The 258,354-nt window shown below is 44.0% G+C and overlaps 1 protein-coding gene across 1 annotated transcript; it reads right to left on the reverse strand.

Annotated features, from left to right (window-relative positions):
* Positions 1-46,044: 46,044 nt before the first annotated feature.
* ESRRG (estrogen related receptor gamma) lies at positions 46,045-243,214 on the reverse strand. The gene is made up of 5 exons (XM_060178446.1): positions 243,098-243,214; positions 127,619-127,729; positions 123,331-123,492; positions 58,910-59,179; positions 46,045-46,330 (listed from the first exon to the last, which is right to left on the reverse strand). The coding sequence occupies exons 1-5, from the start codon at positions 243,129-243,131 to the stop codon at positions 46,086-46,088; spliced, it is 822 nt and encodes a 273-aa protein (XP_060034429.1). The 5' UTR covers positions 243,132-243,214; the 3' UTR covers positions 46,045-46,085.
* Positions 243,215-258,354: the final 15,140 nt, after the last annotated feature.

Raw genomic sequence — 258,354 nt, forward strand, 5'->3', positions numbered from 1 at the left:
TTATTGGAGAGAGACAGAGAGAAACTGAGAGGGGAGGGAGAGAGACAGAGAGACACCTGCAGCCTTGCTTTTTTTCATCTGCAGTCTAATAAATTTCTTCCCTGATACTGGCCAGTGATTCCAGATCTATCTAACCCTAGCCTTATAATGCCACCAACATTTTGGCCAGCAAACGACTTGGCCTTGAAATAATTTGTTTCTCTCAAAGAGAAAATCGGTGGTTGAAAGTTTGGCTTCAATGGGTGCATGCCCTTACATCTTGCTTCCCTTATGTGAATGTGTAAAGTCAGGTGGGGCTCACTTTCCTGCATCTGCTGATCCCAACCTAATCAACACAACAAGTCCCACCTCAGCATGCTTCACTTCAGACTGTGTCCAGAGACATCAGGCATGGAATGTCAACCCTTCACCCTCATTACTCAGGTGAGACCTTTCTTATCATAGGATTCTCTAATTCCATTCCAGGCAGTTCACTTCCTAACAAAGTCCCAAAACCGAGATATAGACCAGGTCACGTGAGATACAACATATGTTCACATGTATCTATAAATTAGGGCAAAATGTATACCTGAAAGCAAAAGTACACAATAGTCTGCAGTGAGTAAGTATAAAGTTCATAATGAAATAATGTCTACTTAGACTTAGATACCCTCCTCACCTACTTCCTATTACAGTTCTCTCACTCAGTCTAAAGCTAACCTTAGCAAAGGAAGGGCTGCAAAAGCTGAATAAGGGCAAGAGACTCGCAGACTTTAATGATGACTCTTTTAGTCACTATCAGGCCATCCCATTACCCGGGGCCCTATTTGGGGAATCCTGAGATTCCCAAACAGACATGATGGGCCTAGACCTTGAATAAATCCCTCTCTCCATGTTACTGGTCATCTCTATCAGGAACAACAAAATAGACCCCTTTGTGGGCCCCCATAGGACCTTGCCCTCAACTTTGATCAACAATGGTAGAGAATGTTCCATCCTCCGAAGGGAGGCTGGACAACATACTCTATGCTACACCTGAGGAAGATGGGTTGATATTGTGGCAGCTTGGAATGTTCCTACTCATGACCACAGAATGTGAGCTCAGATGTACAGGGATGCAGAGGACACATAGGCTCCTAAGCTGAATATGGGCCCCAGATCACATCAAATCCATGGGGTTTACAGTCAACAATATTTATACCCCTTTCCCATATGAGGGAGCTGCTCTCTTCCCTGATTCAGCTTTCTGTCCCTTTTCCAGCCATGACATCACCTCGCCAGATAATAACTTGGAACCACCTGCATATCAGATTTCAGGTTCAGAGTAAAAAAAAACTAGTATAGCTACAGGCCCTTTGAAATATAACAAAAATATGCCTACTAGCTATCTACAAAATGGAGGAGCCCCCAAATCTTCATATTCACTATTCCAGCCTTTAGGTTCATGACTAGTCAACAATTTGTTTGGCTTTGTATGTTAACTCTCTTTTCAGCCACCAGGTTCCAGATGCTAGCAGGATGCTGGCCAGACTTCCCTGGACAGACAACCCCACCAATATGTCCTGGAGCTCAGCTTCCCCAGAGCCCTGCCCCACTAGGGAAAGAGAGAGACAGGCTGGGAGTATGGATCAACCAGTCAACGCCCATGTTCAGCAAAGAAGCAATGACAGAAGCCAGACCTTCCACCTTCTGCCTCCCACAATGACCTTGGGTCCATACTCCCAGAGGGATAAAGAACAGGAAAGCTATCAGGGGAGGGGATGGGATATAGAGATCTGGTAGTGAGAATTGTGTGGAGTTGTACCCCTCTTATCCTATGGTTTTGTCAATGTTTCCTTTTTATAAATGAAAAAAGAAAGAAAGAGAAAAAACAAACTCCCTGATTCCGCCGGCAGAGGCAGGCTAAGTGGGTGAGAAATTTGCACCAGTTGTATCTCTGCAGGCCAGAAGGAGGGAGAAATGCGGACACCCCTGGGCACCATGCGGCCCCATTCCTGTGATGTTTTGGGCAGAAGGTGAGTAAATGCCCGCAACGCAGAAGCTGCTGTAGGGTATGAAGAGAAAGGCTTCAGAGCTAGAAGGAAGCAGCTTTGCTGGCACCTGGTGTTTTGCCAAGTATAAGGACTTTGAAGCAGCTCTCTAATTACATTTAAGTAAATGTTTTCATTTCTTTACTCCCTTTTGTTGCCCTTGTTGTTTTATTGTTGTGGTTATTATTGCTGTTGTTATTGACGTCGTTGTTGTTGGCTAGAACAGAGAGAATTAGAGAGAGGAGGGGAAGACAGAGAGTGGGAGAGAAAGACAGACACCTGCAGACTTGCTTCACCGCTTGTGAAGCGACACCCCACCCACAGGTGGGGAGCCGGGGGCTCGAACCGGGAATTCTTCCTCGGGTCCTTAGGCTTTGAGCCACCTGTGCTTAACCTGCTGTGGTACCGCCTGTCTCTCTTTAACAACATTTTAAGATGTTAAGTGTCCAACATGAGCCCTTGGACCATATCTGCAGTAGCTGTCTTCTCCCCCACCTGCCACCTGTTGGAAGAATATTCATTGTGACTAGTGGTTATTATTATTTTATTGCTACTGGGATTATTGCTGGGCCTCGCTCGGCACCTGCATGTAAATCCGCTTCTCCTGGAAGCCATTTTTTCCTGTTTTTTTTTTTTCTTTATTACATAGGACAGAGATTTCAAGAAGGAAGGGGGAGACAGAGAGGCGGAGAGACAGAAAGAGACCTGTGGTATTTGCTTCACTGCTTGTGAAGCTCCCCCCACAGTGGGAGAATGGGGGCTGGATTCCGGGTCCTTGTGTGTGGTAGCAGGTGCACCACTGGCCAGCTGCTCCAGTGATTACTACTGACATGGGTCAGAACGATGCTGTTGATGGCTCCCTGGCCTGCGAGGGAGAGCCCACAGGACGCAGCATCCTCTCCTGTCTGTCTGACTTCTCCTTGGCTCCCTACCCCCAGGTCCATCCACTTCCAAGGCATGGGGGTAAAAGCTGGCAGATAACATTCTCTGTTCTCCACAGGTAGCTGCTCTATTGTGATCTGAAACTGGGCTTGTGTCCGCTGCTGCCTGGTGGAAAGTCCCAGGAGCACCTACCGCTGCCTCGCTGTGAATGCCAGCTGCCTGGGATGCTGAGACCGGGATCAGGAGTGGGAGTAAGGGAGGCTCTCAGGGGGGCGTTTGCTTCAGGCAGGCCCATGAAGCCGCAGTCTGCCTGGCTGCTTTCCATGCACACGCCTGTTCTTGGTTTGAAAGATGCAGCTCTGGATTTAGCTGGTGTACAAGAATCCTGAACTACTGGATCCCAGATGGAGGGGTGAGGGGAGGGATTATTATTGTTAGCCCTTGAGATTTCTCTATAAAATGTCGCCAGCTATCCTGGAGCACGGACTGACTCCCATTTAAAGCAGCAGCACACAGACTGCACATTCAGAGAGATGGGGCTGCACAAACCTGGACAAAGGACATCTCTGTTTAAAAAGAAAGTACAGAGAAGAAATAAGTGGTATAAAAGCAAACAGAAAACCTTGGAATAGACCTAAAATAGACCTATCAGCCTTTTCCAAAATGGAGACACCCCCCCCCAATCTCATCTGCTATTGTCTTACCTTTAGATTCCTGATTATTAAACAATTTGTTCTGCTTTGTATCTTAAAGTTTTTTCAGTCACCAAGTTGCAGATGCTACCATCTGCACTGGACAAACTCAACAATATACCCTGGAACCTCACTTCTCCAGAGCCGTGATCCACCAGGGAAAGATAGAAACATACCCAGTGCAGAAGCGATTATAGAAGCCAGACCTCCCACCTTCTGCACCCCATAATGATCCTGGGTCCATACTCTCAGAGGGATAAAGAATAGGAAAGCTTCCAGTGGAGGGGATGGGATAAGGAGCTCTGGTGGTGGGAATTGTGTGGAATTGCACCTCTCTTATCCTATGGTCTTGTCGATCATTGTTAAATAAAAATGAATAAATAAAGCAAATGCCATGGAGAACCAAGAGTCTGGAGGAGGGCATCTTGTTTCTAGGTTTAGCCAATGAGATTTCTCACATGTGCACTCAATCAGTTGCACCACCGCCCAGTCCCAAGATTTCTCAAGACCACATAAAACCCTCAGTGGAAATTCCACCGTCTCCTCTGCTCAGTGCTGGGAGGCAACTCACAGCTAGCTGTGCAGGAGCCATCATTCTGAAATGAGCTGTTCTCACTGCTGACATCCAGAGCCGGCAGGGCTATTTTTATGGGTGAGTATGTGGAGTGTCATTCTGCAATCTCTTTGTTGAACTCATCTACATCCTGCTAAATATCTGTGAAGAGGTAACGTGGTAATGTGCCTAAATTTATATACAGTTTATATTTCTTACACCATCGATAGATGTCATCTTAACACTATTGATGGTCTGTGGTTTTTCTCTTTAACATGGGGGAAAATAGAAAACTTACAATTAATTGTATTTCTTTGTCAGTGACAGTGAGTAGACCTTAATAGCTTTACCTGCAGACTTTGCTCAAGAGTCATAGGGAACGGCCATGAGTCCCTTAACTTTAGTTTGACCCCAGACATGCCTTCCTTCAAGTTATTTGTACGAAGGCTTTATTTTATTTATTTAGGATAAAGACGGATAAATTGAGAGGGGAGAAGGAGACAGGGCGAGAGGAAGAGAGAAAGAGAAAGAGAGAGAGAGACCTGCACCACTGGAGAGCCTTTCCCCCTGCAGGTGGAGACCAGGAGCTTGAACCTGGGTCCTTGTGCACTGTAACAAGCATTCTACCAGCTACACCACCACCCAGCCCCCTTTCTTCAATCTGTAGATCACAAGACAGATTTGGAAAGAGATGGTGCTTACAGTCAATTTCTCGAGTGTCACCTGCATACACTCAGTGGGAGTGTTAGCACCTGCTAGTCATCTTCCAAGAGAGGGTAAAGATTGCAGACAAGCAAAGACGCGTACTGCTTGGTTCACTGTCTGAAGAAGGGTGGTGGGGAGCCGGGGGGGGGAGGGGGGGCGGGGAGACTACATTGGTGCATTGAGAAATATCCGAAAAACAAGTTGAAAAGTCACAGTAAACACTTGACAGTTAATTTTGACAGTTTTTTACTTTCTCAAATGCTCTTAGTTAAGAATATTTTAGAACTAAGCCTGAGAGGGGCTGGGTGGCAGTGCCCCCTGGTTAAGTGCACACAGCACTAAGCACAAGGACCCACCCAAGGATCCAGGTTCAAGCCCCGGCTCCCCACCTGCAGGGCAAACACTTCACAAGCGGTGAAGCAGGCCTGCAGGTGTCCCTCTTTCTTTCTTCCTCTCTATCTCCCTGTCCCCTTCTCAATTTCTCTCTTTACTATGCAATAAAAATGGAAAAAAATCAGAAGCAACCAATAGCACAGCTATATACAAGATACAGCAAACCCTAACAAAAGGACTTTTCAAAGTTAACCCAATTACCAAATAATGTGATGATGACATTAACTATCGATTGTCTTTTTGAACCCTAAGACAGCAGGAACCTCACATCTCCACTATAGAGCCTCTATTTCCCCCAGTCCTGGAACGCTTGGATAGGGCCCACTTTCCCACATGCCTCTCCCATTCCATATCAAATAATATTGCATCTGCCGATCACAACCTAATCAACACAACGACTGCCACCTCAACATGCTTCACTTCAGACTGTGTCCAGAGACTTCACGTGTGGAATGACAACCCTTCAGCTTCATTACTCGGTGAGACCTTTCCTTTCATAGTATTCTCTAATTCCATCTCAGGTGGTTCACTTTCTAACAAAGTCTCAAAACCTAGATATACACCAGTTTCTATGAGAGAGAGCATATCTTCACACGTATCCATAAACTACTGCAAAATATATACCTGAAAGCAGAAGTACACTAGAGTTTGCAGTGAGTACCCCCCTGACACTTCCTCTCCACTATTCCAAGCTTTGGATCCATGATTGCTCAACAATTTGTTTGGCTTCATATGTTAACTCTCTTTTCAGTCACCAGGTTCCAGATGTCATCAGGATGCCGGCCAGGCTTCCCTGGACTGAAGACCCCACCAATGTGTCCTGGAGCTCCGCTTCCCCAGAGCCCCACTGTACTAGGGAAAGAGAGAGGCAGACTGGGAGTATGGACCGACCAGTCAACGCCCATGTTCAGCAGGGAAGCAATTACAGAAGCCAGACCTTCCACCTTCTGCAACCCACAATGACCCTGGGTCCATGCTCCCAGAGGGATAGAGAATGGGAAAGCTATCAGGGGAGGGGGTGGGATATGGAGATCTGGTGGTGGGAATTGTGTGGAGTTGTACCTCTCCTACCCTATGGTTTTGTTAATTTATCCTTTCTTAAATAATAAAAAAAAAAAAGGAAAAAAAATGGCTGTTAGGAACAGTAGATTCCTAGTGCCAGCACCGAGCCCCAGTGATAACCCTGGAGGCTAAAAAAAGAAAAAATAAAAAAGAAATAAAAAGAACTAAGCATCAAGTTGTTAAAGAGACAAATGTAAGCAACTGAACAACAACAACAACAAAATTAAAAGGAAGAGCAGGATGTATCCCAGTGCTGGGAGTGGGAGCAGACAGCACATTAGCATTGATTTTCGTCTGGGATAAATATCTTCCCTATAAACATGTGTAAGAATGTAAGAATGTGTCTCACCCAGGATCCATTTCACACTGGACTCCTCCCATCTCCAAACCCCATTGTCATCTCCACCTAGAAAACCAACCAGAAACCCAAACCTTTATGCTCGGGACGTAAACTCCTTTGGCCTCTTTGAAAATCTATGTGGAGGTTTTCATGATGCTGAAAATAGACTTCTCAGGCTGGGGAGACAGCATAATAGTTATGCAAAAGGACTTTCACACTGAGATTTCAAGGCCCCAGGTTCAATCCCCAGCACCTCAACAAGCTGAAGCTAAACATTTGTCTGGGTTTTCTTCCTCTTCCCCCCTCTCTCTCTCTCTCTCTCTCTCTCTCATTAATATAAAATATTTTAAAATATAATTTTTAAAAGTAAAATAGACATCACATGATCTAGTAATGCTACTCTTAGGTATCTGTCTAAGAAAAGCAAAAATACTCATTCAAATAGGTAATAAAGCATTGGACTTGAAAGTATCAAGTCCCAAGAGTTTGACAGCCAGCACAACATGTGCACAGAATAATTCATCTCTGGCACTCCCTTTCTCTCTCTCTGCCTCTCTCTCTGCCCCTCTCTCTCTTTCTCTCTGATGCTAATGAATCATTAAAATAGAAATGGTATATACACAATGGGATGCCATTCAGCTATAAAAAGATGACAGCTTCCTATTTTCAACAGGATAGAGTGAGCTGGAGGGCATCATGCCAACTTCAATAAGTCAGAGGGGAAATGCCAGATGATCTCACTCACATGTGAGATACAGAGAAGCCAAGCAAGAGAACTGAAATTGTCAGAGGAGAAAGGCACAGAGGATGAGTGGGCTGTGAAGGAGGGATTTCACCACCTTGGGGGTAGGAATGCTGGGGTGACTTCCTTTTCAAGGAGTGTATAAAAACTCTTGTGAAACATTTACCACCATGCAAACTAATATTGTCTCAAAAAAAAAAAAAAAAAGCAAAGACAGTCAACAATATTTCTACCCCTTTCCCATATTTGGGAGCTACTCTCTTTTCTGACTTTCTGGTCCTTTTTCCAGCCATGACATCATCTCCCCAGACAATAACTTGGATCCACCTGCATATCAGGTGTTAGATGCAGGAAAAAAAAAAAAGTGTAGTCACAGGCTCTTTGGAATATAACTAAAATATGTCTACTAGCTATCTAAAAAATGGGGGACACCCCCCCAAATCTTCATCTGCACTATTCCAGCCTTTAGATTCATGACTAGTCAGCAATTTGTTTGGCTTTATATGTTAACTCTCTTTTCAGTCACCAGGTTCCAGATGCTAGCAGGATGCTGACCAGACTTCCCTGGACAGACAACCCCACCAATATGTCCTGGAGCTCAGCTTCCCCAGAGCCCTGCCCCACTAGGGAAAGAGAGAGACAGGCTGGGAGTGTGGATCCACCTGTCAACACCCATGTTCAGCGGGGAAGCAGTTACAGAAGCCACACCTTCCACCTTCTGCCTCCCACAATGACCTTGGGTCCATACTCCCAGAGGGATAGAGAATAGGAAAGCTATCAGGGGAGGGGATGGGATACGGAGTTTTGGTGGTGGGAACTGTGTGGAGTTGTTCCCCTCTTATCCTATAGTTTTGTCAATGTTCTCTTTTTATAAATAAATTAAAATAAAAACCCATAGAATCCCTAGGTAAGCTAGATCACCACAGGGGAGGAAGCCTTCAGGTCACTGCAGTGACCTGTATGGTGGATGTGACCCCAGCTGGCTGCAGGAATAGGGACACTAACCAGGGAAGACAGAAGAATACAGAAGGCTCTTGCTGAATTTCTCACACCTTCAAAGAGCTGAGCAGTGGCTGAGATGAAGAAGCATGACTGATGTCCCTGCACCATGCAGAATCGTAGCCACCTTGGCTGATGACGCTAGGGACAGACAGACATAATTGTCTGTTGGCATAATGCCCTGCAGGACCCAGGAGTTAGAGGTTACTCACAGAGCTAGATGAAGTGGGGAAACTCATGAATGTACTAGGTTAACACCTACAAATCCCCAGGAAATGGGGGGCCCGCGTGGTGGAGCACTTGCTTGAGCACACATGTTATGAGGACCCAGGTTCGAGCCCCTGGTCCCCACCTGCAGGGGGAAAGCTTTGCAAGTGGTGAAGCAGGGCTGCAGGTGTCTCTCTGTCTTCCCTTTCATTTCTGGTTGTCCCAAACACATAAGGATAATAATAATAATAATAATAATAATAATAATAATAATAATAATAATAATTAAACAAAGAAAACCCCAGGGATTAGTCTAAGGCACTAAGTCACCAGAGAGAATAGGGAGTCAGTAAAGAGACGGGTTGTGTGTTTGCCGGCAGAACCCTCACAGCCTATCCCTCCATTCACACAGCCCGAGATTCCATTTGGCCAGCTTCTTGGCAGGGATGATAAGCACGTGTATAACCCAGCAGTCTCAAACGTGTCACGAAGACCCTCGGAGAGAGAAATCCATGTCCAGTGCACTTTCATCGACATGGTTTTCACCCTTTGGGGTGAAAATCAAGGTAGGAGACACGGCACAGCTCAGACACGACCGTTAATTTCTTTGAAAATAGAGTTTCAGATGGTTATTAATATTTCATACCTGATGAAAACGTTATATTGCTATTTAAATAGAGCTGTTCCAAACAATGCTGTCCCCAGGAGAGAAAGTGAGATGTTGACCCACTGTGTTAGGACATGTATTTTAAATTTTAAATTTCTGCACACCGAGACATCCCCTTATTTAACCAAAAGTATTTGTTCAGGAGCTGGGTCAATGATTAAAGAGTCCGGGTGCTCAAATGAAAGTCAAACTTAACTGATCTGTAGAGAAGAGCATGTATATAGCTCTAGTATGATTCATCTCTCTCTCTCTCTCTCTCCCTCTCTCTGTGTGTATGTGTGTGTGATTTATTTATTATTGGATAGAGACAGAGATAAACTGAGAGGGGAGGATGAGGTAGAGAAGGAAAGAGGCAGAGAAACACCTGTAGCCCTGCTTCACCACTCGTGAAACTTTCCCCCTGCAGCTGGGGACCAAGGGCTTGAACTTGGGGCCTTGTGCACTGTAATGTGTGCGTTTAACCAGGTGCACCATTGCCCTGCTCCTGATGTTATTCCCTTTGATGACCATAATCCTCTTCTTCCTCTCCTAGCTTCTCATTGTCCAAAAAGGAGCATGAGGCTGAACATGCCCTCCAGGGTCAAGTCTGAACTCACTCATTTACTAAGCATGTAACTCTGCAGTAAGCCACTCCTGTCTCTCCGTTATCCTGGCTGTAGAGTGGAAGCATTCACGGGCCCCACAGCACAAGGCTGACCGGAAAGAGAGAGAAGCCAGCCCAGCACGGGGAATGGAATCTGCTGTGGAGATGCTATGAAGGGGTGGGCATTTGCGTGTAATAATAATATACAGTATCTGACAGGTTTCATGACTTCTAGAGGCAGTAAGGTAGTTGACAGCTGTAGTTTTAAATATTTTAGATGCCATACAAGTAGAAGCTAAAAAAGTAATTAATTGGGGAGTCGGGAGGTAGCACAGCGGGTTAAGCACAGGTGGCGCAAAGCACAAGGACCGGCATCAGGATCCCAGTTCGAGCCCCCGGCTCCCCACCTGCAGGGGAGTCGCTTCACAGGCGGTGATGCAAGTCTGCAGGTGTCTATCTTTCTCTCCCCTTCTCTGTCTTCCCGTCCTCTCTCCATTTCTCTCTGTCCTATTCAACAATGATGACAACAATAACAACAATAATAACTACAACAATAAAACAACAAGGGCAACAAAAGGAATAAATAAATATTTTTAAAAACATTTTTTTAAAAAAGCAACTCCATTTACGAAGAATTTAGCTAATTTATGTTTCATATGGAGCAACATCTGGTCACATCAGACATATTTTTTGAGGGAACAATAGAGAGAGAGAGAGACAGAGGGGGGACCCAAGACCTAGAGGTGCAATGAACCAGTCACAGAATTCCCCTTGCTGCTGTCCTTGTTATCCCCACATAGCCTCTGGGATCGATCTGACGGCCTCATGCTTAGAGGGCTTGGCCTCTGTTGTGGAGTCTCTCAGGTAATGTCTACTTTACTCCTTGAGAAGTGGTTGACACTGATCTCCACTGTCAAGAAGGAAGAGTGAGATTCGATGAGTTCTCCTGGGAAACAGGGATTGGAAGTCCAGGCCCCTGGGTCAGAATCCAAAGCCGGAGCCTCCTTCTTTCAGGAAAACGCAAAGATGAGGGCAGGAGGCGCTACTTTATCCAGACACACATAATGTGCGGAGCATCCGCGTCTCGGTGGGCACAGGGTGGGAGGGCTGGGAGCACAAGACAGGGCAAATGGAGAGACCATGGGAGATGGAGATCAACTGAGGAGAGCTGCAGGAACAGGACTCACCTGGGGGAGGCACACAAAACACCCACTACTTCCTCAGGTGGGAGGGCTGAACAAAGAGACACCTTGGCTTGGTGGTCTTGACAGGAAAGACCTTCTCTGCAATCATTGTGCGTGAGCGCCTGAGGGACCCTGTGCTACAGCAATTCACAGGCTCCCTGCAGCCACCTCCCAACAGAAGACTTCCAGATGGGACTGCACACTGCTGGCCATCAGAGAAGGAAAACACAGGGAAATGCGGAGATTCTAACACACACCTGCAAGAACAGCTCTGACACGTCCCTGAGGAATACTACTGGGTGGGGACGTGGAGCAGTGGAGGAGACCCATTCTGTGCAAAATGTGGCCATTTTGGAAGACAGTTCAACAGCTCTTAGCATCTAATTCAGCAGCTGCTCTCCTTGGTGTTGACCTGGCTTCCGTTCACGTGATGATCTACAGGTAGGCATTTCCTGTAGCTTTCCTCAAGACCAAGATCTTGCAGTCAACCAGGATTCCACCTGGTAAGCAAATGGATAAGCAAACTATGCACATAACTATGCACATATGGACAAGGAAATATTCCTCAATGCTAAAAAGAAGTGAGCTTTCCGGGGCTGGGCAATGGCACACCCAGCTAAGTGCATACAGTACTGAGCAAAAGGATCCAGGCTCAAGGCCCTGATCCCCACCTATGAAGAAGATGCTTCACGAGCGGTGAAGCAGGTCTGCAGGTGTCTCTCTTTCTCTCCCTCTCTGTCTACCTCCTTATTTCATTTCTCTCCGTCCTACCCAATAAAATGGAGGTGGGGGGGATTGCTGACAGGAGCAGTGAATCACTGTGTCAACACTGAGCCCCAGTGAGAACCTTGGAGGCAATAAAAAAAGAAAGAATAAAAAAAGCAGTGAGGTACCCAGCTATGCAAAGACACAGAGGAAACAAAAGTGCCTATGACTAAGTGAAGGACGTTAATCTGAGAAGACTCTACTGGATGCTACTATGTCTATGAACGTCTGTGCAAGACCAAGCTCTGGAGACAGTGAAAAGGTCCATGGGGAAGACAGAAATAAGCAGAGCACTGGGGATGTTTTAAGGCAGTGAATATCTGGCATTCCATATTTGTTCAAACCCATAGAACACACACCACCAAGAATAAAGCCTGGTGCAAACTAAGGGACCACAGGAGGTTATGTTGTATACATGCAGGTTTATTTTGGGCTAAAAAGAAGGATCAGTGGCATCAGGAAATAACAGGTGTTGGTGAGATTGTGAAGAAAAAGGGACTCTGCTCCACTGCTGGGGGGAAAGAAAACTGGCATGCCTCCTTTGGAAGATTGCATGGAGTCTTTAAACGAATGAAAATAGAATCGCCTTCTTCTTCTAGCGTTTGCCCTTCTTCCGTAGCCAGTCAACAGCGTCAGGTTGAGCCTGATGGAAAGTTTCGAGACCTCCTTTGAATCTGGAGAGGTGGCAGTTGTTGACTATGTGGGTCATAGTCTGTCTGGAGCCGCAGGGGCAGTTCGGGTCGTCTCTGGCTCCCCAGCGATGGAACATAGCGGCGCACCGGCCATGGCCTGTTCGATAGTGATGGAGGAGGGCCCAATCATAACGTGCCAGGTCAAAGCCGGTTGACGCTCGCAGGGGTCTGTGATGAGGTGTTTGTTCTTGACCTCAGCTGACTGCCAACTCTGTTTCCAAGAGTCTGGAACAGAGAAGTTGAGTGTAGGCGTAGGGGACCAGATTGGGTGACGAGACGTCAAGCGTTGGACAGGGTGTGCGAAGATATCCGCGTATATTGGCAGGTCCGGTCGAGCGTAGACGTGGGAAATGAACTTAGATGATGCCGCATCCCGACGAATATCTGGCGGGGCGATGTTGCTAAGAACTGGCAGCCATGGAACCGGGGTGGAACGGATGGTTCCAGAAATGATCCTCATGGAGGAATATAATTTGGAATCGACCAAGTGGACATGGGGGCTAAGGAACCATACTGGGGCACAGTATTCTGCAGTGGAATAGCATAATGCCAGAGAGGATGATCGTAGTGTGGAAGCGCTCGCGCCCCATGAGGAGCTGGCCAGTCTTGCAATGATGTTATTCCTCGCGCCCACCTTTGCTGCAGTTTTTATGAGATGTTCGTGAAATGACAGAGTGCGATCGAGAGTAACACCAAGATAGACTGGCTGGGCTTCATGCCGGATTCTCGTATTGCCAAGCTGCACATTAAGCTCACGTGAGGCCGAGGCATGGTGTAGATGGAAAACAGATGATACCGTTTTTGCAGTGCTAGGGATTAGTCGCCATTTTTCACAGTAATCAGATATCAGAGACATGTCTTTCGTGAGTGTTTCCTCGAGGATGTCGAACTTGGATGCCTGGGTAGCACAGCAGATGTCATCGGCGTAGATGAACTTCCTTGAAGAAGTTTCTGGAAGGTCATTGATGTAAATATTAAATAGCGTAGGAGCCAGAACAGAGCCCTGGGGGAGGCCACTTGAGACAAGTCTCCATCTGCTAGACTTGTCACCCAGATGCACCCGGAATCTTCTGTTTTGGAGAAGAAACGATATAGTGTTGGCCAGCCATGGAGGCAGGCATCTTGAGATCTTGACTAGGAGACCACGGTGCCAGACCATGTCATAGGCTGCTGTGAGATCAACAAAGACAGCACCCATCTTTAAATTCTTCTGGAATCCATTTTCAATGTAAGTTGAGAGGGCCAGGGCTTGTTCACAGGTAGATCTTCCTGGGCGGAAACCAGCCTGGGTGGGTGATAGGAATTTCTCTGTAAGATGAGAAATACGTGACAGAAGCAGCCTCTCAAGGAGTTTGTAACACACGGAGAGGAGAGAAATTGGTCTATAGCTGGCGGCCAGTGTTGGGTCTTTCTTTGGTTTCAAAACCGCTATAATCTTCGCACGACGCCAAACTCTGGGCATAGACTCAGATTCCAAGATGTGGGACAGGAATGAAGTGAGCTACTTCTTTGCCGCGGGACCCAGGTTAAGAATGAGTTCTGGGGTGATGTTATCATAGCCAGCAACTGTTCCTGGTTTAACCCTCTTCAAAGCGTCTTCCAGTTCAGACAGTGTAAAGGGAGAGAGTTTTGGAGATGGACAAGATAGACGGAAGTGGGATGACCACTCATGGGAAATTTCTCTTTTCCAGACTGGGTCGATCTTAGCATGTCCAACTTGAGTTCGGTGACTGGCCACTGAGTTTGGAGATACGGGAGGATGGGAGACGGGAGGGGGTTGGCTACCGGCACCCAGTCTGTGAAGAAGCTTCCAGGCCTTCCTACTTGAGTGGGTGAAGTTCAGACTTTCCGTGAGTTGTTGCCAGCGGGCTTGGCAATGCTACTCCTGGACATTTATCCAAATGACCCTCAAACACTCATTAGGAGGGCCATATGCACCCTGTGTTCATGGCCGCATTATTCACAACAGCCAAAGAGTGGATGTGGCCTAATTGTCTGTCCACAGATGACTGGCTAAAGGAGTGATGGGATATAGATTTGATGGAATATTACACTGCAACCAAGAACAATGATACTGTGTCCTTTCACGCGAAATAGACAGAACTGGAGGTGATTTTTCAACTGAAATAAGTCAAGAGATGAAGCTAGATGGTTTCAACGTGTGCAATCTAGAGATCTGATCCACAAGAATTTAAAAGGAGTGTGTGTGGGGGGGGCACAGGAGGAGGAGAGGGAGGAGGAGAAGAAAAGGAAGAAGAAAGTAAACTGTAAGACTAGTAAGAACTAGGGTGGTAATCTTTGGGAATGTGGAGACACACAGCTTTGGTGGTAGGTGTGTGTGGAGCTATACACTGTAATTTTACAACCTTGTAACATATTAATCACAAATATATTTCAAAAGTCTCAAAAAAAAGACTAACTATGGGGGCTGGTAGGTAGCGCAGCAGGTTAAGGACACATGGTGCCAAGCACACGGACCAGCTCAAGGATCCCGGTTCAAGCCCCGGGCTCTCACCTGCCGGGTGAAGCAGATCTGCAGGTGTCTGTCTTTCTCTCCCCCTGTCTGTCTTCCCCTCCTCTCTCCATTTCTCTCTGCCCTATCCAACAACAATGACAGCAATAACAGTAACAGTAACAACAACAACAACAAGGGCAACAAAAGGGAAAAGATGGTCTCCAGGAGCAATGGATTCCTAGTGCTGACACTGAGCCCCAGCAATAAACTAGGAGGCAAAAAAAAAGACTAAATACAACAGCACCCTGTAGGGTATTCCATGACATATACATCTAAGTCCGTTCAAAGAAAGATGGTGGCCAGTACTGACAGATATTATGGTGAAAGACAATGGTAAACACTCTTCCAATGAGATAATAGAGTCTTTTCCATATTAACACAAATGGCACTTAAAAACTGAAACCTGAGCCATGACAAGCATAAGCTCTGATATTAATGGGCACATAAACAGAAAGAGAAATGGTTTTGTTCTCTTTAATCTCAAAAATGGTTTATCTGATTATGAAAACAGCCCAAGCAACTGTATTAGATAAATAGGGCATTAAAAAAAATACTGCTAACTGGTAAGCAGCTTGGAACTATCCAAATGAGTTTATTTTTAAAATCAAAGTTAATAGTCTCGGAAGGAGTATTAAAGGGATGTCCTGGATATGGCTATGGCATTGGCAGGCATGAACACATATAAGGGAAGTTCCAGAAAAGGTAGGAAAGCACATCACACAGTGTAAGCTAAGAATCTTTTTTTTTTCCCCTCCAGGGTGATTGCTGCGCTCAGTGCCTGCACCATGAATCCACTGCCCCTGGAGGCCATTTTTCCCCCTTTTGTTGCCCTTGTTGTTGTAGCCTCATTGTGGTTATTATTATTGCCATTGTTGAGTTGTTCATTGTTGGATAGGACAGAGAGAAATGGAGAGAGGAGGGGAAGACAGAGAGGGGGAGAGAAAGACAGACACCTGCAGACCTGCTTCACCGCCTGTGAAGCGACTCCCCTGCAGGTGGGGAACCCGGGGGCTCGAACCAGGATCCTTATGCCGGTCCTTGCGCTTTGCGCCACCTGCGCTTAACCCACCGCACCACCGCCCAACCCCCAGCTAAGAATCTTATCAATGTGTCGCAGAGCCTCTCCTCCCCACAGCCCAACCCCACTAGGGAAAGACAGAAACAGGCTGGGGGTGCAGACCCACCTGTCAATGCCCATGTTTAATGGAGAAGCAATTACAGAAACCAGAAGTCCCACTTCTGCACCCCAAAAAAAAAAGGATTTTGGTCCATATTCCCAGAGGAGGAGAAATGTTAGGGAGAGAAAACGAGAGGGCTCTGAAGCCCAATTCTGTCAGGAACCAGAAAGAGAAGGAGAAAGGAAGGACACTCAGAAGCAGTAAGAAGTACAGGTGTGACTTAGAAAGGAAGAGGCGACAGCGCCATAGAAGAAATGGGCAGACCTATATAAATATAAATAATTGCAGAAGTAATAGTCAACCTTTATCTGTGACCTTGGGAGAAATGGAGGGAATAGGGACACAGAGCTCTGCTAGTGGGAACTGTGTAGAATTAGGCCCTTTTTATCTTTCTCTCTTTTTTAAATTTCTTTATTGGGGAATTAATATTTTACATTCGACAGTTAATACAATAGTTTGTGCATGCATAACATTTCTCAGTTTTCCATATAACAAAAACCACCCCCTCTGTCATCCTTCTTGGACCTGTATTCTCCCCACCCACCCACCCACCCCAGAGTCTTTTACTTTGGTGCAAGACGCCAACTCCAGTTCAGGTTCTACCTGTGTTTTCTCTTCTGATCTTGTTTTTCAACTTCTGCCTGGGAGGGTATCTCATAATTTTTAAAGTCAATTTTAAGTCACTAATGAAATGTACATATGTGTTTATATATATATATATATATATATATATATATATATATATATATATATATAATCTTTTTGAGTGAAGAGATTAAATAAATGCACTCCAGTGGGGGGGGAAAGAAAAGAATTTGATTATTGATAGTTCAGTCTTGGTTTCTAAGGCTCCAGGCTTATCAAGCCCCAGACCAATAAAAGATCTGAATAATGCATCATGCTATTAACACAGTCTACTAAAAGCCATCTCGACATTCCATCCAAATTCCAGTGCTTGTCACGGGCATCCAGTCATTCAGCAAATAACACTAGGATATGACAATACCAAAGAGAGGGGTGACTCCTTAGTGCAGACAGGGCTGCTGGAAGCTCTCTCTTCACTGACGGTTGTGAAGATGGTGAGGAAGAAATACCCACACTCGCTTGAGCTACAAAATTTACTTGTTTTAGGAAAAAAAATGTAAATGACAAACTGACCTTGACATGAATTGCTGCCTTATTGGTAAAGTACAAATCACTTTTAGCAGCCAACGTTACTTGGGGAAAGAGAAGTGGGCTTAACTGCACTTTAATTAAGTACTCTTAATGACCTCCAGGGGGTCTGGAGTCCTGTCTGATAATCAATAAACACAGGGAGAAGGAGGCCTCATAAACCCGGTGGCAGCACCAGACTACTCTGCCAAGATTAGGTCTCCCTGGGGCGTTTCCTTCCATCTGAAGTACCAGCAACCCTTCAGAGACCCAGAAGCCCAGGTTGGAAGAACATGCCAGTCACTCATTTGTTTCTGAGGATATGTATTTAAGCTAGCAAACATCACTTTGAAAATAAAGCCAAGAGTACAAGAGACAGGTCACAGGCCTTTTCCTGCAAGCCACCCTGAACAATGCCCGAGTCAAAAGCTTCCCCACCCAACATGACTTGTAACAGGACAGTGCTCTGCTAACTAGCTGAGCCACTGCTCTTCATTTGTAAGAGAAGTGCTTAACCCTAACCCTAACCCTAACCCTAACCCTAACCCTAACGCCAGAGGTGCAGATGCTACCTTGATGCTATCCTGACCTTCCTGGGCAGACGACCTCGCCAGTGGGTCCTGGAAAACCCACCTTCCCAGAGCCCTGTCCCACTAGGGAAAGATAGAGACAGGCTCGGGGGTGTGGATCCACCTGCCAATGTCCATGTTCAGTGGAGAAGCAATGACAGAAGCCAGAACTCCCATCTTCTGCTCCCCATAAAGAAATTTGGTCCATACTCCCAGAGGGATAAAGACTAGGGGACCCTCCAATGGAGGGGATGGGATACAGAACTCCTGTGGTGGGAACTGTATGGAATTGTACCCCTGTTAACTTATAGTCTTGTTGATCATTATTAAATCAATAATAATAATAATAATAATAATAAAAGGTTTGTCACCAAAAAAGAAATGTCCTTTCTAATCCCTACCTTTGATATACTGAATCCACACAACTAGAGGTTTACTTTGGAAGCTACTCATCACTTTCCTTTGAATAGCGCCCAGCCTGACTTTGAACTTCTAGACTAGTGTTCCTCTTCATTGGGAGAGGAGGGAGGGATGAGGTGGACGTGGGGAACAACAGCTGTTCTCCATGAGCGCAAGGCAGACAGCCCAGGGGTAGCCGGCACAGAGCTGAAAGGACAGGCATTGTGCCCGAGGGTCTCCCACTTCCCTCCTCAGACCCACACTTTGGTCTCCCTTCCCCAGGGAGACTCAGAGCTCATTTGCATAAGGCACCAGACTCAGCACTTGATTCAGAGCAAAGGTTTTCACCCAGAGACAGATTCCTAGAACTCCCCCAGGAAGGATGGGAAGTGAGGAAGCCCATCTTTACAGAAACATGGCTCTAGTCTTCTTCCCAGATGCTCAACATCAGTGCACAGAAGCAGAACCCCCACCAGCATAAGGTAAAAGCAGGCTGCAGGACGTCACAGTGGCCTAGGGCCACTCTCCCCTGTGGAGACCAGCTTCCCTGTTTGACTGCCTTGAAAGTAGAAACACCCTTCAGATAATCTTCCCATGAGTGCAAACCAAGTCACTAAAGCCAGTCCTCCCATCAGAGCACCAAGCCAGTCCTCCCATAACAGCAAAGTGGGCACAATCAAATTTCCAAAAAGCAGGGATGATCTGCTTTGTGTTTTCAAAAATTTGCAGCAAAAAAGGTAAATAACCCAGTGGAGTGAACGCCTTTCCATTGTGATTGATTCATGAGTTCTGAGTGAGGCCCAAGGAGAGCAGAGGCACTCCTGAGAGTAAAACTCATTTTGACTCTGTCAGGTGATTAAAACTACTTGCTCCTATAAGTATGTGTGTGTGTGTGTGTGTGAGAGAGAGAGAGAGAGAGAGAGAGAGAGAGAGAAGAAGAAGAAGAAGAAGAAGAAGAAGAAGAAGAAGAAGAGGAGGAGGAGGAGGAGGAGGAGGAGGAGGAGGAGGAGGAGGAGGGGAGGAGAGGGGAGGAGAGGAAAGGGGAAGGAAGGGAGGAGAAGAGAGGAGAGGAGTAAAGGGGGAAAGAGGGGAGGAGGAAAGGGGAGGGGAGGGGGAGGGGGAGGGAGAGGGAGGAGGACCAGGCAGTGGCACACCTAGTTAAGCACCTATTTAAGGACCAGGCAGTGGCACACCTAGTCAAGCACTCACATTACAGCATGCAAGCGCCCAGGTTCAAGCCCCTGGTCCCCACCTGCAGGGGAAAATCTTCACAAGTGGTGAAGCAGGTGTCTCTCTGTCTCTCCCTCTCTATCTCCCCTTACACTCTCAATGTCTGTCTCTATCCAATAATAAATATTTCAAAAAAAGAAGAAAGAAAGAAAGAAAGAAAGAAAGAAAGAAAGAAAGAAAGAAAGAAAGGAGAAATTGTGTGAGAGAGAGAGAGAGAGACTGGAACTCTGCTCTGGACTCATCCTGATCTCAGTCAAGGATGTTTAATCAGAGGGTAACCACCATATGTCAACAATTACACTGTAAACTATTAAGATATAAAATAAGATCAGTCCCAGAGCAACCAGCGAGGGAGCAGAGGGACGCCTCTCTCCTTTGCTACAGTCAGCTCTCAGCGCTTCTCAGTTCCCTGTCTTCCGGGAAGGTGGCACTTCCTGGGCTAGTTCCTCAAATCCACCAGGCGTGCTTGTTCTCACATGGCCTTGGGGCTCCCCGTGATGGGAGTGCTCCTCCAGGCTCATGGGAGGGAGGGATTGTTGGGTAGTTGCCACCTCCCCCTGGCTTCTGCTTAACCATATGCCTATATAGGGATTTTACTGATCCAAAGCTTTGGTCTATTTACATAAATCACTTTTACATAAAGCACTCCAGGGCATTGGTGGTTCTATGATAGGATTCTCTCCTGCTCCACCCCCTCCTTGTCACACACTGATCCCTTCTTTGTCACATCCTGATTTTCACCAGTCACTTTTCTCTCCACCCTCTCTATATCACATCCTGTTTCCACCCTACTTGGAGAGTATAAAAACAGCTGCTCTTCTGATTAAAGACACTTGGAAATTGCTTTCCGGCTCCGAGAGTTCCAGAGTGTATCTCCTGCGGAAGTTGGTGCAGCACGAGTTCCTGATCCCTCTCCCACACAGCAGCCTAGATCAGCTCCAGTTGAGTTCTCTCCAACCCAGAGAGCACTAGCTCGGGAAGAAGCACCCTCAGGCTATCCCGGCAAGGGATGTCCCGTGTCCTTGCTTGGGGGGCTTTGAAGGGGAGATGCTGATAACCAGCCCCACCCCAAAGGGGACGCAGACACCAGTGCTACCAGTTCTGAGTGAGGAGAAAGGCTTGTGGAGCTCAGCTGCAAAGAGCATTCTGTCTACGCTTTTATAGCCCACAAAATGCCAGGAGAGTTTCCAAGTCAGAGCAATCACTGTTAAAGAAAATAGGGCATAAAATAAACTGTTATTACCTGCAAAACAGCTGCCCGGAGAAGCACATACATCCACCGCCAACTCCGACTTGAGGAAATGTAATAATACTTTTATTTCCATCAGCAGTGGGTATTTGTTCTTTGACTGGGAGTAGCCAGAGAACAACAACAACAACAAAGCTGTATTGAGGGGGGCCGGGTGGTAGTGCAGTGGGTTAAGTGCACATGGCAAGAAGCGCAAGGACCTGCATCAGGATCCGGGTTCAGGCCCCAGGCTCCCCCCACCTCCCCCTGCAGGGGAGTCGCTTCACAGGCAGTGAAGTAGGTCTGCAGATGTCTGTCTTTCTCTCCCCCTCCTCTCTCAATACCTTTCTGTCCTACCCAACAACAATAACAATAATAACAACAACAAGGGCAGTGAATTTGTAGTGCAGGCACTGAGCCCCAGCGATAACACTGGAAGGAAAAAAAAATTGTCAGTGGTTCCCTGGCCATGAACATCTGAGAAGGGATCTCATGAAGGTCAGGAGGTGAAAGTAATTCGTCTGCATGAGACCAGAGCAAGGTCCAGCCCCGGGCTGACCTCTCCGAGCATGCGTGACCTGGAACGTCACTCCATCTCACAGGCTCCAGCTCCCACCTTCTCACACCCGGAAAAACTGTATCATGGAGCTCAGGGGGTCTTGAGTGCAAATGAAACAACCCAGGCAAAGTGTAAATAAAGCCTGCAGCTTATTTCACCAGAAGCAGTAGAACGCAGAACAAGATGCGAATTTGTCTTCCAGTTTCTAGAAGGATGGGTAGATGGATGGACATGGTGAAGCACTAGGGAATGAACTCAGCACTATGTAGATGCATTGAAGCTGTTGACGGGCCTCCAAGGCTCCCGTTTCTCTTGTCCTTTTCCACTTAGAGGGAGAAGAGAGACACAGCAGCAACCTCACCCCGATCCATCCAGCTCCCCTGGTACCTTCCATGCCAATCCCATGGGGTGCCAGGGCTCAAACCCAGGGCCCTGCACCTGGTAAAATGCAGGTGCACTGTCTCCCAGTCCAAAAGAGAATGTTCTAATTTCATGATTGATACTCCTTTTGTATACACCCATTACTTTTGCTGTGTCTTTTTTTTTTTTGATACTGTGAATATCTTCTTCACTTCAGTCTAATAAACACACCTTTCATACATCTTCAGCCATGATGTTACAGCAGGGAGAGACCTCATATATAACTTAATGCAGCTCGTAGAATGAAGTGTTTAAACTATGACACACTTTAGGCAAAGGCACAAAGCTATCTGTCACTGACAAGACACTGGCTCCTGCCCACCCCAGCCCCTGCCACACACACACACACGCACGCACACACACACACACACACATGCACACGCACACGCACACGCACACACAGACACACACACACAGACACCCCCAACCTGGAGCCTCTGTCCAGAGCTGCTTCCAGATAGCACTCACTGAAGCTGGAGCTTACTCTCAGTCCCTCAGACTCCAGACCGCTGGCAAGAATTCTTCCAACTTTTTCTTCTCATTCTTTCCTTTATGATGTGGTACTTATTTAGTATGCCCTGTTCTTCAACTATTTTTCTGTTTTTTAATTTTTTTATTCATTTATTTTCCCTTTTGTTGTCCTTGTTGTCTTTTTATTGTTGTTGTAGTTATTATTGTTGTTGTTATTGATGTCGTCATTGTTAGATAGGACAGAGAGAAATGGAGAGAGGAGAGGAAGACAGAGAGGGGGAGAGAAAGACAGACACCTGCAGACCTGCTTCACCACCTGTGAAGCAACTCCTCTGCAGCTGGGGAGTGGGGGCTTGAACCACGATCCTTACGCCGGTCCTTGTGCTTTGCGCCACGTGCGTTTAACCTGCTGTGCTACCGCCAGACTCCCTTTCGATGGTTGCTTTGCTGCCATCCAGCTCTCAGGGCCTTCTCAGAACTGCCTCTGCTTCCTGAGAGTGAGACAGGGGGCAGGAGAATTCCATGCTTGGTTATTCATTCCATGCAACCCCTGAGTGGCTATGAGTAAGTCTGTCAGACTATCCCGCTGCTCACCTGTCATTCTTGTCTTCTTCTCTCTTTCTGCCTCTCTTTAATAAAATTTGTATTATCTTTATTTACTTATTGGGTAGAGACAGCCAGAAATTGAGAGGAATGGAGACGTAGGGAAGAAGAGTCAGAGAGACACATGAAACCCTGTTTCACCACTCATGAAGCTTTTCCCTGCCAAGTAGGGACCAGGGGCGTGGACCACCTGGATCCTTGCACATTACAACATGTGCACTCAGCCAGGTGCACCACCACTCAGCCCCATGGGCTTCTCTCTCTCTCTCTTTTTTTATAAAATGATTTTTTTATTTACTCCCTTTGGTTGCCCTTGTTGTCTTATTGTTGTAGTTATTATTGATGTCGTTGTTGTTGGACAGGACGGAGAGAAATGGAGAGAGGAAGGGAAGACAGAGAGGGGGGAAGAGAAGGACAGACACCTGCAAACCTGCTTTACCACTTGTGAAGGGACGCCCCTGCAGGTGGGGAACTGGGGGCTCGAACCAGCATCCTTACGCCGGTCCTTGCGCTTTGCGCCACCTGCACTTAACCTGCTACGCTGCAGCCTGACTCCCCCCATGGGATCTCTTAAGAGAAATGTTTTCTCATCCTGTGAATATGAACATCTGAGCACAGGGCCACTAGAGCTTGTGCCTTATCCAGGTGTGAGGCTCTGGGTTTGGTCACCATGGCACTAAGAGACGTCCACAGAAGGCTGGGCCATGAGTGGTAGCTCCCTCTCTTTCCTCCTCTCCCTATCTGAAATTAAAAAAAAAAAAAGAATGAAAAGGATCAGTTCATGAGCAGCGGACGTGAGTCCATGTGAGGCCCCAGAATTAGCCCTCTGGCCCTAAAAGCGCACGCCTTCTAGTGCAGTCTAGTCCTGGAGTCTTTCCCAGTAGAATCCGGCAAGACAGAGCTATCAAAGGAGTCCGTACTGGAAAGGAAGAACTTAAACTAGCACTGTTTATAGATGGCATGACAATGCACCCAGGGAGTATTAAAGAAGACACCAAACTTTTTACTAAAAACCTTCAGTAAATTCAGTAGCTGGCAGAGTACAAAGTCAGTAGACACAAAGCGTTATCATTCCTACACACAAATGATGAGTCAGAGGAAAAGATGGTGAAGGACACAATTCCATTTACAACTGAACCAGCAAAGACAAATGGCCTGGAGAGATTCTAACCAAAGAGGTAAAGGGCCTTTACAACGTGGTAAGGTGACACAAAGAAATGGAAGATGACCCTTGTTCATGGATTGCAAGAACTGACAGTATGAGCACGGTCATCCTACTATAAGCAGTCTATAGATTCAGTACAGTCACTATCAAACCCCAACAACCCTCATTAGATTCCTTTTGCAAGGAAATTAAACAAATTATCAAAAAAAAAAAAAAAAAACCATGTAGAACCACAGAGAGTCAATCAGTTCCGAGAAAAAAGAAACGTTTTTCTGATGGAGGCAGCAAGCTTCCCAGATTCAGTTTATGCTACAAAGCAATAGCTTCAGTAATTCAACAGCAAGGCATTGGAGCCGAATGCTCAGACCCATGGAAAACTAGAAACAGCCCAGCAATAAGCCCACACATATACAGACCCCTAATATACAGCAAATGTGTCAGAACCATTCCATGAGGAAAGAAGGCCTTTTCATCAAATGGTGCAAGGAAAACTGGAGAGATGCTGGGGGAAAACAAAAAATGGCAGGAGCCAGGTGGTGGCGCGGTGGGTTAAGCTCACATGGCACAAAGCACAAGGACGGGCTTAAGGTTCTGGGTTCAAGGATCTGGGTTCGAACCCCCAGCTCCCTGCCTGCAGGGGTTTTGCTTCACAGGCAGTGAAGCAGGTCTGCAGGTGTCTGTCTTTCTCTGCCCCTCTGTCTTCCCCTCCTATCTCCATTTCTCTCTGTCCTATCCAACAACAAGAACAGCAATAATAACAATGATGATAAACAAGGACAAAAAAACGGCCACTTAAGATAATACATCATAATTAAATCAAAATGGATTTAAGACCTGATTTTCATCTGCACTATTCCAGCTCTTAGGTCCATGATTGGTCAACAATTTGTTTGGCTTTGTATGTTAACTCTCTTTTCAGCCACCAAGTTCCAGATGCTAGCATGATACCAAACAGACCTCCCTGGACAGACAACCCCACCAATATGTCCTAGAACTCGGTTTCCCCAGAGCCCCACCCCACTAGGGAAAGAGAGAGACAGGCTGGGAGTATGGATCGACCTGTCAACGCCCATGTTCAGCGGGGAAGCAATTACAGAAGCCAGACCTTCCACCTTCTGCATCCCACAATGACCCTGGGTCCATGCTCCCCGAGGCTTAGAGAATAGGAAAGCTATCAGGGGAGGGGGATGGGAATATCAGATTTCTGGTGGTGGGAATTGTGTGAAGCTGTACCCCTCTTATCCTATGGTTTTATCAATTGTTTCCTTTTTATAAATAAAAAATTAAGAAAAAAACAAAGACCTGATTATTGGACCTGAAAAACTAGAAAGTACAAGACAGGATTGCTGTAGCATGACCAGGCCTCATCAAGGATACAGACAAAAGAGAGCTCCGCTATTCTGTTGGTGGAAACAGTGCAGGGAATCCCTAAGCAGATGAACATGAAAACACCATACACTCCAGCCACATCACTGCTATGCATGTATACAAATGACATGAAAGCACTGATTCAAAGGATATGTACACCCCTGTGTTCATTGCTGCATCATCCCTAATAGCGAGACATGGAGTAGCCTTAATGGCCACTGATGGACAACTGGATTAAGAAGTTATGGGATATGTACTCAGTTGTCCATCAGTGGCCATTAAGGCTACTCCATGACTCGCTGTTCTGGATGATGCAGCAACATCTGCTTAGGGATTCCCCGTACTGTTTCCACCAACAGAATAAAGGAGCTCCCTTTTCTCTGTATCCTTGATAATTTTAAATTTTAAAAGATGATACTGTCTCCCGTGGAGCACAATGGATGGAATCTGTGTCTGTTATGCTCTGTAAAATCAAGCAAGGAGGTGAAAGACAAACTCAACAACTAAACTAAGTCTTTTCACTCATATGTGGAATACAGAGAATTAAAACACATGAACTTGAAAGAAAAGATGTAGCCACCAGTCTCTAAGAGTCTGAGAAATTATAATGGTTATTGTTGTGGGGCAGGCGGGAGGTATAAAACCTTGGTGGGGGGTATTATTACATACCCCCTGTAATATTATAAACTTCTCAACTGTGGGAGTCGGGCGGTAGCACGGCGGGTTAAGTGCACATGGCGCAAAGTGTTAAGGACCAGCATAAGGATCCGGGTTCAAGCCCCCGGCTCCCCACCTGCAGGGGAGTCGCTTCCCAGGCGGTGAAGCAGGTGTCTGTCTTTCTCTCCCCCTCTCTGTCTTCCCCTCCTCTCTCCATTTCTCTCTGTCCTAGCCAACAATGATGACATCAATAAAAAATAAATAACTAACTAAATAAAACTTCTCAACTGTTATGATCGATCACTTCTAAAAATTATAAAAACAAAACCAACAGCAGCTGAGAATAGGGCTTGTATTCACGAAGTCTGGAGTTGACAGCTGACCTTGTATTTGCCAGAACATTGCCCTAATTCTCTCTCATACTCTGTTAGAGGACTTACATTACATACATGAAGACTTGTCTCTATCTAATAAATAAATACATTTTACAAATAGACTTTACAAAAATGTCTAATCTGTAGAAATGTTAACACTCAGAAGTCCAGTACCGCTTCCAGTCAGGTCAGCCAAAAGCAACGTGCTGGGACAGTTACTGCATGAAATCTATGTTTATGAGAGAAATGCCCTCCTGGTTCTTGGAGTTTTCTCATTCACTTGGTTTATCCAAGCAGTCACTGTTCCTTCACTCTTTTATTTTTTTTTTAATATTTATTTTCCCTTTTGTTGCCCTTGTTGTTTAACATTGTTGTGGTTATTATTTCTGTTATTGATAATGTCGTTGTTGGATAGGATAGAGAGAAATGGAGAGAGGAGGGGAAGACAGAGAGGGGGAAAGAAAGACAGACACCTGCAGACCTGCTTCACCGCCTGTGAAGCGATTCCCCTGCAGGTGGGGAGCTGGGGGCTTGAACTGGGATCATTACGTCGGTCCTTACGCTTTGCTCCACGTGCACTTAACCCACTGCACTACCGCCCGACTCCCAGGACCTTGGTTTCAATGTAGAACAACAGTGGTAGAAAAGGCCCCACTGTCTGAAGGGAGGCTGGGTCAACATACTCTGCCACTGGAGGAAGACGGGTCCTGCAATGAGAGCAGCCTAGAATGAATGTCCCTAGCTGTGACCACGAACAGTGAGCTCAGGACGACAGGGACTCAGAGGTTCTATCATACGGGCTCCTGTGCTGAATATGATCAGACATGGGCCTGAGGTCAGATGGATGGGGTTTGCAGTTAAAGGTATTTATATACTTTCTCCATATTTGGAGCTTCTCTCTGCTCTTACCCAGCTTTCTAGTCCTATCCTCCAGGCGGCACCATCTTCAAATGCAATGTGCCTACCCCACCTGCATGTCAGCTCTGGGCCTCAGGCAAAAATTAGTAAAGTCATGGGGCACCTTGGAAAATACTGAAAACAGACCTCCTAGATTCTTCCAGTGTGAAGACCCCAAATCTTATCTGCTCTATTCTTAACTTAAGGCTACTGATTCTTAAATAATTTGTTCTGCTTTATATCTTTTTTTTAAATTTTTTTAAAGGGGACTTACTTTTTTATCTTTATTTATTTATTGGATAAAGACAGCCAGAAATGGAGAGGGAAGGGGGTGATAAAGAGGGAGAGAGACAAAAAGACACCTGCAGCCCTGCTTCATCTTTGCCAAAGCTTTCCCTCTGCAGGTAGGGACCAGGGGCTCGAACCTGGATCCTTGGGCACTGTAACATGTGCACTCAACCAGGTGCGTCAACACCCGGCCCCCTGTTTTATATCTTAATGCTTTTCAGCCACCAAGTTACAGATGCTACCATGATGCCAGCCTGACTTCCCTGGGCAGAGGACTTCACCAATGAGTCCTGGAACCCCACTTCCTCAGAGTCCTGCCCTATAAGAGAAAAACAGAAACAGGCTGGGAGTATGGATCAACCTAACAGCACCCATGTCCAGTGGAGAAGCAATTACAGATGCCAGACCTTCCACCTTCTGCACCCCATAAAGTTCTTTGGTCCATAGAGGGATAAAGAATAGGGAAACTTCCAATGAAGGGGATATGGAACTCTGGTGGTGGGAACTGAATTGGATGGAATTGTACCCCTTTTATCCCACAATCTTGCCAGTCATTTTTAAATCAAGAAAAATGAGAAACTGAAGCTGCAGACCAGACAGGAGACCTCCCCAGAGAGAGCACACACATTCCAGTGCCCAAGGACCTGGGTTCATGCCCCAGTCCCCACCTGCAGACAGGAAGCTTCACGAGAAAAGATATGGCTGGCTATACTAAAATTAAAGAAAAGGGGCCAGGTGGCGGCGCACCTGGTAAAGCGCTCCTATTGTGGTGTGCAAGGACCCGGGTTCAAGCCCCTGGCCCACACCTGCAGGGGGAAAGCTTCATGAGTGGTGAAGCAGGGCTGCAGGTGTCTCTCTGTCTCTCTCCCTCTCTGTCTCCCCTTCCCCTCTCAATTTCTCTCTGTCTCTATCCAATAATAAATAAATAAATAAAATTTTTAAATTAAATTAAATAAAAAATAGCAGATACATATTTAAATTTAAGTAGTTTTTTTTTTTAGATTGACGTCTATGAAATAGATATAAAATCGGTTATTATCCTACAGATTGGCAATTAAAGAAAACAGACATATTTGATTTATCCTAGTGGCAAAACATTTAAAATATTTACAGCCCTGAGCTGTAACACTGCCAATTTTTGTCCCAGGAAATGGCCTAATGGCTATGCTAATAACTCCCATACCTACAGCTCAGAGTTCCCTGGTTCCATCCCAGCTACTCCCACAAGCCACAGCCGGAAAGTAGTCTGGTTTAAGAAGGGGGGGGGGCAGGTTATTTTTAAAGATGCTATTTTACAAGAGCATAGAAACCTTTCAAAAAGCAATTGACTGGCTGAATTCATAGCAATCTGGAGTCTCAATGGGGCAGGTCCAAATGCAGTGTAAACTGATCCGCATAACCTAAGGCTTCAGTTAAAAAAGAAACGTGTTTGTGTGAGGATTATCAATCTGGTCCTTCATTTTGTGGAAAAATGTGAAAATCCAAGATGCTTGGCAAAAAGACAATGGCATGGAGAGACTGCTGTCTGGGTAGCTATCACGTCTTAAAAGCACTTTGGGAAGTAATTAAGGATGTGGTGGTTTGGGGCAAAGATCAACAAATGAATGAACAGAGGAACTAGCAGGGCCCGAAGATACAACCTGGTATTTCAAAATAACAAGGTAAAGATGATAGACAGACATCCGCCTTTTCAAAACAGAATATTTAACCAGTTGGACATAAAAATAAAGGACAAAATCTGACCTCTACTTCAAATATAAAAATCAATCCCAGGCAAGTTTGGAGACAAAAAAATGTAGAAAAGTTAAAAAACAAACAAAAAAAAAAGATTCAAGGTTGGAAGATAACATAATAGTTATGCAAAACTACTTTCTTGTCTGAAGCACCAAAGATGTCTGGTTCAATGCCTAGCACCACCACAAGTCAGAGCTGGACAGGACTCTGGTGAAACAAAACAAACAAACAACAACAAAAGTGTGTGTGTGTGTGTGTGTGTAATGTAAAAGGCAGTAGCCTTGAAATTCCCTTTTTATGCAGTTGTTTGTTAAGTGCTTTTAGTATGAGTTGCTTGTAGTATGAGGTGTAAAATTCCTTGCCCCTTCCCCCTTGAATAAGCAGGACCTAATCAGTTAAGGCCACCCATTGTTCAAAGGACCCTGCATGGGGACAAGCCTTATCAGGACCTTTGAACAGACTTTGTGGTGTGCTGTCTACCGGATGGGTGGTCATAGCCGATGGCAGGAGGATGTGCCTGGTTGAATTCTATTGGTTGTGTGATCTTACTATATTTGAAACTAGCCCGCGCTTTGCTTTGAATGGATCACGCTTTTTGCTAAGTTTGAAATGATTGGATCTTGTGTTTGCTATAGCCTGTTATTGGATGTAGGTTGATAAGGTGATGTGCTCCCCCTCCCTGAGTGTAGTCTGAATTCCTATAAATTGTATGGTTTGAGCCCTGTTCGGGGTCGAGTTTGGTAGACTAACACCAGTCACCATCTCGGCCCGGATTGCAATTCGTCAATAAACATCTTTGCTTCCTTACAGTGGATGGTGGTTTGATTTATGCTCGCTAACATGTAACTTTAAGAAGACAATATTTCCAAGTATTGTTATAACTTTAAAGAGAGAAAAATGCAGAGCCAGGCCCCGTCACACCCAGTTAATCACACATAGTACTAAGCACAAGGTCCCTCATGAGGATCCAGGTTCGAGTCCCCGGTTCCCCACTCTATGGGGGACACTTCACAAGTGGTGAAGCAGGTCTGCAGGTGTCTGTCTTTCTCTCTCCCTCTCTACTTTCCCCTCCTCTCAATTCCTCTCTGTCCTATCCAATAAAATGGGAAAAATGATCACCAAGAGCAGTGGATTCGTAGTGCTGGCACCAAGCCCCAGTGATAATCCTGGAGCAATTAGAGAGAGAGAGAGAAAGTGAATAAATAGGGAATTAAAAATTGAATTACAAGGGGACTTGGGGGGTAGTGCAGCAGGTTAAGCACAGGTGGCGCAAAGTGCAAGGACCCGGTTCGAGCCCCCGGCTCCCCACCTGCAGGGGAGTCTCTTCACAGGCGGTGAAGCAGGTCTGCAGGTGTCTGTCTTTCTCCCCCCCTCTCTGTCTTCCCCTCCTCTCTCCATCTCTCTCTGTCCTGTACAACAACGACAACATCAATAACAACAACAGTAATAACTACAACAATAAAACAACAAAGGCAACAAAAGGGAATAAATAAATACATATTTTTTAAAGTTGAATTACAGAGTCATAAGTTGGATCACATTAAAATTAAGGATAAAGTTAGACTGAAAATGAACATGTGCAGCCAGTAAAAAGGTTTAGTGGGTAGGACACAGGACTTAACAGCCTGAGGACACAGGTCTGATCCACACCACCATAAATGACTGTGAAAGGGAATCTGATCTCTCTCTCTCTCTCTCACTAAGTAAAAAATTCTTTAGAGAGATCTTAACTAGGTTGCTGTGTCCACAGGTGTTAACACTATAAGAATTCTTAAGAGAATATTTATGAATATGTGCTTGTCTGTGCTTAAAAATGATTTCTAAAGGGACAGTGTTTGCTGTTGAAGAGAGTGGTGGATTAAAACGTCACGCAGGTAAGGAACTTATATGTAACTGGTCATGAAGACTCCAAATATATCAAGCATCGACTGACAGACAGACAGATAAATCAGTAGCTATAATGAGATCCCAACACATTTAAGGAACTCCAATATCAAGGAGACAAAAAATAAGCAATGGAACTCACATGAATTATGTGCCAGAATGCCAATTCCATCCACCAGTCAGAATACTCACATTCCACTTAAGCAGATAGAACTTTCTTAAAAACTGGATCTGATTAATCACAGACAAAGCATTCTTAAATTTGATTAGTCATTCTCATATAGGCTAGGTTCTCTGACACCAGCAAAAACATTATTAGAAATCAATACCAACACATATTTTTAAACAATACTTAAAAACATATTAAAGCCCTGGAGGCACACAGCAGGGAAAAGCAGGACTCACAAGCTTCCCTTGGCGCGTGCTCTCTCCCCAAAATAGTTCAATCCTCTTTTTTAAAAAACTGAGAAGCATATACCTGCAAACACACACACACACACACACACACACACACACACACACACACACTCTCTCTGATACTTAAAATAAAAAGCATTCAATTAAAGAGAAAATTCTGGCTTGGGGAGAAAGGTCAACCTACTATATAGCACTGAAACTCAAGGACCAGAGTAAGGATCCAGGTTCAGGACCCAAGTTGGAGCCTTCAGCTCCCCACTCACAGGGGGTCCCTTCACTGGCGGTGAAGCAGGTCTGAAGGTGTCTGTCTTTCTCTCCCCCTCTCTTGATTTCTCTCTGCCCTATCCAATAACAATAACAGCAGTGACAACAATAATAATAACAAGGGTAACAACAAGGGTAACAAAAAATTGGGAAAAATGGCCTCCAGGAGCAGTGAATCTTTAGTGCAGGCACCGAGTCCCAGCAATAAAATCCTGGAGGCAAAAAAAAAAAAAATGCATAAATCAAACTATCTTGCCACACCACAACCCCTGTTCCAGGACCATTTTAATTCAGGGGCAAAAGGGCAATTCTTTGAGGTTTTACTATCAGTCATTTGACGTATCCAATATAAACACTCTACCACGTAAAACAAAGCTTTCCAAGAATTTATCAAATAATAGGAACAGAAATATTCAAAGGCTAACTAATAAAGGGTTGATTTGGTTTCTCTCAGCGTTTCCCCCAAGCACGTGTTAGTCAAATCTAGCCACAGGAGGTCGTGTTAAGACAGATTGAAAGCAATCAATTAATCACCCACACAGACAACGTGCTCCCCAGTCCCCAATTTGGTTCACAGGTGTGATTTAACCAATTGGAGCCAGCTGCCTTTCCCGGACACATGAGGGTCTTTTCGCATAGTCATATTTTGGGAGTTTAAATGCAAAGAGAAAAATACCATCCCTGAAAACTCCTAGTGTATGCGTCTGTGGAAAACACAAAGGCAGAAATAAAACCAGGAGAATTTGTTTGATGCTATGAAGTCTAAACAAACCATTTGAAATTAAGAAAGTAAGAAGATCTCCAATTCGCTAGTTAGAAAATCACCAGAGTGACTGTGTGGCAGCTCTGAGCCAAAGAACCTCTCTAAGAGTATGCTTTGCACAAATTCTATGAGAAGGGCAGGCCCTAAGCCTGTTAGTGGCTACAGGCTATAGTCCCAGACAATTCAACTCAGGCACTGCAGCAAAAAAACAGCAGAAAGTAATATGGAGGTAAACATGTCCCAATAAAACCACTGATAAATTGATTTTCACAGTCAGAAAACGGTTTGTCTCGAAAAGATGGTGAATGTGACTTTCAAAGCTGATCATTTCAAGGTGGCAAAATCAAAATGCAAAGTCGCTTAGATGCATGACAGTGGCCAAAATAAAAACAAAAAACAAACAAACAAAAAAAACAGAAGAGACAATCACTATCTAGACGATACCCCACCAAAGCAAGCAATATCCAACCCAATAGGAAAAGAAAAAAAAAAAAGAGAGAAAGAGAATTTGTATAAACGCAATTCACAAACAGCACAACCTAACTCTACGAAAGAGTCATTACTGGAGTCAAAGTAATACCTGCCATTTAAATAAAATCAAATTAAAAAAATTAAAAACAATATAAAACTCCATATTGTTGAGGGGAAAGGAAACTCAGTGCTCCACAAACTCAGTGCTATCACGAATAGTTTTAGCCACCAATTTCTGCATTAAAATAAATATACAAGAGGTCAAAAACTAAAAATTCCTTTCTTTTGCATATAACTCAGGGGCACTGACCAATGTTTATTTCATTCAGAAAATTGGAGGGGGTCGGGCAGTGGCGGTGGCGGTGGCGGTGAGGCAGGTCTGCAGGTGTCTGTCTTTTTCTCCCCCCTCTATCTTCCCCTCCTCTCTCCATTTTCCTCTGTCCTATCCGACAACAACAGAAATGGGAAGAAAACAAATGGCCGCCAGCTGCAGTGGCCTTGTGGTTGCAGGCATCGAGCCCCAGCAATAACCCTGGAGGCAAAAAAAAAGGAAAAGAAAATTTGAATTCACCCCAGATATGATATGATATGATATGATATGATATGATATGATATGATATGGTATGGTATGATATGGTATGATATATGATATAAGCAGATTTCCTTCCTTAAAAAGGGGGATGCATCTCAAATTATATCTGTGTATGTGGGAGTGAGGCAGGGTGTGCTGGGGAGTGGAAGGGTTCCTAGAATTGATTAAAGCTGTGTCCTCGATGTTCAAATAAGATATTTTTCCATTATTCAACTACGAGAAAGGGGTAAGCACGCGTGGCATTTATGTTTGTGCTCTAAGATACAGGTTGTCCGGCTGTAAGGAAATACTCCTCAGTCTGAGGAGAAGGCAGCAGACTATGTTCCTGCTCACTCAAACATTTTGAGAACGTCCCACCAAATCATACTAAAAGAACACCTATGCTACCCACACACACACACCCAAAATACACACACACACCCAAAACACACACACACACACACACACAAAACACACACACACACCCAAAACACACACACACACACACACACCCAAAACACACACACACACACCTACACCTACACAGACACACCTACATACACCTACATACACCTACACACACCTACACACACTCACACACACACACCCAAAACACACACACACACACACCTACACAGACACACACACCTACACACACACACTCACACACACCCAAAACACACACACACACCCTTACACCCTTACACCCTTACACACACACACACACACACACCCTTACACCCTTACACCCTTACACACACACACACACTCACACACACACACACACACACACACACACACACACACACACACACACACACACACACACACACACACACACACACACACACACACACACCAACAACAACCTGGTGATCCACAAGCTGGGGCCGCAGGTCCGGGAAGCAGGTGAGGGCCTATTTCCCCAGCTCAGGTGCAGCTTCCAGGTCGCCCGCCGCCAGAAAACCAAATGCGGCCCGGACCGGCTAGTTTCCTTTTTTGTTTTCTTCTGTTCATCTTTCGCCTTAAACTGAAGTCCTGAGGGCTCGCTTTGCGCAGCAGCTTCAGATCTAAGCGGAGGACAGGGACACACGCGGACACGCAGCTTCCCCGCCGGGCCCCCAGACACGTGCTGCCCGGGGATCCCAGAGCCTCCCGGGGGTGGGGGGCGAGCCGGCGGGGCGGGGACACACCTGCGGGGACACACCTGCCTGGGGCACCCGGACTATTACACCGGACCGCTGCACCCTGCGGCTGATGGTGGCAGGGCTGCTCTGCACAGGGCCTCCTCCAAGCCTCCTGCAAGCCGCCTGGCAGTGCTCCCGGCTCGGGCTCGGGACTTTTCAGCCAGGCAGCTAGTAGGATCTCCTGGAGTCTTAACTGAGTCTCTCTCTTGGGAAAGGGTGGAGGGTCACAGGGGGAAAGAAAAAGGGGAGAAGGGTTTGGGTGGTGGCGCAGCTGGATGAGCACTGTGCCAGGACCCAGGTTGGAGCCCCCACCCCACCGCACCCCCAGGCCCCACCTGCAGGGAGAAGGTTTGCAAGTGGTGAAGCAGTGCTGCAGGCTCTGTCTCTTTCCCTTTCTACCACCCCCTTTGCTTCGGAGTTTTGGCTGTCTCTATCCAATAAATAAAGATAGTTAGGGGGAGTCGGGCGGTAGCGCAGAGGGTTAAGCACACGTGGCGCACAGCACAAGGACCAGCAGCTTCAGGATCCCGGTTCGAGCCCCCGGCTCCCCACCTGCAGGGGAGTCGCTTCACAGGCGGTGAAGCAGGTCTGCAGGTGTCTGTCTTTCTCTCCCCCTCTCTGTCTTCCCCTCCTCTCTCCATTTCTCTCTGTCCTGTACAACATCATCATCATCAATAACAACAATAATAACCATAACAATGTTAAACAACAAGGGCAACAAAAAGGAAAATAAATAAATATAATAAAGTAAAATAAAAGATAATTAGGAAAAAAATTTTAAAAATGGGGGAAAGTCACTATATCAAGGTGTTAAGTTACAAATTTAATGCTAACGACAACCCTTTAATACTATGTTTCTTCAAGCAAGGGTAGATAGCATAATGGTCACGTCCCAACTCTAATACCCGCCTTGTACTGTACCACCATAAACTGAGCTAAGCAGTGCTCTGGTAAATACTACTACTGCTGCTGCTGCTACTACTACTACTACTAATAGTAATAATAATAATTCATTCCCATTTGTCACAGTTAAGTAAACTCAAGTAGAGGCAACTGACAGAGCTGGCAGTGACAAAGTGGGGATTGGAAGCAAGTTATTTAGCAGCCTCAGTGTGCAAGAAAATAATGCACAGTGCCTACTATCAACTTACTAGTTTATCTCAGGACCATATAGAAAATCACTAAACCAAAAGTGGAGCTGAGGAGCTAGCACAATGGTTATGCAAAAAAGCCATTCATGCCTGAGGCACCGAAGGTGCCAGGTTCTATCCTCAGGAGCACCATAAACCAGAGCGAAACAGTCTTGTCATAACAAATAAATAAATCCATCTACCAAAAAAAAAAAGAAACAAACAAACAGAAAGCTTCGCACCATACAAATTCCTGCACATGGAACCACCCATCTGCCTATCATTTTATCAATATATCTGACTTAACTCAGAAATCACACTTCTGTGAGGGAGGGACTACTTTTCTCTGCACACATTAATAAAAATGACTCTGGCAGGGCGGGTGGTGGCGCACCTGGTTGAGTGCACATGTTACAGTGCACAAGGACCCAGGTTCAAGTCCCCAGTCCCCACCTGCAGGAGGAAAGCTTTGCAAGTGGTGAAGCAGTGCTGCAGGTGTCTCTGTCTCTCTCCCTCTCTATCCCCCTCCTCTTCCCTCTAGATTTCTGGCTGCCTCTATCCAATAAATAAAGATAATAGAAAAAAATAGTAAAATAAAAATAAATACATAATTTTTTTAAAAAAATGAATCAATCTGTATTGATTGATAATGAGACACAGTGTCAGTGCTTTAGAACAGGTTCAATTTTTCCCCTAAGTTGAAGATTAAGGCCAAACTAGTGACCAGTAGAATCTCTGACAGATTCAAACACAAGTAAAAACTGTGCAGGAATTTAAAAAAAAACACTATTATTATTTATTTATATAATATATATAATATTATATATTATTTATTTATATTATTTATTATTATTTAAGAAATCATGCAATTCAAAGAGAATAATGACAAAACTGGCATAGTTCTAAGAAGACATTTTGGCAATGGGCTAAAGTCTTTGGTTTTGGGGACTGTTTCTCTGTCATATTTTGTTGTTGTTCTGTTATTTATTTTGAGTTTTTACAGATAGTAGACAGTTTCTATTTATTTATTGTTATCTTTATTTGATAGAGACAGCCAGAAACTGAGAGGAGGGTAGAGATAAAGAGGGAGAGAGAGAGAGAGAGAGAGAGAGAGAGAGAGAGAGAGACCCACAGCCCTACTTCACTACTTCACCACTCGTGAAGCTTTCCCCCTGCAGGTGGGGGCTGAGGGCTGGAATCTCGGTCGGTCATTGCACAGTGTAACATGTGCTCTCAAGCTGGAGTACCATCACCCAGCTCTCAACTGTACAATTCATCATTAAATAGATGGAGGTTTTTGTTTGTTCTATTTTCATGAGAGGACTGGTCAGAGATATTGGGGATAAAACCTGGGACTTCACAGCCTCAGGCATGAGAGTCTCTTTGCATAACCTTTATGCTATCTACCTCCCCCACCCCCACACACACACACACACACACACACACACACACACACACACACACACACACACACACACACACACACACACACACACACAGTTTCTTACTTGCCTGAACAAGTGTGAAATTTGACTGAGCGCACGGCAGCTTGAATCGAGTGTGAATACCATGACTTCAAGCTCTTGCTCATCTAAAAAGTCTTTCTGCCAGTTTTTTTGGTTTGTTTGTTTTGTTTTTTCTGCAACCACTCTCCACAGTTTGTGTTTCCTACAACCAGCAACCCAGAGTTTAGGTCACCAAGACTTTGCACAAAGTTAACAGGAATGTTCTGTAAACTAAGGTGTGGTTCTAATTTGACTGCTTGTAACAAAATTTGTGTTGACTAAAGCTTGACCTTTCAGATTCTTAAGGCTGCATTTCTAGACCCTCAGGCAGAATGATCCAAGTAATTCCACAAGCTGTAGGATGTTCAGTTCTAATATATACCACTATCAAGAAAAGTATATTCGGCTTAAAGAACATTTTTCTTCGTACTTTAGACTTCTAGGATGTATTTACACAGTGCTACATATATAATTTTATTTATTTTTTACCAAAGCACTGCTCAGCTCTGGTTTATTTATGGTGGTGCAGGGGATTGAACCCTGAGACTTCAGAGCTTCTTTGCGTAACCAGTATGCTATCTACTCCCCACCCCCTTAAAAATATTTTGACATGGGGCTGGGGAGACAGCATAAAAGATATACAAAAGGCCTTCTTGCCTCAGGCTCCAGGGCCCAAGATTGGTTCAGTGCCTGACACCACCATAAGCCAGAGCTAAACAGTGCTCTGGTCTGGTCCGGTCTCTGTCTGTCTCTCATTAGAATAAAATAAATAATTTTTTGAAATAATTCAGTGCTTGGATATTTTTTGTTTGTTTTTTATTACTGTCATCAGGGTTATTAGCTCTGTGTGGTGCCTGCACTATGAATCCACCACTCCCAGTGGTCATTTAACTCTTTTTTTGTTTGTTTTATTTTGTTTTGTTCTAATTTTTATTAGGTAGGACAGAGAGATAGTGAGAGAGGATGGGGAGATGGAGAGAAAAACACCTGCAGTGCAGCTTTACCTGTTGAAAAGCAGATGCACTGCAGGTGGGGAGCCGCTGGCTCGAACCTGGGTCCCTTGGGCTTGGTAACATGGGTGTGTGAGCTTAACAGGGTGTGCCACCTCCCAGCCTCCAGTGCTTGAGATTTAAAAAAATCAAATATTCCTATACACACTTGACTTGTGATCTTACGTTTGAAACTTTTCTTCCTTGGAACCAGTCTTCTCATGGTCTGATTCTGGGGTTATGATGATGATTCCTGGGTATGTTGAGACTTGGTTCTGTAAGATGGTATAATGGATGTAACTGTTCATTCTTAATCTAGCTGGCAGCAGTAATGAAAAAGGGAATTGTCTTGCTCTTACGCCTCAGAGCCAGTACATAAATCTCTTGTGTAGCTACAATCATAATATTCCTGCAGCTACGGTGTCACCTTTTGTAATGTTTCTGCTAATAAACAAATTTGAACTGGCCAGGAATTTCAAATTTTGAGACTAGTTGTTTATCTCAAATATACTCGAGAGGAACAGTAATGCAGTTCTGCTTTGAATTTAATTTAAACAGGAACAGGCAAAACAAATCTCCATGGAGGACATTTGACAATAATAAAATATTTCTCCCAGCGGGTGAGCGGGCAGCAATTGTATTGTTGCGATCCGGGCTCACGTTTCAGTAGGTCATTACCATCATAACAAGCCCTTGGACCAACTGGCATGGACATGCAACATTGAGCCCCTGATGGGCACATTATTTCAGACCTTTAACTTCATGAAGAACAAGACAAATACTCCTGGGGAAGGGGGATCATATTTTGAAATTCCTTTCTGTTCTGTTTGGTCTCATAATAAGAAGCAGTACACCATCCATCTCTCAATACTTGTTTCATTCTGGTTTTTCCTTGTTTTCCCACACTACCAATGAGACATGAAGAGCTAGACTTCAAGATTTGAAAGAGCCAACAGCACTGACTTAAACAAGTCTTTCTAGATCTACTGGACCCTGCAAAAAGCCATCTAGTGTGTATAAGACTGTGGAGGAATAGGAACCTTAGACCTCTCTCTCTGTCTCTCTGTGTGTGTCTCTTCTTTCAAAATCTAATCTCAACTTATATTTCACAGTAAACAAAGTGTATCTGAAGTTGTTGCACAGACCTGAGGATGAAATATTCGAGCTCAGCTTTATTTCATTGCTATCTCTTAACTAAATCAGCAACTTGGAAACTGTAGGTAAGAGAAGTAGTTTAAAGAAATTCGTCCTGAGCTTGTCCCTCTTTTGTTTCCTAGAAAGGAGAAATGGGCATGGTTTTTTATGCATAGCTAAATTCATTGTGGAGCACAAGTAAAGTCAAATAAATAGGATGAGAAGCAAAATACTACTACTAATAATAATTTGAGATCTTCTGCACAAATTTCCATTTTTTAGGGGGCTTAGCCAGAAACCATAGCCTGGGGCTAAAATAAGGGACATATTTCCTTTATCTGGGAAACAAGGGCAGAAAGGGAGAGCAGAAAGGGGATGGGAGGGGAGGGGAAGGCAATGGAAATGTTTGCCATGGCTTGGCTCATAAGAAAGGAAGGATGGAAGGAAGGAAGCAAGGAAGGAAGGAAGGAAAGAAGGAAGGAAAGATGGAAGGAAGGAAGGAAAGAAGGAAGAAAGGAAAGAAGGAATGAAGGAAAAGAAAAAGGGAAGATTATTGGTCTTGATATTAAAATGCACAGGCAATCACAAAAGTTCACAGCCCCCATGTGAAAAGATTCTTCAGGATAATCTGACATAAGTGTACACATTTAAAGCAGTGGTTTTCATTCCAGTTTCACTTTGGATATGTTGTATTTATTCCAAAGCCTAGGTCATATCTCAAATCAATTAATCCTTAATCTTCTGGGGCAAGGTAAGAACATCAGGAATTATAAATGCTCTCCAAATGATTTCAATATTCTATCAAGTTTGCACACTGGTTTAAAGGGGGGAGGAATTAAGTATCATTCATAATCAGCAGGTAAGAATAAAACCAACCTCTTAACACAAATGCAAAAACCACCTATCAGAACTCTTGTTTATATATTGAAAAACAGAATACAACATGCTAAAACGTAAACTCTCCTTATTTACCTTTATACCAGAGGCACCCATGACAAATAGCTCAGCACTGCCAAGATGCAGTGTCACAATTGTAAGTTTAAAAATCCTAGCATGGGGGGTCAGGCGGTGGCACAGTGGGTTAAGAGCATGTGGCGCAAAGCGCAAGGACCGGCGTGAAGATCCTGGTTCGAACCCCCGGCTCCCCACCTGCAGGGGAGTCGCTTCACAGGCACTGAAGCAGGTCTGCAGGTGTCTATCTTTCTTTCCCCCTCTCTGTCTTCCCCTCCTCTCTGAATTTCTCTCTATCCTATCTAACAATGAAAAACATCAACAATGGCAATAATAATAACCACAACGAGGCTACAACAACAAGGGCAACAAAAGGGGGAAAAAATGGCCTCTAGGAGCGGTGGATTCATGGTGCAAGCACCGAACCCAGCAATAACCCTGGAGGGAAAAAAAAATCCTAGCATGATAATTCTAACATACATACCCTTCAAAAAAAGGTGTGTGTGAGAAATTTAAATAAGACTCTAGTTGTAAGATTACAGACATGATTTCATTGTGAGATCACAGATGCTACTTTTCTTTTTTGAGTTTTCTATCCTGCATTATTATTGTCAAGGTTTCCACCGAATACTTTGGGGGAAAAAAAAGTCCAAAGGAAAACATGTCAGAGTCTCTGTGATTCTATCACCACTCTAAGGTTGTTCCAATAAGAGAATGAATGAGCACTCTCTCTCTCTCTCTCTCTCTCTCTCTCTGGTGTAGCTTACTGAATCAGGGAATCTCATGCCCGGCAATCTGATTCTGTTGGGGTGGCCTCTGTGTCATCAGCTTGCTTCTCTAGAGAACCAACCACCTCTGCAAGGTGAGAAAGCCTGTGGTCTCACACAATGACAAGTCCCTCCTCAGACAGGCAGTCCAGTCAAAGAAGCAGAGATTAGCAGCATGGTGATGGGCCCAGAGGGTCCAGAGGGGAGAATCAGCTTGACCTGAGCATCAAGAGCCATAACCTGTGGTAGTGGGAAAGACAGAGGGAGGCTGTATGCTGTCAGTAGGGTGCTTTAACCTTCTTGGATTCAATGGCAGCTCCAGCTCCAAGTGCATCGCCATCTAAAAGCTCTCCTGTGGACTGCCCATTCAGGAAAGCCAGCCCTCAGCACCACCACAAGGCATGCAAGTGCGATGTTTAATTGTGGAGGGAGAGAAATAATAGGTAACGCTAGCAGGTTTTAATCTGTTCTTAAAATAGGGGGTGAAGGTTTTCTGTTATGACACTGACACAGAGGCAATGATTTTGAGTAATGCAAGATGATGTGGAGATGCTTTAAGATTAACTAAGAGCTATATAAAGCCTTGTCAGAATGAATTCTAAGGTGCCATGAGACACTTTGCATACTCTTAAATATGCAAAATGTCTCTTGGCACCCTGAAATTCATTCTGACAAGCCTTTATATAGCTTAGTTAAACTCCTACTTTATTTTTAGGGAACAGGTATGCAGAGAGAGTCTTTGAATGGGAGCAACAAAGGGCAGTGTTGCTTGCTTTGGTTCTTGAATTGGGAGGAAACAAAAGAAACACAGCAAGAAAGAGAGATGAAAAGTGGAAGCTTGTTTAATATTGCTCTACTGTCATCCTGAAAGGTATGATCATTTGAGTTACACATCTGAACTGATTGGAGTTACAGAATCATATCTCCTTTTTGCATTTAACAATATATACAATATAAAATAAATACATTTACACAAATGGACATCTGCTGGAGCACACATATGGTACACATCACAAAAATATACAATTGATTGCTTTACAGATGTGAAGCCTATCTATAGCTATTGACATGGTTTCCTTATTATTATCATTATTATTATTCTTTTGTTACTAATGGCTATAATGCAACTCCTGGATTATTATTATTATTATTATTATAAGCAGTTTGATTTTTTTTTGTCCTTTTACAATCTTTGCACATAAAACTGCCATAAAATGTTTTCCTAGGCAGGTAAACAGAGACGCTTAAATAATTAAAATACAATCACCAACACCCATTCTCTCTTCTATAAGAAAAATAGCAGTTTTAAATTTTTTATATCTTTTATGTTATCATTTAAATGCAAAATAGTGGAATAAATACAACAATCTGATCTGATTGAAACACAAGTGTAACTACTACGGGTAGTCAGTCACACAATCATATTGCTTTAAATAAGAACCAAGCTAAAAAGAAGCAAACAGAAAATCATGTGACTAAAACACACACCTTCCATAATGTGCCAAGACTTCACATTAAGTAAATGGTCTTGCTTTACACTTTAAAAAAAAAAAAAACTTACCTCCAAAGAGGTTTAAGATGCTCATTTGCCCTAAAGCCTGTGCAGTTCTTTCAGATCTAAGATTTAGTTGTGTTTTTCTCCTTGTGAGAGAATCTGTTGTCTTACAATGCCAAAGAGTCAAACAGAAAACAAACAAACAACAAAAACAAACGAACAACAACAACAAAAAAAAAAACTGTACTTCCTTCTTTCAGCAGATCTCCACAACCTGATTTCAGTTGGTTGGTTCTTAATTCTGAAGCCCAATGCATACATTGTATATGTTTTCCTCATATCTAGTATGATTGAACAGTAGCAACTAAACCCTGCACAAACTTTCCAGAAAAATCTTTGCGAACAACTTACATATATATAAATAATCTTAGAGAATCAGCACCTTTATTTTTTTTTCCCAGGAGTTGTATTTTCTGTTGTTTGTTTGTGTTTTTAAGGGATGTGCCAATTTTTGAACCCCTATGACGGCTATAAATTTCAAGTTATTGACCATCTGAATGAATTGCTAATGGATTTATCTAAAATCACACTACAGTCACTTCCCTACTGAGAAACCACAATCTACATACAGTCCCATATAGCTAATGATAGATACACAGTATTCCTAGCACTAGGTTGAAGAGACGTCAACCCAAGGTTATTTTGTTTAAAGCACACCACGTAGCAATAGTTTTGGAGACTGTCCGCACCAAAAAGTTTTGCAACAACACAGAGCGAGAGTTAATAACAACATCTGAGAGATGACTGAATGAAAGCCATATATATATACAGCATTTAAAAATTAGACTTATCTATATTCTTGAAATATTCAAAGATTTATTTCTAAGCTATACATTGGTATTCTATAATAAACCATTAGAGAAATTATTCCTTGTTTTGAAAATATTATTATGATCTTGATGTGTATCTGTTCATAATGAGTACGTGTTTGGAGTTTCAATCTCTTAGTTATTATGAGGAAGAACCTTATTACTGGTAAGGAATAGAATATACTACTGTAGTCTCCTGAGGAATTGTACATCCAATATTGTCTCTAATTCTACCCTGTGTCTAGAAGCACACACCACAAAAATCCAAACACCACAAGAACAAGACAACAGTCTTTGAATGCAACATAAAATTCAGGAAAACACAGCAAACATGAAAAGCTGAACTACATTTTTTTTTGTTTTGTTTGTTAGGATTACAAGTTTAATTACATCTGTGTACATAGAATAAGACTCTTCACATAATACAGGGAGCAGCTACTAACACTGATCCATTGGTTTAGCATTTGATGGAGGTTACTGTTTACTGGTTACTTGGCGACTGTAGATTTGGAGGGCGGGGCATCTAATTGATTTCTTCATTAGATTAAGTCTCAAAACAGTCTGGTACCTGACTGACTTTCTTGCTGTGACACTAGCGGTTGAAAAGCACAGATAATTGGCTTAATTCTTGGTTTAAAAAAAAAAAAAGGCAGATTTATTGAGGAGAACATTCCTAAATGAAAAAGGGGGGAAAAAAAGACAAAAAAAAAATCAAAACCTCATAGAGATTAGATTTGAGAATTTGGTCAGGTGTCTGCTATCTTTGATGACTTTTTTTTCTCTGAATTCTGGCATTTGCCTTATTGCCTCTTAAGTGGAAACTGGCTCACAGCTCCTTCCAGGATAAGGTCTGAAACTTTGCAAACAGGCTGTGGGGGTCTTACCCCTAGCTGGCGTGGCAGCTAGGAATCATGGCGATGGGTGGTCCTGGCTTGAGAGGAGCACTCCTGACCATCCTAAGGGTCTGTCTTCCACTTGCAGGGCATCTGTGTCTGTGACGACCTGGAGTCACGGTGGGTGTAATGTAATCCTCCTCGGAGTCCGTGAACATGTCGGTAAACTGGAGCTCGAGTTAAGAAACTGATGTTCGGGACCAGACTGGCACACGACATAGATTGCATCCGTGATAATATGCCCCTGTCCTTCAACTATTGCTTGAGTTAAGTTAAATTCCCATATTAATAAATGGCTGAAAATTGGTAACGCTGGTAGAAAAAAAAATCTCCATTTGTAAGAAGAAACAAAACCTTTATTATTATTATTATTATTTTAAATCTTCCTTCAGGACTCATTTGTCCTTCACTTACTGTTCCTCATTGTTCAAAGCCAACACAAAGTTGCAGTATTCTCATTTCTCTTTAGTATTGCATGAATGAATAAAGCTTAAACTATTCCCTGAAAAAGTTACATAGTAGCTAAACAAACAAATACCTGGAAGACTTGAAAAAACAATGAAGGGATCAAATGGCTGTGACTGATCTAGGGGATGGAGAAGCAATGACAAGAAGCAGCCCAGGCAAAGTCGCTCGTGGTTGAACGGGAGGCTGCCGTGGTGAAGCCCAGTGCTGCACCTGCCCGGCCGGCGCTGTGGAGGCTGCACTGTGCTCTCAGGGACCTTGGCTGTCTCGCTTTGATTCCTCAGGCTTTGGGGATGTGATGGTCCACAATCAGTTTACTGGTATCCATGGCATGGATCTCCATCCTTAGGCAGGCCTGGCTTCCATCTCTCTTCAGTTAGAGACCTCTTTGAAAAGTTCAGCAGCGGAAGGAAGGAAGGGAGGAAGGGAGGAAGGGAGGAAGGGAGGAAGGGAGGAAGGGAGGAAGGGAGGGAGGGAGGGAGAGAGGGAAGGAGGGAAGGAGGGAGGGAGGGAGGAAGAAAGAAAGGAGGATTATTTTCTTACTAGAGTGTTCAAAGTTTGGAAGAAATGGGGGATAAGAAGAGATGAAGGAGAATGGGAGAAGAGAGGAAGGTCTGATGAAGGGTAGGAAAGAAGGAAGAAAAGAAGCCAAGAAATGGAGAGGAGTCATGAACAGTGCAGAGGGGAACACAAAGAGGGAGAGAAGTGAGGAAAGGAGAAAAGTTGAGGTGAGGGAGATAGTCTGCTGGATGGGTGGAGAGGAGAGGAGAGGAGAGGAGAGGAGAGGAGAGGAGAGGAGAGGAGAGGAGAGGAGAGGAGAGGAGAGGAGAGGAGAAGAGAGGAGAGGAGGACAGGAGATGAGGAGAGAGAGAGAGAGAGAGAGAGAGAGAGAGAGAGCTGTTGGAGAATCTTGCTGCTCAATTGTCAGTGCAGTCTGTTGATTTGGGATGTCGTGAACTAAACTCTACATTTCTTCCACATCACTCCGGAGAGGTTTGTTTTTTCCCTTTGTCGGCGTGCAGGAGAGGAGGGTCCGGGTGGCTCTTAGTCAGACCTTGGCCTCCAGCATTTCCAAAAAAAGTTTGTGCATGGGGACCTTGCCTTCCAGTTTGATGTTGTAGAAGTGCTGCACGGCCTTGGTGGAGGTCTGCCGCAGCAAGGGCAGCGTCATCAGCATCTTCCCAGCCCGGCGAGGGTCTTCCATGTGCTGGCCCGCCTCGTAATCCTGCAGGGCCTCGTGTAAGACGTCCTGGAGCTTCTGCACGGCCTCCACGTCCTCTATGTGCATGGAGTCTGTACAAGACATTGAAACAGAGAAGCCAGGGTTGAGAGCTAATCCACCCTTGCATCTCAACAAGACCCAACCCAGAGAGCATTTCACTGTGTAGATGATTACTGATTTAGAACCTAGGGCGTACTGAGTGAAAGAAACATTATGGGCGCTGGGTGCAGGTGACTCAGGCAGGAGAGTGCACATGTTACCATGAGCAAGGGCCTGGGTTTGAGTCCCTGGTCCCCACCTGCAGGGAGGTTTTCTCTATCTCCTTTTGTCTCCCAACATCCTAAAAAAAGGGGGGGGGGAGACAGGGCAGTGGGGAACCCAGTTAAGTGCACAGAGTACTAACCACACAGATCTGCACAAGGATCTGGGTTCAGGTCCCGGCTCCCCACCCACAGGGAGAAAGCTTCACAAACAATGAAGCAGGTCTGCAGGTGTCTATCTTCCCCTGCCCCTTCTCTCTCTCTCTCTCTCTCTCCCCCTCCCTCTCTTAAATTTCTCTCTGATTTATCCAATAAAATTGAAAAAATGGCAACCAGAACTGAGCCCCAGTGATAACCCTGGAGGCAAAAAAAGAAAAGAAAAAAATGACCCTCAGGAATAGTGAAGCTGTGTAGGCACTGAGCCTCAGTGATAACCCTGCCCCACCCCCCCAAATCTGTTATTTAAAACAGGTGGACATTTTCCTCATAATAATCAGCAAAGAATCAACTTTTCTTTGAATAGATTATATTTTTGGTGGTCCAGGAGGTGGCACAGTGGATGAAGCATTGGACTCTCAAGCATGAGGTCCTGAGTTCAATCCCAGGCAGCACATGTACCAGAGTGATGTATGGTTCTTTCTCTCTCTCCTATCATTTCTCATGAAGAAATAAATAAAATCTTTTTAAAGAAATATATTATATTTTGGGCTATTTTATTCATACCCTCATATATGGTGCCATTCATTCACTTCATAGTGGTGGAAGGATATCTGTTAAAAGTATTCATGTAAGTGCAGTGGGAAGGTCACCTAAAATTCTAATCCTAGAGCTAGTAGCTAGCTAAATGGGCAATGCACTTACTTGCCTTGCTGTGCATGAAGCCCTAGGTGTGAATGTCAGTATTACACGGAAACACCACAGCTGTTAGCCAGGCGGTGGCACACCTGGTTAAGGGCACATGTTTCAGTGAGCAAGGACCCAGCTTCAAGCCCCTGGTCCCTGCCTGCAGAGGGAAAGCTTCACAGATGGTGACGCAGGGCTGCAGGTGCCTGTCTTTTCCACTCTCTGTCTTCCCCTCCTCTCTCAGTTTCTCTCTATCAGATTATAATTAATAAAAGAAAAGAAATACCATGGATGGTGAGTGGTGCTGTGGTATCTATCCTTTATTTTTCTTCCTTGGCCTTGACAAAAATGAAGAAAAGGACATTTGACCAGGGGAATCCACTCAGTGGAATTGTGCACAAAGTCTTGGGTTCAATCCCCATTATGTATTTAAAAAATATTTTATAAAAATTATCTATAAAAATAAATGAATGAAAACATAAATACATAAAAGAGTCTGATATTGCTCTAAAAAGTCCATATTTATCCCCCCCCAAAAAAGAACACTGATAAAATACGTTTTTTTTGTTTTGTTTTGTTTTGTTTTTGCCACCAGTCTTTATCACTGGAGCTTGGTGTCTGCACTATGAATGTACTGCTCCTGGAGGCCATTTCTTCCATTTTGTTGTTGTTACTGTTATTAATGTTATTGCTGTACTTGGATAGGATAGAGAGAAATCAAGAAAAGAGGGGAAGACAGAGAGGGGGAGAGAAAGATAAGACACCTGCAGATCTGCTTCCCCACTTGTGAAGCGACTCCCCCCTGCAAGTGGGGAGCTGGGGGCTCCAACTGGTATCCTTAAGCCGGTCCTTGCATTTCGTGCCATGTGCAGTTAACCCGGTGCACTACAACCAACCCCCCCCCCCAACAGTTTCCTAAGGAAGCGTTATTAAATTTGAATTTCGTAGTATTTTCATTTTTCATGAAATATGATCAGTGGGTTCTCTGATTATTTATAATAGCGAAATTCACTCTAGTTCACAAGAGCAGGCAAAACACTGGATAGGTACTAGACCTGGTTTGTGGATGGTAGTTTACAGATCCTACCTTAACCCTAAGAGAAAGATGGGTCGTTACAAGCCTTCCCGAGGTGATCATGCTTCAACAAAGAGCCATAGCAAATAGCTGTGTTATGCACTAGCCATAGTTTTCTATGTCCATTAACAGTGTCCAGGGGCTTAAGAAATTCACCTCTCCACCAAGTCTAACGGTGCATCTGATCGTAGGCTACAACAACTGCAAGAAAGTGCTCATCCTCAAAGGATTTTTAATGTGCTAGTCACAGTTCATGGAAGCATCCTTGCATATTCTACCCCTCTACTAAAAAAAAAAAAAAGAAGTAAATGAAATCTTTATATTGATGAGTTCTGAGATATTTTCTGCATTTGTCAAGGCAAACTTTGCCTTCAACCAACTCCTTTTAAAACCAAATCCAATCAAGCAGGGAAAGAGTTAACTGGGTTGTCACAATTATCCTTGTGAGAAATGTGTGTGTGTGTGGGGGGGGGGGGTGAAAGTTACAACTCCAACTCTGAAAAAGACACTTAATTATATACAAGTTTGAATCATTTAACACATTTTATTGATTCTGATGACGGTTTATCTGTTAATTACACATAATGGGGCCTTTGGGGGATTCTTCATGTTTAATAATTCTCTTTCTCAGAGAAGGCAGAGCTCTAAGATACATGTAGTTAGCCTCATCTTTCATATAATTCAACTATCAGATCACACACACACACACAAAAGAGAAAGAAAATGCAATTTAAAATCAAGTAGTTAAACACAAGATAAAAAAAAAAAAGCAAAATGATTAAAGGCTCAAGAGCAATCTCTCGTGGAATGTACTTAAAATTTTCGTTTTTGCTTTTGTTTTAGCATTTTCGGTCTGTATCTTTTCACCACATCATTGGTGAGCCACCCACTGATGTACTTGAGGTGGTTAATGATACGTTTTTGAAGGGTTGAGAATAACTTGGAATACAAGTGTGTGTTTAATGTTCAAGATCCCTGTCCTGGGTGGGGGAGTCAAAAGAGGAAATCCCTTGTTTATAAATGTTGAAAACACACACACACACACAGTCCTTCTCTCTAGGTTGATGCTAATAGGCCTCTGTTCAATATGGCTCCAGCCACCCTGCCTGACACGCTCACCCACCTCCTTGCCCCTTCAGTTAGGAGTGAACACATCCTTTCTGAAATGCATCCTATTCAGTGATGATGACGTTGAGAAAGTCCCCTGACCTTGCCCTAGAATGCTGTCTGCGGGGGCAGTGACACACACCATCAGTGTACAGGTTCACAAAACATTCAGCGTGAACTAAGAGGTGAGGCAGGCTTAGCTCCTCCATCACAGGAGTAAAGATCAATGCCAGGAGGACACGCACGTGGACGGATGGGCAGAGAAGAGAACTGCAGGCCCACCTCACGCCTTACAGACAGAGCAATGGCACTCTTCTCCGTCCAGGCCCACAGCTAACGAGCAGGATAATAGAAAGCCAGCACTTAGGAGACACCTGTTCAGTGTGAACCATGCCTCCCTTTACCTCTTCACAGACTGGCATGCCACTCAAAGTGGGCTTAATCGAAAGGTTTTCCTCTCTTCCCCTTCCCTCCCCTCCCCTCCCCTCCCCTCCCCTCCTTTCCCCTCCTCTCCTTTCCCGTCCTTTTCTTTCCTTCTTTCTTCCTTCCTTTCTCCCTCTTTCTTCCTTTCTTTCTTCTTTCTTTCTTCCTTCCTTTCTTTCTTTTTTTCTTTCTTTCTTTCTTCTTATCAAATTATCTGCCAAAATTGTAACACTGGAAGTAGAATTCATAGTATTTCCTTTAACAAAAAGAACTGAAATTGTTGTCTGAACAAATCTCATGCTGCCTTTTTCCACTCTTTAGGATTATTATTATTATTGTTGTTATTATTATTATTACTTCCTGTCAGAGAGTGAACACAGGGTCATCTCCATGCATGAAACTGCCGAATACAAAGGCGCATGATACACATTCTTTTGACTTATCTTTGTGGAGCAGGGTCCTAGATATCCAAGATATCACTGGTCCCAGGCCTTTAATGTTCTTCTTCTTTTCTTTTCTTTTTTTTCCAGATGGAGAGAAGAGGAGGAGAGACACTATAGCCTCAGAGCTTCCCCATGTGAACTGCCTCCCCACACCTTCATTGTTTATTTTTGAGGTCGAGAGAGAGACCAATGGAAATGGACGGGTGACACCAAAGCTCTGTTTCACTATCTCTGGCCCCTGGTGTTCATGACTCTGGGGCCCCAATGAGCTTCCATGGCTCAACCATGGGAACTATCCCTCTCACTCTCTCTCTATGATTTTGAACAAAGATGTGTCCAGCAATGTGAAGATCATTCTACTTCACCAGTATCAGGACAAATGATTGGAAATATCTTCTGCCCATTTCCCAAAACCCGTGTCCAAACCCCACCCCCATCACCATTTCGCTCCTGCTTCTAAATACTGAGATAACACACTATCAAGGTCCTTCAACAGGACAGACATTTAAGTGCTTGATGTCAAGAGTTCTGGCTACCATGGCCCTTGCTCCAATTCCTGTCTTCCCCAGCTGGAAACAGATTACAGGATGTCACAGGAAAGGAGGAGAGAACAGATAGCAGAGAGGTTTGCCCACAAACAGCAATTAAGATCTCAACCCATTCTTTTAAGGTGGTGATTTAGCTTGCAAGATTTAAAAATGATTTAATTGAATGACTGTGATAATTTAACTTCCCCAGTTACAGAAAGGATTCTAACTCATTTCAGCTTTACCCATCCTCCGATGTGCTAATACTTTAAATGCAAACTCACTAAATCTGAGCAATTTAATTAGACCATGATTCAGTGGGCAGACTGCTGAAGAAAATATTAATCTCTATTAGAGACCCTAGTTCAAGTTCTGGCTCTGTGGCTTTAATCTTCTTTGTTCTCTGAGTTAAATTTATACATTTATGCCAGGTTCAGTAGAACTGGCATGAATTTATGTAATTATTTAGCTTTGCTAGGTTTCCAAAACTTCATATTTTAAAGGAAATATCAATAGGGAACCAGCTGAACTTAATGAAAATCATGGGTTTATGAACTAACTAGACAGGGTGAAGGTGAATATTAAAATGTGGTTGAGTCGCTACAAATCTAGGATGTCTGGGCCCCAGCCCAGAACCAATTAAATCAGAAAATTGGAGCTGAACTCAGGTGTGAATTTTTTTGTTTTTTTTAAATCTAGGAGATACTAAAGTTAAGACAGATTTGATAGAGGGAAAAAAAATAGCAAACACTGGGGAGTCAGGCAGTGGCGCAGCAGGTTAAGTGCACATGGTGCAAAGCACAAGGACTGGCATGAGGATCCGGGTTCAAGCCCCAGGCTCCCCACCTGCAGGGGAGTCAATTCACAGGCAGTGAAGCAGGTCTGCAGGTGTCTGTCTTTCTCTCCCCCTCTCTGTCTTCCCCTCCTCTCTCCATTTCTCTCTGTCCTATCTAACAACGACCAACATCAACAATAACAATAATAACAACAACAAGGGCAACAAAAGGGGGAAAAATGGCCTCCAGGAGCAGTGGATTCATGGTGCAGGCACTGAGCTCCAGCAAAAACCCTGGAGGCAAAAAAAAAAGAAAAGAAAAGAAAAAGCAAGCACTATTCTAAATGAATCAAGACAAACTTTAATCTTTGCAAAGACAGTTTTTTGTGACACATATTATACACATATACTTATTCATATATTAAATTTGAGTATCTAATAATAATATAGCATCTAAAATTAATTTTGGGTATTGAACAATAAAATATTTAATATTTTAACTCTGAGAAGTAGGATCCTAAACTCACTGGTCAAGTGAAGATAACTTTAGAAATTTACTAAGACAGTTGTAGGCATGAGAGTCTTTTTGCTAGCCATTATGCTACCTATCCCCCCCACACACACACCTTTCAACTTTCTATAACACTCTAAACAATCTATGGCATCATAAATACCTTTGCTCCCACACTGCTCACTGTCTCAAGCCTTGCAGATAAAATGATGCCACATCACACTCCCTGGAAAGGAAATACCTGCAAAAAGTACTTTGTGTACTTATGATCCATCAAAGGCAAAGATTTCAGTGCAGCAAACATGTCCTCTGTTCTGTCAAGGTTTAGTGATCACTGAGTATGATTTAAAAAAAAAACACTTAAAAACCATCGTTAATTTTTACACAAAAGTTTGGAATGTCTGGCCAACAAGACAGTTCACCTGGAAGGGCACCTGGGCACGTTCAGGACGCAGGTTCGAACCTCTGCTACCCCCACACAGGATTATCTAGGGCACTGAGGGACTGAAAGGGTCTCTCCTCTCTCCTTATCTGAAAAAGTCAGCCCAAAGTAGTAAAACCACAGAAATGATTTTTAAAAATATTGAAAGATCATATTAAGTATGAGATCTAAGGGTTGCAGTAAATTAAGAACAGTTTCTAGATAAATCATGTAAAATCAAATTAAAGTAACCTAATCAGCAATGGGTATATTGATGCCCCCCCCCAAAAAAAAAAAGAAGAAGAAGAATCACAGAAGATGTTTTCTGCTTTTCCATCAGCTATTTAGACTCATGAAGATGCTGACAGTCCTCTACTCCTAATGCAGTGCAAACACATAATGAAACATTCTCCCAGATTCACCACCTTCACTAACAAACAGTAGACATACACATTGTTAGGTCGGCCATTGGGAGACATCAGACGTCACTTAATCTTCCTGCCACCTTTTGCAAAGAATATATATTATAGCATGCATGCTCCAAGAGGGGGAAGTGCAGAACTGAAGAGCAGAAAAACCTGTGACCTCAGGGGCCGGCGGTGACACACCCGGCTAAGCACATGTAATACGAAGCTCGGGGACCCAAGTTCCAGCCCTCAGTTCCCCATCTACAGGGGGCAAACTTCAGAAGCTGTTAAGTAGATCTTCAGGTGTTTTTTTTTTTTTTTCTCTCTCTCCCTTTAAATTTCTCTCTGTCCTATCCAATAAAATGGGGGGAAAAAGGCTTCCAGGAGCAGTGGATTCATAGTGCTGGCACGGTGCCCCAATGACAACCCTGGAGGCAAAAAGAGCAAGAGGAAGAGAGAGAGAGAAGAAAAAGAAAAAACCACATATATTCAGTAATATACAGATGAAAGTCTGCCTTAAGGGGATATTAAATGAGTGAGAGATGACATTCCAGTAAACACACAGAGGTGTAAACAGAGGCATGAAATATGGCACTTCTGCCAGGCTCCTACTGCCATTGACAACGGTCTGTTATCTGCCATTGACAAGACTCTGACTCTCTCTCTCTGCCTTCCTCCCTCTCTTTTTCACCCTCACCTTCTCCCTCTGTCTCTCTCTCTCCCTCTCCCTCCCTCTTTTTCACCCTCACCCTCTCCCTATGTCTCTCTCTCTCCCTCTTTCCCTCTCTTTATCACCTTCTCCCTCTCCCTCCATGGTTGTTGCTGGGGGTCAGTGACAATACTACAGATCCATTGTTCCTGGAAGCCTTTTTTTTTTTTTTTTTCCATTTTATTGGATAGGACAGAAAGAAATTGAGAGATGAGGGAGAGAAAGATAGACACCTGCAGACCTGCTTCACCGCCTGACATAACGCCCTTGACATAACACCACATACACCATTAAGAACATGAGGTAGCTTTAGCGACCCTGATGAGCAAAGCATTACTTTTCACTCTGTATCAACAGGCGACATGATGCAGAAGTGAAAAGAGATGCCAGCTGTACCATGCAGACCCTGGTTACTCTTCACTAGACTGGACTGAAGGGCTTCTGGCTGGGGCCAGGGATGGGTAACAAAACTTGGGTATGAGAAGTAGCTAAGAAAATTGAAGCCATGGGACTTGAGCAAAAGAGGATGACTTGTAATAAGTTATTCTAAATCTGAAGATGATTTTAAATTTTTTTTATTTTTAAAATTATCTTTATTTACTTATTGGATAGAGATAGCCAGAATCTGAGAAGGAAGTGAGGGTTAGAAAGGGAGAGAGACAGGAACCAGGGGGTAGTGCAGCGGGTTAAGTGCACATGGCACGAAGTGCAAGGACCGGTGCAAGGATCACGGTTCCAGCCCCCGGCTCCCCACCTGCAGGTGGGTCGCTTCACAGGTGGTAAAGCAGGTCTGCAGGTGTCTGTCTTTCTCTCCCCCTCTCTGTCTTCCCCTCCTCTCTCCATTTCTCTCTGTCCTATCTAACAACGATGACAATAACAACAACAATAACTACAACAACAATAAAAAACAAGGGCAACAAAAGGGAAAATTAATTTTAAAAAGAAAGAAAGAAGGAAAGAATGAAAGGAAAGAAGGAAGGAAGGAAGGAAGGAAGGAAGGGAGGGAGGGAGGGAGGGAGGGAGGGAGAAAGGAAGAAAGAAAGGGAAAGAGACAAAGTGGCACCTGCAGTCCTGCTTCACCACTGGCTAAGCTTTCCCCCTGCAGATGGAACCGGATTGTGCACTCAACCAGGTGCACCACCACCCAGCCCCTTAAGATTATTTTTAAAACTATGTATTTTTTATGAAAGAATGGAAGAGCAAATGAGTGACACAGACACACACACACACACACACACACACACACACACACACACAGAGAGAGAACCAGAACATCACTTTGGCATATTAGATTCCAGAGGTCCAGTCTGGCACCTTGTGCTTAAGAGTTCCTTGTTCCTCCCACAGTGCCACTTCCCAGGCATCATCTTTAGCTAATTTTTAACTCCTGCTATATAAAAATGAATGTTTGGGGGCTGGGGAGACAGCATAAAGGTTATGCAAAAGCCTTTCAAGCCTGAGGCTCTGAGGTCCCAGGTCCAATCCCCAGACTCACCATAAGCCAGAACTGAGCAGTATTCTGGTATCTCTCTCTCTCTTTCTCTCTCTCTCTGAACCTATACTTTCTCATTAAAATAATAAACTAAATAAAATATCTTAAAAATGAATGTGTTTAATAAGTCAAATTGTTTTTTAATCTTATTTATTTACTTATTGGACAAAGATAGAGAGAAGTTGAGAAAGGGAGTGGACAAAGACAGGGAAAGAGACAGAGATACCTGCAACCCTGCTTCACCACTCATGAAGCTTTCTCCCTGCAGGTGGGGACCAGGGCCTTGAACCTGTGTCCTTGTAAATTCTTAGATACAAAAATCAAAAGATGAAGAGAGAACAGGATGCCTATGCAAAAAGCTAGTCTTGCCTGAGCTACCAAAGGTCCCAGATTCAATCCCCAGCATTACTATGAGCCAGAGCTGAGCAGTGCACTGTTAAAAAATAAGTAATAAATAAAACAATAATAATAATACATTAAATTAATTAATTTAATTAACATTTTAATAGAACCAATCCAATGGGGGGGAATCTCATTAGAGAATCTTACCCAAACTGTTTATAGTAATATCACACTTTCTTTTTTCCAACAAAGACACAACATTAATTACAGGACATGGAATTCTCAAAAAGGACAATAAAAATCCTGAGATTTATCTAACACTTTGAGATGTGCATGGGACTATGAGGCTGTAGTGGAGCTTGAGGGAGTCTTTAGGCCTTTCTCTCTTTTGAAAATGATTAACTTTTAGAATTTTTCAATATGAGCAGTCTGATATTAGTTCATCATACTTTGTTCTCGCCATACTTCTAATCATCGAGGACACACTCCCAGTGTTCTCATGCTGTTAGTGCCACTAAATTCACAAGTGACAGAATCATCACAGCAAAAAATATGACCACCATTATCAGGAGGCCAATTCCCTGTTTCCTAGCATAAGCACAACATTTATAATTATTGAATAGAGACAGATGTTTAAAATGAACTGAAATTTAGATTAATGAGATAATGGTTAACATCTACAGGGACACAGAGAGAGGCTGCTAAGTAAGAGCTCTGTGTAAATAGCACTAGCATAGCTTTCTTTTTTTCTGCATGAAAAGTCACTTGTGCTCAGCTAGTGTTTCCAGACACTGAAACAAAAACTATGAGCTTTTGAAAGCCTCTGTGAAAAGTATTAGACTAATGGCATGTTCTTTATACATGCTAAGACTTCAGTGTGATATGTTCAAGATCAAATTGAGAAATTCACACTGGACCTTGGCAAAATCGAAACTACTAATGCATTTCTGTCCTGCAAATAATGGTCTAAAAATAGAATAAAATAGCACCATATTGACAGTATCAAGTAAAACGACTTTCTAAGTGATTTTTTTTTCCCCAAGCTAGCATGACTGAGGGAGGGAAAGACATATTTATAACACGTCTTAGACTTTAAAGTACTCCTTGTAGTATTTAGTCATTTCTCCTTTACTCTGCATTTGGATCAATTCTTTTTCTTGGTATTGAGAAGCTTAAAAAAAATATTAGACTCACTTGTAGAAAAATGCGACTTGGAGACATTTTCTGAGAAAAAAGCCAGGTTACTCAGTACTGTGACAAAGGGAGGGGGCGGAATGAGGGAATAAGAGCATAACTATTGGTAACTTGAAGAAAGGGAAGCAAGTTGGCTAGTTTTCAAATACAAACACTTGAAATACAAATCATGGCTCTAACGCAGGCCACACCCAGCTCCCAACAGCAGACGATGTGGGGATCAAATATTTATATGTAAAATTATTAAATGACTACACTTCCAAACACCAGAGATAGAAATACTGCTACTAATTAACTCATCTGTTCTAAATGACCACCCAAGCTGTACAATACATAGAACAGCTACATTACAAGATTTCAACAGATTGAATGATAACGTCTTAGCAAGGTCAACATGCCTGATTAGTAAATATTTTTTTAAAAGGTATTTGGAACAGTATCAAGTATGCCAACTGCATTTTTAAAACAGTCATCCAAATAAATGTTTTAAATTAGAATCGCCTAATTTACCAATTAAAACCTCTGCTCAAAACCATTGCCGCAAAATCTTTCAGCTAACTGTGAGAGAGATTCCCAGCCACACCACGCCAGGCACACCAGTCCATTCTTAGAAAACATCCATTCCATGGCCCACTTTGCTCTTCTTGGAGGGAGCCTGGCAGGGGTTCTGGATGGTTGATAGCAACAATGGCACTTGTGAGAAAGAGTCATATTTTACAGATTTTCAGATCAGTGGGAGCCAGAGGGGAGGTGGACAGGTGTAGCAACGAAGAGGCTGCCTGCCTTCTCAACAAAAGAGCGCGAAACACTCAACTCCATGATGGAGACAGATAGCAAAGTACAGCTCCATTGTTCAAAACCATCTCCCTCCTATCGGCCCAAGGATTCATACATCAATATTGCAGATGAACTGTTAATTACAAAATCAATTAAAAAATTATTTCTAAAAACAGTCACGCGGCCCCTGGCTCTCATGGGGGCAATTTGGGCAGAAGGTCTCATCTCCCTAGGACCGCTCCAAATCACAAAGTCATCATCCACAAGGAAGCAAAAGCAATCTGGTTTTTCATTTTTCAGCGTGGCTGAGCCCAGCCTGAGATTGATCGTCACATATGGCCCCAGAAAACAAACTGTCAATAACTTGAATGCTGCAGAATTTGAACAAATAGCTGTCCGCCCATTCAAGCCACTCATTGCATCCCATTTAACAGATTTTATTGACAGTTTCCTTCTTGTAATTAAAGGGAAAAGTACTGGCCGGCAACCAAGATAAAGTTCAAAGATAGGGTCAAAACAAAAGCAGATGGAGGGGCACGGTGAGACTGTCAATGCTACGTAACTGCAGAGCACGTTATTGACATGCAGGTAGCTGATGATCAGCAGGCAATTAAGGAGGGATCTATCCTGAACTTCATGCAAATGCTAAAAGAGGCTTAAGACCACAGTAAAGCATCCTGAGAGGCACAAAGGGAAAAAGCACAAAGCACCAACGATTTTAACTTATCAGAGATTGCTCCCTATCTTCCTACATCTCAGTTCAAATGGAAAGACTGTTTATTCCCATACTTCTTAACTCTTACTGTTTCAGCAGCACTGGGCCAGGGAAGTGTTTGCTTCCTGGAACTTGACTTCTAGAGAATGAGAGAACATAAGGAAACAGTATATCCTCTCATATCCCAAAAGGAAAAGGCAACACTTGAGCACATTTTCCGATTGCAAATGTTGCATTTTTTTTTTCCCAGGGGTGGGTTTGTGGTATCTCCTAACCCACTTGTTTTCACTTGTGCATACAAAAAAGCAGCAAGTTAATCTAAGTCTGAGAGTAGGATCGCTCTATTCTTACAAGCTTTTTTTGTTTTACCAAGGTCCCAATTAGGAAATTCTTTAGGTGGTGAAAAACTCAAGGCTTTCCATAAGCTAAATAAAATGAAGATGGGCTCCCTGTCAGTTGATTTTCCTTATTTTCACATTTCCTCCTCGAAAACAAGAGTGATTATCATTTTGCTGATTCATACAGGATTTTCAAGTGGGGCTCACAAATCCCTAAATAGGAAGTTACGGGGAGGGGATGGAGAAATGACATACTAAAAAACGTAAGAACAGTCACGTCAACATGCCAACCTGAATTAGCAAGAGCTATCGCTTTGAGGGTAACAAATTCTTCCTTCTCCAGCTTCATGCTCTTGTATTTCTTGACCAGCTGCAGGATAGCATTATTTAGGTCAAGAAGACCTGCTAATTTGGACTGGTCTTCATCCATTATATAATCGTCTGCATACACAAGTTCATCCTCAAAGGAAAGAGAGCGGTATACGACACCAAGGATCAAAATTTCCATCCAAGCACTCTGTAGAAGGCTCATCTGGTCTGCCAGGGACAGCGTGGAGAAGCCTGTACAGAGAGAGGAACAGATTGAGTTACTCTGAAGCCATATTTTCAGAATGCAACATTGATTTCATATGGGAGTTGGCTCCTGCATCAGCGCTCAAAAAAATCATGCTGAGCTTTGATTAGAGGGTCTTTCTTAAACTCCCCCCACACACATACACCACTGATCATTTTGCAAATGGCAAAGTCAAAGTCACAAAAGAGCTTCAACTTGAAGAGGTTTTCTCTCGGGTCTGTTGACACAACTGAGGAGAATGTAATTGTGAAGTTATTTGATTTCTATCGTCCAGTCTTTGAATCCGTTTGATTTCTGGCTATTTGTACCTTTATGAGTAGTCTTCCTGGAATCCAGACTCTCTACTTCATTGCTAACATCTACAATTGATAAAAAGTATTAAAGTGAGAGAAAAAAGTCAAAATGTGAGAGAAACATGCACGGGAAAGTGGAATTTGCAGAGTTTTCTCTGGAGTAGTCAGAGACATAGCATATGACGGACACACTCACCTTCTCTAGTTGAATATTTTCTTCCACTGATAATGAACATAAATTTCTACTGAAAATGGTGATTACTGGGAAGTGTGAGAGAAGAGGGCTTTTAGCTGGGCATCTTCACCTAATAAAAGTCATCTTATTCTTGGGATTAAGATCAGGAATTTTAAACATGGTGAATCTGGAGACATTGGGTTTGGTGGACAGGCTACGGGAGAAACCAGGTCCTGAATTTAAACCCTGGTTCTACTGAATGCTCAGGGTTTGCTCTTGTGCAAGACAGTTTATTTGCAGCTTAATTCTTAGTTGTGAGACATCGAAACAATACCATAGCACTAATCATAATACACATAATTCAATTAATGTAGCTACATCATACATCTTATCTAAAATAGCATAATGGCTGCTTCAACACTTCACTAAAAATCTAGCCTGTATCCACACATGAAAGCTTAAATTCCCTCTGAACTTGAAAAAAAAAAAACACAGAAAGAAAAAGAAATACGGTTCAGTAGGGAAAACTGAGGTTGCACAATTAAACTGACTTAGAGGCAAGCATATATATTTATGTCTCAGAAGGTTCGTTCTATTATAGATCCTGAGAGGACATAGCAGTCAGCCACATACCCCGCCTCCCCAACCCCCAAATCTTATAGGAGCATCGCTTATTAAAACTTCACTCTTGGGGGCTAGGCAGTAGCACACTGGTTAAGCGCACATAGTTCAAAGTGCAAGGATCCCGGTTCAGGCCCCCGGCTCCCCACCTGCAGGGGCATCGCTTCACAGGTGGTGAAGCAGGTCTGCAGGTGTCTGTCTTTCTCTCCCCCTCTCTGTCTTCCCCTCCTCTCTCCATTTCTCTCTGTCCTGTCCAACAACAACAGAAATAAATAAATAAATAAAAGACAACTTCACTCTTACAGAGAAGCAATTACAGAAGCCAAAACTCCTACCTGTGCACCCCAAAAAGAATTTTAGTCCATATTCCCAGAGTGGGATAAATATTAGGGGAGTATTATGACCAGAGGATTCTGAACTACAATTCCATCAGGTGGGGGTGGGGGTGGGGGGGCATTCAGAAGTAGCCATAGGTGTAGGTGTGACTTAAAATGGAAGAGAAGGCAGGATCATAGAAAAAATGGGCAAAAAAATAGATAGATAGATAGATAGATAGATAGATAGACAGACAGACAGACAGACAGACAGACAATTATAGAAATGACAGTCAACCCATATCTGTGACTTGGGAGAATCACTATAGTTCCCAATGGAGGAAATGGGAACACAAAACTCTGGTGGTGGGAACGGGGTGAAACTCTACCCTTGTTATTTTATAATTTTGCCAGTCACTAATAATAATAATAATAATAAAAACTTCACTCCGATTCCCTAGAATTCTAAGAGTTATCAACCACCCGTTTGGCGTTTGGAGGAATAAGGCACCACGGTTTAAGGACCTGCCACCACTAATTCTAAAGATGGGAACAAATTTGAATAATGTAACTTGGAAAGTCTTTTTTTTTTTTTTTTACTAAGAGTGAGAGAGAGAGATGTCTGGAATCTCCCTTGACTCTATCCTCAGTCTTTTTAGATTCCACCCAGGTCATAAATACCCACTACTAGTCCTGATGCTGATCACTGTTACTTCCATTCTGGCTCCTATCAGATGGTTAATATCCCCGTGTGACGGCAGAAACTATGGCAAATAAGGAAAAGGAAATTATTTCCTGCCTTATGAAGGGGATCTAGTGATCTAACATTGGGTACTACTAACTACATGTTTAATAAAATCATCAGGGGGGATTAGTCAAGCTTTTCTTGAGGGCGTTTTAAGGCATGGGCTAAAGTAGCATCTCTTTCATTGTCTACTAAGCTGCTTACAGATTACTTGACTGGTCTTTTTTTTTTTTTTTAGATTGGTTGTGCAAGTTTTATTTTTCTTTCTTTTTTTTTTTCCTTTGGAAGTTTTTTTTTTTTTTCTTGCTTGTCATTATTTCACGTTCTGTCACTGCAATGCGAAATTCGCTGAACAGACATCAAGATGTAAGGACTGAACACATTTTAAACTGAGATTCAAAAGAGACCACCACTTCACCCAAGTAGACTTGGCCCCTTTTGCTTCCAAGGTCCAAACTATTACAGTCATAACAACAACAACAACAACAATAATCAAACACCATAGCATTTTTCTCCCACTGCTTCTCCAAAGATGGAACACAGGCAGTATACGTCTAAATACCGAATTTGAGGGGGAAGAAAAAGAAAAAATAAAATGGCATTTTCAGATGAAGCAGACTAACACACAAAGAAATCGCCATCTAGAAAGTTGGGAGCCAAGAGGCCTGGATTTTCTCCCTGCGCCTCAGTCCGCCTGTTCCTATTCAGACACAGCAGCCCTGCAGGAACAGATGGGCAGAGCCTTAGCCTGCAGCCCTCCTGCTCCAGCCAGCCCCATCCTCCCCCAGACACTGCTGTTAGTAAATAGATTTACACATTCTCCAATCTCCACACATCTTTCTGCCGAATAATTAAAAGCAGGATGATTAGTTTATTGAGTGGAAGAAGGAACTTTTTTATTGAGGTCCATCCATGATTTTATCAGGGGCAGCACTTTTACGGTTGTCAAGCGGATGCAGGCATCCAATTTTTCTTATCTGCCTGATTAATACAAACGCTGTTTCAGGACGCATTAATTAACAGATACAAATCTACGTTCTCATGGAAGGATCAATACGGAGAAGAAAAGAGGCATCAATGTGAATTTACTGCTGATGATGGAGAAGGCATGCTATCGACAGTTACGTGCACAGAAACTTGAAAGTTGCACCGGGGCCCTTTTGTGCTCGTGATTTACAAATTAACAATGTCCCAGACACAATAATGTCGCACACATTTCTCTGGGCTTTAATTAAGCCGAGAGCAGTAAAATTTTATTTTATTTTTTAAAGTTGATGCTCCAATTTGTTTCTTCTCTGATTCTGTGTTGGTGTGTGTCTATTTGTCCTTCTTGGGAAAAAAAAAAAAAACTTTACTTTTCTCTTGCATTTCTTGAAGAAATGAAAGGAAAAGGGAAAAGAAATGCTTTTTATACTGAGGGCATTATTCTGGAGAATGTGGATACGGATATAACATAAAATATTTAAAAAACATGCTTGATTGATACCCTCCAAAACCTATTCCAACTGATTAAATGATATATATACTTTTATTTTTTTTTATAATAATCATAGGAGAAAGGCAACTCACGTTTTATAAAACACAAATACATTTCTGGCCTTTTAAGTCTAGTAGCTGGGTCTCAAGAGTTTAACCCTTTTCCAGCACACTCTGCAGGCTAGAAGCTTGCACCAAGAGCTCCCCTGCCCAGGTGTGTGGACAGCAGGTATATGTCCTTGTGAGGAGACGCCCGTGCTCACTGAGGAGGCTGTCTCCTGGACAGAGACTATGCTATGATGCCACCAAAATTCCTCTATGGTCCTTCTAGAAGCACTAGCTATATTTCACATGAAGGGTGGGGGTGCAGGTGTTGACACATCTGTTTAAATGCACATGACACAATGCACGTAGACGCAAGTTCAAGCCCCTGCTCCCCACCTGCAAGTGGGAGGAAGTGTCACAAGTTGTGAAGCAGGGCTGCAGGTGTCTTTTTCTCTCTCTCTTCCTTTCTATCTCCCCCCTCCCCTCTCTATTTCTCTCTGTCTCTTTAATAACTAAATATTTTTAAGGTTTACTTCAAAAGACACATAGGTAAAGTAACACCTTTCTCCATAGACCTGAGCAAAGTCTAAAAACCTCAATGCCCACGACTGAAAGGAAAAATGCATATTTTAATAAACCGGATCTAAGGAATTCTCCAGAATACACAACTGCCCTGTGGGCACATACATATTCGTGTGCAGATGACAGTCACTGCATCTGGATGAAGTTAGCCAGCACTTTGTGGTGTTTTACAGCTATTGGGCTACCGGTGAGAGCAAGCTAGAAGTCCTCAACATCTGTAACATTAAGCTATCTTGGGAGAGAAATCTCTTCCCCAAGTGAAATACTATATGCTTTGCAGTTGTGCAGTTCATTGCAAACTTCATGTTTTTGTACACGCCAGGATCTTAATCTTTGGTGTGTGACAGGTTAGAGCTTGAAATGTTCCCCGACATTACAACTTTTCAAAATACACTGATACCAGAGCACACTTTTTTTTCTTCTCCAGCCACGTTCTTCCCGTGCCAACAGCTGACAACTGTGATCTCTCTTCATCTGGGTTCTAAAGTCAGTGTCATTTAATGCAGCCTGGGCATCTGGTTAGCCCCATCGCCTCTCCTCCCTGACCCGCAGTTAAATAGCGGATTTATCTGTAGTCCAGCGCGCTCTGAATAAACCAGATGACAGTTGGGAATAACATCATTTGGAAGGATTGAAAAGCTTCCTGAGAGGCAAGGTCCCCCTGAAGGAAAAGGCTTGAAGAAAGCATGCCCCCTGCCAACCCTTTTGCCTCCCGCTTCTGGAAACTTCCAAGTTGTACATGGGGCCAGAAGCTCTTGTCAAGTTCTCCCCACCACCACCAGCAGCAGTCTGGCAAAAGGATGCACTTTGCAGTCAACTTACAAAAAGAAAGAAAGAAAGAAAGAAAGAAAGAAAGAAAGAAAGAAAGAAAGAAAGAAAGAAAGAAAAAAAAAAAAAAAGGCCAAACATTTGAAAGTGTGAAGGGCAAAAAATATCTGACAGCCAGTCTTCAAAAATACACTTTCATTTCAAAAGGCATAAATGTTTATTTCCTGAAGGAAGTGTTGACAGAAATAGGCTGCAGCACCAGCACTGGGAGTTAACCCCTGCGAGGCCTTTTGCTTCTGGGCAGCCTCCCTGCTCCAGAGGGCCTGGTTTCCCCATCTTCAGCCTGCCTCCTAGCATCAGCTCACAGCCACTCATCTGCCTGCCGCTCCCAGATCTGGAGTGGCAGGTCCTGGTACCACAAAAATGGATGCTTTTCAGCAGAAGGCGTGTCAGGCTGGGGCTGCAACTCTGCCACTGGGACTCACTGCGGTCACAAAAGAAGCTCATGGAGGGATGCTAATTGAGCCACGTGGCACAGGGAATGCTCTTTCCTGTCCATACAGATAAATTCCACGCTCATGGGGACTACGGAGTAAAAGTAACAGTGGAGCTCAGACCAGGTCTCAGCTGCTGTTACTGCAGGGGACAAACTTGCTCTGTCCTTTTAAGGCAGGGCCTCTTTGCATATTATTTTTGTGCTCTGTAAGCCACAGAGTACAGTTCTGGGGCTTGTCATAGGTCTACACACTTGCAGTCTATAATCTGCTGATTTGTAACTATGTATTTCAGCATGTTCGATATATTTCAGATCATATTGTATTATCTGAAGATCTTTTGTCTTTTTAAAATTTTATTTATAAAATGGAAATATTGACAAGACTACAGGATAAGAGGGGTATATTTCCACACAATGCCCACCCCCCCCCAGAACTCCATATCCAGCCCCTTCTCTTGATAGCTTCCCTATTTTTTTAAAATTTATTTCTTTATTGGGGAATTAATGTTTTACATTCAACAGTAAATACAATAGTTTGTACATGCACAACATTCCCCAGTTTCCCATTTAACAATACAACCCCCACTATGTCATCTATCATCCTTCTTTGAAACCCTGATTTCACAGGACAGAAATCTGCTCACAAAATTTGAAGGACAGAACTCAAATCCAGAAGATGCAAGGTGGCAGGGTTGACTACCACCTAAAAGATTTAGAGATTGTTCTCGACGGTGACAGTTAAGTAAAGGAAAGAGCAGAGTTGCAGAGAGAGGGGGTACTTTTCCAGTTCAGGACAGAATTATCATTGTTCACTGAGATTAGTCAAATGAACTTGCAAGTAGCCCACAACGAATAAGATCACTTATTCTTCACTGTGCTGCAGTGCTGCTCATAGTAACCTGAGCTTGCTCCTAGCTCAGCTTGCTTGAAAAAAAAATTCAATATATAAATTTAAAATTTGAAAATACAATATTTTAGGGACCTGGTAGTGGTGCACCCAATTAAGCACCCACACAAGGATCCAGGTTCGAGCCTCCATTCCCCACCTGCAGAGGGCATATTTCCCAAGTGGTAAAGCAGATCTGCAGGTGTCCTTTTCTCTCCCTCTAGCTTCCTCTCCCCTCTCAATTTCTCTCTGTCCTGTCAAATAGAATGGGAAAGAGTAGCTGCCAGGAGCAGTGGATTGGTAGTGCCAGCACTGAGTGATAACCTTGGAGGCAATAATAATAATAATAATAATAATAAATAGATTATTTTAATAATTTTAATATATAAATTTTATATAGTGTGAAGGAGATATAAAACTACATGTTCATAAAAATGTATATTAGTCAATTATTATATACATCTTTAAAATATTAGGCATCAAATAATTTTATTTTTCCACATGAAAATATTTTAAGTTATAAATGCAGAAACTATAAGGACAGCTACAGACAAAGAGTCCCAAGTAGCAACTCAGGGAAGCCTGGAAATACTGAGAGTTTTTGTTGTTGCTGCTCTCATTGCAGGGCATTGGTTTCTATGAGTAGATGTCAACAAGGAACAGGGTACTTTGAGCAAAAGGAGTAGCTCAGAGTACCCTGGTGGCAATAAAAAAAAAAAAATTAAAAAGAAGGGGAAGGGAAGGAAAAAGAGAGAGGATGATAAAACACCCCTTAAAAAGGGAGAACTGGGGACAAAGAGACCACAAACACAAATCGGGGTAAATAAAGTGAATTTGCACAGGAAATATGCAATCAACAAACTACCTGGTACTTAAGGGGAGGAGCAGGAGGAGGAGGAGCTGGGAGAGGACCCAGAACATTCTCCCTGCTGGCCCTCAGAAGAAAGCCGACCTGCTGAAGTCTTCACCCCAGATGCCCAGCACCCAGTGCTGTGAGACATACCCCGTGTAACCCCGCCCCACTGCAGTGCTTCCTCAGAGCTGCGCAGACACCAAGCACTGACCAACACCTGTCAGATATGAAACAGGGACCCACCAAGTGTGATGTGGAGGACATTCTGTTCTGAGTCACCAAACTGAAACTTTCCAGAAGCCCAAGGCTTGTGCTGTGAGTCTGAGTGGCCAAGGCAGGCCTGGCTGACCTGAGCAGAAGCAGTGCCAGCTTTGAGCACCAAGCTGCCACCAAGGGCCCTGTGACATAGAGGGTGACTCAGCTCCTGAAGACCCTGCATTCTCATCTGTAAAGTGAGAAGCTGAAAGAGAGGTTCCTGCCTCACCTACTTCCTATTACAGTTCCCTCACTCACTCCAAAGCTAACCTCATCAAAGCAAGGACTGCAAAAGCTGAATAAGGGCAATAGACTGGCATACTTTAACAATGACTCTTTAGTCACTATCAGGCCATTCCACCAGCTTGGGGCCCTATTCAGGGAGTCCTGAGATTCCCAGACAGACATGATGGGCCTAGAACTCAAATAAATCTCTCTCTCCATTATTACTGGTCATCTCTATCAGGAACAACAAAATAGACCCCTTTTTTGCAGACCCCCATAGGACCTTGCCCTCAACCTGGATCAACAACAGCAGAGAATGTTCCATTCTCCGAAGGGAGGCTGGACAACATACTCTATGCTACACCTGAGGAAGATGGGTCGATATTGGGGCAGCTTGGAACGTTCCTACTCATGACCACAGAATGTGAACTCAGATCTACAGGGATGCAGAGGTCATATAGGCTCCTAAGCTAATTATGGGCCCCAGATCACATCAAATCGATGGGGTTTACAGTCAACAATATTTACACACCTTTCCCATATTAGGGAGCTACTCTCTTCCCTGATCCAGCTTTCTGGTCCTTTTCTAGTCATGACATCATCTCCCCAGATAATAATTAGGATCCACCTGCATATCAGTTTTCAGGCTCAGGCCAAAAACAAACAAACAAACAAAACCCCACTAGTATAGCTACAGGCCCTTTGGGATTTAACTAAAATATGCCTGCTAGCTATCTACAAAATGGAGGACTCTACAAATCTTCATCTGCACTACTCCAGCCTTTAGGTGCATGATTGTTCAACAATTTGTTTGGCTTTGTATGTTAACTCTCTTTTCGGCCACCAGGTTCCAGATGCCAGCATGATGCTGACCAGACTTCCCTGGACAGAGGACCCCACCAATGTTCCTTAGAGCTCCACTTCCCCAGAGCCCTGCCCCACTAGGGAAAGAGAGAGACAGGCTGGGAGTATGGATCCACCTGTTAACGCCCATGTTCAGCGGGGAAGCAATTACAGAAGTTAGACCTTCCACCTTCTGCATCCCACAATGACCCTGGGTCCATACTCTCAGAAGGTCAAAGAATAGGAAAGCTATCAGGGGGTGAGGGGGATGGGATAAGGAGATCTGGTGGTGAGAATTGTGTGAAGTTGTACCCCTCTTATCCTATGGTTTTGTCAATGTTCCCTTTTTATAAATAATAAATAAATAAATAAGAGAGAGGTTCCTGGAGCTCTGTCCCACTCAAATGGACCATTAGAGCATCTGTGATAAATGGAGTCCTATGCCCAGAGTCACCAGGACATACTAGAGGAGTAAGATGTAACCCCTGTCCTCTGGGGTTTTGAAGCACACACATGCAGCATAGATGAGACCACAGATGGCAGAAGGAGGAAGCTGCAGATGCCACCATAACACCATCCTGACTCCCTGGGCAGTAGACCTCACCCATGTGTCCTGGAGCCCCACCTTCCCAGAGCTCTAACCCACTAGGGAAAGACAGAAACAAGCTGGGGGGAATGGATCCAACTGTCAATGCTCAGCAGAGAAGCAATCACAGAAGCCAGACCTACCACCTGTTGCACCCCATAAAGAATTTGGGTCCAGATATCAAAGAAGATCACCTGAGACCACAACAAGAAGAGACTAGGACTGCTTTGGGAACCCACCGAGTCACCACCAACAGGTTCCAGATGCTATCATGATGCCAACCTGACTTCCCTGGGCAAGGACCCTACCATGTGTATTGGAGCCCTGCCTCCCCAGATCCCTGCCCCACTAGGGAAAGAGAGAGACAGGCTGGGAGTATGAATCCGCATGCCAATGCCCATGTCCAGTGGAGAAGCAGTTACAGAAGCCAGATCTTCCACCTTCTGCACCCCAAAGACAAAGACAGGAGAATATATTTCAAAAGTTGCCCAATATACAACATAGTGGCCAGGCGGTGGTGCACCAAGTTAAGTGCACATAGTACGAAGCTCAAGGATCCTGGTTCAAGCTCCCAGCTCCCCACCTGCAGGGAAGAAGCTTCACAAGTGGTGAAGCAAGTCTGCAGGTGTCTCTCTTTCTCTCTGACTTTCTATCTTCCCCTGCTCTCTCAATTTCTCTCTGTTCTAGCCAATAAATGGAAAAAAAAATGGTCTCCAGGAGCAGTGGACTTATAGTGTAGGCACTGAGCCCAAGCAATGACCATGGAGGCAAGAAAGGAAGCAAGAAAGAAAGAAAGAAAGAAAGAAAGAAAGAAAGAAAGAAAGAGAGAGAGAGAGAGAGAGAGAGAGAGAGAGAGGGAAAGAAAGAAAGAAAGAAAGAAAGAAAGAAAGAAAGAAAGAAAGAAAGAAAGAAAGAGAGGGTCAGGGGTAGTGCAACCAGGTTAAGCGCATGTGGCACAAAGCACAAGAACCTGCTTAAGGATCCCAGCTTGAGCCCCCGGCTCCCCACCTGCAGGGGAGTCGCTTCATAGGCAGTGAAGCAGGTCTGCAGGTGTCTGTCTTTCTCTCCCCCTCTCTCTCTTCCCCTCCTCTCTCCATTTCTCTCTGCCCTATCCAACAACAATGACATCAATAATAACTACAACAATAAGACAACAAGGGCAACAAAATGGAAAATAAATAAATAATAGATATTTTAAAAAATAAGAAAGAAAAACAAAAGAAAAAAGTACACTATATAGTGAGAGAGAATGAGTGCATCACTGGCAATAAGCAGTGCCTGGCACTGAACTCGGGACCTCCTATGTGCAAATCTGGTGCTCTGTCTGCAACACCAGCTCCAGGACTCCTGGGAAAATCCTAAGGCATCAAGTAAGATTAAAACAGTTTTTAAGGGGAGTTGGGCGGAAGCTCAGCAGCTTAAGTGCACGTGGTGCGAAGCATAATGACCGGAGTAGGGATCCCGGCTGGAGCCCCTATCTCCCCACGTGCAGAGGAGTCGCTTCACAGGCGGTGAAGCAGGTCTGCAGGTGTCTTGTCTTTCTCTGCCCCTCTCTGCCTTCCCCTCCTCTCTCCATCTCTCTCTGTCCTAACAATGATGACATCAATAACAACAACAATAATAACTACAACAACAATAAGAACAAGGGCAACAAAAGGGAAAATAAATAAAATTAAAAAAAAAAAACTGTTTTTAGATGCCTATGTCAACTGTAGGATTTTCTTTGGATACACCAAAGCTCTAATAAAGCCACATTGCTCAACCTCTGCCAGTTCCTTTTTAATTTGTAATTAAAGGTGACATTTTAATCACACAGCCTAACTGCTTTCTCTTATATTTACAAATACCCATTCACAACAGATTCCGTGATCATGTCACAATGACTTGTCTAGTATTTACAAGTATCTGTAATTAATTTCTCTCCTTTATTCTAGTTGTGTAATTATTTTGACAATGTGCAAATTTATTTTCCATTGCTAGGATATAAAACCTCAGAAATCCTAACCTAGACAAGTCAGGAAGGAAAATAAGTGCTCACTGCTATGATGACTTGCAGGAACAAACATCCTTCTCATCTCCCTTTGGTTTTTATGAAATCCTAGTGGGCTGCAAATGCAGTTTTTGGAAGATTCCATTAAAAACTGCTGGTGAGTAGTTCAACAAGTGGCACAGAGGTTGGACTCTTCGACTTGCAAGTCCTGAGTTTCCCCAAGTTTGCCAAGGAGATGTACTGTCTATACTACTAGGTGTTCAAGTCATTTACATGGCACATTTCGGATCTACCCAACTGGGCTGTAAACCCACTCGAGTTAAGAGTTTGAATGGGGCACAGTTTCCACCTTCTGGAGGAGCAAACAGAGGCTGAGTCTTTGATATGTTGACTCTCTTAAAAGCTTAGACCAGAAAGAACAGAAGCAACCAGTGGCACAGCTATATACAAATAATGTCAAAAGACATAAATTATGGTGATGTTGTGTATGATACAGAAAATCCTAACTAAGGGATTTTTCAAAGGTAACCCAATTGCCAAATAATGTGATTACAGCGGTAACTATCTATTGCCTTTTTATGCCCTAAGACGGCAGGAACCTCCCACCCACTTCCTTTATAGAGCCTATATGTCCCCCAGTCCTGGAACCTCTAGAGTGGGGCTCACTTTCCTGCATGCTTCTCTCAATTCATTCCAAATGATATTGCATCCACTGATCCCAACCTAATCAATGCAATGAGTCAAACCTCAGTATGCTTCATTTCAGACTGTGTCCAGAGATGTCAGGCATGGAATGTCAACCCTTCACCCTCATTACTCAAGTGAGACCTAGCCTTTCAAAGGATTCTCTAATTTCATTCCAGGTGGCTCACTTCCTAACAAAGTCCCAAAACCCAGATATAGACCAGGTCCCATGAGATAGGGCATATGTTCACATGTATCCATAAATTAGGGCAAAATATATACCTGAAAGCAAAAGTACACAATAGTCTGCAGTGAGTCAGTATAAAGTTCATAATGAAATAGTGCCTACTTAGACTTAGATATCCTCCTAACCTATTTCCTATTACACTTCCTTCATTCACTCCCAAGCTATCATTATCAAAGCAAGGACTGCAAAAGCTGAATAAGGGCAAGAGCCTGGCATACTTTAACGATGACTCTTCAGTCATTATCAGGCCACCCCATCAGCTGGGGCCCTATTCAGGGAGTCCTGAGATTCCCAGACAGACATGATGGGCCTAGACCTTGAAGAAATCCCTCTCTCCATTGTTACTGGTCATCTATATCAGGAACAACAAAACAGACCCCTTTGTGGCCCCCCCCATAGGACTTGCCCTCAACTTGGATCAACAATGGCAGAGAATGTTCCATCCTCCAAAGGGAGGCTGGATAACATACTCTATGATACACCTGAGGAAGATGGGTCCTGATGTTAGGGCAGCTTGGAATGTTCCTACTCATGACCACAGAATGTGAGCTCCGATCTACAGGGATGCAGAGGTCATACAGGCTCCCAAGCTGACTATGGGCCCCAGATCACATCAAATCGATGGGTTTTACAATCAACAATATTTATACACCTTTCCCATATTAGGGAGCTACTCTCTTCCCTGACCAACTTTCTAGTCCTTTTTCCAGCCATGACATCATCTCCCCAGACAATAACTTGGATCCATCTGCATATCAGATTTCAGGCTCAGGGAAAAAACAAAACAAAAAGAAACAAACAACAACAACAAAAAAACTAGTATAGCCATAGATAGTATAGGCACATTTTATAACTAAAATATGCCTACTAGCTATCTACAAAATGGAGACCCCCCCAACTCTTCATCTGCACTACTCCAGCCTTTAGGTCCATAACTGTTCAACAATTTGTTTGGCTTTGCATGTTAACTCTCTTTTCAGACACCAGGTTCCAGATGCTAAGATGATGCCAACCAGACTTCCCTGGACAGACAAGCCCACCAATGTGTCTTGGAGTTCCAATCCCCCAGAACCTTGCCCCACTAGGGAAAGAGAGAGACAGGCTGGGAGTATGGATCAACCAGTCAACACCCATGTTCAGCGGGGAAGCAATGACAGAAGCCAGACCTTCCACCTTCTACATCCCACAATGACCAGAGGGTTAAAGAAAAGGGAAGCTATCAGGGGAGGGGATGGGATACGGAGTTCTGGTGGTCGGAACTGTGTGGAGTTGTACCCCTCTTATCCTATGGTTTTGTCAGTGTTTACATTTTATGAATAAATTATTCATAAAAAAATTTTAAAAAGAAGTAAAGGGAGTTACCCTTACTCAATCTTATAAGTAAGAAAGAAAAAAAAGCAATCATAATACAATATAAATGATAAATAATAATAGTAATAAATAATCAAAGAAGGGACAGAAAATTCTTTTTAATATTTGCACTAGTACATTTTATTATTTTGGTCTGAATGTTATCTTTCACTTATTTTTTAAATATCTTATTTAATTACTGAATAGAGACAGAGAGAAACTGAGAGGGATAGGGAACCGAGTAGCGAGGAATAAAGACAGAGAGACACCCGCAGCCCTGCTTCAATACACGCACAGCTTTCCCCCTGCAGTTGGGGACTGGGGGCTTGAACCTTGGTCCCTGCACATTGTAACGTGTGCACTTAACCAGATGCACCCCCCTACCCGACCTTCCTTTTTACTTATCATACATACTTGGCCAAAAGTTATCCAGTAAATAATCCAGCCAAGAGTTTGAATTTGTGGGGGGGGGGGGGGGAACAAAGCAAAGAAGTTATGACAGTGGGAGATCTGATTTTTCACTTAAAATATACACGGGGACCAGACCATCAGACAGCTGGTTGAACATACACATTGACTCCTTGGGGTGGGGAGCTTCACAGATGTTGAAGCAGAGCTGCAGGTGTCTCTTTTCCTCTCTCTGTGTCTCTCCCCTCTCCCCTTCTATCTGTTCTATCAAATAAAAAAATGAAACATAAATCTTAGGATCAAATATACCACAGCAATATATGTTTCTTCACCAAGTCAAGGCTTTAATAAATTAACCTGAAAGTTATTATGAAAGCATGCCATTTGGCAAGACTTCAACAAGATAGACATTTAAAGTTCTTTTGAACTGCTGGAGAAACATCTCGGGGTTGGGTGGCGGTGAACCTGGTGGAGCACACATGTTACAACACCCACACAAGGATCCAGGTTCAAGCCCCTGCTCCCCATCTGCAGGGGGGAAGCTTCTCAAGTGCTGAAGCAGGGCTGCAGGTGTTTCTCTGTCTCTCCCCCTCCCTTTCCATTTCTGGCTGTCTCTATCAGACAATTTAAAAAAATCATATAAAAAAAGAGAAACATCTCCAATTATAATCTGGGGGTAACTTTCGTTATTAAAACCACAACTAATTATTGACATCTTTTAACTCCCCTTCTTTATAATTTCGGAGGCTTGATTTTGTCTGTTTCTTTTCCCCTATATTTTAAATTTAAAGTGATTGTGTGTGTGAATATTTTTGTCCATGCATGAATGAAGTTTCAGGATGCCCCTGCCCCCCACCCCCACCCCTTTTCAGATGAGCTCTGCTCTTGGGAACATGCAGCCATTAAAGGAAATCTATAAATAGCAAGTTAGCCATGGCGGCCTACTTCCTGCCTTCTCTGCTCCAACACACATCCTGACTGGGTAGGATCCAAAAGCACATCCCCCACACTGGCTGAATCAGGACTGCGCTTTTCCGGACGATATAGAGACATCCAGTGCCTGAGCTGGCATAGTGGGGAAAGTCAGAAGAGGATGAGAAAGGCACTTCTGATTTTTGGAGTTCACATAGCATCACCAAGGAAAACTTGTTCCAGGACCTTGGCTTGAGTCATAAGGCAGGGCTACTGGTTCTCACAATCAGGGCAGCTGGTTAAAGGGTTGTTTTTTTTTTTTTTTTCTTTCTGTTATCTCTTTCCCTAGTGATAAGCCACCTTTACCAGCATGAAGGGACAGAATGATACTGACCTCATGGGAACCCTGGTAGTTTTATATCAGCACAGTTAAAGTTGTCTACACATCTAGTGGTGTCCGCAGTGATGGCCAGGTTAGAAAAAAAAATGGAGCCAGCTAAGCGGTGGTGCCCCTGGTTAAGCACATACATTACAATGTGCAAAGACCCAGGTTCATGCCCCTGGTCCCCACCTGCAGGGAGAAAGCTTCACAAATGGTGAAGCAGGGCTGCAGGTGTCTCTCCCCCTCTCTCTACCTCCCCTTCCTCTCTCAATTTCTGTCTCTATCCAATAATAAATAAACTATTTTTAAAAAAGAAAGAAAAACCAAACAAACAAACAAACAAAAAAAGCTTGTGTTTACTAGTTTCAAATAACCTGCTTCCATCTCTTTTGGAATTTACTTAACTAGCCCCTTGATAAGGGCATTATGCAGACTGCAACAGAACACTGATTATCAGAGACGTGGTTCTTGTAGAGTTGAAGAGAGAGAGAGAGAGAGAGAGAGAGACCCTTTTGGTGGGGTTTTATCTCAGTTGTTTCTCACATAGAAAGACACTGTAACTTAGCATCTCCAATATATGTCCTCCAAGGAGATAGAGAATTGGGGGGTTGGGGGGTGACAATATCAGGAGGCCTTCTACATAAATGCAAGTCAGAAGATTTATAGCCCAGGACATTAAAAACAAGTGTCATATGTATTCACGGAAGAAATACACTACCTGGGGCACGCATGTCACAGACCTGGAATTACAGTACCCTGACCCTGAAACTCCACATTCAAATAATACTAGAAGCCCTCACTCTTTATGCTTAAGAGTGCCAGGCATGATTTGTGTTCTGGGTAGCATGGAGGAAATGGCCTCTGAATTTCCAATCTAGAGAGTTCCCTGTGAAGCCACTGCCCAGTCCTCCAGATGCACTCCACCCTCCACCTCCAACTCCACCTTTTTTTTTTTACCCCCACCCCATGTAGCTAATGGAGGTCTATTTAGGAATATTTACTCCCAAGTTCATGGCTGGTGTTGGCTGTCTCAAGCAGAGCTAGGTCATTAATGGCTTGGCATGCTTTCCACTGGGAAGGCTACAGTAATCTTGTCATTGACAATGGAGGCAGCCTCTTAGATTTCTCTCTGCCTCCCTGTCTTCCTCCTCCCTCTCCGGCCTGCCCCCAATTTGGATTATGGGCCAAGTTGAAATGAAACCAAAACCAAAATCGTAAAACAACACAGCCCCTGGAATCCCTCAGCCCTGTGAGTGCAGAATCGCTCTCAGGGGTGAAAGGCTGCCTAGCATATTAACTCTGGAAGTAAACTCCACAAGCGAAACCTGGGCCTGTCAGAAACACTCCCGGTAGCTCCTTCATTCGCAAGTGAATGGAGGTGGGGAAATGGGCAGTGAGGCCCTTCTGCTGAGGTCATCCTGCTATGCGCTCCACCCTGAGAGAGCGAGTACACTCTCCCAGCCCCTCCTCCTTCCAGCTGCTAGAAGATACAGTTATCTTTGCATCCTATGCCTGCTCTTTCATGAGGCCAGTCCTTGCCTGCCCCTGAGGTCCTGTGGAGGACCTGGGAGGCCTGGAAATTTCCCTCTTGGGTTGATTCAAGGAAACCAGAGCACCAGGAAACACAACAAAAGGGAATCTTCAGTTTGGAAGTTGCACCGTTTCCTAAGCTGTATTGCAGCAGCATTGCTACTACCTCTGCAGGCAGCATTGCTACTACCTCTGGAGTCTGTGACAGTCCAAAATAAAAAAAAAAGGGGGGGGGGAGAAAGAAAGAAAGAAAGCAAGCTGCCTGATTCTAATACACCTAATTAGCCATCGGCAGACTCTTAATTGCATACATTAGGATGATTCCATAGTGGAGATTAATTCTAAATATACCCAAGCAGCTGGTTAAGATGCCATGGATTACAGTGCGGACTGTACTTTTCCACTTAATTAGATATCAAAATTAAGCAGCAACAAGCATTTTGACATAACGGGAATCAAGCCGCTGCCTGGTCTCCCAGAGCTGCACTAAAGTGACCGCCAAACAGAGCCGCACAGATGGAGAGATATTAAATGCCGCACTGGAAAGTAATTTCAAATAATAAAATATCAATATTTACATTTTAATTACCCCTACTGAGAGCCGCTCTGTCATTCTCACTATTGCCTACGCAGCAAGGGGTAGGGAATGACATTGCGCCGGCTGCAATGACTATTTTGTTTCCATTAAAGAATGACAAGTGTTTTAGAGGCAGAGACACACGGTGTGTGAACAAGAATGACAGCGGATCAGAAAATTCCTATTAAGGGACTAAACGCCCCGATGAGAGAATTGACTCCGCGTCTAGGCTCCTCCTGGAAGGCCATAATCCTTCCCGAATTTTCTGCTGAAAAGTTGATGATTGCACATGCCCAGGGGATATGTGCGCCTCTCCTGAAATTCCGAGACCCAGACAACTGTTCCGTGATGACCGTCAATTTAAAAACAGTAACCGTGGTGGGGGCGCGGGGATCCAGGAGTTCTGTGTAAATTGTGGGGAGGTGAGGGGTTCCCGCTTTAAGATGGGCTTTTGGTCCCATGGGTGGGTTTTTCTCATCAGCTGTGTCTCTTGGACACAAGTCGAATCCTCACCCAACACGTGGGTGAGGGTAGGCTCCTGGATTCTAAGGGTGGCTTGGGATGTGGTTTAGAAAGAGCAGGATTGAAATGTGGAGTTTGCTTCCACCATGTCGTTTTCAGTGTTTTATTACACGGGATTTTGCAACTGACAGTTCTTTGACAGACAAGCCAGATCAAGAATTGGGTCAGGGTGTGTGTGTGTGTGTGTGTGTGTGTGTGTGTGTGTGTGTGTGTGTGTGTGTGTGTTTGTGTGCGTGCGCGCACGCAACTGCCTGCCTGTGTTTATGTAGACAGCATCTATTTTTGGAGCTTCTCTTAGGAAAACAAATAGCCAGTTCCTAGCAGGCTCTTCTAACCCAGCCCCACTAATGTAATGACCATGTTTGGGGATGTGGAAGTGTGATTACGGCCAGAGCAAAATAAAAGGTATGCACGAGGTAGCCCGCCACATCCACGGAGTAATAAACGAGACCAGTAACGTCTTCCTTTGGGGAGGACTGTCAAACGGCAGAGATCATGGAGGAATGTTAGCGCCTCCGGATAGGAGAGGCTGGGTGAGAGGAGCCCCGTGGTCAGTAAGCTGGAGTCTGAAGTGAACTGACCCCAGCTCAAAGCCCGCATTTATTTAATGTGTAGAGATGAACAACCATAAATGTGATGAATGTCTACAGCAGAAGGCTGGATAGAATTTCCCAATGAAGAGAAAAGGCAAGTTGGAGAAGCATGAAGGGGGGTGGACAGAGGCTCTCTGGACACTGGGCTACTCACATGCCTTTTAAACACAGCTGGGGGGGGCCGGGTATGGATCGACCTGCCAACACCCTTGTCTAGCGGAGGAGCAGGAATTACAGAAACCAGAACTCCCACCTTCTGCACCCCAAAAAGAATTTGGGTCCAGACTCCCAGAGGAGTAAATGATAGAGGAATTAAACCAGAAGGCTCTGCATCCCAGTTCCACCAGGACCTGAAGCGTCTGTCACCGGGAATCTTACTGTTACACAGTCAATGAAAGGGGAATGAATCTGGTAAACACCAGAGGAAGTCAGGCACTGCTTCTCTTATCTGAGAGAGATGAGGAAAAAAGGAAGGACACTTGGAAATAGTAATAGGCATAAGGGTGTAGGGGTGATTTAGAAAGGAAGTGAAGGCAGGACTGTTGAAAAAATAGGGGGAAAAAAAGACAGATAAATTGGTATACAATCAGCCAGTATCTGTGGCCTTGAGAGAACCACTGCAGTTTCTAATGGAGGGAATGGGGACACAGAACTCTAGTGCTGGGCATGGCGTGGAATTATACTCCCTGTTATCTTATAATTTTGTAAGTTAATATTAAATCACCAGTAAAAAGAAAAAATAGTCTTCCAAGTTGGAATGAGAACTGCAGGCTGGACAGGGTATTCTCATGTTTAACCAAGAGATGTTCCTGGGGGGAGGGAGAGAGAGCGAGAGAGAGAGCGAGAGAGAGAGAGAGAGAGAGAGAGAGAGAGAGAGAGAGAGTCAGGGAAAGTACTTTCCAAAGCATCTCTAATGCTTCTCTGACCGGACAGATCCCCCCCATTTCTCAGCTTCCAGCACCTTTTAATTTCTCAAAGAGCCACGGTTGAAAATCTTAATTAATTGTTCCATACTGCTTCAGGATCATTATGCAATGTAATAAAGGCCGTGTAATTATGAAATTTTACAGCCATTACCAAGGCTGATGGCTCGTATTTCATCCTCAGCTGGCCCCGACGATGGCTTCTAGGAGCCCGGCTCCCTTTTGATGAACTACAGGCAGACCTATCAGGCCCAAACAATATCCAGGCCAGGCAGCTGGAATAGCCACCTACAGATGAAGCTGCAGATAGAGAAGCAATGAAGTACAGGCATGCGCAGGAAGCCACCTCGCCTGCCTGGGGACCACAGGGAGAGAGGGCTGGAGCTGGCACGGGCGGGTGGGATGCTCCCAGGAAAGGGGCCCCCGCCTTCCCCCTCCTTCTCTTTAGCATAGGGCGGGCTTCATAAAAGATGGGAGCCCAAGTGAAGGCCTCATTTATTCATTCTCTGTCTCTGGCAATCAGAGGCCAGAGGCGTGTGTGTGTGTGTGTGTGTGTGTGTGTGTGTGTGTGTGTGTGGCAGGTGTGTGTATGTCTGTATGTGTGTGGCGTGTGTGTGTATGTGTGTGGCGTGTGTGTATGTGTGTGTGCATGTGTGTGGTGGGTGTGTGCCTGTGTCTCTGTATGTGTATGCATGTGTGTGGTGGGTGGGTGTGTATGTGTATATGTGTGTATGTCTGTATGTGTGTGTATGTGTGCTGTGTGTGTATGTCTCTGTGTGTATGTATGTGTGTATGTGTGTGGCGGGTGTGTGTCTATGTGTGTGTCTGTATGTGTGTGTGTATGTCTGTGTCTGTGTGTGGCGGGTGTATGTCTGTGTGTCTGTGTGTGTGTGGTGTGGGGTGTGTGTGTATGTATGTGTGTATGTGTGTGATGGGTGTGTGTCTGTGTGTGTGTGGGGTGTGTGTGTGTGTATGCATGTATGTATGTGTGTGGCGGGTATGTGTCTGTATGTGTGTGTGGTGTGTGCGTGTGGGGTGTGTGTGTATGTATGTGTGTCTGTGTGTGGCGGGTGTGTGTCTGTGTCTGTATGTGTATGTGTGTGTGGTGTGTGTGTGTGGTGTGTGCATGTGTGTGTGTGTGTGTGTGGCGGGTGTGTCTGTATGTGTATGTGTGTGTGGTGTGTGTGTGTGGCGGGTGTGTGTCTGCGTGTCTATATGTGTATGTGTGTGTCAAACGTGCCCGGGATGGGGAGGATGTTATCAACAGACAGCCAGGATGGCACAGACTCTTGGCTGGGCTGTGATGGGTAGGGAGGAGGAGACACAGGGCTGGCTCTGGGGGGGGAGCTTCTTTCTGAGCACTGCACTCAGGCAGCAACCCAGATGAAGGGCTGGGAAGCAAATCAGAGGAGAGCCCTGGAGCATCATTTACAGACACCACAGTATTTAAATAAAGGAATTAATAAAGCCGGGACTTCAGAGCTGCAAAGAGTCATGCTGAGATACAGACAAGGGGACAAAAAGGTCACCTTTAAAAAAATGGGTGGGGGTAGATAGCATAATGCTTATGCAAAAAGACTCTCATACCTGAGGCTCCGAAATCCCAGGTTCGATCCCCTGCACCACCATAAGCCAAAGCTGAGCAGTGCTCCGGTGTTTCTCTCTGTGTCTTTCACTCTCTGCATCTCTCTCAAAAATAAAATAAATAAAATACTTTTAAAAAATAATAAAATTAAAAAAAAATATCTATCAGGGCCTGGTAGTAGTGCAGCGGGTTAAGTGCACATGGTGTGAAGCACAAGGACCCACACAGGAATCCTGGTTCGAACCCCCCGGCTCCCCACAGGTGGTGAAGCAGGTCTGCAGGTGTCTATCTTTCTCTCCCCCTCTCTGTCTTCCCCTCCTCTCTCCATTTCTCTCTGTCCTATCCAACAACAACAACAGCAATAATGACAATAATAATAGCAACAACAAGGGCAACAAAAAGCACAGAGGTGGCTCACCCACCCAGTAAAGGGGATACGCATCCAATGCATCAGGACCCAGGCTCATCTGAGCCCCACGACACCACATGCCTACAGAGAAGGGGAGTGTTCCTGTGGTGCCTCTCCTCTCTCTGTCTCTCACCTTCTATCCAGAAGAAAGGAAGCATGGCCGCCAAGAGTGGTGGAGTTTGCAGGCACTGAGTACAGTTTGCCACCATGTCCCGTGAGTCAGAAGCCAGAACAGAGTCACTCTGGAATAGGCATCTCTTCCTTCAGCCTGTTCCCAGACAAACCACACTGCTTTGACTCGGGGGCTGCGGACATTTCTTTGCCACTGTGTGGAATTGCTCTCTGCTGGACAAATGCCTCTGAGGCACCCATGCAGACTGAAATGTTTTCCTCTAAGCCTTTCCTTAATGACCTCAGGCATGACACACATCCTTCTCTCCTGCTCTGCCCGGGGTCCTAATTCTCCCAGTCAAGATGGCATCTGTGACATCATGCCACTTAATAACCATTTCTGCACCCACAGTGCCTGGCAAACTGTGATATCTCTCTCTCTTTCTGTGTGTGTATGTCTCTGTCTGTGTGTGTGTGTGTGTCCAGAGCTTGCATGTCATCAGCAAACTGCCTAAATGATCTGGAAAATCAGCTATCAAAGGAGACAGGAAAGGGGAGCCACAAGCTTGTGAGAGGAGAGAGGAGAACACTTCACCAAGGAAATTCCAGGCACTCACCCCGTTTTCCTAGAGCCTGAAATCTAAACCCAGATGCCCAACTAGAGGTGACCCAGGTGGCTGAAACCCCTCCACGGGATGCAGGAGAAGCTGAGAAAAGGGGGAATGGCTTCAGAGAACAAAAGCAGCATCTCCTCATCCAAAGGAATATTCTCAAAACCTCTTAAAAGGATTTTAACCGTCAGTGTGCCTGCCCCAGATTAACACCGTGGGACGTATAATCTACTTGAGGTGAACTGCCCAGTATGCCTGACACCCATTAATCAGCAAAACTGTTCTGAGGTAGCTTTGAAAAGCAAAAAGGCTATATTATGGCAATGTTGTTTATCAAGGGAGGTCCATAAGAGAATAGGCTATAATCTCAAGAGAGGCTTTTGTTTGTTTGTTTGTTTGTTTGTTTTAATTGTGTCTAGAAAGCTGGGAGGCGAGGCACCTGATTGAGAGCACATATTACTATGCCCAAAGATCTGGGCTCAAGACTGGGTCCTCACCTGTAGGGAAAGAAGCTTCAAGAGTAGTGAAGCAGTGCTACACTTGTCTCTCTTTCTCTCTCTGTATCTTTTTTTAAATATTTCTTTATTTATTTTCCCTTTTGTTGCCCTTGTTTTATTGTTGTTGTAGTTATTATTGTTGTTGTTATTGATGTTGTTGTTGGATAGGACGCAGAGAAATGGAGAGAGGAGGGGAAGACAGAGAGGGGGAGAGAAGGACAGACACCTGCAGACCTGCTTCACCGCCTGTGAAGTGCCCCTCCTGCAGGTGGGGAGCCGGGGGCTCCTGCTTTGCATCACCTGCGCTTAACCGCTGAGCTGCTGCCTGACCTCCTCTCTCTCTCTATCTTTCCCTCCCCACTCAATTTATCTTTGTCTTATCAAGTTTTAAAAAAAATCACAAAAACCTTGACATTTGAAAATTATGAGGGAGTGTATAGGTGTAGTGGTGTTACGTGCTGAACTCAGACCTCAGGCGGAAAGATCCCGGTTCGAGCCCCCAGCTCCCCATCTGCAGGGGAGTCGCTTCACAGGCGGTGAAGCAGGTCTGCAGGTGTCTGTCTTTCTCTTCCCCTCTCTGTCTTCCCCTCCTCTCTCCATTTCTCTCTGTCCTATCCAACAATGACAACATCAATAACAACAACAATAATTACTACAACAATAAAAAGAAGCGCAACAAAAGGGAATAAATAAACAGATATTTTTTTAAAAGTCCAATGGTTGAATTATTTCTCAAAAAAAAATTCTGTGTACATCGCCAATTTTTTTGTTCATTTCTATTGAAAACTGGCGAATTTTTCAAGAGGTATCCTTAAAGCCCTGGAAGGTGACGTTTACGAATGAGAACACAGGAATTCTCTTCTGCGCCAAGCTGCTCTAATAAGAAAGCTATGGCTCCACATCAGTGGTCTTCTTCCAAGTTTTATTAATTAGATGGAAAGCTTCTCCCACTGGGATAGTGAGAGGTATTCATGAACACTTCCGCCCACAAACAGAAGAAATGTACAGTAATTATTAAATACATCATCCCTTTATCAACTTGGCCTGGACAACCCCAAACACGCTTTCTGATTACAATCTCTTTCATGATATTTTAATTGTGCTGCTTAACCTGCTAAATTAAAAAAGAAAAAAAAGAAAGAAAGAAAAACTCTGGGACAATCTCACTTAGATGGCAGACAAAGGAGATCATATCAATTTACAACAAAATGTATGAATGCCCCTATCCGCTTTAATTACACCAAGAATCTAATAGGCAAATTCAGCAGGATCACAGAAGGATTGAGAGCTAAATGTTATCTCCTAGCCAGTGGCATCATTAACTCTCTTTTCTTGCTGTACACTGGAGTGTGGATCTCTGGTGAATCCTACCTTTAGACAATAACAACATTTAAGGGAGGCTTGTTAGAAGTCTGGTGGCTTGTTTTGTGACCATCCAGCTTACACCCCATGATCAGAAGCAGAAAAGGGCTCTCAAGGCATGATGGATATAGAATGGATTTTCACTTTGTTGTTAATTTTTACTTTCTTCTACATCTGTGTTTATTCCTAGACCATGATTACACTTGGATACCTCTCAGTCAAACCTTTGCACTTTTTTTCTTAAAGAATTTATTTATTTTAGCCCTAAAAATAATACCCTTCACATCAGACCTCCCTGTGACCACAAGTGTAAGCACAGAGCAAGTGTTAGAAGCATCAGCAATGGGGGCTGGGGCTGTAGCCCAGCTGGTTAAGTGCACATGGTGGACAGCACAAGGACTGGTGTAAGGATCCTGGTTAGACCTCCCCACCCTGGCTCCCCATTTCAGGGGGGGGGGGGAGCAGGTGAAGCAGGTTTGCAGGTGTCTGTCTTTCTCTCCCCCTCTGTCTTTCCCTCCTCTATTGCTTTCTCTCTGTCCTATCCAACAATAACAACAGCAGCAACAAAGGCAGCAAAAACGGGGGAAATGGCCTCCAGGAGCAGTGGCTTCCTTGGACCAACACCAAGCCCCAGCAATAACTAGGGAGGCAAAACAAAAAAACATCAACAACAGAGAGTTTGGGAGTTTTCTTTATATCCAGGGCTTAGAGTCTAACATGGGCCATTTGGTAATTAATTGGCCCATAAAATACTCATGGTGACTTTGTTTTAGAAGGAACACACACTCACACACACACACACACACACACACACACACACACACACACACACCACAACACTGAAGCTAGCTAGCTTTGTGGAGTAGGAACCAGATTAGAAACTGGGTCAGGTTGACAGTAAAGTGAGCACACTACCCAGGTGAGCTATTAATGATCTTGCTGTCAAGATCATTAATACTTTGCTTTTATTTTATTTTATTATTTTATTTTATTTGCCACCAGGGTTATCACTGGGGCTCAGTGCTGATACTATGAATCCACTGCTCCTGGCAAACCTCTCTCTCTCTCTCCCTCCCTTCCTTCCTTTCTCTCCCCCTTTCATCCTTTCTATTTTTATTAGATAGCACAGAGAGAAATTGAAAGGGTAGGGAGAGACAGAGCAGGAGAGAGAAAGAGAGATACCTGCAGACCTGCTTCACCGCTAGTAAATTACTCCCCCCCTCCCCCGGGGCAGGTTGGGTCCTTGAATAGATCATTTTTAAAAACATACTGGGGGGGGGGGAGAGGAAGCGTTCATGTGTGTGGTGTCAGACTCCCGACTGCAAGTCCTTCACTCCACTTCTGAACTAGTGCCCTGGCCCCTGACCTCTAAACCGGCCTATGACAGTTTTGACCTGGACATACGACCTTCTGTGGCTTGATTACACATCATCTTGGGGGTGGGGAGAGGAAGCAGAGAGTTTTAAGGATACCACTAAATCTGGGTGACCAAAGCCTACCACTTACTTGTTTATTTATATCGAAGCAGAGATAGATAGATAGATAGACAGACAGATAGACAGACAGACAGACAGACAGACAGCACAGCACTGAAGCATCCTCCGATGGTAAGGGCCGGGCTCATGCCTGGGTAGCACACATGACAAGGCAGCATAGGACACAAGAGCTCTCTCATCAGCCCACCCAAACCTACCTTCCCTACATGCCTTGCAGAGGGGATCCCTTTCCATGCTCACAGTCAACTGAGCCCCCTCCTCTCCCTCACTCTCTCCCTCCCTCTTTCTGGAACAGTGCTCAGTCTCCCGCCCAGAGGTGGGACCACCTAAGTCACCACTTTGACATGAGTCAAGCATTTTGCTTTCCAGGAGGGAGGGTGGATCCTTCTGCTGTATTTCCTGTGAAAACAATCCTAAGCATCACACTTAAACACACAAACAAATGGGTCCTCCCCAGAGAGCCACCCGCAGGTGAGGATTGGGGACAAATGGTATACCGCATGGCATAACAGTCCTGTGCTGTCCAACAGAACCAGCATCACAGGAGAGCGCAGAGGAGGCATGCCCTCTCCAAGTGTGTCTGTCCTGCCATGACACTAGGAAGCCATTGTCTTCCTATCCTGAGTTAAGACACACTGTAGGTTTAAGCCACATGTCTCTTGAATCAGCTTTTAAATCATTGGGTTTCAAACGTTCAACAGTGTTAAATAAAAGGAAATTTATTTATTTTGTGTGAGAGGGTGGCATGAGAAGGAAAAGAGGGCCAGGGTGGTACCTAGGGCTAGGGGGTAAACTTAGCACTTCTAAGACTCCAGCCACAAACACTGGTGCTCTTACAGGCTGAAACTCAGCCCTGGCTTTCAAATTATTTTGCCTCCAGGGTTATTGCTGGAGCTCAGTGCCTGCACCATGAGCCCACTGCTTCTGGGCGCTACTTTTTTCCTTTTGTTGCCCTTGTTGTTATATCATTGTTGTGGTTTTGCTATTGATGTCATCGTTGCTGGATAGGACAGAGAGTAATGGAGAGAGGAGGGGAAGACAGAGAGGGGGAGAGAAAGACAGACACCTGCAGACCTGCTTCACCGCTTGTGAAGCGACTCCCCTGCAGGTGGGGAGCTGGGGGCTCAAACCGGGATCCTTCTGCTGGTCCGTCCGCTTTGTGCCACCTGCACTTAACCCACTGCACTACCACCAGACCCCTTTAAACTATCCATATTTTATGCCGCTTTTCCAAATAGGTATTAGTGACGGGACAGTCTTTCCATATAGTCCATTCTAAACGAGCAAACAAGCAAAGAACCTCAGTAATAGAGGACTGGGTGTTTTCTAGCTGTTTATCAATTTATTCATTTACCAGAGTAGCTTTAAGTCGACATTTGTATATGGTTCATTTAGCCTTGTACGGACCACGTAAGAAAAGGACCCCTCTGGATTTTACACTTGCCTGAATCTGGTGTTCATTTACTGATATTATTCCCAGTCCAAACAAATGCCCTTCTCAGTCTCTCACTCTCTCACAGGTTATTTATTATTGGGTACAGAGAGAAACTAAGAGGGGTGCGGGAGCTAGAAAGGGAAAGAGACAGAGAGACACCTGAAACTCTGCTTACCACCAGTGAAGCACCTCCACCCCGGTTTCTTTCATTAAATAAATAAGAAAATACTAAAAACAAACAAACAAACAAACAAAACCTGGGAGATCATTTTGGTGATGCAGATTTATACTACACCAGGATTCCAGAGAAATCCTCATTTTGTTTGACTGTCTCAATGTCAGTGTCTACTTTTTACCCCGCGGTAGCTGGCAGTTCAACATGTGTGTTACTGTTATTCCATTAATTCCCACTGACCCTCTCTTAGGACTCTAATTGCATTTGCAGTGTGGTCTCTAGTCTATTGAACTAAAACAGCGTTCACCATCAGCTGGGCAATATTTGACTCTCACCCCCCACTCCCTTACAAACCTTGCTGGAGTTAGTCTGTATGTAACACCGTCAAGACAAGTCAAGTCACACACATAGCTTTTAAAAGAGACTCAATTACAAAGAAGATTATAGAATCTGATCCTTTTTTTTTTTTTTTTTTTTTTTTTTTTGCTATCCCATGCTCAATACATGTTAAAAATGAAAAAAAAAATCTTGGAAAAAAGTTTTCACATATCAAAATAAAAAGTAACTTTTGAAAGTTTGAACTCTCAGACTTATTGCCACTTCAGAGACAGCTGAGCTACCTGAATGACTCTGCCTGGGGAAGCGACATGCTGGCAGAGCTCACCTCGTGGATTTGGAGAAAACGCTTCTCTCTCTGGGACTTACATCACTGCTTTGAACACAAAGGTGAGGGGGGAAAGCGAGACTGCCGTGTCACACGCAGTCGGGCGTCACATTTACTTGGAACCATCCTGCAATCTGAACATCATTCTGAATGTGACAAATATCACCATTATTGTTGTTTCAGTAGAAGTTGTAAACATGGAGTCTCATGAAATAAAACTTCAACTTATTATTATTTTTTTTTTTGAGGAATTCATATCTCGGAGAGATTCTTCTTGAATCTTCTACACCTTGGACAGATTCCTTTAAATGATGAGCCATTTCTTGATCTTCTTTAAGTCTCTTAGAGACCTGTTTCATTTTACTAATGACTCAGCCTCAGTTCATCAGGAGCCTCCAGCACCTCTGAGTCATACTGAGCAGAGAAGAGGGGAACTGAGGAGGAAGGAGATGCCTACACCCATGACAAGAGGCCCCTGGGCCGGGCTTCTTAGCATCTGGTCTGCATTTTGCACCTGGACTCTTACTCTCTGTAGCTGCTTTGACAATACCTGTGGCATCACTCACCTCACCTTTGCTGTGTATCAGAAGGGGAATTATGCTGGTCAGAATGGCTCATAGGATGCTCTTAACTAGCCCATGAGAAAGGGGCTGAGGGACTCAAGCAAAATACCTTTGGGGGTTACTTGGAATTTCTTTTCAACACTGCAAAGGTATCTGGACTGACGGAAATTTGATACATTGCCCCTAGACATGGGGAAGTGGAGTTGGAAAGCAGTTGGAAAAGCAGAATTTACCTAAATGGGTATTTCTGTGTAAATCAGTGGAGATTATGATTTGTTGTTTTTCCTCCTAAAAGTGATTAGAGAGATAATTTAAGAGTCAGCCAGTAGCAGAAAGAGCTAAATTATATATCCTCATGCACGTTTAGAGGTAGTTGCCAAAGGATGCATGAAAGAGAGAAAAACAGCTGCATCAGACTTGACCAACTCTAAGTTCTAATGCTTGTAATGCTCAGATTAACATCAACAGCTTTACCGGTGCTTTCATGCTCCTTGTGTGCATGACTCTGAGGCCAAAAATTCAAATGCCTTTATTTTTTTCACTTTCTTACTTTTTTCTTCTTCCTTTTTTTTTTTTTTTTGATAACTGATTTATAAGATGATGAGATTACAGAGGTATAGTTCTAGATCATTCCCACCACCATGGTTCTGTGCCCTGAGATCACAGGAATGCATACCATAGTTCTCCCAAAGGTCTTTGATATGGGTTGAGTATAAGAATTATTATTTTTTTCAAATCCATGTGTTCCGGTGTCAGGAAATTGTGAGAATGTGGTTGAGCTTGGCAGGGCTTGATCTGAGGGCCACGTCCATCCTGTCAGTCTCTCTCTCTCTCTCTCTGCTGAGAGGTCGATCGAGGAGGGACACGACTCCCCAAGATTTGCCTTATCTTATCTTACCCTGCCTCACAAAGCACCCTGCACTCCTGATAATATGGCCTGCTCCCTTATTATCTACATAATCACTGTTTTGCCTAAAAGATCCCCACCCATTCCATTCCTTTGATCTATCTTCTTTCTACCCTCAAGACCCTCCCTGCCTACAGGGTATTATTAATCCTACCAGTTAAAACCCTCACAATAGTTGCTAAAGGTACTTTTCCCAGCCCTTTTGCCTTTCTCTGCCCCTTTCCAAACCATGTCAAGCCATTTCCATTTCTGACTTGCCACTTCTGGGTCTGACTTTTAAAAGCCTTGGCTCTCTGATCAATAAAGAACTGAATTGCCTCGCCACACGAGCTTGGTTCCTGGGTCATCTCTCTCTCTCTCTCTCTCTCTCTCTCTCTCTCTCTCTCTCTCTCTCATGTCGCTGAGTGAGTAGCAGCCCGGACTGGCTCCAGTCACATTCTCTCCAACCCAGAGAGTATGCACCTGAGAAGAGGCACCCCCACGCTAGCCCGGCATCCTGGTTCTCTATAGCCCACATATAAGTGAAATGACCTGGTAGTTAACATTCACTTCTTTATTTCCCTGAGCATGATGACCCCACATATACATTGCTCAGCTGTACTCTGTTAAGTATATGCCTCATAACTTCTTTATCCAGTCATCAGTTGGTGGGCATGTAGGTTGCTTGCATATTCAAATGTCTTTAAATACACATAGCATCTATTTGCCTGCACAGAACAGCTGTCATTTAATGTTTATAAATCATTATAAGCCTCTCACATCAAAATAACTAAGGCAATGTTTTGCTTGATAAATTCATGTTTATGCATTTTCAAAAATGCACACTGCTAACTTGATAACAGAGCTCCACTCCTGCCACTCTATGGATGTCATTAGCTATGTAATAAATAGCTCGTATGAAATTCCAAGGAAGCTCTTTATTTAAGGGTGCCATGGTCACATTTCAGAGAGAGTATGCTAGCCTCTCTGTTTTATTTTGAAATGCCAAAAACAAAACTTACAGCTTGGCCACAAAGTGCTGGGACAAATGGAAACTGGCTGCCCGATACATATTTATTGATCCTGGTGATGAAGGCAGCTTCCTGTGAAGTGACACTTTTGCCTCAGCAATAAAGCTACCATGTTTATTTATGTGTTCATTTGTAATATTTGCAGAAGTGAATCAAACTCAAAAGACTCCTGAGTCTGATGATTTACAACAAGTCTGTGGCTTCAATATGATGATCCACCTTTGTGTTTTTATTTTTAATTGCCATCAGAGTTATCTTTGGGGCTCAGTGCCTACACAGTGAATGAATTCACTGCTTCCGGTGGCCATCATATCTGTTTTATTTTTTTCCCTTTTCTTTGATAGGACAAAGGGAATTTGAGAGGGAAAGGGGACACAGAGAGGGAGAGAGACAGAGACACCGCTCGTGATGCTTTCCCCTCTGCAGCTGGGACCGGGGGCTTGAACCCAGGTTCTTTTGCATAGTAATATGTGCACTTAAGCAAGTGTGCCACCTCCCAGCCCTATTATTGGCCATCTTTGTAAAGACTTATTCTATTTCACATAAGAGAGAGAGAGGGAGGGAGAGGAAGTGGGAGAGGGAGAGAGCCAGAGTAACTCTAGTACATTCAATACCAGGGGTTGAGCCTCAGGCATGCAGGTTTGGTGTTCTAGCACATTTAGTAGTTCCCCAGACACAACACTACTGACATTTTAAGAGAAACAACTTGTTGGGGAATAAGGACTAGGGTCGGAGGCTGTCACAAGATACAAGACGGGAGCTGGAGAATATTTCTTTTTTTTAATTTTTTTTATTTTAAAATACTTTATTTTATTTATTTATTCCCTTTTGTTGCCCTTGTTTTATTGTTGTAATTATTATTGTTGTTGTCGTCGTTGTTGGATAGGACAGAGAGAAATGGAGAGAGGAGGGGAAGACAGAGAGGAGGAGAGAAAGATAGACACCTGCAGGCCTGCTTCACCGCCTGTGAAGCGACTCCCCTGCAGGTGGGGAGCCGGGGGTTCGAACCCGGGATCCTTATGCCGGTCCTTGTGCTTTGCGCCACCTGCGCTTAACCCGCTGTGCTACAGCCCGACTCCCAGAATATTTCGTAGTATCCCTTGTCTCTAACCACTCAAAGCTGCTCCTCTCCCTATGTCACCTCTCTGTGACAACTAACACAGCTCTAGATGTCACCACATGTCCCCAGTGAGGATGATGCAAAACACTGTTTTCTTCCTAAATGAATTGCTAGTTGTTGGAAATGATGGTCTTGGTTTATGTTATATTTCCCCTACACACTTGGACAGAGGAAATCTATTTGAGAAACCTTTCTCAAGGCAAACTTTATATCAGACCAGCTTCCTGGGTGTACCTTCCCTGTCACGCACTTTGTTCCAGTTATTGTTCTGCAACTGCCACCTGAAAGTCTTATTTCTAAGATGCATATCATTCTGCACTGAGCCCAACCAAGAACATAGAACTCTTGCAGTTCAACTGTCACTGAGACAATCACCACAGACGTTTTTGTGACCCTGTCATATTCCAAACAGGATGGAATTTTGCAAAAATGAACACATCTATACCAGTTGTTTTGGGGCAGCATCCTTGGCAAAAATGAGAATTTAGTATCCAAGAGACTTGAACTCAAATTGCATCCATAATGCCTTCCCAGCTTGAGATGCTTAGTTAGGTAAGAGGATTAATTTCACAACGCTTCACTTTTCTCCATCACAAACTTGTCTCAATTCTCTGTTACAGGGTTGATTTTATAGAAAAACTGAGATAATGTGCATAGGCCAGTGAATCAGAATCTATTGTGAATCAGCCTCCTCCCATCTCATTTTTTTCATAGTATTCATGCATCTAGCTGAATCATACTGACCCACTACTTTCCAGTCACTGTTAATAAAAACCCTCTTCAGTGAATTTTCAAATACGCTCTCGAGTCCTTCTAATCTGGTCCTGGATTTGCCCACAGGGGTCCCAACGTCCAGAGGAACACATCCAAACATGGCCAACCCTACGTCCCCCTAGTCGATGGGGACAAGCCTGTGTGTTGGATACATCTCATGCATTAAGGATGTAAATTTTATTCTTCAAGCTGAAAGCCAGGTGATTAATTCTCATAGCATAGTGATCAATTGGTGCAGATGCTACACCTGTATTAATGTTTGTTTGTGTTTGCATTACCGGAGAGCACACCACCAACACAGGTGTCTGACACGCACTGTGTGACACTTTCTGGCGCCAGCAAACATTCAGATCAGTAGTTGGGTTGCACACTGCACTGCCAATTTTTTCAATTAGACCCATTATTGATTTGATGAAAAAGCAAATTAAACATACCATGGTGGTATGTAAATTGGCTAGAGAGAGCATAGGGTGCTGGAACAAAGCTGCAAAGGCATGAGATGCGTGACTCTTCTCAGCTGTAACTGCTAAGGCTTCCTGTCAGTGGGTGTTGCATGTGGGCTTCTGGGAGCTACATGGGCTGGGTGGCCGGCCAGACTAGACCGTCACCTGGAAAGACCAGAGTGCTTGGTTTATTTTATCTTATTGTGTTTTATATTTCAATGGCTCTATGGAGAGAAAAGGAAGCTGGGAATCTATGGACTTGGACTTGGAGGCAACAGACAGACACACTGTCAGTTTTCCTGAAGTGATGGTTCATTTTTCAGTTTTTCAGAGTACACCTAAAAAGGCACTGGAGGAGTTGATTCCTTGGACTAGAGAGGTTGTCTGTCTTGGTCACAGCACAGAACTACTGCAGGATTCTCTGCTATAATTTTGAAACCTTTTGGTTTTTCTAGAACCAGAGCCTAATCCAATCTCTAGAGTAACTTACTAACACTTTAAAAAAAATGTTCTGCAGTGAAGGATGCTTTTCTGTCCTGCAATCAAACAGAGCTGAAGTTTTGGAAATGTCCCGTTTCAGCTGCAATCTTGTTTTCACTAACAGAAAGAAGTTGAGAGCATGTGTTACAATGCACAAGGATCCGGGTTCAAGCCCCTGCTTCCCACCTGCTGGGGAAAGCTTCATGAGTGGTGAAGTGTTGCTGCAGTGTTCCTCTCCATTTCTCTCAATTTCTGTCTGTCTCTATCCAATAAATAAATCAAGATGATTCAAATATGAGTTTCTTCTTGATGCACCTATCCTCACTGGATTTTCACTGTAGCTTTCAAAGGTCTCACAATGCTTTCCCTGATTCTCACAGTAAAGATTTCAGATCACGGTTTACCCTACACTGGGTACCACACCTCATCAGTTCACTCAGAGAACACTGCATGCATCTCCTCCTGGCTTGTGTATATGCCCCAGAGACTAGAAGTTCGACAGTGAAACCACATGAAATCTGTTTAATTTTGTATCTCCCTGCTGGCAGAGTTATTAGCAAAAAGGTATCCAACACAGTAGAAATAAGTAATACACACACTAAAAATGTAATTGTGTTAATTTTCGGTATGAGATTTCACTAAGTCATTTCAAGTTCCCCACTGAAGATAAGGGATTCCAAAAGGCCCAAGGATTTGCACTGTCAGTTGTTCAACTCGTAAAGACTATGGCAATATGATGCACTTGTCATGACAAACTGTGCTCAGCTACTGACAATCCAGAAATGTCACTAAAGTAAGTAGCAGGTGCACCAAGGTCATATAAACACACTTTCACGTGCTGTTTAGCAACTTCTACCGCACAAAGCAAAGGATGCAAAGCGTGAGAAGGAACTGAAGTGATGTCAGAAACTGGACAAGGCCAAGGTGAAAAACAGACTCCAGAGAGAAAAATGTTCACATTTTAAATACGACCAGAGCCATGATTTAAAAAGTCAAGCAGATTAAAACTCAAAAAAAAAAAAAAGAAAGAAAGAAAGAAAAGAAAGAAAGAAAGAAAAAAAGAAAGAAAGAAAGAAAGAAAGAAAAGGAAGAGAAACACAGAAGAGAAAAGTAGTGGGGAAAGATGACACAATATAAATACTGATTCCATTGAGCTCATCAAACAGAAGAGAGGATTTGGGGAGGGTTGTCCATTGTGAGAAGACAATCTCTACAGCTGAATGATGACTGGGAGGGTGAAAGAAAAAACAATTGTCACAGTTCGTTAGGAGAGAGTGAACTGTCATCATTGGAGAGAAGATCATCTCAGATAGTCCATTCAAGTAACCTCATGTCTTCACCTCTGAAATAGACCTTAAATGAGTCTATCAACATTTAAGTCTTGTGCTCATAACAGCACCCTTTCCCCCCCAGTCCATTCAAAAGCCTCATGGACATCCATGTATGCGTAACTTCACAAGGTACAGGTTAAAAAAAAAAATGCATGACCCAGACAAAGCACTCAAAAGATGTGAAACTTATGAAAAACAGAACCCCCCCCCACCACCACCACCTTGGAGGGAAACACCCTGTCACAACAGAGATGAGAAGTATACAGAGCATGTTGGAGAGGTCTGTGTTGTTTTTGTTTTTCTTGATTCGTATACCAATGAGTTCATTTTCCTTTGAACAGAAAGTACAGGAGCTGGGAGTTAGTATAGCCATTTCTGATGGGAGGAAGCACAAGTTTGCTTTCTTTTCAAAAGCCAGGCAGGCACCAGAAAGCCTTGGACAGGTGGAAGTCAGTCTCTGTCCTAACATTCAAGTTGGTTACCCATTGTAGGGACTTTGCTGGATGTTTTAAAAAAATAATAATAATAAAGCAATGTCCATGGAAACTCGTCTGTGAACTTTGCATGAACCGCTAGGAATAATGGACTGTGATGACAGGCCAGTTATACCTTCCACTAAATTTGCTGTCTGGAATGAACTGAAATAGTGTTTGGTTTGTGTAATTACGTCCATCTATCTTTATATTCCAGCGGCATATCGCAAATTGAAAATACTAAAAATTGACTGTTGGTTCTGATATTTAATGATTGCCAAAGACAAGACGATGATTTATTGGTTACTTACCGATGTGACACATTTGCATCTTATTAGACGGAGATTACTATTCCTTAAAATGCGGACGAGGCCTGATCATGTCTGATGGATTGATTTGATTTGCAAATGTAATCAAACTAATAAGAGGGAAAAAATGAGCAATAATGCCTTGTTTTTCAACTGGCAATCACGCCCCTGCCAACAAGGCTGATATCCCTGACTAAGCAGCCTTTGCACAGTCTTCCTGTCGCCTCAAATAAACAAAGGGATGCTAAGAGCTTGATAAGAGGATAACAAGCCCAGGATAGATGCTACATGGAACCCACACCTCAGAGCTGAGAACAAAAGTCAAGGTAGGAAACACATCACTGTCTCAAGGATCTTGGGGGTGGCAGAGGCAGAGCTGACCCCACGTCATCAAATCAAGTCAAGGTGGACTCATTCCTTTAAGGGAAAACACTGCCAGCCTCTCTCACAAAGAGTGCAGGGCTCTGTGCACAAAGGGATTGTGCTTCTGATTTAGTTTAAGCACAGAAACTCACAGAGGAGCTTAATAAAATCCATACAGGGCTAACCAGGTAACATCCAAATAGTTACAGGCCAATCGCAAGCAGACTGTTTGAAGGCATGCCTCAACTTGGATCAACGATGGTAGAGAATTGCAGGTCCCAGTTTGGTGAGCCAGTTGCCAGTCTAGCTTCTCGGGCAGGAGACAGATGACCAGGGACTCATGGCTGAGCTGGGAAGCAGTATCTCTTTTATTAATCAGATACGTCGCCTTTTATGCATCTCTTTACCGGAAGTGGCAAATGAAAGGAAATGACTAGGAGAGGAGGCAGAGCAAAAAAGAGCACAAAAAGAACATAGAAAGCTTCCATCTAACCAGTGGGGATTAAACCAATACCCTGCAGGCAGGGTGGGACCCAGGTAAAACAGTGATTATGTAAATAGACCACATCGTAAGTAATACAAGTGAACCTAATGTGATGATTAAAACAGACGGTTTTATAAGCAGAATTTAGAAGCATACCAACATTTCTCCCTTTCTTTTTAACTAATGGCCATAGTATCAGGGTGAACGGAAACCTGTATCATAGAGGCATTTTCAAAAGAACTGGCAGAAGACATGGAGGAACAAATAGGAGAGCAGCAAGAACCAGTGTGATGCCAAGGGGAGGCCTGAGGGGGCGCTGCGTGTAGCTTTTTTTTTTTTTTTTTAATAAAGTCAATTTAGTTTCAGAATACTCAGAGCAAAATAGGTCATACAAAAATTCTCTTAAAAACCACTACTGAACGCAGAGGGGTTAGACAGCAAGCAGGCTTAAGATATTTAGAGTGAGTGAGGGGGGAAGAGAGAAATGGTAGGGAGGTTTTGTTTTGGGGCTCTGTGAACCAATTTTTTTAGATTTTGCCATTTTGTATTATGAGTCCAGGAGGACATCCTGCCTCCAGGAAAAGTGGCAGGGGGAGGGCCCGCAGAAGCTATGGCGGCAGCCGAAAACGTGTCTGCTGAAATATGAGCCTCTGGACGACAGCCTCATGGTCGGTTAGATTAAGGCTGTTTTTCAGGTTAGAGTCAGTGCTTCCTGTGGGAGACATGGGAGGGGAGACTTGCTGGTATACCCTTTGGACACTTTACACAGTTCTACAGCAGCTTCCTTCCCTTCACGCTGCTGGTTTTTCAAGGACTGACCCGCAGTCCTTCATGGACTTTGCAGCCAGTTGCCTTGGGGACTATATAGCACCAAACAGCCCCTTCGCTTGGCAGGCCACGCCCCTCTGCCTGCAGGTCCTGTCCTTTGAGGCAGGAAATGCCCTTCCCTCATTACTAGGCCCTGCCCCCAGAGGCAGGAGATGCCCCCAGAGGCAGAACCCCTGCCCTCATTACTAGGCCCTGCCCCCAGAGGCAAGAGATGCCCCCAGAGGCAGGAGACACCCCCAGAGACAGGAAACGCCCCCTTGCCCAACAGCCTTCCTTTGGCATCACACTGGCTCTTACTGCTCCCCTACTTGTCCCTTCCTGTTTTGTTATAGCATTCAGGTTTATGCCCAAAAGGTTTCTGCTCACCCCTACACTACTATTCCTCTGTCACAAATGGAGTCTTTTACAGACACTGACCCATCTTAATGCGATGACCAGATTGAAAGATAGGGAAAGATGTAGAAATATTGTGAGGAGATGGTGGAGCCTGGCAGAGCTTAACCTATGAGATGAGTCCCTCCAGGTAAGTCTCTCTCTCTACAGAGGGGTTGAGAACCGGGGGGGATGCATAAATCTCACAAGGTTGGCGGCCATGTAAGTCTTCCCTCCCCCACAAAAACATCCGACATCTTCCCACCTGAGCATGGCATTCCTTAAAAAACATTTAAGCCTGCTCCACTCTAAATTTCCTATACTGTGGCCACTAGAAATAAGGAAAGGGGGAGATGCTGGGAAATTGTGCAGATGCAGTCACATCCGCCATGTTGTCCCCTCAGGATATTGCAAGTTCGCGCGAGAGTTGGGACATTCTCCGAGTGCCTTTCCCAACCAATCCTGTCCCCGTTCGTCACTCCCGGTTTTTGCCCTATAAAGCCCTTCTTCTTCCGCCCCTCGCTCGCTTGCCAGATTTTCACTTTGGTGATTAGACGCAGGGAAGGTTGCTGCACGAGACGGCCATTTTGGCTAGCTCCACATGGCACGAACCACTGCGCTCTCACCCAGCTCTGAGGAGCCCGTGCGAATAAAGAATTGTGTTCCCTCTCCGCTCTGAATCTCCTCTCTTTCTCTCTCTCTCTCTCTTCTGTGTCGCAGCTGACAGAGAATGTTCCATTCTCCAAAGGGAGGATGGACAACATACTCTATGCTACACCTGAGGAAGATGGGTCCTGATATTGGGGCAGCTTGGAATGTTCCTGCTCATCACCACAGAATGTGAGCTCAGATCTAGAGGGATGCAGAGGTCACACAGGCTCCTAAGGTAATTATGGGCCCCAGACCACACCAAATCGATGGGGTTTACAGTTAACAATATTTATACCCCTCTCCCATATTAGGGAGCTGCTCTCTTCCCTGACCCAGCTTTCTGGTCCTTTTCCCACCCATGACATCTTCTCTCCAGACAATAACTTGGACCCACCTGCATATCAGATTTCAGGCTCAGGCAAAACAAACAAACAAAGACCACTAGTATAGCTACAGGCCCCTTGAAATATAACTAAAATATGCCTACTAGCTGTCTACAAAATGGAGGATCCCCCAACACTTCATCTGCACTGTTCCAGCCTTTAGGTCCATGATTGGTCAACAATTTGTTTGGCTTTGTATGTTAACTCTCTTTTCAGCCACCAGGTTCCAGATGCTAGCAGGATGCCAACCAGACTTCCCTGGACAGACAACCCCACCAATATGTCCTGGAGCTCAGCTTCCCCAGAGCCCTGCCCCATTAGGGAAAGAGAGAGGCAGGCTGGGAGTATGGGTCGATCAGTCAACATCCATGTTCAGTGGGGAAGCAATTACAGAAGCCAGACCTTCCACCTTCTGTATCCCACAATGACCTTGGGTCCATGCTCCCAGAGGGTTAAAGAATGGGAAAGCTATCAGGGGAGGGGACGGGATACGGAGATCTGGAGTTGGGAATTGTGTGAAGTTGTACCCCTCTTACCCTATGGTTTTGTCAATGTTTCCTTTTTATAAGTAAAAAATTTAAAAAAAAGAAAAGAAGACAGTATGCCAACCCTATCATACACACGGCATAGGGAGGGGGACCCCAACTGCAAATGTGGTGATATGGGGCCTAAAGGCACCTCCAGCAGGGGACCCCGTTCTCACTGCCTTTCTTTCTGATTCTTGCGTTTGTGTGACAGGAATGCAGAAGCCAGCATCCTGAAGGCGTTGTAAAGCTGCAGCTGGAAATAAAAAGTCAAGAGGTGTCCTGAGGCTGGCTCAACTAAGCCTCGTTCTCATATGGTAATGGTAGAGAGGGCCTCCCAGGGGGCCAGGCGGTGGCCCACTGGGTTAAGTGCACATGGTACAAAGTGTAAGGACCAGAACAAGGATCCTGGTTTGAGCCCCCGGCTCCCCACCTGCAGGGGAGACGCTTCACAAGCAGTGAAGCAGGTCTGCAGGTGTCTGTCTTTCTCTCTTCCTCTTTATCTCCCCTTCCCCTCTCAATTTCTCTTTGTCCTATCCAACAAAACAAAACAAAAAGGCCACCAGGGGAGTCAGGTGGTAGCACAGTGGGTTAAGTGCACGTGGCGCAAAGTGCAAAGTGCAAGGATCCTGGTTCAAGCCTCCGGCTCCACACCTGCAGGGGAGTCGCTTCACAGGCGGTGAAGCAGGTCCAACTGCAGTTGTCCATCTTTCTGTCTCCCTCTCTGTCTTCCCCTCCTCTCTCCATTTCTCTCTGTCCTAGCTAACAACAACAACATCAATGGCAACAATAACAATAACGACAACAAGGGCAACAAAAATTGGGAAAAAATGGCCTCCAGGCGTACTGGATTCATAGCGCAGGCACCAAGCCCCTGTGATAACTCTGGAGGGAAAAAATAAAAGAGGGTCTCCCCTCCCCTTGCTCTCCGTCCTCAGGCAACTCTAGTACAAGCACTTTCCTCTCACGGCCTCTCCAATCTAGACTTTTTTGCTGAGTGCTTGAAGGAATTGGGATTGGCTTGCGACAAAATATATGACACGTAGTGTTCTTCTTGGGGAATTGGATATTACAAAGTGTTTAGGAAAATGTCAGGCTGGATATATGGAGCTTATTACCATATTCAGATTTCTCAAATGGCAGCACAGTTGATGTTTTAAAGATAACCACATCACTCATTCTCAGTCTATAGAAAATGTATTCAACCATACTGATATAGTATGATCAGATCCAAATGAAATAGTAAATAATGTTAGTCTCACTGTAGATAGGGCCTTAGAAACTGGAGTGAGAGTCTCAGGGCAAGCACAGAGACGTTAACAATCTAAAACCCTCACTGAGAACAGCTCTGGAACTGAGCAGGTTAATTAAATTCTGTGGATTATTCACAAACTTGTCGTAAAAAAGTGTTATCTGCTGGATTGCCAGAGATACTGTTCATAATAACACCATCAGCGTGTTCGTGTTCAAAGGTGCTCTGTACACAAGCACAATATACACTCCTGCTATCTTCTCCAGATGCTGTGGTCTGGATACTTAGCACCACATTCAAACCTACCATCAAGCAAACTTCTGGATATTTTGTGCTGTTGATTACATTTCCCTGCCTGAAGCCTCATGCGGGTGTCTTTTCCCTATCCCCGATCCCGGGTAAAACAGAAAGATTTGTGTATCGACAGTTCTTCAGAAAGAGGTTTGGTCTGATACAACCAGATACTCTGCCCAGGCTATACCAAACGATAACAATAGTACAGACTGGGGATGGAGCAATGGTCATAGCTCACTTGGGGTAGTGCGTTTGCTTTTGATGGGTTAGTTGCTTAAACTCTGGGTTATATGATTTAGAAATGATACCAAAGCAAACTTCCTTTCCTTTCTTTTCCCTTTCTTTTAATTATCTTTATTTATTGCATAAAGACAACCAGAAATCTAGAGACTAAGAGGAGACAGAGGGGAAAGAGAGATACTTGCAATATTGCTTCACCACTCGCAAAGCTTTCTCCCACTCCTACAGATGGGGACTGGGGGCTCGAATCCAGGTCCTTGAGTACTGTAAGATGTGTGCCAGCTCCCCCCCCCCAAAGCAAACTTTCTACAGCATGTTCACTAAAAGTTTACCTTCAAGGAATGTAAATAGACACATATGTAAAATATTCAACTATAAACATGTATAGATTTGAACATAAGGCAACGTAATGTGGTATAAATAGACCACAGTCTTCACACGACATGACAGCTGGTTAAGTTTAACACTGTACAGAAAAATGCATAGCTTTTTCTGGGGGGGAAAAAGACCATGTCTGAAAATAATATATATCAATAGTTGCCAATTGGGAATTTAAGACCTGGGTTTTAGTTTCCACTTTGGCACTGACAAGCTTAAGACTTGAGTAAAGTCCTTCAGATTTTCGGCTCTTATGTTTCTTTTTATTTTATTTTATTTATTTATTCCCTTTTGTTGCCCTTGTTGTTTTATTGTTGTAGTTATTATTGTTGTTGTCGTTGTTGGATAGGACAGAGAGAAATGGAGAGGGGAGGGGAAGACAGAGAGGAGGAGAGAAAGATAGACTCCTGCAGACCTGCTTCACCGCCTGTGAAGCGACTCCCCTGCAGGTGGGGAGCCGGGGGCTCGAACCGGGATCCTTATGCCGGTCCTTGTGCTTTGCGCCACCTGCGCTTAACCCGCTGCGCTACAGCCCAACTCCCAGCTCTTATGTTTCTTATCCACAGCAAATAAGCAAGTACGGGTTTTGTGACATTTATTAGACCCTCAGAGTTCCACGCCGGAAATTGGAATGGCTCCTTCACATGCACTTAGTTCTCAGAGGGAATTATAAGCCTGACAAGCACAAAGCAGGTTTATAATCTCCCTCTAGGACCTCAAGAAAGCATATGCCAAGGAGCAGTATCAGAACTGGAGCTGTGGTCAGTCCCTCCCTCCAAAGTTTGCCACTGCTCTCTACAACACAGCCTCTGCGTTGCAAACGCGCCATCCCAGCCAACAAAAACTTTGAGCTCCATGCTGGCTCAAGCATCCTCACTCTGACTCTTGGGAAAAAGAACCCTCTTCCATATTATTCCACTGAGTTTAAAAAAAAAAAAATCAGGAGTTGGGCAGCGGGTTAAGCGCACGTGGCGCAAAATACAAGGACCGGCATAAGGATCCCAGTTCAAGCCCCTGGCTCCCCACCTGCAGGGGAGTCGCTTCACAGGCGGTGAAGCAGGTCTGCAGGTGTCTGTCTTTCTCTCCTTCTCTCTCCATTCCTCTCTGTCCTATCCAACAACGATGACATCAATAACAATAATAATAACTACAACAATAAAACAACAAGGGCAACAAAAGGGAAAAAATAAATTTAAAAACATCACAGGCCTTCTTCTAGGCACGACTTTGACTATTAAAAAAAAATAATAAAGCAGACATATTTTTTTTTTTTCAAACTGCAGGTAAATCTATCCCAACGTGAGCCACTGTGGCATAACACAGAAAGGAACTGAAATGCACCAGGATGCCTGAATTAAGGGCTCTGTGCTTCTCTCTGCAACACAGGCAGTGGGACGACCACTGGTAGCACCTTCCTCTGTGATGGCCAGAGCTGTGTCAGGACAGGGGAGCCACCAGAGTAGGTACAGCTGGCCTTCCTTTCTCCTAAGCGCTCAACACTCCAGGTAGAGTACCAGGAGAAGCGGAGTGGCCTTGTGCCCCTAGCTGCCTCCAAAGTCCAGACCACCAAGTCCCGGCTCTTCCTTTCCCTCCCTCCCTCCCTCCCTCCCTCCCTCCCTCCCTCCCTCCCTCCCTTCCTTCCTTCCTTCCTTCCTTCCTTCCTTCCTTCCTTCCGTCCTTCCTTCCTTCTCTCTTTCCCCCCCCCCCCACCTTTCTTTTTGCCTCCAGGGTTAAGGCTGGGGCTTGGTGCCCACACTATGAATCCACTGCTCCTGGAAAACATTTTTTCCCCATTTTTATTGGATAGGACAGAGAGAAATTGAGAGAGGAGGAGTAAATAGAGAGGGAGAGAGAAAGAGAAACACACCACAGGCCTGCTTCACTGATTGTGAAGTGCCTCTGTTGCAGAAAACCAGGGACTCGAACCCAGATCCTTGCTCTGGTCCATGCACTTAATACTATGTGAGCTTAACTGGGTGTGCTACCACCCAGTCCCCCAGGCTGACTTTTTCAAAGAGAGAGAGAGAGAGAGAGAGCTATCACAGCAGGTTTGCAGGCTGGCAAACCAGGGGCTATTGCCCTTAGTACTGACTGCCCATTCTGGCAATAGCTTTCTCCTTACTGGAAGAAAGTTCTAGGATTAATAAAGACTGGTAACATTTCAGAATGAGGTGTGTTAAACTGGATATAGATCCGGGAGTTACCAAAAGGGGGTGTTTACCTCCTAGAATCTTCTCTTGCCTGAATTGTAATGCACATGTTCTTTCTAATTCCCCTTTAATTTAAAATTTATATGCTTGTATATTGTACCTGACTCTTGTGGAAGGGAAAACATTAAAATTTTTTTTTTAAATATTGGGCTGGGGAGACAGCGTAATGGTTATGCAAAAAGTCTTACATGTCTGAAATACTCAAGGCCTCAGGTTCAATGCCCAGCACCACTATAAGGCAGAACTGAACAGTATTCTGGTAAATGAATATTAAAATTAAAGAAGTGAATGCTTTAAAATCAGTGTTTTTAATAAATATTTTTATTATCTTTTTATTTATTTACTTGTTGGATAGAGACTGTCAGAAATAGAGAGGGAAGAGGGAGAGAGAGAGAATGAGAGACAGGGATGAGAGAATGAGAGACAGGCAGACACTTGCAGTCCTGCTTCACCACTTAGAAAGCTTTCACCCTGCAAGTCGGGACCGGAAGCTCAAACCAGTGTCTTTGCGAATTGTAACACGTACACTCAACAATTTGTTCTGCTTTATATCTTAACTCTTTTTCAGCCACCAGGTTCCAGATGATACCATGATGCCAGCCTGACTTCCTTGGGCAGGAGACCCCACCATGTGCCTTGATCCCTGCCCCGTTAAGGAAAGAGAGAGAGACAGGCTGGGAGTATGGATCGACCTGCCAACGCCCATGTTCAGCGGGGAAACAATTACAGAAGCCAGACCTTCCAGCTTCTGCATCCCACAGTGACCCTGGGTCCATGCTCCCAGAGGGATAAACAATAGGAAAGCTGTCAGGGGAGGGGATTGATTATGGAGCTCTGTGGGTGGGCAATGTATAGAATTGTACCCCTTTTATCCTATGGTCTTGTCAATATTTCCATTTTATAAATTAAAATAAAAGCACAAAAAAAGGAAGGAAGGAAGGAAGGAAGGAAGGAAGGAAGGAAGGAAGGAAGGAAGGAAGGAAGGAAGGAAAGTGAAAGAGACCACAGCACCAAAGCTTCCATCAATGTAGTGGGCACTGAGCTTTTTTTTTTTCTCTCTCTCTCTCTCTCATTTTTTTTAGATAGATGGTGATACAGCAGAAGAGAGAAAAGGGGGCGAAAAACCCTCGCACGGCTCCAGCACCAGTAACACTTTCTCTGTGTGGATGCTCCCTGGTCCTCACTCCTGGGAAAGTGCGTGCTCTACTGAGTGAGCTCTCTCCCGGCCCTCATCAGATAATTTAAGCTTTCTTTATGGTAATTAAAAAGCTGCGTTCTTGGCAATATAGACCAATAGATTCCCCCCCCCACACACACACAAGGGTATCCTTTTATAAAGCACAAGTATTTTCAGGTTTCCTATAACTGTGTCTAGTATGGCTCTATGGCTTGCAGATTTCTTTTCCAAGTAATCAGATTATTTCCTAGATTTTACTAACTGATTTTGGTATATTCCATCCTGGATGATGCAACGACTATTATTTCCAACAACATAGTGGGTAAAATGGACCCAGAGGCGGCCCAATGAAGAGAGAGTGTCAGAATGCCAACCACAAGGTCCTGAGTTTGATCCCTGGCAATGCATGTGCCAGTGATGCTCTAATTTCCTCTCTTTTCTCAGGTTAAAAAGCAATATTCAAAACAACAGCCAGCATAGTGTAGTGGACTGTTACCAGAAATTTGAGTCCAGCTGAGTAGGACTCACTTCCTCTTTCAAAAAGAACACCCAGCAGCTAGTGTTTCTGGGGTGACCAGTGCTCCTTGTTTTTAGGAAGTGCCTTCAGACTTGTCTGTATTCTACAGAAAGTGGGTCTCTCCAGCGCATGCAGTCTCCGGCTACCACACGATTCATATCTCTTTCCCCCACTCTTTGTTTTTCAGCCATTTCCCCTGAATGTCAAAGTCAATTTAGTGCATTTCACTTTGCTGAATAAATCAGGGGCGAAATCCTTGCTAAAAGTGAAAATTTGATTTGCTAAAAGGAGCTTAGGGCAACTATTAATCAATATATCCAGAGTGTCAAAGCTGAGGCTGGGACAGACACGCATTCATTTGGAGATTGGCTGAGGCAGATAAAGGGGACAGGGAAGAGGGACCCAAGCTCGCAGAAGGGAGGGGCTGCAGGGTTGGAGCAAGGGTCAGCGGAAGGGGATGCACGACCCCCAGGCAGCCTGTCCTGCCTTCTCCTCCAAACTCTTCCCTCCGGGGGTTCAAAAACATTCAAATCAAGGTGTTGCCCCTATTTCCACGCTGTTCACTTCACCAGCTTCTATTTCACATAGTCTTTCATGTACATTTTTTCTCTCTTTCAAACTCATCAAGGAGTCTTGGCTACGAAGCAGAAGGATGTACACAAGGCCCAGGTTCAAGCCCCTGGTCTCCACCTGCATGGGGGTGGCTTTACAAGTGGTAAAGTAAGGCTGCAGGTGTCTCTGCCTCTCTATTTCCCCCCCCCTTCTCATTTTCTCTCTGTCCTCTCCAATAAAATGAAAAAAGAAAAAAAAAAAAAAAAAAAAAAAAAGGCTGCCGGGAGCAGTGGATTTGTAGTGCTGACATTGAACCCTACGATAAACCTGGAGGCGATTTAAAAAAAAAAATTTCATTAGCTAATGTTTGGATGTTGAACTCGTTGTTTTGTGCTTCACCCTCTGGAGGACTTTTAGCTGGACTCTTGTCCTGGTTCGAGTCTCCAATATTTTTTCTTGTTGTTTTAACCCCTCACAGAATGGGAGAAGATCTTTACATGCCATACATCAGATAAGAGTTTAATAACCAACATATATAAAGAGCTTGCCAGACTCAACAACAAGACAACAAATAACCCCATCCAAAAATGGGGGGAGGACTTGGACAGAATATTCACCACAGAAGAGGTCCAAAAGGCCGAGAAACACATGAAAAAATGCTCCAAGTCTCTGATTGTCAGAGAAATGCAAATCAAGACAACAATGAGATATCACTTCACTCCTGTGAGAATGTCACACATCAGAAAAGGTAACAGCAGCAAATGCTGGAGAGGGTGTGGGGTCAAAGGAACCCTCCTGCACTGCTGGTGGGAATGTCAATTGGTCCAACCTCTGTGGAGAACAGTCTGGAGAACTCTCAGAAGGCTACAAATGGACCTACCCTGTGACCCTGCAATTCCCCTCCTGGGGATATATCCTAAGGAACCCAACACATCCATCCAGAAAGATCTGTGTGCACATATGTTCTTGGCAGCACAATTTGTAATAGCCAAAACCTGGAAGCAACCCAGGTGTCCAACAACAGATGAGTGGCTGAGCAAGTTGTGGTCTAGATACACAATGGAATACTACTCAGCTGTAAAAAATGGTGACTTCACCATTTTCAGCCGATCTTGGATGGACCTTGAAAAAATCATGTTGAGTGAAATAAGTCAGAAACAGAAGGATGAATATGGGATGACCTCACTCTCAGGCCGAAGTTGAAAACCAAGATTAGAAAAGAAAACACAAGTCGAACCTGAAATGGAATTGGAGTATTACACCAAAGTAAAAGACTCTGGGGTGGGTGGGTGGGTGGGTGGGGAGAATACAGGTCCATGAAAGATGATGAATGACATAGTGGGGGTTGTATTGTTAAATGGGAATCTGGGGAATGTTATGCATGTACAAACTATTGTATTTACTGTTGAATGTAAAGCATTAATTCCCCAATAAAGAAATAAATTATTAAAAAAAAATTAGTCTTGGGAAGAACCCACAAGCCAGAAAGAATAGAGGTTCTTCCTTAGCAAAAGGTTGCCAGAAGAGAAAGGTCTGAGTTGGGTCAGTCTATAGGATGTCTGCATTTTGGTGACCTTGGCAGACTTCAGGCTTCTGGAAGGTCATGAATGGACAGTGAGACTATTTCATTGTGCCCCAGAAGCGTTCACAGAGGTCAGATACTTCTTTGAAGACACAGTATGTGTAGAAATGTCCCATTCTTGAGAAGGCAATGTTAATTTGAAGAGTATTACATTTAAAAAAAAAGGTGCTGGGAGAGCCTAGGACCTTGTGCGTGCATTACACCACTGAACTTTGAGTAGCTGCATCCACCTATGATTGCTAAAAAGGGCAATTGGGGAGGGAAGGAGGGAAGAAAGGAGGAAAGGAGGGAGGGAGGGAGGGAGGGAGGGAGGGAGGAAGGAAGGAAGGAAGGAAGGAAGGAAGGAAGGAAGGAAGGAAGTTAGTTGCAGACTTTACCATGACGCTAACTTGACTTTCCTGGGAAGGTGATCCCACCAGTGTGTCCTGGAAACCCACCTCTCCAGAGCCCCAAAGAGAGAGGCAGGCTGGGAGTATGGATCGACCCACCAACGCCCAGGTTCAGCAGAGAAGCAATAACAGAAGCCAGACCTTCCACCTTCTGCTCCCCATAATGACCCTGGGTCCACATACACCCAGAGGGACAAAGAACAGGGAAGTTTCCAGTGGAGGGGATGGGATACAGAACTCTGATGGTGGGAATCGTGTGGAATTGTAGCCCTCTTATCCTATGGTCTTGTCAATCATTATTAAACACATTAAATGGGAGCATCTACCTCCATATAGACGGGAGTTTCCTGACTATGAGATTCAGGAGTTTTCCTAGTGGGGTCCCTGTCTATATTTCCAGTCTCTCCCACCCTATGTAACCCCTCTCCTTCCAGCTCTTTCAAAGACACCATGTCATGTGCAAGGGTCCTTGTACAGCCCTCTTCTCCAGTAGCTGTCAGCTCATCACTGTGAATCATCTACTCACTGTGAGGGTGTAAGAAGCACAGCCTGGGCCAGGGAGATAGTGCTGGCCGTGCATGTGTCCAGCTCCCCATGGGAGCCAGCAGCAGTGACAAGGGGGGGAGACCCTGTGCAGTGTTTCTCAATTCCTCTTCCTCCCCGTTTCTCTCTTATTTGAACAAAACAACAGCTCAAAACAGTGGTGCTGTGCGTGCATGAGGTCCATGCTCCATAAAACAAAGCAGAATCTCTGCTGGGTCCTGGGAGTATCTTTTGTGCTGGTGCTGGCGCTGAGGCTGACCTCACTCCATGCCGTGCAAGGACGGAAGGGGGAAAGAGCGGAACATGAGGAGGGAAGCAGAGGGGAAGCATCTGATTCAGTGTTAATGGCAGAGCTGACACTTCTGCTGTTTGGTGTAGTGGGAACTCACCTGGTTCACTGCCCCTCCAGTTTACTTAACACCCTCAATCAGAATCAGTGCCCAAGGACTCTGGACCCAGTCTGGGCAGGAGAGCGCATTAGTTCAGTAGCCAACAAGTGCAGGCTGGGAGCTCAAACCTGGACACCAGAACAGGTCCTTGTGCTTAGTGCTAGGTGATGCCACAGCCATGGGGGCATTCTCATGCTGTACTCCCTCTCCATCTCGGTGTCAGTCTGTCTACTTATGAAAAAGTCTGCCTGGAGTGGAGAAATTACACACAGGCTAGACCCCAATAAAGCCAATCAATCAATCAATAGACTAAAAATCTGCCTACAGACTCCCATAGAGTTACTCTGGATATCAAATAGTAAAAGTTTATGAGAGCACTTCATAATCAATAATAATAATAATAATAATAAACTATATCCACATTGGCTGCTTTTTGTGTTTAAAGCTTAGTTTCTAGAACAACAAGATAATTACATATGCACACACAAATGCTCGCAGGCACCACATGAGAAGTGCCTTGCCGCTGAGGAAAATATTGACCAGGGAGTGGTGAAGTCTTGCATGCGTGAAGCCCTGGCTCTGAGGAACAAATAAATATAATAGGGTAAGGATAGACCTATGATCCAGGACAGACTTGTATGTATCTTTTAAACTTCCCACAGTGTCATATATATATAATTTTTTATATCTTTATTTATTTATTGGATAGAGACAATCAGAAATCAAGGGGGAAGGGGCAGATAGAGCAGAAGAGAGACAGAGAGACACCCACAGCCCTACTACATCACTCATGAAGTTTTCCCCCTGCTGTTGGGAACCGGGGGCTCAAGCCTGGGTCCTTGTGCATCGTAACATGTGCACTCAACCAGGGGCGCCACCATCCAGCCGCCACCCCCCCCCCCCAACACACACACACAAACACACAGGGCTATCTCCACAGCAAAGATTCAGATACAGAAACTGCGCTGTAAGGCGGGGAATCAAGACTCCTTCTTTGATCTTCAGTCATGCAATGGCAGGGTTACACGGACACGGCAATATACTTGGGGAACCTTGGAGATGGAGCAGAAGGAATGCTGGACGGACTTGGTGGCTGGAGGCTGCAGTCATTCATACCCCTCAACCTTTATGCTGTCTCTTGAAGTGGGGTCTCTGGCTAGACAGACTCGTAGCTATACTGTTGACTTGTTTATTATTATTATTATTATTATTACTATTTTCAACTCCAACAAGTTGTGACATCAGAAACTGGCCAGCAGTCAGCTGTTGCAGGTCTGGCCAAGGGCTTGGTCACTGGCTAGATTATCCAGACACAGAAGGTCACCCTCCCCTAGAGCAGAATGATAACTTTCATACGAGGATCCTCCTGGATAGAAGTTGGAATATCCTTGGACTATTACTATATTTATTTGCTTTTCAGAGCTAGCACTTCATGCATGCAAGACTTCACTCCTTAGTCAACTTTTCCATTCACGCAGAGAGACAGAGGGTGAGAGGGAAACAGCGCAGCACAGGAGTTTCCCTCAGTGCCAAGACACTTCTCATGTGGTGTCAGGGTTTGAGCCTGGACTGCAGGCCTAATGAGGAATACATTCTACCCAATAAACGGTGTTTCTGGTCCCCTGGATATTTTTAAAATAATTTTAAAAGAATTAGTAGTGATTTAATATTAATAAAGTAATAAGATAACAGGTATAATCCCATACCTTTCCCCACCATCAGAGTTCTGTGTCCCCATTACCACCACAGAAAACTGTATGCGTTCTCCCAGGGTTACAGATACAGGCTGACAATTATCTCTATAAGTGTAACTACATATATATATATATATATATATATATATGTGTGTGTGTGTGTGTGTGTGTGTGTGTGTGTGTGTATGCGTGTGCGTGTGCGTGTGTGTGTATATATTTGTCCATTTTTTCCTATGGTCCTGACTTTCTAAGTCACACATACTACTTCTGAATGTTCTTTTTTTATCTTTATTTATTTACTGGATAGAGACAGAAATCGAGAGGGAAGGGAGGGATAGAGAGAGTGAGAGACAGAGAGACACCTACAGCCCTGCTTCACCATTTGTGAAGCTTTCCCCCTGCAGGTGGGGACTGGGGGCTTGAACCTGGGTCCTTGCGCATTGTAACATGTGCGCTCAACCAGGTGCGCCACCACCTGGCCCCTTATTTTGTTTTGTTTTGTTTTGTTTTTACTCCTCTAAGTCCTGGATTCCAGAGCCCTCTAGTCTTCTTCCCCTAATATTTACTCCTCTGAGAGTTTGGACCAAATTTTTATTTATTTATCTAGCTAGCTAGCTAGATAAATATTTATTTATTTAAATATTTATTTATTTAAATATTTATTTAGCTAGCTAGCTAGCTATCAGAGACAGCCAGAAATGGAGAGCGTAGGGGAGATAGAGAGGGAAAAAGATAGAGAGACACCAGCAGACCTGCTTCATCACTCACAAGCCCCCCCACCACACACACACACACACACACACACACAGGTAGAAACCAAAATTGTTTGTGAGGCGCAGAGGGTGGGGGGAGTTCTGGCTTCCGTAACTGCTTCTCCACTGGACATGGACATAGGCAGATCTCTCTATACCTCCACCTTGTTTCTATTCTTTCCCTAGTGTTTTTTAAATGATTTTTATGAGTGGCAACTTTCTGAATCACTTGGTTTTAATTGTAATGAAATGTCAATTTATTTGCAGATTCTTCGAAATTAAAGGGAAGCCTGAATACGTTCTATTTAGAACACATTACTATCTGTAAATTAAATATACACGTATAATTTTCATATCCATTTCCCTTACTTCACTTACACACTGAAACTAAAGAAACAGAGACATTATGTACCTTAAAAATCACTCAATTCAAATTCTGGTTTTCTGTTTTTACTATCAGAATCATTGTGCCCTTATCAACTTGTACTAAGGTGCACATTTACACCACTACGAGCTTTAAAGACTATAACTTCTGGGGCTGGGTGGTGGCACACATGTCACAGTGCACAAGGACCTCGGTTCGAACCCCAGTCCCCACCTGCAGGGGGAAAGCTTCACAGGCGGTGTAGCAGGGCTGCAGGTGTCTCTCTGTCCCTCTCCCTACCTGTATTCCCCCTTCCCTCTCAATTTCTGGCTGTCTCTATCAAATAAATAATGATAACAAAAATTAAAAAAGAATATAACTTCCAAATATGTGTTATCTGAATGTGCATACTATTGATATTAGATTATTACATTTTAGGACTCTGGCTCTTCATTTACATGTTCTCCATTTAACAGAAAGACTCATCTAGATCTGAATTCATTAAGTTATATAAACAGAGAAACTTTTTTTTTTCCTGAGAAAAGAGACTATAATTACATTAATTCACTCATAGCAACATAGAAGTTACAACCACATAGACACTTAGCTATGGGAAGAGGTAAAGGACAGGGCTTTGGGGCAATTAAAAATTTTGTACTACAGTATTTTAATCACCCAATCAATCAAACACTTATCAGATGCCAGTATACTGATCCAAACTAGAGTACTAAGTGGTATTTACATACGATAAATCTTGTCCTTAGCCAACCATGGCATTTCTTGCTCATCAAACTGTAATCACTTACATATGCACATGGAATTATAATTTGTGTTGCAAAGAGAGCCATAGTATTAGAGCAATTATGTCCAGCACATTTTTTGTGTGCTTTTATATGTATTAGCACTGTGTCCCACAAAGGTGCTGATAACTTGTAGCTATTTTAGGAAATGGAAGGTGGGACTGGAAGTTACCTCAGTGGGTACAGCACACGCCTGACCATGTGCAAGGCTCTGGGTTTGATCCCCAGGACCACATGGGGACACCATGAGCAAGAGCACCATGGGCATTCCGCGGACGGTGAGCTGCACTGTGGTGTCTCTCCCCTCTCTTTTCTTTCTCACCTTTAAATACATAAAATGAAAAGAGCCAGGCCAGGGGGAGGGAGTGGTTAGCTTGGTATATCCTGTATTTCGAGACCTTCAGTCTCCAGTGCTGTGTAAGCATTAAGTCCTAAAGTAAGTAAGTACATAAATGAATTCACCTTAATTGCAGTTGGGTGGGAACACCACTTACAAAGTAACTGCACAGGGGTGAGATATTGGAGTCCCTGGCACAGGGTCCTGAGTTCCATTCCTACTACTACATGTGCAGAAAGGATGCTTTGACTTTCTCTCTCTGTATCCTCCTCTCTTTTACTAATAAGTGGTTACACACACACACACACACACACACATACACACACACACACACACACACACACTGGGGATGTCTGAAAAGTCACCACACATTCTTGCATAGAAAAATGTGTCATGACTTTTCCAACAAACTAATATGTATTCACAAGATTGGTTTATACACCAGACATTAGGATAACAAAGTTATGCCTCGATAAGATTAATAGCATCAATAGTCTAAATATTCTTGGGCTTACTGCTGACATACAGCCCTACTACAGAAACCGTTACCCACATCTTGTACCCATATGCAGATGTCTGTCATTCTGCTGGGGATTCATCCCTTAGTTTCTGCCTTTGTCATCAGAGACTCTATCACCCTCGGCTGACTTTTTCAGATAGAAAGAGACTGAAAGATGGGGAGAGAGAGAAAGACTGAACAGAGCCAACAGAGTTCCACACCCTACCCAGGTGAGACGTCTTGCTTGCTCACAGATGTCTTTTTTTTTTTAAGTGCTTTGAGAAAACTGTAAAAAAGACAACTCAAGGTGGAAGGGAGAACATAATGGCTATGCAAAGAGACTGTCATTCCTGACACTCCTAAGTCCTGGGTTCAATTCCTCCACACCACCATAAGCCATAGCTGAGCAATGCTCTGGGGTGGGGGGAATAATACTAATAATAAAATAACAACAAACCAACTCAACGCACAATTTTTAAAACCTTCTCCTAACAGCTCCTAACTGAATGTTGCTTTAAAAACTGATTCCTTATAAAATAACACACGAAATGGTGACACCAATACCTTTGGTTTCAGCTTCAGACATGAAAAGCTGTAGTTATGACTTTTCACTGCATTATTCCATTTGTGTGTTTTCTTTATGAGCTTAATATTTCCTGTCTGCACTTGGTATGAAGAAAAACTGGAGGTCTCATTTCTCCTGATTAAAATCCTTCCATAGAGAGCTTCAAAAAAAAAATAATAATGAGACAAAGAGACCCTACATTTGGGCAGACAAAAATGCCTGATGTTTAATGTGTCTTATTAAAAATAAATGAGCCTGGAGGCCGGGTAGTAGTGCAGCGGGTTAAGTGCACATGGCATGAAGCGCAAGGACCGGCGTAAGGATCCTAGTTCGAGCCCCCGGACTTCCACCTAAGCAGGAGGGTCGCTTCACAGGCAGTGAAGCAGGTCTGCAGGTGTCCGTCTTTCTCTCCCCCTCTGTTTTCCCTTGCCCTCTCAATTTCTCTCTGTCTTATCCAACAACAACAGCAAACACAATAACAATAACAACAAGGGCAACAAAAATGAGGAAAAAAATGGCCTCCAGGAGCAGTGGATTCGTAGTGTAGTACAGGCACCGAGCCCCAGTAATAACCCCAGATACAAAAATTAATTAATTAATTAATTAAAACAAAAAATGAGCCTGTGAAAAACTTCCCATACTTGACAAAGGGATTTTTCTCTCTATGCATTTCAAGTCAACTATCTGGAGAAATCTAGAAATTAAGGTACCCACACAGGTTAGCTAATGAGGGCAGGTGAGGCGCTTTTTTTTTTTTTTTTTTAAAAAGCACTTTCTGTCTTGGTCCAATCAGCTTCCTGCTAAGCAAGTCACAGAACATAATAATATTTGAATCCACTACAAAGAACACTAATAGATCCGACTGCCCTGACGGCTGGTCTGATAATTGTCTTATCGCAGCCTGTGAAACCTAGCTCTCATATTGCAGGGAGCCTCCATTCCTGGGCAGCCCATTCTCAAAAAAAGGCCAACAATGAGAAGACAATGAGGTGAAGTGTGCAGTCCCTCCGTATCTACATAAAAGAGATTAGAGGCGACAGTGTTCCATTTTACAGCTCAATCATACTGTATAAGTGTGCGCTTATCCGAGCGAGGACGGAATTGAAAGAGAAATAAAAAAAAAAAAAAAAAAAAAAAAGAGGCAGATAGGAAGCAGAAAAGCCAGGCCTGAGCAATTTCCAAGGATATGAAGGGATGCTAATGGAGGGGCCCTGTCATTCTTAAGAAGGGCTATTAGGGGTACCATCATCTGTTCTGGTGCCCTTCTGCCCCTCCAACTAAAGTCAAGCATTTTCTAATGCTCTTGTGATCTTTTATTTATTTATTTTTTTCTCCTACAGATAAAGTACGGTCATGTCTCACAACAACACACGTTTCCATGTATAAGATTTATTAAAGCGAGTCAACTAATTCTATTTGCTGATAAAAAAAAATAAAATAAACCCCACTTGGTATGATTTTTTTTTTCTTTTTGTGTGGGGCTTCACTTGTTCGATGCAGTAAAAATAAAAATGAAATGTGTGGGGAAACACTTTGCAGCAAAGCAAAGTCACTGAGCTTAGATGCTCAACTTGATTTTTACAAAGTGTGTGTGTGTGTGCGTGCGGGTGCGTGTGTGGTCACTCAAGGCACACTGAGAGCAGCGACAAGAGAACAGAGGCAAGCACCTTGCTAGTTTTAACACAAGCCTGCAGTTAACAAAGAGACCTGCAGTTACAAGGAAGGCAGATGAGACTTCAGTTCCCAGTGAGCTTTGACTCTGGTTCTGACCCCAGTCTATAAGGGCATGATTTCCTTCTCTCCTCCCGGCAGAAATATGACCTTCATCTTGATTTCTCTTTTGTCTTCTTCCTCATCCCACCTTTGAGGACACTGTTGTCTGCCCACTCCCCCAAACCCTGGCCTCCCCAGAATTCCAGGTTCAGAGCATGACGCCTTCTACCTCCTATTACCGGATGGATGGTACACTACAGTTGAGCCTATTAAAAAAATACTAATAACAAAGAGCGTTTCTGTTCTCTCCTGTTTTGCTGATCCCTTTGTGAAAAGCCAAGCTACTCTTCACAAATCACTGACAACCCTCAGGGTGTCTGGAAAAGCAGTGCCGGAACCCTCGCTCCACTGTGACCTCCGCTGGTATTTGCTGAGTAGAGAATCAAGTCAGTCCTGGGGCTTGGCTTCTAAGCCTCAGCTCAAGACTGAACACATAATCACCCAGTAATTGTTTCCACCACTGCAAATGCCGCTACTCACAGTTATTTAAAGCTACTATCTCCCCCCAAAGGCACCACAACCCCTCTCCTATGGTGAACTCCTTTGTAAAAGGATGTTTCCGCTTGTATAACTGCACACAGGGTTCTCTGTGGAGCGTCCTGAAGGGGCGGGGTGGGGAGGGAAGGGGCCTTGGTGTGGCTAAGGGAGCTTGTTAAGTGTGTTGTCAAGCATCATGGTGACACTGTTGATATTAATAACGCTGTCATCATCATTTGTTTGAGAAAGTTATTACAAATGCAATCAATCAACCGGGAGACCAAAATATCCTGATCCCACTCCAGGAAGCATTGCGGAATATATCCTTGGGAAGCGCTGGCTACACGTGTGAGCTCCTGCCAACAACTTTGCTCCTCAGCCTCTGGTCCCGCTGCCTTTAAATTAAGGATAAAAAATACCAAATTGCTGGATAAGAATGATGGCTCTCAACTGGGGAGAGAGGCAGCTCGGAGGTTTGCTCCCCTGAGGACATTTGTCAATGTCTGAAGTCATTCTAGTTGTCACAATACAGAGGCTCTGGTGGGCGAGGCAAGGATGCATGTCACCATCCTATAGCTAACAGGACAGCCTTCCCCTATCTACTTCCATCAAAGGATTATCTGGCTCTCACCATCAATCATGCAAGGCCTGAGAAATGCTGAGTTAGAATAATGATGTAGAGCGGGGGAAAAACCCAGGGACTTGTACATGGGAAATACTAATGAGTGGTCTCCCCAAATCAATTTTCTATTTTTCATTTCTTAAGCAAGCAGAGGTGTGTCTGTGTGTGTGTGTGGGGGGGGGGACAGACAGAGAGCGAGAGAGACAGACAGGGTGGGGGAGGCAGAAGAGAAGAAAGACACAAGAGCACTGCTCCACCATCCATGGAATTCACCCAGGGTGTAGTCTCAAATGAAAACAGAAATCAAACTCTGGGTCTCACGCTGGGTGTACACTCTACCAGGTATGCTAACTCCAGGGCTCAGAATATTGGAAGTTAAAGAGAGCAGTGACCCATCTCTAAGACTTTGGGACCAGTGTTCCTTGATGGTCATTCCCCCCCTCCTTTTAAAATTTTTTTCTTTCCTTTCTTTTTTCTTTCTTTCTTTCTTTCTTTCTTTCTTTCTTTCTTTCTTTCTTTTCTCTTTCTTTCTTTCTTTTCTCTTCTTCTTCTTCATTTTTTTTTAACTAGGACAGAGAGAAATGGAAAGTGAAGGATGGGATAGAGAGGGAGAGAAAGAGAGACACCAGCAGCATGGTTCCACCACTCATGAAGCTTCCCTCTCTGTAGGTGGGGAACCGGTACTTGAACCCAGGTCCTTGCACATGGTAACATGTATGCTCAGTTGGTTGTAATGCTGCCCAGCCCCATCCCCCTATTATCTTATTGTCTTGTAAATCACTAACAACAAATTTAAAAAGAAATAAAACAAATTTTGGCAGTGCACATGTGTACATATGTGCCAATGCACTTTCACATGTACAGGTAGATTAACACAATGAAACACTACTACATGACTATACGTGACACTGTGTGCATTGTGTATATACTCGTGGGTCTTCAAGCACTCCCAGACTCTTCACACTTTCTTTAGAGACAGAGAAACAGGGAGCGAGAGACACACACACCACAGCACTGGAGCTTCCTTCAGTGTGAGAGGGGCTGGGCTTATCCAGATGAGACCTTTTGCCAGGCCTCAAAGCATTTTTCCTCCAGAAATGTATTCACACCAAGTTTGGGCCACTCCTGGCATCTCCTACCACAATTCCCCAAAGCCTTACTAGCTTTTGGAATATCTTTTAGTTCACCTAAAAGTGTTCTGTGTAGACTAGTGAAAGGGCCCCAGTGGGTTAGAGACAATAACTTGAGTCCACCTGCATATCAGAGGCCAGGATCAGGAAAAAACTAGTATAGACCCTTGGAGTATAACTAAAATAGGACTACTAACTATCTACAAAACAGAGACCCCCCCCCAAATCTTCATCTTCAATATTCCAACCTTTAGGTTTATGATTAGTCAATAATTTGTTCGGCTTTACATATTTCAGCCACCAGGTTCCAGATGCTAACATGATGTCAACCTGATTCCCCTGGGCATACGACCCCACCAATGTGTCCTGGAGTCCTGCCTCTCCAGAGCCCTGCCCCACTAGGGAAAGAGAGAGACAGACTGGGAGTATGGATCTACCTGCCAATGTCCATGTTCAGCAGGGAAGCAATTACAGAAGCCAGACCTTCCACCTTGAAGCCAGACCTTCCACCTTCTGCATCCCACAATGACCTTGGGTCCATATTCCCAGAGGGATAAAGAATAGGAAAGCTATTAGGGGAGTGGAGGGGATATGGAGTTCTGGTGGTGGGAATTGTGTGGAGTTGTATCCTATAGGCTTTGTCACTGTTTCCTTTTTATAAATAAAATTTAGAAAGAAAGAAAGTAGGACTTCCACATGGCTGAGGCCCAGAAATCCCAGGCTCCATACCCATAGTAAGTCAGAGCTGAGCAGTGCCCTGGTGGGTGTGTGTGTGTGTGTGTGTGTGTGTGTGTGTGTGTGTGTAACAAATAAATCATTAGACAATAAGACAAATGGGGGATTGAACCTGGGACCTGGGACCCTCAAGCATGAGTCTGTTTGCAGAGCCATTCTGCTGTCTCCCCTACTGAGACAGATAAACAAAAGTCATACCAGTGTGATTACAATCCAGAGGCAACACCCACCACCCCAGCAACCCAACTCCCCATCCTTCCTCCAGCTGTGGTAACTCAGGTCTCTCCAGAAGAGGAGTGTCTGGCTCACCTAGTTGACTAGTCTGGACTTAATTTGGAGTGCTTTATTAGCAAACAGTGTAAGACAAAGTAGCAGGTTTAATGCAGAGTGATGTTTAAATTAGTTTACAATTTGCTTGCCCTCATGGAGAACTGCACCGAACAAAGCCATTCAGAAATGTCAGCTGTGTCCCTAACCAGTGTAACAAATTGTCGCCTGAACACTGCACACCTAATGACTTCAAATTAGCTCCACTGCGATAGCGCCTGACAGTTCGTTACGACTGTTAGCAGCAGAGCTGGCGTATCATGACCGATAAATTGGTTTCAGTGTGGGCTGGGAAAGGGACTTCCATCAATTTGATTAAAGAAATTACTGTAGCATTCAAAGCATAAAGACAAACTAGTTTAAGGAGACAGAAGGAGTTAACTGCACCAGAAAAACCTTACTCATCACCCCCAAAACTTGCTTCTAAACTGTTTGGAGACCAACAGTGAGACAATGGGGTAGAAAGTAATTCAGGCAGGTCAACTCCAATTCTCAACACTCGTGCTTGGTAGCTGCTGGCATGACAGGAGTCAAGAACATAAGAGAAAGGACATTCTAAAAATATGACTAAGGAGCTCATATGTAAGGAATTAATGGCTGTCACGATTTGGAATGTGTTGTAGCAACCTATGTTTCAGTTCCATGTACCCTTTACCCTGAAAACAAAGCAAAGCTGGTGACTATGACTTGCAACCCAGTTTGATAAAAGGTCACCACAAATGACCAAGTGAGAGAATCCTAAGAAACAAAGACACACTGGATGCCTGCTGACAAAACAAAACAAAATCGCTTAAGTGAAAGGATTACTTGTATCTTTTCCTAAAGGGAACAGAAAAGGCAGGCAAAGGTATATCCCTGGGAGAGTGCTTTGCATATGAATGAGAGCTAAGCATGTGTTTTAAGTCATATTCTCTTCATCTTAAGTTAAATCTAGTACTTTTCACAATGGAACAAATAAATAGCAAGAGTTCAAGTGGGACCAACTGAAACAGGACTTTGGGGGTCAGCAAAGTTCTTTCTGTGTTAAGTATGATGAGGGGCAGGGTGGTGGCACTTCCTAGAGCACACTTCTTTCCTTTCTCTGCTTTTTTTTTTTTTCTCATTTTCTTGTTCTTGTTTTCTTTTCTTTCTTCCTCCTTCTTCTGCTTTCTGAATTCACTGATACTTGTTTGTGAATTATTTGGGGGAAGAAATCTCAGAGTGGACTCTCTCTCTGTGTCTCTCTTCTCTACCCCTAGAATTTTCAGTGGACAGTAGATTTGCACACTTGTCTGTTCTTGTTTTCCCTTTTTTTCCTTTCTCTTTATTTTTCTTTTGGCTTTGGTTGCTATTTTTTCTTGGACTGGAGGTGTTGTTTGGCTAACTGGTATTGGTTAAACTGCATCAATCCTTGCTTCAGTTACTATTGTTGTCATTTCTGAGGATGGTGAATGCATTTGTTATAAAGGTATTTAGTATAGCATGGCTTCTACTCAAAACACACCTGAAGAAAGACATAACAGAAAAATAAAAAATATATCAATAAAGAAATGGTTCAATCAAGAGCAAATAAAACTGCTACCATGATGAATCAAGACAGGGGCCCAGAAGAAACTCCAAATCAGTCAGAAATAACCATAGATAAGAAAAGCATGCAAGCAATAGTACACTTAATAATTACAGAAATGAAGACAACTATGGAGGAAAGGGATATCAGAATTAGGGAAACAACAGAGGAGACCCTCAAGGAAAACACAAGCTCCCTCGAGGTAATTAGAGAACTGAAAGCTGAAATAGCTGAACTAGAAGGTCAATTAGCAGAACAAGCTGATACTATACCTGAACTGAAGAAAGAAGCTGAGGGAAGGGAAAGCAGGCTAACAGAAGCAGAAAACAGAATTAGTCAGACAGAGGATGAGCTAGAGAAAATTAGGAAAGTGGTAAAAGAGCTCAAGAAGAGATTGAGAGACACTGAAAACAACAACAGAGACATATGGGATGATCTCAAAAGAAGTAACATTCATGTAATTGGCCTGCCAGAGGAAGAAAGAGAGGAAGGGAAGTAAACATTCTAGAGAAATTTATAGAAGAAAACTTCCCAGACCTAAATAACAGAAAGGACATTAAGATTCAAGAGGCCCAGAGAGTCCCAAACAGAATCAACCCAGACCCGAAGACACCAAGACACATCATAGTTACAATGAAAAGAAGTAAGGATAAAGAAAGGATCCTAAAGGCTGCAAGAGAAAAACAAACAGTCACATACAGGGGAAAACACTCTCTTCCACCTTCTATGAAACCAACATCACCCTGATACTAAAAGCAGATAGGGACACAACAAAAAGGGAAAACTACAGGTCAATATCTCTGATGAACATAGATGTGAAAATATCAAACAAGATCCTGGCCAACTGGATACAGCAGTATATCAAAAAGATTGTTCATCACAACCATGTGGGATTTATCCCAGGAATACAAGGCTGGTTCAACATACATAAGTCAATCACTGTCATTCAGCACATCAATAAAAGCAAAACCAAACACCACATGATTATCTCAATAGATGCAGAGAAAGCCTTAGACAAAATCCAACAACCATTCATGCTCAAAACACTACAAAAAAAGGGAATAGATGGGAAATTCCTCAAGATAGTGGAGTCTATATATAGAAAACCTACAGCCAACATCATACTCAATGGACAGAAGCTGCAAGCATTCCCCCTCAGATCGGGGACTAGACAGGGTTGTTCACTATCACTATTACTCTTCAATCTAGTATCAGAAGTTCTTGCCATAGCAATCAGGCAGGAGAAAGAAATCAAAGGAATACAGATTGGAAGGGAAGAAGTCAAGCTCTCACTACTGGTAGATGATAAAACAGTATACATAGAAAAACCTAAAGAATCCAGCAGAAAACTACTGGAAGTTATTAGTCAATATAGCAAGGTGTCAGGCTACAAAATCAATGTACAAAAATCAGTGGCATTTCTTAATGCAAACACTAAATCTGAAGAAGAAGACATCCAGAAATCACTTCCATTTACTGTTGCAGCAAAAACAATAAAATACCTAGGAAAAAAGTTGACCAAAGAAGTGAAAGACTTGTATGCTGAAAACTATGAGTCACTATTCAAGAAAATAGAAACTAATACCAAGAAATGGAAAGACATCCCATGCTCATGGATTGGAAGAATAAATATCATCAAAATGAATATTCTCCCCAAGGCCATATACAAATTTAACACAATACCCATCAAAGTTCCACCAAGCTTCTTTAAGAGAATAGAACAAAAACTACATTCATTTATCTGGAACCAGAAAACACCTAGAATTGCCAAAACTATCTTGAGGAAAAGAAACAGAAATGGAGCAGGGGTAGATAGCATAATGGTTATGCAAACAGACTCTCATGCCTGAGGCTCCAAAGTTCCAGGTTCAATCCACTGTACCACCACAAGCCAGAGCTGAGCAGTGCTCTGGTAAAAAGAAAGAAAGAAAGAAAGAAAGAAAGAAAGAAAGAAAGAAAGAAAGAAAGAAAGAAAGGAAGAAAGAAAGAAAGAAAGGAAACCCAGAAACAGAAATGGAGGCATCACATGCCCAGATCTCAAACTATATTATAAAGACATCATCATCAAAACATCCTGGTACTGGAACAAAAATAGGCACACAGACCAGTGGAATAGACCTGAAATTCCAGAAGTAAACCCCCACACCTATGGGGCAGGGTGGGGGATGGGGAGGGGATGGGACACAATCTTTTGGTGGTGGGAATGGTATTTATGGACACTCCTATTATTGCAGTCATAAATCACTATTTAAGTAATATGAGAGGGAGAAACACTGACTGAATGTCTCAGCCTTTTTAAAGCACAGACTGAGTCTTTTTAATACATAGGCTAAGTCTTTGATTTGTTGACTCTCTTAAAAGCTTAGTCCAGGGAGAACAGAAGCATCCGGTGGCATAGCTATATACAAATAATGTCAAAGGACATAAAATACAATGATGGTGTGCATGATACAACAAATGCTAACAAAGGGATTTTTCAAAGTTAACCCAATTGACAATCAATATGATTATAGCAGTAATTATGTATTGTCTTCTTAACCCTAAGACAGCAGGAACCTCCCACTTCCTCTATAGAGCCTATATCCACCCCCTTCCTGGAACCTCTGGGGTGGGGCTCACTTCCCTGCATGCTTCTCTCAACTCATACCAAATGATATTGCATCTGCTAATCCCAACCTAATCAATGCAACAAGTACCACATCAGCATACTTCAGACTGTGTCCAGAGATGGTCAGGCATGGAATGTCAACACTTCACCTTCATTACTTGGGTGAGACCTTTCCTTTCATGGTATTCTCTAATTCCATTCCAGGAGGTTCACTTCCTAACAAAGTCCCAAAACCTAGATATAGACCAGGTCCCGTAAGATAGAGTATATGTTCACATGTACCCATAAATTAGGGCAAAATATATACCTGGAAGCAAAAATACACAATAGTCTGTAGTGAGTCAGTATCAAGTTCATAATGAAATAGTGTCTAATTAGACTTAGATACCCTCCTCACCTACTTCCTATTACAGTTCTCTCACTCACTCCAAAGCTAACCTTATCAGAGCAAGGACAGCAAAAGCTGAAGAAGGGCAAGAGACTGGCATACTTTAAGGATGACTCTTTAGTCACTATCAGGCCATCCCATCAGCTGGGGTCCTAATTGGGGAGTCCTGAGGTTCCAAAACAGACATGATGGGCCTAGACCTCGAATAAATCCCTTTCTCTATCGTTACCAGTCATTTCTATCAGGAACAACATAATAGACCCCTTTATGGGCCCCCATAGGACCTCAACTTGGATCAACAATGGTAGAGAATGTTCCATCCTCCAAAGGGAGGATGGAAAACATACTCTATGCTACACCTGAGGAAGATGGGTCAATATTGGACAGCCTGGAATGTTCCTACTCATGACCACAGAATGAGAGCTCAGATCTAGAGGGATGCAGAGGTCACACAGGATCCTAAGCAAATTATGGGCCCCAAATCACATCTAATAGATGGGGTTTATAGTCAACAATATTTATACCCCTTTCCCATATTAGGGAGCTACTCTCTTCCCTGATCCAGCTTTCTGGTCCTTTTCTAGCCATGACATCATCTCCCCAGACAATAACTTGGATCCACTGACATCAGATTTCAGGATCAGGGAAAAAAAAAGGGGAGGGGGGACTAGTATAGCCACAAGCCCTTTGGGATTTAACTAAAATATGCCTACTAGGTATCTACAAAATGGAGGATGCCCCCCACCTCCCCAACACTTCATCTTCACTATTCCAGCCCTTAGGTCCATGATTGGTCAACAATTTGTTTGGCTTTGTATGTTAACTCTCTTTTCAGCTACCAGGTTCCAGATGCTAGCATGATGCCAACCAGACTTCCCTGGGCAGATGACCCCACAAATGTGTCCTGGAGCTCGGCTTCCCCACAGCCCTTCCCCACTAGGGAAAGAGAGGGGCAGGCTGGGAGTATGGATTGACCAGTGGACACCCATGTTCAGTAGGGAAACAGTTACAGAAACCAGAAATTCCACCTTCTGCATCCCACAATGACCCTGGGTCCATACTCCCAGAGGATTAAAGAAAAGGGAAGCTATCAGGGGAGATGATGGGATACGGAGTTCTGGTGGTGGGAATTGTGTGGAGTTGTACCCTTCTTATCCTATGGTTTAGTCAATGTTTCCATTTTATAAATAAATAAATAATAATAATAATAATAATACATAAATAAATGAATCCCACAAGGATCAGAAAAAGTCCAAAAGAGAACAGGCTTTGCTTAGCTCTGTCTGCACAGACAGACCTAGAGAAATCACTGCCATCTTTCTGTCCCTCCACATGCTCCTCCCTCTGGGGCCACGTACCTGGGATATGCTTGGCCCATCCAATGATCACCACCAGCTCCCGGTCGGCCAAGTCGCACAGTGTAGTGAGGGCTTTGATGTCACTGTCAGGGACAGTGGGATCCGGCATGGCATAGATCTTCTCTGGTTCCGCCACCAACAAATGGGAGACGATCTTGTTATCTGCAGGGTCAGACCAGAACACTACGAGATCACCAGCAGTAACGTCATCTCTCTTTCAGAAACCCTAAAGGATGGTGCTTGGAGAGCAGTATCTCAGCTTCCCCAGGGCCAGCCCCCCACCCCCACCGCGTCTGGCTCCATACAGGTACAGTTAACAATAATCTGAGGCAGGCGAGCTTGCAGCAATGGGACTGCCTCCTCTGCAGTGAGTGACAGAGCACACCCTTCTGTGCTCTCCTTGCCTTTGCTGGAATGAAGCATCTGTACTATAATGAATTTTTTAAAAAATAGCAAACAGATAAATTAGCTGCTTTTCCGGGTTCTTTCTTTCATTCTTAAGAGGGACCTGGGGCGGGGGGGAGGGCAGGTGGTCGTGCACCTAGCTAACCACACACATTGTTGCAGTGTGTAAGGACCCAGGTTCAAACCCCCTGGTCCCCACCTGCAGGAGGAAAGCTTCACGAGTGGTGAAGCAGGGCTGCAGGTGTTTATCTCTCTCTCTCTCTCTCTCCATCTCCACCTTCCCTCTCAATTTCTGTCTCTATCCAATAATAAATAAAAAATAAAATATTAAAAAAGAAGGATCTAGGGAAGCAGAATAGATGGCATATAACACCTTTACAAATAAAAACAAAAAGCACAATGAGCCACTGGAATACAGAATAAACTTGTGGGAGGCAAAAAAGCTCCCAAGGCCCAGAGTTATAATAATGGGCATTAAAAAAAAGCCATTAATTGTCTTAGTTTCTTTAAGGGCAAGGGTTGCATCTTCTTCCTGGGTGAAATACTGACTGTATAACTCTATCTCTGTGGGGCGCCTTCAACAGGAATTTCCTTCCATTCACCCCCCTCTGTACATACCCAGCCAATTTCCAAATAGAGTAGTTTGGAGAAAACTACTCCTACTTAAAGGTTATAGCATTTGTTCTTTGGATAGGTCTGATTTTTGTATCCTCTGTCGTCATCTCTGGTCTCCAGTCCATTCTCTGGTTGAGATTTATCTGTCTGAAATCTGTGATAAATGCTTTTAAAATCCTACATAAAACAAACACTGAAGAAAATGCGAATCATCACATCCAATGTGTGTTACCGCTCAGGGGCATGGCAGAGTTTATGCAGGGGGCTGTAAAGCTTGGCGAAGAGATTGCTTTTTCCTGTTGGCCCTATCCTCAATTTCTAGGCAGTTTTGGATGTTTATGCCTCTTTCGAAGAAGGAGATAGAGACAAATGGGCAAGAGTCATCCTGAATGATTCCAGGTTCTCTTAACTATGTCTTTGGAAACACTGCATATTAAATAGGGCTTGGGTGAGCCAAGTCAGTTTTTTTTTTTCCTCTCTCTCTCTTTCTATCTTTCTTTGTTTTGGACATAATTTGCTTTCATGGAAGTCTTTAACATTTTAGCTTGAAATGAAAAGGTCTCATACCCCTCAGAATAAAAAAAAAAATTCCAATAAAACTAAAGCATTCTTAATTAAAAAACCAAGTCCAATGATCCAAGCTATGATCAGCAAATCAGGAACGTAATATTTTAGCAGTTAATACTATGGTTGCCCTAGGGAGGATATTTGTTGCAAATAATCAACAGATGATTGTTAATTGATAGCAACATTCTACTAACATCTACTTGAAAATATAGGTTTGAATAAAACATTCCTAAATCCCATATTGCCTAGAAATACCTGTTTAAATTAAGTAGAATTTTTTAAATTGGCAAGGTCTAAAAAGAATGGCATTTGTTAGGGGCCAAGTTGTTCAGTCCATACATTACAGTATGCAAGGAAGCCAGGTTCAAGTCCCTGGTCCCTACCTGCAGGGGGATATCTTCACAAGTGGTGGAGACAGGTGTCACCCTGTCTCTTTCCCTCTCAGTTTCTCTCTGTCCCTGTCTAATAAATAAATAAATAATACATTTAAAAAGACTTAAAAAAAAAAAAAAGAATGGCATTTTGTTTCGTCTCTGTGCAGCAGAAGCAACACCCTGAGCTCTCCGTTCCACTTGGAAACGTTGTCTAAGTTTCATTGCTCTCACAATACAACAAAGATTTGTGGGTAAACGCTAGATTCTGGGGGTTAAAGAGAAAGTACAGGCATAGAAGGCACACACACAAAAAAAATGTAACGGGGAGAAAGCTCACTCTAGTCCTTTTAGTAAGCAGAAAATGTTACCTGCTTTTCCCAAGTCAACAGTCACCAGATAGCTGACTGGTGAGGTCACAAAATCTGGGCAGAAGCTTAGAAACCTTTGCCATTCAGAAAACAGAATCACAGGCAGCCCTGTTTCTAGGTAAATCGTATTTAATGTTTCTCTAATTAGAATCAATAGGACCCAATTTCCATTCCGGGGCTTTCCGAACACACAATCAGTCAGGGAATAGAAATCTCTCCCCCAATCCTCCTCCCAGCAGTATCTCAGCAAGGCCTGAGCACCAGTCTCTTGACATTTATCTGACAGGATCTGAAAATTAAGTTTTATAAATGTTTGTTACCAAAACACACTAATTGGATGGACTCAAGAAAATTAACACAGAGGCCTTGAGATAATGAGTAATGATTTACTAGAAGTCCTCTTTATCTCAGACAAATGGAGTGCCGAAATTGCCGTAATCTTCTTAAAGGTACTTGACAAACCACTTCCCACTTTCTCAGGTCTATGCAGAAAACACTAGACATTGTCTGAGCGCTCCAAACGGATGGGCACTCATTTTTCTCTCATGGGGGACGGGGTGGGGGGGTGGGGTGGGGGGAGTCTGTCAAATATGAACTGTTCCCATGAAACAAATCAGAAACAGGGCAGCCTGTGGATTACAGAATCCAGGAAAACGCACCCTTAATGAAATTAAGCATTAGCGTTTATTGCATTTTATTGTATTATCAGAAAGTTTTTTTTTATTATAATGTGCAAAATCTGCTTAATGCCGTTCTAGATTGCATCTGCAGAATGCCAAGCAGCTTCTGTAAGCTGAGGAGAAGCAGCCAGATTGGACAATTGAAGGTATAATCAACATAATGTTTTTTGGAAAGGCAAAAGGCAACTCTGCCATATGTTCACTTAAGCTTTAATTTTATGTAAAACTGGTTGTTTTTCCTTTGACATAGCTGAAATGTCCTTTCGATTACAGTTCAGGGTCTGTTTTATTTATTTAACAGATCCCCATATGTTCAGGGACAGTACTCAGCAGTGACCCCTCCTGGCCAAGCCGAGTGACATGAGGACATTTCTCCTCTTCCCTTGGAAGCATGCCAGGAAGGACCCTGGGCGTTCTAAAAACAGACAAAGCTCTAGATGCAACTTCTGCAGAGGAGCTTGCTTGTGTCTTCTGAGACCAAGACAACTGAGTGTGAGACTTAACTTCCACCCAAGCACCTTGCAGCGTTTAGTCTGAACTCTGCAGAAACTGCTTATACTGCCAGCTCTGTTGGACCACAGCAAAGCCCGATTTTGCTCTGCAGAATGGGGGTGGTCTCTGCTGGAGCTCTTTTTCAAGAATAGCATGGAAAGTGGGGCTTGCAGTTTTTGCCCCAATGTGCCAGTCATTCCTTCAAACTGCAAGCTGGCCTTATAAAGCCACCAACATCTTCACAACAATCCATAAAACCCAAACAGCAGGTATCTGAGAGGGAATGACCACGTCTGCTAGAAGGGCCTGTTCTTGTTTTCAACTACTGTGGGCCGGTGTGCTAACTTTTCTCGTGTGTGTTTGTTGAGAGGCTGAGCAGTTAAAACCATTTAAGTGACAGTGAAAACTATGGATGTCATTTCCTTGTGAAATCGGAAACAAACTCATGATCACAGTGTGGCTTGTTTTATGAGCCTCTGAAATCAAGATACCCAGTAAATGTAAAATCTGTTTGGTAAGCTCAGAATTCATAGGCTTATGCTTTCACAAAACAAAGACACGGGTGGGGGGGGGGGCGGGGGGAGGCAGGCACAGAGAGGGAGGCACGTAGCTGAGATGTTGCTCTCCAAAGGTGATCTTTGTGAATAGAGTCTTGACACCCTCTCCCAGCCCCAACCAAGAGATGTCTCCTTGGAGCCAGCAGGATCGGACCTGCCAAACGGATGTCCACTGAGCCAACTGGGAGGATTTTCTGGATTGGAAAGCCAGCTCTGGCTGCTGTACTTACATGGCTTTTTGGCTGGCTGCACCAGCTGAGGGTTCAGGTAGGGGCTGTTCTCTGCATCTATTCTGCGCTTGTACTTCTGCCGGCCTCCGCGTACTCTGTCCAGGCGCACCCCTGCGGACAAAGACAGACAGACACTGCCTTACTGCCCAGGTAGGTATCTTGGGAGACTAATCAGTTAGTCACCACATGAGTAGATCACCAAGGGCAGTGGTGAAGACTGAATAAGACAGGGGCCCATTGTCCATAGGGAAATGTAAACACGTGGGGCTTAAACCAACACAGCTATAGTAATAGTGAAACAAATCTGGTGGAAGGCATCAGACCCAACAGAGTCTATATGCAAGGCCATCAAAACGCTAGGGACCCATCAGGGAAATGGCATTTATCCGTGAGAATCAATAGCTGTGAAGTGAAGTTACTATCTAATATTAGCTTCTCGAATTACAGGCACCACTGAGCTCTAGCCTCTTTAACAATCACTTCAGAAAGCTCAAGCTGTAGTTGGGGTAGACCAGTTGACCAAGAACCAATCAACCCTCCCAATGAGGATCAGCAGAACTCAACTGAATGGGAAGCATCCATGCTCAGTAGAGAGCTGCGTTGAAACAGCTCTAGGTGAGAAGCAAGCACTGTTCCATATTATAATGTCTACATTTTTTTTTTCCAAAGGAAAAATGGTTATCATTTCAGTAGACATCTGTAATTCCTCTGAAAGAAAGCCTAGAGGTGCTTTGGGCTGAGCATGAGATAGAAAGACGAACTTCTTGGAGGGCTTTATAAGGCTGAGGTGGAGATTATTCTGCACAGATCTGAAAGGTGAAGCTGGAACACAAGCAAAAATAGACAGGTGCTTAGAAATAGTTCTTCCTAGAGGTCACAGACAGCTCACCTAATACAAGGTACACTTTGGTAGGCATAGGGATCTAGATTTGAGTCCTAGCCAGCATATTGGAGCACCATGAAAGAGGGAAGCTTCAGGAATGGTGGAATAATGCTATGCTAACTCTCCTTTTCTTTCTCTGTCTCTTATTCCCACACCCTATACCTGGATAAAAAAAAAGAAAAAGAAAAGAAAGAGCCAGGGGCCAGGCAGTGGTGCACCTGGTTAAATGCACATATTACAATGTGCAAGGAGTCACATTCAAACCCATGGTCCCCATCTCCAGGGGGAAAGCTACGTGAGTGGTAAAGCAGGGCTGCAGGTGTCTCTCTCCCTCTCTATCTTCCCCATCCCTCTCAATTTATCTATGTCTCTATCAAAGAAGAAAGAAAGAAAGAAAGAAAGAGACGGAGGGAGAAAGAAAGAAAGAAAGAAAGAAAGAAAGAAAGAAAGAAAGGAAAGGAAAGGAAAGGAAAGGAAAGGAAAGGAAAGGAAAGGAAAGGAAAGGAAAGGAAAGGAAAGGAAAGGAAAAGCCTACTGCAGAAGGTATAAAGTACCAGCAGAAAAATACCAAAAACATTTTCCCAAAGAGTGACTGGTTGGGTCAAGATTCAGAAAGATTTTGGTGGTCATGAATTATAAAAATTTTAGGAAAAGTACAAAAGGGAAAGGAAAGGATTACTTTATTTGTTAGAATATTTTTAAATATTTATTTATTAACTTTCGTTGCCCTTGTTTTTTTATTGTTGTAGTTATTATTGTTGTATTATGGATGTTATGGTTGTTGGATAGGACAGAGAGAAATGGAGAGAGGAAGGGAAGACAGAGAGGGGGAGAGAAAGACAGATACCTGCAGACCTGCTTCACCACCTGTGGAGCTTTTCCCCTGCAGGTAAGGACCAGGGGCTTGAACCCAGGTGTATGCACACTGTAATGTGTGCATTTAACAAGGTGTGACACTGCCTGGCTCTGTTGTTTTGTTTGTTTGCTTGTTTTGGGTGATATTAAGTTGTACCTTAATTGATAAAACAGTGTAACATTCTTTAATAATAATATCTACTCAACCAAGTAACTTCTGTTGGCAATTTTCAGTGTTTAGAAAATAGATTTTATTTCATAGACTCATCATCCATGTTGTTATTGTACTGAAGGGTCACTCAGAACCTTTAAAGTGAAAGTCAATTTTTAAACTGTCAGAGGGAAATATAACCTCTGTAATGTATTGCAAACCCATTTTAACCAAGACTCCTGTTTGAGGTTGATTTATTAAAATCTTTGGAACATAATAGGTGTAGGCTGAGTTACTTGAAACTGTGTGGAAAAGTCTAATCTATCCCTAAGTGGATCCTGAGGCAGAATAAGTTATTAAGTCTATTGGTAAAAGCTAGTTTTATTTTTCTTTCTTTCTTTCTTTCTTTCTTTCTTTCTTTCTTTCTTTCTTTCTTTCTTTCTTCCTTTCTTTACCTAATTGCAACAAAGGTTATTGTTGGGTGGGGCTCAGTGCCTACAGGATGAATCTATTGCTCCTGGTGCCCTTATTATTTTTTTTTAATTTTTTTCCTTTTGTATTTGACAAAGCAGAGAGAAACTGAGAAATGTGGGGATGGTAGAGCACGTGAGTGAGTGACAGGCAGATAGACAGACAGACACATCTGCAGCCTGCTCAGAGCTTCCTCCCTGCAGTTAGAGACAACTCAAATCTGGGTCTTTGTGCAAGGTAACATGTACTCTCAATGATATGCTCCATTGCCCAGCCCCTAACACTATTTTCAGAATGTATTACATTTTAGTTGAATATACATACTTTGTTCTAGAGAACCTGAAATACCATTCTGGAAAAAAAAAAAAAAGAAGAAAGAAAGAAAGGAAGGAAGGAAGGAAGGAAGGAAGGAAGGAAGGAAAGAAGGAAGGAAGGAAGGGAGGAAGAGTTTAAATGAATCCAGAAAACATCTTCAAGCACAAGTTTAGACAAATACCAAAAGCCAAAGCCAAAACAGACAAGGTATTTAGAGTTCACTGAAAACAGTAGCATGTGTGAGTCACACAAAAAGCTCTAGTTCCAAAAAACTACTTCTTTTCTGTTCTTCTAAAGTACTGCATGCTTACAGCTTGTCGTGAATTTCTGATATTCTTTATTTGTTCTTGTGCCTGAAGTGCTAATGTCCCTTCCTCTTGTAATGCCTTGTGGCTCTAAACTTTGTCTTTTCAGATACAGAGAGGCAGAAAGTGAAAGAGAACACAGCACACAGCATTGAAGCTTCCTTTAATAAGGTGGGAGGTCGTTTCTCAGCATATCTAAGATGAATACATGCTATCTGGCCATCTAAGATGGAGTCAGTCATGTGTCATAGAGTATTTACTTCCTCGTTTGTTTACTAATTCATGAGATGATGGGAGAGAGAAAGAACTAGAGCACCACTTACTTAGGAACTGGAGGTCCAGGGGATCCAATTCAGGATCTTAGACTGGAGAGTCAAATGCCTCATCCATTGCACCATCCCTTGGGCTGCCATTAACAAGAGATTTAAAAATTCAAAACCTGACCAGGGAATGAAAAGTCCATGGCATAGATGCACCCTACCAAGTTTGCCATCCAACACCAAACCCATGAGGACACGAGTCTGGTAAGAAGTGTGCAGAGAAGGGAGACACAAATAGGAAAAAAAAAAAAAACCTGAAAAAGGGTAGGGGGAGGGGCTTGTGGACATCTCTAGAACTGCTAGAATTGGGCAAAATCTATCAAATGAATATCCTAATTTGGCTTGTGGACTGGAACTGACCTCCAGAGGATACACTGATCACTAGCAATATCCCCTCATCTTTCCAGACCCTGAAAAAAAATTACATATTTTTGAACACAGAGGTCAGAACTGGTGAGTTTCCACAGTGGGTTTGTCCAGCATGAAGTTTGAAGAAGACCTGCTTGAGAAGTATTCTGACACACAGTCCGAGTAAAGACATCTGCCAGCTTAACCAACAGTGGCCTACAGGAATACTCTTTCTTCATGTTGCCCCAAACCCAGGGGAGTGTTCTAAAGCTTAAGACCATGATTCCCCTCTCCAGCCTCAACACACTCCTTCTTTCCTGTGTGTGTGTGTGTGTAGATGTAAAACCCCCTCCCACCCATCACATAGCTGTCCTGCTTCCAAAAACAGAACATTTTTCATCAGCTAGGATTTTACAAAACCTTCTTGTCCTAAGATGAGAAAAGGTTGGACAAATCATCCCTTTAGCATTTGAAATTGTATTTATATGACAGTAGACTAAATGAACACAAAGAATGAAATTCTTTTAAAATAAAAGTAGACTTCATAGTAAAAGCTCAGAGAGGGAGAGAGAGTCACTATGGTGAAAAAGTGGCCTTGTTAAGTTTAATAGGAAATTATTGGTTTAAAAAAAAAAAAAAGACAGCCGGGGGTGGGGTGGGGTGGGGTCGGGCGGCAGCACAGCAGGCTAAGCGCACATGGCGCGCAAAACACGAGGACTGGCGTAAAGGATCCCGGTTCGAGCCCCCGATTCCCCACTTGCGGGGGGAGGGGGGGTGTCACTTTATAAGCAGTGAAGCAAGTCTTCAGGTGTCTGTCTTTCTGTCCCCCTCTCTGTCTTCCCCTCCTCTCTCCATTTCTCTCTGTCCTATCCAACAACAATGACATCAATAACAGCAATAATAACTACAATGATTGCAAAAAAAGGGGGCAACAAAAGGGAAAAAAATGACAGCTTAATAAAAATGAATGGTAGGGGACCAAGTGATGGCACACCTAGTGGGCGCACATGTTACACTGCACAAGGACCAGGGTTCAAGTCCCCGGTCCGGTCCCTATTTGCTAGAGGAAGACTTTATGAGTGGTGTGTGTATCTTTTTTTCCTTCTCTAGTTCCCCTCCCCTCTCAATTTCTCTGTTTGTCTCTATCCAAAGTAAATAAACTAAAAAAATGTTAACAATATCTAGAGTCAACATATTTTAAATCATCACAACTTATGTGTCACAATTTTATTCCCATTTGGGGGTCATGATAGGCAGATACCAGCAATTTCAAGTACTCCAAACCATGTATTAAAAAACAAACCAACAACAACAACAAAAACACCTCTACTACTTTTAACATCTTCTTAAGAGTCTGGAGTTGCTGTTTCTTCACACATCTTTGAGTAAAATGGAGAAGATCATTTTTCAGTTTCTATCAGCCTCCTGACATACTTGAACTCAAAGCCTAGGAATGCACGACTTCTCCACCACACTAAAATACTCATCAGTTAATTTCGTTTTTCTTTGGGGGTGTGTGTGTGTGTGTGGGGGGGAATCACCACTCAGCAGAAACTGGTATGTTTCTCCTCCAAACACAATCAAATAAATACAACAACATCACACTGAAAGCTTAACCAGCTCAAGCATGGGGGCATGGTTATTTCAGCCTTTTTTTTAATAGACACTCTGGGATTGAGCCTGGGGGTGCCACATGGGGACACCTGCAGGGGGAAGCTTCATGAGCAGTGCGCATGCACAGTGCTGCCTTTGCGTCTCACTTTTGCTCTCTACCTTGGTCTCTCATCATCTGTAAATTAAAAAAATTCAAAAAAAAAATAGTCAGTCTGAGTGATGGAATCAGGCAGACAATGGTTCCCAGCAACATCCTGGCAAAATACATGAAGAATAATCCAATAAAATAGGCAGGTTTGTTCATGTGTGTCACAAGAATCAATATCTTAAATGTTAGCAATGTTATCTGAAATAGTTTGTTAAATAAGTCTGCTGAGTGGATATTAATAAAACATCTTTATATTTCAGCACACTTAGGCTTATATATTTTTCCTATGATGGTCCTTATGCTTCTGGATTTTTCAGTAACTAGCTCTGCAAACAGTGATGAGTCCCTTGACATATGTGTATTAAAAAATTAAAGACATTGATGCCATGGAAACCAAGTCACAAATAGAGGTGGAGTCTGGGAGGATGTTGGCCAGATTATGATAAGCACCTCTCCTAATTTAAGAAAGGTGGGTGAAAAACAAACTATAATTGTGATCTTATACTCTCTATAATACTGCATATACACGGCATCCTGTTAAGGCGGTAATTTCATAGAGATTAAAGGCAGATTACAAGGGACAGAAATTTTACGCAAAAATCAATGCCACTGAGGTTGAAATTAAAATGCTGTAAATTTAACATGGTGGTTGAAGACTTTATCTTCACTGCACTGGCCTAGATAAAGATTTAAACAGCAATTTAAGGAAGAATGCAGACCCTTATATGCTGAGTTATAGAGTAAATGTAGGGTGGAGGTAGATAGTACAATGGTTATGCAAAGAGACTCTCAGGCCTGAGGCTCTGAAAACCTCCCCCAACCGCCCTCCCCCCAATAAGCCAGAGCTGAGTAGAGCTCTGGTTAAGAAAGGAAGGAAGTAAAGAAGGGAGGGAGGAAGGAAGGAAGAAAGAAAGAAGGAAAGAGAGAAAGAAAGAAAGAAAGAAAGAAAGAAAGAAAGAAAGAAAGAAAGAAAGAAAGAAAGAAAGAAAGAGGCCATGTTACAATGTGCAAAGGCCTGGGTTCAAGCCCCTGGTCCCCACCTGCAGGGGGAAAGCTTTGTGAGTGGTGAAGCAGTGCTGCAGGTGTCTCTCTGTCTCTCTCCCCCTTCTACCTCCCCATTCCCTCCTGATTTCTGACTCTCTCAATTCAATAAATAACGATAATGAAGCACAAGTATATGAATTTTTATAGAACTGGACAATTATCTGCAGTAATACATTGAAAACAACAACAAAGATTCAGTGATTCCAACTATGAAGCACAGTATTCTATTCTTAAACTTTATATGAAGACCACATCGTAATAAAAAGCATAATTCGGGGGGCAGGTGGTGGCACACCTGGTTGAGCACACATATTACAGTGCACAAGGACCCGGGTTTGAGCCCCTGGTCCCCACCTGCAGAGGGAAAGCTTTACGAGTGGTGAAGCAGGGCTGCAGGTGTCTCTCTGTCTCTCTCCTTCTCTATCACCCCCTTCCCTCTTGATTTCTGGCTGTCTCTATCCAATAAATAAAGATTTTTTTTTAAAAAAAAGCATAGTTTGCAGGTCTTTATATTTCTGGATCTTTCACTAACTAGCTCTGCAGACGGTGATGGGATCCTTAAGATATTAGTTTTTTCTTAAGTGGAAGCAGACATGAAAATAGTCTCCTCCCTGATGGTCTGGTGTGATACCCAACAATCTTCACATAAATGAGACTAACTGGATATGCCATATTAAAATGTTCTGAATATTTGGAAATGCTAAGGAAAAAAAAAGGCAGTCCTCAGTATATCATCTTCCGTTGAACTATTTTCATCTGACTTTAAAGGACTACAGTTCGAGCATCTTCATTTACTGAATATACCTATATCTATTCCCTGGATTTTGAACGTAAACAGATTTGTGATGGGATGGGTAGAAGAAAGGCAAATCAAAGAAAGAAAGGAAGAGAAAGAGAGAGAGAGAGAGAGAGAGAGAGAGAGAGAAAGGCAGGCAGGCAGGCAAATAAAGATGCTATCAGATGTCTAAGTCATCTGCGGAAGTTGCAGATGCTACCATGATGGAAACCTGACTTCCCTGGGCAGACAACCTCACCCATGTGTCCTGGAACCTCCCCTCCCCAGAGCCCTGCCCCACTAGGAAAAGAGAGAAACAATCTGTGGGGTGTGGATCCACCTGCCGAAGTCCACGTCCAGCAGAGAAGCAATAACAGAAGCCAGACCTCCCACCTTCTGCACCCCATAGAGACCTTTGGTCCACACTCCCAGAGGGATAAAGAATAGGGAAGGGGAATGGGGGAGATACAGAACTCTGGTGGTGGGAATTGAATTGTATGGAATTATACCCCTGCTTATCCCACAATCTTGTCAATCATTATTATATCACTAATAATAAAAAAAAAAAAAGATGAATGGTGACCCATTCAACTGTTGGTTCACTTCTACCACTAATAAAAGCACTGAGGTATGTGATTATTTGAGAAGATATAAAGAAAATAATTCACAGTCTCGCAAAAGAAATGATGTGGGCCTGAGTTTTGAGCAGACAATGAAAACTGATAATGATCCAATTAACCTTATGGAGCTAAAAGTCTCTATCTCAGTCTTAGATCAGAACCTAGAAATGATCATACATAAACAAGAATCAGTCTTCTCCAAGTATATCCAAGGCAGTCAACAAAACCTTGTTCCTTTTATCTCTTTACAATATTGATTAAAAACCATTTTTGTTTGGTTTCTACCCATAAAGCAACTTTCAAACAGTTTACAGAAGAAAAAAAAGGGGGGGCAGGCACTGGGGATCCTGGTTGAGCACACTCATTACGGTGCTCAAAGACCTAGGTCCCCACCTGCAGGGGGAAAGCTTCGTGAGCAGTGAAAACAGGGATGCAGGGGTCTCTCTGCCTCTCTCCCTATCTTCTTCTCCCCTCTCAATTTCTGTCTCTAATAACAAATCAATAAAAATATTTAACAAAAATAAGATAATTTTAAAAAGAAGAAGAGGAAGAAGAAAACAAAAAGATTTCTCCCAGGAAGATACCTGAAATATTCCCTGCTGGACAGGATTTGAAGTTAATGAAGGCAATTGGAAATCCTATCCGCGTGGAGCCTGCCTTTATCTTTTGCTCGGAAGTATAAAAATGTTAATGGCTGGCACTCCCTCCCAAGTGAAACGCTTCACGTTGCTTCTTCCTCAAAGTACCACATGTGCCCACACTGCCACGAGGGAATTACAAATCTTGTACACTGTCAGAATTTACAAAACTGAAAAAGCAAAAATAGGACCAGGAGTGAGGGCGAAGTGCTGGGAGGCAAATATAACCCAAAGAAGTGAAGCGGTTCAGGCCAAGGTCTTCCTGGGTCAGCTCATTTTCAGGCTACATTTTATGCCCAAATGCAAATTATTGTCATATGATGTTGGCCGCAGTCCAGGTATTTTTCACAAATTTAACAGCACAAAGTCAGGGGTATTTCCTAGGGTAATAAAAGATCAGCCCTTCAGACAATCGCACAAGCAACCTAGCAGAGCATGCTTTTCTCACTTAAAGGACAGCCTTTTATTACAGAGCTGCTCCCAAACAAAGATGTGATAAAGCAGTAACTCTAGACAGTACCCCTCTCTTTGAATAGTTGGGGAAGACAGGAAAAGTCACACAAGAGGAACGATAATTTGTCCAGATAGTGATCTTGTTTTTATTTAACTACTAAATTGCGTGGGCACTGAATAAACAGTCCTATTAAATAAATATGATCAGACACAGCTTGCATGTGAGAGTGTAAGCAGTTGTACAGGAAAAGCAAGAACAGGGGCTGGGTGGTGGCACACCTGGTTGAGTGCACGTGTTACAGTGCACAAGGACCTGGGTTCAAGCCCCCGGCCCCCACCTGCAGGGGGAAAGCTTCACAAGTGGTGAAGCAGGGTTGCAGGTGTCTCTCTGTCTCTCTCCCTCTCTGTCTCCCCCTACCTTCTTGATTTCTGGCTCTGGCTGTCTGTATACAATAAATAAAGATTTTTTTAAAATTCAGAAAAAAGGAAAAAGTTTTTTTTTTTTTAATCCCTGGGACTGCCTTGAGCACATTCATTCCTCTGAGTGGCCTGTCCGGTACCATTTATATTCTCTCAGTTCAGAGACAAAAGAGAGACACAGACAGACAGAAGGGACACTCTAGTACTGTTCCACCATCCATGCAGTTCCCCTGGCACCTTCTGTGGGGTTTCCATATGGTGCTGGGCTCAAACCCAGGTCCTCATGCATGAGAACGTGTGTGCCCTAGCCCTGAGGCAGTGCCCGGGCCCATAAGACACACATTCCTTGAAGCACTATATTTAAACTCTTCTGGGCCTGCAAATTCTACTTTTGGAAACATGCATTTGGAGTGTCCTCTAAAAACAGAAGCATGGGCAGATAAAGGCCTGTTATCATGGTCAATGGCAGGACAGTCCTGATAAAGGGGCACTTCAGAAGACAGGGACCAATGAGCAAGTGAGGGAAAGTGAATTCTTCTACTCCCTGGAAGGCTAGTCACTTTGCCTCTATCACACCAGTATGTGCCTTTTTCCTTTAGAAAAGTTTATAGGGCAGGGAGACAGCATAAGGGTTCTGCTTTTAGCCCTCCTTCCCTCGCTTTCTCCCTTCCTCCCTTCCTCCCTTCCTCTCTTTCAGTTGAAGGAATTAATGCTTTACAGTGCAGCCACTGACACATGTGTAAAATTTCATTGTGCGGCAGGCCTCTAGAGTCTTTTTTTCCTTCCTTCTCTCCCCCTCCTTCCCCAGAGTCCTTTGCTCTGCTGTAATTCACCGTGTCTAGTCCATGTTTCACTTTGTTCCTTTTTGTCCCTCCCTGTGCCTGTTTAAGTCCCGCTTCCAAGTGAGACCATTTGGTATTTGTCCTTCTCTTGTTGGCTTAACTCACCTAATATGATGTCCTCAAGCTCCATCCAGGCATTGCATATGCCAGAGTGGTGGAGTCTCTCTCCCTCCCTCTCTCTTTCTCTCTCTCTCTCTCTCTCTCTCTCTGTCTCTCTCTCTCTCATTAAATAAATAATTTTTACACATCCTACTGCACATAGTACATGTCTTGCTGATGAAGGCAGTAACATTCTAGCTGAGTTTTCTAGTTCAGAAGAGAGACCCAGCCCTAGGGACAGATCTGAAATAGACTTCTCAGCGGCTCTCCACCCTAAGATCCCTATTCTCATCTGCTCTATTCCTACTCTGTGGTTCCTGTTGATTAATTATTTTGCCCTGCTTCCTTCTATCTTATTGCCTTTCAGCCACCAAGTTGCAAATGCTATCATGATTTCATCCTGACTTCCCTGGGCAGACAACTTCTTCAATATGTCCTGAAACATCACCTCCACAGAGCTCTATCCACTAGGGAGAGACAGAAACAGGCTGGGGGTGTGGATCCACCTGCCAATGTCCATGTCCAGTGGAGAAGCAACTACAGAAGCCAGAACTCCCACCTTCTGAGCCCCATAAAGAACTTTGGCCCAGACTCCCAGAGGGGGAGAAGAACCAGAAGGCTCTGAACTCCAAATCAATGAGGACCCAGAGAAAGAAAAGAAGAAAAAAAAACACACTCAGATGTAGTAGGTACGACTTAGAAAGGAAGAGAAGGCAGGACCATAAAAAAAAAAAAATAAGCAAATAAGTATATGAATATAGGCAGTTATAGAAATAATAGTCATCCCATAGCTGTGACCTTACCAGAAACACCGAAGTTTCCAATAGAGGGAATGGGGACACAGAACTCAGATAGTGGGAACAGTGTAGAGTTATACCCCTGTTATCTTATAATTTTGCAAGTCAATATTAAATCACTAAAATTAATGTTGACTACGATATGTTCATATTACAAAGAGAAGGAAGAGGAAGAGGAAGGAGGAGGAGACAGAGGCCCAGAGGGCAACTCCCCTCACTGACTGCCAGGTCTTCCTAACCAAACGTTACATTCACTTATCCAAAAGGATTATAACAATTCCAGAATTTTGGGAATACCCCAGCTATGTTGGAAATACTACCAGCAAGTTTTGCTGAAATAAAAAAGGAAAAAAAAAATCACACAGGGAAAGGAAATACATATCCATTGGGCAGACTGCCTTCTCTGGGTTTTTGTTGTTGTTGTTGTTGTTTGTTTGTTTCTTTTTGTTTTTTAAACCAAGTCCTCAGTCACTAAAAGAGATCAACGCCGTGACTCACATTCAAGTCTCCCTGCTCCACGGATGAGTTTGAGTTAACAATTAGCAAGGGGCAGTCTTTCTCCCAAAAGCAATGGGGACTGTTAAACATGTGGGGCTTACATCTGGGACATCACCAAGCTGCCCCTCTGCTGAAGTCAAGTTGCTTCCCAAACGCAGACAAGCACATGGGGGTGGGGGGGCTTCTGAGCCAGGGACCTGGCCCCCAGCAAGTTCTCCGTCTCTTTGTTTGCAGGTGTGATTCAGGGCTCTGGGACACAGGTGCTAAATTTACAAGCTGGGCTGGAAAAGCAGTGAATGGCAGGAAGTGAGATACTCCTAGATGCTATATTGGGGCGGGGGGGGGGGGGAGAAGCTGCACATCTCTAGCAGGAGTGCAGAGCCCTAATCTGTGACACATACAAGTACGAATTAGATCACCTGCAACAGGTGACATGTTTTAATTGAATGTCTTCTGTCTGCAATTCTGACAAAAGGTGAATGGAAATAAATGAGTCTAGCAAGACAGCCCTGAGCCTCACAATATCCAATATCTCATTATTGTTAAACAGCTGTCTATAAACTGATGCTGACAAGCCTTGAACCTTTTATTTCTCTGAAGATGAGGTGGCTGGGGGGTGGGGGAGAGAAAGAAAAAAGAAGCATCCAGAACATCCCATTAAACATACAGGACCTACCATTATTTATGTAATTAAAGGAAATCACCTATTCAAAAGGCACTATTTCTTCCTTTGCTTGATGTCAGAGAGCAGAGGAGAAAGTGTGTATTTGCTAAACACAGAAACTGTCTTTAAAGAAAGACAAAAAAAAAGGAGGGGGTATTCACTTTCCTTTTTAATTTTTTTTCCAGGAAATTGTCATAGACTAGTGATAGAGATATTGTTGTAACTTGAACCTGCCCACAATCCATGTTGTCTGGTGCCTACCGCAGGCTGGCGACTCCTCCCTTTATCCTCTCAGGAAAACACCTTCTGGAATGTATGAAGTTGTGAACTCCTGGCTCAAGCCCTGAAACATGCTTTTACACATCAGCCTCAGAAAAGTGGTTCCACTCATACACAATTCAATGTGACACTGGCAGCAATAGGTTTAACACAATAATAACAGAGCACAGCACCCCGTCGGGGGGATGTGTAAACAGAAGCACAAATATTACTTATGCAAAACAGACAGCCCTGTAAGGATGAATCAAATATAAAATCAACCCAGTGGGATGTCAGGTTGCTGGGTTTGAGAGTCATAGGCCCTTCCTCTCACTCCACAAAAAGAAGTGGAGTCAGTGGTCGGGTGGTCGGGAAAAAGCAGGCACGGATTCCAAGCAGATATCAGGAGGAAAAGAGGGATTGGCGGAGAAGGTAGTGGCCAGGCTGAGTATAGGCAACATCTGTGATTACATCCAATGGGTAAAGAATTCAGGCTCAGGTTACTCAAAGGGGACTTTTTATAGTGACTCTAGCAGAGAGAAGCCTCATATTAATCATGATTATTTTCTTGCTTACTGAGACACAGGGAGAGGTCAAATACACAATCACTTGCTGACACATATGGAGCCAGGGATCAAACCTAAGACTCTCCTGCACTCAAGTCTGTGCAAGCTCCCTGGCCACGAGAACCATTTTAAAACCCTGGACAAATTGTTTGTAATTCATTAAAGACTTAAATAAATTAAGGCCAGCAAAACAGTTTACTTGGATAGTGTGTTTCTTTTTTTTTTTTTTTTCTATTTTTTATCTTTATTTATTAGATATAGTCAGAAATCAAGAGGGAAGGGGGTGATAGCGAGGGAGAGAGACACTGAAAGACACCTGCAGCCCTGCTTCATCACTCATGAAGCTTTCCCCCTGCAGGTGGGGACCGGGGGGGGGGGGGCCTCGAACCCGGGTCCTTGCGCATTGTAATACATGCGCTCAACCAGGTGCGCCACCACCCAGCCCCAGATAGTGTGTTTCTTTGCCATGTGTGCAGCCCAGGATCAAGTATGGCCTTCACCACTTTGAAGGAAGTTTGATGCTGTGGTCTCAGAGTCTCTCTCTCTCTCTCTTTCCCTCTCTCTCTCTCTCTCTCTCTCTCTCTTTCTCTCTCTCTCTCTCTTTCTCTCTCTCTCTCCACCTAAGACTAAAGTACTACCAGCCTCAAATAGGAATTCTTAGAGCCAATTATAAGATATCAAAGAGATTAAGTGATGTTTAACATTATTTCTTAGGTGATTAGGATTTGGCAAAGTTGTGATTCAATAGCAAGCAAATCAGGGCTGGGTGGTGGCACAGCTGGTTGGTTATAATGCACAAGGACCCAAGTTCAAGTCCCTAGTCCCCACCTACAGGGGGAAAGCTTCACAAGTGGTGAAGCAGTGCCACAGGTGCATTTCTGTCTCTCTTCCCTTTCTATCTTCCTCTCAAGTTTTGGCTGTCTCTATCCAATAAAAAATGATATTTTTTTTTAAAAAATCATGCAAATCTAGTGATGAGACTGTTACCTACAGGTCCAAGTCATGTGCAAAGAGCATTTTCCTAACACACATTTTCCCTGCATGAACAATGCAGGGACAAAATCGACTCAGTAGACATTAGTTGTCAATCTGATATTAATAAACGCATGCCTACATCTCACGACAGTGAGAGGTTTCCCAGAGACACTTATTTCTTATTTCTCATGACACCAGCAGCCGTAAGTCTAATGCAACAATAACAGTAATAACAGTGTGAAGCACTCCATGGGGATGCTCGAGGTAACAGAACACAAATATTCTTTATGCAAAATTCAATACTCTTAAAAAGGAACTCATGTGAAATTGAACCGGCTGGTTATCGAGTTTCCAGAGTGGAAGTCTTAGACACTTTGATTCATTTAATCGAGGAGAATGAGGGTGGAGTCTTCAGACCCCATGGCAGCGAGTGAAGAGGAAGTGCTTGTGACCAATGGCTGTGTCCTGAGCAGATCCCTCTGTTGACACTCCATATCCCCATGCGGTGACACTAAGAGCCTTGACTTTTAAGAGGTGACTGGATCTTGAATGTAGGATCCTCATGCATGGGATCTGTGCCCTTACAAAAAGACCCCAGTGAGTTCTCTTGTCCCTTCAGGAATTCCAGGACATAGTGAGAGGATGAATGACCGGGGATTACAAACCCCAGCATCTGGACACTGGACATCCCAGTCTCTAAGACAGAGGAACAAATGCCTGTTATTACTCTGCCACCCAGTCAGCTGCACCTCATGCCAATACCAGATGGGCCAAGAGCAGAAACATGGCGGACCTTAGGAAAGGTGACAGAGAGAACTCCTCTCACATGGTCTGGGGGGGGCAGTCTGGTATGGGGGGGCTGGGTGGTGGTGCACCTGGTTGAGCGCACACATTACAAGGCAAAAGGACTCAGGTTCAAGCCCCCAGTCCCCAACCTGCAGGGGGAAAGCTTCACAAGTGGTGAAGCAAGGCTGCAGGTGTCTCTCTGTCTCTCTCCCTCTCTGTCCTCTCTATTTCTGGCTGTCTCTATCCAGTAAATAAATAAAGACAATAAAAAAATAAAAGAAATAAAGAAAGGGAGGAAGGATGGGGGGATAAAACTGCACATTTCAAGTGCAGTGTGAACTCTCCTCCTTTTCCTCCTTCCCCTCTTCTTCCTTCTCCTCTCCTTTACATCCTCCGCTTCCTCCTTTTTTTCCTCCATCCCCATCCCCATCCCCATCCCCATGCTCATGTCTCTCTCTCTCTCTCTCTCTCCTCTTCTTCTTTTGGATACACTACTGGGAAATGAATCAAGGACCTCACACATGCATTATAATGCTGACTCCCAGACAATTGATTGCATTCTATACTGAGAGAGAGAGATGAGGAGAGAAGAGCGATACCACAGCCTCCTCCATTCCACGAAAGGAACTCCTTTGGTGCACACCATAGTGATCTTGTAAAGTGTGAAGTCTCAGTCCTTGGCCTCACACTGAGTAAGGCAACTACTCTACCCACTGAGCTACCTTGCTATTAAACGAGGATGTCTACAGTTTGTGTGAAAGTGTACAGGACACACTAATGGTATCTCCAGGTGCCAAATAGATTGGGTCTTTGCTGAGAAAAGTCTGTCCTGAGCCTCTTTGACTCAGGATGAGGTTACATCCTGTTGAACCCATTGCCAGTAGGAAAGGACACATCAATATATGAAATCCATGGAGCCCACAAAGCCATTGGCAGCTCTGGCCATGGAGAGATCATCACATTGCACTTGTCAGGCAGAGAAAAGTTCAAAGTTCAGATAGCATCCACTGGGTACCGGTTATCTGTTGCTTTTGCAACATCAAGTTAAAAACCATCCACTGACCCACTGTAAGCAGAGTCCACCAGCACCTACACCACAGCCTGGACCACCCAACAGACTCTTGCACACACCTGCTCTAGGAGTGGCTAGTGTGGGAGGCGCTGGAATGGGGAGTTGGGGCGGGCAGGTAGCATGTGGTTATGTGAAGAAATTTCCATGCCTGGGGCTCTGAAGACCTAGGTTCAATCAGCTAGAGCTCTGGTGAAAGAATAGAACAAAACAGAACAGAATAGAACAGAACAGAACAGAACAGAACAGAACAGAACAGAACAGAGTAGAATAGGAACAGGAACAGGAACAGGAACAGGAACAGGAACAGGAATACCAGCCAACAACAGCAACAAAGAAAAAACAAAAACAAATGGAATAACGGAATATGAGTATGGTATGGTCCACCATGTCCACAGGAATCTTTACTTATTGTTTTGTTTGCATAACTGAGCTAGGGTTTTGTGCATGAGTGATTTTTCCTAAGACTGGGTCAATTTTTCATTCAGATAGATAGATGCACAGGTGGATAGATGGGCAGATGGACAAGTGAAAGGATGACGGGTAGATAGACAGATGATATATAAGGCAGTGTTAGAGGTACTGACTGAGCTTCAGTGTGGTCCTGGGCACACCTAGAATCTTTGGTTTTCAAAAAAGATTTGTCTGTGCGTTTACTACCCTATTTGTATGAGACAGAACCCAGAACACCTCTGCTCTACACACTGTATGCTGCCGTGAGTCAATCCTGGACACATACACACACACACACACACACACACACACACACACACACACACACGTTCTGAGGTGGGATTTTTACATCACCAGAGTGCCAGGAACCCATAAACGACGTCTCTGGTCACAAGGCAGCTGCAGTCTAGGTGCTGGGGGTAAAGCATCCAGATGACTTCACTAATCATGAGGCTCTGGATCTCAGCTCTACTGACCAGAAAGTGTGGAAAACATTGCTTTGGGGCTGTTGAGCACACCTTTTACAATGTGCAAGGTCTTGGGTTTAAACTCCAGGTCCCCCGCGACAGGGAGAAAGTGTCAGGAGTAGGTGAAGCAGAGTTGGAGGATGACATAGACACACTCTTTCTCTCCCTCTCATCTATCCCTCCCTTCTCAATTCTTCTCTGTACTATCAAATAAAAAAGAAAAAAAATGGCCACCTGGAGAGGCGGATTTGCTGTATAAGAACTGAACCTTAGAAATAACCACAGAGAGAGAGAGAGAGAGAGAGAGAGACAGAGGGAGGAAGAAAGTGAGTGGAGGAAGGGAGGGAGAAAGAAAAAAGAATGCACTGACTCACTTAGGGGTTGCAACCGTGAATATATTTTTCAATATTTTTCAACTGTACAAATATTACAATGAATTCAAGTGAATATTAACTATTTTGATTAATACAGCGTTAGTATTGATATTTTCTTTTTCTTAAGTTTTTTAAAAAATTTATTTTTATTTATTTTTCCTTTTGTTGCCCTTGTTTTTTATTGTTGTTGTAGTTATTATTACTGTTGTTATTATTGATCTCGTCGTCATTGGATAGGACAGAGAGAAATGGAGAGAGGAGGGGAAGACAGAGAAGGGGAGAGAAAGACAGATGCCTGCAGACCTGCTTCACCGCCTGTAAAGCGACTCCCCTGCAGGTGGGGAGCCGGGGGCTCGAACCAGGATCCTTACACCCGGTCCTTGAGCTTAATTTAACACCATGTGCACTTAACCCTCTGCACTACTGTCCAACTCCTTCGATATTTTTCTGTTGTAACTTTATATTGGATGCCATGAAGTGTGCTGAGTTTCCTGTTTTTCAATCTCAAAATAAAATGCAAAGAACTACTGTGCTTACAGTATATATGAGAAGATCTATAGAAGCTCCTGCCTCTTGTAGGAAGCAGAACTTCCCATGAAAAAAATGTGCTTGCAGATTTCTAGACCACATTCTTCGGAACCTTTCTCTTTGTTTATTTTTTGTTGAATTTTTTTATTGCCACTAGCGTTATCGCTGGGGTTTGGTGAAAACACTATGAATCCACTACTCCCAGTGGCCAGTTTTGCTTTATTTTTTTATTCTAATTTTTATTAGACAGGACAGAGAGAAACTGATAGAGATAAAGAGAAGTATAAAAAGATAGACACCTGCACACTTCTTCAATGCTTGTGAAACCAGAACTCTTGCAGGTGGGGATTGGGGGATCTAGCCTAGGTCCTTGCGCTTGGTACTATGTGCATGTAAGGGATAAGCTACCACCTGGCCCCCTTCTGAATCTTTCTTACTAGCTAACTCTGTCTCTACTTTGGACATCTAGCCTGAGCTGAATTCAAGATGCTTTATTTCTTTATACACATAACATATCTACTCTAAGTTCACACAAAGTTGAAGGCTGAAGTCGAGAAAATGACTCTCATTGAAAACAGTCACAAAGGATCAGAATAAAGTCAAATGCCTTCTGTGTAAGTTGTAATTATATATTTTCCACCACTACACGGGAAATAATATACCCTGTGCCTAGCAGTTAAAATGGACAGTCTAGGGAGTCGGGCTGTAGTGCAGCGGGCTAAGCGCAGGTGGCGCAAAGCACAAAGACTGGCATAAGGATCCCAGTTCGAACCCCGGCTCCCCACCTGCAGGGGAGTCGCTTCACAGGCAGTGAAGCAGGTCTGCAGGTGTCTATCTTTCTCTCCTCCTCTCTGTCTTCCCCTCCCTCTCTCCATTTCTCTCTGTCCTATCCAACAACGACAACAACAATAATAACTACAACAATAAAACAACAGGGGCAACAAAAGGGAAAAAATAAATAAAATAAATAAATAAAAAATTAAAAAAAAAATAGACAGTCTAAAATGCTAAACGGGTGAGCAAATCAGTGAATTTACACCATGCCTTATTGCCATGTACTAGTCACTTATTCCTTTTAGTTAGATTCGCATACTATTTCTATGTCTGGAGTACGTAAGTTAGAGCAAGGTCTCCTAAGTGTTCTCAGTAATTCCTGTTTACCATCAATCATTTTGCTAGATTCTGTAATTCTTTAAAAATAATACTCTTTGTTTGCATGTGAGATAACCTTAATTCACAAACTCAGACAGGTTGTATTAAATACTGCTTCTCATCTCTTGAAAATGTGCTGCTGTGGACCTCCAACAAAGCTAGTGGACCTCCTGCTACTTTTGATAACCATTTGCTTGCCCTCTCTTTTGCCTCATTTGTCTGCCAAGCTTGTCTGAATGATTCCTTATGTCCTAACTTCAGAAAACCTGAAGCCAGCAAAATAGGATATGGATTTTAATTTGCTGGGAAATAAATCTTAGCTGGAGCTTAAGAAAAAGAAACTGCAGAAAGTTTCACACAGAAACGTTACCAGTGAACAAGTAAGATAATAGTGGACAAGTAAGGCCACAGGTTTTTTTATTTTTTTATTTGGGAAGTCTGACAAAGGAAGAAAGCCGTTATCTTTCTGAGATTTCTTTTCTTGCTTCCCTGTCCTGAAGCAGATGAATGAGTTGGATCATGCGTGAGGTTCTCCCTTCTAAGAGTCTATGAATGAAACAGGGCACTCAGAAAAGACAGAACTGACCCACAGATTCAGGGCCAGACAAGTGCCTTGGCAGTTTGAAACACCAACAGACTTCCCATCTTCAATCAGGCAGGCCCGCAGCCAAGCAGGGAGCGTGTACTTACCAAAGGAACAGGAGGCGTTCGGGCAGAGCTCCAAGCCGCCCCTTTGTGCTGACTTTGGCCAAATGCATTTCCTTTTGTTCCCGAGGATAATAAAGCAAATAAAGTGACCGTGTTTGAAAAATGCCCCTAGCTTATTACCGCATTAGGAAAAGATCAATGCCTGTTGCATGTGGACTGAAGTGGGGATAACCAACCACACAGGGCTTTGCCACTGTAGCTGCTTCTGACACACAGACTAGGTTAGAGACAAGAGAGGAGAATCCACCCCAAGCAACCAACGAGTATCTAACAGCCTGTCATGGAACTGCGTGTCACAAAGTTAAAAATAAAAAGACATTTGGCTAAACATGACCATGTGTCAGTAAAGATGCCATGTCATCATATTTATTCAACTGTAAATGGAGTGTACAGCATGGAGTTACCCCCAACTCTACACAGTTTCTAAGCTGGAATCATGCTACCTACAAAGAAATCAGAGAGAACAGATCTGAATTTACAATACAGAGCTGTGAGATTCCCCTTACAGCTCGACACAGAATAAGAGAATTGGTCAATCCTCAACTATTCACCAAATAAAGAAATGGGGGGGGGGGTAACTTGTTATAAAATCTTTAAGAAACAAACAAACAAAAATCTTTAGAAAGTAGAATGTTAGTTATTTCAAACAGCGTTAAAATAAGTATGGCATCGTGTTAATGAACAATACAGCAGAGAGATCCAGGACCAAGTGTTCCAACTTTATCAATCTCAAAGACAGAATCCAGTTCAAATGGCATGAAAATAAATTTTCGTATTTGAAAAGTGTCCTTCTAAAGAAATCCCAGTCATGTAATTCCCCTTTCATATATAAAGCTATTGATGTGTTCAAATGATAATCCACAACCAGAACATTATTCAACTGAATTATTTAAATTAAAAAAAGTCAAATCTTTGTGACGTGTCTACTTCCCTGCATGGCCATAAATCTTATCTCTGAATCTCCTGGTTCCAATGGAGGAAATGAAAATCTTTTCAAAATAAATAGCAGGACTGGGTGTACCATGGCATGCCACAAGCTTTCCACCATGCACAAGGACTTCAGTTCAAGTTCTCAGTCCCCACTTGTTGTGGGGAAGCTTCATGAGTGGTCCATCTGTGCTACAAATAGACTTCTTTCACTCTCTCTTTCCCTTCCACTCTCTCTGTTTCTATCAGAAAATAAGGGGGGTGGGAGTGTGTGAGGGGAAAGACAAGGCAAGGAAATTCAATGATAGCCTTAGCGGCAAACAAACAAACAAACAAAAAACAACTAACTAGTTAATTTAAAAAATGACAATCAGTACTTAAAGGATACTAATGATACAGGTAGAAGGCATTCAGCTTTAGCCATTAAAGGGAAGAGTTCTTCATCTCAAAAACACAGTATACAGTCATGATGCATGTAGGTTAAGATCATAGAGAACTCTGCCCATGGAAGCTGGGGTGTCTAAGTAACTTGCAGATCCCCAGAACCTTCCCAATTAGTGCTGCCAGGATCCTGGAGACACCTCACCCTGCTTACAGTCTCCCTGTCTGTTGTCTAAACAACATCCAGAAGACAGATGACACAGAAGGTTTAATAAATAATAATACCGTATTACTGGTGTTTCAGTGTGAATTAGGCGTTATAAATCTCATAGACTCACGCACACATACGTAAGAGAGACTTGTTAGTGAGAGCAAAGTCATGGCGTGTTCAGTGTAAACATTAATATAGGATTTTGAGCAAAAATATCATTTTTTAAAAAAAACCACATATATAAATATTCCTTTATGATCTGTAATTTGGCCCCAATGGTTTGAAAAAGAAATTCTGTGCAGAAACACTAGTATTATTGCCTAATAATTTCGGTGTCGATTACCAAGTCTGCCCACTCTGAAATTTAGAAAGGAGTGCAGGGGCAAGTTTACTGTGATCTGATGAAGAAGCAGTCGGAACCTTTGGGGAAAGAGTTCCTGAATTGTAGGTCTGAAACTCAGTTCTCTGCTTCACTGTGAACTTTCCTTCTAACAGTTAAAGTACATGTCTGTCAAATTTTGTAGGAGAACAAATTTATGGAAAATAACCAAGAGTAAAGCTTTGTTCTTATTAAGAAACATGAATATGTATGTAATTTTAGGCAGACTAAATGAACCTAAAAATGAATAAATAGAAAAATAAGGACAATAATTGTCAAAAGGAAGGCCTGCTCTTATAAGTACATGTATATCAAGAGTTCCAGAAAGGAATTCACATTTTTACATAAAACTATTTGGAAACAAAGAAAAGGAAAAGGCACTCGCAAAGAAACCAGCTTGGACCTAGAACTATGCATTCCCCCCTCCCCATAATACCTTTCTAAAGTAGGGGTGGCTGGGGACGTTTGATATGAACAAAGCACATGATAGAATTGGACTTGATGCATGCACTATGTTATTGTAAAGTATGACTATTAGCCTTCTTTTTTTTTTTTTTCCTTCTTTTTTTCCATCAGGGTTATCACTGGGTCTCTATACCAGCACTTCCTTCCTTCCTTCCTTCCTTCCTTCTTCCTTCCTTCCTTCCTTCCTTCCTTCCTTCCTCCCTCCCTCCCTCCCTCCCTCCCTCCCTCCCATCCTTCTTCCCTTCCTTTCTGTTTTATTTGATAGGAGAGAGGAAATCGAAAGGGAAGGGGAGGTAAAGGGGCAGAGAGGACACCTGTAGATCTGCTTCACAGCTTATGAAGTGTCCCCTCTGCGGGTGGGGAGCAGGGCTCAAACCTGCGTCTTCACGCACAGTAACATGTAGACTCCTTCAGGTGTGCTGCTGTCCATCCACATCTGTCCGTTTTCTAAGCCTGACTATTAAGAAAGCCTGCACTGAGCCATTAATCCTAATTTTACATAAAGATCCACTGAAACTGGGTGAAGTCTTGCTTGAGGAAGAGCCCATTTTAGTGGCAACAGTAGCCGTCAGAAATGGATATAAAATAGACCATACACAGCAGCAGGATTCCTGTGTCTCTGGGCAGATTGCGTTACTGTGTTTCTTTCTCCTGCTCAACACTCAGGTGTCAATATGGCCCACAGGAGAGGAGAGCATACCTGTGACTTCTCTTTTGCCATCAACCTGATTAGCATCACTGCTGTCCACTGATCATTAGCTATTAGTATGTGAACTCAAATACTACTTAAATTTGGAAAGCTTGAAAATTATACTGTTGTTATTTAGCCACTATTTTCTCTCTCATCTTTTGATATGTGAATGTCTAATACTAAGACAACACTACATCAATCAATACCAACATGCCAAAGCCGGGGGGGGGGGTCTCTGTTAATAAAGCATTATGATTTATTTTGGGCATTGCTTCATCTAAAACAGAAGTAAATGACTTTATTTTAATGCTTTTGTGAACCTGACATTTCAAATATAATAATAACCTCTACTTTGAGGCCACTGGGTTATAGTACATATTTTATAATAAATTTACACCCAACTGAATTACTTTTGAAACAATTACTGATGCTTATAGCCACATAGATCACCTTATTCACTTCGTAGGATTCAGTTATGGAAGTGCAGAGTTACTATTTTTCAGTTTCTAGGCTCAATGGTCATGATCTTGCACTTGTTTTTCAGATTTTAAGTGCCTTTGATACTAATAAATGGCTATATTAACTACTGCATGGTGGTACTATAAGCACGATAAGTTGCTGGAATATTAATCATTAAATTACTACAGTCAATAGATCAATGTAAAAGAAGAAGAATTGGCTATGAAACATGCTTACTAGGCTACTAAAGTTCACGATATATAGTTATGCATTTACTAGTATTTAATGATATTACTAACAGGACATTTTGCTAGTTTTACTGGTATTAGTATAGTAATGTTGCTGCTGATTGTATGGTATCAAAAGAAGACATTAGCCTCTATCTTAGTGCACTATTTGCTCTGTGTGTTTAAAGATGGCTGTTAGTATTATGGGTTACAACATACCGTTGCATTTACATTGCCTTGTTGTACAAAAAAAAAGCAGATCAAAAAGAAAGCAGTAGATATCAAGACATGTTAAAAGAGTTTTAGAAACCTAATATCTTTGAGAAAAGCCACAAAGCTCTATGCTACCCACTTCTAAGATTCATGTTATAGGTCTAAATTTATTTTCATATATATATTCTCTTAATTCCTAAAAGAACTGTGGAGTATTTTGAAGTACTTGAAAGTTTAATGAGCATGGGTATTAAGATTAATACAATCAGGGGGGTGGGTGGTGGCACACCTGTTTGAGTGCACATGTTACAAGGCACAAGAACCTGGATTCAAGTCCCCGGATCCGACCTGCAAGGGAAAGTTTTGTGACTGGTGAAGCAAGGCTGCAGGTATCTCTCCATCTCTCTTCCTCTCTGTTTCCTCCTCCCCTCTTGATTTCTGACTGTGTTTAACCAATAAATAAAGATAAAAAAATTTAAATACATTAAAAAATAAAAGAATAGTACAATCAATACTGACTTATGGGATGCTGTTACAGAAGCTAAGAAAAGTCTTAAAGGGATGAGGGGGGCTGGAGGTGGTGCAGCTGGGTGAGTGTACATATTACCATGCAGAAGGACCCAGATTCAAGTCCCTAGTCTCCACCTACAGGGAGGAGGGACTTCATAAGAGGTGAAACAATGTTACAGGCATCCTTCTCTCTCCCTCTCTATCACCTCCCTCTAAATTTATCTCTCTTATAAAATTAAAAAAATATATTTTCAAAATAATTATTTTAAGGCTTTGATATGCGTATAAAAATTCAGATAGGTTCCTTCTCTGGGGAAGGGTCTATGTTTACTGAAATCGTACACTCTGTAATATTTGTCTCATAAAAGTCATGAATCTGTTTCCTCGGCTGAAGATTTAGTTGCAGACATTTAGACAAAATAAAAACAGAGGGCAGGCAAATTGGTTCTAATGAAAATATCTCAGACAACGAATCTTATTCTATGATTACAAGCCTTTATATGCTGTGTTGCCAGACAATTCACTGGTGAGTTCAGAAGAGTTAGAGAAGAATTTTAAGCACAACCACCTCTTAAAGGAAACAGTGTACAGGAGCCACAGACAACGTCTCAACCAGACTTACATCCAGTAACTAAGGAATGAAATGATAACTAACATAGGGCCCTTCCACTGTCTCCAAAAGCATACGTTTATTTGACACACATCTTTCAAAGCTCCTTCAGAAGTGTCACAAAGCCACAACCACATGGGAAGGTGACAATCTTTTTGGATAGAAACAAAATAAACCCAACCTTATCAATTCAATGAGTACCATCTCAGCATGCTTCACTTCAGACTATGTCCAGAGACGTAAGGCATGGAATGCCAACCCTCTACCCTCATTACTTAGGTGAGACCTTTCCTTTCTCTAATTCCATTCCAGGAGGTTCACTTCCTAACAAAGTCCCAAAACCCAGATATAGACCAGGTCCCGTAAGATAGAGCATATGTTCACATGTACCCATAAATTAGGGCAAAATATATACCTGGAAGCAAAAATACATAATAGTCTGTAGTGAGTCAGTATCAAGTTCATAATGAAATAGTTTCTACTTAGACTTAGATACCCTCCTCACCTACTTCCTATTACAGTTCTCTCACTCACTCCAAAGCTAACCTTATCAAAGCAAGGACTGCAAAAGCTGAGTAAGGGCAAGAGACTGGCATACTTTAAAGATGACTCTTTAGTCACTATCAGACCATTCCATCAGCTGGGGCCATAATAGGGGAATCCTGAGATTCCTAAACAGACTTGATGGGCCTAGAACGTGAATAAATCCCTCTCTCCATTGTTACCCATCATCTCTATTAGGAACAACAAAATAGACCCCTTTGTGGGCCCCCATAGGACCTTGCCCTCAATTTGGATCAACAACAGCAAAGAATGTTCCATCCTCCGAAGGGAGGATGGACAACATACTCTATGCTACACCTGAGGAAGATGGGTCCTGATATTAGGGCAGCTTGGAATGTTCCTACTCATGACCACAGAATGTGAGCTCAGATCTACAGGGATGCAGAGGTCACATAGGCTCCTAAGCTAATTATGGGCCCCAGATCACATCAAATCGATGGGGTTTACAGTCAACAATATTTATACCCCTTTCCCATATTAGGGAGCTACTCTCTTCCCTGATCCAACTTTCTGGTCCTTTTTCCAGCCATGACATCATCTCCCCAGACAATAACTTGGATCCACTGACATGTAAGATTTCAGGATCAGGGGCAAAAAGAAACAGGGAAAAAAACAAAAAACACTAGTATAGCCACAGGCCCTTTGGGATTTAACTAAAATATGCCTACTAGCTATCTACAAAATGGAGGACACCCCCCCATCTCCCCAACACTTCATCTTCACTATTCCAGCCCTTAGGTCCATGATTGGTCAACAATTTGTTTGGCTTTGTATGTTAGCTCTCTTTTCAGCCACCAGGTTCCAGATGCTAGCATGATGCCAACCAGACTTCCCTGGACTGACAACCCCACCAGTGTCCTGGAGCTTTGATTCCCCAGAGCCCTGCCCCACTAGGGAAAGAGAGAGACAGGCTGGGAGTATCGATCCACCTGTCAACACCCATGTTCAGCGGGGAAGCTATTACAGAAGCCAGACCTTCCACCTTCTGCATCCCACAATGACATTAGGTCCATACTCTCAGAGGGTTAAAGAACAGGAAAGCTATCAGGGGTGGTAATAGGATACAGAGTTCTAGTGGTAGGAATTGTGTGAAGTTGTACCACTCTTATCCTATGGTTTTGTCAATGTTTCCTTTTTATAAATAAAAAATTAAAAAGAAACAAAATAAACCTAAACCCCATAATGACTATGATGTCTAGGATTTGGTCTTTGTCCTTACTTCCAACACACAGCACCAAAGATCTTCGGAGTTCTCTGAGCAATGGAAGAGAGTGATTGCAGCCACTCAACATCTCAGTGAGGTTAACCCTCTTTGAATTGGTGAGCCCCTAGGGAGCCACATGAGGGACCAAGTCTTGGTAAGATGCTTGGAATTTTCAGCTCACTGTCCACTCTCAACCCCTTCCAGTTCCCAGGCACCAAAGAGCTTCCATAAACACCTGCACGAATGCAAGGGGGTGATTTGAGGAGAGCATCAAGAGATAGTGAACACATTTTAATGGGGGGGGGTGGTGAGCCCAGAGAGGACATGGGAGCTGCAAAGCCTCCATTGAGTCTCATGTCTCACTCTCTTTCTCCAACATCCTGAACCTTTGTTCTCAATTGGCTTTAACTATACTGGTACCACAGCTTCAAAGAGGCACCACCATCTTGGTGAGATCTGGAGATGATTTGGAATTTCTGTGTGTTCTTCTTCTTCTTTTTAACCTGGATTCTATTTTTAAATATTTTTAATTTATTTTTAATTAATTATTGTTATTATTATTTTTGCCTCCAGGGTTAACACTGGGGCCTGGGGCCTGCACTAATCTACTGTTCCTGGAGGCTAATTTTTTTTCCCATTTTTTTATTGGATAGGACAGAGAAAAATTGAGAGAGAAGAGGAGGAAGAGATAGATAAAGAGGAAGAGAAAAAGAGATACCTGTAGACCTGCTTCACTGCTTGTGAAGTGACTCCCTACATGTGGGGAGCCAGGGTCTCGAACTGGGATCCTTGTGCAGGTCCTTGAGCTTAGTACTATATGTGCTTAATCCTGTGCGCCACGGCCCGGCTCCCCTCACCTAGCTTCTCCACCTCATTCTCACACCCACTGTGAGGGATCCAAATGAGGAAACAGTCAGCTTCAATCCATTACAGGGTCTGTGACTCATAAGGACCCACATGGCTGCCCTGCTTACAAGCAAGGGCCTGTCTGAACTCCAGGGTTAGAGAAGAGAAATCAGGGAGTCAGGCGGTAGTGCAGCGGGTTAAGCGCACGTGGAGCAAAACGAAAGGACCTGCATAAGGATCCAGGTTCAAGTCCCCGGCTCCCCACCTGCAGGGGAGTCACTTCACAGGTGGTGAAGCAGGTCTGCAGGTGTCTATCTTTCTCTCCCCCTCTGTTTTCCCCTCCTTTCTCCATTTCTTTCTGTCCTATCCAACTACAATGACAACAATAACAACAATAATAACTACAACAATAAAACAACAAGGGCTACAAAAGGGAAAATAAATAAATAAATATTTTTTAAAAATTTTAAAAAAAGAAAGGAGAAATCACTTAGACAGTGAGCTGGTACTGAAATAAGTTGGCATTGTTCAGTTCGCTCAATGTGAATGAATGGAAAACCATCACTGTGCTATCTCAATTAACGTCAAGGAAGTCTGCAATAATCTGTCTTCTTGTCCATTGTAGTTCAGCTTTTGAACAAAAATAGACATATTTTTTTTTGTTCATTGTGATTTTTACACATACACACGAAGCGCAAAGTAAATGAATAAAATCAATTACAGTTGCTGATAAACTCCATATATTTGGGGCACAACTTGACTACTTTAATTAAGTAGAAATATAGACCTATTGTTTTACAGACATTAAAAAGACAATTCCAACCCCGACCTGAGCTTTCCCCTTCACCCCCACCTCCAGTGTATAAACTGCAACACCTGACAATCAGGCCGCATGCTCTCTATAAGATAAGATTCTGGCAGTGACCAATTAAAAAAAAAAAAAACTACCTGCAGTCTAGTTATACCTCTAAAATCCCAACAAATAACAAGTCTCCCTACCACTTTGTAGCCTTTTAGAAGGTTTTGTGGAAGCTTACTTTGTTAGTGTTGACAGATATGAAAACCCAAGGAAGTACGTATAAGCTGGCATGAATCCCATGGAGAGAACTCTGAAGTCTATGCAGTTCATAAGGACCGGCTTAAAAGAGCAGAGAATTCTGAAGCACAAGCAATACCTCTCACCCTTGGTGCAAGGAGGCACTGGCTAGTGCTTCTCTGACTTTAAACTGTCCACATAGGATCAGACCCCAACACCATCACTTCCTTGCCTTGAGGCCTGGAGCTCGGGGGTGGGGGTGGGGATGGAGCGTGGGGGGGGGGTCCTCATGCTTCCCATCTGTAAAGGGGGCAGGAAGGGATGTCTCTCTAAGACACTGATATTCTGTATCACATCTGCGGCTGCCTTTCTCTTATTCAAGTTCCTCTCTGAAACTTAATGCAAGCGTGAGATCATACTGTTTTTACCATCGTTACATTATTGTTACTATTACTGCTGATATTACTCTGAATGCTATCTCAAGTTGAAATATGGAAAGACAGCAAAATACCCACATATCATGCAGCCGTTACAAAACAAATGACTGGGGGGAGTGGGGAGGGGGGCTGGTTAGTGGCACACTGGGTGAGCGCACATACTAGGAAGCATAAGGGTCTGGGTTCAGTTCCCCCCCCCCCCCCGGCTCCCCACCTGCAGGGGCGGTCACTATGCAATCGGTAAAGCAGGTCTGCAGGTGTCTATATCCTCCTCCCCTATTTCTCCCTCCTCTCTCAATTTCTCTCTGCCCTATCCAAAAACAACAACAATAATAGCAACAACACAACACAACAACAATGAAGAAAGGATAGTCACCAGGAACAGTAGATTCATAGTGCTGGTACTGAGACCCAGGGTTAACACTGGAGGGAAAAACATAAACAAAAACCCAAATGACCCTACACAAAAATGCGGAGAGGATATAAACAGAACACTCAGCAAAGAAGAGATCCACAAGACCACGAGGCATATGAAAAAATGCTCCAAGTCATGGATCATCAGAGAAATGCAAATACAGACAACAATGAGATACCACTTCACTCCTGTGAGACTGTCACACATCAGAAAAGGTAACAGCAGCAAATGTTGGAGGGGCTGTGGGGTCAAAGGAACCCTCCTGCACTGCTGGTGGGAATGTTAATGGGTCCAACCCCTATGGAGAGCAGTCTGGAGAACTCTCAGAAAGCTAGAAGTGGACCTACCCTATGACCCTGCAATTTCTTGCCTGGGGATATATCCTAAAGAACCAAAAACACCCACCCAAAAAGATTTGTGAACATCTATGTTCACAGAGGCACAATTTATAATAGCCAAAACCTGGAAGCAACCCAGGTGCCCAACAAAAGCTGAGTGGCTGAGCAAATTGTGGTCTAAATACACAATGGGTTACTACTCAGCTACTAAGAATGGTGAATTCACCTTCTTCACCTCATGTTGGATGGAACATGAAGGAATCTTGTGAAGTCACTGAGTCAGAAAGATAAGGATGGGGACCAGGTGGTAGCACAGCGGGTTAAGCGCACATGGCGTGAAGCGCAAGGACCAGAGTAAGAATCCCGGTTCGAGCCTCCAGCTCCCCACTTGCAGGGGGGGGTCGCTTCACAGGTGGTGAAACACGCCTGCAGGTGTCTGTCTTTTTCTCCCCCCTCTGTCTTCCTCTCCCCCCTCTCTGTCTTCCCTTCCTCTTTCAATTTCTCTCTGTCTTATCCAACAACAATGACAGCAATAATAACAACAATAATAGCAACAACAATAAACAACAAGGGTAACAAAACAGCCTCCAGGAGCAGTGGATTCCTAGTGCCACAGAGATAACCCTGGAGGAAAAAACAAAAGAAAGAAAGAAAGAAAGAAAGAAAGAAAGAAAGAAAGAAAGAAAGAAGGAAAGAAAGAGAGAGAAGGATGAATATGGGATGATCTCACTCTTAGACATATATAAGAAATAAGAACAGAAAGGTAAACACGAAGAAGAACTTGGGCTGAATTTGGTGTCCTGCACCAAAGCAAAGGACTCTAGTGTATGTGTGGGGGTGGCTTTCAGGGCCTGGTGCATGATGGCGGAGGAGGACCTAAGTAGGGGGTTAGAATGTCTTGCAGAAAACTGAGAAATTTGGCGGTCGGGCGGTAGCACAGTGGGTTAAGCACAGGTGGCGCAAAGCACAAGGACCGGCGAAAGGATCCCGGTTCGAGCCCCCGGCTCCCCACCTGCAGGGGAGTCGCCTCACAGGCGGTGAAGCAGGTCTGCAGGCGTCTGTCTTTCTCTCCCCCTCTCTGTCTTCCCCTCCTCTCTCCATTTCTCTCTGTCCTATCCAGCAACAACAACAACAAAAACAATAATAATAACTACAACAACAATTCAAAAAACAACAAGGGCAACAAAAGGGAAAATAAATAAATAAATATGAAAAAAATTAAAAATTAAATAAAAGAAAAGAAAAAGAAAACTGAGAAACTTTACATACGTACCACCAACTGTATTTATTGTTTATTGTAAGCCATTACTCCCTCCAATAATCTTTTTTTTAAGTGGATATTGTGTCATCTGGGGTAAATTAGGTAGGTCTGGAGGCCATTATACTAAGTAATATAAGAGAAAGGACAGCACTGGGTGATTGCTTTCATATATGAGACGCAGATAAGTGAAACAGACGGACTTGCAACAAATAGCATCATCAGACATGATTAAGATACTAAGAAATTTCGTGATAGGAAAACATGGCTCAGAGAGCTGGGCAGTAGCACAGCGGGTTAAACCTAAGCTAAGCGCAAGGACTGGTGTAAGGATCCCAGTTTGAGCCCCTGGCTCTGCACCTACAGGGGGGTTCACTTCATAAGTGGTGAAGCAGGTCTGCAGGTGTCTGTCTTTCTCTCCCCTTCTCCATCTTCCCTTCCTCTCTTGATTTCTCTCTGTCTTATGTAACCACAGTGACAGCAACAACAATAATAACAACAACAATGATAAACAAGGGCACCAAAAGGGGGTAAAAAATAGTCCCCAGGAGCAGTGGATTCATAGTGCAGGCACCAAGCCCCAGCAACAACCCTGGAGGCAAAAATAAATAAATAAATAGATAGATAAATAAATAGATAAATACAACAAAAATGGCTCTCTCTTCTAGGTTGATAACAATGGGGGCAGGGGCAGGGAGACAGCACAGTGGTGGTGAAGCAGACTTTCAAGTCTGAGGTTCTGAGGTCTCAGGTTCAGCAGCTGACACCGCCCTAAGCCACAGCTGAGGAATGCTGTGGTTAAACAAAAATATTTGGGAAGGTTTACTTGGTGTCTGATCACCTGGTTCTCAGGGTCCTCTCGCCCGCTCAGGGCTCACAACTTTAAGAACCCAGGTTAGCTCACAAAGACAGGGTGGGGTCCAGTCACAGAAGCAGGAAACCCCAGCATGGTCCAACTACTGAACAGAGAGAAGCAGAACTGGATTTCTTTATTAGCCTCTTCTCCTTGATGAGGTGCACTCTGGAAATTTGTTCAGAAGCATGGCATAGGAAACACCTGCTAAAACAATTTCATAGAATTAAATTCCAATGATTATATATACATATGTGAAAATAAAATGCTCCTATCAAATGTCAAATGTCAACCTCAGAGAATGACAATTTCCTGTAAGGGTACAACATGAAAGGGCTTCATTTTTTTTTTTTTTAGCCCTTTCCCTCTATTTCTGGAGACAAATAAATTTTGAGAGTGCCTAATTAGCTGTCTATTCAAGTACAACTCAGTGAAAAAGCTGAGGGCATTTCTGGCTGTTTTTCCTCAATTTCTAATTTTTTTTTTCCTGAGAATGCTGAGTTTCTGCTTAAACTGCCTCAAAGCCCTTGAGAATCAAGTGACAATTTTATTTTCCACCAAGCTAGATTATGAAGGAAAAAAAAAAAAGGTTTCTACAAAGAATGTACTAGGAACCTGACTTCTCTGCATCATTTTGTTAGGGAAAAAAAGGGGGGGCGGATATTAAAAATGAAAAATCTGCAACAAGTTGAGTGTTTTTATAGGGCAAGGATTGAAAAGAACAGGGACCTGTGACCATGACTTTAGACATTATTTTCAGAGCTGCTGCCCCTAAGCCAATTCAAAGAACCGTAAGGGGGTGCCCACAGCTCCTTTCTCTCTGGAGAAGAACACGTCTGCCTCTTTCCCCTGCTCCCTCCCTGGACGGGGCCCCATCCCTGGGGGTCACTGGCTCACAGAGAGAGTCAGATGAGGGACAACACACAAGACGATATGGTTCTTGTTTTCCCTAAATGCTCTGGGTAGCCGTCACTTTAGTCTGTGTACACTGAGTTCCATTACTGCCCAAAGTAATAAAGACTTCTGTCACCGGAACAGCTTCTCATCTTCAGAGCTCTTTTTTTTTTTTCCCCGGCTGATAAGACTGCCAACTCCACTCTCAGTAGATGAGCTCCTGGGGACACTTGATTTCCAGCCTGTGGTAACAAAACGGGGGCCGCCACCCAGCTTCAGAGAGATGGAGGGGGAGTGGCACTGAGAGTCTTCAAAGTCAGAGCAGCCTGCCTGAAAGGGCTCCTGGACCCAGGAAGTAAGAGCTGGGCCATTCCTCTCATCTCACTTCTGTTTCAGCAGGTCTGAAGATGGGGACCTGGGTTGGGGGCAGGGAGGGGCAGTACCCCTCTGGAAGGGAGGACTGAGCGAAGAGCAGCTTCTGACTGTGAACAAAAAAACACTGGCATTCTTTTTGCCCGATGCCCCCAGCCAACACCTACACCACGAGGGTCTGTGAGCCTAACATTTACTTGGAGAGGAGGTGGGGGTGGAGAGCAGGAGAGGGGGCAGATGGCTGAACTGTCCCAATACAGTCAATTCTGAAGTAAGTGAATTGCGACTCTGATCTCTGCATCCAAACGGTCAGGAAATTTGATTTTTCTGCAAACAGCGGCATATGTTTGCATCTGTCTATGGTATGACTTGGGCCAAATTTGATCTGGCCCTGGAGTCCTGAGGTCAAAGGCCATACAGCTCCTAGTGCTAAACACATTGCAGACACCACAGGGGTGTAGGGGAAGGAATCAGATATATAGACGCCTTCCTGGCCCCCAGGGACTGAGCTACCATGTCTGTGAGGATGAGCTGCCCAGTATCTTTCTATTGTATGTCCCACAGTGCGTCCATTTGCCCCATGCAGTCATAATGATGATAAGTGCAGCACACACTTAATTTTTATTATACTTCAAAGGCTGGCTTCGCCTATTGGCCTCATTAGATTTATGTAGTCCAACTTATTCACAATTTCTGAAGTGCCTCCTATTAGGGCAGGCTTTGTGGCAGACACAGGTAATCCCTGCAGGGCTGCCAGAATCGGGTGCTAGGCGGGCAGATCAGTAAGTGCAACCCCATGATTTGTTTTCTCAGGAAGTAACAGCCAACATTTAAAACGATGGCATAGTAAATGTTATGAGAAGATGACCAGAGGACTCTGAACTCCAATTCCATCAGCACCCAAAGACAGAAGGGGAAAAAAAAGAATAAAAAGAGAAGGACACTCAGAAGTAGAGTGACTTGGAAAGGAAGGAAGAGAAAGCAGGACTGTAGAGAGAGAGAGAGAGAGAGAGAGAGAGAGAGATAGTCATAGAAATTATAATCAGCCCTGGGGAGAACCACTGCAGTTTCCAATGGAGGAAATGAGGACACAGAATTCTAATGGTGGGAATGGTGTGGAATAAGACCCCTGTGACCACATAATTTTGTAAATCAATATTAAATCACTAGTGAAAATTTAAAAAAAAATGAAAATATAGCATTGTATTTTCCAAAGGGGGTGGGAGGAAGGAGGGAATTCAAAGAAGCCACGTGTGCTAAGTGAAATAAGTCAGGAAGTAGAAGACAGCTTCCCAAGAAGTTCCCTCCTTTGAGGTATATAAATAACTAAAACAAACTTACAAAAAAAAAAAAAACAGTGATAACCAAGCTGGCTCTTAGATTCTGTGAAACCCATGGTGGTTATCCGAGGGAGTGGAGAGCAGAAGTGGAACATGGGTAGAAATCATGGGTTAGGCCTGGGAGCAGCATTAGGAAGATAATTTGACTCTTCTCAAAGTCAAGAAAAGTTACGGACCGTAGTGAGACCTGGAGATGTCTGTGTGGATGAGGAGGATGGAGGGACTTTGTCTTTAGAGAATGGCCGGGGACAGAAAAGTAACTCCAAACAGCATCTGCAGTCTGTGCTCTCCAAACCTGTGGCTCTTTAGATTTCAATTAAACGCATTAAAACAAAATCTAGATTCAGTGGCATGATCCCACTGACAGACAGAAGTTGAGAACTGAAAACAGAAAGAAGAGACACAGAGCAAAGCTTGAACTGGGTTTGGTAGACTGAACCAAAGTAAAGGACTCTGGGTAAAACACAGAGCAAAGCTTGAACTGGGTTTGGTAGACTGAACCAAAGTAAAGGACTCTGGGTAAAACACAGAGCAAAGCTTGAACTGGGTTTGGTAGACTGAACCAAAGTAAAGGACTCTGGGTAAAACACAGAGCAAAGCTTGAACTGGGTTTGGTAGACTGAACCAAAGTAAAGGACTCTGGGTAAAACACAGAGCAAAGCTTGAACTGGGTTTGGTAGACTGAACCAAAGTAAAGGACTCTGGGTAAAACACAGAGCAAAGCTTGAACTGGGTTTGGTAGACTGAACCAAAGTAAAGGACTCTGGGTAAAACACAGAGCAAAGCTTGAACTGGGTTTGGTAGACTGAACCAAAGTAAAGGACTCTGGGTAAAACACAGAGCAAAGCTTGAACTGGGTTTGGTAGACTGAACCAAAGTAAAGGACTCTGGGTAAAACACAGAGCAAAGCTTGAACTGGGTTTGGTAGACTGAACCAAAGTAAAGGACTCTGGGTATGAGACGACTTTCAGATCCTGGTGCATGGAGGCTGAGGAGGACCTAGTCTAGGGGTGAGAGTGTTTTGCAGAAAACTGACAAATTTTACACATGAACCAATCAATAATTGTCTTTACTGTAAACCATCAAGCCCCTTCCAATTAAAGAAATATGTATTTGAAAAAAATCTCGATTCAGCTTAGTTACACTAGTTTCATTTCAAATGACCCCCAGAAGCATGTGAGTAGTGGTCACATTGGATGGTGCTCTCAGGAAGCACATTTTGTGGCAGCAGGCAGCCCACTGGAAAGGGCTGATTGGGAAGCAGAGACTTCTGAGGAGAGACCAGCTTTGGATTCATTGCAGGAAGGCGGATGGCTGGACAGATCCTGAGAAGTCACTCAGAGAAACCAGAGATTTTCGGGTTGGCATGCTTGGAGAACTCTGGGTGGATTTGAGTGGCGGAGTAAGTAGTCTGGCCGTGTAAAGCAGAAAGCAGGCAGGTGGACTGATCTCAAGAGTGTCTCACAGTGGCCTTCTTTTCAGTCACAGTCACATGCACATGCATACACATGCACACTCACGGGCACAATGCTCCGAGCACATCAACTATTTCTATTTCCTCTTTTACGTGTCAGGGAACAATGGCATCAGCTATAATAAGAGTTCGTGTTCATTGGGTGCTTAGTGTGGGCCAGGCACCATTCCAAACACTCCGTTTGCTAGTTCGCTATGCTCAACAGGCAACCGTGTACATCCTAGGAATATGCTGGTTTCCATAGGTGACTAGTTCTACTTAATCTTTCACTTCTATAGTTTTCTGGGACTAGAACTAAAGAACGGTGCATGGCAGTGTGAAAGTCACTCTAGCAAACCACTTGGGCCAGCAGAATCGATGGCATGACTCATCCTGCCAAGCAAAGTTAAGTCTTTGGCAGGTTGTCTTGGAACTTGGGTGTCGTCACTTAGAAACTTCTCTAAGTACTGATTTCAACTAAAAGCCCTGATGGAAACTCTTTGCATAAAAACAAAACAAACAAACAAACAAAAAACCTACAATGGACAGCTTCCAGCATCAAAGAACAGTAAGTACCAGAAGCATATTGCTGCGATCTCCACCTCACTTAAATTGTACAGGAAGGTGGCCAGATGTCTGGTCAATTCTTAGCTTCCTTTATTTCCTTGGAGCGAATATTTGCCTTGCCACCCTCATTGCTTAAGTCATCCTTGTGACCCAGAGTAAGCTGGAGACATAACCTAGGTTCTAATGGGACAACATATGAAATCAAATATGGTACTTCTTACAAAGAGGGCCCTCTTGATTTCCTGTAACCCACCGAGCCCATGAGGGGGAAAATATATATATATATATATATGCTTTCCATGTTCAGAGAAGGCCTCAGGGCTTTGAAAGAAACTCCTTACTCTGATGCTCAGTGTTGTGAAAATTCTAATTCCAAGAGGCAAACTATATATATGAATGTGAACTGTCAAGGTTTAAAACAACAAATCAGGACCAGTGAGGTAGCTCACTTGTGAAGGTGTTTGTTTTATCATGCCTGTGGCCCAGGTTTGAGGTCAGCCCCCACCAGACTGGGAACAGGGATGGAGGGGGTTCACGTTGTGATATCTTTCTCTCTATTCCTCTGTCTCTCTGTCTTGCTCTGTCTATCTGAAAAAAAAAAAAAAAAAGTTGGCCCAGGGTAGTGAAGGGGCCGCTGGCAAGGACAAATAAAATAACAAACAACAAATTACAAACTGGGCCCCCCCGGAAAGTTCTGAGAATGGGCGATGATGAGTATAGTGGTGGTTCTAGTGATGTGGGATTCAGAAAGGAAGATCGAACATCCCTGGAGTCTTGCAGGCAGTGCTGGAAAGCCAGTACCTGGCAGTGTCCATGTGTGATCAGCCCCAAGTACTCTTTCTGAAAATTTTACAATGGAGGCCCCATCAAAAGTTTAAAAGTTCTGAAACAAGCTGAAGCACAAGTACTGGCTCACCAGTCGTCTTTGCAGAAGGAGGGAAAAGCATGTCAGAAACCCCTTTGGCCTGATATCTCACAAGATGGCACCCCCCCCCCCCCGGAAGGCACACTGTTCCCACTGAAAGCATTCATTCTAAAAACGTTGCTATTTACAATTTCTGATATAATTAATGGAGTGTTTATAATGCTTATGGCTGAAAATCCCCCAATCTAAGTAATTTTTAAAATGAATTATTCCACTTAACAAAGGGGGGGAAAAAAACCTTCGATTTTCACCCACTTGCTCTCGATCTCCAACCATCCCCTATTTCCAGCTATTATCCCTTCCTTACAAAGGGTCCACTTAATAATGTTCACTCTAACAACCTCATTTATTTTCCAGAAAATTAACTCAGTTTCAACCCTGATTAATGATTTCATCTAAATGAATCAAATTAAAAATTGAAAATTATATTTCAAAAGCCAAAGGAAAAAAAATTGACCATTCCCAGTGAACAAATGATCCTTTCAAATATTAAAAGATGACCATGAAGCGTACGTGATGGTAATGAAATCTGGCTGGGGCCTGCTGCTTATCTGGAGTTCACGGGAGAGAGGCGGATTCAAGGGGGAAGGAAAGAAGAAAGAAAGAGAATGGAAGAGGCACCCTGGGCATTTCTGAACACCAGGCTCCTTTGGGACATGCATCCTAGTGGCTTCTGCTCTAGTTTCGCCTGGAGTCCAGGCACCCAGAGAAGAATGGCTAATAAAAGGGTGGGGCTGGGGCTGCCCCCTCAGCAGAAGTGGGATTAGGACCCTCTTTCTCTCTCCCTTTCTCTCTCTCCCTTTCTCTCTCTCCCTTTTTCTCTCTCTCCCTTTCTTTCTCTCCCTTTCTCTCTCTCTTCCCCCTTTCTCCCTCTCTCTTTCTTTCTCTCCCTTTCTCCCTCTCTCTCTTCCCCTTTTCTCCCTCTCTCTCCCCCTTTCTCCCTCTCTTGCTCTCCCTTTCTCTCTCTCTCTCCCTTTCTCCCTCTCTCTCGCTCCCTTTCTCCCTCTCTCTTGCTCCCTTTCTCCCTCTCTCTCTCTCCCTCTCACTCCCTTTCTCCCTCTCTCTCTCGCTCCCTTTCTCTCTCTCTCTCCCTCTTTCTCGTTCCCTTTCTCCCTCTCTCTCTCTCCCCCTTTCTCCCTCTCTTGCTCTCCCTTTCTCTCTCTCTCTCCCTTTCTCCCTCTCTCTCTCTCCCTTTCTCCCTCTCTCTCGCTCCCTTTCTCCCTCTCTCTTGCTCCCTTTCTCCCTCTCTCTCTCCCTCTCTCTCCCTTTCTCCCTCTCTCTCACTCCCTTTCTCCCTCTCTCTCTCGCTCCCTTTCTCTCTCTCTCTCTCTCCCTCTTTCTCGTTTCCTTTCTCCCTTTCTCTCTCTCTCCCCCTTTCTCCCTCTCTTGCTCTCCCTTTCTCTCTCTCGCTCCCTTTCTCCCTCTCTCTCTCTCCCTCTCTCTCCCTTTCTCTCTCTCTCTCGCTCCCTTTCTCCCTCTCTCTTGCTCCCTTTCTCCCTCTCTCGCTCCCTTTCTCCCTCTCTCGCTCCCTTTCTCCCTCTCTCTCGCTCCCTTTCTCCCTCTCTCTCCCTTTCTCCCTCTCTCTCTCTCCCTTTCTCCCTCTCTCTCGCTCCCTTTCTCCCTCTCTCTTGCTCCCTTTCTCCCTCTCTCTCCCTTTCTCCCTCTCTCTCTCTCCCTTTCTCCCTCTCTCTCGCTCCCTTTCTCCCTCTCTCTCTCTCCCTCTCTCTCCCTTTCTCTCTCTCTCTCGCTCCCTTTCTCCCTCTCTCTTGCTCCCTTTCTCCCTCTCTCTCGCTCCCTTTCTCCCTCTCTCGCTCCCTTTCTCCCTCTCTCGCTCCCTTTCTCCCTCTCTCTCGCTCCCTTTCTCCCTCTCTCTTGCTCCCTTTCTCCCTCTCTCTCGCTCCCTTTCTCCCTCTCTCTCTCTCCCTCTCTCTCCCTCTGTCTCTGTCTCACACACACGCACACCAGCAGCTCCTGTGAACACAACCTTAGCCAGGAAAAGAAGGCTTCATACCACACTATCTTCTCAATGAGCCGGAAGCATTCCACAAGGAAAACAAGCAACTAATTTGGGAGAAACTGTTGGCCTGCTCTGCTATTTTTAAAAATCCACTTTGGGCCGGGGGTGAAGAGAAGGGAGGGGCAAAAAGCAGAGGACAGGGGAGGAGGGCTGTTAGGGCAGTGGAAGGACTGGAGTGGAGGGTACCTGTCAGTATCCATTTCTCCAGATGTGCACAACGGGCGCCAGGGGTGAGCCGAGTATAACCCAGGGGCCCTGGGCGATGATGAGGAGTCTGTGTCCTGATAGGTTCCTCAAGGTTACCAGAGCACCCTGGGGTGGGGCGGTGGCGGGGATGAGACTGTGGGAAGGAGTGTACACGTGGGTGTTGTGTGTAGACTGGAACACAGTGTTTGGTTTTGCTTTGAACTTAAAGTTTCTTTAATAAGTAACATTTCGGGGAGTCGGGCGGTAGCGCAGCGGGTTAAGCGCAGGTGGCACAAAGCGCAAGGACCAGTGTAAGCATCCCAGTTCGAGCCCCCGGCTCCCCACCTGCAGGGGAGTCATTTCACAGGAGGTGAAGCAGGTCTGCAGGTGTTTATCTTTCTCTCCCCCCCGTCATCCCTCCTCTCTCCATTTCTCTGTCCTATCCAAGAACGACATCAATAGCAACAATAATAATAACTACAACAATAAAACAAGGGAAACAAAAGGGAATAAATAAACAAATGAATAAACAAATATTTAGAAGTTTAAAAAAAGTGACATCTGGGGGCCGGATAATGGCAGATTCATTTAAGCATACATGTTGCAGTACACAAGGACCTGAGTTCAAAACCCTGGTCCCCACCTATAGAGGAAAAGGTGAAGCTGAGCTGAAGGTGTCTCTCTGTCTCTCTTCCTCTTCATCTCCCCCTTCTTTCTTGATTTCTGACCGTCTCTATCCAATAAATAAATAAGCAATTGTAAAGAAAGTGACATCTGAGGGCCAGGGAGAGAGCTCCATGTTGGGACACAGGACTTGCAAATCTGACCTCAGAAGTCCCATGTTCAATCCCCAGCACTGACAAATGCTGGTGCTGAACAGTACTAGAGTCTCTCTCCCTCTCCCTCTCTCTTTCTCTCCGCCTCACTCACATACACACACAAAACAGATGAATTTATTTATTATTGGATAGAGACAGAGAAATTGAAAGGGGAGGAGAGAGACAGAGAGACACCTGCAGCACTGCTTTAGCTCTCATGCAAGCGGGGACCAGGGGCTTGAACCCAGGTCCTCGGGCACTACAATGTGAGCACTTAACCAGGTGCACCACCTGGCCCCATCAGATAAAACTTAAGAAGTAATGACTTAGCAATTACAGGCTCTCTCTTATAAACCAGCATGTGGGAGAAGCTACAGGAAATGGTGCCCTTGTCCCAAGTCCCATGGAAGAACTTGCCACAGATTGAAAGAGTGTGCCATTTCCAGGTGAATTCACTTCTTTCATTTCTAAAAAAAAAAAAAAAAGAGTAACCAGTGCCCATCACCTGACCTGAAAGCAGGTCCCTAAAAATCAAAGGGAAACATCACATTGTACATAGGTGGCCTCCTGTCTCCTGGACAGAGAGGTTTGCCCCAAACCTTCCCATCAGAATCCAAATGCTGAAGATGAAAAAGGATCTCAAATGAGGAGTGAGAAAAAGCTGCTTTGGCAAGTCTCTCAAACTCTCACTGGCAGCCAGATCCTCTGATAACTTATTCCAGAGGTTATTAAGGCAGGGGTGTGTGTGTGTGTGTGTGTGTGTGTGTGTGTGTGTGTGTGTGTGTAGCATACACATGCTGGAGATATTATCTGGAGACTCCTCCCAATCTCCAGTGCAGGGGAAAACCTCCAGTAGCTGGTTAGGGAGATTGGAGGTGGAGGGGGGAGGACACCCAGCTCTAATTTTTTGCCTCCAGGGTGATTGCTGGGGCTCTGTGCCTGCACTATGAATCTACCGCTCCTGGAGTCCTTTTTTCTTTATCTTTTTTCTTTTTCCCCCTATTTTATTCCATAGGACAGAAAGAAATTGAGAGTGGAGAGGGAGATAGGAAAGGAGAGAGAAAGAGAAACATCTGCAGACCTGCTTTACCATTCATGAAGCATTCCCCCTGCAAGCGGGGGAGTGGGGCATTGAACCCACGTCCTTCTGTGGGTCCTTGCACATAGTGTGATGTGTGCTTAACCAGGTGTGCCAGCTCCCAGCCCCCACCCCAACTCTACTTTTCAACTCATGCCCACATACACACACACACACACACACACACACACACACAGCTGGGCACTTGGCCAGGACTCCTGCTCTCTTAATGGGCAGCTGTGTGGAGAACATGAATGACAAGCAAAGTAGGGAGACCAATAGGGTTTCCTCACAATTACTGATCTGCTGGGCTTTCTATAGCAGGGCTCATCAAATTCTAGAAGTTTTCAGAAGTACCCAATGCATCTTTATAAACTGAGATCCACTCAAAGCTCTCTCCACTGAAATGTGTCTTCGGGAATGTCATGGAATGTCTCCATTGAGGTCCACACCGCGGGCGGCGGAATCGACTTGGCAGAGGTCCCACAGCTGGGAAATAATTGAGAATATCCAAATAAATCCTCATCCCACTGTGTTCTGCTTAAATGCCTGGTACTTTCAAATGCACCCCCTTCTTACTGGTCACACTGGCACAGACAGGATGGACCTGCACCCCAGCTGTGAACATCTGCAGCTGTGAACATCTATAAGGATGGGTGGGGCATGTAAGCCCTGTGTAGCATTTCCCTTCCACCACGCTGACCCCGTGAATCCATATCTTCAGGAATCCAAGCCTGTCACAAGCCAGATCCGACTCTGTGGCTATGCAAGGTACCTTCTACAAGCTTTCGAAATGAAACACGCACAAAGCAAAGATTGACTAATTAACCAATAAAGTCTTCCCGAAGGAAGCAGCTAATCTTCACCACCACGTACAATCTTTCTCTGTACTGTGTGGACAATGTAGCTGGGATGGGACACTGGGAACTAGAAGTGGAGAGAATGTCGAAATCCTTTCAAGGATCTCATCCAGATTCTGCATCACGGACAACTTGGCGGTGTTGATGCCTGGATCCTGGGACCTTCTAAAGCAGGGTTCTGGGGAGGCAGTCATCAGTGCAAGGCAGAAGAGGTCTGCAAGGACTGGCTTAAAAAACTGCACAAGAGGGAGTCGGGCTGTAGCGCAGCGGATTAAGCGCAGGTGGCGCAAAGCACAAGGACCGGCATAAGGATCCCGGTTCGAGCCCCCGGCTCCCCACCTGCAAGGGAGTCGCTTCACAGGCGGTGAAGCAGGTTTGCAGGTGTCTATCTTTCTCTCCTCCTCTCTGTCTTCCCCTCCTCTCTCCATTTCTCTCTGTCCTATCCAACAACTACGACAACAACAATAATAACTACAACAATAAAATAACAAGGGCAACAAAAGGGAATAAATAAAAAAAAAAAACTGCACAAGAGTTTCTCTGACATCTCTAGAGGAGGCCATGTTTCCACAACTCTGATTCACTGAATTCCCTAGGCATGTAACATCCCCCACGGTATCAAAGAACACAGAAAAGATTGTCTTCATGCTCAGAGTTTGAAAAAATAAAATGTGAAATCACTGTAAATTCATTTAGTCTTTATATTAACACCTAATCAATAATGTAGCACTGCTTTTTCATCGCCTACAGGGAGAAAATGAAAACAATCCCCCCTTTTTTTCAGCTGAAAAACAACTGAGCAGTAAACTACACCTACAAAACATACAGGAAAACAAAAGCGTTCTCTCTCCTACTTGAATGATTGAGTGAAGCTGCTATCTATAGTAATCAGAAAAAAACACATTCATTTCCAGGATTCTATATTGGATAGGCATTTAAAAGACCCATGCTAAGCAGGAAGTATGCCAGGTGACATTTTTTTCAAAGAAATAAATCTATGTTGTCCCTAATCATAATTTGTTGTTGCTGGTCTTTTTTTTTTTTTAATTTTAAGCTCTTTTGCTTACTTTAAAATATAGCTAAAAACTCACATCCCACACAAAGTATTTCAAAATCTATTCTTCCATTACCCCCAAGGTTGACACAATCCAGGAAATTGACCCCAATCTTCACTGAAGTGCTATGCAAATATTTGCTATAACTTTATTTACCTACCTGTTTCATCTGCTTTGAGTACCAGCTGGATGAAGATAGATTTCTATTTAATCCTCACCATAAAAAAAAAAGAATCCAATACTGATTGTTAAGAAGCCTGTGAATATTCCCCAAAAGATCATTCTGCAAATCTGTTTTAAGTCACAAAGGGGAAAACACACACACACACACATAGACACACACAGACACACACACACACACACACACACACACACACACACACTGGCTCACTGGCCTCAGGAGTTTTCTAACTATTCTCAAATTGAAAAGTCCAATAGAGAAAAGAGATTCTAAGGTTGGTTGGTCTCTAAGCATCATAGCCACAGGTTCTAGCACCCAGCAAGGAAGTGATATGTGGCCGTGAAAGAACAGGGGTGCTCAGCCTGTGGTGTAGAGAGCACAGGGTATCACGCTGGACAACAGGAGTTCCAGCCTCTGGTCTCCAGATATAGGGAAAGCTTCCTGAAAGAGGGACCAGTGCTATAGATGTCTTAACTCTGTCCCTCTGTCCCTCTCTGTCTCTGTCTTTCATCTTCTATTTGAAAAAAAGGGGAGGGGGATATGGCTTCAAGAATGGTGGAGCCAAGCAGGCAGTACACCACAGTGATAACCCTGGTGGTATAAAATAATAATAATAGGGAGTCGGGCAGTAGTGCATTGGGTTAAGCACACGTGGCACAAAGCGCAAGGACTGGTGTAAGGATCCCGGTTCGAGCCCCCGGCTCCCCACCTGCAGGGGAGTCGCTTTATAATCAGTGAAGCAGGTCTGCAGGTCTCTCTTTCTCTCCCCCTCTCTGTCTTCCCCTCCTCTCTCCATTTCTCTCTGTCCTATGCAACAATGATGACATCAACAATAACAACTACAGCAACAATAAAAACAAGGGCAACAAAAAGGAAATAAATAAATATTAAAATAATTATAATAAAACTAACAACATTAATAATAATAATAAAGAAAAAAACAAACAGGAGCCAGAAAGTGGTGCACCTGGTTGACTGCAGACATAATGGTGCACAAGGACCCAGGTTCAAGGCCCTGGTCCTCCACCCAGAGGGGTATAGTGAGGCAGGGCTGAAGGTGCCTCTGTTTCTCTCCTTCTTATCTACCTCCCTCTCCCCTCTCAATTTATGTCTCTATGCAATAATAAAAATAAATAAAAACTATTTAAAAATAGAAAAAAGAAACAAAACATCAAAAACAATGGCGTGTGTGGAATCAGGAAGCTGTCATTCTACATTTTGCAGAAATTTAGACTGAAAGACAAAAGCCTTCTTAGGTATTTCATTACAGAGAGAGTTTAACATAAAACGTTTCAAAGGATGTTAGGGAAATTTAAGAGCAAAACTGCAACAGGGTTAAGAAAGGGCAGGAAACAACAATGGTTTCTGGAGATGGTAAGGAAAGACTCCAGCTCTCTCAGAAGCCAGGAATCCATCAAAGAGCACCCACTGTGCACAGACTCAGACCCTGAGTGACCAAAGCTGGTTCTTCCCAGTTACACTGAGTGAAATCTGAAGTACCAGAAAGTTCTAGAAACTATGCCAACCTTCAGTGCCAGCCAAGGGTCTCTGAATGACATTGGCAGGAACAACAAATCATCAGGAGGCAAAGATCAAATTTCTTCTCCCTCCTCCTGCCTTGTATCCTGGCCCCCTACACCATAAGCCAAGGGTGGGCTTGGAACTGAGAGAATATGGCTGTATTAAGGGAAAGGGTGTTTTGGAGGCTGGGAGGGGGGCTTTCTAATGGGGTCACTAACCTCTTTTTTTTTCTCTTTTTAAACATTTTAAATCATCTTTATTTATTTATTGGATAGAGATGACCAGAAACTGACAGGAAGAGAGAGGGGGGAGAGAGGCACGTGAAGCCCTGTATCACCACTTTTGAAGCTTTCATCCTTCAGGTGGGGGCAGGGGGCTTGAACCCGGGTCCTTGTGCACTGCAACAACGCCAGCTCACCCAGGTGCTCCACCACCCGGCCCCTCACTAACACCTCTTGTCTAAGGCGCAATTCCCATTCTAGTAGTGCACCCTAGGGGGCTGGGTTGGTGTTGTGGGCCCAGAATCAGTTCACCTCCTACTTCTCACAGTTGTCTTTTTCCTGGAGATGTGCATTCAAAAAATGCATCTGTTGTTATTTGATGGAGAAGCTTTGTCTTGACCTTTTAACCTTGAAAACTCACATTCTACTGTCACGTGTCTGCAGAGACACAGGAGTCTTTTTTTGTGCGGGGGTGAATACATCCCAGGAATACACTGAAGCCCCTGCCCCGTGGCCTTGGGGCTGCTTTGGCTTCGGACCAGGTGGACAGGTGGGAAGAGGGAGGGGGTGCCAGCGTGTGAAGGCAGGTCAGTGTGTGTCTACCACAAGACTGTGCTCCTGAGAGCCAGCCCAGCACAAAACCAGGCCAAAAGAAAACACACCAAGGAGCAGAGCTCAAACCGGAACTTGACAAAGGAGCTTCATGTTCTTTATTGCGTTTTGTTTTGCCTTTGTGTTTTGAGTCAAATCCTGAATGTTATATGAAAACACAGCCATGGCCTGTGAGCTGATTTACTCAACAAACAACAGCTGCAGGGCAACATCTGTTTGGGAAAGAGGAAATATAAACTCATAAAATCAAACGAAAGCAAAGCGATTGGGATTTTCACATATACGTGGCCACTGGACAGATGGAGCAGTCCAGAAAAGCCTATCAGTCACTCCATTACAAAGCAAAGTGCAACGCAGGTAATGGTGTGATCTCCACACGTTGTTGTTGTTGTTATTATTATTATTATTATTATTATTAATTATTATTATTATAATACCTATTGCCTGAATGAAATTCTGGAAAGTGGTGTGAAATAATTTCTGAGTAATGAGCAGCTATTAGCATCTCCCTCGCAAACAGAGTTACAAACCATAAAAGGGCTTCAAATCTAGAGATAACTATGTGGACAGGGCAGCAGGCTGACAAAGCGAGTCTACAAAACTATCAATAAAGAAAGTGATAATCAGAGGAAAGAAAAAGTGAATGTGGACCTCGGGTTTGCCACTTGCTAGATTACACAGGGACCTGCCCCATAGCTCTTTAGAACCAAAGTGATTTTCTTTCTTAGATCAATGATTCAGAGCCCTCGAAGAAAAATTCCCTCAAAGACTATGATAGAAGAAAACAAAGACTGGGTTTCATCCTTATGCATGCAGGATGGGAGAAAAAGCAAAGAAAAAAAGGGGGGGGGGACATCAATAAACAGAGCACAATTTTGTTTTAAGGCAAAAATAAAATAATAAAAGAGTACACCTTTTGAAGAAGCTGATGTTATTTTCCTGCTGATGTTTCACGGAGGTTGTTTATCACATTTTGCTGCCACCCGTCCCTTCTCTTTTTGATTCACGGAGTTTAAGTTAAAGCCGAAGGAAGACATAACACATCCCCCTAAACAAAACCCCATCACTAGTATAAAGCAAGCTGAAGTGGTCATAAATACAGTCAGAACTCTAACAGCAGAGGCAGTCACTAGATTCTGGGTATATTTTTTTCCTCTTCTATTTCATTTTATTTCTTTTTCCTTCCACACTTAGAAGTGAATACCTCACAGTTATCTCTCTGCTTGCAGAGCCTCCCCATTGTAGATTCAATAATACAAGAGTCTTCTTATCAGCGGCTGGTGTGAGTGATTGGCGCTCTGATATGTTTAGACAATGCACTGTATTTAACTGAATTTACAGATGCCTCAACTCAGGCCCGTGGCAGGAAACGCCAGAGACTAATAGGAAATTAAACATGTACAATAGACTAACGCCATTTGCTCTCACACATTGTAACTTGTTTAGTTAACTTACTCATAGTTGGACTTTATCTTCTTCTCTATGGATTCCCTGGGATATGTTTCAAATTGGCCAGAGATTAAATCTTCCTTTCAATTTCTCTCTGACTGTTTATTGCTTATTCCTCCTTATTATCGGCCACACGGTCTCTTTTGGAGATAAAAACTAAACAAGATGACCCTTCTCTGTCCACCCACCTGCCACCTCCAACCCAATTATCAGATAGTCAGCAAGGGAAGCAGGGAGACGAGATTCAAAAATATTAATATTAATATAACAGGAGGGGGAACCAAAACATCAGACACTTATTTGAAAGTGACGGTGTGTTTAACTCACTGGAAATTTAAATGTGAATTTTAAGGTACCCGGTGTGTAGCACATACATACACAAGAGAGACTGTGGGGAACTGTGCTTAGGTCCAGTGAAGAATTATACAGTTTCCTATGTTTTCCGGAAAAAACAGCGGCCCACACAGCTAGCTAGCTTAGGTCCCTAAACATTAGGGGTAAAGAAAGTTGTTACAATGCTCAAATATTCTATCTGGCCCAAGGTGGGGGTGGGGTTTTTATCCTTGAGATAATCAAATGTGAAAGAGAATTCTCTGGTCACATAACAAAAATTGAACAGACAGTAGGCATATTGCCCTCAGTAACCAGTAGAGAGTATCGAAGGCTGGCCGGTGGGTGATACACTGTTGAGTACATAACATTACGAAGCATAAGAACATGGGTTTCAGCCCCTCTTCCCCTCCTAACAAGCGGTCTGCTTCTTAAGCAGTGAAACAGATCTGCAGGTATCTGCCTCTCTCTCTCTCTCAACCTCTCTCTCTCCCTGTCCTCTCTCATCTCTCAATTTCCCCATCCTATCTAATAAAAATTAAGAAAAAGGGAGTCGGGTGGTAGCGCAGCTGGTTAAACGCAGATGGCGAAAAGCACAAGGACCAGCTTAAGGATCCCAGTTCGAGCCCCCGGCTCCCCACCTGCAGGAAGTTGCTTCACAGGTGGTGAAGCAGGTCTGCAGGTGTCTGTCTTTCTCTCCCCCTCTCTGTCTTCCCCTCCTCTCTCCATTTCTCTCTGTCCTATCCAACAGCGACGACATCAATAACAACAACAATAATAACTACAACAATAAAACAACAAGGGGAACAAAAGGGAATAAATAAATAAATATTCTTTAAAAAAAATTTTAATTAAGAAAAAAAAAAGGAAAAATGACCACCAGGGGGGCAGGTACCGAGCCCCAGCAATAACCCTAGAGGCAAAACAAAACAAGAATCTCTACATTCATTACCACACTTTACCTAGAGCATATAAAAAAAAAATCTCTAGGGTCCAGGCAACAGTACACCTGGTTGAGCGCACACATTACAGTGCAAAAGGACCCAGGTTCGAGCCCCTGGTCCCCATCTGCAGGGGGAAAGCTTCACGAATGGTGAAGCAGGGCTGCAGGTGACTGTCTCTTTCCCTCTGTATCTCCCCAGATCAATTTCTCTATCAAATAAATAAATAAATATCTCTAGACTCTTTCCATCACACGCAGACCCTTCGTGGGTTAAAAAGCACACCATCTCCAGGCTGTCCAAGTTACCACATCTCTCCGACCTTGGCCTGGAGACCGTGGGTGGAGTTACATGAGGAAGCCACCAATGGCTCAGGCTGGCCAGTGGGCAGGTCTGGCTGCAGCAGCCCCTGTTGCATGAGCTGAATAAGGAGACAAGCAAAATCGGTTTTGCATCAGGCTGACTACCAAATTAATTAATTAAATAATTAAATTAAATCCAAGTGTGAAAGTTTCCAAACAGCACAATAAAATGGTCTGGGAAAGTAGACAAAGAAGGCAGCTGTGTGACTATGGGCCCCAGATCACATCAAATCGATGGGGTTTATAGTCAACAATATTTATACACCTTTCCCATATTATGGAGCTACTCTCTTCCCTGATCCAGCTTTCTAATCCTTTTTCCAGCCATGACATCATCTCCCCAGACAATAACTTGGATCCACCTGCATATCAGATATCAGGCTCAGGGAAAACAAACAAACAAAAAAAAACCTAGTATAGCCACTGGCCCTTTGGAATATAACTAAAATATGCCTACTTGCTATCTACAAAATGGAGAACCCCCCCCCCCCCCCAGCTCTTCATCTGCACTATTCCAGCCTTTAGGTTCATGAATAGTCAACAATTTGTTTGGCTTTGTATGTTAACTCTCTTTTCAGCCACCAGGTTCCAGATGCTAGCAGGATGCCAACCAGACTTCCCTGGACTGACGACCCCACCAATGTGTCCTGGAGCTCTGCTTCCCCAGAGCCCTGCCCCACTAGGGAAAAAGAGAGACAGGCTGGAAGTATGGATCCACCTGTCAACACCCATGTTCAGCAGGGAAGCAATTACAGAAGCCAGACCTTCCACCTTCTGCATCCCATAATGACCCTGGGTCCATACTCCCAGAGGGGTAAAGAAAAGGAAAGCTATCAGGAGAGGGGGTGGGATACACAGTTCTGGTGGTGGGAATTGTGTGGTGTTGTACCCCTCTTATCCTAAGATTTTGTCAGTGTTTCCTTTTTAAAAATAAATAATTTTTAAAAAGAAGGCAGCTGTGTGGCAACGGACACACCTCAGAACCTGTAACTGAGGCCACCAAGGGAGACGTCCTGAGCAGATGCCACATATGTGTGCAGTGTTTTGTTTTGTTTTTGCCCCTTTAAAAAATATTTACTTCTTTAAGACTTGCATTGCAGGTGGCGGTGCACCTGGTTGCACACACATGTTACAATGTGCACGGATCCAGCTTCAAGGCCCCCGGTTCCCACCCGCAGGGTAAAATCCTCAAAAGTGATAAAGCAGGGCTGCAGGTCTCTCTCTCTCTCTCTCTCTGTCCCCCCTTTCTTTCAATTTCTGGATGTCTCTATAATAAATAAATTAAGATAATTTTTAAAAAGACTTCCATTGTGACAAGGGAGATAGCAAAATGGTTACGTAAAGAGACACTCATGTCTGAGGCTGTCAAGTCTTGGGTTCAATCCCCTCACTACACCATAAGCCAGAGCTGAGCAGTGCTCTGGAACAGAAAAGAAAAGAAAAGAAAACAAAACAAAACAGAAAGTCCTATGTATTAGTTTATATATCCACAATGTCACAAAGGAGCAAGAAAACAGAGCAACGTGCCGGTAATACAGTGCCTGAACAGAACCAAGCCTCATAGGCATCTAAGTCCTGTACCCTACAGATAGCTATTTCCCCAGTCTTCGTTCCTTGTCTAAGGCATCAGCTCAGTTTCGGAATAGTCCCAACCGGAACACCCAGGCGCCTCAATCACTGAGTGGTCTTCCTATTGACGCAAATATTGAGCATGGTCTCTGCCAGTCTCTTTCATTCAATGATTATTTTTTCTGAGTGGGCAATTACATTATTACAACTTTGGATGCAATGATACAAATAAATACTTAAATCAGAAAAGAGGAATGTAACTCCTGATAGCATGGTAAGTATCTGAACACAACAGTCCTTTCAAATATATATGCAGAGACAGATAGACAGACAGACAGACAGATAGGCAGGGACGATATCACAAAGGCTTCCTTCGACTCTGGGAGGATCAGACTACCTGGGTCCTATCATAACATAGGTGTGTGCTATCTATCTGACCTATTTGCTGGCCTACAAATAGAATTTTAAATAGATGTTTAAAAGCAGGAAAGAGTCAAATAAAACAATATCACATAAAACCACTAATGAGAAAAGTTTAGGGCTGGGGAGATAACATAACAGTTCTGCAAAAGCCTTTAAAGCCTGAGGCTCTGAGGTCCCAAGTTCAATCCCCAGCACCACCATCAGAACTGAGAAGTATCTTGGAGTCTCTCTCTCTCTTCATATATATATATTTTTAATAGTCTTTTTTAAATCATATTTATTTATTTATTGGATAGAGACACCCAGAAATTGAGAGGAGGAGGGGAGATAGAGAGGGAGGGAGACAGAAAGACCCATGCAGACTTGCTTCACCACTTGCAAAGCTTTCCCCCTGAAGGTGGGGACCAGGAGTTCGAACCCAGGTCCTTGTGCACTGTAACATGTGTGCTCAACCAGGTGTGCCACCACCCAGCCCCCATATGTATATATTTCTCTCTATTCTTTCTCATTAAAATAAAACCAATGAAATATTTTTAAAAATAAAAATTCATACAACTAATTATGTAATTATGTTTACACACACATATAAAATAGATATTTCCCTTCCACCTGATTCACATTTTACTCTGGAAAGAAGAGTGGCATGATATCAAAGAATGCTAATATAATCTGAATATCAAGATAAGATCAAATAACCATTACTCAGTAAAATGGGCCTCAATGCAATCATTTCTTTCTATGACTGAGCAGTCCAATAAATGTTACTTCTCTTAATCAGTTTTGATTGGTATTTGCCATATGAGACACAGACAAATCTTTGACCAATCTTTAATTAGTATCACTGATGAAATATTTATTCTTTTAATTTGAATTTAGAAACCCAATAAAACTATGTTTGCATCTTTTATCAGCTTAAATATTATTCCCCTTTATTGCCTTTGTCATGACTGCAGATTCTAAGACGTTCTCCTAGAATAATGTGTGTTTCATAAAATGCAAAGTTACGCTGATTTCACTGCTTTGCAGGCAAATATTTAATATAGGCATCAGGCCGTAAATTCATTTTGGTCCTCTATCTAAAGGGATGATGGAGGAGATTTCCTCTAAGTGTCCAGAGAGACAGACAGAGAGAAGAAAGCTATTTTTACACATCCCAAGAGTTGCTGAGGGACTCAGGAACTCACCACATCACAGCCTAATCCTGGCTGGAGCTCCCAAGCCTGATTCACAGAGACCGTGAGGCAGGGCAGCCGTGGGGCTCTGCTCTTGCGTGTGGGGATGTGTGTGATATCCCGGCAGCCCGACGCTGAACTCAGAAGCCAGGGTGCTATTCTGGGCTTAGCAACAGATAAGCTGCCACCATTAGCTTAACCTGCCTCCCCATCCAAGGGAACAGTCACCCAGCCCCCCTGGCCTGAAGCTTCTCGGGGGCTGGGACTCACTTAAAAAAGGCAGAGACTATCCAGTGTATTAAGATCCAGTGAAACAATCAGATTGCATCTTATTAGAAAACACACCACAGCCAATTTCCTCAAGTCCACAAAAACCCCTGAAGTGTTCAATTTACTGTCCCAAATAAACGAGGAAGGGGAAAAATAAGAGGGCAGAATCTGAAAGTCTTTTTGAGAGATACGCAACTAACTGACTTAAGGATTTTCTGCACTGCTGAGTGGGGCTTAGTGGTTTGTATTCTCTCTCTATTAAAAAATATTCTGTTTATTTTAATGAGAGAGATACAAAGACAAAGAGAGACAGACAGACAGACAGACAGATGGGCAGACAGACACCAGAGCACTCACTGGCTCTTACATGGGGTGCTAAAGATCGAACCAGATTCACAAGCATGAACGCCTTTACCAGAACTGCGGTGCTGTCTCCTTGATCCCTGGCTCAAATCCTCCTTCCCCTTCTCACTTATAGTCTATGATGTCCAAACACAGCTAACTTTTTCGTATCGCGTCACCTCAAATGATTGCTTTTAAAATGCACCACACACGCAATGAATGACACTAGGAGTTGTGCTTGTTAATCTATAGTGCACTTCTTTTCTTTTCTTTTTTTACCAGAGCACTGAACAAGTCTGGTTCATGGTGGTGTAGGGGGTTGAACCTGGGACTTCGGAACCTCAGGCTTGACAGTCTGTTTGCATAACCACTATGCTCTCTACCCCTGTCCTGCATTTCTTTATATATATTCTTTACCAGAGCACTGCTCAGCTCTGGCTGTTGGTGGTGCTGGGAATGGAACCTGAGACCTGTTGCACTTAAGTCCTGTGCTATCTTGCAGGCATTTTTCCCGGTGCCTGCTCCCTCCCTGACAAGCATGGGTCAGGCTGGGTTCTGCTGTTGACTGCACAGTGGGGGCCAAGCACAGTGTCAGGTGCCTGGCCATCCAGTGGAGACAACAGAAGCCTTTGCTCAAAGGGGTTGGCACTTAGCCTGCACTTGTCTGGAGGGAACCTTCCAGAGTTCCAGCTGGAACTACTCTAGAAGCTTCCTTCTTCCTTGCAGGGACCACGGCCACAGAACCCTGACCTCTGCTGAGTGCAGACTCCCAGACAGCTTTCGTGCAGAAAAGACAGAAGCAAGAAGAGAGCTTCGGTTCTGCGCAACACTTGTTATGAAAAACTGCAAAGTAAATAATAATAGATTCCAAGACCTGGTTGAGCACACGTTAAAATGTGCAGGGACCTGGGTTCAAGCCCCCCAGTCCCCACCTGCAGGGGGAAAGCTTCAAGAGTGGTGAAGCAGTGTTGCAGGTCTCTCTCTGTCTCTCTCACTCCCTCTCCCCCCGCTCTCATTTTCTGGCTGTCTATATCCAATAAATAGATAAAGATAGCAAATTTAAAAGAAATTATTCCTGGGAGCCAGGCGGTAGCGCAGCGGGTTAAGCGCAGGTGGTGCAAAGCGCAAGGACAGGTGTAAGGATCCTGGTTTGAGGTTTGAGCCCCCGGCTCCCCACCTGCAGGGGAGTCACTTCTCAAGCAGTGAAGCAGGTCTGCAGGTGTCTGTCTTTCTCTCCCCCTCTCTGTCTTCCCCTCCTCTCTCCATTTCTCTCTGTCCTAACCAACAATGACGACATCAATAATAACTACAACAATAAAACAACAAGGGCAACAAAAAGGAATAAATAAATAAATATTTTTAAAAACTCAAAATAAATTATCCACATGTAAAAATACTCTGAGATTTGCTGATCAATGGATGGTGTAGAAACCACTGCAGGGGGCAGGCAGTGGCTCAGCTGTTGGAGCACACGTACTCCTATTGACAAGGAGCACAGTTCAAGCCCCTGGTCCCCAGCTGCAGAAGAGAAGCTTCAGGAGCAGTGAAGTGAGTGCTACAGGTCTCTCCCCCCACCCTCCTCTCTCTCTCTCTCTCTCTCTCTCTCTCCTCACCTTTCGATTTCTTTTTTTTTAATATTTATTTTATTTTATTTATTCCCTTTTGTTGCCCTTGTTGTTTTATTGTAGTAGTTATTATTGTTGATGTCGTCGTTGTTGGATAGGACAGAGAGAAATGGAGAGAGGAGGGGAAAACAGAGGGGGAGAGAAAGATAGACACCTGCAGACCTGCTTCACCGCCTGTGAAGCGATTCCCCTGCAGGTGGGGAGCCGGGGTTCGAACCGGGATCCTTATGCCGGTCCTTGTGCTTTGCGCCACCTGCGCTTAACCCGCTGCCCTACAGCCCGACTCCCTCACCTTTCGATTTCTATCTTATCAAATAAAGAATACAAAAAATAAATAAATAAAACTAAAAAGACAAAATATCAAGAGTGGTAGACCCATCATGCAGCCACCTAGGCCCAACAATAACCAAGTTGGAAAAATATTTTAAAAAGAAGGCCAGGTGGGGCACCCGGTTAAGCACACACATTACAATGTTCAAGGCCCCAGGTTCAAGTTCGTGGTCCTCACCTGCAGGGGAAATCTTCACAAGTGGTGAGGCAGGGCTGCAGGTGTCTCTGTCTCTTTCCCTTCCTACCTTCACCTCCTTTCTCAATTTCTTTCTGTCACTATCCAAGAATAAATAAGTAAATAATAAATATGTATAACTTAAAAAAAATATTTCTTTTTTTTTCCTCCAGGGTTACTGTTGGGCTCGGTGCCTGCACCATGAATCCACCGCTCCTAGAGGCCATCCCTTCCCCCCCCCTTTGTTGCCCCCGTTGCTGTAGTCTTGCTGTGGTCATCATCATTACCATTGTTGATGTTGTTCGTTGTTGGACAGGACAGAGAGAGATGGAGAGAGGAGGGGAAGACAGAGAGGGGGAGAGAAAGACAGACACCTGCAGACACCTGCAGACCTGCTTCACCGCCTGTGAAGCGACTCCCCTGCAGGTGGGGAGCCGGGGGGGCCAGAACCGGGATCCTTTCGCTGGTCCTTGCGCTTTGCACCATCTGCGCCTAACCCACTGCGCCACAGCCCGACGCCCCAGAAAAATATTTCTTAAATGAGGGCTGGGGAGATATCATAATGAGTATGCAACAAAATTTTCCATACCTGAGGCACCAAAGGTCCCAGGTTCAGTCCCGAGCACCACCGTAAACCAGAGCTAAGCAACACTTTAGGGGGCTGGAGGGACTGGGAATAGATTGCTTTAAAACAGTTTCTGGGCCAGAAGATATAGTATAATGACTCAGGAAGACTTTCATGCCCAAGATCCCAGTGTCCCAGGTTCAATTCCCAGCACCCTTATAAGCCAGAGCTGAGCTGTGCTCTCTGATTTCTCTCTCTGTATCTCTCTCACTTAAAAAAAAAAAAAAAAAAAAAGGGACCAGGTGGTGGCGCGCCTGGTTGAGTACACATATTACAGTGTTTAAGGACCGGTCCCCACCTGTAGGGAGAAATTTTTGCAAGTGGTGAAGCAGGGCTGCAGGTGTCTCTCTGTCTCTCTCCCTCTATCTCCCCCTCCCCCCTAGATTTCTGGCTGTCTCTATCCAATAAATAAATAAAGATAATTTAAAAAGTTTTAAAAAGATCTTATTTAAAAAAAAAAAGTCAAGGCCAGGGAGCTATCTCAGTGCTGGAACTTGGAAACCCAGGGCCTCAATGGCTGCAGGTTCAAATCCCAGCACCACCTGATATCAGAGCTGAACAAATCTATCTGTCTCTAATATGAATGAATGAATGAATGAATGAACCTATTTTAAAAGAAAGTAGTAATTCTACCTTTCTGTCCAAATGACTCAGCCATGGGATTAAAAAAAAAAAAAAAAGGATACACTGAAATAAAAATAGCATGCTTGTTGACACCTGGGGTAACGTGAACGTGTGTGCTGGCACTTTCTGTCAAAACCTTCATTAGCTGCCAACTCTGTCCAACAGCATCTTGGCCTACAATGCTATTTGGTGGTGGCTGTCAGCTTGCATTTTACACATTTCAGTGCTATTTAAAAGCTCTTTTCCATATTTAATATATGATGGCTGGCTGTACCTTTCCACTGGCATTTATCACCTCTCAGAACCATCAATCTCTAGGAACGTGAGGTTGACTGTCACAGTGGGGTTTTGCCCTCATTCGTTTCCCTCTGCCAGCATTGGGTACAGAGCAAGGTGCACAGTCACAGGTGTGTGTTCTGCTCAGAGGTCACTGCTTAGCAAGAGAGAAATTCAAGAGAGGAAAGGAGACTTGTCATCTCAGAAAAACAAAACAAAACAAAACAAAACAAAACAAAACAAAAAAACCACAAAGTGGCCTCGGAGTAAAGTCTATCTTATTGTACAAAATTCAGGATGGATATTTGTTTGGTCTCTGGGTTCCAAAAGTATCCTAAAGACGATGCCTTTTTCCCAATACCGGAGTTCCTATCACAGGCAGGATTTAACTTTGACATAGAAAAACACAGAATTTACTTGTTTTTGCCTGAGCCTGACAGCTAACATACAGGTGGGTCCAAGTTATTGTCTGGGGAGATGGTGTCATAATTGGAAAAAGGACTAGAAAGCTGGATCAGGGAAGAGAGTAGCTCAGCACAAGAGCCATGTAACCTCTGCATCCCTGTAGGTCGGAGCTCGCATTCTGTGGTCACGGCTAGGAACATTTCAGGCTGCACTAAATTCAGGACCCGTCTTCCTCAGGTGGTAGGAAGAGTATGATATCCAGCCTCCCTTCGGAGAATGAAATGGCCCCTACCATTGTTGATCCACATTGAGGGCAAGGTCCTATAGGGGCCCACGACACCTAAAATAGACCTACAAGCTTTTTCCAAAAAGGGAGGCCCCAAATCTTTACCTGCAATATTCTTGCCTTTAGGTTGATGATTAGTCAACAATTTGTTCTGGTTTTTATCTTAACTCTTTTCCAGCCACCAGGTTCTAGATGATACCAGGGTGCCAACCTGACTTCCCTTGCCAGACAACCCCAGACAGTGTCCTAGAGCCCTGCCCCACTAGGGGAAGAGAGAGACAGGCTGGGAGTATGGATCCACCTATCAACGCCCATGTTCAGCAGAGAAGCAATTACAGAAGCCAGACCTTCCACCTTCTGCATCCCACAATGACCCTGGGTCCATGCTCCCAGAGGGATAAAGGAAGCTATCAGGGGAGTGGATAGGATACAGAGTTCTGGTGGTGGGAACTGTGTGGAATTGTATCCCTCTTATCCTACGCTCTTGTCAATATTTCCATTTTATAAATAAAATTTAAAAAAAAAGAAAGAAAAACACAGACTTAGGGCCAGCCATTGGTGTACTCGGTTAAGTGCACTTAGTATGAAGCACAAGGACCCAAGCAAGAATCTGGTTTTGAGCAGTGGTAAAGCAGATCCGCAGGTGTCTATCTTTCTCCTTTCCCTCCCTAAATCCTCCTCCCCTCAATTTTTCTCTTTCCTGTTGAAAGAAAGAAATGGAAGGAAGGATGGAAGGAGGGGAGGGAGGGAGGGAGGGAGGGAGGGAGGACGGATAGAGGGAAGGGAGGAAAAGATGGTGGATTCACAGTGCAGGCACTGAGCCCAGAAACAACCTGGGGGGAGAGGGGGAGCAGAAAAGTTTGGTACTCAGTTGAACTGAAAAGACCGTCTACCTTGGGGAACAGAAAAGGACGCCTGAGTGGTTGGTGGAAGGCCTTCACCAACCTCCAAAAAATGCACACAGACAACACTCTTTCCACTTCCTTCCTCTCTTCTGTCCTCCATGCACCCCTCTCCCCTTTCTCTCTTTCTTCTTTTCCCTCTCCTCTGGGCACTGCCCTAGACTCAGCACATCAGCAGAGGCCAGAAGCCGCCCTGGAGCCTGCTCTCACATTTCCTGAGCACGACTCCCACAGTCCACTGTGTGCTCCTGTTAGGAGATCCAGGCTCTCCCCCAAACTAGCTGGCACTAATTTAACCCTGAAGTGCAGGCTGTTTACCTCTGAGCCCACAACGGAGCAGCGGGATAACTTAATAAACGGAGGTGGCCCGGGAACCTTGCTTCCTAGGCAAACACTGCTTAAGAAAGCCTTTAATGGGAAAGAGGGCAGGAAGAGCTGGCTAAGTACAGGGGGCAGGAAAGAGCAGATGACTCCACTGGTCTTCCAGGCCTTCTGCTCTGCTGGTGATTTTTAGTAGAACCTTTACCAGAAAGGAAATTTTCAGCTTTTGAAACGGAACTGGAAATTGTTTCTACTTTCCCTAGAATCCATGAGGAATTTCAGGGGGAATTCTTCTTTTATTTGTCAAGTAGCCCTCTAGGGACTGGGGGAAGTCTTTTGGAAATTTCTGGGCTACTCTCTTAGGGACTTTTTTTTCCCCCCTGAACTGGATTCTTCTTTAGGAAAATTTGGTTATTAGCTTTAAAAGCATACCAACATAATTCTGTCTCAAAGTTAGTAGTATGTCCCCAAGTTTCTATCCAACACGATTCTTTAAAAATATGACCGCAGTGGCAGCATCTTAGAATAAACAAAGGACCTCTATTAATTGCAGTCAAGCATTTGGAAAACAAGAAGACAGGATGTGTTTCTGAGACTTCTTCATTGCTCAACTTGTTTTTGGCAGAAGTGCTATAGAGTGCTTCCTTTGAATTCTTAAATAATAGTAATAATAATACTGTTTGTGTTCCTTGGAAATTGACTATGGAAAGATGTGGAAAGCACCTTAAAATATTTATCTGTGTGACCACTTCAAAGATCCTAAGAGCCATCTTGATGTCACAATGTTGTTTTCCGCAGTCACGTCATTTATTATTATTATATTTATTTGCCAGCACGTGTTTGCCTCTCTGCACATCCACAGTTTGACAAAGCCATCCTTCACTGCTCAGAACACCTCAGGATCCACTCCTCAGACTGACCATCCACCGAGGCAGCAGACAAAGACTACCATTCTTTTCTGCTTCTGCCTGCAGCCAAAGTTGAAAACACTAACAACGACAATAAAAGGGGGAAAAGGATTTGGAAGATGGTGGCTGTGAATGGGACAACTGTCTCTAGGTTTCTCAGAACAATCTGTCATTGTGCTCATGAGCTTTTATTTCACTGTTAACCTTTACAGCAAAGAGGCTCCCTTCCGCTGAGTTCCCTGTTGGCCTTAAGGTTTCAGAGAGCCTACCACTCCCCCAACCCCTTTTAGTTTGTACTCTGCAAGAGCAAAGGTAGAATTCGGGGGGTGTTTTTCTACTGCACACCTTACTTTACAGAAACACACCACCTGCAGACGAAAGGGAGACGCTTTCCTGCTATCATCTGCTGAGGGACAACTGAATTCAAACAGATTACAGTGGGACTGGGGCAGGTGGGACCTGCCACCCAGCCCGGCCTCCCAGCGCAGAGATGGAGGGCCTTCCGCTCCCATTCCTGCACTCACAGATCAAATGACAAATGAGATGTTACCGCTCTTGTAAAGCAAGGCTACCATCTGTCAAAATCCAACATCATTTGTGACCCTTGGCAACATCGTCTTTCTCTCCTCCCCCGCGCCCCCGACATTTGAATACAGTGATTGTGCTTGAGTCAAGTCTATTTAAGTGAATATAGTCAATTCTCTCCAACAGAATACAGCCCGCTAGCTTCCAGACACGGGGAGCCGCGTGTATCTTTCTGGCAAGGACTCCGGCGACCCTTTGTGTTAAGTGCATACCATTAACAATGAATTCTGATTTTTTTCCAAGTTATAGAATTTGATATCTTGACAGCCCAGACACTTGAAAGCCCTACTATTTGTTTTAAATGGCTTTATTTTATTGTTTAAATGTCAGTATCAAAATAAAGTAATGCATACAGTCTTGTCAGTCCCCAGAGCAGGGGGGAAGTGTTTCCTCGTGAGGACAGTCTTGAAAGAGTTTGCTTTACAAATGGCCCAGAAGTCAGCTGCAACAGTGCTGGGCTGAACCCTGAAATGACCTGGGGAACAATGTCTGCGCTACATTTTCTGTTTAGCCGGTGCACTTAATAGGCGGCTGAATGGATAGTCAAGGCCTCTCAAGGTGTGGAACTTGACATTACTGCTAAGTTGTAAAAGAAAACAAAAATTAAGGGACGCTGACAATGGAAAATAGTTGAGAGGCCTCTCAGCCCAGATAAATGAGCAGACGTCTCAGCGTGCTCTGAAAACCACTTTGTTTGCAATGAGTGACAGTACCCCAGGCTTTCATGAGCACCCCCTTCCTTTGTGCTTAAGGGAACAGGGGCTGCATTCCGATGATTGTCTCCCCAGTGCAGCACTGTCCAAAAGAGGGGCCCTGCCTGGGCCCCTGTCCTCTTGACTCCTCCCCTGGACATTGGGCCTGGCCAGTGCAGATGTCAGAGCAGATTCCCACATGGTGGGAATCCGAATCTCTGCCAATGCCTCTGCTTCAGAGGCCCAGAGAGCTGCAGGGAGGACCCAAGTGGTGACCCTGGGAGAGACACTGGTTTATTCCTACTAGGATGGGTCCTCGTAGTTTCTGCAGCTTTGGCACTCATCACCAGCCACCTGCCCCCCTAAGTGAGTAGCTGCAGGGTCTCAACCTCAGCTGACCTCATGACCTCCTGGCTGGAGGCGTGGAGTGCTGTCTGTCCAGAAGGAAGGATCAGAACATCCCCGGGCCCCTAAGGACTTGGCAGGGCTTGAGGCTTGCAGGTCTGCTGAAGGGTGATGGAGTACGGCTCCACAGCTCTGTGCCCATCCACTGGTACCCAGCAGGCCAGCAGGTCAGAGCTACCTTACTCTGCCTGGGCCTGGTTCCTGTCATCCCTGAAGCATATTCAAAGTGAATGTTCTTGGGCCTGGGGGTGGCCCAGCAGTAGAGTACAAGTGGTTCTAATCCTGGGCAGTAAATAGAAATCATACATGGCAAAGTAGTACCCTGGTCTCTCACCCAAAAAGTATACGTTTAATTAATTGATTAGTTAATTAGTTAATTCATTCATTTTTAAATAGAGGCAAAAGTAGGAAAGAGACCACAGCCAGGCTCAAACCTGGGTGACACACATGGCAAAGCAGGACAAAAGGTGAAATTTTCTCTGGCTCTCTCAGGGGAAAAAAAAAACAACAACACCCCAAGACTATTGTTGAGCAAGAATATGGAGATAGTTAGCTATCTTGTCTGCTTCCTTCCTTTCCTTTTATCCTTTTTTTTTTCCTTTGGGAATTTAGAGAATACTAGGAAGAATGCATTAGTATCACGTGGTTTAGATAAAATACCAAAAAGGTTTATTAAAAAAAAAAATATATATACACACACACACACACACACACACACACACACACACACACACACACACACATATATATATATATATTTGGGGCAAAGCAAGGGTACAGCCAGTGGAGTGCATGCAATTTTATGCCAAAGGACTACGGTTCAAGTCCCTACTGTCCACCTATGGGAGGGGGCATTTCACAAGCAGAAAGCAGGTCTGTAGGTGTTTCTCTTTCTCTCTCCCTCTCTATCTCCCTATCTCCTCTCAATTTCTCTCTGTCCTATCACATAAAGGGGGAGCGAGAAGAAAAATATGACCACCAGGAGCAGTAGATTTGTAGTAACAGCACAGAGCCCTAACAATAACCCTGGTGGCAATAAAAATAAATAAATAAACATATCTCTGAGAATTCTTAACTAAAAGCAATGTTTGTTTTCTATTAGGGGAAAAATGGTGTATATGCAGGCAGATACAATTCTGGATACCTGTCCCCAGTTCGCCATGAACAGTGGGAGAAAGGGTGATTGGCTCCCTGCCCTGCCCTGCCTTGCAGCTTGTGACTTCTCCCCAGTGTTTTTAAGCACAGCTTTGTGAACTGACTGCCTGTGGACTGGTGTGTGACCACCAGCAGGGACAGCCTCAGTGACCTGGATGTGGGGACACACTCCTCCCGCCGGGCTGAGTCCTGCTAGGCCCTGTCCTTATGTCACAGGCCTGTGCTGACTTTGGAGGACTGCAGGCTTTCCCTCCACCCTTATGTTGCCCTTGATTATTGTTGTTATTGCTGTCATTGGATAGGACAGAGAGACATGGGGAGAGGAGGGGGAGACAGAGAGGGGGAGAGAAAGACAGACACCTGCAGATCTGCTTCACCGCCTGTGACATGATCTCCCAGCAAGTGGGGAGCTGGGGACTTGAACCCAGATCCTTATGCCAGTCCTTGCACTTGGCACAATGTGTGCTTAACCCGCTGTGCTACGGCCGGACCTTTTTTTTTTTTGGAGTCCAAAGCAAACCACTACACTGACATCTATTGTCACTCTCCTCCTCTCTTGCTTTCTGACTTCTGATGTCAACCCCTTGCCAGGAACAAAAGTTGGAAGGCAGGGCCTACAAGTACAAGAAGGGGGGGAAGGAGGAGGTGGCAGGGACATTCTTCTTTTTTTTTTAAGTTTTTCTTTTTTTTTTTTTTCTAATATTTATTTATTCCCTTTTGTTGCCCTTGTTATTTCGTTGTTGTAGTTATTATTGTCGTTATTGATTAGTTGTTATTATTATTGTTGTTATTGTTACTGATGTCACTGTTGTTGGATACGACAGAAAGAAATGATGAGAGCAGGGGAAGACAGAGAGGGGAGAGAAAAGAGACACCTGCAGACTTGCTTCACCGCCTGTGAAGCGACCCCCCTGCAGGTGGGGAGCCAGGGCTCGAACCGGGATCCTTACTTGTGCCGGTCCTTGCGCTTTGCGCCACCTGCACTTAACACACTGTGCTACTGCCCCATTCCTGGCAGGGACATTCTTAACTTTAAAAGCTCCCCTCTCTTTTCCTCCAAGATGAGAGTAAAGTTCCCTGGAAGAGTACGTCCCTGGGACATAGGAGAACTCTCCCCCACAGGAACGTCCACAACCTTGGATGGTCTTGCCATTTTCCTTTTGAACACTCTCTCCATATAGTAAAGCTCTCTTTCTCTTCAAGTCAGGGGGCTGCTCTGCCCCTGTCAAATGACATCTTCATAGCATAAAACACATCCTGTGTGTCTCCTCTAGGCTCTGCCGAGGCCTGCTCCCAGATATCAATGCCATCTCCACGTCCCAGTGAATTTTTCAAGCAACTGAACAGAAGTGCTCAGGAGTGGCTGATGTTAACCAAAACAGAGACCATTTGAGAATGCCACTAAAAAAAAAAAAAAAAAAAAAAAAAAAAATAGCGGCTGGAGGTTATAAAGAGAAGACAGCACTTAGAAAGCATAAACAAGAAATGCAACATGGTGTCTAACAGAAAGCCCAGGCTGCCATATTGTTTCCGCCTCATAAAGAGCAGTGTGAACACAGTCTCAAGGGGGCTTGGTTTGGCCTCAAACAAATCATGAGCCTAGCGGATGAAACCCTGGAGCCTTCCCTACTCATTAGAGTTCTAAGGAATTCTCATCATCTTCCCAGTCAGCACTGATGGCAATGCTCTGGTCCTTGAGTCTGACAACAGCATTTCCACAAAAGGAATTCCAACCTCTTGGCCTCAACTTCACCCAGCACTTATTGCTGCTGAAAGATGAATGTTATCTCTCTGCTTTAGAAACCCACACATAGGTGCCAAATCAGACTGCAAAGTGAGAGCTACCTCTGTGCCTAGAATGAAATGAATTTTAACATCTATCTGCAGATACCCTGAAGATGCGAGTTCTTCTCCCTCAGCGGAATGATAAACCCAAGACAAGATTCTGGGGATTCCCCAACAGTTGAGTGTCAGGAGGATTTAAGTTCAGTTTGGGTCAGCATGTGTTTATCCTATGCTAGAGCAGTATGGGGCACTGGTGTCAGAATTTTCTAAGGCAATGTTTCCACATTAAAGCCCTCATGTTGAGATTCAAGAGTTACATACAAATTATATTTAACTATCAAAACTTCACTCAAGTACTTATTAGGGTATGAGTAATAATAGTCATTAAAATTTTATGATCACTTAGAAGAACACTAAATAAAGGCAGTTTAGCAAAAGCCCTATTTACATATTTTAACCACACTTACATAATAATATCCAAATCACTATGAATTGGAGAGTAAAATAAAACTTGCCTTTAAAAAAAAAAAAAAGACATCATGGAATTAACCCAATGGTGTTTTCTCAACTATGGGATGAATGCTATTGGTTTATTGAATGGTTTTCAAAATCTAATAGATTTATTTGACATTGGCTTGAAATAATCAAAGGTTTTAGGAGCCTAGTTTCACACACACACACACACACACACACACACACACACACACACACACACACACACACACACACACACACGTTTGTACGCATGACTCATCACTCCCGCTACCAGAGTCCTCTGTCTGTCACCTCACTCCTCCCCCACGCCCACCAATAACCACCAGAGTCCTCAAAGCCTGAGAGGACGATGATGTTTCATGTATCCTGTTTAAGTAAAGACTTCAATGTGTATAGCACCGGATTTAGAGCACGTACACATAAGTAATATGTATATAACATCCGATCTATGTCCAACCTATGTCTGGGGTTTTACTTCCATTTCAAAGGATTTAGAATGCTTTCTGGGGGCCAGGTGTTAAACACACCCCTTACAGTGCATAAGGACCTGGGTTCAAGCCCCTGGCCCCCACCTGCAGAGGGAAAGATTCATGAGTGGTGAAACAGGTGTTTTCTGTCTCTTTGCCTATCTCTCCTCCCCTTTCAATGCCTCTCTGTCTCTACATAATAATAAATAAATAAATAAATATGTACATACATAATTAAATGATTTAAAGAAAAAATATAGAATGTTTTCTGTATTAGTTCTGTAGTACTTCGAATGCTCAGACTATAGTTGTCACAGATTTATTTTATTTTATTTATTTATTTATTTATTAGTTATATTAGATAGAGACAGATAAATTGAGAATGGAGGGGATGAGAGTGAAGGAAAGAGACAAAGAGACCTGCATCTCTACCTTGTCACATGTGAAGCTTTCCCTCCCCCTTCAGGTGGGGACCAGGGTCTTGAACCCAGGACCTTGGGTACTGTAATGTGCCCACTTAGCCAGATGCACTGCTGCCTGGCCCCCATCACAGGATTTTAAAATGCAAAACCAACAGTCTTTCTGATTTGTTACCTCCCACACCCAGAGCTGTTTGCATGCAAGTCCAGTGGTCAAGAAAATCCCATAAAGGGGAGTCCGGCGGTAGCGCAGCAGGTTAAGCGCACGTGGCACAAAGTGCAGGGACCAGCAAGGATCCTGGTTCGAGCCCCCGGCTCCCCACCTACAGGGGAGTCGCTTCACAGGCGGTGAAGCAGGTCTGCAGGTGTCTATCTTTCTCTCCTCCTCCCTGTCTTCCCCTCCTCTCTCCATTTCTCTCTATCCTACCTAACAACAACATCAATAACAATAACAACTACAACAACAATGGAAAACAAGAACAACAAAAGAGAAAATAAATAAAATAAATAAAATAAAATCCCATAAAGATAAATTTGGTGGGGCTCATTTTCTTTCTTTCTTGAAGGGTAGGAATGATTGCTGTAAATTCAATGGGCTTGAGTGGAGAGGAAGCCACTAGGAGGTCTCAGCGAGAGATAGATGGAGGTACTCAGGGTAGATGGGTGGCCTAGGGTGAACAGCCAAGCCTTCCAGAACAGCCATGCCGTTGACACAGGTCATCATACTTTCTTTGGAACATGTGATTTACTGGCAAACACAGCCGCTTGAACCCTTGAAACTCTGTCAGAATTCAAACTTCATGGGTAGCCAATTCATTTGGCCAGGCAGTTAGCACCATAAACCCAACAAATAAGAAATAAGCCCAATCAGTCCATGAGCTGGTCCTTTAGCTATTTTCTGTGTTCGCTGCAGTGACAAGGACAGAACATGGTGATGAAGTAGGACAAGTGAAAGGCCTTCCGGATTTCCAGTCCAGATTCTGAATTGTGTTTTCTGTGTGTTTACAGGTGCTCAAGCTTCTGAGACGTAAAATTCATTACAGAATTCACTAAGATTCCTGTGATCAGAAATGCATAGGCGATTTTAAATACAAGATGTTTTGTCTAAGTATTATCTAAGTAAATAATGGATAGACACCATCAGAAATATCTGGGGCCATGGCCAGCCACTCTCTTGTGAATGACGGATTCATCAAGAAGTCCAGCATCATAATCAGCTCTCCTGCTCTTCTTTAAAGATCTAGGATATTTGGAGTCTGTTACTGTCATTGATGACCAAGTAAGTAAGCATAGTAACTAAGAGTTCTACATTTACGACATAAACTTATTTCTTCTTCATGAAAAAAAAAAAAAAACCTGTAGCTAGCACTAATCAGGAGTTCTTGTCTCAAATATATGCAATGATGATGAAATTAAGAGACCACAAATAGTAACCTGCACTGTATCCTGGGTCCTTTTCCTGATGAATATCCCCCTACCCAATCACATTTCTGAAGCTAATGTTAAAATCCAGTATTTTTTTTATTATTTATTTTCCCTTTTGTTGCCCTTGTTGTTTTGTTGTTGTAGTTGTTATTATTGTTGTTTTGATGTCGTTATTATTGGATAGGACAGAGAAATGGAGAGAGGAGGGTAAGACAGAGACGGGGAGAGAAGAATAGACACCTGCAGACCTACTTCACCGCCTGTGAAGCGACTCCCCTGCAGGTGGGGAGCTGGGGGCTCAAACTGGATGCTTTATGCCGGTCCTTGCACTTTGCGCCACGTGTGCTTAACTCGCTGCGCTACCACCTGACCATGTATATATATATATATATATTTTTTTTTTTTTTTTTTTTTTAAGAACAAAGAGTGGCCTGTGTAATTCAAGAGTGAAAAGGCAATCAGGAAACTGCCTTGGAAACTGAACAATGCATACAGTATACCCAAGCCAGTCAGATGTAACCAAAAATGCTCAGTCAGCAAGATGTCTTCATGTATTTTTGTTTGTTTGTTTGTTTTTAATGAAAGGTTTACCCAGTGTGAATCAGAACTTGACTATCCAACCATGAAGCATGAAGATTCAAAGCATATCGGTTCTCCATCTCATGAGCCTTTTCAACAATTAAAAATGAAAATTTAAGCATTTTGATACCGAAAAACATTCCCGCTAAGTGTTAATAATTTGTTCATGCAATTTTGGAATCTCCCACTCTACAGTAGCAACTGATGCAGTGTCACTTTTAAAAACCAGCTCTCAGAGGAAATGACTGACTACACAGGAAACACTCAGGACAGGACAAGCTCTAAGCATAGATGACCATCATTATTTAATATAATTTAGATCCGACTATCACAGAACCAGTTTGCAAGTCTCATTGTTGTGTTGCTTCCCCCCAAATCATCTTTGCCTATTGGGCCTTATATTTATTCTTTATTCATTAGTTTATGTTGTCCAAAGGAGCTTGGAAAAGTAAAGACAAACAAAGAACATTTATAGCTCTGAACAGGAAGAATATACCTTAGTAGGCTGGAACAATAATTATTACAGCAATGTAAATCAATCCTTTCTTAAATGATTCTAATCCATTCATGTTATTCTATGGATGCAGAAAGAACATGGGGTTTAATCACCTATGGTGACTCAGGAAAAATGTTTTAGATGTGTTTTGCTTAACCTACAGGTAAAAAAGTAAATATTCACCAGAATGTAAGGTGACCCTCTCCCTTCACGCTCACTCCTTTGATCTGTTTCTTGGGCTATCATCTGAAGCAATCATCTCCTTCAACATTCTCCAACTCAGAAGAGAGTTCAGGGCAGGTGTGGTGTGTGTTTTGAGTGATGCAGGGAAGAGGTCTGATCTGGAAAGACATTTGGTTCACCTATCTGAAATCTGTTCCTCCTTGAGATAATATCAATACTGACATCAAGTTTGGACAGCAGACACTGAGATGTAGGATGCTTTCCGATGAAGACTCCCATCCCTTTTTTGCTTTTATATCAGTCAATGAATATGGATAAGACCCTGAAAGCAGCCCTGGATATGTATCCACAGCAAAAAACTTAATGTAAGTGGCATATAAGTGATATTTATGTATAAAATTTTGCTTACTTATTCTAGGCTAGAGCACTCAAGGCACTAACCTTGACCTACCCTATCCAGATGGGCAAAAATCCAATTTATTATCCAATTTAAAGAATTTTCTTTTCTCTATGTATTATTGGAAAATTATGCTTATCCAACACATGGTCCCCCTAAAAGAAACACCCCAGTGATGTGTGTCTAAAGGACTTTTGACAAAGAGTTGCAATATCAAGGGCCACTCAGAGCAAAGGTTGTTTTTGTCAATTCCATGCAGCTTATGAAACAGCAGCTACTGGTTGCAGCCCTGTGTTCCATTGCTAGATCAGGGCAAGGGTGGAGGGAGACCAGTTTGTCAGGGGATGTGACAGCAAAACAAAAGCCTCAGAAGAAAGGATTTCCCCCAGCTATAGAGCTCATATCTAGTCAACATCTGAAGATCAAACACTAGGTCTGTTTACTTCTACTTTGAGGTGTCTCTCAAATTTGCTTTCCATCCATCCATCCGTTCGTCCTTCCTTCCTTCCTTCCTTCCTTCCTTCCTTCCTTCCTTCCTTCCTTCCTTCCTTCCTTCTTCCCTCCCTTCCTTTCTCTTTTACTTTTTTAATGCTTTTTTATTTGATAAAGAGAGAGAAAAATCAAGATGGAAGGGAAAGATAGAGAAGAAAAGAGACAGAGACACACACAGCACTGTTTCACTACTTTCAAAGCTTCCCCTGAAGGGTACTGGGGGCTTGAACCAAGATCCTTGCACATTGTCGTGTGTGCTCTCTACCGGGTACGGCACCACCTTGCCTTCCATGTCTTTCTTTCTTTCTTTCCAACCCCATGGCCACCATTCTCATGTGGACCCTCCTCATTTGAAATATGAGCTTTGATGATGAACTCAGAGAATTCACACCAGCCTCCTCCAACCTCCAACCTAGACACATATGGACCCATGATTTTGACTCTGCACAAAAACCTTGGCTTTCTATATATAGACTGTAAGACAAACAGATGCTCTACAACTCAAGCAATCCTTCACGACCTCAGCAGTATCATGTCTTCCTCCCTACCTCCAAAGCCCTCCTTTCACTCAAGCTTGACTCAAGCCAAAATTATTGGAGTGCACCCTGAAACACCACTTGTGATAAGGAACACTTGTGTGACACCGATGCCAGCACTTAGCCCAGTGAAGAAACTCCTTCCTTTTGGACTCTGCAGCCCCAAGAAAGTAACATTTAAGAATAGAGGGCCAGGTGTTGATGCACCTGGCTGAGTGGATATTACATTGCTCAAGTCCCCGATCTATACATGCAAGCAGAAAGCTTTGCAAGTGGCAAAGCAGGGCTGCAGGTGTGTCTCTCGCTTCCTCTCTGTCTCTACCTCCCCACTCAATTTCTCTCTGTCTCTCTCTAATAATAATAATAATAATTAAAAAGCCCACATTTAAAACACTTATTCAAATACAAATACACTGGTCATCTTAGTTCATGAAGGAGACCCTGACACGTTTACCTGGAACTCCCTTTGTATTCTTGTCATTTCTTACTTTGATTTCATGTGTTCTTTGTCCTTTCTCAACTAGACCCTCATTGCTTTTGTTTGCACAGATTTCACAGATGGGATGAATGCCTTGTGTGCATATATATAAAACATTTGCTCACAATAATATTAAGGCAAATGTTTCTCTCTCTCTCTTTACACACACACACACACACACACACACACACACACACACACATATATATATGATACTATATATCCACTTTTTTTTCTCTGTAAGGCTGTGCCTATAATTACTTCACCAGGCCATGCTTTTTATCATTGTTTTGTTTCTTGGAATGTCAATTTATAGAACTTTCTAAAAGAAAAAAAAATGTAGATGCATATGAATCATCCTGGTTTCTTTTTTATAAAATATTCTACATTGATTTCAGGCTTTTGGAATCCCAAATTAAATGAATTAGTAGAGCATTTAGCAGAAATTTCCCAATTTCTAGATGAGATTGGAACTTTCGAACAGTACAAAGATACAAAGAGGAATGTCATATGACTTCACCTAAGTGCTTCCTATAAAGGATACTACCATTCTAGCAGTCTCCCCCCACCCCCAGAAGTTTAAAAAAAAAAAAAAAGAAGAAGTTTCTATAGTCACAGTTCAATACACCTGGGGACCAAGTCCAAGACTGACAAAAATCATTTTTAAAAACAGATACAACCCAGAGAATAGGAGAGTGCCTGTTTGTAACACTCTCCATGTAGGTGATTTCTTGGTCATCTTGTGAATCCTTGTGTCCCAGAAACGTGTGAAACAGAGACCACAAAGCACCAGTGGGAAGCACCCCCTTCCCCTTGCTTTCTTGCAGCAAAGTAGAAACAGAAATTCTGCTTTTGAGGAACCTGAAGAATTCATTGATCAGGGTGCAGGGAAAGAGGTAAAAATACCCCCAAAGCTAGTTGGATGCTTACAAACGCAGCCAAGCATAAGTAAACCACGCAGAAGGAGAATCTGCCCACATCACAGCAGAAACAGCGGTTTTGTAGAAATTCCCTTTCTGAGTGATATCGGAGTCCACAGGAACTGGATCTCAGAACTGCACTGAGGACTTGCTAGTGCTGCAACAGACCCGGGTAGGCATGCCTGGCTGTATGTATAGTGCAGTGGGACGCCCAGAAACAGAGGCAGGCAAACAACAGAGGACAGAAAAGACGGTCACTTGCTGTGCTCAGGGGGGAGTGTGATGCTCAAGTACTGTCCAGTAGGTCCATCATCCCATTGCTCAAGTCTTTACTCTCAGACCAACACTGCTTTGAAAAAATAACTAAAACCCAAAATGGCCTATATTCTTATAAAATAGGCCAATATCATTTCTATGAAGACCTGGAGGGAGGGGCAGGGAGGCACATAAAAAAATTTCACTAGTGACCAAATGCTACCCTTGCTTGTCCTCTCCCACAAATCATAGGTGGTCTCTCTCTCTCTCTCCCTCTCCCCCACCCCCAACCTCTCTCTCTCTCTCTCTCTCTCTCTCTCACACACACACACACACACACACACACACACACACACAATACAGAGAGAAATCCATTCCTAGAACTGCAAATATAAACTTGCAACTGTCTCTTTCCAGAAATGCTGTTGAGTTTCTGTTGCCCTGTTCACTTATCAGTGAAAAGATGAGGAAGCATTCAGATATGTAACATTGTCTAATAATAGGAGACAGTTTGGAACAGAAATAATTCCAGACCTCAAAGAAACCTGTCAAAATCTCCCAGAGGTAAGAAACACTGGTCTACTGTAGACCATGGCCATGACCCTGAGGTTGAAAGGCAGACTCTAAAAAAATGTGCCATGAGATATCAGATGACAGGTGAGATCAAGACATCATCTTTGTGCTCTATATGGAACAGATAATATACTCTGAAATGAATATTTAGCATACCTGTCTTCAAGAGCACATGGAAATTCACAGAGACAAGGGGGGGAAATGGCATTCCTTTTGAGTTGAGGTGATCCTTCAATGGATACATGACCTCACTCTCATCTCTATGCTACTACTCTCAAATTAATCTCCCTCCCTGAAATTCTTCCCCAGATCCTTGTCTCCCTGTTGGAATGGATGCCGGCCTTTTTTTTTTTTTTTATTTGGAGACTCACCTATAACTAGGATTATATTCATGATAAATGCATCAGGGAACTGAGGAGGGCTGGGCTCTCAGGCCAGACAAAGGACTCACCAAATGTGTGTTCAGTAAAATATTTCTTCTACACATGTTTTTCTACAAGCACATGTCCCAATTTGGCATCCCAGTGGAGGATGTCTCAGACAGGAGAGGTATCATTCACGGAGCTTCCCCTGTTGCCTCCATGAGGTGCTTACATGGTGCCAGGGCTCAAGCCCAGGGCCTCATGAACACAGGCCCTGACTCCCCTATATAGGGTGACCTCTCTTGGCTTCTTCTATTCTGTTTATTTGAAAACATTGAAGTTTCACTACAGTGTTCCTCTTCCTGGAGCCTCAGTAAAGTAAATGCTCACCCAATTCCTCAAATTGTTCTTCCTGACTGTTAGGAAAAACTTCACTGAATGCTCCCAGCCTCAGTGAGAAGAAGAAGGTCATCACCACACATCTGGCCCAGTGAAATGAGTGTCCAGCCTAATACCATTTCCAGCTGGTCCCTCCCCTCTCGTCTCATAACACTACTTCCTTGGGGTTTGTATTCATAACAGTAATAGCTCTGCTCCCACCTTAGAAACTCTCAGTGGCTTAGAAAGCTAGGACTAGGGCCAAGAGTAGCTCCCAAGCATGAGGAAAGTATATAAATACCAATAACTGTTTACCCCACTGATCTGACACAGGGCCCATCTATTTAGCACAGGAGCCTGTGTGATCTCCGAGTCCCTGTCAGTCTGAGCTTTCAGTCCATGGCCACAGCTCTATTCTCAACTCTGACACTATCTTCCCAGACAATATTTTTAGTCCTCCTGCATGTTAGCTATCAGGCTCAGGCAAAAATTACTAAAGTCACAGGACCCTTGGAATATACTTAAGATAGATTTCTTAGCGTCTTCTCATCTGAAGACCTCTAATTTCATCTGCTCTAGCCCTACCTTTAAGTTCTTGTTTATTAAACAGTTTGTCCTGCTTTATATCTCACTAACTTTCAACTACCAACTTGCAGATGCTACTATGATGCCATGCTGACTTCCCTGGGCAGATGACCTGACCTAACCAGTGTGTCTTGAAGTCTCATCTCTCCAGCACCCTATCCCACTAGGGAAAGAAACATACTGGGGATATGGATCCACCTTTCAATGCCCATGCCCAGAGGAGGAGCAATTACAGACGCCAGACCTTCCACCTTTTGCCCCCCATAAAGAAATTTGGTCCAGACTCCCAGAGGGGTAAAGAACAGGGAAGCTTCCAATGGAGGGGAGATGGGACATGGAACTCTAGTGGTGGGAATTGGGTAGAAATGTACCCCTATTATCTTATAGTTGTGCTAATCATTATTAAGTCACAATAACATTTTTAAAAAGAGACTTAGTATCTCCCAGCTGTTTGTTCTATCAACTCTAAACCCCTGAGCTGCTCCCACTGTCTCTCCGAGTCCACCACACACAGGGATCATATCAGGCAGGGATCTCTGCTACTTGGTGGTGGTATCTGACCAAGTGACACTCAGGCCAATGCTTTACTAGTGTTTTGGGGGGATAAGATATCTGTATTGATGGTTGGTTCTAATTTTTCCACCTGACAACACTGTGCTCCCTAAATAAAGTCTAAATATTGTGCATTGCTAGGAAGAATAAGTACAGATGCTGGTTGATGGTACACCCTGTTGAGAGCACATGTTATTATCATATAAGGACACAGGTCCCTACCTGCAAGGGGGAAGGGTCACAAGTGGTGAAGCAGGGCTACAGAAGTCTCTCTCTCTCCCTCTTTAGCTCCCCTTGCCCTCTCCATTTCTCTCTGTCTCATCAAGTAAGGAAAAATAAAAGGGGAAAAAATGGCTGCTGGAAGCAGTGGGCAGTGGATAACCCTAGAAGGAGAAGGAGAAGGAGAAAGAGAAGGATGAGGATGAGAATAAGGAGGAAGGGGAGGAGGAGGTGAAGGAGCAGAAGGCAGAGGAAGAGGAGGAGGTAAAGGAGGAGGAGTAGAAGGGAAATGATAATGATAAGAAGAAGAAGAAGAGAAAGAAGAGGAATAAAGCACGAATAATTATACACGTACTGTGCTCAACTAAGTGTCACTACTGAGAAACTTCCCTCTGAGGTGCCAGGACTGAACAGCCAATGTTCTGTGGTGCAGCTTCCTACCCTGCTTGCCCAGTTTTTTCATTCTGGGGAAACAGTGCTGATTTCACCACTCCCTGGTCACTTTTTCATTCATCTAGACAGGCCAAGAAAGAGACCACAGCACCAGAGCCTCCCCCAGTGCCACCCCTCTCTGGGCTGCACACACAACAAAGCATACATGCACAGCCCCATGAGATAGTGCCCTGGCCCCCAGCTATTTCCAAAGCCTGTTTCTCTAGAACAACCACTGATTGCTGAGTTACCAATGGTTCTGCTCGTGTATTTGTTTTTTCTGTTGCAGATAACAAAGTCAATTTCTGTTGATTGCAACCTAAGAGCCTTGAGGACGGAAATGATGTAATAAGGACAGAGAACCGAGTGGTGGTGGACTAGCTTTCTACTGCTTCTCCTGTTTTCTCCACTAAACCCATCACTAGAGCAGACTGAAATGCAAGAAACCACAAAGCAAAATCATCAGGGAACATCTGCAGGCTTCGAGACAAGTCAGACTTCTAGCTCCAAAGATTTCACATTCAGGCTCCTTGATCAGTGAACGTGTGAAGCCAAAGAAGCACTCTCTCTAGTCTTTGAGAAATGATGGCTACAGGGTCATTCCACCCTTAGAGGTGAAGATGTTCAGATTCCCCAGCAAAGGAGAAGCAGGTGATGCTCTGAACTCAGTTCCTGGTGTTTCCTGTTACCAGGTGCTGGACTGGTTAGGTCCAACAGCTCATAAAAACAGGTGCTCCTGGGACACAAGTCCTACAAGGACTTGGCTCTGGTCGGGAATTTTTTGTAGTCATCCTACTCCATATTTTTCACATACATCTTTTAAAGTGAAAGATACATATACATACATATATATATGTTTGATGGAGTTAGTCTCCTCACAAAGAAGTGAAATTTCATCCACAGTTTTAATTTTTTTAATTTATTTATTGGGTAGAGACAGCCAGAAATTAAGAGGGATGGAGATAGAGATAGAAGAGAAAAATGTGTAGCACTGCTTTAACACTTGCAAAGTTCTCCCCTTTCAGGTGAGGACTGGGAGCTCGAACCTGGAGACTTGCACATTGTAACGTGCATTCAACCAGGTGTGCCACCACCCAGCTCCCTCCACCCACATTTTGATGGTGCTTTCAACAAAGCACTTGAAAAAAAAAAAAAAACTGCACTATCATGCTGCAGACAAGACAAAACATGTAAAGTAAACGGTGCTAGTAAACTCAGAAGAGTCTGGGGCTGAATGGATTGAAAGCTAGGAGAACCAGAGCAGGACTTGAGACAACCACACTCAAGTGAGTATTCAAGAGCTGATGTTGACTTACAGCAACGCAGAACTGCAAAGGTGGGTTAGACATGTTTGTGGTATGTTCTGCTCACTTGTTTCCTTGACTTGAAGACAAAGACTAGGGCTATTCTAATCATTACAGATAAGTGGAAGAAGACACGTAGAGGTTATATGGAATGGGAAAGTGATTCTACAGAATTCAATTCAGGAAACCAGACAAAATCAGCGTCTATGTTCAGCAGGGAAGCAATTACAGAAGCCTTCCACCTTCTGCATCCCAAAATGACCCTGGCTCCATACTCTCAGAGGGATAAAGAATAGGAAAGCTATCAGGGGAGGGGATGGGATATGGAATACTGGTGGTGGGAACTGTGTGGATTTGTGCCCTTCTTTTTTAAATATTTTTTATTTGTTTATTAGTGAGAAAGATAGGAGGACAGAGGGAAAGAACCAGACATCACTCTGGTACATGTGCTGCCGGGGATTGAACTCAGGACCTCATGCCTGAGAACCCAATGCTTTATCCATTGCGCCACCTCCCAGACCACTGTGCCCTTCTTGTCCTATAGTTTTTGTCACTATTCCCTTTTTTAAATGTTTATTTATTTATTTGTCCCCTTTTGTTGCCCTTGTTGTTTTATTGTTGTAGTTATTATTGTTGTTATTGATGTCCTTGTTGTTGGATAGGACAGAGAGAAATGGAGAGAGAGGAGGGGAAGATAGAGAGGGGGAGAGAAAGACAGACACCTGCAGACCTGCTTCACCACCTGTGAAGCGACTCCCCTGCAGGTGGGGAGCAGGGGGGCTCGAACTGGGATCCTTATGTCGGTCCTTACACTTTGCACCACCTGCACTTAATCCACTGCACTGTTGCCTGACTCCCTAGTGTTTCCTTTTTATAAATAAAATTTTTTTTAAAAAAATCTAAGAAGGGACAAAATGCAAAATTGGAAAATGAAGCTGAAAATCAATGAGGTGAGAAAAGGTGGAATGAAACCTAGACAAGAATTCCCAAAAAGGGTACTAAGGACTCACATACATGCAGGTTCTTGGCAGGCCCTGCCAGAGAGTGCATCACATCCACTCACTCACAGACTGGGTGGCAGTGTTTACTCCTAAGGCTGTAGGACTATCTGTGCAGGTCTGAGGGCCAAGTTCCTAGGCGAGAAACTCAATTAAGTAAAAAACAGACTGGAGTTCAAAGCAGAACTGCCCAGCTGGTAGGATACAGGACTTGCATATCTGAGGTTCCTGGTGTGATCACCAGCACCACTATGTGCTGGAGCAGTGCTCTGGGTTTCCTCTCTCTCTCTCTCTCTCTCTCTCTCTCTCTCCCCCTTTCTCCTATGAAAACTCTCACTCTCTCATTCTCTTTTTACTGCATAGGAGATAAGTAAACTCGAGCTTAGACGTCGCAATGCTACACCGTATCTATGTGGCAGGGAACTAAGAGCTCCTTTTCCATGTCTCTGTGATGAAAAGAGGCACACCGTGAGTCAAGCAGCACTCTGGCCTGTGGTGGACACGGCACGCCATGAAAAATATCGAGTAGCTGATTTTCTCGCCCATTTTGAAGGTACTGGTTTCCAACACTGGAGAAACACTATCCATGATGCTGATGGGGTGGGTGAACGGGTACAGAAAGTCTCTCTCTTCCTGATAGAAAAAAGTCACTGAAGATCTCTCGAACCCATGATGAACATCTTGTTTATGCATTTTAAAAATGCCATGTGTAAACATGCAAACCCATCCATCTGTAGATGCCACTTGTTTTTAGTTTACAATTTTCCTGATCGTCCTTATCCTCTGTCTGACTTTACCCCTCTGCCGGTGCCTCTGTGTGTCTACCAGCCCTGAACTCCCTCCGCTGCCCTACTGGTTTTATGCTGTCTGTGTCTTTCTTTCTGACTTGCCAGCTCAGCCTGTGAAAGCAGAGTCTCTCTTGCTGAGTTCTATTTCCTCTCTGCTCCATCTAGTGGAATGTTTTTTATATAGTGTGGTACTTGCTTAAATAATAATAATCATCATCATCTTCTAGTGCAAAGGGTTAAGAATGAGTCCCACTCCAAAAAAAGAATGTTGATAATGTCCATATCTGAAGGCATCTATAGACAGGTATGAAATTATTTACTTTGGCTAGTTGGTTGAAGTCACATTTCTTAAACACACGGACAAGTTGTAGAATTGTAAGCACTGAAGAAAGCAAAAATGTGTTTGATTCACTAACAGCATAAACATTGGGATGCATTGGATCGACCTTCTCGTGGTGCATCCCGTGAGTACCCATTCATTGGGGAAACTGACGATCCTTCCTAGCCGACTGAATCCACATGGATCCCAGTCACTTTCAAAGCCAGCAACAAGCAGCTCCTGACAGCTTTCAATCTGACGCTGTTGACTGGCTATGGAAGAAGGGCAAACGCTAGAAGAAGAAGAAGCATAAACATGACACTTTGTAAGGGTTTTTTTTTTTCTTTTCTGCCAGGAAATCAAAGACAAATATATGATCACCACCTTTATTTTGCAAGTATCACTAGATGTAATTTTTTTTAAGTTTTTATTATATTTATGTATTGACTAGAGATAGCCAGAAATCAAAAGGGCAGGGGGGAGACAGACAGACAGATAGACAGACAGACAGATAGCTGCAGCACTGCTTTATCACTCGCAAAGCTTTCTCCCTGCAGGTAGGGACTAGGGGCTTGAACCTAGGTCCTTGCACATTTTAACATATGTACTCAACCAGGTTTGCCATCACTTGGCCCCACCCTGGATGACTGTGAAACCTGTTTGTTCCAGTAGTCACTAAGAAGTCTATCTTTATACTGTCAGTAGGTGATGAGGTTTAGTATACCAGGAAAATGAAGATTCTGAAATGTTGTCTTACATTTATTGAGTACCAGGTGTGCCTAGAATCATGGGGAATCGATTTTTACCTCGCAGGTGCATGTGTGGAGCTACAGGAAGTATGTCATAAATTCCTTCCTGAGATGAGTGAATTCAAGATTCATATTAGGTTGTAGGAAAAGTCAAGACATTATTTTTCCTGTAAAATGTGTCATAACTTTTCTAACAACCCAACAGAATATGAACGGGACAGTAAAGATTCAAGATTATTGGTCTGGCTTCTTCAGCCAGACTGGATTAATGTGTCTTATACTTTAGTGCCCTTTCCACACTCAGGGGAGGCTAATGGGAGCCTCAAAGACTCAAGCTAGACCCTAGTGTGGAAAAGATTCCCTTCTCACCCTCACCATAGAACTGAGAAGCACATGACAGAAGAAGGACCAAGTTATTACAGTCCCACAAAGAAAAATGTCTATGCTTTAAATTTGCTTGGGGGTGGGAGACTGGAAAGATGGTGGAAAAACACTAAAAAGCTAGTGACTAAAATGTCTTCTGAAAGTGAAAACAAGTCTAGGCCACTCCACACTCGTGGCCACCAACACCTCCAGCTCACTCGCTCACTCACTCACTCACTCACTCACTCACTCACTCACTCATTCACTTCCTGAGCACTCATTCACTTCCTGAGCTGGAGAGTTCTCCCTACAACACTGATTTAATCCTACCTTAAACATCAAAGAACAAATCCTTCAAATGTTCTGAGCTCACTGACCCCAACCAAAGTCTAAAACCCTTACATGGTCTCCTTGGTCTAAGATTATAGGTGATTTAATATTTCAAAAAATATATATTATTAGAAATGCATTAACAATTTAAACCCAATGTTAAAATTCAATCAGTTTATTAATTTGAATCTTTAAGTGCTTAGATTGAAGGCTCCTGTGCTAAACATGAATAGACATGGGCCCTAGGTCAGATCAATGGGGTCTAGGGTTAATGGTATTTATACACTTTTCCCATATTTGGGAGCAACCCTCTGCCCTGATCCAGCTTTATAGTCCTATTCTCAACTCTGACACCATCTCCTCAGACAACACTTTTAGCACACCTGCATGTTAGCTGTGGGGCTCAGGCAAAAATTAGTAAAGTCATGGGCGCCTTGGAATATACCTAAAATAGACCTACTAGCTTCTTCCAACATAAATACCACAAAAATCATCTGCTATATAGTTTTACCTTTGTGTTCCTGATTATTAAACAATTTATTCTGCTTTATATCTTAATGTTATTTTCAACCACCAAGTTGCAGATGCTACCATGTCGCCAACCTGACTTGCTTGGGCATACAACCTCACCAATGTGCCCTGGAACCCCACCTCCCCAGAACTCTGCCACATTAGGGAAAGATATAAATAGGCTGGGGGTAAGGATCCACCTGTGAACACCTATGTTCAGCAGAGAAGTGATTATAGTAACCAGACCTCCCACCTTCTGCACCCCATAAAAATCTTTGGTCCATACTCCAGAGGGATAAAGACTAGGGAAGCTTCCCATAGAGGGGATGGGATAAGGAACTCTGGTGGTGGGAATTGTACCCCTCTTACCCCCAATCTTGTCAATAATTATTAAATCACTAATAAAATAAAATAAAAAACAAAAACAAACCCTTCTAGTCTGGAGAACTCTCAGAAGGCTAGAAATGGACCTACCCTATGACCCTGCAATTCCCCTCCTGGGGATATATCCTAAGGAACCCAACACATCCATCCAAAAAGATCTGTGTACACATATGTTCTTGGCAGCACAATTTGTAATAGCCAAAACCTGGAAGCAACCCAGGTGTCCAACAACAGATGAGTGGCTGAGCAAGTTGTGGTATATATACACAATGGAATACTACTCAGCTGTAAAAAATGGTGACTTCACCGTTTTCAGCCAATCTTGGATGGACCTTGAAAAAATCATGTTGAGTGAAATAAGTCAGAAACAGAAGGATGAATATGGGATGATCTCACTCTCAGGCCGAAGTTGAAAAACAAGATTAGAAAAGAAAACACAAGTCGAACCTGAAATGGAATTGGAGTATTACACCAAAGTAAAAGACTCTGGGGTGGGTGGGTGGGTGGGTGGGTGGGGAGAATACAGGTCCATGAAAAATGATGAATGAAATAGTGGGGGTTGTATTGCTAAATGGGAATCTGGGGAATGTTATGCATGTAAAAAAAAAAAAAAAGAAGTAGAAACGCAAAGCAGAAATTGACTGAGTTTGGAGTATGGCACCAAAGTAAGAAAGCAGAAGTATACTAGAGTTTGCAGTGAGTACCTCCCTAATACTTCCTCTCCACTTTTCCAAGCTTTGGGTCCATGATTGCTCAACAATTTGTTTGGCTTTGTATGTTAACTCTCTTTTCAGTCACCAGGTTCCAGGTGTCATCAGGATGCCGGCCAGACTTCCCTGGATTGAAGACACCACCAATGTGTCCTGGAGCTCAGCTTCCCCAGAGACCCATCCTACTAGGGAAAGAGAGAGGCAGACTGGGAGTATGGACCGACCAGTCAACGCCTATGTTCAGCGAGGAAGCAATTACAGAAGCCAGACCTTCTACCTTCTGCAACCCTCAATGACCCTGGGTCCATGCTCCCAGAGGGATAGAGAATGGGAAAGCTATCGGGGGAGGGGGTGGGATATGGAGATTGGGCGGTGGGAATTGTGTGGAGTTGTACCCCTCCTACCCTATGGTTTTGTTAATTAATCCTTTCTTTAATAAAAAAAAAAATGTAAAAAAAAAAAAAAAAAAACCCTTCTGTGGATTTCACTGTCTAGTCCCTGACTCCACCCAGAAGCCTACAGTCAACCACGTGGCAATGTCCTGAGAGGACTAAGTCTCTCGCAGAGTTTCTGCTTTTGTATCAAGGTAATGCCTCCTGGAACATCTGCTTTCCAACATCCTTTGCCCCAACGCTTCTTGTTTGCTGCTATTCCCACCCCTGTGCCCCCTACACACACACACACACACACACACACACACACACACACACCCCTACACCATGAGCTCCTTAAATTTCTATTTCCTGTTCCTCCCCATAACCTAGAAAACTGTCAGGATAAAAGAGGAAGTGTATGCACCTTTGTTGAATGAATCAATGCAGAGACAAAGGCATGAAACCAGGATCCAGGAGGCCATTGACCCATAGCTGACATTGGTCATTTTGAAGTTGGTCCTACTGATGGGAAGCTATTCCTCTCCAGCAGAATGCTTCTGTGTCAAATAACACTGCATGCCTTGGGCATGCAGACCCCAGACCAGTGAGGGGCAGTTTTTAGATCTGGTTAATGAGTGGAGTCAGGCTGGAATAAATGTGGAAGGTATGTCCAATTTCCCTACTGGACTTATTAGCTCTGATACTGAAGTCATTCCCTGGGGAGCATTTGGCTCTTATATAACAATGCTGACTTTTTTTTTTTTTTCCCCTTCACCAGGGCAGAGTCTAATCAAGTGTGTAAATGCTGCAATACACCAAATGGCAGAGGAGAATTAATGTTTCTCTGGAGGGTTTCTGGAGTGTCTCACCACCGGGAAGTAACTTAGGCACTGAACAGAACAGGGGTCATTAGGAACAGTTAAGCTAAACTTATGAAGAGAAATACCCTTGCTTTTTATATGCTGGTCAGAACAGCACCAGCTGTTTCTCAGGCCTTGGAGTGGAAGCTTAAGTAAAATGCTAAGTCTCAGTCCCATTTAGAAATCTCACAGTAAGGGGGTGGGAGTTGGGGGGGAGAGAGTTCTAATTCTCTTTGTTGTCTCTGGTTGATTTCAAACACAACTTGAATAAACATCTCAGCTAGTCTAGTAATTCCTTTTTTTTTTTTTAGTCATACTAGATGTTTTACTATGAATTAAAGGACTTTCTTCAACATACATGCCATTATAATAGTACATTTTTGAAAGAAAAAATTGGGGAGTTCCAGAAATATGTATATTTGAAAAAGCAATAGAGATAAATAGATCAGGCTTAGGTATGATCCCACAGAGATGTGAACATGTTGGTATAGAGAGAGATAAGCAATTATAAGGACATAGATCCGGTATTATTCCCCCCCAAATGTATTTGCACCTGAGACAAAAACAAGCATTAACTACTTTAATGTAAAGATGATCTAAAATATTTAGTAATAGTTTTTATTCAACAGAAACAAGTTAATTAATAGGGCACTCATCTGATGGAGTCTGGCCATTCCCAAACATAGCTAACTGTGGACCAGTCCTGGCCAGGGCACAGATAATGCACACAGAAGCCTGCAGGCAAGTCACGTGACTCAACAAAATGAGAACAAAGCTGATGAACTTTATATTGCAAAGTAAGGACATAGTTTTTAGGAAGATAGGATCAGCAAGATGGCTCACCAGGGAAGATGTCTGATTATTTGTGCAAGGTGGGTTTTAGTCTCAGATCCATGAAATAGGGAAGTTTTCAGCGTTTTAAGAACTCTCTTTGCCTCTTTGTTTCTCTTCTAGTAATTCTCTTGTTAAAAAGAAACAGAGAGAAAGAGAGACTAAGGAAATAATGAAGGGAAGGAAGAAGGAAAGAGGAAGGAAGGAAGGAAGGAAGGAAGGAAGGAAGGAAGGAAGGAAGGAAGGGAGGAAGGAAGGAAGGAAGGGAGGGAGGGGAAAAAAGTCTGGAGGGAGTCCTTGGAAATACTCGGAGAAATAACTCAATTTTTCAGCACATATAACTTTTTAATATCACGAGGTAAGAATTAGATGACAAACAAGTAAGAGTAGTGCTGCGACAAATCATTTGCTTCCCAAGTTTGTAAACTTAAAACTGTCAGGTTCTGGAATTCTCTATTGCAGGAGAGAGATTGGGATGCCTTACACTGGACTCCCAGATGCAATTCCTTTTTCCTCTCTCACACAGAAGAATCACTGTTCATCAAACTTCCTTCTGGCTTTTTTTGAAACTGTTAGTGAAACTAACACATACTCTTAAGTCTCTTAAGCAAAGGGTCCCTCCATCTGTCAAACTTCAGCTGGGAGCATTTTTTTTTTTTTTTTTTTTTTACGACCAACTAATAAACCTGCTACAAACAGGGCCTGATAATGGAAACCCTCCGGAGCCCTTAACTATAGTGTGCGCAGCTATAATAAAAAGAATTAATGCAGTCAATTTGTACTACTGTTCTCCGAACAAAAAACCCTATTTCCACCAGGGTCTTTTCAACAGCTGATTGGCAGCCCTGTCCATTTCCCCTCTGCAGTGTTGTCAGGAATCTTCAACATGATAATGAGCCTGTCACCATATTCAAATAGCCCTGTGACAGCAAGTTTTGTGAGTGTGACGTCCACTGCAAAGGGTCTGTCAAAAAGCACCTTTCAGAAAATGAAAAGAGAATGCTTTCCTGGTGATAAAAATCACTTCTCCGCAGATAAAAGAGGGAGAATTTTCATCAGATTTTGTCAGTGTTGTGTTGCATTTATCTCTTCAAATGTTGCTGTTTTCTTTTTCTTTTTCTTTTTCTTTTATGTCTCCATAAATTTAGAGGTGTCAGGGAGGGCAGAAAAGATGATGACACACATTTTCTCTCCTAGGACACTGAACCCATCAGCTGAACCAGAGAGCAGCAGGGGTAGGGTGTTGGGGTGGGGGGTGGGGGCGAGGGGCTGGTGCTTTTTCTGTGGCATGAAAAACTGGTTCACTTGTTACCAGTCCTCTATTAAACTTCCAAGTGTGACACTCTAGTTCCTAGTGTTTAATTCTTGGAGGGCAGATAAAAAGGGGTGTAAAAAGAACTCTATCCCCACAGTCCCTACACAGTTCTGTCCCCATCTGTCACAAGACAACCTGTGACCTATCAGCAAAGAGAAAGCTCCTTCTTCAAGACCTGACTTCAAAGAGACACCTCTTTGACTTTCTTCTTGTCAGCATTTCAGGCTGAGAAACAATAAAGTGGGTCCCTATCACCTTCCAACACAGTGAGTCAGGTGAGCAGCAAAAGTGTTAAAAAAAAAAAAAAAAAAAGTACTCTTGCTAGTTGAGGAGCACAAGCTAGCTTTCTTCAATAAGGAAGAATAATTTTATTTAAAAAGAAAAAAAAAAGGGAGTCGGGCTGTAGCGCAGCAGGTTAAGCGCATGTGGCACAAAGCACAAGGACTGGCATAAGGATTCCAGTTCGAACCCCCGGCCTCAGACCTGCAGGGGAGTCGCTTCATAGGCGGTGAAGCAGGTCTGCAGGTGTCTGTCTTTCTCTCCCCCCTGTGTCATCCCTCCTCTCTCCATTTCTCTCTGTCCTATCCATCAATGACGGCATCAATAATAACAATAACTACAACAACAATAAAAAACAAGGGCAACAAAAGGGAAAATTAATATAAATTTTTTTTTTTGAGAAAGGGAGTCAGGCGGTAGCGCAGCAGGTTAAGCACAGTTGGTGCAAAGTTCAAGGACTGGCGTGAGGATCCCGGTTCGAGCCCCCGGCTCCCCACCTGCAGGGGAATTGCTTCACAAACAGTAAAGCAGGTCTGCAGGTGTCTGTCTTTCTCTGCCCCTCTCTGTCTTCCCCTCCTCTCTCCATTTCTCTCTGTCCTATCCAACAATAATAACTACAACAATAAAACAACAAGGGCAACAAAAAGGAAAAAAATAAATAAAATAAATATACAAAAGCTTCATGCAGTGGATAGGAACCAGGCTTGAACCTGAGTCCTACACAGGGCAAAGCAGACGGATGCCTTCCCAGATGAGATATCTTGCTGGCCCAGGTTTGTTTGTTTGTTTCCCCATAAAGAATGTACACTTAAGAGTGTTATATGTATAACCTATTGTTGTTTTTTCTTTTCTTTTTTGGCCTCCTTGGGTTTGATGCCAGCACTATGAATCCACTGCTCCTGTCAGCCATTTTCCCTCATTTTATTGAACAGGGTGGAGAGAAATTGAGAGGGATGGGTGAGACAGGGAGGGAGAGAGACACCTGTGGATCTGCTTCACCACTTGTGTAGCACACACACACACCCACACCCAGGTGGGGAGCCAAGGGCTGGAACCAGGATCCAACAAGCATGGGTGCTTGCGCTTAGTACTATGTGCGTTTAACAGCAAGCACCACTACCAGGCCTCCAAATATCTTTCAATCTACATTACTAAATAGGTATGAACATGAGCAGTACAGGCAGTGCACATGTTATATACACACCTAAATGTGTTGCAGAAACATCAGACATGCAAACAGACCTGCAGAACACACACTCGGAGTGGGGAGAATGCCAGAGTGTCCGTCTGTGTGAATGCTAGAGTCTTAAGGTCCATCCACATGTCTCCAAGGAGAACCCAGCAGCACCGTGGCTCTGAGAGTGGAAGAGGCAGGGAAAGATCATTGCAGGAAGGCAACAGTAGCCAGTCGTTCTCTGGACGGACCCTGAACACCACTAACTCCAGCAAGGAAATACAGGCCGCGGGTTCCCAGGCTGCTGAGATAGAAACCCCACGTGGACACTGAGAGCAGCTAACTCCCTCAGGCTCTCTAACACCAGAATGTATCTGCTGCAGAGCCTGTACACGCTGCTCAGTACACTGCCCTGTGATCAAATTCATTGGCAGTCTATAATAAGTTACTCAAACATACGCTGAAATAAACAGTCTCCTGACCCAGTAGCCTGAATTTAGCACAGCTATCACGGAAACAGAGATCTCTCTCTCCCTCTCTCTCTCTCCCTCTCTCTCTCTCCCTCTCTCTCTCCCTCTCTCTCTCCCTCTCTCTCTCTCTCCCTCTCTCTCTCTCCCTCTCTCTCCCTCTCTCTCTCTCTCTCTATCTCCCTCTCTCCCCCCTTTTCTCTCCCCCTCTCTCTCCCTCTCTCTCTCCCTCTCTCCCCCCTCTCCCTTTCCCCCCTCCCTCTATCCCACTCTCTCCCTCTCTCTCCCTCTCTCCCCCTCTCTCCCTCTCTCTCTCTCCCTCTCTCTCTCTCCCTTTCCCCCCTCCCTCTCTCTATCCCACTCTCTCCCCCTCTCTCCCTCTCTCTCCCTCTCTCTCTCCCTCTCTCTCCCCCTCTCTCCCTCTCTCTCCCCCTCTCTCCCTCTCTCTCTCCCTCTCTCTCCCCCTCTCTCTCCCTCTCTCCCCCCCCTCTCTCCCTCTCTCCCCCTCTCTCTTTCCCTCTTTCTCTCTCCCCCCTCTTTCCCTCTCTCCCCCTCTCTCTCTCCCTCTTTCTCTCTCCCCCTCTCTCTCTCCCTCTCTCCCCCTCTCTCTCTCCCTCTCTCTCTCCCCCCCTCTCTCCCTCTCTCTCTCAAGTAACCATTCCTTTCAATCCATGTCCCCCAGAAATGTATGCATCTGTATGTAAGGCAGCATCTGAGAACTCCTTTCTTCGCTATTCAAAAGCAGGGGGACCCGGAAATTCTCACTTGCTCAGTTTCAGACAAACCAGTCCTAGTTCTGTCCCCTTTGGACTGAGATCTGGACACGCTGACAGGGCCTGTTAGTTCAAGCAATAAGTTCAGACATTTGTATATGCCATATCCTAAAGTTAAAAGGGCTGGAGGACTTTCCTTAATAACAACAACAAAGAAGTACAGCAATGATCCCTGCAAGGATAGTCTTTCCTTATTAAAAATAAATGTGTTAGGGGGTGGAGAGAGACTCAAGTCTTTGCAGAAGCGATTAGTCTAAATTGGTCATGTGGGCCTAAAATTAAAACTGAAAAGGATTTTTTTTTTTTAGGCATGATTCACTTCTATTAGTCAACAACTAGTGAAGCTGAAATTACTGAAGAGTTTCTAGTCTTCCCTTTGCAGAGTAAGAAAAGAAAGCAAAAGGGAAATCAGAGTGGTCAGGGGAGAGAAATGACAGCCCCCCCCCTCCCTTGCAATCACCTGGAAAGAAGTAAAAAGTAAGTCATTAAGAAGCAACCACACAGGTGACAGATCTGGTGTTCGCCCGTTATGTGTGTGTGTGTGGGGGGGGCATTAGCAACCCCAATAAACTGAGCTGTGGACACTGGGCTTTGTGCAAGAAAGACCCCAATCCTTTGCTGAGACATAGAGACCATTGATTTATTGGGGATTAGAAAAAAAAATGAAATCTCCAACAAAGCTACCCTCCCCCCACCCCAATACAAGGCAAATTCCAGAATCCTGAAGACTTTCATTGTCTCTGAAAGTCATTGTCACCACCTAATCCCCTCATTAAAGCCGAAGAAATGCGGGGATGGTATGAAAATGAATGGGGACCCTTTGCAGCAATCTCCTGCTCACACCACCTCCAAATGAAGGCAGGCACATTGCATAATCCAGGCAACAAGCACTCCTGACAGGTGGATGATTTATGCTCATAGTCAGAAGAATCGGAATGCCTGTGGAGGAGACAGCAGGAGCAAGGTGGTGGCGAGACAGATGCTCTCAGTGGGCTGGCAGGGCCTGGCACATCCCAGCCAGTTCAGGTGCAACCTGGACCCTTGAAGGGCTGGGCGACCAGTGCCTGGATTCCAGCACTTGCATGTGCCATGTGCAATATTCCAAGGCAACGTGCACGCCAAGAGAGCTATCCATTGCAGGCAGGCTCTGCACACGTGTGACACATGCCCTGTGCATACAGACAAGACACACCAAGGGCACTGAGGTACGGGGGGCAGGGGAGGGAGACCTCACTTCTGCCCTGTGACCATGAAAACGCAGATCCAGATATTCCGGGGCACCAACCTCTGCAGGAGCCTGAAAATATTTAGCTCAGGTAGGGTACGAGTAAGATTTCCTAACAATCTGATCAATGTGAAAGATTGCGTCCTGGGATTAGCAGAAGCCCATATCAGCAGTAACGCACCGCCCCTGTCAATTACATTAATTATTTTCCAGATACATGACATGCTGGCATGACATTTCATTCCAAGAAGGTGTCTGCAGCTCGGAGAGGCACAGGGGGAGAGAGAGAGAAAGAGAGAGAGAGAGAGGGAGAGGGAGAGGGAGAGGGAGAGGGAGAGGGAGAGGGAGAGGGAGAGGATCCAAAAAAGGGCTGAACCTCTTTGAAAGCAGCCCGCAAAATAGTCTGTGCAGAACCATTCCTCTCAGTGGTCCTACACAGTCATGCACAGGGAAAGATTATGCGATCGAGTGAGTGGATAGATAAACCTAATTACAGCTATTGACGGCAAATGACCGCTACTCTGATTTCTTAACAGAAGGTGTGTTCCGGCATTTGACAGGTCAGCAGTAAACCAGCAAGGGACAGAGAAACTCACTGGCCGGGTCCAAGCACTGCTTTCTGCTCAGCCTTACCTCAGGCCCCCAGTGGGAGAGGAGAGCCTCCAAAGGCACCCATTCTCAGGTCATCTTGGAGAAAGGAGACTTGGCTTTTCATTGCTAGACACCACAGGGTCAGAAGGTAGAGCTGCCATGAGCATTAAAGACACAGGCATCCCTTTAATTAGGTAACAGGATTCAAAAGCCTTGGAAACTCCCATGAAGCCATTTAACAAAGCAAGAGTTACCCTGTGTTCCTGGGAAGTAGTGGGAGGGGGAGAGCAGACTTGGAAGGTGGGCAATTTTCTTTCTTTTCCAGCAAGGCAGCATTAAAAAAAAAAAAAAAAAGGACTTTTTTTTTTAAAGAACAAAATGAAATACCACTGTAAGTCATTCCAAATGCCTCCAGACTCAACAGTTCTCCCTAGAGAAAAAATTCAAACAATCTAAAGTCTTCAGAAACTGCATCCAAATCCTTGTTCTGACTTCATTAAGCTCCAGATGCTTAGAAGAAAGAAATAAAAAAACGTTCTTAGCAAGGACTGTAATTAGAGGCAAGCTCTGAGCCCCGTCAGGTAACAGTTCCATAAGTGGGCCTTCACCTACAGCCCAGATGTCCTGGCCAGGAGAGCAACTCACACAAGATGACTGAGGGGCAGCCTCCTTCCCCCACCAGAAACCAACTGGGAACGGGGGTATGGGGTGGTGGGTAGAGACCGTCTCAAACAAAGCCTTCTGAGCACATGAGTTTTTGGCCAGTTGGCCTTCCTCTTTGCACAGAAAGAAAATGTGGCCAAGAGAGCAAATACTGTGAGAAGCACAAAAGCACAACACTCAGGCCTCTGTCCTGGTCAGCCTCTGTTTACTTTTGTGCTTCTCTGTCTTTTGTCCTTCCTCCCTCCCTTTTCTCTTTGCTTTCTAGTTCTCTCTGGGTCAAAGTTTCTAAGCCCCATGCTTTTGGGGATGGGGGTTGAAACATCCCAGGAGATCTGGAATCCAGGTGTTAAAATCATCTTGGGCATATGGGTGCCACTCAGAACTCTGTGATGTAGGCACATTATTTGTTTATGTACTTATCAATGAGAGAGAGAGAGAGAGAGAGAACACCAAAACAACACTCCAGTATATACTGTGTCAGACATTAAACCCAGGACATCAAGCAAGCATGTCCTGTGCTCAACTGCTGAACCAGCTCTCTAAGCTTGATCTGATGTTCTGATTTAATTCCAGCATGGAAGGAGACAAGGAAAAGGGAAAAGAGGAAAGGAGAGAGCAGTTCTTCTGCTGGAATGCCTAGCTATCTTCTCTGTTGCCCTGGCTGGAACAATGCTTCATAAGTAGAAGTTCAAGTTGAAAACAAATAAATAGAATTAAACCACAATTGCTATGTCACCTGCAATCTTAATTTTTAACTTTTTCTTTTCTTCTATTCTTTGGTTTTGTTGCTATTGTAGAGATAGTCTACTGACTGCACAGTTCCACAGTACCTGGGTAGAATCTTTACATCAACAAAGAGAGGGAGAGAGACAGACAGAGAGAGAGAAAGAACAGCACTAGAGTATCCCCTGGTGCCTTGTCACTCCCATGGGTCCTGTGTGTCGGGTTGCTTTGCAGGGCAGAGAGAAGAGACCAGGAATTCACGGAGGAGTGGGAACACAAATCTTTATTCAAGTGGACGCCCCCTAGTTGGGTATAGCACAGTGGTTTAGGCCACGTAGAGCTAGCAGAATGACCGCCTCCCACGATGCCCACCAGTTCTTCTCCAGGTTGGATGCAGAAGAGAAAGAGAGCAAAACTGGAATAGCAGAGGGTTTTTTTTACCGGAAGTGGCAAGTTGGAAACAGAAATGACTAGGAAAGGGGGTGGAGAGAGGCAAAAGGCATGCTGGGAAGGTCAAACGTCCTTAGCAACTGTTGTGATGGTTTTAACTGAATTAGCAACACCCTGAGGGGATAATGTGGTGGGGATCTTTCAGGCAAAACAATGATTATGTAAGCAGAGCAGGGGGGCTGGCTTTAAGGCCCAACCAACACTGTGGAAGGCAAGGCACACACCTTACCCCAACTCCATAAGCTACCTTCCGTTCTGATCTTTAACTTCAAACCAAGTATTTAGAGACTTACACAAAGCAGCCCCCAAACAGAACGGGTTTTCAGGGGTAACAGTGGCGCAAGCACTGGAAGTGGAGGAGAGAGCCCTTTCCCCACTAATGATTCAGAGCTTGTTTCTCTGAGACACCTGGTACAAAGGAACACACTCCACTGGGCAAAGACAAGTGCAGGTGCTACAGAGGATCCAGAGGCAAACTCAGAGCCTGTAGACTCAAGGTCACTTGCTTCTGGTCCATGACAGACTTCCTGCCACCCCAACCGCCAGCCCCCTCAGAGGGGGTCTCTGTAGTGCTGGCAGATCCTGCTGACCCTGCCTGTCACTGTCAGATCATGGGCACACGGGAAGGGGTCATGGGCTGCAGTCACACAGAGCACCGTCAGGCACCTCTGACCCAAGCGAGTCAAGGAGGGCAGAGACATGGAGACGCCCTTGCCTGCTGTGTGCCTGACTTGTCTCATTTTAGAGGGAAGAAAACAGTTTCAGAAAGATGACACTGGGGACCCAGCAGACCTGACCCGCTGGTGGCTTTGCAGGCAGAGTCCTGATGGCTCAGACAAGATGAGAGAGAAGATGGCAAGGAAGTGAGTGAACATTCACCAAGGATTTACACTCCACTCAGCAGACAACGTGCTTGCAGACTTCTCAAGGGGACTCTGAGGATCTCCTCTGAGCCAGCCCTCACAGTGAGTTATTATTACAGAAAGCACTCGTTCACAGATGGAGAAACTGAGGCAATACCATTGGAAATTTGCTAGTAACTTGCTAGTAACCGGTACTAGACAACGAGGGCCAGGGAAAGAGCTCAGCCGTAGAGCACAGGACTTGTAAGTCTGAGATTCCAGGTTCCAGGTTCCATCTCTGACACTGAATATGCCAGAGCTGGGCTCTGCTCTGCTCTGCTCTCTCTTTCCCCCTCCCTCCTCCCAAAATAGATTACATATATCCTAAAAAAAAATTGAGAGTTGGGCGGTAGCACAGAGGGTTAAGCGCAGGTAGCACAAAGCGCAAGGGCAAGTGTAAGGATCCTGGTTTGAGCCCCCGGCTCCCCACCTGCAGGGGAGTCACTTCACAGGCGGTGAAGCAGGTCTGCAGGTGTCTGTCTTCCCCTCCTCTCTCCATTTCTCTCTGTCCTGTTCAACAATGACAACAATAATAACTACAACAATAAAAAAAAAAAGCGCAACAAAAGGGAATAAATAAATATAAAAGAAAATCACAAATGGGTGGTGGGGGGGATAGATAGCATAATGGTTATGCAAAGAGACTCTCAAGCCTGAGGCACCATGATAAACTAGAATTGAGTAGTGGTCTGGTGGTGGTGGGGTGGAGATGGAGAAAGAGAGAGAGAGAGACACACACACAGACATATCCCAAAATCATAGAACCCAGGGATGGCTGCTGTGTGCAGATCCTATGGCCTCAGTGTGATCTAGCCTCTAACACATCTCTGACACAGTTCTTCATGTGCTGTTTTCACGTGACAAAGCTATCATCAGACCTGTGCCTTTGGAAGCTTCCCCAACACCTGCTGGCAATGTGAAAAGAACATGGGGATTCCGGAACCTGTCCCTGCACACACACACACACACACACACACACACACACACACACACACACCCTGCTCTGAATTTTAAAGAATGTTTTATGTATTATTTATTGGATAGAGACAGACAATTGAGAGGGGAAGAGAAGACAATAGGCATTGTGAAAGAGAAAGACAGACACTTGTAACATTTCTTCACCAACTGAGAAGCTTTCCTCCCACAGGTCAGGACTGGCGCCTTGAACGCAGGTCTTTGTTCACAGAGAGACACCTGCAGCCCTGTTTCACCACTCATGAAGCTTTCCCCCGGCAGGTGGGGACCGGGAGCTTAATCCTGGGGTCCTTACACACTGTCGTGTGTGAGCTTAAACAGGAGTGCTATCGTCTGCCCCCTTTTTCTCCTTTATAACGAAGTCAATATATATACCAGGGATCCAGCTGAGTAGTAGGACAGACGCTCCCCTGTGAGAGGTTCCAAATTTGATTGCTAGAACCACCACCAGTCAGATATGAGAGATGCTCTGGTCAAAAATAATACAATTTGATATACATATCCAGGAAGAACATTGCAATGCCTTTTGTCCCCTTGCTCTCTGGCCTGGAGATAGCGAAGGGACCGGGATATTGGCCTTGTGACTAACCTTTGCCTGCCCGGCCCATTAGCTGTTTTCCAATGTGCAAATGACTCTGGTCTCCCAGGACTGTTTAAGAGTTCAGCTGACTACAGCACCGGCTCCTTCTGGATTTCCAGTTAAAATCAATGCATTAACCGAGGAGGCTTGATAGGAGTCTGTGACTGCAAGGGAGTGAGGAAGGCAGGCGAGGAGGGAGGAAAGAACTGGCAGCCTTAGAAGCTCAGGAACTTTCAAAGAGGCCGGTTCCCCAGTGGCATTCAGCTAGAAGCTGAATTCCTCGTCAAAGCTGAGGGATTTTTGTTCTTTTCTACCTTAGCAAAACTTCTGGTAGATTTCTTTTTTTTTTTTTCCTCCTCTGCCAGAGCACATAAGCAAACTGTTAAAGATTTGCGAGAAAAAACATTTGTAGCAGAGAACCTCCTGATTCTCTGACATGTCTTGGGCACACAGCGTTTGGATTGAATTTCCTGTTCCTTTTACTCTGTCACCATGAGGCCCAGCACTATTTTTCTACACCATTCCCTCCAGATTCTAATTAATGGCTGCTGGGGAGGCCTGCAGACATAGACCGAATCGTTGAGAAATACATTTCTGCCCAGACCACAAAATTGGACCTGTTGACTGCCAAGCATGAGAGCATGCCACAAATGGAAAATGAAATCATCAGACAGTGACTGGGCCTCCCTCTTGGGGACAGAGGAGGCCCTGGCAGTTCTCCTCCTCTGAACAATGGTCTGTGACAGCTCACGTGGGAGCGGCTGTGCTCCAGGGGAGAAGGAGCGCCAGCATGTTTCCAGCCCTTTCTAAGGAAAGGCAGAGCGACCCTCCACAGAAGACTTGAAGAGGTGACACAGTGAGGCTTCCGCAGAGAGCCAGCAGTCACAGGAAGTAGACAATGACCCTGGGATGAGCTTCGCTCTGTAGCTTGAGAGAATCTACAACTAGGAATGGTCCTGCCATTGCCACAGCTCTGCCACATGAACAAAATCCCCTGAATTCCAGCTCTTGCTCACAAAAAGAAGGAAGGAAGGAAGGAAGGACTGAGATCCAGCAGCAGAGGCGGGGTGATGGTGCGTCTGGGTAAACGCACATATTACCATGCGTACAAACTTGGGTTTGAGCCCTCGCTTCCCACCTGCAGGGAGGACCTTTCATGAGCGGTGAAGCAGGGCTGCAGGTGTCTATCTTTCTCTCTATCTCCCCCCCACACTCTATTTCTCTCTGTCCTGTCAAATAAAAATAGAAAAAAAATATATGGAAAAAATAATACTAGTTGCTGGGAGCAGTGGATTCACAGTGCAGGCACCGAACAAAAAGAAAGAAGGAGGGAGGGAGGGAGGGAGGGAGGGAAGGAAGGAAGGAAGGAAGGAAGGAAGGAAGGAAGGAAGGAAGGAAGGGAGGAAGGGATGGAAGAAGGAAAGAAAGGAAAAGAAATGAGACCCAGTGGATTCGTGGTACAGGCACCAAGCCCCAGCAATAACCCTAGAGGCAAAAAAGAAGAAGAAGAAGACATTTCATCCCTAAATTATATGGTTTGCATCCTATCTGAAAAATTATCCATTCTGGGCTAGGAGGTAATTCAGTGAGTAGAACCCATGACTTGTCAGGCCTGCACCCTGGATATGGCATGGGAATGCTATGGCACAAAGAGAAACTCCAGTGCTGTGTTCTCTCTCTCTCTCTCTGTCTCTGAAATAAAAAAAAAAATGAACAAGTCAGTTCATGAGCAATGCAGTGAGGCACATTTGAGACCCCCAGCACCAGCATCCATCTCTATATAAACATCGATATCTACATAGGTTGCTATAAACATAGATATGCACTGAGTGAGACAGACCAAGGGCGAAGAATCCAGGTCCAGAAATGTGTTGAATGAACATGTATCCTTTCGGTCCTGAGCGACTCCTCGAAGGCTCACCTGACCCCAGCAATAACAACAGGGTGTTTTTCCTGGATACAGCTAGAAATATTTACACAGACTACGACATAAGGCAAGAATTCTACTTGCCTCCAAATATTTCCAAATGATGCATACATCGATAATAACCCAAGACGGGCTGAGGTCAGTGTAATTGGCATTTAATTGGCTTCAAATATACTAATCATTATGATAATGTTGATCCCGAAGAGCCTTAATAGGCTGGAGATGAATGTGGAAGAGAGCAGAGAGGTGAATTCCTGGGAGTGGGGGCGCTGGGGTTTTTTTTTTTGGGGGGGGGGGCATAATGAAAGCCAGAGGCCTGGGAATCACCTGATGGATGACAGCTCGGTAGAGTGGGGAAGAAACTTAGCTTTTGCACAGGTGGCGCAAAGCACAAGGACCGGCATAAGGATCCCGGTTCGAACCCCGGCTCCCCACCTGCAGGGGAGTCGCTTCACAGGCGGTGAAGCAGGTCTGCAGGTGTCTGTCTTTCTCTCCTCCTCTCTGTCTTCTCCTCCTCTCTCCATTTCTCTCTGTCCTATCCAACAACAACAACAATAACAATAAAACAACAAGGGCAACAAAAGGGAATAAATAAATAAAATAAATATTAAAAAAAAAAAAAAGAAAGTTAGCTTTCAGAGGAAACTCTCGGAACAAAAGAAGTAAGAACTAATGAGGAGAAAAGGGAAGAAGTGTCCCAAAAAGTTCTGTGTGAGGGGCAAGGCTCGTGGGGGGCAGTTAATTGGATCATTCTAGGAAAGGCTACTCAATAAAGGCTCAGGTAGCCTCAAGGAAAACACTGAGAGCTGAAAACTGAGAGGTAGGTCAGGTGAAATGGACTTGCCGTCCTAGGGGGCCACGGGCTGGTGGGGGCTGAAAAACAAGACCTGGGAATCAGTGCAGATCTAAGTAGGAACATATGCTAAGTGAAAGGCGGCAATCAAAGCCTCTCAGCCTGAGGTATGCTGCTCCCCGATGCCCCCGTGACCCCAAGGTACCTGCGAATTCTGGTAGAAACAGTCTGGGCGTCTGTTTTCACATTGTGCCTCCGCAGTGGGTGTAGGAGTGACTTAAAAGTTACTGTCCTTGAGGAAAGGGAGGGAGGGAGGCAGTTTCCAGAAATGACGGTAACTAAGAGGGAGTTGCTCAGAAAGTCTCCCTGTACACCTTGCCAACAATCCCATTTGATCAGAGACAGCCGGTTACAAAAGGAAAGATTCTAGTGGACAGGATGAGAGTTTACCATGTATGTTCCCAACCCCACATCAAAGCATATCTCTCTCTGTCTCCCTCATTCTCGATCCTTCCCTCTCCCCCTTTCCCCCCTCCCTCTCCCTCTCTCTCTCTCTCTCTATCTCCCCCTCCTCCATGATACAAATACTGGGCTACGTGAATGGCTCTACAATATTGTATGTATTTAACCACCTCCCACCGTATCACATTAAAAAGAAGTTGCTTTTAAAAAACTTTTTTTGGAAGGGGGAATTAGTGATTTACAGTCAACAAGAAATACAGTTGTCGGCACATGGGTAACATTTCTCAGATATCTGCATAACATGCTAACCCCACCGCCAAACACACACCTAGGTCCTCCTCTGCCATCATGTTCCAGGACCTGAACCCTCGCCCCTCCCCTGCCCCAGAGACCTTTACTCTGATGCATTTCACCAAACCCAGTCCAAGTTCTGCTTTGTGTTGGCCCTTCTGATCTTATCTCTCAACTTCTATGAGTGAGATCATCCCATATTCATCCTTCTCTTTCTAGCTGATCTCACTTCACATGATTCCTTCAAGCTCCATCCAAGATGAGGTGAAGAAGGAGAAGTCACCATTTTTAATAGCTGCGTAGTATTCCATTGTGTATCTAGACCACAACTTGCTCAGCCACTCATCTGCTGTTGGACACCTGGGCTGCTCCCAGGCTTTGACTATTACAAATTGTGCTAATATGATCATGGGTGCATAGGAATTTTTTTGAATGGGTGTCTTTGATTCCTTACGATATATCCCCAGAAGAAAGAAGTTCTTATATTGAGAATTTCAAAAGCGGGAGAAGCTAACCAATAATGCTTCCTACTTCACCAACCACTTCCAGGTTACTCTCTTCCACAACAGGATCCAGACCCACATCAACCTTAAAAGTCACGTTACTTGAAGTCTGGGTGAAGGAATCAGCCAAAGGTGTCATACCAGCAAGTCGTCACTATGGGGCCTGGGCCATGCCGTCTACCTGGGTCCGGCTGAGAGGGACTGGCAGGTCCTGGAGACTTGTTCCTGTGGCCGCAAGGCCACGCTGCCTCTCACACAGTGCAATCTGCCACTCACCAAGGTCTGGTTTGGACTCCCCACCAGTGCCATCAGGCTCGGGGAATTTGGCACGCGCCAGGCACCAGACTGCTGCCAGCTTTGGGGAAGCCGCTGACCTACTCTCCACTGTGTGGCTTTTGTGAACCTGGAAGCCAGCCTGTCTCTCATCATTGATCAACCTTGGCCAAGCCAGCTGGCTTGCTCTTTTGCAGACAGCTTGCCTTAGGGAAGCTGGTTGGTGGCTCTACTACCTCCTAAGCCAGAGAGTGAGAGGCACAACAGAACCATCTCTCCAGAAAGGACCAGTGCATCGTGTCCGGCACCTTGTATAACGGAGACAGCGTGGAATTCTGCAGAGGCCGAGCTAGGAAGGTAACCAGCAGGCTACAGCTACAGGTGTACCCAAGTGGCAGGGATCGTGAAGCACTTGATAAAGTGGGTCTTCACCAAATGCTTGCCAAGATTCCTGGACATTAAACTCAAGTGCCACAGCAAAACCAGCAAGGCCCAGTTGGCCTACAGGTGGATTGATGGCAGGGAAAAAAGATCAGCTGTCTGCAGATGGAGTGTGTGTGTGTGTGTGTGTGCGCGTGTGCGTGTGTGTGTGTGTAGAATAGACACATAAGGGAGTCGGGCAGTAGTGCAGCAGGTTAAGTGCAGGTGACGCAAAGCGCAAGGACTGTCGTAAAGATACGAGTTCGAGCCCCCGGCTCCCCACCTGCAAAGGAGCCCTGAAGCCATTGACAGCGCCCAAGAAGAACACAGCAGACACGAGTCTGTTTCAGTTGAGCAAGTGGCTCAGGCCTCTGCCAGACAGACCTCAGAGTGTCTCCGCCTACATCTGGCAAGCCGGCATCTGTGCTTGTCTCACATTTTCCACAACGGGAAATTCCATCTCCAGTTCCATGGCTACAGATACACAGAGTGAAGCAAGCGAGTCTTAGGGGTCTGGCCAGGGGCTCTGGGTCTGGAAAGTGGGAGTACCAGGACAGGACTCTAGGCACACCTGAGGCTGATGCTTGACCTCGACAATTCCCGGGCACTGCAGCTGCTCCAGGTACGCCTCATGGGACCGACTGAAAGGCATCTACTGGGAGTCGGGCAGTAGCGCAGTGGGTTAAGCGCACATGGCGCAAAGCTCAAGGACCGGCCTAAGGATCCCGGTTCGAGCCCCCAGCTCCCCACCTGCAGGGGGGTCACTTCACAGGCAGTGAAGCAGGTCTGCAGGTGTCTATCTTTCTCGTCCTCTCTCTGTCTTCCCCTCCTCTCTCCATTTCTCTCTGTCCTATCCAAGAACAACATCAATAACAACAACTACAACAACCATAAAAACCAACAAGGGCAACAAAATTGGAAAATAAATTTTAAAAATATTAAGAAAGAAGAAGGAGAAGGAGGAGGAGGAGAAGGAGAAGCAGAAGGAGAAGCAGAAGGAGAAGCAGAAGCAGAAGCAGAAGGAGAAGGAGGAGGAGGAGGAGGAGGAGGAGGAGGAGGAGGAGGAGGAGGAGGAGGAGGAGGAGAAGCAGAAGGAGAAGGAGAAGCAGAAGGAGAAGGAGAAGCAGAAGGAGAAGCAGAAGGAGAAGGAGAAGGAGAAGGAGAAGGAGAAGGAGAAGGAGAAGGAGAAGGAGAAGGAGAAGGAGAAGGAGAAGCAGAAGCAGAAGCAGAAGCAGAAGGAGAAGGAGAGACACATAAGACCATGTCTTCTATGGGATGGGCTACTTACCAGGCTGGCAGGGTAGTTTCAGACCAAAGAGCAAGCAAGATCTCTTGAGTTTTCTTTTACCGCAATCCAAAAGAAATGGTCTGCAGCATATTACTAGACAGGTGCTGGCTTCCTATTTCAAGGTGAGGAATGCAAATGATGAAGGTGGACCCTCACTTCATTACACCATTTGCTTCCAATAGTATTCCAACTAAAACAGGAAGGGTGGGCCGGCGGATGGAGCACCTGGTTGAGTGCACACATTACAGTGCACAAGGACCCAGGTTCAAGTCTCCCCCATCCCCAGCTGGAGGGGAGAAGCTTCATGAGTGGTGAAGCAGAGCTGCAGGTGTCTTTCTTTCTCTCTGCATCTTCCCTTCCTCTCCCAAGTTCTCTGACTCTGTCTAAAATAAATAACATATATTTTAAATGTTTTTAATATTTATTTTATTTATTTATTCACTTTTGTTGCCCCTGATGTTTGATTGTTGTAGTTATTGTTGTTGTTATTAATGTTGCTGTTGTTGGATAGGACAGAGAGAAATGGGGAGAGGAGGGGAAGACAGAGAGGGGGAGAGAAAGACAGACACCTGCAGACCTGCTTCACCGCCTGTGAAGCAACTCCCCTGCAGGTGGGGAGCCGGGGGCTCGAACAAGGATCCTTCCGGTCCTTGAGCTTTGCGCCACCTGTGCTTAACCTGCTGGGCGACCACTGCCCAACTCCCAACATATATTTTTTAAAGGAAGTGCATCTGAAAGTTAAAAAAAAAAAAAGCAGGAAAGAGGAAAGCAGCGTGTCTTAGAGAGTTTTAGTCTCTCTCTGTCCTCTCTAATGTTAGTGCAGGAGGGAGGCAGATTTACTCCAATGGTCTTGGAGCCGTGTCTCATAGGAACAACAGAGTTTATCTACTTTATGCCTGATATGGTTGCTATTTTAAAAGACTAAATACATATAAAGTAATCCCAGAGAAGCAGAAATAGCACGGGAGATGTGTGATGTCTGAAATGGATCATGCACAGGATCATGGACAAAACTTTAAAACACAAGCACTTCAAGCTCCCTACCTAAAAGGGAGAGGCCACTTTCAGAAGTAATGCAGGCAGGCAATGCAAGAACATGAGTCATGGGGTGACAGCTGCAAGGTACAGCAGCGGACAGTAACAGCACAATGCCCCAGTGGTAGATGAGGGCTATATTCTTAAAACAACGGAGGGAATAGAAGCAAACTCACTCTTATCTACTAAGATAAAACTTATGAACGCTAGTTAAAAAAAAAAAAAAAGTTGTCCCTAAATAATCTTTTGAGAGGTCAGTATCTCATAATAGGCCTATCCCTGAAGAATCCCAAGCTAAACATAGACTTGGATGTTTCTGTGTTTTAAAGGAAGAGCTCATTAAAAATATACATGTATATATTTATTATTGGATATAGACAGAGACGTTGAGAGGGGAGTGAGAGATAAAGAGACAGAGAGACACCTGCAAACCTGCTTCACCACTCATAAAGCTTTCCCCCTGCAGGTGGGGGCCAGGGACTTGGACGTGGGCCCTTTCACACTGTAATGTGAGCATTTAACCAGGTGCACCACCACCTGGCCCCCTGGACTTGGATATTTCTTCTGTTCACAAAACAAAACTGTATTCAACCAACAGGGAGCAAAGACAGAATGCCAGCTATACAATGCAACTCCATTGCCCATTGTGAACTTGGGCAAGTGATACCATCTCTCTACATCTCTATTTCTTTCTTGTTTTTTGCCTCCAGGTTGATCGCTGGCTCAGTGGCTGCACCACAGATCCATCGCTCCTGGAGGCCATTTTTTTTTTCCTTTTGTTGCCCTTGTTGTTTATCGGTGTTGTTACTATTATTGTTGTCATTGTTGTTGGATAGGACAGAGAGAAATTGAGATGGGAGGGGAAGACAGAGAGGGGGAGAGAAAGATAGACACCTGCAGACCTGCTTCACCACCTGTGAAGCGACTCCCCTGCAGCTGGGGAGCCGGGGGCTCAAACCGGGATCCTTCTGCCGGTCCTTGCGCTTCGTGCCAGGTGTGTTTAACCCACTGCCTCCTACATTCAGAATCTTTTGTTACTCATTTTGAGATAGACTATTCAAGTTTCATTTCAATAGAAAAGAACCAAAAAAAAAAGAAGAAGAAGAAGAAGGAGGAGGAGGAGGAGGAGGAGGAGGAAAGGGAAAGAGAAACAGAAAGAGGACTCCATCATCATGTAACTCAGTATCAAAAATGGAGTAACTTCTTGTGGCCCCTTAACTACTTTCCCAAAGTAGTTGATGCCGAGGCAGAGCCTGGGGAGAAGGTGCTGTTGCTGTTGCTTATATTATAACTTGGGAGTTTTGTCTAACACCTGCATTAATGAGGGAGCTTCTTAGGATAATATTACAACAGAAAGTACAAGAAATACCAGAGAGGTCAAGGCAGTTCTATTAACTGTCATCTAACACAGAAATATTTTCCTTGAATACCATTAAAGCTTCTCCTTCTCTTTGTTCTGCTTTTTTGAAGGCACTAGGAGCCTACATTTCCCTACCAATAATTTATGTTTTCAACTTGGCAGCACAATGATATTAGACTTGGGGGAAAGGAAAAAAAAAAAAAAAAAAAAAAGGAAGCCTCACCTTGGCAATGTCTTCTTCAGAGGTTTTAACAAATGATATTTTGTTAAGATAAATCGCAGGAAAGCAGGCTCTTTTAATAAGCAAAAACAAATCCACTAGTTACTAAATGACCTGAGAAACTCTCTGTTTTTTAAAGAGAAGCTACCTGGAAAATGCTCCCCCCTCCATTTAAATGAACTTTTTATTAAAATGGAGGCGAGGAAACAGAAGGGTAATTGGACTGCTAAGTTGCTCCCTGCTGATCCTGCCACTCAGGTAAAGGCAGAAGACCCTGAACTCCCACTGCCACAGATAAATGAAGATACAAAATGGGGTTGCAGTAAAAATAGTTCTGAGTTCTGTTTTGTTTTGTTTTGTTTTTATCCTGGGGGCTGAAGACAAGTGATTGGAGAGATGCAATGGCAGCTCAGTGAGTGAGCAACTCGTCTGTGTGATGTGCCCCTCTGTGCCCCTTGCTCTGTACTATGTGGAACAATGGCCACCGTCATCTCCATGCTCTTACCATTCCTCCTGCCCAATGTCTTCCAAGGACTCAGTCAATCTCTTCAATCTATGAGTTTCAACAAAAGAGGAAGCCCTTGGCATTGCACAGAGACTGAGGATGCCGAGTTCAGTCCAAGGATTTTAGCAGAGCATAGGTGAAAGCACCCTTTTAAGGCACTGAAGGCCATCTCAAGGGACCAGGTGGTGGTGCACACGGTTGAGCGCACCTGTCACAGTGCACAAGATCCCAGGTTCAAGCCCCCCCCCCCCCCCAGCACCTGTATGGGTAAAACTTTCCAAGTGGTGAAGCCTTGCTGAAGATGTCTCTCTGCCTCTCTCCCTATCTCCTCCCACCCCTCTTGATTTCTGACTGCCTCTAACCAACAAATAAAGATAATTCTTGAGTCGGGTGGTAGTGCAGCCGGTTAAGTGCACGTGGTGTGAATCGCAAGGGCTGGCGGAAGGACCCTGGTTTGAGCCCCCGGCTCCCCACCTATAGGGGAGTCGCTTCACAGGCGGTGAAGCAGGTCTGCAGGTGTCTATCGTTCTCCCCCCCTCTCTGTCTTCCCCTCCTCTCTCCATTTCTCTCTGTCCTATCCAACACCAACGACATCAATAACAACAACAATAACAACTACAACAATAAAACAACAAAAACAAAAGGGGAAATAAATTTAAAAAAGAAAAAGGGCAGGGGTAGATAGCATAATGGTTATGTAAACTGACTCTTATGCCTGAGGCTCCGAAGTCCCAGGTTCAGTCCCCCACACCACCATAAGCCAGAGCTGTGCAGTGCTCTGTGTTTCTCTATGTGTCTCTCTCTCTCAAAAATACAATACAATAAAATAAAACAAAATAAAGTAAAGTAAAATAAAATAAAATCTTTTTAAAAATAAATAAAGATAATTCTTTAGAAAATGGTCATTTCAGATCCTGCTGCCTGTTTCCCAGTGTCTTCCTGCGGACAGGTGCCAACTCACGTTGGACAAAGCAAAGCACCTAAATGCCCCGTGTTCCTGGAACTGCAGGTTCATCTGCCCTCCCACCCTGATGCCCATCTCTCTCCTCCACATGAAGCTGTCCCTGTGTATCTCACAGGAAATAAATAAGTATTTCACAACTTAACAGCGATACAGAACAGGCCTGGGATTACGATACGCTGGACGGAATCCATCCCCAGATCCTCTGGAATAGGACTTTGAGAAAGCCATTGAAACTCTCTGAATACGCAGCTCCTCGTGTAATCAGGGACAATCTGACACTCAGAGTCCTACCTCTCAGTGGGACTGAGCTTCCATTCTACCCTACAGGTGGGGAGCCAGGGTCTCAAACCTGGATCCTTGTGCTGGTCCTTGTGTTGTGCGCCATGTGCACTTAACCCTATGCGCTACCACCCACCCCCCACTTTAAGGTGAATTAGGTTTCATTCATTTATGTTAACATAGTCTGGGGAAATGGACCCAGGGCCTCAGGCATACATGATGACATGACGTTATGCCTTCCTAGCCCTAGATTTTTATTTCACATGCAGAGAGATAGAAAGCAGGAGGAGGAGGAAGAGAGGGGGGAAGGGAGGGAGAGGGAGGGGGAGGGAGAGAGGGGGAGGGAGAGGGAGAAGGAGAGGGAGGGAGAGGGAGAGAGAGAGGGGGAGAGGGAAGGAGAGGGAGGGGGAGGGGAGGGGAAGGGAGAAAGGGGGAGGGAGAGGGAGAAGGAGAGGGAGGGAGAGGGGGAGGGAGAGAGGGAGAGGGGGAGGGAGAGAGGGAGAGGGGGAGGGGGAGAGGGAGGAAGAGGGGGAGGGGGAGAGGGAGGAAGAGGGGGAGGGGAGATGGAGGAAGCGGGAGAGGGGGGAAGAGGGAGAGGGGGAGGGAAAGGGAGATGGAGAGGGAGAGAGGGAGAGGGAGAGAAGGAGAGGGAGAGAGGGAGAGGGGGAAGAGGGAGAGGGGGGAAGAGGGAGAGGGGGAGGGGGAGGGAGAGGGAGAGGGAGAGGGAGAGGGAGAGGGAGAGGGAGAGGGAGAGGGAGAGAGAGGTGCAGAGAAAGAACAAGACCAAAATAAAGAGAGACATCAAAATACTACTTCACTACCCATGGAGTTTCCTTGTTGCTACCGATGGCACTCCCATGTGATGCTGGAGACAGGAACCGCATGCATTTTGTCTGCCAAGCTACCTTCTACACTCCTCACTACTAAATTTGAAGGAGATAATAACAGCATAACAAAGGATACCCATTCCACAACTCATGGCAAGTTATTCCAAATTTCGGTTCCCAGACCACAGATCTGACTTACAGTAAACAGAAGAGCAAGTAATTTGACCTTACCTGTTACCCTCCTCCAACTGAAGTCATACTTGAATACCTCTCTCTCTCTCTCTCTCTCTCTCTCTCTCTCTCTCTCTCCTCTCATCCAGATAAATAGAACAAGAAGGAAACAGATATCACTGCACCTCTGATGTCATGCAGAGGCTCAAACCTGGGCCTTGGGCATTGCAACTCCCTGTAGGTGAATTCTTAATCCTGTTTACTTTTAGACTTTTTAATTTTCCATTGTTGTTGTTACTGTTATCGTTGTTGCTACTGCTACTGCTGTTATTGGGCAGGACAGAGAGAAATTGAGAGAGGAACAGGAGACAGAGAAGGGGAGAGAAAAATAGACACCTGCAGACCTGCTTCACTGCTTGTGAAGCAACCCCCTGCAGGTGGGGAGCCGGGGGCTCGAACCAGGATCCTTGTGCTGGTCTTTACTCTGTGTACCATGTGCGCTTAACCCAGTGAGCTACTGCCCGGCCCTCCACTTTTAGACTTTCAATAAGTGGAGGCAGGAGGCTGAGATCTCTGAAGTAGAGATTTACTTTAAAATGTCAGATCAAATTTGGAAAAGCCAATGTAGTCATTGATAAAACCATACTTTATGGCTATGAAATGCACTACTTGCTTTGTTCACTGGAATGAATCAATTCTCTCTAGAGGAAGTATTTACAAGGCATTCGAATCATACAAGTGCACCTTTCTACCTAGATAAATATTTTTATTTTTTATAGTAAAACAGCGAAACTTCAAATAAATCTGATATGAGATTCCAGAGGCCTTAGAAATGAAACTCTATTGGCCAAACATCAATATATTGACAAGATGTCTCTGTGGTTTCAAGGCAATACAGAAGAAAGGTTTTTTTCAACAACAGGGGAAAAGTGCATAAGCCGGGGCCAGGCGATGGCGCACCTGGTTAAATGCTCATATTACAGCACGCAAGGACTCAGGTTCAAGCCCCTGGTCCCCACCTGCAGGGGAAAAGCTTCACAAGTGGTGAAGCAGGGCTGCAGGTGTCTCTCTCTCTCTTTCTCTTCCTGCCCCATCCCTATCAATTTTTCTGTCTTTATCCAATGATAAATAAATAAAAATATTTTTTAAAAAAAGCACATAAGCCAGTCTTCCATTCCTAAGGACTGAAATGTTTCTTCACTGCTCCCCTGTTCCTTTATTGGTCACTTCTGTTTACTTTGGCAAACATGATGTGCGGTCTGCTCTTCCAGGAAGGTGGAACACACACAAGGATTTAGCCAGTAAAGGCACATTTAAAAACTAGCATAGCTAGGGAGTCGGGCGATGGCACAGCGGGTTAAGCACAGGTGACACAAAGTGCAAGGACCAAGCCCCTGACTCCCCACCTGCAGGAGGGTCGCTTCACAAGCGGTGAAGCAGGTCTGCAGGTGTCTGTCTTTCTCTCCCCATCTGTCTTCCCCTCCTCTCTCCATTTCTCTCTGTCCTATCCAACAACAACAACATCATCAACAACAACAATAACTACAACAATAAAACAACAAGGGCAACAAAAGGGAATAAATAAATAAATAAATAAATAAACACTAAAAAAATTTTTTTAAAAAAAAGCCTAGCATAGCTGTGGTCCTGGAGGTGGCGCAGTGATAAAGCTTTGGAGTCTCAAGCCTGAGGTCCTGAGTTCAATCCCTGGCAGCACATGTGCCAGAGTGATGTCTGGTTCTTTCTCTCTCCTCCTATCTTTCTCATACATAAAAAAAAAAAAAATCTTCAAAAAAAAAGAAAAAAGAAAACTAGCATAGCTCACTAACCAGATCCATTATATCATAGCTTTTATCATGTTTCAAATTTTTGTTCACATCATGACATCACCATTACCACAATTATTATGTCCAGGTTATTTACTGACAAGACACTTCTGTGGGCTTTATGTTATTTTTAATAAAACTCTGATTTTTGTTGAATAGACACTGTGAGAAAGAATCTAGTCAAATCACTACTCTGCTTTTACTGAATGGAGACAAAGTGGATGAACCAGGAGGAAAAAAAAAAATCACCATGCAAATAATCAGTGAGAGAATCAGAATTGAAAGTCAGAGCAGAATATTTTGCCAGGTACATGGGAGTAGTTCAGTGAATATTTATCAAGGTGAATGAAATTTTATTTCCAGCTCTGATTTTTTGCCACAATGCTGACATCAAAATGCCTTCAATAAAATTTAAGACACCTGGAAGGGTTGCAAAATGTGTTCATTTTTTTCTCTTAGACATTTAAAAATATATGTGATTTGGAGGCTAGGAGATAGGTCTTGCCTGGGACAGCAGATACCTTACCATGTTCAAGTCCTTGGATTTAAGTCCCAGCACCACATGACTGTACTCTGGACTAAATACCAAGTGAGAACTCCAGGGATGGGGGAGGAGTGATGCTAGGACGTTTCAGTCTCTCCTCTCTCTCTCTCTCCCATTTTATTCTTTTTTTATATCTATTTATTTATTCCCATTTGTTGCCCTGGTTGTTTTCTCCCATTTTATTCTCCCTTTCTCTCTCTCTCTAAAACAATTAATCAGAAAATTGACCAGAATGGTGTGACATGCAGGCCCCCTGGGATGGGGCCTGGTGGTAGCACGCCTGGTTGAGTGCTCATGTTACAGTGTGCAAGGGCCCAGGTTCAAGCCCCCCATACACACCTGCAGGGAGAAAGCTTTGTGAGTGGTGAAGCAGTGCTGTAGATGTCTCTGTCTCTCGTCCTCTCTACCCCCCCTTCTGATTTCTGGCTGTCTCTATCCAATAAATATAGTAATTAAAAAAAAATCACACACACAAAAAAAAGACCCTGGGATCACTCCCTTGTTCTGCAAAAAAGGAAAAAGCAATGAGAGGGGGCCAGGTGGTGGTGCACCTAGTTGAGTGCACATGTTACAGTGCATAAGGACCCAGGTTCAAGCCCCCTTCCCCATCCCAACCTGCAGGAGGAAAGCTTCACAAGTGGTGAAGCAGTACTGCAGGTGTCTCTCTGTCTCTTCCTTCTCTATCGCCCCCCTTCTCTCTCAAATATCTGACTATCTCTATCCAACAAATAAATAAAGATTTAAAAAACACTTAAAAAGCAATGACGTTTGATGTGTTCATTTTCTCTAATAGAAGACTAAGATGGTTTTTTTATTTTTCCTTTTTTTTTAAAATCTGAATCTAACCCAGTCCTTCACCTATATAGATTTCTGTTTGGATTGAAGTCCCCCAACCCCTTGTTTATTCTTCTGGCTTGACCTCAGGTCAGATATCGAAGACTAAATTTATTTTTGATATTTAAGCAGTTGGGGCAGGGGGCAGGACAGTAACACAGCTCACCTGGAGGGAACACCTGACTTGGTATGTACTTGCCACAGGCTGGAGTTCCATCCCACCACACCGGAGAAAGTTATGGTGCTGTGGTATCTTTCTTTCCCTCCTTCCGTCTTTGCCTGGCTCTATCTCTGTGTCTGAAGTCAGTCTGCAATGGTAAAGCCCCAGAGAGAACAAAGGGAAAGGAGCCCTGAAGCCATTGACAGCGCCCAAGAAGATCCCGGCGGACACGAGTCTGTTTCAGTTGAGCAAGTGGCTCAGGCCTCTGCCAGACAGACCTCAGAGTGTCTCCGCCTACATCTGGCAAGCCAGCATCTGTGCTTGTCTCACACTTTCCACAACGGGAAATTCCATCTCCAGTTCCATGGCTACAGATACACAGAGTGAAGCAAGCGAGTCTTAGGGGTCTGGCCAGGGGCTCTGGGTCTGGAAAGTGGGAGTACCAGGACAGGACTCTAGGCACACCTGAGACTGATGCTTGACCTCAACAATTCCCGGGCACTGCAGCTGCTCCAGGTACGCCTCATGGGACCGACTGAAAGGCATCTACTGGGAGTTGGGCGGTAGCGCAGCGGGTTAAGCGCACATGGCGCAAAGCTCAAGGACCGGCCTAAGGATCCCGGTTCGAGCCCCTGGCTCCCCACCTGCACGGGAGTCACTTCACAGGCGGTGAAGCAGGTCTGCAGGTGTCTGTCTTTCTCTCCCTCTCTCTGTCTTCCCCTCTTCTCTCCATTTCTCTCTGTCCTATCCAACAACGATGACATAAATAACAACAACAATAATAACTACAACAACAATGCAAACCAAGGACAACAAAAGGGAAAATAAACAACTATAAAATAATTTAAAAAAAAAAAACAAAGAAAGAAAGGCATCTGTTGTGCTGAGCACCTCACCTTGACATTGCACTGGGAAGACACTACAGCAATGGATTCAAAGATACAACAGGTGGGAGGAGGGTGCCGCACCTAGTTACGGGCACATAGTAGTAAGTACAAGGACCTGTTCAAGGATCTGGGTTCGAGACCCTGGCTCCCCTACCTTTAAGAAGGATATTTCACAAGCAGTGTAGCAGGTCTGCAGGTGTCTATCTTTCCCTCTCTATCTTCCCCTCCTCTCTCCATTTCTCTCTGTCCCATGGAAAAATGGCCACCAGGGGCGGCAGATTTGCATTCCTGGCGCCAAGCCACAGTGATAACCCAGGACACAAAATACAACCAGTGCCACCAGCACTTTGCAGGTGAGAGAAGTCAACATCAAAAAAGTTATGAAACTGTTTTTCAAAAGGCAAAGTAAAAAATCACGTTTTCAGGCCAGGGGAGCTAGTTCAATGGTATTCCACAGGACTTACATGCCTGAGGCCCCAGGTTCAATACTCAGTACCACCATCTTCTACATCTGGGCAGAGTTCTGGTCTTGCATTTATAAAATTAAATGAATCTTAATATTAAAAAAAAAAGCAAACAAACAACAACAACAGCAAAAATGGGAGTCAGGCGGTAGCGCATCGGGTTAAGCGCATGTGGCGCAAAGCACAAGGACCAGCTGAAGGGTCCCGGTTGGAGCCCCCGGCTCCCCACCTGCAAGGGAATCGCTTCACAGGCGGTGAAGCTGGTCTGCAGGTGCCTATCTTTCTCTCCCCCTCTCTGTCTTCCCCTCCTCTCTCCATTTCTCTCTCTCCTATCCTACAACAAACAACATCATCAACAGCAATAATAGCCATAACAATGATAAAACAACAAGGGCAACAAAAGGGGGGAAAAAATGGCCTCCAGGAGCAGTGGATTTGTGGTGCAGGCACCAAGCCCCGGCAATAACCCTCGAGGCAAAAAAAAAACAACACAGAGAGAGAGACACACATATACTTTTAGGCTGGGGAGGCAGCATAAAGGCTCTGGAAGCAGACTCTCCTGGAAAGGTACCAGGTTCAATCCCCAGTACCAACATAAGCCTGAGTAAGTCAGTGCTCTGATTAACAGCAAAGCAAAGCAAAACAAAACAAAGCACACTTTCTTGGCACCAAATCGGCGTCTTTCTTTCTGCCTTCATCTATCTACTCTTTGGACAGCAGGCTTGATGAGCTAAGAGATCTTTTTTTTACAGGGATGTGAATCTCTTGCTCTCATCTTTAAGACTCAAAGAAACATACGTGTACTTTCCAGATGAAACTCATCGCCTGCCGGTAGACAACCCCAAAGCCCTTGCATCCTTTGATCAGTGAGTTCTGCACCTAAATCAAATCACGATTGCCCTCCTAAAATGCCTTGGGAGAGAGCACAGAGGACTAGCGGGTCCTGTCATAGCCTTTAAAAAACCAAGCAGAGACACTAAAATAAAAATAAATCTTGACCAGATTTATTGGTCCACCTTGATTAGTTCTTTTTTTTTTTTTTTCTTTTCTCATCCCCTTCAAATAAGCAATACCTGCAAAAAATGGAAGGGAATGTTAGGGCCTGATATCCCGTAACAGATGAGATTGCTCTGTCATGCACTGTTGTAGAATGCTGAAAAAAATCATGAGGACCCATCACTCCTGAGAGGCTTCCCAGCACAGCAGAGCTCAGACGGAGAGAAGGGAATAGTTCAGGAGGCAGAATGGTGCTGGCACTTGGATTCTGACAAACTCCATTTTTAACCTGTACTTCTCTTAAGGAGCGTCACTTCCCCTACCTCTGACCACCCCACGATTTATTTATTTCCACTGGTACCAATTTTTTTTTAACTTATTTAAAATAATTGAAATTTAACATCAAGTATAGCCCATTCAGATGCAATTCTGGAGCTGGTTAATGAGAAGTGGTAGCTTATAAGAATTTAATTATACACAATACGATGCTATTCTGATTGTTTCCCCACTAGGCCATCTCTTCTCTCTTGGACCCAGTATGAATGCCAGTCAGTAAAACTGAGGATTTACTGTTTCCAAAAGCATAAAAGTCCCATCTCTTTCCCCCAATCACCACCTCTGGAGTGAAGACCTCGCCTCCCTCCCTGCAGACACTACCTGAGATGCACTTGGCCCACAGAATCAAAATCCCTGTGAAAGGGGAGACGTTTCCTTCCCCTCCTTCATCCCAGCTGCTGAAGTCTGATTTCATTTCAGATTCGAGAACTAATGTTGTTTTTTTGTTTAAATAGATTTTGTCTGTCAATTTCCAGACCCAGTGCACCATCCATCGGCACAGACTGCTGTGGTCAACTCAGGGGTTGTCGTGGCAAATTGTATTATGGGCTGGTAATTGAATTGAACAGGTTTACATTTGAATAGATTTACTACATCATGATCGCTGACATAGTGCACAGGACTGAAATCCCTCTCCATCCATAAAGATACACTGAAGAACAGAACATTCTCTCCAGGCTGAGATGGCAAGGCTTCAGTCGAGGTGGTAGCCAAACAGATCTGTGCATCTATTTATATGTGGGGTGTGTGTGTGTGTGTGTGTGTGTGTGTGTGTGTCTGTGTGTGTGTCTGTGTGTGTGTACATGTGTGTGTGATGAAATGTTTCACTCCACGTTTTCTCATATGCTAAGGGAAAAAAACAACGACAACCAAGTATTCCAGACTTATTCAAAATTACCCCATCGTTTCCTACCTGGGTAGGGAAGAGAGGACTTGAGAAACTGATAATTTTTCCATCAAAGCAAGTATGAGGAAGTAAAGGGAAATAAATCTTGAGCTGAGTCTATCACCAACAGCAGCAATTCCCCTGAAAACAGCCCCTCTGAAGGCATGATAACAACCACCACGAGGTGTGAATTATAGATAAGCACTTTCCCATTTAACTCTGTAACAATATCTAATTAAACACCGTTCACACCTCTTCAGTCACTCCTTCAAGACTCTTCCTGTCAGAAAACTACTACAAGGAAAATTTCTGGGGACTGGGAGCCTGGGGTGAGGGGAGAATGGGATGATATTTTCCTGATTCCTCTGCCAGTCCCTAAGAGCAGAGAGAGGTAAGAGCACCCTTTGAAAGAGTTCACCCAGGGGTCCATCTGCTTCTCCACACCAATGATCTAGCTCTGAGCCTCACTCCCACTGCACTCAGGAAAGCTTTCAGAGCCCAGGTGTCATCTCTTTGTCTCTCTGTCTCTTTCTAAAAAAGTTGGCCCAGAATAGCGCAGCAGGTTAAGCGCACGTGGGGCAAAGCGCAAGGACGTGCGGAAGGATCCCGGTTCGAGCCCCTGGCTCCCCACCTGCAGGGGAGTCGCTTCAAAGGTCGTGAAGAAGGTCTGCAGGTGTCTTTCTCTTCCCCTGTCTTCCCCTCTCCTCTCAAGATTTCTCTCTGTACTATCCAACAACAATGACATCAGTAACAACAACAAAACAAGGGCAACAAAAGGGAATAAATATAACTAAATAAATAAAACACTCATCACATAATTCTCTCTATCTAGAAATATAGTTGGGAGGCATGTTTTCAGGTACTCTGGGCTTCTAAAGTAGAATCCAAATTGAGGACACATCAATTCATTGTGTTAAAGGCTATTGATGTTTATTATTGATATTACTTGCATAATGTTTACGAAAAAAATTGATTTGCTTTCTCAAAATGATTTTTCCAGTCTCAGCTCTTCATTAAGTCTCTTGGAATAAATGCAAGCTTAGCTCAAGTTCCCTTTGCATTAACTAAGTGGTAAGATAAATCTTACCACTTGAAAAAAAAATGGATTTCCAATTACTATGTTCTGAAATACTGTGTTAATCACAGAGATTTTTAGAGGGCTTTTTGTTTGTGTGTTTGTTTACTCACTTTTGTTTTGTTCACCATGGCCTCACTCCTGTAAGATTCTATTGCTCCTTGGGGACTTTTAACTTTTCATTGGATTTCAGACAAAGAAAGAGAAGAGAGAGCCAACAGCCCTGCTCCACCACCACTTATGGAGTTCACGCTGATTTTGTGCATGGCACTTCCATAAGGTACCAGAGCCTCAAACACTACTCCTCTCACAAAGTGTACGTTTTGGGGGGTGAGCTAGCTCTCAACCCCTGTAGGGTATTTTTGTTTTTAGATATATTTATTTATTTACCCTTTTTTTTTGCCCCTGTTTTTCATTGCTGTTGTAGTTATTATTGTTGTTGTTATTGATGTTGTCTTTGTTGGATAAGACCTAGAGTAATGGAAAGAGGAGGGGAAGACAGAGAGGGGGAGAGAAAGACAGACACCTGCAGACCTGTTTCACCGCCTGTGAAGCGACTCCCCTGCAGGTGGGGAGCCGGGGGCTCGAACCAGGATCCTTCCACCGGTCCTTGTGTTTCACGCCACCTGCGCTTAACCCGCTGCATCTGTATGGTAGTTTTGAAGATAAATCCTTCTGCCATCAAAAGGAAGCTCTTGCCACTGTCCTCTCTCAGAGGAAAACTCGGTATAGCATGTGTGTTGGGCTATTAATGCTTGATTTCTACTTGTATGTCTTCCTCTGTGAACTTGTCCTTTCTGCATTTCCCAGTGAACCCTCTCTGGCAACAACAGCCACATCTGTCTGTAACCTATGACACCAACAGACAGAGCCAAGAAGAGTTTCCTGCAGGGGTACAGGAAGGGGCTTAATTAATGTTTAAGCAATAAAACAGACCCTAGAAAAGCAATCAAAGAAACCAGGACTCCCACCTTCTACACTCCCAAAGAATTTTGGTCTATACTCCCAGAGGAGGAGAAATGTTCGAGAGAGATGACCAGAGGGCTCTAACTCCAGTCCCATTAGGAACCAGAGGGAGAAGAGGAAAAAAGGAGGGATATTTAGGTGTAGGCGTGATTTAGAAAGAGAGGGTAGGACCATATAAAAAAGAGACAGACAGATAGATAGATATGTGGTCCTGGAGGTAGCACAGTGGATAAAGCACTGGATTCTCAACCATGAGGTCCTGAGTTCGATCCCAAGTACCAGAGTGATGTCTGGTTCTCTCTCTTCGCCTGTCTTTCTCAAGAATAAATAAATAAATTCTTTAAAAAAAAAAAAGATAGATATTAAAACAGCAGTCAACCCATATCTTATCTGTGACCATGGGAGAATCACTGAAGTTTCCAATGGAAGGGATGGGGACACAGAACTCTGGTGGTAGGAATGGTGTGGAGTTGTAGTCCTGGTATCTTGAAATTTTGTAAATCGACATTAAATCACCAATTTAAAAAAGGGGGGGAATGGAGTTGATCTGAAGATATGCCACAGGAGGCTCAGAGAAGGGTAAAGTATTCCCAGCCCTCTCTTTTATCTGTAGCGCTGTACCAACCACCACTAATAACTTCTTTCTGCCTCTCTTCCTACATAAGCCAGGATATGTATTTATCTATCTTCCTCTGTTCTTTCTACTTTCTCTGTGTGTAATATGTATGCATACGTATGCAAACATTTGTATATGATTTGCTAAAATCTTTGATTTAATAATATTTAATGTAATCACATAGTTTATATAAGATATGTTCATAAATAAGTTAAATCCTATTGTTCTATCTTTTTTTTTCAATCTCATCTTTATGCTGGGTAATACAACTTTTTACTGCATCACCATTTCAGAAAACTCTAATTACGAAGCTCATGACTTGTTTATTCGTATCATTTTGCATGTTGGGAAGAAAAATTTGAGAGTGTTCTTTGGATAAGTGAGAGACAGAGAAACACAGCACAGCTCCCACGTACCCAAATCTCATGGCAGCCAGGATTGAGCCTGAAAAAATTCGGCCCCCCATCATGAAGCCCCAGACCTAACAATGTCTATGTGACTCATATCCACTTATCCTTCTATAATTCTTCTCCCAATGAAAACCACAGGATGAGTTCTAGCAATGCCATTCCTCTCTGAAGCTGGAGAGTTCTAGTAACACTGAGATACATAAACGTCCAGGGCTGACTCCAAGATCAAAGCTTATTCTAGGACTCCATGGAAGTTACACATTCAAACGCATCATTATCTGAGGAGCAGAGTGCAGTAAGTGAACTCACAGCTCTAGGAATGTACACACACACACACACACATACACACACACACACACACAAACACACACACACATACATATATGCCACCAGAATTATCACTGGGACTCGAGGCCTGCATAAGGCCACCATTCCTGAAGACTACTGTTTTGATAGAAGGTGAAAGAGAGAGATAGGAAGAGACAAAAAGAAAGAGAGAGATGGAGTTGGAAGTTGGAGACAGCGAGGAAGAAACATCTGTAGCACTACTCCATGGCTCGTGAAGCACCCTACTGGAGCCCCAGGATGGGAACCCAGCTCTTAACCCGCACATGATGAAGTGCTGACTCCCTACCAGATGAGCCACCACCTGGATCCTTGTGTTTTGTGTGTGCGTGTGTGCATGTGTGTGTGTGTGTGTGTGTGTGTGTTTTAATACAACTAAATCTAGGTCTCTCAAAGGAAATAAACATTTGTCTCTATCACCAAATGGAAACACTAGTTTCATTAAACATCCCCAATAATCAGATATTTGGGGATTTTAATATGATAGAAGGAACAGACCTCGAAAGGTCAGACTGTAGAATCAACCCAACTCTTTCCTCCTTAGCTCCTGTCTCACCACATCCAGCAACTCACACTTGCTCCCTGGGTGAGCTTAGCCACTCTGGCAAGGTCAATGTTATTCTTGTGTGTGTTGCTGTAATCCCAGACTGAAAGCAGATGGGAAACTATGTTTCAGTATCCTTACTAGATATTCATTCATAGAGAAAGAACTGCAATAAAAGACTGGGAAAAGAATAGAATATCTCAAGCCTATCAATCAAACAAACAAACAGACCAGGCAAACAAGAAATGGCAACTAGATAAAGTGATCCAAAAGTTCATTTTCTTGAATACAGGGGCTGATTTTAGGGTATCTAGAGACTTCAAAACTGTGAGTCATCTGCCTCCAACATACACAAATTTTATCCATCAATTATTCCTCCATAAAGATGGAATAGAATGAGAAGAAAATAATAAGGCAGTAATAATTGAGAAGAAGAGCAAAGAGACAATGACAGGGGTCTCTTGCCTGTCCTACAGGCTTTGCTACTTTTGGATGATGGCGGAGAAGAAAAACCAGAGAACTACCTCACAGACCTGCTGGTCGTAACTGTACACAACACTGACACATGTCTCCCTGGAGATGTCCAGCAAGTACCCAGGAAGACTGAGATCATCCACAGTAAAGACAACCTTCCTGCACGTGATTCCACCTCTTCCCAGGTCGTCTGACAGCCCCTATCCACCCTGCGCCCCAGTTCTGAAGCCCGGAGCCTTACCTTCCTTCAGCATGCCGACTTTCAAGCACTTCATGAAGCGGCAGGCCTGGCAGGACTTGCGTCTGCGCTTGGTGATTTCACATTCGTTCGTGGCGGGGCAGCTGTATTCTATGTTACCTGGAACACGGGGCAAAGCAAAGAAGCTGGTTAGAGGAGCAGAACAGTGTCAGCTCTGCTCCCCACGCCCAAGAAAATTGTTGGGGAGGGGAGCAGCGGGGCTCATGAGCCTCCTGCCGCTGCCATGGAGGAGATAAGAAGACATCTGGTAGTGGTCCGGGAGGTGGTGCAGTGGAAAAGGATTTGGGCTCTCAAGCATGAGGTCCCGAGTTCGAGCAGCACATGTACCAGAGTGATGTCTGGTTCTTTCTCTCTCTCTCTCTCTCCTATCATTTCTCATGAGTAAATAAATAAAATCTTTAAAAAAGAAGAAGAAGAAGGAGAAGGAGGAGAGGAAGAGGAGGAGGAAGAAAAAGAAGAAGAGGAAGAAGGAGAAGAAGAAGAAGAAGAAGAAGAAGAAGAAGAAGAAGAAGAAGAAGGAGAAGGAGAAGGAGAAGGAGAAGGAGAAGGAGAAGGAGAAGGAGAAGGAGGAGGAGAAGAAGAAGAAGAAGAAGAAGAAGAAGAAGAAGAAGAAGAAGAAGAAGAAGAAGAAGAAGAAGAAGAAGAAGAGGAAGAGGAAGAAGAAGAAGGAGACATCTGGTTATGCAGTGGCTAGAACATTGGACTCTCAAGCATGAGGTCCTGAGTTCAATCCCTGGAAGCACATGTACCAGAGTGATGTCTAGTTCCTTCTCTCTCTCCTCCTGTCTTTCTCTTTAATAAATAAAAAATAAATGAATAATACAGGGTTTAAAACTGCCCTGCAGAGCTGAGGAGACAACATAATGTTTATGCAAAAGACTCTCCTGCCTGAGGCTCTGAGATCTCAGGTTCAATCCCCAGCAACACCATTAGCCAGAGCTGAGCAGTGCTCTGGTCTCTGTCTCTGTCTCTCTGTGTGTGTGTGTGTGTGTGTGTGTGTGTGTGTGTGTGTGTGTATCTCATTAAAATAAATAAAATATTTTTAAAACAAACAAAACTGACTTACAAAACCCAATGTTTGGGCTGGGGGTATGAATCGACCTGTCAATGTCCAGGCTCAGCGGAGAAGCAGCTACAGAAACCAGAACTCCCACCTTCTGCTCCCCATAAACACCTTGATCCAGACTCCCAGGGGGGACAAGTGATAGGAGGAAGATAAGAGGACTCTGCACTCCAGCTCCATCAGCACCCAGAGAGAGAGAGAGAGAAGGGAAGGAGAGGGACATATGGAGGTAGTTATGATGTCATGAGTGGCTTAGAGGGAAAGAGAGGATTGAATCAGGAAAAGAAGGGGCAACAGTGTATCAATGCGGACAGACAGTTGTAGAGAAGATGGTTGGCCCACGTCTACAACTTTAGGGGAACTGTGGTGGATTGCAGTGGGGAGAGTGAAGATTCAGAATTCTGGTGGTGGCAATGGTGTGGATTCAAACCCCTGTCGACATGTAAGTCTGTAATATAACAATACATAAATAACAAAACACAATGTTTGCCTGGCAAGATGAAAGGAAGTCAAATCTTTGACCTAGACTGCAGAGCTGAGGTTGGCAACAGGGGTTGGGGAGTGGAAAGGAGGGGGTAACAAGGGCTCCAGTGAACTCTACAAGGGAGATATCCCTGGTTTGGTGTGTGTGTGTGTGTGTGTGTGTGTGTGTGTGTGTGTGTGTGTGTGTGTGTGTGTGTGTGTTGAACGGTGGAAACATATTTTATTTATTTTTTAAAGATTTTATTTGTTTGTTTGTTTGTTTGTTTATTTATTTATTTGGAAGATAGGAGGAGAGAGAAAGAGCCAGACATCACTCTGGCACAAGTGTTGCTGGGGATCAAACTCGGGACCTCACGCTTGAGAGTCCAAAGCTTTATCACTGCGCCACCTCCCGGACCACGTAACACATTTTATTTTTATTTTAATAAGAGACATATAGAGGGAATGATAAAGAGAGAGGTCAGAGGACTGCTCAGCTCTGGTTATGGTGGTGTAGGGAATTGAACCTAAGACCTGGGAGCCTTAGGCATAGATGTCTTTTGGCATCACCATGATGCTGTCCACCCAGCCCTGGGAACACATTTCTAAGAGGTGAAAAGTATACTTCTAAAACCTTTATAGATGTGTGAACCTAAGTTACCCAGAAACCAAATGAAACCAGCATTAATAAATCAATAAAAATAAGTTTGGGCAGGGAGATATTAGATTTCAGATATTACAGCAGAGGAATTGCATGAATACTGAGACACCAAAAGCCCCAGGTTCAGTCCCCAACGTGGCCGTAAGGTAGAGCTAAGCAGCGCTCTAATCTTCCTCTCTTCACATTTTCAGGCTCTTACAAGATAAATAAAAAATACTTTGTGGTCCAGAGGTGGCACAGTGGATAAAGCAGGAGGTCCTGAGTTCAATCCCCAGCAGCACATGTACCAGAGTGATATCTGGTTCTTTCTCTCTCCTCCTATCTTTCTCATTAATACATAAAATCTTTTTTAAAATAAGAAATAATAAAATAAAATACATCTCGAAAGAAAAAAAAAATGATAAAAGAGCACACTGACCCCACCCAGGGAAAGGAGCAGTCCCCATAAAATATTAGGTCCAAAGGAAACTGTTAAGCCCTAGAGATCCAGATAAGCACAGGCATGAAAACTGAGGTCTGGTCTGGTCTGGTCTGATCTAGCCTGGCCTGGTCTGGTCTGGTCTAGCCTGGCCTGGCCTGGTCTGGTCTAGTGGAACCCGCCTTTCTTTGGGTGCCTGGTGCTCATTCCACACTGTCTTTGAGGACACCTTGCCTGCCCAGGAACAAAGAACAGCAGGAGAATCTGGGAATTTGCAGGAAGCTCCCAGAGGGCGGGGAATGAAATGAACTCTGTTCTCACTGCCTCACCAGAGTCTCACAACCCAGCTTGTAAGCTCAGTAAAGGTTTCCTGATAAAAATAACGATGATGTGCATCAGCACATGGGTTCCGCTGCTCGAGTAATAAACCCACCCCCAGCTTCACAGAAGCATCAGAAATCTAAAATAACAGCTCTGAGATTCTGTTTGCCAAGGCCAAGTGTCAGTCCCCAGTCCCCAGTCTCCAGAACGGAAGTATCTAGTCAGAAGAAGATCCCCATTTCTAGTTGGCTTTTTTCTTTTCAATTAGCTCCCCTGACAGCGTGTGGGCTGTGCTCTGGGGCTGCCTCCAGCTTTGTGAAGAAGCTGCCTTTTCAAGGAAGCCTCTCTCCCCAGTCAGCTCTGCCACACTGAGCTTGGAGGTCTCTCCTTCCTTCCTAACCCTTTCCCCTGGTGATTAAGTACATTAGTATCTTAATGAAAATGCATTCTGTTTATTGCCCCCTGGGGAAGGGGGAGGTCATCACACTAAATGCATAAATTGTCATCAGAGACAGCCCGAGCATAATTGCAATTTTGCTGCTGCTCCATGTCCTCTCCGCCACGCTCTGGGTCCATCCAAGGCCCAGGAAGCAGGCAGACTCTGGTAATTAGCATAGAGGCTGCCTGGGACCACAGCACTGATGAAATATTTCAGAGTTAATCACACTTTGTAAACACTGATTTATATCGACCACCTTTCTCCAGACTGATGTCTCCTCATTAAATATCACATTAGTGGATTGCACAAAGACTCAACTACTCAGGGATGGCTAATTCAACAGGAAGTAATAGCTAACCACTTAGAACTAGTGAAAATTGGGTAAGTTAGGTATGGCAGGGAAAGAAGGGGGGGAAGGCTATGCATTATATAACTTGAGATTAAATAGTAAGAACACTCTGTCAAGAGAAACAAAAGATAAGGTGGCCAATATTCAAGAAGCCAGAGAAATGTCAAAGGAAGCAGAATGGCTGAGTCTTTGGGTAATGACTGTGAAGAACGGATCATGGTTCTGAACCATAATTTGAGACTGATTTACTTATCTATTAAGGAGACAAAGAGAGAAGCCCAGAGCACCACACAGATATTGGCAGTGCCAGGGATCCAACTCAGGATGTCAAGCATGCAAGTTCTGTCCCATTGTGTAACCTTCCCAATCAATTAGATAATCTGGTTTTTTTTTTTTACCCCCAATTTCATTTAGCAACTGAAAACATAGTTTGCATCAAGATCATGCCATGAGTAGTTCTCGAAGAGCTGAATATGTATTCTGCCGCTAGGGCCTTCTACTCTACGTGACTTCTCCAAGGGTCCCTGGGAAAGATACCCAGATTCTTTCTGCTTTCTTGGGAGGAGAGACACCACCGCTGATTAAAAAGGAAAAGCCCCGTTTCCTACTAACTTCTCCTCCCTTATACCTGTGTCTGGAGTCAGGGTGGAATTACACTTCGCTCCCTCTCTGGTGTCAAGGCACAAACGCTGTGTTCACCCTTGAACTCATGGCTGGAAACATGTACTGGGATGACCCACCATCTGTCTGCACACACCCGTAATCACGTCTCTCTGCAAACGCACTCCTCTCCCTCTTTGTGACTTACAACAGCCTCACTCTCTATAACAATCCACTTCTGACTCAATCTAAATCAGGCCTGGGTGAGGTCACTTGTGGGTAATAGTTGGTATCTCCTTACCGGGCACTCTGCCTCCACACTGTACCCTTTAACCTGCGCCGACCCCATAACTACGTTCCCCTTCCTATACCTGTTTTCACCACGTTGCTGGTTTCACTACAAAAAAATAAATAAATAAATAAAAATTCCCAATGACTTCCTGAATTGAATATAAAAATATTGGAGAACTCACAAAATCTCCCCACTTCTGAAGTGCAGCGGTTAGAAAGCAAATCAGAACAATCCGTTGTATGGGATCTCACACTCTTCAGTGGTCACTGGACAATTTCTCTTCTGTTTCTTGAAGACATTAAAAAAAATCTTTTTGAACAGTCATACAGAGATGAAGTTACTGTTGGTGTGTCCCTTCTCAATCCTTTCCCCAGTGTAGGTCCACCCAAGAGCACTTCCACAGCCCCATCTAATTCTCATCTACTGCTCCAGCAACAGCAACAGCAACGTGACAATTATCACCTCCCATGAACTTCCCGATGCAGCCAATTTGACTCATTTCTGCTGTGTCCTTCAGACTTCCCTCTGAGAGTGATCTATCTGTGCCTGTCTTTTCTTCTTAAAATTACTTCCAAGCCTCAACGTTCAACTCAAGATTCCATTCAGATCTTTCAGGAGAGCTTCTCAGATCACCCTAGCAGAAAATGAATTCTTGGTCCTCCTATCTTTCCAGGGGCTCTCACCACAGACAGACAGGCCACGTTTGGTTAGACCTTTGAGCAGGCATTATCGTTCATTCATCAGATTTTCAAAACCTAAGAAGGTCCTATTTCTTATGGAATACAGAAGCTTTCCATTGAAAAGTAGCATCGAGTAACTTCTTTCTTTTCTTGCTGTCTCAAGGTCATATTTCTGAACATCCAATCCCCTCCTATCATACGGAGATGCCCACGAAGTCAGATGGACAGTAGTGATATTAAAAGCACCAGTCAAATGTGGCTGGGAGACACACTGAGTTGGTAGAATACAAAGCTTGCGTGCCTCAGGCTTCCAGTACCACAGCAGGGTTTGGCTACTCTCCTTCTTTGATTCTCACATATAAAATAAATTAAATCTTTAATATATACCAGTAAAGACCATCCCACAAACAATGCTTTTAAAACGTAGAAGGGGATCTAGTGAATTTCTCAAAACCCTGAAAAGCATCTTGAACCAAAATGGAAATGGATGTCCTAATAAGAAGTGATCACCCAGGAGAAAAATCAGAAATCTACAAAAACTGGGAAGCAAATGATGAAAAGACAACAGTCTGTGAGAGACTACAAAGGAAACTAAGTCACATCTTGATAGGAATAGGAGATAGGGCAAAATGAAACATGAAGTATAAATGGTGTCAAAGTTATATACTTGGAGTGATCTAGGCGGTGGCATGGCGGATAAAGCACTGGACTCTCAAGCATGAGGTCCTGAGTTCAATCCCTGACAGCACACATACCAGAGTTACATTCTTTCCCTCTCTCCCTCTACCTTTCTTATTCATAAATAAAATATTTTGTTTAAAACATTACATAATTTGGTCTTGTAGCAGTATTTGGAGAGGTGGGAGTTTCATAGAAGGATACACTTAGGGGGAGAGTTCCAAGAAGAGTAATAACATCTATAAATGATTCTTCTGTGGAGGATGATGAAAAGAAACAGATTCTGCAAGAGGCAGTGAGGGTCAGGATCCAGCTTAGCAGGTAAAGCACACATGCCACTGAGTGTGAGGCTCTGAGTGCAACCTCTAGCACCAGCTGGGAACAGTGCCCAGGGTGGTGGGTGACACCATGGTATCTTCCTGTCTTTCCCCAAGGATGTACGCATGAAAGACACATCTCAGCCATGTCAGACATCCATGACATTACAAGCTCTTTCCCTAGCATCTCACTGAGAAAGAAAGGGGGGGGGGAGGGAGGAGAAAGGGAAGGAGAGAGGGAAAGAAGGCGAGAGAGGAAGAGAGAGACAGAAAGACAGGCTAGGTGATGGCACATCTAGTTTAAAAAAAAAAAAAAAAAAAAAACTTGGTACAATGCCTAAGACCTTGGTCCAAGCCTCCAGGCTCCATCTGAAAAGAATGAAGGTTCATGAACAGCAAAGCAGTGCTACAGATGTCTCTCTTCCGCTACTCTCTCCTCTATCATCCCCTTCCCTCTCAGCTGATCTCTGTCTCTACCAAAATAAATAATAAATGCAATATATAAGGAAGAGCAAGAAAAACACAAGGAAAGGAAGGAGGGAGGGAGGCAGGCAGACAGTATTTTTGTACAGATTTTCACTGTGAACAGACAGAAACTAGGGGCCGGGTGGTAGCTCACCTGGTTGAATACACATGTTACAGTGCAAAGGGATCAGGGTTCAAGCCCCTGGTCAGGGTTGCAGCTTTGTCTGTCTCTCTCCCTCTCTATCTCCTCATTCCTCTTGGTTTCTGGCTGTCTCTGTCAAACAAAGATAATAATAATAATCCAGAAACTATAGCTGTTCAGAAATTGTTTACAATAACTCACGCTTCCCTCTGCCAAATATTGTGTTTCAACAAATTTGTCTTGACCTACCTGAATGATAACCTTGATTACACTAAAGCATTTCTGGCTTATCTCTTGAAAAACAAGTCAGCATCCTTCCACAAAATATCACTTGCTGGAGGAGACCGTCTCTAATTTCCCAGCCACCCCAGCGAGAGGCTCTCTTCACTGTTGTCTGTTGTCATCACCTAACAAAGACTTTGATCCATCCTTGGGTCTATTGATATTCTGCCCTTGAAAAACCTTCCCTGATGCTTTCTGTATTCAGTAAATAGAAAAAAATAATAAAATAATAAAAAGGAAAGGAAAACATTTCATCAAAAAAAAAAAAAAAAAAGCAGCAGCCCTGAGCAGACGTCTGGGTAACAAAGTTCCCATCTATTTTGGTGAGGACTCAAAGACACGCCGCCCAGCAGGCCAAACCATCTCTATGGGGTGCTTGTTTGCCACTGATTCATAAAAAGTAGAAACGAGGCAAAAAGGGTTCCCAAGAGCTCTGGTGAGTCCCTACACTGCAAACACCAGCACCACTGGCTGTCATTCACCTAGAAGGTTCTTTGGGTTCTAATGTGACATTTCCAGGGATGTGTACATGGGAAGGCCCCAGGGCCCTAGTGGGGTAGCTGTAGCTTTGCTCAAGAGAAATGAGCTGGGGGCCAGGTGAGTCCAGGTGAATACACCACCTCTCTGAGTTATCCTTTCTCTCTTTCTTTCTTTCTTTCTTTCTTTCTTTCTTTCTTTCTTTCTTTCTTTTTTCCCAAGCAGGAGCAATTTATAATAGTTTCTCCCTGCACAAATACTGATGACTTCTCTCAGAGCCCCTTTAACAATTAGTTTGTGGGTTATATAATTTTCTCATTTATTGCTTAATAGAATCGTGCAGCTCCTGGTTAAGAGAAGAGGGTACATGTAAAGCTCCAACATGGAGTGTGAGTAGATAATTTGTATGTCACTTTCAGTTACGTAATAGACTTTTCCAGTTTGGTGGTCAAAGGGCTCAAGGAATGGAAATTAACATGGTGTCTCCAAATAAAAATCGATGTCAGACTTTAGTCCTCAAACACCCATCATTCACACTCGGTGAGGATGCATGCAGTTGGCTACATGCACTTCCTGAGAGGCGGCCATCTTCCCCTGCATCCAGATGTTATGATTGTAAAGCCCACCCCAGAGCATCATACACACACCCCTCCCCCTAACTGATTTAATTTTATTAACAACACCAAAAGGGTTGGAATGACCCACTGGGCACTCCAAGTGAGGCTTCGCCAATTGTTTTCTAAGATTTATTGATCAAAAAGAAATGAAATTGGTCTTGGTACACAATGACAAGCATCAAAAACATGCAGATAGAAGGTTCTAAGAAGTAAAGTCAAGGACAATACAGGGTGAATCTTCAATGGACTTTAGCGTATCATGGCAGATTCTGGAACTCAGAAGGGGGAGTAAGGTGCTAAGGAGAGGCCCGAGTCCTAAGTCCCAAGGTAGATTAAGATGATGTTTTGGCTGAGAGTGATAGTATTAAAACATACATTGGGGAAATGTGGAAATGTACCCTAGTGACCACAAAAATAAATCCACTATCAACATCTCCTCAATAAAGTGACAATGAAATTGGGGGAAAAAAAACATTCTTTTTTGTTGAATAATGGTAAAGATTTTTCCATACAGTGACACAGCTATCTTGTGTGTTCTGCTCCTGTTTCTGGCTCCAGTCTGCTCATGCCATATGAAATCAAAAGTACTACCCAGAGCCATATACAAATTGATGATGTATATGCTATCCCCATCAAGATCCTAAACACATTTTTTTAGGAGAATAGAACAAAAGCTACAAATGTTTATATGGAACCAGAAAAGACCTAGAATTGCCAAAACAATCTTGAGGAGAAAGAACAGAACTGGAGGCATCACACTCCCAGATCTCAGATTGTATTATAGGGCCATTGTTATCAAAACTACTTGGTACTGGAACATGAATAGACACACTGACCAGTGGAATAGTATTGAGAGCCCAGAAGTGAGCCCCCACACCTATGGACATCTGATCTTTGACAAAGGTGCCCAGACTATTAAATGGGGAAAGCAGAGCCTCTTCAACAAATGGTGTTGGAAACAATGGGTTGAAACATGCAGAAGAATGAAACTGAATCACTGTATCTCACCAAACACAAAAGTAAATTCCAAGTGGATCAAGGACTTGGATGTTAGACCAGAAACTATCAGATACTTAGAGGAAAATATTGGCAGAACTCTTTTCCACATAAATTTTAAGGATATATCTTCAATGAAGTGAATCCAATTACAAAGACACTAAGGCAAGCATAAACCTATGGGACTACATCAAATTAAAAAGCTTCTGCACAGCAAATGAAACCACTACCTAAACCAAGAGACCCCTCACAGAATGAGATGTTCACATGCCATACATCAGACAAGAGGCTAATATATAAATATATATAAATAGCTCACCAAGCTCAATAACAAGAAAACAAGTGACCCCATCCAAAAATGGGGAGAGGACATGGACAGAATATTCACCACAGAAGAGATCTGAAAGATTGAGAAACATGAAAAAATACTCCAAGTCATTGATTGTCAGAGAAATGCAAATAAAGACAACAATGAGATACCACTGTGAGAATGTCATACAACAGAAAAGGTAGGAACAACAAATGCTGGAGAGGTTGTGGAGACAAAGGAACCCTCCTGCACTGCTGGTGGGAATGTAAATTAGTCAACCCCTGTGGAGAGCAGTCTGGAGACTCTCAGAAGGCTAGAAATGGACCTGCCCTATGATCCTGCAATTCCTCTCCTGGGGATATAGCCTAAGGAACCCAACACAATCATCAAATTAAAAAAAAAAAAATGTGTATACCTATGTTCATAGCAGCAGAATTTGTAATAGCCAAAATCTGGAAGCAACCCAGGTGTCCAACAGCAGGTGAGTGGCTGAGCAAGTTGTAGTCTACATACACAATGGAATACTACTCAGCTATTTAAAAAGAGTGATTTCACCATGTTCAGCCCATCTTGGATGGAGCTTGAAGAAATCATGTTGAGTGAAATAAGTCAGAAACAGGATGAATATGGGATGATCTCACTCTCAGGAAGAAGTTGAAAAACAAGATCAGAAGAGAAACCACTCAGCAGAACTTGGACTGAAGTTAGTGTGTTGCACTAAAGTAAAAGACTCCAGGGTGGGTATGTGGGGAGGGGGTTCAGGGCCTGAAATAGGATGGCAGAGGACCTAGTTTGGGTAGTATTATTATGTGGAAAACTGGGAAATGTTATTCATGTACAAACTATTGTATTTACTGTAGACTGTAAAACATTTAAAAAAAATGAAAGAAAAAAAAAAAAAGTACCACAAAGTTGGGATTAGAAAACATGGAATAGTCATTTCATTCTTAGCTATAGCAAAGAAGTAACTCCATCAATGTAGTTCTTATTTTTTTCTTTCAAAAAGCACATCAAAGTTAGACTTCCAACTCAGTTCTAGCTCTGTTCTCATGCAGTTTTCCAAATACCTCTGGAGTTACTTGCTAAACTCTAACATGGACAGTGGGAGCCTCAGAGCAGATTTCATCCTGTCTCCCCAGCTAACCGCCCTCTTTGCCCATCACCAAAATTTAAAGCTGCCTTCAAAGGTGCAGAGAGAGAGGGTGGGGAGATAGCATAATGGTTATGCAAACAGACTCTCAAGCCTGAGGCTCCAAAGTTCCAGGATCTAGCTCTTAAACCACCATAAACCAGAGCTGAGGGGGAAGGGGGTAGATACCATAATGGTTATGCAAAGAGAGTCTCATGCCTGAGGCTCCATAGTCCCAGGTACTATGCACCATCATAATCCCCTTGCACCATCATAAATCAGGAGCAGTGCTGTGGTAAAAAAAAAAAAAAAGGGGGGGGAGGGGGCTGGGTGGTAGCGCAGCAGGTTAAGCGCACATAGTGTGAAGCTCAAGGACCAGAGTAAGGATCCCGGTTTGAGCCCCCAGTCCCCACCAGCAGGAGTTGCTTCATAAGCAATGAACCAAGTCTGTAGGTGTCTGTCTTTCTCTCCCCCTCTTGCCTTCCCCATCTCTCTTGATTTCTCTCTGTCCTAGCCAACAACAATGACAGCAATAACAACAATAACGATGATGATGATAAACAACAAGGGCAACAAAAAGGGGAAAATTATCCTCCAGGAGCAGTGGATGTGTAGTGCAGGCACAGACGCCCGTGATAACCCTGGAGGGGGGAGGGGAACAAAACAGAGCAGAGCAGTGCTCTGTCTGAAGAGGAGATAGAAGGGGAAGGAGAAGAATATTTGCAGAGAATGAATACAATGAAGATATACATAAAGTCTGCAGATCTCAGAGGGTGTCCCCAAAGAGGACAGGGAATGACAGCATCAAATCACTTGGGAACCTCAGGGGTGTGGCTGATTGGAGTGGAAGGAGGGAGCAGCACCCCCCCCCCCCCCCAATGCCTGGACAGTCACCAGCTGCTCTCTTCAGAGCAGTTTCAGGTTAAGTCATGCCATCCGCAGTCCTACAGCTGCTGCCTGTGCCCCCATGCCCCCTAAAATGAAATGGCAAGATAGGCAATCGGGAGAAAAAGTCTCTCTGGCTTAGGCTCACGGCCATGCTCTAAATTAAAATTCTGAAGACCTGTCAATGTCTACAGCCTATGCCTATCTCTCAGGTGGGGATAAATGATGCTTTGCCTTTAAGAGGCAGGAAAGGAACCCACCAACATGGAACCCCTCACACCCCCAAGGGATGGCCAAGGACTGAGGAACAAGACCACAGGGTCCTCCCGTGACTGGTGTTGAAGAGGAAGGGGGGTCCCAGTCATGCTGTACCCACAATGTTCCTGCAAACCTGTGTTTTCAGTGGGCCCTAAATGAAAATTATTTAGCACAAAAATGACATTGCAAATGGGAAGGAGTCGTGAAGCCTGTCCTCTTTTTTTTTTTTTTTTCCTTCCCATTTTGCACAATAAACATCCTGCCTTAGCTGCTCTCAAATGTGTGAACGTGACTATCACTAGTCCCACAGCCAGACAAGGGACAAAGGTGCTGTGCATAGTAGAGAAAGGGACGGGGGGGGGGGGTGAATCTGCCTCTGTCTGGTATATCTGTCCCTTGAACCTCAGCTTCCGCGTGGCTCCCAAACCTAGATGAGGATGAAGGAGTGAGAGAAGAGAGGGAGGAAGAGAGAGGCGGATCTAGAGTTTGATCTGCAGCTGTGGCTTCTATGCTCTGTGAGAGCTAAAACTGCTCATGTCATCCTTACTTTATCTGTTCAGTCTTATTCATTAAAAATGTTAAAGTTCCGACTGTATCTAAGGAAAGCGCTGAAAGGTCACTGTCTGCATCTGATCAGCGTGCAAACTGTAGGCGCCCACGAAGCTTTCCTGGTTTGCGAAAATACAAAAGAGGGATGACGGTTTCTGTTCTCCAACACTGTAAGAGCTACCTGTGGTGGTTGGTGTTAAAATCATCGTTGGATCTCTCTTCTGAGAAGGATATTGGGAAACATTGTAAGATTTCATTTCTTATTATATAATTTGACTTGAAGGTCTAAACCTGAAGCTTGGAAATAATAGAGAAACAACCTTCCCAGGGATAGTGATGCACCTGGTTAAAGCACCCATCACAGATGCTAAACTCCATTGGGTTGGGCCCCCTCCTTTTGTGTGGATCAACGTAGGGTAAGCATATCCTGAGTTACTTGTCTGGGTAGACCCTGTGAACACTCAACCATTTTTATAAGAAGACGGGATAGTTCAAGACAAAGAAGAAACTAAGTCATACAATCAAATGTGCTGACATCAGTCCAGCGTTCTACCAATGTGTCCATTGACACTCTGATTTCAATACCTCAAACTTAGACTCAAGAAAGCCAGGCATACTTCTGTGAGCTTTACAAGGAAGCCCCATTTGAGAAAAGAATCAAGGGGCAGAAAGAAGAAACAGCAAATCCAGCCTCAGACGACTTACAAGTAAGAACCAGAAGCTGAGTCCAGATACCAAGTCTTCCCTGTGATGCCAGTGATCTATTCTTCTCCTTAGCTTATTTTTAGTAATAACTTTTAAGACTAATATTTTTATTTTTGAGAGAGGAAAAAGGGAGAGAGAGAGAGAGAGAGAGAGAAAGAGACCAAAGCACTGCTCAGCTCTGGCATACAGAAGTGCCCGGGATTGAACCTGAGGCCCCAGGGTCTTGAGTATAAGAAACCTGTGCTCCTTAGTACCAACTGCAAGGACCTGGATTTGTGTCCTCGCTCCCCACCTGCAGGGGGACTGTTTCATGAGCAGTGAAGCAGGTCTGCAGTGTCTCTCTGTCTCTGTCTCTCTATCTCCCCCTTCTCTCTCAATATCTCTCTGTACTAGCCACTAAAACAGAAAAAAATGGCAGCCAGGAGTAGTGTATTCCTAGTGCAAGTATGGAGCCTTAAAAAAGTGTGTTCCACCTTATCTCTCTGCCCCTCGATTCTGTTATCTTAGAATTTGTGTGTCTTCTGGAAGGGAGCTAAAGAAGTCAGGCTCTTCTCTCCCGAGAGGGTGCTTTGCGTGCCCGCCTTGGCTGATCTGACTGATGGTTTACAAGACAGCATGTTGGGTGGGAGGGGGTGGCTCTTGGCATTGTCTTGTGCTGTTGTTGGCCTTGTGGTGTGAGGGCAGCTGTGGGAGAGGATAGGATTGCTGGCAGAGAATGACATCTCTCAACACCTCCAAAAGAAATCCCTCAACTTGTGCTGCACCAGTATGGTGTGTGGTCAATTTTAAGTCCACAGGAACCAAACAGACCACATTGTTGCTACAGCAAAAGGTTGTCAGGTGGTAAACAGCGCACAGTAAAGATCCCAGAATAATGCCATTGTTCATGATGGGGCAGGGGAGAGTAGCAGCAGGGGTGCTCTGAAAAACAACAGAAAGGGAGGAGGAGAGAGTCCTCCAACTCGTGAAAGTGACTGGGAACCAGAGCATCTCTGGGCCAAGAAGGCAGTCAGTGTCTCCGGCCTTCACTTGATGGGAACTCCTGGCAAAGGCCACTGTTCCCTGCAGTGTAGCATGATCACCCTCACTGGTGCAGACAACCACTCCATTTTGGCTTTAAACCCCCTCTGTGTAGGAAGCTTGCCACACAAGCCCTCCTCAGAGACTCCAAAGATGACGGTGTTAACAGGAGGTCCCCTTTGCTAGCAAATCATCAGTCCCCTAGACTTGCTCTTACTACACTGCTACCTAACACCAACCTCTCTCTCTCCCTCTCCCACTGTATGTGTGTGTTTTAATATTTATCTATTGGATATGAACAGAGAGAGATTCAGAGGGGAAGGGGAGACAAGAGAGGGAAAAAGACAGACATGTGTTCATGAAGCTTCCCACCCCCACCTGCAGAGACCAGGGGCTTGAACCCAGGTCCTTGCACACTGTACTGTGTGCACTGACTCAGCTGTGCCATCTCCTAGTCCCCAGCAACTTTTTTGTTCTGTTTTCTCACTTTTCTTTATTTATTTTTTTATTTTTAAGGGACTTTTCTGTCTTGTTTTATTTCACTATACCAATTCTAAAATGTCCTTTTTCTACCTGGAAATGTTAAACAACCTTGACAGGGAAGTCAATCTCTCTCTCTCTCTCTCTCAGCGTTTATTTATTTATTTTCATTTTATTTATTTTACCAGAGCTCTGCTCAGCTCTGTCTTATGGTGCTACTGGGGATTGAACCTGGGACCTTTGATGTCTCAGACAAGAAAGTATCTTTGTATAACCATTAAGCTATCTCCTGGCTTTCACTCTCTCTCCTCTCTTCTCTTTTTTCAAAGGTATAGCTTCTATTTTTTTCCAACATAGGGCTATCTATTATTAAAACACTAAAGGTGAAAAAGAAGAAGAAATGCTAATCAAAGCTAATGTGTCCACATACTTGTTTTTCTTAAAGATCTGTTTATCATTTACCTGTATATGGGGGAGGGGGGGAGACAGAAAGAGCAAACAACACTAGTCAGTTCTGAAGTATGACGAAGCTGGGGAATTGAGCTTGGGGTCTCTGAGGCTGCAGGCAGGCAAGTCCTATGTTCTGACAGTGTTTGAGCTCCCAAGCCCCTGGTCCACTCGGCAGGTGGGGTGATTCCAGATCA

The sequence above is a fragment of the Erinaceus europaeus genome, chromosome 19, assembly GCF_950295315.1.
Source record: "Erinaceus europaeus chromosome 19, mEriEur2.1, whole genome shotgun sequence".
Taxonomy (NCBI): Eukaryota; Metazoa; Chordata; class Mammalia; order Eulipotyphla; family Erinaceidae; genus Erinaceus; species Erinaceus europaeus.

Coding starts and splice junctions, on each gene's coding strand:
- ESRRG (XM_060178446.1), bottom strand. CDS start 243,131: ATGAAGTGCTTGAAAGTCGGCATGCTGAAGGAAG. Junction 127,730..243,097: donor AGTCGGCATGCTGAAGGAAG/GTAAGGCTCCGG, acceptor CTTTGTCCGCAG/GGGTGCGCCTGGACAGAGTA. Junction 59,180..123,330: donor ATGGGCCAAGCATATCCCAG/GTACGTGGCCCC, acceptor CTCTCTGTACAG/GCTTCTCCACGCTGTCCCTG.